Source organism: Diuraphis noxia, unplaced genomic scaffold (assembly GCF_037042655.1).
Source record: "Diuraphis noxia isolate RWA-SAM2 unplaced genomic scaffold, SU_Dnox_SAM2 contig0003, whole genome shotgun sequence".
Lineage (NCBI taxonomy): Eukaryota > Metazoa > Arthropoda > Insecta > Hemiptera > Aphididae > Diuraphis > Diuraphis noxia.
The window spans coordinates 46,387,646-46,674,292 of NW_028301713.1; the positions used below are offsets into that span (position 1 = coordinate 46,387,646).

A 286,647-nucleotide genomic window follows, 5' to 3' on the forward strand; every position below is an offset into this window, starting at 1 on the left:
AATAATATTAGAAAATATAATGCAAGTTTCAACATGACTTCATTTAGTGCAAATAGAAAAAAAGAACCAGGGTATCAAACAAATTTTAAAATTCAAGTGCAAGTTTATCATATAATATGGTCGCTTCTACCTCGTGATGATAAATCATCTTATTTACCAATATATTTCATTGGAGACGATGAAATTCAATCAAAACAAAGATGCGATGTTATTCCAAATGTCAATGCTAATATTATTGAATCAATCCAATAATTTTTACACGAACACAATGAATTGATATAAATCTTCAAATCTGCATTAGAAAACATGCCAACAGATGAATGTAAAATAGTTTTAAAAGCTGACAAAATACCTAGAGGAGAACATGAACGATGCTTCAATGTACCAACAATAAACGAAGTAGCAGCAGTTATAAATGGCAATGAATTCAAAAAACGTGATATTATATTACAGAAACGAAGTAATGAATATATGAGAGTTCAAGATACTCATAAATCTTATGATGCTTTACAATATCCGTTGATGTTTTGGCGGGGTGAAGACGGTTATCACTTTGAATTGAAACAAATAAATCCAGCAACTGGTTTAAATACAGATAAAAAAGTATCAGCAATAGATTTTTATGCATATAGAACAATGATAAGAAAAATCCCGGAAAATTATTTACTTCGTTATAGTCAATTATTTAATCAATTCATCGTTGACATGTATGCAAAAATAGAAAATGAGCGTTTACATTTTATACGATTTAATCAATCAAAACTCAAGGTTGATCAATATATTCATCTAAAAGACGCATTTGAAAATGATGGAAACCCTGAGGATATAGGACAAAAATAAATTTTACCTGCAAGTTTTATAGGCAGTCCTAAACATATGCATAAGTATACACAAGACGCTCTTTGTATAGCGCAAACGAAAGGAAAACATTGCTTATTTATGGCATTTACATGTAAACTCAATGGCCTGAAATAACAGAAAACTTGTTACCCCATCAGCAAGCAAGAGATAAACATGATTTAGTGGCGAGAGTATTCAAATGTAAATTGAAAAAATTGATGGATTTAAAAGCAAAATATTTGGCGAAGTTGTAACCTGGGTTTATTCCATAAAATGGCAGAAAAGGGGATTACCACACATAGGATAAACCTATCGACTACGGTCTGAGTTGTGAAAAAACACGATTAATATATTTTTATTATTATTAAAATCATTTTTTTATGATAGTAGGAATATAGATGGAAAAACTTGGGAAAAGTAATATTTTTAGTTAATAAAGGTATTTCAGTATTTGAATAATCATCAATATAACCTTAGCGTTTTAATTAAGAAGAAGAAGAATATTTTACTATTGGGCACTAGTACTACAGAAAGTTAAATTATGTTTTGCAAATAAATTGCATTTGAAAATATCATTGTGTATGTGTAATACCTATACTTTGAAAGATTCAAAATCCATAAATAATATTTTTTGATTACAACAAAATAACTACAATCATTATTCTTAGATTAAATATCTAATAGGTAATTGTTCGTCTAAATAAAAACTCAAGTATATAAAAAAAAGTACTGTGTTGATCTATTATTTTTCATTTTTTTCATAAATATGTTTTAACACGATAACATGTATCTGACCAATTTTCTGTGATGTTTTCATCATTGTTAGGTACTCTTATTTATTAAGAAAAATATATTTAGATTCATATTCCCTATAGAGGAAAAAATAACTTTTTTTGTTATAAATTATTATTTATTAGCTTTAAAAATTAAACATTTTATAAATTTTTGAAATTTAGTCAAAATATTTGAATTTTATGCTTATAAAAAAAATCGTACTTACCTATAGATTTTTAACATTTTAAAATGTCAAAATATCTTCCACTGCTTATATAATAACTTGTTAGAAATATTGTATTAAATTATGTTCAAGCATTTCAAGCTAGTTTAAACTGTTTAAGTGAAGGTAGAACCTAACATACTTATGATTGCAAATTCCATGAAATACTTAGGTACTTAACATGAGTATTAAATTATCTTTATTTTATATGACTGATATGACTTGATTTTTATATAGCACAATAGTAGGTACTTTGCAATATTCTCTACATGGATATATATTTGAAGTTAATTTATAACTGTTTCAAATTCTTTTAGGTACCTACTTATAATGTTAAAAACTGCTTCACAACTATATAGTTATCTTATTTATTATACAGCTAATTTGTTTACTTAAACCGCCAAGTAGAATATAATAAAACTTTAAAATTTCAATTCAGATATGATTTTAGTTAAAACAGCTTTCAATAATTAACATAACATAATATATTTACTAATAAAAATATGTCATACTGGTATAAGAATATAATTTATAGGTGCATAAAATATTATAAACAAAAGTTTATTATTAATATTTTTGATTAGGTAAGTAGATTTTTTTACATTTCATTAAAAATAATACTCTTGATTCAATAAAATACAATTTTTATTAACATCAATAGGTATAATTGATAAGTAGATGGGTACAATGTTTGGTGTTATTATGTTATAAATCCACAAAAATAAATTTTATAAATTATAAACTATAAGTGACTGATAAGTAAATTTAATAATTATAATTCAAAATGGCATTTAAAGGAAATAATAAAAATACATTTTTAACAAGTAGGTAATCTGTATTTAATATACTTTTAGTCCTTTTAGACACGAGCCAACTCATCCATCATTTATCAATGAAATTAAAAATTAAATAGTTAAATAAATTTAAAATTCATAAAATTTATAAACTACCTACCTATATATCATGGATAAGTTGAATAAGTATAAAGGAATATTTTTATTTATTATTTAGATATCATGTTTTTCAAACAGCTGAATTATGATTATGTTACACAGTTCTAGTTAGGCAGTTATTTTCTAAAAAGGATTTTGTACGCAAATCAAATTAATATTTAGGAAAACATCTCCATCAAGTTTTAGAAAATAATATGTCACACATCTTAAGGTTTTTACAAAATTTAAATCAGTATGGCTGAAGACTCCCAATGTACACGGAAAAAATCTGATAAAATAATATATTTTTGTCTATTTAGAATAACCACAATCAGACAATATTAAACAATATTAATAAAATATATCAATATGAGAACAAAGAAAAATAAGGATAAGATATGTTGACAATTGTATGATTGAAAAATTGTTTTAGGAGTCTGTAAGATCAGCAGTTTACACAGAAATATAGTAGGTAAAGTTAAGTAAAAAAACCATTGTGGAGAGATTAAATACCTCCTAGGCACCAATTGCTAATGGTACTTTTTTATTAACTTGGTTATATAAGGTAGATTTTATTTGATTAGGTATTTTTATTTTAATAATCGTATAGATTGTTTCACTCAGTGGGTTCTCATTACACATGAATAGGTCTATCTATATACATCAAAAACTTCAACTATAACTTACAATTTATGTTTTAAATTAAATTAGTATATATTTGAAAAAAAAATGTATTTTTCAATAATATATTAGGTATTTGTGAGTATAATTTATTTGATACCAAACTGTACCTATGCCAAATTATTACAAAAATAGATAATATCAAATATAGGTTTTATAAATTAATACAGTATACTAAAGAAAGTATCAGTTAACTATATAAATATATAATATAATTATATATATATATATATATATATATTATATATGTATATTAAATATTGGCTATAGATAAAACAAAACTAATTTTACAAATTATTATAGTGACAGCAGAGTTAGAGCTCAGAATAAATAGGCATATATTAATATATTATGGTAAATGATATAGATATTTGGGTACCATTTATTATTTCTAAGATAATAAATTTAACATTTTACATTTAATATTTTACACCTTTCTATTGGTTTTAAACACAGATTTTCAACAAGCTTTAATTACTAGAAAAATAAGGTATTTATGATTTAATTGTCAATAGGTAACATATTACATTAATCCATATTCGTGTTATAATTTTAAAACAAATATATATCAAAAAAAATATTTAACAATCCAACTAAATGTAAACATCACATAATTACCATACATACATTAACCTGCAATCGTTTTATTTTAGTCTAAAAGTATCATATAATGAAAATAAAAATACTGAAAATTTTCGAAACTTAATTCATAATTAGGTATTTGCATATAAATATGCATAATATAATAATTCAAATATAATAACATTCATAATAATATAATTCAACGATTATAACATATTTAGATTGGTGCATTTTCTATTACTATTAGGTATCAATACTCATAAACTTTATTTAAACTACATAAACTCAATTAAAGTTTAATAATATTGCACCACAATTACAAAAATAATAGGACTCAGCAGTAGTATTATTGTAATATTGTACAATATTTCAGATCCATATGTTACATGTCTATTCATTCGACATAAAAGAAATGTATGAATAAATATAATGTTAGCAGTGACAAAACATGTATTTAGTGAATGACAATGTTATTGATATACACAAATATATTAAATAGATTATTGCTATCTGGAATGTATGGGAAACAAACTTTTGGCAACAAAATGAGCAAATCTATTGCAGACTTTAGCAATAGGTAGAGAAGACTTAGGCATTTATCAATTGATTTTCATATTTTACCGTGGGCCAGTTAGAGTAATAGTTATCTTTGTGTAAAGTTAATACATATTATTTTTATAAAAAAATCTCCTAATTTCTTACATAAGAAATAACAATTATTACCATGACAAATATTAATATATCCTATATCATATTATTATTATATAACATATCCTAATAAGATCGATTGAATTAAAATTATTCTTAAACAATTTTTCAAACTTTTTTAAAAATTATTTACTGTATACTTGTGTATCATATTATTTAAATCAATATTTAAGTAATGATATATGTACAGTAGAAAAAAATGTTCTGAAAGATTGGGGATATTTAAAATTGTTATCTGATTTATGTAAAAGTTTCAGTTGTAAGCATAATAAAGTCAAACATGCGATATTTTTCCAAACCATATTAGGTATGTTGTCGAACGTAAATTGTCACAACATTTTAATAAACAAAACATGAATTAAAGAAAGAAAAAAGTGTATTACGACAGTCAATAAAATATTACTATCCCGGTAGTCGAGATTCAGCATAGAAGTCGGGTTCATCTTCGTCATTAGCCATGTTGGTGGGCTCGTTACTGTCCAGCTATAGTTGAATAACAACAAATCTAGTATTAAAACATCCACAAGGTAAAATATAATAATTAATATATGGACACTTACTGCTCGTAATTCTTTTGTAGTAAATAATTTATCACATAGTTGAGATCGAACAGGAATCATCATGATTAAGAAAAACGGAAAAAACAAAGAATATGATGACGACTTAACGCTCCACAAAATACATAAACATACGAGTTGAATTCCAGTGAATAGATGCATTTTATATGTCTGTACCTGAAGCACAAAATCCAACATGAAAACTCATTAATAATGAATTAATTAAATTAAAATAAAAACATTTTCAGTATAAAGAATTAAAGTAGGTATTAAAAAATATTGTTTAAACGTTCCAGGAACCTGGTATATATGCACTTATGGGTTTCTTTCTTTATAATTTATATATAATATTAATATATTAGAACTTATAAGACATTAGTAGAGCATGATTTATTTATACAATTTTTCTAAAGTTCATGGTTTTTTTTATATATTATTGACACATATTGTATTAATTCCGTCTTTATACCAATTATGCATAATATATACCAAAAAGAACATCCAGCAGTTTCAATTTTGTGTTGTTAATTAAAATTTTAGAGTGAATTGATCAATCATCAAAATTAAATACAAAAGCATTATCTTTGTTTTATCGTTGGTTTTCACAATATTTTTCTTTGTAATGAATTATGAATATGTATCATAATATCAATCTTTAAAAATTTTCAAGATTCACTTAAAAATAAATATATTAGAAATAATCAAATATAGAACATAGTTAATGTTTATACATTTAAATTTGATAATTGGTCAATTCACTCAACATTACAAAATCGGAACTGCTTGTTACGAACATTTACGTAAATTATGGTTAACTGAGAAGGAGACACGCGAGACGTCCTCTTAACAATAGTATCTATCACCACGATTTAAGATATATCTTAAATCGTTACAATTTCCTAATAGTTTGATTAAATTACAAATATAATTTGATTAAAAATAAAAAAACATAAACATATATTAATATACTTACATGGCGAACGTACGGTGCTTCTGAATGATGTTTCACAGGCATGAAAACTAATTTGAGACGTTCGAAAAACTGTATACCATCTATGGACGATATTCCCATGTACAGAAATACGCCAAAAAGTACAGCCATTGGAATCAATCGCAGTAAAGGAGACATGACGACTGAACAACCAACCATTACGGACACTAAAAGAGAGCTGACTCTTTGCTCTAATTCCAATAAAAAATTTAAATAAATTAGAATTAATTAAATAAAACATAATAATATCGCTGAATTACTAATACTTAATCTTTATTGCATTATTATTTACAGTCATAATGAATAAATGATATTATATCATTTACACTGTCGATAGTTTTGGTTGATACTTAATCTAAGTATTTTATAAATTACATAAATTTAAAACAAAAAACACATCCAACTTGATATTTCAAAAATATGTTTTTCCGATTACTTAGATAGTTAGATATACCAACATCATATTAAAATTATATTATAACTAATTGGTTGAAACATAGATTTATTACGTGTTGACTGTTGATACATACTTAATACCTATTGAGTATTGATTCAATATTTCAGTATAGCAAGCATGTGTGATGTTTTTTTTTAAATCTAAACCTCATGCGTGTTTTTGGACATGACTTTACTTGGCGTACAAATGCAAAAACATGCGGAGAAAAGTCCCAAAACATCTTAAACTACATTCTTTTGCGATACAATTATTTTGCACGAACCTTTTACTTCGATGATATGAGGCTTTTGACCGGGAGCATGAGTTCGGCTCATCACTGTTAGTGATGACACATGAGCAACGGACCTGACAGTCGCGGCGCTCATCCATGGAGCACCAATCACGCCGCACATCAGATTGATGCAATTTACTAGTACGATATCCAAGTGAAACCCGCTACCTTTCTGAAGTTTGCGTTCTTTTTTGGCAATAATTAGCCTGTGAACAGATAGAATGGTCAGTTGTGTTTTAAAGGTATATACAGCATGTTTCACTGGCGCTAGCTCCAAGTACATCAAAGTTATTATGGGTACGTACTCGCTGATATGGGTTTCCATAAACATGAGAATATAGACGAGTATGGCCGGCACAATTGCAACGAAAGGCACCCAGGGTTCAACGGGACTTTTTAATCCGCTGGGTGATATGAACCACCCACGTGCTGTTGGATCCGACGGCGTCAAACCTTCAGGAACTTTGAGCTTTTCTGTATAAGTAGTTGAATTGAAATAGTCAGCGGCTACCATCGATATAATGGCTATGGGCACGCCAAAATCACCCAACGCTCTACGAATCTGAAATTATTACAATACCTATTATAGATGATGTATTGGCCAGAGGCCGACCCCAGTTAGGAAAACAAAGGGCATTAATATTACGTATCCTAAAACCCATAGCTCCTTTACTTAATTTTGTTTCATTCAATTTATTTTTTAATAAATTAACAAGTCAAGTTTTGCGTCCCATTCAAACTGGCATAAGCATTTGTAGCTTGTAGGTATACAAAACAATTCGATCCGTATGATCCATATAATATCATGTAAAAATTAATTAATGAAACATAATATTGTAAAATAGAACAGAGTTCCTCAATTTATAGACTATACTTTATCGAAATTAATAAAGACATATTTTATTATATGATAGAAAATTCACTCACATTTCTTCCAAGAAATTTGCTATTTCTGAAATGTCGAAGGTAATAAGCAACGAAAAATGTTCCCAGTGCTAAGATAGTGCACAGTAGTGCAGTATTTGGCTGCTTTGTGATCATAGGTTGATGATCTATTGGGTTAAACAATTCTGTATCGCTAAACAAAATTTTTATAGGTTCCATTTTAATCATGATAATGATTTTATTAACAATTTGTACAATAATTAAACTGCAAATATTCATAATTAGAGAATTCAAAAAATATATAAATATCCGTTTAAAATTAAAATATAAACAAATTTCATTTAACACATATTGTAACGAAAAATAACTATAATTCAACTTGTCATATATTTATATTCATATTGAAGTTGTTAAATATTAAATACCTACAATAAAAACATTCCATGATAAAAGAACAAAACACTAAATAGGTTTTTACTTTTCATTGATAAATTCAGTTTTTTTATAGCATGTTAGTGAATGTTATATTTTAATTTAAAATACAAGAAAAAACAAATACTTATTTTTTATTCTTTATATGGCTATCAAATATTAATAATTAATATGAAAACAATAAAGTTGTATAAACCAAATTTTTTTTTTTTAAAGTTGATTATAACAAACGAATCAAGCACTCACTTGTATGTAGAATTATAGGAAGTAGAGTTTGAGAGAGAAATGTAATTTTCACTGCCTGACAAATTATTTTCTTTACAATACTCCTTCAATGGTAATAGCGGATGTTTGATAAATACCTTTAAAAATAAAATAATTTTACTTTGCAAATACATTTAATATTTAAATATCCTACATACGAATGTATTCTATAATTTTGTTGAAGCATAAAATTAAAGAAATAACCACAATTACTATACTTACGTTAAAGCATTTTGATAAGCTCTCCCATATGTAAATTAGCGATATGAGTGACGCAAAAATTTCTTCCGTAAACCTTGTGAATACTTTTACTAGCACACTGCCTTCGACGCAACTAACAATTAGTGCAATGATTACCAACCATATGCCAATGTAAACTCTCATAGGTAAGAATTCAATGTCGTTACTGCGACAAAACTGAAAAATACATAATAAATAAGCACGATCGTTTTAGAGTGGTGTTTAGATGTAAAAAAGAGATTCAAAAACTATCCAACTACACTAAACGCATACTCACAATAAATAATGCTTCGTCAAAGAGCAATAAAGGTCCAGTAGTTCCTACTATCAATAACGGCTGTCCAGAAAACAGGGAGAATATGACACCAGAAACAGATGTGGCAACTAAAGTTTCTGATATCCCGATGAAATTTTTGGTTTTATCCGCTGAAAAAAATTATGTGAAAACAATGGAATGTTTAAAAATGGCAGCAATTTTTCACTTAATGAGTGAAATCAATGAGAGTTTGTTAATCTATAATTATTGAGATATTATACTGACCCATAAGACCACCAAATGTGATTGCTGCTGACAGAGCAGCAAAGTATATGAATATTGCAGATGCTATACACTGTAAATTTAACCCTTGAATGAAGTCGGATTTGTAGTACGGTAATCGACGTCTAATGTCCTTCACTAAACCTCCCCAAGGTTTTTTGGTCCGTCTCAAAGGGTCATCTTTGTTATCGTCGCTCTTTTCACTTGAAATTGAAGTTAAGGTCGCGACTAAAAACAGACCATAAACTTGTTATTATGATATATTACTTAATTTATTTATCAAATAAAAATGTATCATCGATGGTCCATAGCAATACCGGATAAAAATTGTTTATCGACAATATTCTACCTTTTTGTGAAGCTGCGCGTGTTTTACGCCTCTTGATCTGTTCGCTTTTTTCCTTGAGTTCTCGTAAAGATAGTAATTCTTCTCTTTCCCAATCACATGGTGGCAATACAATACTGCTGTCGAGAAACTCGTTCAGTAAACTTATCAGTTCTTTACGTTCTGCCGCTTTGTACGCTTTGCAATGAAATTCCTATAATCATTATAAAATAAATAATGAAAATCGTTTAACTTGTTCACTAAACATAGAATTTTAGCAGTTTTAATACAATTTCTGGTATACTGTGTACTATTTGGTACCTATGTAATTACATTTTTTTAGTGGTTATAATCATATAACATAACTTACAGAATTTGACATTAAAGTTGACATCGATCTTCCAACTTCATGATAATCGATATCCTTTGGATCAGGAGGACCCAAAAGTATAAACATAAATCGTACTGGTATTGTAACTTCAGTCAATGAAGGTATTACAATACCTTCAGCTAAACGTACAAAAGCTGCAGTTCTTTTTTTTAAAAAATCTACAGAACCAACTAACACCGTAGTAGCTTCAGCACCAATTGGTATTCGTTTAAGAATACTTTCCTTTTGAGCTCTTTTCACCATGTCTTCGGTTGATGAGGTATAAGTCTCTTCTTTCATATCAATATTAATATGATTTTTATCCAAGTCTAGGAAAGATCGATTGTTGTTGTTATTGTTAAATCCAAATTTAGGGCTTGAATGCATTTCATGACTCGAAACAGTACTTTTCATTTTTGACTTTCCATCGTCATTCAGATTCTATAAATAAAAAACGGTAATTACTATTACCTTTAAAGTAATTGGAACGCATAGAATATAACTAATTTATATACTATTGAGTTTAATTACTACTTGGTATTAATTATTTTGAAAAAATTGGAAATCTAAAAAATTATGAGTAAACTACATAATTAAAGCATCGCATTATGTAAAATACTAATATATTGATTTTTAGACATATATTAGATAGTTTAATAGAAAAAAGCATATCGTGAATATGTTATAATTCGGCCTATAGCCTCAATCTGAAAGAAATGTTTAAAAAAGCGATTCAAATATAGTTGTAGCTGGTGAACACTTGTCAATCAAGAGATTTTAACTAAATATTCTATTCTACAATAAAACAAACAATACAATTCCTAAACGATGTTAATGATTTAAAACGAATGATGCACATTATTATTATTATTATTATTATTATTATTGTTATTATTATTAATAAAGGTATTTATATTTAACTAAGAGACTGATAGTTTACATTGTGTGTAAGTGATGCCGACCGCTTAGCCAGAAATTCTGCCTCAAATTGCTGTCAGAAAAACAATATTTAAACAAAATTATAGACATACCTATTATTAAATCTTATAAAAATAATCGTGGCTTTCATAATAGATATTTCAAGATTTAAGATTTAAAAATATTGTATTTATACATATATATATATATATATATATATATATATATATACGTTCAGCAGAAACATATAGGTAGCAAACATTTAATTTGATATCAAAATGATTATTTTTTAATTTATTTTTTAATAATTTATAAAATCCTTGAAGATAAATAAACAATCCAAATAATAAACGATATTCTGAAGCCATTTTAAAATAAAATGATTTCATAAACAAAAATTACCGTAAGACTTGTGTAGCTGGATGTATTTCGTCTAATAAACCTACTAAACTTGTCGCTGTCTTGTTGAACGTGTTTATGTCTAAGCAACAACAATCTCATGACCGCAGATTTGTCTTCTAGGTTAATAAGTTCCTCGATAGCCATTTGTTCAACCACCCGATATACAACACCAGGTAGATCTTTTTCTTCCAAGTCCAGTAAAATCACACCTTTAGCAAAATTGTCATTATTTATATTTCGTGATACTAGTTCTTGGTGGTGGGTATTGCTAACGTATTTAAGAACTCACCTGACTCCAAAGATCTCCGCACGTTCAACAATGAATGGAAACTCAAAGACGCCACGTGTGGACGTCCCCATCTGTCCGTGCCTTCTTGCACGTCTTCCTCGTACTTTATCCACCGAGCAGTTTCTTTCCATTCCCGTTCTTCTCCAGTACCTTTTAACTCGTCTAGTTGAACAAAAACCTGAACAAAGAAGTCAATCATTGAGAAAATATACACGTGAACAGCGCGACGCATCAATAAAAACAATGCACATTTAATCATAAAAAGTGTCTCAACGAGCACTATACATGAATATTATAATCATAATCATAGTAGTAAAAATAATAACGTACCGCATGAGGACTATGATCTACGTATTTCTTAATCACTTTTATTGGCAAGCCTGTGATTAAATTCCCCTCTATATCTCCAGCGTACGGAACCAAAAAGGAACTTTTATTTTTGCCGCTGAATCTCCGTTTTTCTTTATTGCAGTCGTATCGATGACCTACGAATATTAATTAAAATAATTATATTATATTTAAAAAAAAAATGTCTAATATTTTGATTAATACTTATATTTTTTACATTTACATTTATATTTACACGAAAAAGAATCACTGCCATATTGATTAAGGTAATGAATGTCATTAATATGTCAATCATATTATTCAGGTGTATGCAATAAATAAATCTAAGATTAATGCAAGTTACCGAATATTTGTGGTTAATATAAATATTGACACTAAATTATGAAATAACTATAATTAGCGATGTAGTTTAAAATGTATTTATTCAAATAATAATACAATAAAAGGAGTGGCGTTTTGAATAACATCCAAGTACTGTATCGTGTATTAACTTTAAGTATTCGGTAGTTTATGAAAATATAATATTAAGTGTCATCGAAAAGATAATAAGTTGTTTAATTATCAATTAAAAAGGTACTTTATCGATATTTAAAACGAATACTATGCATATATGTAACATACATATCTACGTTTATTATAAGAGTGTAAATATCTAAAATATTAAATGGGTATTATATGTTTATTCTTTACAAAGCAACACTGTACCATATGAACGAGTCTGCTTTGTGTTTGTCTTCGTCTAATCTAATTTGTATAATATCCTGATATTGTCAATATTATTTAATGCTAGTTTATAAGTTTATAACACTTAGACTATGCCAAATAAAATAAACCAAATATTAAAAATAAGCATGTAATAAAAAATGAATAAATATCAATAATATAAAAACCATTCAAAGCTATTTTCAGAAAAGTTTTCATAACTGCAGAGCTTAGGTCATAACCTATTGCTTCTTATTTTATTATTACACATAAGTATTAAATATACAACAACCAAACAAATTTTTTCTTCATTACATTTCGGTAAATAATGTAATTTTCGTAATAAATGCAAAATACATAATTAGGTAAAAATCATGTTTATATAGTCAAATATTCAATTAATAATTTGTTATTACTACATAATGTTAAATATCTATGGATTCTAGAGAATAAATTGGAACTTTTAATAATTATATGTTATTGTCTATTATCTTTTTATATATTAATATTATTTAAGTGAAATAGGTACTGATAAATAAGAATATATTTTTTTTTTCAAATGAAATTTACAATCTGCACCTAGTGAAATAATAAGTGATACAAATATATACATAAAAGATAAAAGGTCGTAATTCAATTAATTAGTTAATCACATAGAGAGAAAAATAAAGTTTAAATTAACTGAACGTAGAACTATGCATATTTTGTGAAAACATTCACATAACACTAACACATTCATCAGAAGGGATTATTTTTCCAGCAGGTCCTGATACCATTTAACCTTCTTGAGGGGTTACCGGACATTTTGGAGAAGTGAATTTTTACAAATTATAATAATGTATTCGTAATTAAAATATTGATTATTGACATTTGTATGTGATTCATTCTTTTTTTTTATTTAATATGTTGTAAACAGTTAAAACTTAAAATTAATTTTAAAATGTTTTTACTTGTTAAATCGTCTTGAATGAACTCATCTAAATTTTCATCGATTTGTAAATCATCCTTTGGTATAAAAATGTCTCGTTCATTATTCCTATGTCGACTATGATGACGATGATGATGTCTTCATTAAAAAAAAGAAACATACCGTGAATACAATTCAAAAAGATATAAATAAAACAAAATATCACCAATTACATTTTAATTTTGATAGATACAATATATATATAAATATATATAAGTAGACAATACCATACAATAATAAAAATAAATATATTATGCAAGTTATGAGTTTTAAACTCAATGATTTTTTGATTTATGGGTTGTCAATAGCAAGGTAAATCTGGCAGAACTTGAAATAATAGATTTGAATTCCAGAAGATAAATTTTACTTGTTAATTCATCATAATATACCTAATGATTCATTAGTTATGAATAATTATCAATATTTTAGTTAAAATATTATGCTTTACCTAATAAAAAAAGCTAATCACAGCTACCTAACTAAATTTTGAGCGATTTGTATCAGTTAATTGTTTTTAATTGCTCAAATTTAAGGAATAACTAAGAAAACTATAAAATCTATATAGCCATATAGGTAAGGATATAACAAAAATAGTAAATTTAATGTTGGCTTAAAACAGTTCAGCCGGTTGAAATTCTAAAACCAAAAATTTTAATAATACTATTTAAAACTTTTTAAAATACATAATATAAAGTCAAATATACTATTGTGTAGCATATAGATAGTGATAAATTATGATATGCTTGTTGTTTAATATTAACATGTCAATGAATATATAATAAATAATAAAAACGTAAAACGTAAAAAAGTAAAAAAGAACACCTACCTGTGTTTACGTTTCTTTTTCTTAAGTTCTTGAAGTGGTTCTTCTTGTGCATTTTTACCAAGTTCTCTATGTTCATTGTAAGCTTCTTCTTCATTTTTCTCATCTATAATTTGATACGAAAAATGTGCAAGATATAAGTAGTGTTTATTTTTATTAAATTATTTAAAATTTTGAAACAAAAAAATTTTTTTTTCCGAAAAATCTTATTATAATATGTTCATTTCAATATACAGCATGTAACAGAACTATCTGATAAATGTTAGTAACTAAGACTCATGGTATTCCAAAACAAACATTGGTGAAGATATGGCTAACGATATTAATATTAGAAATAATCCAGTACCATCTGTATTCTTGATTTTTTCAAAAGTTATCGCTGATGTTTTATTTTATTTTAGTTTTTAATTTTATTTATCATTAATTTATATGTATACTGCTCAAAAATAACTATGTACACTATAATTAATGAATATTAAACTGTACCTAATTAACAACTCATGGGATGAGTAGTCCGCTTTAAAATATTTTATTTATAAAGTTGTACTTATAAGTTACAAATTTTTTCTAATCAATGTAGGTAACGTTTTTCTTTTTAGATATTATATATAATTAATAACTAACATATTAAAATATTATTAATATTTAAATAAAAAATATCAGTTAGTTCATTACATCTGTCAGTTATTTCTATTACACTATATACTTTATAACATTAAAGTGAAAACACGGAATAGGGGTGAAATATTCAAGTCAAATGCATAAATGTATTAGTGAATAGTAATAAGTAGTGATAAGGTAAAGGTTTCTTTTAAATGTAAAAGATGTCGAATTCAATATCAGCGTGATGAATAATCATCTCATATTATAAAGAATACATTATATATATATATATATATATATATCATTATAAGCAGTATCGTATCCACAGGTCACTTTATCGTAGAAGCCACGGATACTTTATTCAAAAATGAAATTATATTTCCAATAACTATTCTCTAAAAAATAAAAATAATACGTCACTCAAATGGTATATATATATATCTGTTTTTTCGAGCACTTGAAACAAATATTTAGCCCGAGATGCATCAGTATCATTGCCGATAATCTACGAATGACACTAAGGTCTTAGACAAAATCGTCAATATAGTATACTGTGGAAATAGGTAGTTATTCAATATCCGTTTTACCAGGGTGGATAATATATAGTTATTTTTTTTTCATGCATAGTTTTAATGGTATAGTTTTTATTAACATATTTATCAGATATTTTAATTATAGGCTAGATTTTGCATAGTATGTAATCAAATCCAAATTTGATACCCTTAAAAAACTATGCGGAAAGAAATTTCGTATTTGCAAATTATTTTAATAATCGGGATAGCTAGCATAACATAACATTAACAAACAAATTAAGAAAAAATACAAGTTCCTATATACCCTATAACTTAATAGTTAATTATAATCAAAGTCTCTGTGTAGCCAATTAACAATGTAGCAATATAATCTAAGACATTAAAACAACATGGGAGAGTTTCCTTTTGTAAAACACAATATTTACCCAAGAGAATTTACCATCGACACTCGGGAGGGTTAGTAAAAATCGTTTATAAAAATCAGAATAATTTACATCACAATCGGAAAAGTTATCACCGTCTATATGACTTCAAACATTACAAATAAAAGTAACGTCAGCACTAGGTTGATAAGAATGACAATGTTAATAATAAGTCTATATTATGAACGTTTCGACAGGGAAAATACTATTCAACGAGTGTTGACAGGCGCACGTATGTGATATTATGTTTCAGACACTCACTATATTATAAATTATTCCACGCACGAAGTATAATGTTTTTAAAATAAATTATTATTATTATTAAAAGAATTTTTTCAACAAGTTCACTCTCTAATCACTATATACGGGCCACAAAATTATTCCTCGTCGTTTTTAATTATATATATATTTGTAACCTAAAAAAAGGAGGGTAAGTCGTGGATGTCGCTCTGCTGTACAGTAGGTTACAAGAGTGGGTTACTGTAATGGATGGAATTAAATTTGAATCCAATTATATTATATCATTGTATACGAAAAACGATTCTGAGCGAAGACGGTTTATCTGTCTAGGATATAATATAGATTATTAAAAATTTTCAAATCATGGATTTAAAAAGAAAAAGGTTTATGCAATTCTAGCTTAAAATAATTTACAAATTATCATGATTTTTACGTATTTTGTCAAAATTCAAAATTTGAATGCTTGTAAATAAAAATTGTGACTATATTTTTCTTTTATTTTTCACCTGCTATTGTATAAATATGTTAAGAGCCTTATATTAAATTTTCAAATCTTAGAATTAAAAAGAAAAACTTTTATGAATTTCTATCTAAGATAATTTGAACATTGCCGTAATTTTTACGTATTTAGTCAAAATTTGAACTTTAAATGCTTATAAAAAAAAATCGTGCCTATGTATTTTTAATATTTTTTAACTGCTATTGTTACAATGTGTTATAAGCCTTGTATTAAATTTTCAAGCTTTTCTAACCAACAAAAAATTTTTTATCGATATTTATAGAAAAAAAAACTAAAAAAGTTGAAAAATTAAAATGTCAGTAAACAGCTTAAAACAAATCTAAATATTTTGAAAATTGTATCAAATATAGAAAATGCCTATATAAACATTCAGTGAAAATTTCAAGTATCTGGGGTCATTTGTTTTAGAGTAACACCAAAATAAGGAAATCGCTAAAAGTAAAAATCCAATGTTGTAAAAATTTAAATTTCAAATGTTCATAAAAATTTAATTTGAATGTCCGGTGGACTTTTTATTTGTGATAAAGATTGAAAAACTTTTAAGGAATCTTGTATTAAATTTTCAAATCTCAGATTTATTATTTTTTTATGAATTTCTAGCTTAAAATAATTTGTGAATTTTCGTGATTTTTACGTATTTTGTCAAAATTCAAACTTTGAATGCTTATAGAAAAAAAATTGTGACTATGAATTTCTTTTATTTTTCAACTGCTATTGTAACAATATGTTAAGAGACTTCTATTAAATTTTCAAGCTTTTCAAGCTAACAAAGACATTTTTATCGATATTAATTTTTTAAAAACTAATAATGATCGAAAATTTCAAATGCCTATGAATAGTTCAACTTAAGTCGAACATTTTTGAAAATTGCATGGTGGATAGAATATACTTATATAAATATTCGGTGAAAATTTCATGTATCTAAGGTCATTTGTTTTAAAGTTACATCAAAAACCAAAATCGATTTTGTCGAAAAACGAGTGTGCGTAAAATTTCCCGCTTTCCCCTTAATTTTTAGTTTGTTTTTCTCGATTATTTAGAAAAGTATTAAGAATTTTTCACTTTTGACCCTCCAAAGTACTAACTAGATTCACTTTCTGATCGAAGGAGGTACTGAAGTCAAAAATCGAAGCACTTTTACTGCCCCAAAACGTGATGACAGACACAAAAAAAAAACCACATCACGGTAAAATCAATACATTCATCGCTCCGCTCAGAATCTAAAATCAAAATCTATCCTATAATCTTCGGTTTGGGTACACAAACGTGTATTATATGCACATCTTCTATGCTAAGACGTTGGGATGGTAAGATTATAGGCAATGTGGAATGATGGAGACATGGAATATATAACCTAAGTCATAGATTAACGACGACCTAAGGAGATTTTCGGGACCCTGAAAAATGTGACAGGTAACAATTTTATTACAGATAGAACTTTGTATCCGCAGTGGCTCTTTTACATAGGGGTTCTGGGGTAGGAACCGAAATTCAATGCAAAAACTTGAATACCCTGAAAGATAACCAGACGATGATGATATTATTAAATGTGAAGGGAGTGATAAGAGTACCATCTTAAAAGTGGCGTTGATTCTAGTAATATAGTTCCTTGACTAGTTCCAATGAAGGGCTATATAAAAGTAATATATCTGAAAAAAATTCCAATACATTAAAATATAGTAGGTACTTTTAAAAAGTGCACTGAAATTATTTTAATATCAGTTATGTATTTATTTACCTATTTTGTTAATCTTAAACATTTTAATGAAAAACAAGCAGGATTAGCATAATCCAACAATTATTCTATATTATTCCGCTGCGTTTTTTAATTTGAATATTGATTTTATTTGTAGTGATAACCACTTATTGTCGTACTATAAAATATTTTATCTGGAAATAGCGAACTCTAAGCTTTTATAATTGATGATTTTATTTTTAGACATAATAAAAAATACGAAGCATTGCCATGCTTTAATAAAATTGTTTCAATAAACCACGGGTGACCACTAGCCATAGATAATAAAGTCACAAGCACCGTACAGCATAGGTACTGAAAAATATGTCAGGGCCTTGGTAGGAAAAAAAGTTCTCATCTATCATAAATAAGATAAGATATCAAATGTAATAAAATATGAAGAATTCAAAACAATATAATAACGTACAATGTCAGTTTTAATTTAGGATAGGATAATTTTATCTTTGTATAATAATACATATTATTATATATTTGTGGCTCAGGTAGTCAGACTGATGACCATCAGACTAATCTAGTATATAATCCTCATTAGTGTACCTATAATATGTTGTGCAAGATTATGTTATGTTTGTAATAATATTTGTACAAATATAAATAAGTTAAAAATTAAGTTTTTGATATATTATTATTGTTTATAGTTTTAACTAACAATAAAAAAATTGTAATAATGTTTACTTTATCGTCAGATTTTTCAGTTATACCTAACACAACTCTATATATTTATATTTATTAGAAAATTGTTTTGTATCTTACGATAAAACACGATTTGTGGTTAGGCCACCTCCGATATAGACTATCTAAAATTACAATATTAAAATCAAATATCTGTTTTATTGTGGTTATTTCGGAGTTATCGCCGCACTATCGCTGTATATAATAGTGACTAGGTACTTTAGAAGTAATCAATGTACTTAAATTATCTTAATATATCAAATCATACAGATATAGAATTCAATTTATCAATGAATATTATTTTATAGTTTCATTTCGTCGAGATATTGTAATTTGAATCAATTAACAATTACAAATTATCATTAATCATTTAGTTAGTATAAAATATTTGCATTAAAATAACTGTAAATAAGTTTAAAATATATTCATATCCTTTGTGAAATAGGTATAAATATTTATAGTAAATAGTAATGGTATAGGTATAATAAAATTACTAAAATCTTAAAACTTTTCTTTGACTAGGTACTTATAAATATTGTTCACAAAAAAACATATAATATGTTCCTGGGAAAAAAATTTCAAGTTAACTACACATAAATACTAAAATGAATTAACCATATTATTACAAAACTTAAAGTTAGAGTTTTTACCTAACATTTTCTACGTTTGTACGTAGGTTTTTTTATTAAATTTTGGTTTTTAAACTAGTTACGAGTATCTACCTACTTATGTAAAAATTAATATTTAAATTGAAAAATGTTAGAAACTCGCTTGAAATTAAAATATCTTAAGTCACCAAGGTACAAACACCGATAATTTCCATACCTTTCAATTTATCATAGGACAATACAGTGTAATCTTAAAAATGGTTTCACACATATCGAATTTAAATGAGAAATCAGACGTGTTTAATTTTAGGCAAATTTTCGTAGCGAATTCATCAATTTTATGAATATTGTGAACGTTGCGATCAGTATATCAATTCAGTAGTTGTGAAATTATTGTTTCATTTATATGAAACTACGTAGCTAATAACAAAAAATTACTTTTGCTAAACACTTATTTACTATGCTGTATTTTTTAAGTAAGTTTTAAAACAATAGACACGAAAGTTGCATCCTCTTAGCATATTTTTATAATATACGAGTAATATTTTAGTCTTAATTTTTTGATTTCTTATTGTAAAAGTGTCCAAAACTGTACAAAAAAATAATTAAAAAATATTCTTCTATAATCTCATTATGTTTGAAATAGCCATATTTTATATATAAATTAAACTTAAACTGAAGGTCACAAAAATTCAAAATATTTCATGTTATCTATAGATGTATGTTTAAAAGCATATTAACCTAATCATTCTAATCTTTAATCTTATCAATATGTAATGTACTACACTTTAATAGCTCATTGATCTCATACACATTTTTTTTTGTATTTTTACAAGTTGATATTTGACAAAATATTGTTATGTGGCAAAAAAAAATTATGAATAGAAATAATTCAACATTTTATCTTTTTAATTTTCTATACTTAAATTATACCTTAACTACATTAATTAAACATTATGTTTTAATATTCTATTTTAAAATCAAATTAAAAGTGGATTCAAGTTCTTTCTTTTAACTTCATTATTTTCATAAATATTAATAAGATTAGATCACTATGAACATTTTTGATTTAAGTGCTCCTGTTTACCTATAATCTATCTTTCAGAATATTAATCGACTTCAAAGTCAGCCTATTTAACATAATGTACAATAATATAAACAAAATTTAAATAATTAGTTATGTGCAGAGCGAGTAACGTTCTCATGGGGACTAATTGTTTAGTATACATTAAATGGGGACTGGGAGACTGAGTTGTTAAAACAAGATTAAAACAAAATTAATATTAAATATTAACATAATAAATTAATAATAACATATATTAGTATTACAAATTACACATCACATAATATCATGTTAAATTTAAGCGTATATTCATAGGCATCTAATAAATGGTTAAAAATTGGGGGGGAGGAGAGGTGGCTAGAAAAATCAACTAACTTATAAAAATATATTTTATTATACTCAAGAGATTAAGTGAGAAAATATTTGGGATAAGGAGGAGGGCTTCAGAAGTTAGGTTAGATTAGGTTAGGGTATTAGGAATTTACGTCCACGTGTATTTTATTACTTATCATGCATACAACACGCTTAACTAAGCTAATTGATGTTGGTTTCACTTACCAATGTTAAACTGAACGTGTTTGTCCACGGAGTCCTGTCGGAAATAGTGACTGAATTTTGGTTTTTCGTACATAGGAGTATCACATTCACTACTCAAAAGTCCGTCTTCGACCCTCGAACCATCTGATTCAATGTCTACAAAGTTTGGACTAACGCCAGCAGTCATGGAAAGTAACGCGCCGCTGTTGCTAAACCACAATAAAAAATTATGATCGTATTTATAATAATATATATACTACATGTATTAAAAATATATATTATTTTAATATTTATACAACAATTTTTATAGCACATTCCTTTAATTATTAATTGTTATGGAGCACAATTTTTGTATTAAAAAAGGGAACATCCAAAGATAAACAGCTGATGATCGCCTGTTTGATATTAATTGTAATAATGTATAATTTTTAATATATTACATTGTTTTTAAAGTGATCTTAATTTACAAAAAACTGACTGTAGGGTAATGAATTCCTTGCATCCGACATTTAACATATTGGCAAAGGATAGAGTTTGACTGTTGGACGTTTAAGAAGCCCGGTTGCAGTCTTGACGGTGGGAACCCTGATGACATCATCTTGTCCTGGATGTACTTCCGTGATCCGGGAGCTTCCAGTATAATGGAGGAGTTGGTTCACAAACAAGGACCAACGTATCCACCGTTAGGTTCTTTTAACAGGTTGACCATTTCGATCGAAGTTGGAGTGTTTATAGATATTTGTTTTTCCAACGATTTTAAAAGTGAGTGTGGATTTCCGAAATGAGTTTCCAGCGCTGATAATTTACTTTCAAACATTATATAAGTTTGGCTCGATATTTGCGGTGCTGGGCATCAGTGTAAGAAAATGACTGAGGGTTAATGCGTCGAAGTCCAATGAATCAGGACTGAATGCACTCAACGGCCAAGAATTGAGTGTGGCTTCGATTCGAGTTAAAAAGGCACCGAATTCTTCGTACTAGAGTCGGTGAAGATCAATAGTTCTGTGAATTAATGTTTTTTTAGAATTCACTACAGCCTGCCAAAGACTGCCGAGTGAGGTGGGGATGGTGAATTGAAGTGCCAGGTTATGTTACGTGTTGTGAGGAAGCCACTACATATTTCCTGGAGTCAGTGGATTGCGTGAATTCATCAACTATTTCAAACAACTTGAAAGCATCTACAAAGTTAGTGCCAAAGTCACTGTGTATCTGTTGTATTGGACCTCGGCGTGAAATAAAACAACTGAAGGCCATCAGAAATGTTTCAGTGGACAAGTCTGAGGCGAGTTCAAGATGAAGCGCCTTTTTTGCATGCAGACAAAGAGACATGTATGATCCAATATTGTTGCTGAATGATAGACTGCAGCGTTTTAGCTCCCGGGTGCTTATGTTGATGGTGGACGTCGTCAATTAGCAAGTCGGTAAATCAATGCGTCCTCGAAAAAAGACTCGGGTGCTTCTACTCGTACGGGAGATCAGCGAGAACCAGACGACCTCCAACTCGAAGGTTTCCACGGAGGTCAACAAATGGATTCAAGCCACTTAGCTTACCGGTGCCTTTGCGAGTAGGATCGCGGAGCTGCAGATCGCTTCAGCGAAAGTATGTCTTTGCGCAGCGAGTAAAATGACCTCTAGCGCGTGATTTAGTTCAGTGGCTGATGTTTCGATTATGGTTGGTTTGATGGTCTGAAAATGGTCCTAGTCGGGGTTACCACAAGGAAATAGTTTTTGCTTCAAGGTCTGTGATAGCCGTAGCAGAAGATGATGGCTATGCATTTTGATCTTGGACCAAGAATGCGGGTCCGTTCTACCATATTGGATATTTTAGGAGTTCAGTAGGGTAGACTGGGTAGAGTTCACGTGACACGCAGTCTACTGGATTTTCACTGGTTGGAACTCACCTAAGTGATAGTGGTGTGAGACTCTGAATCTGGCTGGTTCTGTTTGCAATGAACGTAGCCCATCGATGTGGAGATGATTGAATCCAGGCGAAAGTGGTCGTCGAATCAATCCAGACGTGCATGGCATCGATGTATAGTAATTTGTTTAAGAAGTTCGTACACATAATGCAACTGTTGAGCTGTCAATACTGCACCACACAATTCTAACTGTGGAATAGTCACTCGTTTCAGAGGCGACACCTTGGATTTTGCAGTGATGAGATTACAAGTGACTTGGTTACCGAAGTCGCAACGTAAGTACACTGCGGTCGCATATCCCTTTTCGGAACTGTCTGAGAAGACATGGAGTTTCTACCTAGTTTCTTCTTCAGTGGTAAGTTGTCGGGGAATTTTGAATTGTTGTATGCATTAAATTTCTCTTTGATACCACTGCCACATTGTTTATACCTGTTTAGGAATATGATCGTCCTATCTGATTCCTGATGTCCATAGTAACTGCATCATATGCTTTGCCAAAAAGATGACAGGTGAGAAAAAACCGAGAGGATCGAAAATGCTTACTAGATCCGACAGAATCGAGCGTTTAGTTGTACTTGCATTTGATCACTGAACGGTGTAAGAGAATTGATCTTGTTTCGGATTCCATTGCATCCCGAGGATTTTCAGCCCAGCCTCCAGCTCATCATCGAATAGTAAATCAGTTCACATGGAGCGCTCATTGTCCGATATAGCCTGAAGAATCGCGGGAGAGTTGCTGGCCCATTTCCGAAGTTAAAATTGGCCTTGATTGCATAAAGCAATTAATTGCGATTGTTACACTAAAGCTACGTCTGGGGTATCGGCCCTTGTGAGTATTTCATCCACAAACGTATCTTGCATGGGGATCTGAGCAGCTATAGGGAATGGAGTCTCCTCGATATTCGCTAGGTGTTGTAAGGTTCGCAATTCCCGATGAGGAGCAGAAGATGTATCATAATATGTAACTGTACAGAGACGGTATTCTGTAAATGGTTCATCGGGTTCAAATCGGTTCGGAATCAAAATTCCTTATATTGTTGGGAAAGCTCTTCATCTTGCGACAATCGGCGTTCCAAGTACCGAAATCGTGTTTGAGCCATGCTCCGAGAATCACCAAGAATTGGGTGCGGATGTTTCAGTAGCAGTGCAATACTGAACCGACCAGACGCCAAACGTTTCTTTCTGCATGCAGTTCATCCGGACTCAAATGGTATAAATGAGCTGGCTCCTACATCTCCTATAATTTTGACACGGATTGTTAAAGGTTCGTTTCAGTGGTGACCAACATTGACGTGACTGGCTTGGATGGCATTTCTTCCACTGCTCCCATCAAATCCCATCCAAATATAAAGCCAAAAGCCGTTAGGTGGTGTTGATGACGAACAATTCGGACACCGGTAAAGATAGCTAGTGCTACGTCTGCACCGAGTAGCATATCAACTTGACCTTGAGAGTGGAAGGTTGGATCTACCAGATCCAGTTGATTTATGTGAGGCCATGATGTAGCTTGAGGAGTTTCTTGAGATGTGATATTTTTCATTTTCGACACAATAAGAACATCGAGAAGAATTGATGGTTCAGATTGGTTCACTGGTGACGTTGTGATTGAGGTCATGCCGGACACCACGTTCACCGGGGTGCCCGAGGACTCGCAGATTTTTATGGTGCAACGTCTGCGGATCAAAGAAAGGCGATCTGCACACTTCTTTGTGGTGAACCTAATCTGAGACCCAGTATCCAATAGTACTCGCAGAGTATGTTTCTGTTTATCAATTGATGTGACACTGACGAGTAATGTCGAAAGAAGGATCGAGTGAGATCTTTGAGTAGCAAAGAACATTGTAGTTACTGTTGGAACATTGTCACCCGTGGGTGTATTATTCGAGAAGTGCAGAAGCATATGATACTGTTTCTTACATGCCATGCATTTATGCAAAGATGGACATGCCACCGACGTATGACCATATCCCAAACGATTGATGCACAACTGAAGTTTCTTCACCGTTTGGAATCGTTCATTTGGACTTTGGCTTTCGAAAATTGTGCACTTTCACACTGAATGGGCTTGCTTATATAGATATAAACGATCAAAGAGTTTTGATGTCACACTTGACGAATTATTCTATTTGAGTGAAAACAACAAGAAAGAAGAAACACACTGTTTTTATTTCGATTAGAGGTACGATAAAAGTACGCACGACTAGGGAATGGAACCTATCAAACGGTATGACAGTCGGTGCAATACTGCAATGCCAAAATACTCTGACTATTGCCTCATGAACTACGACAGATATATCGATCAGTACAATGCCGGAATACTCTGACTGTTGCACTATTGACCGATATAAATACCGTCAGATAGGTTTGAGTTGAATGTTTTTACCTGAAATGCTCAAGTCTGCCCGAGTGGGTCTTGCTACAGATCAGGTAAAAGACTGGTACTTGATCGACGGTCAAGCGGCCTTTTATATTCTGGGTCTAGGTGACTACATTTCAGCTGGTCTCGTGTTCTGTGGCAGACTGGCGAGTACCGGTGCCGTGTTCTATGAAAGAAACCCGAAACCGCAAAAGTGTAATCGCCGAAAAGCATAAATAGTAATTGTATAATTAAGAAAGGAAAAAGTAATAATAATTATAATAACATATTTTAAGATAACCTAATGTGAGGTTGTCGGGTAGCGTTATCTTCACGACTGTGTGTGTGAACACTAACAAAATTTTAAATGAATTTTTGTTTCTAAAAATTAGAGCCCATGTTTTCAAATATTTTTTTTTTAGCTTTTTATTTTGAATCTAGCTCCAATGATTCATGTTTTAAAATAATGCTATGATTTAAAAAAATTGGAATAACTAAATACAATATTTAAAAATATATAACTAACAACATTTTAATTATTAAAATAAGATGAACGTAATATATGTTAAATAATGAAACATTTAAGTAGATTTTTAGAGAACTTTAATTTACATAATATATTTTAAACGAATTAGTAGGCACAACATAAATTAATTAAATAGTGTAAATATAAATAACAATTTATAGAAGTAATAAATTTCATTTTCACATTTTCATAGCATATAAGTTATATTTACTTATTGATATAAAAAAGAATTTAAGAATTATGTAAGAGTATAAGTAAAATGCCAGTGCTGGATCATTGTTCAAAGAGGATCAATGTATGTATTGCTTTAACAATGATGAATAATTATTTTTCTGTCTGTCATCACCTTTAGGGAAAGTCAAAATATTTTGATCTTCAACTTTGGGGGTGGTGTTTAGTAGAAAAATGTATGGTACTTTGGGAGGTCAAAAATGAAAAATTGTTTTTCAAAATAGCTGGGAAAAACAAAAAATTAATTTGAGCAGTTAAGCGCAAAAAACTGCAATATTTTAAAAATATTTTTGATTCTTTTTAATATATTTATAGATATTTTAAATTCAAATTTGGATTAAATAAGATATTTAGATACCATAATAATAATATTTAAGTTATTTTTTTATAATTTAAACATATTAATTATGTGTACTTGGAACTTGAAACGTATATTATCATATTTTATACGAACAATTATATGTTTTCGTTTTATTATAAATTAACCTACTGTATCGCTTATAGCAAAATAAATAATTTCTTTAATAGCAATACAGATAAATTTACATAGGTAGCCATACATATAAATACAGTAATTAATATAGTCTGACAAGACCTATCTTCGTTAAAAATTATTTTTCATCTTATGCAAAATTGTTTAACCTAAACCCCCTGGCCCCTTCCCTACTCACCTTTTGATGGGTGACAAAACCTGATCCTGTGCGGGACTAACTTTTGATACTAGTTTTAAAATATGGCCAATTGTATTCTATTTTACTAATATTTTTCTTAGAAAACATTATGTATCACTAAGATAAAAAGATCAAAAGTAATTTAATTTTTCAATAATTTATTTATTTACTTTTAAAATATATTATTATAAAAGTCTTAAATTTAAATTTAAATTAATCTTAAATTTAAGTTTGTATAGAAAATTAGGTACATTGAAAATCTAATATTAATATATTATATAGGTAAATTGTTAACTATGTATATTATTATGCTTCTGATATTTTAATTAAATAGCAGACTGGACAAAATACGGTGTAAAAATAAAATAAGATTTCATTTAATTTGCACTTAAACAAAAATAATAATATTATGTTAATTAACTGGGCTTATATTCTTCACAATTTACAGGCTACATCCAATTTCGTTACATTTATTATACAAGTAGTTGTCAACATTTACAACATTTTTTTTTAATATAAACATATTTATGAACATTGTACAGCATTACTCAATATTCATGTAAATATTATTTAAACCTAAATGTAAACATTTCATTAGAAGAAAACATAAGAAAATACAACCTTATTAAATGTATGATATCATCAACCATCATATACATCTTAATTTCCTATTTCAAGAATAATTAAAAGCATAATATTAAGGTTTGAATTCAAACTTTTAACATTCATAAAAATATATTGTGGATTTATGTTCAACTTTTTTTTTTATTACGCTATTAACAAATTATGAATGACATAGTAACACATTTTTAAGTAATTTGATCGAATAAAAATTTATTTATCGACAATAACTTTTATTTTTTAATATTTTAAAGGCATATTTACAATCCATACAATTTGCACAATAAATAAGTTTGATAACATAGTTAATAAATAATAATAATGTAATGACTTGATGTATTGAGGGGGGAAAACCGTCCATCAACATTACCTCCTATTTATTTTTTGTGGGTTCATATATTATGGAGACTGTTTTTTTTTTTGTTGTTGTGCAAGAGCGTCTCTTTGCCATTTTCTTTTTAATCTCCTCGGAGGGTTGTTGGGGATGGTTATAACGAACATGAGGGAAATTAGAGGGTTTTGGTTTGAGTGCAGTTTGGAGGAAACTTTTTGTATTGTCGAGTTGCTATTTTGTTAACTGTTGGGATTTGTAAATCCTTATGTAATGCGTCGTTAATCATATACGATGGGCCGTAATGGGATATTACAGATTTGCATTATATTTGATATATTTTGTTTAAACGTAGTCATTGTGCATCTATTTTATATTTTTATGTATTAAGATATAAAGAAGGTCCTATACAGTATATTAAGCATAGTAAGATCAATTTATGGTTATAAGTACCTATTATCATACGTTTTTTGATGTAATTCAAAATAATAATAATAATAATAATTAAATAAGCAAACTACTAAAAATAAATTGATAACTATACTATGTATACCTAACATATTAATTAGATTCTTATTATAATATCTTATATTGACAGTTAATATCCCAACAATACTTATATTTATAATATACTATTGATTCATTTTTTTTTTAATTTAGTAACAATTAATCTAAGTAAAATATTAATCCTAGGTAATAGTAAATGATTTTTAATTAAAAATAAATAACCATTAACCATGTAGTAAAATACGTTTCTGCATGACATGATAAAATTAATTTATGAATCAATATTTAAAATTAATTTATGAATTAATATTTAAAATTAATTTATGAATTAATATTTAAAATTAATGAGTTCACTTAATGGCATTTAATAAATAGTAACCATTTTATTTTCGAAAATAAGCACCAACTTCAAAAGATTAAGTTATTAGTTTTAATTTTTCATTCTTATATTATTTTCATTAAATTAAGTATAAATGTTATATTTTGATAACGTTTTAATATAACGTTAAAATGTATTATAATTTAACATCTATATTATATCTTATGTTATAACAAAACAAAATTCTCGATAGTGATTTATCGAAGATTTTAAGGTTCACACTACCTAGTAAAATATAATTTTATGATAACAGTATTTTTTAATTTAAATATTTATTTAGCTACTTATGGTAACAAAATGTTAATAAATATTTAGTAATATTATTTACCTGGACGTTTGCTGACTTATGGTTGGCGGGCTCATTGCACTATCAGAATCTGTTACATCTCTATGATCATCAGTCCTCTTAAATTCCTTCATAATTAATACAAAGTTAGGAAATCGTTATTGAAATTTAAAAACTGTTAATAACTGTAACACAACAATATTCAAAGTAGTATACCGTATCTTGATCTCTTGATTTAATTGATGTAGTAGATTGTTTCCTTATGGATTTTGGGATAGATTTTAGTGGTATGTGAACGAGCGATCGGCTGTTATTTCGATGAACTGCAAACAATAAATGTGACGATTGGTATAAATATAGCTTATTAAATTGGTTTAAAATACAATCATCGAGGTCAAATTTTAATTAAGACTATAGTGACTATAAACTGTTATAATCCTTGTAGATGTAGATCCAAAACCAATAAACCAGGACGGTCGTTGTATTATGATTTTGCAAATTCATAGTGTTTCTTACGAGTTGACCGAATTTTAAAAATATTAGCCTTGTAATAGATAAATTTCAATAATCACATTTTTTTTTTTTTAATTATTATCTTGCTGATTATAATGTTTGGATACTACTACATCTATTATATTGTCTGTGTTATAATTGCAAATAATTATTAGGATAATTAATATTAAGAGTCTCCTAGCTTAAATATAATTTATAAATGACCTATCCTAAGTATATAATATATTCTGACACGGTACGTAACCTAACCATGAACCCAAATTTAATACTTTTTAGTCTTTAGTACTACACGAATAATAGTCAACGAAGACATACCAGTATAATCATCTTCACTAAATCGCCTATCCCCAGGCCGAGGCGACCGATCGCTAGAAAATCTGGACAAACCAAATCGGTTAGCATCGGCTCCACTGGAAACACCAGCAAATACACGTTCCATCTCTTCATCTAGATCGTTTGCGTCTCGATTCACTTCATTTGTGGATTTACTGCTTTCAGCCTGTAATAATAAACATTTATGCTTAAACATAGAATTAAAATTTATATTAAAGTTCTATATAATGAAATACATATAAATAATCAAGAAAGAGAGTGTACTAAAATGATATAATATCATGTATATATACATTGACATACATACACTTATAAGTTATAATATATATAAATATATTGTACGACAGTGTAATACTCAATATATACCATCCAGTCATAAATCATAATTTATAATCTATCGCTAAGAATAATAATAAATACTAAATAATTAACGATTGTATACAACAATATTATTTGTATTATGGACTTGCTAAAACAAAATATTATAAAAATCGATATCTGAGGTATTTTCAAAAGTGTATAAGATTATTAGAACGATATATTTTAAGGGGAGTTTACCAATCGTGCTTAAAATTACCTTTTAATATACCAATAATATTGCGCTTTGTCTTTTTTGGGACCATATACCAATTGCGCTCTGTCTTTTTTGGTTCAATAGACCAATTGCGTTCAGTTGTTTTCAGGGTTTATAATATTATTCTACATTACACTTAGTATATAAAAATACTTTTATAAAAATATGTATTATAAATAGATTTTTTCAGTCAACACAAAAAAATTATACAATGAACGTCAATATTAATAATATTTATACAATATAAATCTATGTATACCAAATCACACACATAGATACACGTCAATAATAAATAATTAATATACGTACATAAAAATATAATTACAATTTATGTTTTTCATGTAATGTTTTTTTATGTTTTACTGTAATAATAAGAAACTGATTTCAAAAATTCTTTGCAGCTAGTAATTTTTCCGGATGTGTATTTCTCAATAATAGATTCTATGGCCACTTTTTTCACTAAATACGCTCGGTTTGATGTATATTTATCTTCTTCAGTACTGTTTATTGCAATTTAAGTGTTGGTTTGTGTTTCTATAGTTGCTTTTAGAAAGACAAAAATATTTATAAGTGAGGAATAAAAGTTTGATGAAAACGAAGCGTGAAAACTTTTATAGGCATTGGTTGTACGTTCAGAGCTTATTGTATTCGATGCCCACAGTATGGCAGGGAATACAAAGGTTGATGATATGTAATTTTCAAGGATATAGTCAGTGACTTTAGTAACATTTGAATTCGTTGGCTGAATTGTCATTAATTCATTCATAAAAAGATCCTCTACTTCATAGTGTGGAAAAAGTGACAAATCAAAAATTAGATGTAGCCATTTTCCTATTTCAGAATCTGTGTTTTTATACTCAGTTTGTAGTCCACATCTTTGGACATTCCTCCACCAAGCTTGTGTTAGATGAAACCTACAACCTACCAGTTATTGAAGGCTACATTTTTTTAACTGCAAAATGAATCACTTGTTCCAAATCAGCAACGACTGTTTTTGGACTAAAATAAAGGTTAAAAGTTGCACATTTCCTAGTTAAAACTTGAAATAAATATTCGTAGGTACTAGATAACTTATTTGGCAGCAAAATAAAGACTAATGATAAATAGTGACCGTTTTTTTAAGCCATGCATCGTGAATAGCTGATAAAAATATTTGGAACAAAATTCAAAAGTTCCTCAACAAATATTTTTTCACAAGTACATAAATATTCTAAATTTGTTTTTTTTTTGAAAAACATATTATATTTAAAACACTGTCGTTTATTAACAATATATTCTCACCCTTGTATGTACTTATTATACTTGTATCCAAATTAGTTAAAGCTGCATGTACTTCTGGTAAGTTTTTTGGTAGTGGTGGTAACGTTTTTCTGCGTGAACGATAAACACTTCGTCTTATGGAATTCACATCGTTCAACGTTAAACAAACTGCACTTGATTGCACTTCGTTTCAAATTAATTTCAGTGGTCGTGTTGTTATTTGATCTATTGCTTTTCTTTTTAAAGAATTAGCAACAATTTGCCTGTTAATATTTGCATTTTTTTTGTGATTATGATTTAAGTTGGAAGTTAAAAGCGAAGTTACACTTTCATCAGAACATACACTTGAGGTACATGATTTGACGGTACACCTCCACTTAATTCCATCTTTCAATTTGCCAATTTTTCGAAATTTAAATTCATTGATAATCAATAACGGTTTGCCTTTTTCACTCAGAACTTGTTGTAAGAGGTCCATATTGTAACTTCAAACACTCAAAATATACTAAACTGCTGACAATAGGTACCTATCTACTATCTATGTTTTAATTATCGTACACTTTTTGATCGTTAAATTTCTGTAAATATACAGAGTGAATCATAAACAAATTACAATATCGTACATTCGTACATATAAATGTCATACCATTGTGATTTGTGTTATCCCATATATATAGACTATATAATATAGTATATGTCTGTATAGTACCTATTAGACAATAGACAGTGTGTGGAACGTACAAATTAGGCATATAAATAGGTAGATAACGATCATTAATGATAATGAAAACTTGTTATACGAGTAGGTAATTTATCTCTCAGATTCATACTTTATAATATGTGTTCGCGCGACACGTAATGCGTTTCTTAAAATGTCGCAATATGTAATATGGAAATCAATTAAATATATATGTATTATTCTCTAATGGGCTGTTTGCCAAAATACGTTGCATAATAGCATGAGATTCGGAATACAGTCGGTCGGCACTCTGGCTGTCGATCGTCACGAATAAACGCTGCAACGGCGGGCACGTTTGACGTCGGGAGGCGTACATGAGGTACCAACTTCCCGCCGACTGTACCGGCCGGATCTATGTATTATGTAGAGCATGGGTCAGACTGGTCCACAGAGCACCAGTTGCAATAAAGTACACGATAGTACAAACTTGCTCAATAAAACTATTGATGACCCGTGTATATTCTGCGATAAGGAATGCGTATCACATCATAATGGTCATTACACTAGTAATAACTACTAAGGCTCAAATGAGCCAGGGCGGCATTGTATGCGGACAAATGCCGGCACCACACGACGTCGGTGCCGTGTTCTGTTCCTGACTAGGCTGGCGCCAGACTGGCGGGCGCCCTCCGTTCCGTCAGAGAACACGAGACCGGCCACCCGGCCACCCGGCCATACCCAACGTCAGTACCATGTACGGGGACTCGTTCGTAACGCGCCGGATCTGCACGCCGGACACTGCACCACGCGCAGCAGCTAATCGGACTGTTGTGGGCGTGGTTTCGAAGGTGGCAACAACCAATGCATTGGTCAGCGCCGTCACGTGACCGTACGTAATAACCAACCACAGACAATCATGGGCGGTTCATGTTAGTACACAGCGCCGCAGCAGGTGAAACCAAGATTATAAAAGGGAGTGCGGAGCACAAAATTAGTCAGTATTCCTTCCTATTTTACCATAGCAAGACCCACCCAGGGCAGACTTGCGTGGTATAACTTCCCTCCTACCTCACCGTAGCAAGACCCACTCAGGGCAGACTTGCGCGGTGTTGACTCTCCGCTCAACATCAAATTAAAAACCAAAAGAATACAGTCCACTCAACATCAAAATAAGAACAATTATAATAAATAAAATATTTTACATTTCGCCCTACGTAGTGTCGGGATAGGTACTATGATCAGCTTGTAGCTTGTAGTATTTTCTCGTAATTTCGTATACGTTTTGCTTTCAATTAAGTATATTTGTATGTATATTAGTTAGCTATATTTAATTTTGTATATACATATGTAACTTTTTCCGCCGTGTAGTAACTTACATATGTCATGTCCATGTAAAAATAAGGAACCTATAGTATATTGTGTGGCAAGGGCGGGAAGTGAGCCTACGGCTCGTGCCGCACACGACGCCCACGACTGAAATGGCCTTCCCGCGCGAGCCACATATACTATTTTTTGTCACGCCCCTGCGTTCATGGAAAAGGTTATGCAGGGATCTATGCAACAATTATAGACTATTCTACAAAAACAATTTCATGGAAGACATTTACTAACGCATCGTTCGACGCACTTATCTAGGAACAGTGCAAATTAAATATGTTTAAATGTTTATGCGTCATGCAAGGAGGTTATACTATACATTTAAGATGTAACCAAAAGTTTATGTTTTGTAAGAACCGTGGTAGGTACCTATACATTTTAATTTCTGGTTGTGCAGGGGATACGCGCCCGGCGGTCGGCACTTTTGGGGATTTCTTCTTTTCCGCCCGGCACTTTTGGGGATTTCCTCTTTTCCGCCCGGCACTTTTGGGGATTTCCTCTTTTCCGCCCGGCACTTTGGGGATTTCCACTTTACCGCCCGCTGGACGGAAAAAGGATGCTTTCGAACGCTTCAACCGTTGTCGAAAACCAAACTTTCGGTGCAGGCGTGACAAAAAAATATAAGTAGCGCAATTGGTGTACTGGTCTAAAATTTAAGCAGCGCAATTGGTGTACTGATCTAAAATTTAAGCGGCGCAATTGGTATACTGACCTAAAATACAAATATTGTTTTTGGCAAAACTTTCCACGCCCTTTTTAAGTTCTTTGTATTATAATTAATAATATTATAACAGGCGATTTGTTCAGAACAAATTGATATTATGTATGAGAAACGGTCTACGATTAGATTCTCCGTTTGTTTTACACGTATAAACATATTACACTTGATAATTTTATTACCTAATGCAGGTAAACATATGATATATATATTGAGATATTTTTTTAAATTATGACAACAAAAATATCAATCACAATAGAACGACTAATTTTCCGATGAAGTGCAATGTTTATAATTTGTTCTATCATTATGATAGGACATGGACCGTCCATAAATGAACGAAATATAATATGTATCTAATCTCCAAATACCAATAATAACGATATGTGTCGCTATAGTTATTACTCATTATAGTCAGTGCCGTGGAAGCAAAATACAAGTGTCCAAGTATTTATATATAAAACTAATTTAATATTAATTGAAAACGCACACCCTTCAGTAACAGCGGGTGATCGATTCTTACCACATCGTATTTTTACTAGTATACTAAATTTCGCAGTTGAGCTAGGGGATTGTTGTTTTTGCAAGACAGTAATTCTGCAGTAAGTAATACAGAGTACTATACACGATGAAATCACCTTCAACAAATCAACCAATACGACTTAGTGCAAATCATAAAATGATTGTATGTAGGTACTAGTAATTGTGTAGTATATAATAGTAAATTGGTACGTATTTATCAAATAAAAAAAAAAATTATTTTCAACCTCATTTATAACTAAGGAACGCCCTAGTCACTAGGGCCTAGTGTATATAAGATGCCAAATCTAATATTTTATAATATATATGACATCGTAACATATTTATTCATTATGATTATTGAATAACATTATAATGTAGAAGAGCCAATAAACATTGGATGCTATTACTATACTGCAACTGCATGTAGGAGACGTAGTACCTATTGATTATATTCTCTAACTCAAGGGCAAAGCTGTAGACACGGAGGGTTAAGTGGTTCAACCCCCCCCCCTTGTAACATGGAAGGTATATAAATATATTTATTATATAATATGTAATTATCATGATAAATCCTACCCTCCATATAAAATTTCAGCCAACGGCACTATAGGTAGGTACTCAAAGATCTCCGATCTTTTATTACAGCACGGCAAATCTGTGATACACGTTGGCATCACAGGCCAACATTTTTTAGTTGGAAAGAGAGGTAATGACATTAAAATTAAAAGATCTAATATATATTAAAAACAATGAAAACTTAAATTTTTAAAAAATACCAATTGTCTTGGCAGGTTTAACTCATTAAATACTATAATAGGTACTCTATGTTCATATTTCATTCCTTAAATGTCTATCTCATGAGCATATAAACACAAAAAATCTAAAAATAATATAGAATCAAAAGTAAAGAAAAACTGCGTATTCTTATTCGTACTTTAACATTGTTTATGTGGTAATTTTTTTCAGAATTTCAAAATAGTTATACATTATAATTAATATCATCATTAATAAAAGTTATAACATAATCATAATATACCCTTATTATAGTCTTGACAAGTCTTAGACTTTATTTTTCTTAAAGTTCATTTGAGGTACTGTGAGGTTACAAAATTCGCGATATTTTAATAATTTATTTATATAACAAATTGGACGAAACTGTTGAATAGTATACATTTGAATAAAATTAAAAAGCCATAAAAATGTATAGTTAATAGGTACTAATTAAATCATTGAAATAAATTGTTTTTATAGTTAGAAATATTACTTCAAAACAATATGTGTATACCATAATTTTTATTTTATTTGAAGAGTATAAATTTAATAATTTCAAATATAATATTATTAATACAATAAATAAAATATGATACCTGTGGCTTATAATTTAGTTCCGTACACTTCTTTCCAAAAAAAAAATATATATATATATTTATTATCATGGTATATAAAATGTAGCTGTAACCTTTAACACTAATCAACTAATATGTTAAATTTGAGTGATCATATTTCCTACAATTCCAAAATAAACATAAAGAAAAAGTAGAATAATACACTGTTATCGTATATGATGGAGCAACTAAAGTATACATACATAGGTAAGCAATGAATTTGTCATACATTCTATTGGTCCAGTGTATAAACTATATGCTATACAAAATAATAAGGATCGAATAATACAACCATATTACAGTTAAAATATCATAAAATTATCTTATCAAACGAAAAATTATCATTATCTACTAAATATTGAAACAAAAAGCTTCAATATTATGCGTCAATATTTCTTACTTTCAAATATAAATTATTTTCAAATCATCTTAAAAATATGAGGAAATCTGAAATATATAGATATGGATACGATTATATATTTAATTATATCTACCTATAATGTATAGTAGACAGTAGATAATATAATTTTTAAATTTTAAGTTTTTTTATTATTTTTCACCATACAATTCATACATTAGTGTATATATTTTTAATATAACATATTTAATTAAAAACATGAGTGCTCTTTGCTATTAGAATAGTAAATAATATACATGTTTATTTATTCAAAACATCACGAATACTTAAAAAATTATTTTGTAGTTGAGAATAAATCAAATTTTCAATCTACCTAGATATTACTTGAATTGCATCAAAGAATTTTGTCAAGAACTGGTTTTGCGTAAAAATTTCGGTGTTTCCCTCATTCCCTACCATTTATTTTGAAAAATACTAGGAAATTTTACATTTGACTACCCTCAAATTTTTAACTAGATAGATCAAATTTACACGAGCATCTAGAGAGAAAACGCTGAATGGCTGCAATAGATGGTGGAATTATGCTTTTGTTAATCTTGACCATCTTATCACTTATTATTATTAATTAAGATTAATATTTCTAGTTATTTTCAATTACCTCTTGATATTTTTTATTTTGGTATTTCATTATTAATTATATATTTATAATTATTATGGACATTAAACATTGATGATTGATGTTATTATATATTTGTATGGCTATTGGATACAGGAAGTTATTATTCAAGTGTTACCTAAATATTTGACTTAATTTTTATTTCAATTTTTTTAGTAGGTACATGGCTTAAGAACGGAAGTTGCGAAACTCAAGAAAATTATCCTAACAATTAAGTAAAGAATATAATTCATACTAAAACAAAATATTAACTAACATTCACTGTTCATTTAAATAATTAGTGAATAATAATATTAAAAATATAAATAATAATTAAAATAACTATTCATTTTTTTTTTTATCAGATAAATATTTCAATAATATTATTACTATTTAATTTTGGTCGTTATCATAAAACAAAAAATGTAGTAGCAATAATTGAAAATAAATAGAACTATTATTATTTTAATACTAATTAATGTTTGTGAAGGTAAAAGCATATATTATGTCCTTATTAGACTGACTTCCGTCTTGTAGCCATTCGGCGTTTGCTCTGCTTAAACACTTGTAAAATTTAGTGAACCACCTCAAAGTTGAAAATTGAAGCATTTATATTGTCCCAAAAGATGATGAAGACAAAAACACAAAAAAAACAATATAGATATCATTGAAAGATCAATTAATTTATCACTCCGTTCTACAAAATATAAAATATTTCTAAATTAAACAATGCAATGAATAACAATCTTATCATAATTTATTAATTTGGTGAATTTCACTGCACACAACACTCACATAAAAGATAATAATGTAACTACCTATATACTAGCTTTAATTTATGTACACTATAATACACATAATAATTATTATAATATATAATAATACTATACTATAACATAATAATATTTAAACATATAATATGCATACAGTTTGTATACTTCCGTAAATGATTTCAACGCGAATTAAAATTTATTACAGTATATTAATCTAGTTGTAGGTTTGTTTTTTCCTATTAATAATTCTATAAACCTTGATATACATTTAAAAATAGGATGTGCATGACCAATGATTAATTAATTAATTTAAGATTAGCAATATCATCTGCATAGTCGATAGATGAAGAAAAAATAGAGCACTTGGGTAACATATTACGTTTAAAAGTTCAATTTGTCTGGCACAGAGTATTTAATAAAAATTAGGTAACTAATTAATACTTGACTATAATAAATTATGAAGAAGAAATTACTCGTTAAGATTGTTCAACTTATTTATGATCGTCCTTAGCATGCATTGTCATTTTTCAACTAAACGTAATAAATAATAATTATATCATTATTGTTCTCAATAAAAATATTTTTCTTCAAATTAAAAGTAAGATAGAAAGTTATCAAATTTATAAAAAATTAAAACACTTCTTAATCAGAATAAAAACCTATCTGTATTACTTATACAAATACTTAATCACTAAGAAACCAAATTTATTTGAAGCTGAAATAAACATTTTACAAAATAATATTTTTATTTTTATTATTATTATTTTATAAATAACGATTTTTGTACAAATAATTTACTTTGTTACACAATATGATAAATGTAGACAGATTTTTTTAAATGTGCCATTTTAATCTGCAAATATCAAATGAGAATATAATAATTTACCAATAAAACAAATCATTAAACTGCACAATTTCTTATTTCAGACCATGCATAAATACTAATATTTTGTATTTTTGTTTAGTTTTGTACAAATAAAAATATTTATATTTCTATCATAATATATTAATCGAAGATAGGTAACTAACTTAAGATAGGTAAATCATTACAATAAAATAAACATACAATTTTTTTAACTAAACCTATAATATTCTAAAAACATCTCAAACAAAGCATCATATCTTGTTTTTAATAACATAATAACGATGTTACCCTCTTTCACTATACCAAGTCCTCAAAGACAAGAACACTGCTTTAATCTGTAAATTTTTCTACAATACTCGTATATAACTTAAGCAATTCACAATAAATTATTTATTATTACTTGTCCTAAAATGAAATATATATATATATATATATGAATTTAAGTTTTCTAAATGTTATTTAAATGTAGGCTAAAAACCTGTGTTATTGATGCCTTATATAATAATAATAAACAATATTAACAGCTGCTGTTTAAGAACAAACGACTGCTAATATCAATTTTTATAGATAAGTTAATTGCAAATTCATATCTTTTGAGGAATGTATTTTCAGAATTATTGCTTTATATGTACAATACAACATTAATCAGAGACAACGAAATCATTGTGTGTTTATGCCAGTCGTGGAGATCAAATTTGAATAAAACTAGAATTTATTATTTGCATTGTAAATCAATACGTGTTCAGGAGTAAGGATACCATGAATAATTTAAACAGTCGGTTATACATTTTAATAAATATGTATACTATTTTAATCGACAATAGTAGATTATTAAGTATTTAATAAACATGAAAAATCATAAAGCGATTCATGAAGTGTCGTATTAACCGTAAAACTGTTTTTTTTTTTTTTAACAATAGTATTATATACTTTATTCAGTAGTTAAAAATGTTTTCAAAAAATGTTACATCGATTATTGATTAATAATACTATTGGGCATATCAATTTCAATTAAAACTCAAACTTAATAATTCATATACTATCAAGCCATGCATCTAAATACAGTTTATAAACAAGGTGATTTTTTTAATGAAAAATAATAATTTCCTTAGTAGATTTTTCGTTTTTAATTTTATTTTATTTTATTTTGAGATATTAAAATTTACAGTTATACAATTTTCAGCAATTTTCATTTTTATAGTATGTATTATTTCAATACACTGAAGCTAAGTATGTTATTAACGTTTTTCACCTATATGTAGAAAGATTTTCAAACGTTAGTCAAATACTTTTATGCCTAAAATTATATAGCTATTATAAATTTCAAATAACATTACACGTAGGATATATATATATATTAATTACTATTATATATTGTGCATAGTTTCAACAAAAAACAAAATGCTGAAATATATTTTGATTCAAATACTAAGGCTCATTTTGGGCAACCACCTCGAGCTCACACCTTTCCTCACCTCTGCAATACAGAATATAAAATATAAAATAGTGTGCCAAAGTAGGCAGTTATTACGTTAATTTAAACCAATACTAACTATGGCTATAATATAATCTTCGCATTAAAAAAATAATTAAGAGTGAAAAGTTCAAATAAAACCACATCATTAAATCAACATTTCTAAAATAATCTTCGACAAAATACTCAAAAGTTTTGGGCGATCATTGGAGAAATCAAGTTTATTTTTTGAAATCTACAAAATATTAAAATAAAACTTTTTAAGAAGTTGTACCATTCGAAAAAGATTACCTCCATATAAATTTTGAATTAATTATTAGTGAACACTTGAAACGATAAAAAAAATAATAGTATAATGCAGACAATAGACCACGCTAAAATAAATTTAATACTAGTCTATAGGTCAAGGGCGCGTACCGAATTCACAGACTCGACAGCTATAGCTGGCTGCTACATCGAGTGCATGGCGTAGAGTTCAAGGTGAAAGACTTAAATTTTCTTTCAAGACCAAGGTTACACTTTGCGTGGACGGATCACACCTGTTTACACCCATTGAAGACCAGTTTTGATAATCCGAACAAATAGTCCCATTGAAATTTTTCATCGTCATTATCCGTATATACAGGGTGTCTCGCGAGGATTTACCTATTGCGATATCTCACGAAATAATGGAGATATCAAAATTCTGGTTTTATAATAAGATTCACAGGAATAAGAACTGCAATTTATTTATTTTAATTTTTTTGTAAATACTTTAAAAAATATATTTTTTTATTTAATTATCTCCAAAAAAATTAAAGATAGCCATTTTGTAGTGTTTATTTTTCTGAAAATATTGACGTTTCAAAATTTTATTTCCATTAATTTCCTGATTTTTGACATTTTACTAGTTTTGATGAAATAAAATATGATTATAAATTTATAACTATAAGGAACACGGAGAGTCTTCGGCTGGCCGTATTAGAATGCACGCGGCGCGGCGGGTCACATGTTTGATAACAATATTATGGTGTTAAATAATTCGCAATTTTTCTCGAAACTAAAAAAAATATTAAAAATCAGAAAATTAATGAAAATAAAATTTTGAAACGTCATTATTTTCAGAAAAATAAACTCTAAAAAATGGCTATCTTTTATTTTTTTGGAAATAATTAAATATAAAAGTGTATTTTTAAACTTTTTTACCAAAACATTAAAATAAATTAAAATATGAAACAATTGTAGTTCTTATCCCTGTGAGTTTTATTACCAAACCAGAATTTTGATATCACCATCATTTCGAGAGATATCGCAATGGGTAAATCCTCACGAGACACCCTGTATAATAACTAGTAAGCATGTACCTATTGTAGGTACTTACATCCTATAGTGCATGCTGCACCTCGTCGCCTTGCCTAATGTGTCTACAAACGAACATCAGAGGCGTCATTTGGGGGTAGGCAGGATGTGCGGTTGCACCCCTTACTTTTAGAATGTTATAATTGGCCTGCGCCTTGCAGAAGCCTAAAATAATGCACAAGCCACGAATGCACAATTATTTATATGATTAAAATCAAATTGTAATAACCGTTCTATAATGTATGGAAATAATTGAATGCAGGATAATATACATATATGTATGTATATCTATTTTTATATGGCCTGGTGAAATTTCAAAATGGCCTGCTTGAAACTTCGCACACCCGAAAAAATACCTGAAATGACGCCCCTGACGAACATTCACGCAAATTTAATCAACAGCATCCAAGTACAGTATATTTAGGACATAATAAATTAAGAAGATAAAATATTTATTTTAATAATATGTACCTATAATAAATCCTGTGTGTATTTCAATTTGAATATGCAATGTAACATGGTTAAATTATAAATGTGAAGTTAATTTAACGATAGTTTTCAATTCATAAGAATGTACTAATAATGAAAAATAAGTTATATTCAATTTGAATATCTAAATTTATTTGCCGTCAGTTTAAGATATCTTATTATAAAATAACTATTTTTCTGGTGTATTTTTTTTAAATAAATTGTCTCACTCTTTCAAAAATTATAAATTCATTTGCTATTCTGTCAAGTCTCAAGTTATAACTTATGAGTAGGCTACTCAATATAATATTCATAAATCTTATACTCCTACCAACCTACCTATTTTAAAGATCAAATAAAATATAAATATAATACTCGATTTAAAATTTAGGTATAAAACTGTAGGTATTATGTTTCATTATTTATTGATTTCAATATTAAATAACTTTAAAATACAAAACATATTCATCAGTTTTAAATGCATAACAAAAAAAGCGGGTAAATGATGGATATCGCTCTGCAGTACAGTAGGTTAAAAGGGGGCGTATGTAATTTGTGCCAAAATCAACCCCCAAAAAAAAAAATATATATTATGTAATTTGCGCCACATCTAAAAATGTATTTTGGTAATTTGCGCCACTTTTTAAATTTATAATTTGCGCCAAATAAAATTAAATAAAAAGGAATTATGTAATCTGTGCCCTAGAGTACCTACTAAAATTGTAATTTGCGCTTTTTTCCACCTTATTAAAATAGTAATTTTTCACCACTTATATTATAATAATATAAATTATTCCATGTATATTAAATATGTAAATTATCGTTATTATAAACATATTATAAAAATCAGTCATATTAAACTCGTAATTATAAATAAATGTATATAAAAAATCAAACTCCATGCATATTAAACATCTAAATTGTCGTTAATTAATAAAAAATATAAAAATCAGTCATAATTACAAATAATTCGACGATATTGAGACGATACGTGACACGCGTCGGACGTATCAGAACGTATTATTGTATATCCTATGCGATATCGCTAAATTTATCTGCTAGTAAATTCCAACTGCTATTAAAGTTTAAAGTGTGGCGCAAATTACATATTCCATTTTGTTTTCTTTAGTGGCGCAAAATACCAAAATTAATTAGTATATGTGGCTCAAAATACATGTAAAATTTTTATATTTTGGCGCAAATTATATACGTACTTAAATGTACCTATTCGTGGCGCAAATTACAAGTAATAAAAGTGGCGCAAAATACCATCTCCCGTTAAAAGTGGGTTACTTTAGGGTGACCAGACGTCCCGTTTAAAACAGGATTGTCCCGTTTTCATTTTGAACCGTTCAAAATTTTTCGATGGACTCAATTATTAGATATTCCTACTTGGGTAGACGTTCAAGAAAGTATTCAATATTTATTTAAAAATAAAAAACTCAACCTGGATTTGAACATGGACGAGGATAAGTTATTTGATTAATATAAAATCATGTAGTTCATGTGATACAAGTTAAAATTGTAGAATGGAGAAATTGTTCAAAAAAAGTAACAGAAAAATGGTGTGAAGTATTTAAAATACTAGAAAAAATCAAATTTCTATCAACAACTTATCAACAATTATTGAATTGGCTATTCTTGGGACAAATGCATCTGTAGAAAGAATTTTTTCAATAACAAATGTATTGTGGACAGATGAAAAAAACCGTTTTAAAGTCGAAACCATCAGATCAATAATTATTGCAAAACAGCACTTTAAAAGCTTAACTTGTTCAAAATTTTATGAATTTCTTTTGAAGCACCCAAAATTGTTGAATTCGATAAGTTCTTCAGAAAAATACGAAAAAATAGTAGAAAGTGTGGAAGAAGGATTATCAAATTCATGAATAATGAAAAAAGCTGATGTTGTTAATTGCCTTATTCTTGTTAAAAAAAAGGGGGCGAGGTAAATTGAGTCCGAGATAAGTTTGGTACATTTTGAAAGCGGTAAATTGAGTCCCGGGGAAAAATAGGTATAGTAGGTAGAATCCCGGAAAAAATAATGCAGTAGGTAATTTGAGTCCCAAGGAAAAACGATTTATAAGCATTTAAAATTTAAAAATGTGCACTATAAAATTTGTATTTATGATTTGTGAACAATTCATTGACTGCATGTATATGATTTTGAAAATAGCAACATGCATTTGGTTGCATAAAAAATAATTATATGATTAATAAAAATGCATGTTGCTATTTTCAAAATCATATACATGCAGTCAATGAATGTCCACAAATCACAAATAACAATTTTATAGTGCATATTTTTAAATTTTAAATGCATATAAATCGTTTTTCCCTGAGACTCAAATTACCTACTACCTTATTTTTTCTGGGACTCAACTTACCTACTACCTATTTTTTCCCGGGACTCAATTTACCGAGTTAGGGTCATTTGGGACTCAATTTACCAACCCCGAAAAAAAAATGTAACAGTATTGGTATGTAACAATGTAATGGTTTAATTGTTTAATACTTAAATTTTAATATTTAAAAGTACATGTTTTAATTGTTTAAAGAATTATAATAGTTTTGACTTTTAAAATGTAACATTGTGTTGTTTAATAAAACACAAAAAAAAAATTCATAAATATTTAAAAACTTTTATTTTATTTTATATTTATAATTTTAGGTTATTTACTCAAAAACGGTAAGGTAATAAGAAAATAATTGTTTGTGATATGACTTAGATTTGTATTTTAACTCTCTACAGTTGTGTGCATTTGTGTTATTAATGTATATGGAAAAAATTTTCTTTGTGGTGGGGGTAGACGTTTCAGATGTCCCGTTTTTTTATTTTCTTAATATGGTCACCCTAGGTTACTGTAATGGATGGTATTCAATTTGAATTTAATGTGATATTATTGTATACGAAAAACGATTCTAAGTGGAGACGGTTTATCAGTCTAGAATATGTTAAACTAGGTATATTAATTATATTGTTATAATTATTAATTGAAAAAAAAAAAGTCGTCCGTATTATTTAATATTATGAAATCGAGAAATCATACATTTTTTCTCTTTTAACCGCTTTTATTTCGGTTCATACCCACTTTGCCGAATCCCAATTTGCCGACAAATATACCAGTTTTAAAATATTTTAAAAACATTCCCATTTCGCCGACAGTCTATTTTGCCGACAAATTATAAATATAGTTTCAATTTTCCCGATTCGCCGACAGGTGACAATAATTTTTATCAAAAACGGATGTTATGACAGCGATAACACAGTATGTTGTCGATAAGTTCAATGATTAAATGATTTCCCACATATAAAGTCCAGTGGGAGTACAGATTGGTGAATTTAGTTCGTTCTAGCCATGTGTACTCTAAAGTTCAAAATTTAATAGTTAGCCAGTTAAAAATTAAAATGGCATGGTTTAAAATAAAATCAGAAAAAAATCATGATTTATTAGTAGTCAATAATTTTGAAAAAAGATTAGCAAATGCAAAGGATAGGTAAATATTATAAAATGGTTAATTTTTACACGTAGGATTGTTAATAAGTTATTTTGTACTTTATTTTAGATTGGAATTAAAAGAAATTTCATTATTGGACTACATAGATATACATAGATAATTAAATATCATACATACATAATTATTATAATAATTTTTGTTTATAATTTTTTATTTTTATTTATATTGACTTTTATTATATAACTAGTATAATAATATAATGTATTTTTTTTATTTACAAGAACTTTAATTTATATTGACTTTTATTATATACCTAGTATAATAATATAATGTTTATTTTTTTTATATAATATTTATATTCGGCGAATTGGGAATCAGCAAATTGGGAACATGTAAAAAATAGTCAGCGAAATGGGGTGTCGGCGAACTGGGGTGTTGGTAAATTGGGTGTCGGCAAATTGGGTTTCGGCGACGTGGGAAGACACGTTTATTTCGAGTACCGTTTCGAAAATCAAAAAATGGCCTTTCTAAAGTATCAGCTCAAGAACATAAACATAACCTTTCAGAAAAGATGCTAGACTTGATACTTTTTAACAAATTTAGAAGTAGAAAAGGTGTTTACAGAATAAAAATAAAAATAAATAAACATCATTGTAAAACCAATACATTCTTCGCTCCGCTCAGAATCTAAAATTAATTCAACTAAAACTTTAAAAATATTTTGATATCAACATCTTTTTGACCCTTTAGTGAGATCACTGCTCAAATAGTCTCATTTATTTAGCATTTTTGCATACCTACTACAATTTATTATCATGAAAAAATTCTTAGATAATTGTATTAAATATGTTTGAATAAAATGTAAAATTCTAAATACATGCCGATTACCGATCATGCAATTGTAAAAAATAAAAACTCAAAAAATTATTGCCATACACATTAAAATACGAATCCTATAAAACGCAGACCTTGACCTACGGTACCTATAGTTCATTGCAATAAAAGTATCAATATTCAATTAGTGTAACTATTAGCTAGATAATTGTTTATTGATTTCCAATAATAATAAATGTATAAGCTCATTGTTTGTGAAAATGAATGATTTGGTTGTCTAAAATTATTATGAAAGTTAAATAAGGAATTAACTTAAATTTACCAATAATTTGGTGGTATAAAATATCTTGATCAATCGCAAAACCAAATATAATATACTAGGTACATCGTATATTGTTATACAGGGTGATCCATTTAAGTGGATACACTAATTATCTCGAAAAGTATAAACTCTTTTTTTAAACTTTTAGGTTTATGTTTTTCTAAAACCGTATATTATTTTAATTTTTTGCATGCTTATATGTATTGGTGAAACCACTATCAAATTTTGATTTTCAAATGGTAACAAATAATTAAAATATCATGAATTAATAAAATTATTTTTTTCGTGAATTTACGTGTTAAAATTTTTATTTTTCATTGATTGGTTTGTCAGATACAGTTCCTTAAGGTGGTTTTTTACCACGTTAAGACCAGGAGATAGTAATAAATTCGATATCGATGGATCCAAGGTAACAAAATAAATAACAATTAATTAAAGATAACTATTGTACTTTGAACCCTAATCATTATATATTATATATTAACTTATCAACTAATTGGATTTATTGGATTTATTTTGTTACCTTGGATTCAGCGATATCGAATTTATCATTAGCTTCTAGTCTTTACAATTGGAAAAATACTAAAAACCACCAACACTTTGAGGTACTGTATCTCACAAACCAATCAACAAAAAATAAAATTGGTAACACCTAAATTCATGAAAAAAGTTGTATTATTAATTCGTGATATTTTAATCATATGTTACCATTAAAAAATCAAAAGTTTATAGAGGTTTCACCAATAAATATAAGGGTGAAAAAAATTTGAATATTATACGGTTTTAGAAAAACATAAACCTAAAAGTTTAAAAAAAGTTAATACTTTTCAAAATAATTAGTATACTCGCTTAAATTGATTACCCTGTATATTATAATACATTTTAAATTAACATAAAATCTAATTTGGTAGAAAATAAAATAGTAGGGATGTAAGGTATATAAGTATAACTAATAATATATCTAAAATGTGAGCACAACAATTTTGTTTTTAACAGATGAAGTTTTTACAAAAAGTAAAAAAAAAAGAACAAAAGTATTACACAACAATCACAAAGAACCTCAAGCTGTTTTTCCAATTTAATGTATTTTTAGTCTATAATAATTTATCATACAAAAGGACGTGATGGTATTTTTAATTCGATTGTCATTCGTGAGTAATAAAAAAATAAATATTAATTATAAAATGAAAACATAAAAATGTTAACCAAGATCTAGTAAGTAATAAATATGAAATATAACTATAACTTAAGCTGATTTATTTTACTTTTTAGTAATAAATTATAACTGATGAATTCGAATATTAAAAAAATATTTCATAAGCTATTAAATTATAAATAAATAATTTTACTACAATAACTCCCACGTTTGATTTTGAAACACAACAATTGCTTAGGTATTAAAATATTTATAAAATAAAATAGTATGGCAATTATTTAACATATGTCTTGCCAAAACATAACAGCATAATATTGCAAAACATCGATTTTATGACAGTTTGTGCATACGTTTAATGTGTATTATAATTTTTACAAACAGCATTAACGATTTCACAAACATATAACTTATATTTACGGGAAAACTATAATGGCTCTAATATAAATTATATATTAAATTATAAAAATTAAAATAGTAGGTGCAGAATATTTAGATTGTAACAAACAATTTGATTTTTGATTGAAATATCTTTTGTAGGTACCAATAACAATTAGGTATTTGGATAATATAAAATACAAAACTGTATAATATTATCGATTACCAAGTACCAAAAAAGTATTTATCCCTAAAAATCGAAATAAAATTAATTACTATTATATAGTTGAAGTAATTTTTGACCGGAATGGTGAGAGTTCTAGAGTAGAATGTGATTTTCTAGTTTTATTTACTAAAATGTATACAAGAAAAAACTACTCACATAATGGTCGCAAAACTGTAATAAAAACAAAACGTTTGAAATTACCGTACCTATGGCTAACAAATAATATTATGTTCGGGCTGCACACGCACACACAATAAATTGCATGTATACGTGTACTGTTATTGCAATAGGTAATAATATCGTGCAGCGACGAGCGCAATAATAATATTCGATTGTCTTTTATCGTCGCGATTATTACGACACTTACTTTTCGCATGATCGGATTTCGATTTGTCTTTTTCGGTCTGTACGGCTAGTGGCGCGCGTGTTACAGGTAGCAGTGGCAGCATGTAGTATCGCTGGTGATCATGTCACGGGCGCAGGGTAATAACTATTCGGTGGTGTGTCAGGGACGCTTGGGGTACAGGCGACTGGCGAAAAGATTATAGTCTGTTAAGCTTTCGTGTAAACGAAAACGATAGAAAAACAACGATTAAAAAAAAAAAAAAACAAACCGACAACGAAATCGAAATTATTAAACTGTCACTGATGCAGAGGCGGAGGCGGTTCGGCGGGGGACGGGCGCGAAATGTTGAGGCGAGAGTAATAGAACAACGGGCCGCCTTGGCGTCGCGGCGCCGGCGTGCATAATGATGGGAAGGGTAAGGGGGGACGGTATACCCGCTGTTCCTGCACCGTTGGCAAGCCGCCCTTTCGCAGCTGGTCCCGGGGAAAAACGCACAAACAGCTGTACACTACCGCCGGAGACAACCATACCCTATCGCAAAGGCGCGCGCGTCAGCGTGTCGCACGTATATGACTCGCATATATTGGCGCGACATGCCAGTCCTCGCAAGGCCGCCGGTAAGTTCCCGAGGACGCACGCTCAATAAATACATGTTGAAATAATCCCTCGCTTTATTACTATTATTATTTACTTCTATTGTTCGCCATTTTAAACGTACTGTCATTACTCGTTATGAAAGAAGACATTATTATTGTCACCGATATAAGCGCTATAGACATGATCGATGCCACGCAATGTCAAAAACCTATATTACAATATGTATATAAAACAATTAACAATGTATTATTATTATGTTAGCTGTATCTGCAAGTACACCACCACCGACTTCTCACCGACAAAATGACCCACTTTTGATTTCTTATCCGTCTCCGATCGATTTCGTGCCCTCTCTGAAGCCCCAAGAACGATTTCTTTTTTTTTATCATCACCTAAGTTTATGTATACAGGATGAATCAGCCTAATTTTTCAAATATCTCTTAGATTTTTTACTTTTTAAATAGTGTCCTATGATGGTACAATTTTTTTCATATGACAAACACTCTTTAATTTTACACTAAGATGTTAAGCAGAAGATTTTTTTGAAAACGCGGATGTATCAAATCGAAATTCAAACGAGTGATTTCTAAGTTATTAATATTTATGTGTTAAGAATATTGGTTTAAAATATAATAGTAAATGATTTTACATCAAATATGAAATACAAATTAAAATTAAAAAAGGTTTTCTAATTTAAAAAAAAACAAACACAATTTGTACCTATTGTCACAGGACATTCGATGCTCTGATGGTTTAAAATTAAAGTCCTTACGTTTATACTTAAAAATCATATTTTAGATAAATTTTTTATCAAAGGAAAATGCGAGAAAGTATGCTTGAACACTGTATATTGATAACAATCAGGTAACATTATTTCTGCTTAATTATATGTACCTATGATAAATTATAATCTACCTTAACCGTCTAATTTTTCTGAACTACAATATGGAATGAGATAAACACTATTATTACTTCTTGTTAGGTATATAAATCATATAACAATATGGACTATATACTATATAAAACCTCTTTTTTGCGTGTTTCATTTTTGCATAATATTATAATATCACCATTTGAAAACCCCTTCGTTTTTATACATATCATTAAATGTTTCATGTGTGTGTATTGTATAAGAATTGTATAAGAATGATTTATATATGTATGTAGCTATGTAGGTACCTAAAACTAAGTAAAAGCAACAATGTAATATTTCAATAATAATAATTGGTTTGTTATAGTATCAAACTACATAAAAACTGGTTTGTGTAGGTATCTACTAAAATGGAAAGTTATGTTTATTATTTTGGTGGAAACGTGTTACACCACTTATGAACTCTCAATTTCTAACTAAATAACAACCTTCTATATAAACTGAACCCAATAAATTAATTTAAATTATTATAAACTGGTAAGTGATAATAAACAATATATGTTAATGTGATGAGCCCGTTAAAAAGTTGAATAGATTATATATATATATATATATTTATTTAAATGTAATATAAAAATATTTCTTTAAAATACGTTTTTAATTATTATAATTTTTTATCTATAATTAAGTTTACATAGTGTGGGTAGGTACGGCTGTAATTCAATAGGTGGTAATGTAATAATAATAATCAATATTCGGCTTTATAGTTTACAGCATATTTTTTCAACGGAGATAAAATTGTTTACACACATTTCTTCTCTTTTAAATTCCATGTGGAGCAATGAATGTATTGATTTGCATGATATGTTTGTCATCTCGTTTAAGAATAGAAAAAATTCCCAGTAGTTTTAAAAGCACCAGGAAAAACATTTCGTAATTTAAAAGAATTAAGCATGTAGATCTGTAATTCTTTTAATTAAATTCGGAATAGCTGCTAAAACACTTCCTTTGAATTATTAATATTATATTATGTTCCTATTATACATCAAAAATATGAACTTACATTTCTTCAAGAAAATTGTTTTTAATACTTTTAAAATTAACTATCAAAGTTTATAAGAAGTAGGAGCTATGTCTGCAGGTTACTACCTCGCTGAAGTAGTGTCACTGGGCACCCTCTTCACTCACGTCATCAAGCCTTGTTTAAAAAAAAACCATCAAAATTACTTATTGTACATATATTTACAGATTGTATATTTTCTTTTCTAATAAAAAAAAAAAAAAAAGGTTACTACCTCCTCCACTTATCTAAATTATTTAGGTAGATAATCAATTTAAAAACATCATTGTTTTATAAATATATAAGAAATATTAAGCTTTGATAGTTTGATTCAACAAGTCATGAAAGAGGCGAATGTTATATTTATGTTGTAGTAAACTATAAACGCATCCAATAATCAACATTAATAATATTGTTGATCATATTTATAATTGATAATCAATAAACATTTATTAATCAACCCTATAGAAGACTCATTGTAGATACTATAAGATACTATAAGTGTATAATTACTTAAGATAGAGGAAGATTAAGTAATAGGTAGAATAATTTTTTTTCCTATTAAATATTGTCACAACTCAACTGTAATCGTGGCCGACAGACCAAAGAACAGTTTGAGAATATAGAGACAAAAATTATTAATGTCATGAAAAAAAAAGTTCTCAGTATAAAAGGATTTTTTATTTAATGTTAATCGGTGAAAACAAGTTTTTCGATGAAAATTAAAATGCAATTAATAATACAAATGTATTGTTCAACTAAATAGGTGTAAAATAGATATACATATAGTTATAGTTAAAGTACCTACTACCTATTATTTATTCTAAAAACGATCAATGCTTTTAATAAAAACATCCATTTAAAAAACAAAATAAGTTCAAAATGTTTGCATGTTTAATTTTACGCAATTTGTTTTTATTATTCAAGGTTTCTTAGTTCATAATAAATAACAACTTGATTTATAAAAATGTTTCTATAAAAATAATATCAAGTATACATTAGTACCTTCATGAGATACTCGAATAGTCCGATTGTTTAAATAGAAAACAATGAAATAAGATACTCTTGTGCATTTTCATTGTATTTAGTTTTAAAAAAAATGTGCTCACTGTTAGTTTGTTAAGCTTACTTATACACAATATACATGTGCTTTATTATATTAAAATACAGTGCAATGTTGTAGTTGGGGCAAAATAGACATTATATAATATAATATTATGTTGTTATAACTTATGACTGTTCCATAACAAATCATGTTCATACAATATTATATTAATTTATTATAATGCTTTTAAATAAATTATAAGAAACTTGATTAAGAATACAGAATTTAAGAAACTTTTCATGATTTCCTCACCTCAAAAGTTAAATATATTACAATAGATAAAGATGTAGCAAATGAAAGTGATGAATAATCGAAATTAAAAAAAGGCGGGTAAGTCGTGGATGTCGCTCTGCTGTACAGTAGGTTACAAGTGGGTTACTGTAATGGATGGAATTAAATTTGAATCCAATGGTATTATATCATTGTATACGAAAAACGATTCTGAGCGAAGACGGTTTATCTGTCTAGAATATATTATAGATTATTAAAAATTTTCAAATCTTAGATTTAAAAAGAAAATGTTTTATGAATTTCTAGTTTAAAATAATTTGCGAATTTTCGTGATTTTCGTGATTTTTACACATGTTGTGAAAATTCAAACTTTGAATGCTTGTAAAAAAAAATTGTGTAAATATAATTCTTTTATTTTTCACCTGCTATTTTAAAAGTATGTTAGGAGCCCTATATACAATTTTAAATTCTAAGATATAAAAGGAAATTTTTTTATGAATTTCTAGTTTAAAATAATTTGTGAATTTTCGTGATTTTTACCTATGTTGTCTAAAACTCAAACTTTGAATGCTTATAAAAAAAAATTGTGACTATGAATTGTAAAAATACGTTAGGAGTCTTGTATTAAATTTTCAAGCTTTTCTACCGAACACATAAATTTTTATCGATATTTACAGAAAAAAAAACTAAAAAAGTTGAAAAATTAAAATATCAGTAAACAGCTCAAAACAAATCTAAATATTTTGAAAATTTTATCAAATATATAAAATGCCTATAAAAATATTCAGTCAAAATTTCAAGTATTTGCGGTCATTTGTTTTAGAGTTACACCAAAATAAATAAATCGCTAAAAGTGAAAATCCAATGTTGTAAAAATTTAAATTTCAAATGCTCATACAAATTTAATTTGAATTTCCGGTAGACTTTTTATTTGTGATAAAGATTGAAAAACTTTTAAGGAATCTTGTAGGTATTAGATTTTCAAATCTTAGAATTAAAAAAAAATTTTATGAATTTCTAGCTTAAAATATTTTGTGATTTTTACGTATTTTGTCAAAATTCAAACTTTGAATGCTTATTAAAAAAAATTGTGACAATGAATTTCTTTTATTTTTCAACTACTATTGTAACAATATGTTAAGAGCCTTGTATTAAATTTTCAAGCTTTTCTGCCTGACAAATAAATTTTTATCGATATTAATTTTAAAAAAACTAATAATGATCGAAAAGTTCAAATGCCTATGAATAGTTCAACTTAAGTCGAAAATTTTTGAAAATTGCATGATGGATAGAATATACTTATATAAACATTCGGTGAAAATTGCATGTATCTATGGTCATTTGTTAGAATGTTACATCACGATTTAGTCGAAAAATGATTGTGCGTAAAATTTCCCGTTTTTCCCTTAATTTTTAGTTTGTTTGATTATTTAGAAAAGTATTGAGAATTTTTTACTTTTGACCCCTCAAAGTACCAACTAGATTCACTTTCTGATCAAACGAGGTACTGAAGTCAAAAATCGAATCACTTTTACTGCCCCAAAACGTGATGACAGACACACAAAAAAAAAAACACATCATGGTAAAATCAATACATTCATCGCTCTGCTCAGAATCTAAAATAAAGCTTAAATTAATGTTGGTTAATTTTTTATACAGAAACGCTAGAGAACCTTCATAAAATTGATAAGTTATTACTCCAAAGTACAATCTAAGTACCTACACTAAATATCTTATCTATGAAAGGAACACTTTCAACATAATAAAAAAATCAAATTGCAGAATTTTTCACCCTCAACAATTTTTACACATAAGATAAAAATATAAAGACTGAATTAAAGAATTCTTTATCAAATGTTAACTATTTCTATATCGTTTGAAATTCAGGTTAAATTCCGAATAATAATTTCTGATTATAATTATTATGTCATATATAAGACATTTGAAACTATACTTATTATTAAACTTATCAACTGCAAAAATGAATCATGGAATCAAAATAAAATTATGTGTACTTACTAAAATAAATTATGTACTTTTTATTCAAGTAGATTTATAACAATAAAGATTCACTGTGAAACGTCAAGTCATTCAAACAGAATATTTTAATAGAAAACCCATTAATAATAGCAGGTTATAACTAAATTTAAAAAAATGTTTATTTATTTTATTAAATTCGTATTCAATACTTGTGATATAGTTAATAATTTCTACATTTTAACTGTAATGGTAGGTACTTACTATCGAGTAACAATACAAAATGCACTAATGTCAGAACAAGAATATACGAATATCAAATATTTTAAAATTATTGTCCAATGATAGTATTAATATTTTATTTAATAAAATAGTAAATCCCAGTTAGAAAGTAATTTTATCTTATTTTTAAAAGCTAAAAAAATTTAATGACATTGAAGGTGAAAACACTAAAGAACTTGCTAATATTAGCATACACTGAAATACACATTTATTATGTTTTTGGCATGTGACGACGAAACAAATTAAATTGACAACCCAACAGTTTACATAATATACTCTCAAATATTTACTCATCAGTATTCACTATGGCATTAGGTACTGACAGAAGTACGAAATTTCGATGGCCCAATAAGTAAAGTTTAGAAGTTTTCATATCGAAAGCACAAACAAAAATCATGTTGTATAAGAATATTATATGCATTATTATAAAATAATAATGCAAATATTGAAATATGAACATAATTTATACATTTTATAAACTTTTGAAGTAAACAATAGGAGAAAATATATTGTGAGTTGGGTAATTATACAATAAAACAATTTTAACTTAAATGGTTAATAGTACTCGATATTTATTTGGTTAGTTATATAAAAAAAAATACAAATTTTAGTGATTTATAGAGAAAAATATCGATGATGATTAATAACTTCATACAATATGTATGAAGTTAATAACATTTATCTTATGACTACAAAAACTATAGTCAACAATAATTAACAACCAACTTAAATATTTATTTTTAACATAATTAGCAAGGCTCATAACTATTATGTCTTATTGTTGTTATTAAATTAAGGACATTGTTGTAAACAATTTGAACGTTCTCAACTATGAAACACTAACCACTCTTATTTATACAAGTTAAATGTCTACACTTTAAATTTTTGAAAATATTCTTTTAAAACAAAATTGTTGAATAGTTACAAATTATATTTTCTGAAATTTTTTTATCATATTTCTCATAATTACTTTTTTGATAGAAAATATACATTTATAATTTTATATTCCTGATCGGAATATGTACTGAAATATTCCAATACATAAAAAAAATTTGATTTTGAATTAGTGGACAGTATTTCGAATATAATTAAGTAAAGTTTATATGAGGAGTAATGAATCGAAATTTTGCTGTGAACCTCTGTACCACTATATTCTCGCTATTCCACTCATCTTAATCTCAAATATCTGCCTATACCATATGGTATACACGATCTATACTGATTTTAATAAATCGTAATACTCTGGAAAATATTCTGTTTCAAAATATGAAATTATAAATATATATAGTCAATTCAAAAAGGAAAAAAGCGGGTAAGTCGTGGATGTCGCTCTGCTGTACAGTAGGTTACAAGTGTACTAGCTGTAATGGATAGAATTAAATTTGAATCCAATTATATTATACCATTGTATACGAAAAACGATTCTGAGTGGAGACGGTTTATCTGTCTAGTATATATTATAGATTATTAAAAATTTTCAAATCTTAGATTTAAAAAGAAAAATTTCTATGAATTTCTAGCTTAAAATAATATGCGAATTTCGTGATTTCTATGTATGTTGTCAAAATTCAAACTTTGAATGCTTGTAAAAAAAAATTGTGACTATATATTTCTTTTATTTTTCATACTTTTGTAAAAATATATTAGGAGCCTTGTATTTAATTTTCAAATCTTAGATATGAAAGGAAAATTTTTATGAATTTCTATTTAAGATCATTTGAAAATTGCCGTAATTTTTACCTATTTAGTCAAAATTTGAACTTCAAATGCTTAAAAAAAAATCATGCCATGTATTTTTAATATTTTTCAACAGCTATTATACATTTTTATCGATATTTATAGGAAAAAAACTAAAAAAGTTTAAAAATTAAAATGTCAGTAAACAGCTCAAAACAAATCTAAATATTTTGAAAATTGTATCAAATATAGAAAATGTCTATATAAACATTCAGTGAAAATTTTAATTATCTGCGGTTCTTTGTTTTAGAGTTACACCAAAATAATAAAATCACTAAGTACGAAAATCCAATGTTGTAAAAATTTAAATTTAAAATGCTCATAGAAATTTAATTTGAATTTTCGGTAAATATTTTTTTTTGTGATAAAGATTGACAAACTTGTAAGGAATCTTGTGTTAAATTTTCAAATCTTAGATTTAAAAAGAAAATTTTTTATGAATTTCTAGCTTAAAATAATTTGCGAATTTTTGTGATTTTTACGTATTTCGTCAAAATCCAAACTTTGAATGCTTATAAAAAAAAATTGTGGCTATGAATTTCTTGTATTTTTCAACTGCTATTGTAACAATATGTTTGAAACCTTGAATTAAATTTTCAAGATTTTCTAACGAAAAAATAAATTTTTATCGTTATTAATTTAAAAAAAATAATAATGATCGAAAATTGCATATGCCTATGAATAGTTCAACTTAAGTCGAACATTTTTGAAAATTACATGGTGGATAGATTATATAAACATTCGGTGAAAATTCCATGTATCTATGGTCATTTTTTTTTTAAGTTACATCAAAAACCAAAATCAATTTTGTCGAAAACTGATTGTGCGTAAAATTTCACGTTTTTCACTTAATTTTTAGTTTGTTATCCCAATTATTTAGAAAAATATTACTATTAGCCAAATTACCAACTAGATTCACTTTCTGATCGAACGAGGTACTGAAGTCAAAAATCGAAGCACTTTTACTGCCCCAAAACGTGATGACAGACACAAAAAAATAAATTAATAAAAACACACATCATGGTAAAATAAATACATTCATCGCTCCGCTCAAAATCTAAAGTCATTAAAAATGTATACTAATAAATAATTTTAAAAACTATAATTTTTATTCAAAAACATTGTTTTGCGATGACAACAAATTATGTGAAAAAAATATATCCGTCAATCACCTTATATATACTAACAAGTGACGATAATATTGTTAGCTTAGGTATACTGAATAAGAAATTATATCAGTATTCAAGTATGGTGACAAGGCGTAACACAATGAAACGTTATAACCAGTTGAATACTGAACTATGTTAATATATTTAGACGTGATTGTTTCATTTAATGGTCAACGTATCAAATATTATGAAGTTCAATCTACCAACAGTCAGCTTATAAGTACATATATTAATGTGTCTGAATTATTGACATTAAATAAAATACTAATCGAGTATATTGTATATTTTATACAGGTAAATATTATCTTAAAGATGGATACATTTTATATTCAGAGATGAGCAATAAACATTGAGTTTACAGTGATGTAATATTTTGTGTTTGTTTTTATTTCATGGTATAAAAAATAGTTTAAACATCAACTTTGAGGGTGGTTTCTGGTAAGAAATTGGAACTATTTAATACTTAACGTATTTTACTTAATAATCTGGAAAAACAAAGAAAAACCTATTGAATATTTAAATAGTTTAAATTAGATTACATTATAAGTATAACGTTTATAACTCACAAAGTATTATTTTTAATTATCTGAAAATTGTGCCTATTACATAAATTATATTATTATCATTTAACATACACAATATTTTCAAAATATTTAAATTAATTTCAAGCCATTTATACCACAAACCTATTCATAACGTTCTACGGTACACAAATATTGACTTTTGTATGTTTATAATAGCAAATTATATCATAATTATTATCTTTACTCTAAATAGTTTTTATAGAAAATTATTTATCATTGAATTCAAATTTAACATTTCTATTACAGTGATCAATTCAGTGGCGCGCAGTACATTTGTTACAAGGTTATCGAAAATATAAATTTCAAGTTACCCACCTACCCCACCAGTTGGATAAACTAAATACTGATAAGTGATAACTGATAATAATCTTACTGTTGTTTGTGTTTATACGGTTCTGCCATGTTTTTTAAGATAAGAAATTTAGAAATTAGACCATTACTTATACAACCAGTCACCCACTCACCCATCAATTCTCCTAAGGTTTACTTGATTATCAACTTAATGACGAGAACATTCAATACCTACAACTATACCGTAGAACTACTTTTACATGTTTTTAATTAGAATGGATTCCTAATTTCCTAATCAGGATTATTTAAAGAAAGAAATTAAAATCGAAAAAAATATATTTCACCATAAAATGAATCAAATCATCGACAAATTTAACTATACCACACTATAAAAAATTAATATAGTGATTATATAATCTATCTACATTATAATTTACTGCAAATAAAATATTATTCTAAAAAAATAGGTTAATTGAACTTAACTGAGAACTATACAGAACTTGACTAATAATTATGATGATATTATAAATCATGTTCATGTAACAACAATTTATATACTTCCTTGAAGTATTAAAACATAAAATAATATGCTATTATACGAGTTTTTAATAATATGCACTAAATTGGTATATAGTTGGTAATTATTAAATAATATCCAACTTAAAATCATAAAAATAATAAAATTAACATTAACACATCAATACTTTATAGAATTGATGTTTAGTTGGTAATAAATTATTAATACATATTAATACTGGTAGTTTAAAACATAATACATTATAAACTATATAATTATATGTGCTACGCTATGTGTACCGTGTATAGATTATATAGAATATACATATGGTTACGTTAAATATTATAGGAAAATGTTCATTTTAACTTTAATACAATTGAACAAACAAGTATCCTAGAAATCGACCTTCAAATTCAATAGTATACAATATGTTACGAATATATTGAACACCTATAACGTTTTCGATATAATATTCTATAATAATGGTAGTAAATTGTAAACAATAATTTCTTTTATTTGTGATACCTATAGCTGTTTAAAATAACTTATGAATTATATATTAGATCCTGCATAAAGCGAGGAATAAATTATTATTAAATAAATTTCATGGTTTTTTTTTATTATGCATAATACCTAAACAGATGATACTTAAAAAAATTAATTTGTCGATACTATTAATTATTTTTCGAATCATAAAAAGCTACCTACTGACAACAATAATTTTTAAGAAATATCTGCAAACACTACAATTTTAAGAATATTTTTTCAAATGTCACGATTGTCGATTACTGATTTATCATTGCAATTTTTAAGTTTATTTTTTTTCATCTCAATATAACCAATATCCTACCAGTTACGGCGATATGTGAGAAGCAATAAAACGAGTAATTTACGCTTGGATGTTGTTCGGTTTTTGGACTATACATTCGCATAACAGTTTTACTTTTTTTGTATATAAAACAAGCTTGTCCTTGAGATCAATTTCTTATTTTTTTTAGTACCTGTATATAACTATAATTATTTATTATGTCATGAGTACTAGAGACATATTTCATTTATCAACTTTACTTTTTGTTGGACGTCATAATATGCTTCATAGAATATGAATAGTTATAAGTACCTTCTACGAAGAGATCGAATCAAAAATATTTAAGTTATATGTACTATGTAGGTAGTATAATATATACATAGTAAAATGTGTATATACATGTAAACAGTTGTATAATTTTCTTTCATCATTTAATGGAACAATTTTATTCCTTTGATTAAATTTAGAAACATATTATTGTTAATAGGGCCATCCCAAACAACAATTCAATGGGAGACAGGAATAATTTGCTGATTCAAATTTTATTTTTCTTGTTTTGTTTGAAAACTGATACTAATATATTAGGTAAATTATATATTAATATTAGTGTCAACTGTTAAGTTTATATATATATATATATATAATAGTTTAAGTAGCTGCCTACTCTTTATATTTATTGAGCTGCTCATGTAGATATTAAAATATTATAAATTTAACATACTTAACAGCACTCACGTTGCAGTTACCCAAATTAAAAAAAAATTTTGTCGAAATTCTGATTTCAGACGCTCATAAAAAATGCAATAAGTACATTAAATACTTTTAAGTCTAAAATTTTCCAAATTCTTATAACATTTCGAAAAACCAAGGATAAATATTTAAATATTAAATACTTTATTCAGAAAAAAAAATTTTAAATGGTGACCCCGTAAAGAAGTTTTACGCTCAACTTTTTTAATTTTCACAAACAACAATTTATAAAGAACTTTCTATTCAAGTTTTTCAAGTTTTTCAATGAAGCAAAAATTGTTATCGTTTGTAATTTAAAAAAAAAACTAATTGAATTTGAAATGTTCGTATGCCTAAAAACTTCAAAAAGAGACTTATTTGTATGCAATAAATAATTGCAGTTAATTAATAGGTCATATTACTCAATTAATTTCCTATAACTGTTTTACGAATAACACATATTAGAAACATAAAAATTCTGTAAAGTTAAATAATGATTTATGTTAAATGGGCTTGTTAATACATCTAAAACCAAATAAGGTATTAATTATAAATAACAAAATATGTTTTAGCAGAAACATTGTTTCTTTACACAAATTCTTTAAACAAAAAATATTGTAAACCAAATAAATTTAAAATGTATGTCATGTATATAATTTATATTTATATCATACAGTACCTACCGTACACTAGACGTTTTTCCTTGAAAACATCAATTGTGTTTCATACACATAGTAGGGTAACCTAACCTAACCGTATATAGCAATAACAATCTTACAAGGTTCTAATTATTTTGTTCGGTAAGTAATTTTAAACTAAGAAAATATTTTTACAAATAGATTTCGAGAAAAAATATTATAAGATCCACATTCATTTCCTTCAATTATTTATCATACGTGTTTAACTCTATAATCTATGAGAATATTTCGAGTCAAAGTTGGTACCAGAAACTACATACGGCGAGTCTGTGAATACATATATATATAGGTATATAGAAATATTTCAATGCGGAAGCATCCAAGACGAAAAAAATTTATTGGATTCCCTTAATGATTGGGGACTGAATGCGAATGGATCACGATCCTGTTCATCCACCCAAATGACTTTATGCTTATGTTTATACTATATTCTCATGTGTAAGGCAAATAACATAATTTTATAATATCAAGGCAAAAATATAAAAATAACAAACATATTTAGTACAAATACTATTACTTAGTACCTACTCTCCAAATTTGAGCGAATATTTTGTACAACTTATACTTACAAACAAACACCGAGCATTTCAAACAAACATGTATTTTCATCCTTTTAAGTTTAAACTTTTCGAGTAAAATATATAATATTTATTTTAGTATTATATCTATGTGCTATTAAATACAATTTTAATTTATAATTTGTAGCTAAAATATATTTTAACAATAACGCGCATTTTATCTTTTATACAAAACATATTCGCTTATTATTTGATAATTTACGCCCTGACTAATAAACATTTTTTTGATGTAAAATTCTTTATATATTGCCTAATAGTCGCGTGATACCCAATTAGAATTAATTTAGAGCTTCCCAGTTAAATTAAAGGAATAAAAATAATTGTTTCAATAATTAAGCAAAGTTTTAATTTGTCTACTTAAGCAAATATTAGCTACGTTTTAGAGTTTAAGGTTATAATATAACTCCTTAAGAACGAGCCGCATTTTTTCTTAATTATTACTATTTTTTTTAAAGACATATTTGTCGGTATCTATAGTATTATGTTTCTATTTTATTGAATCACATAAAATTATGACATGTAACAATTAATGCTGAAAATTGCATAATCTATTATACTGATTAGTCAACAAAATATTCTACACAACCGATGCCTATGTAGTATCTATAATACCCTTTCATTCAAATTCTGAATTCAATTTCGATTCATACCCAACTTTTTTTTTTATCATTAATCCTTAATCTTTATAAGTGAATAAACTATATTAGCTAATATTTAACATTATTTTTTTTTTTTTTAAGCAAATATTATATCTCTGTATATTCTGTTCTTGTACCTACGTATATATAATATATATTATTATGTATTTTAAATAAATTATATGCACCTATAATAGGGCTATTATGTGGCTTTCAAAATTGTTTTTCATATTATTTAGAGGGGTACTTATTAAAAATAGGCATGTTTATGTATACAGATTTTTATTACTATTAGTTATTACTTAGAAAAAGCCACGAAAATTATGAACAAAGGCTACCAAAAAATATACATATTATACAAATAATAACATATACATATTATATCAGGTATATTATAAAGACATTTTCTACCACGTTGTAGTAAAATAATAAAATATAATAATACTAATAATTTTCAAGTTTATCACATTTAAATACGTATATACGATAACCTTTTTTTAATTCATACAAGATTAATAGTTTCAACACTCACAGTAATATTCGCATGATCCATCGATGAGCTGGGTTCGGCCCTGTGTCTCTTTTCGTTTGCACTCATGTTGAAAAATAATAACGTATCCTTTATTAATCTTGTAATTGGTACTCAATTTTACCAAACGGTAAAAAAAATTGAATTCGTATTCGTTGAGGAATCTTTTTTCTGGGAGTTCGTCCAATCCTCGCTGGCCGATAGGTCGAGCTCATTGATCGTTGTACCGGCGTCCCTTCCGGTAATCCTGAGAGTGCGAGTGCCGTTCTGGTGTAATTAAGTACTTCACTGTAAAATAAATACATAACATGAATTATAATTAAATTTTATCGCTAATATTTTCGTTTTAAGACATTTAATAAGAGAAATCGTAATTCATCGCGTAACATACAGTGATCTATTACATTATAATTAATGAAATATTATTTATCACTACGAACCGTTTTTATACTAGATATATTAAAATACAAATAATTGCAGTTTTTTATTTACACAGTAACGTGTTGATCAACGTGCTTTACTCATTACTTTGCAAAATACCAGTGTTACAATGTAGCATTGTTGAGACTTATTATAGCGTCACAAAAATGTATTATGTCACAACTTACCACTTTATACTATACTCGTATTTTAAGAATAATTACTTCTAATTTATAAAAATGTAATACGATTACACCATTTTAAGAACCTTTAGGTATATACATGTTTTAGCTACTAACACTAAGAGATAGTTTGATAGTACAATAATTTTCTGTATATAGACACCTACGTAGTATAGTTGGTTCAACTAGGTTAGTACTGTCGAAATACTCATAATAATTATTTAAAAAAATGTTTTCCAAATGTTAATACAATTAAAATTTAAATTGTATTATAGGTATACTCAACCTAACCTTCACATTAATTTCAATTTAATTTAGAGTCATAAATTACATAAATTCTTTCAAGGATATAAACAAATATACCATTCTATTTTTATGTGATTTTAGATTCTGTGCGGAGTTGATCTGGTGGTTTTTTGTGTATGTATAATGTATACCTATTACCTATGTACTGTACCTATATTAGTGGAAATTTTGAAATTTTGGAAACTATGATAATTTCTGATAACGGAAGACCGAAGAAAATAATATCTTTCTTAGTACCTTTTATCGTTTCCCAAAGACATGTGGTAATTATGCCATATTATTGCCATACTTATCACTATACCATTTATAATCTTTAAATCATAGACTTCATCAATTACATCTTTTACTAAACTCCAAACTATGTACAAACAACTCATCCTCCATTTGGACTCTTATGGAATCCAATTTTTAGGAGCATCCAAAAATTCAAACATAAAAATAATTCAATTCTTCCAATCAACGTCCAATAGAACATTAACTCCTTGTATATTAGTCATCGGATCCTTCACGATGACCACTACATAAAATCAATGATCAAACCTTAATTCAAAGTCTTTAGAACATACTTAATTAAAAATACTTTATTGAAACAGGCTATTTAATTATGGCACGGCGTTTATTTTAATGTTCTAATTATGAAATTAATATTTGAATACCTACCTAAAACAAATCATTGAAACATAAATGGTAGTAGTATCTATATTAGCAAAAAATAGTCTGAATTGTTGGACTAGACAAAATAAAAATGTAATAATTAAATTTTAAGCCTCCTCCCTCCTAATTGCATGCCACTAGTTATGGCCGTATAATGTCCGTTGCAAACGTTGGTATATCACATATTCACCGAAATAAATAATTACTCTAGACAGAAAAGATTTGGCGTGAAAATGCATTAGACGTCCGGAATGTGGAGGCATATATACTTATAAATATAACGTCATATGTATTGTATAACAGGAAATAATCGAACAATCTCAGTATTTATTACACGTTAACATAAATAAGTTACACTGCATTATGCGTATATCACATGAACAATGACATCAAACACATAAAAATATTTTTAAGATTAAATTCTCATGAGCTCAAGGAGCTGTTAATTTCTTTTATTAGAACTTAAAAAATGTAGGTAGTAATAGGTGGTGAATAATGAAGCGAAATAATTAATTTTAGATTCTGAGCGGAGTGATGAATGTATTGATTTGTCGATGATGTATGTAATTTTTTTTTTGTCTGTGTAGACGATAAAAAGTCAAAATAATGTTCAGATTTTCAACTTCAGTATCTTTTCCGGAAGAAGTGTCTAGTTGGTGCATTAGTGGTCAAAATTTAAAATTCCTAGAAACTTTCAAAAGCGCTGGGAAAAACAAAAAAAACTTGAAATTTTGATGCAAGGCTCCTATACAATATTCTGATATATTTTTACAATATCAGTTAAAAAATATTGAAAATACAATGATACAATTTTTTTTTTTGTCAATGTTAAAAGTTCAAATTTAGAAAAGAATTAATCAAATTCAAAATGTACAAATTATTTTTCAGTTAAAATATATTATATATTCAATTTTTATAGGTATAAGGGTTGAAAATTTAAAGCAGGTTCCGTGTATGTAGTTCATACTGTAATCAAAAAATCTAAAACATATTATAATCAGTTTATAATATATATACATATATAGTTATTTTGAGTTCAACTTTGGACAAAATTCAATCACCATTCGACCCAAATATGTGATCATAAAGAAAAAACATATCATTTAAAATCCAATAACCTTTTCATATTCATTTACCAATAAAAATTAAGAATACAACGTTTTAGATTCTGACTATTCTGAGAAATTAACTCAGCAACTCAGGATTATATTAACTAGACAATAATATCAATAATACAAGTACATGTAAGTATGTCATACAGAAAGAGTTCTTTAAAAGTTTTGTGAATATAAATTTATCAAGGTACATCCTTAGGGTTTCAATGAGATAAGATTTTTACTTTTAGAACACTGAAGAAATTAAATATGTGTAATTTACAAATCCGATCAATAAATAAACGTACGTTTACATTTTAAAATAAAATAATTCACTGCCTTGAACTTAATTACAATAAAACAATTATTGGATAATTAATAGGCATTATGGGAATTCGTCAGAACATCACATATGGAACATCGTAAACACGTCACAGGTAGGACATAATAATTGGAATGCGACAAATTGAAGATGAAAAATTTTCTTTTACAGTACACATATCTTTTGACGACTATATGACATAAGCATCAAAAGAACAAAAATAACCTATCATTTTTTCCAAAATGTGTAGGACTTAAGCGCCAATCTAATATTGTATACCTGTTATACCCAACATAATATTACATAAGCGCCAAAGAAGATATCATTTACCTACGCCAAAATTAATATTTTATGAATAGGTAGTTATTTAAAAATTGTTCCTATAAAAAATGTTCAATAATAATTAATCGTTAAATTATAATAAACATGCAAATAAATATAAATTTAATAAATCGGTTAGTTCTAAATTTAATATATATTAACCGTGGCACACAGGTCGTGCCTCTATAGGATTTTGGCGCTTATGTACGATACGTCTTATTTTTTTCTTATCACATTTTGGCGCTTGTGTCTTTCGCCGCTTTTAACATGTTACCATAGGTCTACACTGTCTATACAGTCTACACAATAGTGTAATTTCATGGGGGGGGGGGGGAGGAGCAAAAGTATAATTTATTTTTTAATAATAAATTATCAGATATGCCAAGTTTTTTATTAATGAACTCATAATGATTATTTAATTAATAATATATTACTATACAAACCTACAATTTGTTTATAAACCATAACATAAGTCTTAAGACTCTTAAGAGACTTGAAAAACAAACAGTTAGATATAAATTAAATAATAATATGTTTTAACTGATGGAAGGCTCAAGGTTTTGATTTTGGTTAGTAGATTATTTTATTCCCTGTTTTTTATCCAGTTACACCACTGGATCACTGGACCTACATCCATACGTATGTCCTCAAAATAGACGTACAAAATTAAAACAATAACTAATACGTTTATCACAGTCTTCTGTAGCAAAATATTTAAAAACGCTTTTCCTTTCGTTTTTTCCATATTATTTTGTTTTTTATTGATTATAACAACATAATATTGTTTTAAGTGCAAAGCGATGAATGTTATGTAATATATAAATGCATTTGTAAAATCTGGTTCAATCGTGACATATGCCGCAAATTATAGATGTTGAGTTATTTGAATAAACATTTTTAAAAAAATAGATAGATATGAAGTTGATGTTTGAGAAAATTCTACATCATTTCAATGAAAAAAAATCAAAATTTTAACTCGAGAAAAGATCCACGATTAACGTCGATAAGGGAACACTTTATTCATGGGGAGCCTAACCTTTTTTTAGAACAACCACCCAAACACCTCTTTCCACAAATAATTTTATAGAATGGCGTTGGTAAACTATAAAAAATAATGGAATATGTTTTAGTACGAAGTAATTGGCATGGAACGGTACCTATAGTTATATGATTTAGCCACAATGACATCTGGTTTCATTATCGGTAGGAGACGGTAAATGGTAATATTGTGATTAAAAAAAGCAAACATCCACGAATGGAACAGCTTAATAATATTTATATTGTTTTATATTGTATTTTGTTAGGTATTGTATCGGTTACGTACCCCGACGCGAAATTTGTTGAATCCGATGATGATTAGTAGATAAATACGTAGATATCAGATATAAGTAAGTAATTAATAAAAACCAAAATATGTATTTAAATAATTTAAAAACAAACTTTGTCACTATAACATTATACAGTCAGCACTTATAGGAAAAAAAATACAATCGATTCGACAAGACGATGATATGTTTGTTAACAGAATGGAAAGACACGTATGGTCGGGATACAAGAATGGACCGTAGCAAAAAAAAAGTGAGGATAAGCGATAAGAAAAGAGTAGAGAGAGTTTGTATCCGAGTGAGTGAGAAGAAGAGTTATTCGTCGTCGTGGTACAAACGAAAACGCGTGCAGTGTGTTGAGCGTGGACTACGGGTAACGAAACGCGCATAACCATCCGACGTCGACCGACTGACTGACGAGTCACGACTGTGGAGTGACGATCGCCGACCGGTCCGCTACGACGACGGTGGCAGCGATGACGGTCGTTGTCGTCGGGTTGCGTTTCGTTCCGTTGTTCGCAGTGGTTGTACTAGTCTGTTGTTATACACTATAATCATAGTCGATAGTACGTCGTCAAAATTCGACCATTCGGACGGACATATTATGCGTAAACGCTCAAAACAACGGAGCTAAGGAAATACAAATATAAACAAAATCACAACAATATTACAATGTCGTACAACACGAAATAACTTCTGTGGACATGTATTATAGTGTATTGTTCACGTAGTTGCGCCATGCAAGGAGATAACAATACCATAAGGCGCATGACAGCATGATTATAATATAAATATATGATATTATATAAAATATTTTCATAAGGGTAATCTGTGATATTATTATATTAATGTAAATTACCTATTGTAATGATGATGATAATAGTAATAGTATAATGTTGATGCGATCGACCCGACCCGATGGGGGTGAAATTGTTCGTCTCGAAACGCGGTTGCGGTTGGTGGTAGTCGGCGTCCGCCGAACGGTGGTGTGGTTTGTGCAAGGGTGATCTCAGTCCTCAGTATGCAGGTGCTGAAGTGGATATTCGTGAGTGCTCGGCTGAGGTCGACACGTTTTTAGTAGTGATGCGAGTGCGCGCGTGCTACGCGAATGACATCTGCGAATAGGAGGCGGTCACACACTCACACTGTCCGCCAGATGCCGTTACTATCGGCACGTTCCCGGGACCGCGCAACGAAGTCAAAGCAATATTTTTATCGACGCAAAACGATGGGAGCGACTGACAACGTATTTTTTCTTTATTATTTTTTTATTATTTGCCAAAAAAGTTTTTGCAATGGTTAGTAGTTTACACGGAACCTGGGCGGCGAACATCCGCCAGTAAAACTCATCAACAGATCTAATATTAGGACCAGGTGGCTTGACTCCAAATCACCATCATTTTTTTTTAAGTACCGAAATATTTCTAATATGTTATCATTTTTTTTTTTTCACTGGGAAATAAGTTAATAGGTTAAAGAAAATATATTAAATTATAAGAACAAATAGGAAATATAGAAACATCTTGCCATCTAGCTATTAACACCATAGGTCTATTATAGGTCTATATAGATATACATTGAAACCTCTATTCATGGATACTTCTCAATAGTGAACATTTCCCAATAATGGACACTTTTAAATTCCCCGCCAAAAGTGTATGCACATAATAGGAATTATAACCTCTTAACAGTGGACCCTCCTAACAGTGGACGTGGACACTAAAAATTGATACCAAAATTAAGGATTGCCTCTCATAAATGGACACACTAGATGTACATTGTACATATCATTGCAAAGAGCTAAAAAAATGTAGGTACACAAAACAGATCAAAGATATTTTTAAATGTAGGCACATAAACATTATACATTTTAAAACCCACTTTTAAATACATAGTACAGCAGTCACTCCATAATTCGAACCTCGATAGTTCGAAGAACTCCATAAATCGAACTAAACGCTAAGTCCCATGAGAAAACCTCTATATTTAAAAAAAATACATGTATTCCGGCTCACTCGATAATTCGAAATATCTGTGGTCTATCGACGAGGCACACTCTACAATTCGATTTTTTTCCCACGAACTTCTATAATTCGAAATTCTCTAAAAACGACTATAATAATATGTATAAAGATTATGTACTATCTATTTAACGTGTTCATAATAATGAAACTAATAACGACGGTGGTTAAATATTATCATAGTTCATAAATGTTATCGTATCTTATATCTACCTAATCTTCATTTTAATCATATCATTTTACCAAAATAAACCTCTGCAATGGGTAAACCTTTATTGAAATTGAATAAAACGTAGCCAGTCGCAATATGGATCCCGTAAAGACCGTAAAGTACAAGTGTTTGTCGATAGCCGACAAAAAAAATGTGATCGCGGAAGTTGAAGCAGGTGATAAAAAAAGAGATTACATTTTGTTATCCCAGCTTCTACGCTTTCAACAATATTTAAACAAAAGGATCATCTTACAACATTAACACCTTATTCATGGCGGATCAGACGAAAAAAAAGTGAGTACCCTGATCTCGGTTTACTCCAAAATAATAATATGTATAATAAATAAATATAAATTAATAATTTTAAAATATAATATTACGTATAATAAATAAATCTCAAAATAAACGTTATAATATATATACAATTTTTCAACTCTCTTTAATTAGAATTAATTTTTTTCCCTCGATTATTCGAACACTCGGTAAATCGAAAACCTCTATAAATCGAATTTTTAACTCGGGCCCCCTGAATTTTGAATTATCGAATGACTACTGTACATACAAATTGTGTATATCAGCAATTCCTAACCCATAGGCTGGAGCCCAGTCGTGAGCCTCGAGAAATATGATGCTAGGACGCAGACGCTGGTCGATGTCAAGGGTCAGAAAATTTGAATTGGAATTAACACCGAGATTTTAATACGATTTTATATACGTCTATATTTCTTCTATCGTCTTATTTGTGTGTGTTTGAATTTAATACCTGTATATTAGGTAAATGGGCCTTAATGTTTTTTTTTACATTATTGGTTGTCTGCAAACTAAAAAGGTTGTGAACCGCTGGTGTATATTATAATAAATAATAAATAAATATGTACCAAATTCAGTGTATGTATATGTAAATGTATAACTAATTCTCTTTATAGCGTCTCTATATAGTGGACATTTAGTAATTTCTCGCAAATGTCTATTATGTAGAAGTTTTTTCAATAGTAGACAACTCCCTATAGTGGGCATTTTTTAATTTCCCATGGCTATCCACTATATAGAGGTTTCACTGTAATATACACTGTTAGTAGGTACTTAATCGTGACTCGTAAGACATCGTGTATTTAATATTAACCGGCCGTTTAGCATTATAGAAGTACGCTGTGCAGTCGTAAAGCGTGCAATAGTTTTTAATTAGATTTTATAGGTTCATGATAAAATATAATTAATTTTTTATTGTATCTACTATTTTATTATAATAATATTATTTGATCAATAAACTCAATTTTTGAAATTAAAATGTTTCTAACATATTAAACTAGATCGTAATTTACTTAACGAAAATATTGATATTTAAAAAAAAATTTAAAAATCGGCCATTTGACTTAAATAAATATTTTTACTATATAAATTTTTCTGAAAATCAGATTTACAAATTGGCTATATTGAATATTTCGAAAAATATGTTTATAAACTTTTAAGTTTTTTATTTTCAGTATTAAAAATAAAAAATAAAAAACGTATTCTAAAAATGTAGCGCAAGTGTCTATGAATTATATTTAAAAGAAATTTCAGTTTCTTCAGTTTCTTCATTTGTCAGATCTCCGTGGGATATATATATATATACACCCATAGTAGCTTCTAAATACTAAAACTTCTATATTACATAGGTGTCGGTGTGAAAAAATAGATGTGAATTTTATTTCCGAATTTTTAAATTGGTTATAGTAGGTATCCTGCTTTTTGATCCATTTTCATATTTTACGTCTTAACTTTCAATCTCATGTTATTCATACAATTTTAAAGTATCTATGCAATTATATAAAACAGTATAATAATTATGCCCACTTTATTGCTCTTGTTACGTTAACGTAAATTATAATTATTTAAAATTTATGTTCCTGCAATTTGTCTAACCTATAGGTATGTCATATACAATATTACACGTCAATATAAATACCTACGTCATAAACATTACACAAATTTTTATAGCGTACTATTTCGTATCTTTGTATTCTTTGTTAAGCCTTATGGCTACCATATTATTATATGGTTGGGAATTACCAGCTATCTAAGAATCAAGTTAAAAGTTTCAAAAAAAAAAATAATACCGTTTTCTTTTTTTATTTCGATACCGAGAATTAATTACAAGCTATTTATCTAAAGAAATTTGTTATTATACCACTGAAATATGAAAGTCCGATAGATGTATCACAAGATTATAGATAGGTAATACGTTTTCGAAAAATGTATTTTAGTTTACTTCTAACATAATATTATGAACACCTATTCAAAGATTAAATTAATTTTTAAGATATTTATTGATTGATATTTATATATTATTTGAACAATTGTATTGACATACCAATAGATTACATTCGAACGAGCTCCATATTCTATTAAATTACACGGTTTAACTATAATTGTATATTTACTGTAAATAATAAGTATCTATCATAAAAGCAATTATTTATATTTTACAGTACTTGAAAATGTATTATAAATGTAGGGACAAAATGATATTAATATCAATAATATCATATTATATAACTAAATTATTATAAACAGATATTGCAATAGTTAATGAAAAAAGTGCATTATCCTAATGGCAAATACTAAAACTTACAAACCTTGAAAAGCTTTATCAAATATTATGCTAAATTGAATCATCTGAACAAGATGGGTTTCCAGTGTTCCCAATATTATCAAAAATTAAATTGAAATAAACATGGATAGGTACTGTAATAACTAAGAGTGTAATAAATTACGATGATGTTAAATTTTGAATTCAATGATATAATATAATATCATTGTTTACAAAAAACGATTCGGAGTAGAGACGGTCGGTCAGTCAGTCTAAATTATTTATTTGGTATATTTTTAAATTACAACAAAGATTTATGAGATATTTATTCTTCGTCTAAATGGTACATATCTAATTTCGTCCAAATTCATAACTTAAAATAGCAATAAAAAAACTGTGTTCGTATATATTTTTTAGATTTTATAATTAGTTAATTTCATTATATTATAATATATATAATATATTATATTATATTATAAGTGAATACCTATATTTTTTTAATTGTACAAAAACACAATTAATTATTTTAAAATTTGTTAAAAAAATTCTCTTTAATTGTTTTATCATCATATTATATAAATGTTGTGAAATGAAAAGATTAAATATAAAAGATAAACTACAAATTTAAAAGGTTTTATATTATGTACCATAGTGCCCCGTGATGTGTCTCTTTGTGTACAAGGTTGGGTCACAGTGAGACACTATGACATTTTTAAAAAACATTTCTCTGGGTTGAAATTTCGTTAAATTTTAGAATGAAGTACCTAATATGTTTTTAATGCTCAATAATATTTAGAATAAAACCATAATGAAGTTGAAGGATTATCACTTAAAACAAAAACAATATTTAAAAAGTAATTTTTAGTGTCTCACTGGGGCCACCTCTCCCCTATACATATATAATATGTATAACTCACAGGAGCAATTTTCTAAAAAAAATTTTTTTTTTAAGGAAAAAATAAACAAAATATATCTATTTTAAATTGTATGCCAACATGCAATATACAACGATTGCATGCATTATAGGTTAAGAACTGTAAGATTAGATAGGTAAGTAAGAATATCTTTAAAAAGAAGGTGTCAAAGTCCCAGTAATAAAAAGCAAAATGTTTAACCCCCCCCCCCCCCCCCATTGAAAACTCCTGAGTACGCCTCTGCTCTCACTATAACCTTTAAAAGTCATAATGGCTACTAATATATTTGTTTTATTTTTAGGACTTGAGATGTTTTTTGCTTAAGCATATTTTGAGTATTCAAATAATTGAAATGTGTAGTATGTATTATATAAGCTACTAATTATTTTACTTTCGATACTAAATTTATTATGTGCTTTTTAAGTTGAAAAATATGGTTCACTCTCCTTAAATTAAAAACAAATGCATTAACAACATGCGAATATTATTTTAACAAAAATTAACCAATTATTTATACTTTTCTAGATAATTTATTTTAAAAATGCAGAATTTATTACTTTTTAGATATAGGTAAAACATAGGTGGTATCTAATAGTAGGTTGTAGCCTGTAGGTAGTTACAAATATACAACTGTGCTGTACAACTTATTCTCTATATAGGTTACTATCTAGCGTTTTTTCTTTTGATATTATTATTTATTATTTTTTTTTTTTTTTGTCTTAATATAAATAGACCATTTAGGCCCTTAGCCGCAACCACCATCACACATCTCTCCATGCTTCTCTATCATTAGCTAGCTCTTCACCGTTTATTACTCCTAGAATTTGTAGGTCACTCTTAACTCTGTTTATCCATCTTTGTCTTTAATACTTGATTGATAAACTAATGAAACATCGACGTCTGGTATAAGTACACAAATCATTAGGACATACACCGTATTATACAATAAAAACGATAAAAAAATGTTTCAATTGAAAAATATATCTACATTCAAAACTTCTAAAAATATAATTACTTATTCAACTTTATTTGTTGTGTGAATTTTAGTATTAAAAACCCATATAAAACCAAACACAACACTGGGTCACAAGCAGTAAATATGTAATGAACATAGACATTAAAATGTAATATTTAAATATATATTTTGGTAAGAACTATACTCAAATACAATTATCGAGGATCCTGACAATTACGGAAACTAAATAGAAAAATTATGATTGATATCATATTTGATTCTATAATCATGCTATTCTTCAGAATATTTTTTCTTTCAAATAATTAGCGAGAGGCAGGTCCTCACATCAAATTTTAAATCCCTGTACTAAATGTTTTAATAATCCCTTTAATACAAATCTTTCAATAAATTACAACTCATTACAGACATCACGGGTAGCCAATACACGATTATTACCTAATATATTATAATATATATTTATACTAATGATAAAATATTATTTCATACAGAATAATTAGTAGTTTTATCAAAATTTCAACGGTCCCCTTAAAAAGCTAGACCCTATTGTAATCCTGATCAAACAATCACCTTTATGGGGTCTCTAAGGAGAGGTATACATTATCTTTTATCAAATTTTACTTGATAAAATGTTAATTTATTAATTATTAGTGCTATCTATTTACTTTGTATTGTTTTATTCATATTTAGAGGTGTACCTATTTATTTTCGATTGGATAAACTGCAATATTATTAAGAAAGTTCAAAAACATGGTTGGTAGATTTAAAACACACATTGATGCATACTAAATAAATTATAAAACAATGTGTTACAGTGCTGTAAATAAATATCATTGGAAATTGATACATAATGATTTATTTTTGTTAATTTTATTTGTTTAATATCGTATTATTTTAAATATGTAAATATACATTAGAGTATGTGATCACAATACCATTACATACCTATATATTATGAAATGCTGTACAAGTTTTACACACTAAGTTTACAAAACTATTTTACGTACCTTCAAATTGTACAATATACCTAGTACAGGCAATGCAGCAGTAGGTACCTAATATATTATTTAATTACGGTTTTTTTTTGCAACTATACGTATATATGTATATTTAGATTATGCCAATCTATTATTATTTAAATGTTCATGTATTGCATGTACTTACCTAGTACCTACTTCAATAAATAAATTATTATTGAGGTTCATTTAAAATTTATACTTTTGACCGTGCATACTAAATTCGTATAATTTAATAATCAATAAAATATAGCCAATTTGTAATAATAAAAAACACTTATTTCATCAATAATGAGCTAAAATAATTTTTATACATGACGGAGAAAAATATAATAATATACTAGAACTGTCACAATTTGTATTTTCATATACAAATAACAAATATCTTCTGTATATTGTATTTTTAACTAATTCATTACTTATCTCTATTTTTGAATTTGATTTTTATGTTTTTTCTGTGTCAAATACCTACAATATGTTATTTATATAGTAACAGTTGACAAGTTAATCAAATATTTTTGTAGTTCAATGTCACAAGCATGGTTATCTACAATTACTCCATAAGTAGTCACTATCGATAGCATAGTAGGTAGTTAATATAGCGGCAAATACAGGGTAATATACGAATTATTTTTTTACATTAATCAGATTCTTTATAATTATTATAAATACGAGTATAATTAGTTCATTACTTACCTTGAATATATCGTACATATTTATTTATTATGTTATAAAAGATGCCTAGACAACTTTTATGTAAAACTGTACAGCAGTAATACAAAGTATAAACAAAATCAGAAGACGGAATATGACGGTTAGGAACTGAGTTATTTTTATGAGTAGGTATTGATTAGGCTATTTTTTTAGCTTTCATTATTACTCAGAATTTTTGTACATATTATTTTTGTTGGAGAGTAGTAATTAATGATAACCACAAAGGTACATTTATGGGGAGGGGAGGGCATGTCGTGATTCCACCAATCTTCATATGGATATATTACATTGTGTAATAATTATTAACTACTAATAAGCTATAGCATATTTATAAATATAATACTAATAGTCTTAAAGCTATTATAGCCTACTTGTGAATATATAGCCATATAGGCACATATATAATATATATATAATAGAATGTACAATATTTTGTATTAATATAAAATTACAATACTTTATATCCTATGTATTGTTCATATACATATAATAATATCATACTATAATATTATCATCAGTGATTAGGATGACATTTATTTCCATATATTTTTTACGCTATTGCATATCGATATTTTGTCAGTTATCGATAACACTCAGCATACGTGTAAAACGCAAGTCGCAAACATTTCTATTTCATACATAGCCATCCACATAGCTAGCTACATAGGTGTATACTATAAATACATTATTTCTATGTAAATAAAATATACTATATAAAGAGAACATGTTCAGCAGATACATGGCTATGACTGGTATTAGTTAGTATGTGTGATTACGCAGTCGCACATCAAAAGCACATGAACCAATGCCTGAATGACATCAATGAACAATAATACGTATAGGTACTAAAATTAATCCTAATTTTAATTATAATAATTAAATTTTATTTTTTTTATTATACATATAGTTAAGCATCAACAACTATGGTTATTAGACTTACAACGATATAAATTTTAGTGAAATAACAATAAATAAATAGAATTCATTAGACTGGGTTATACATATCAATATGTTTGAGAAATGAAATAATTCTATGGTTGTTGATGTCGTCAATGAGGCACAGAGCTTCGAAGAGGCTGTATGGAATTCCAAAAATAATAATTAAAAAGGTACAATAAATAATATAATACATTATATAATTATGCATACGTTATTTTTGTTTATGCATAATACTAAATAAGCGCATTAGTTAATTGTTAATATTTAAAATTTTAGCCAAAATGTCAGTAACTTATATAGTTATATTCAAAGATATATAGATACTGTTATGAGACAGTTGTTTCTCGAGGAGTCGTACACACTCATACCAAATCTTACGATTCGGGAGGAGTCTGCTGTATTATTGTAAAAATAAATAAATACACTAATTATAACTGAAACTCAAATACTATGTTTTTATGTCTAAATCTCTAATTTAAAACAAAAAGACAGACCCAACTACTTTCTACCATATGCATATGAGGAGTGGTTTCTGTCTGATAATACTTATATTTTGAAGCATTTGTGGAAAAACGTTTTAAATGCTAATAGATATTCAAACAATCTACAAAAAAAGATTTATAGTATAAACGCAGAGTTTATTTAAAAAATATTGTGATACTAAAATCAGAATTGCTGTGGCGCCTTCTCAGCTTTAAAAAGCTGTAAATTATGTCATATTTTAGTGTACATTTAGAGGTATAATTAGCTCCTGAATTTCAAATAAAATATAGTTTTATACTTATAATATATAATGCTAAAGAAAATGTTTTCTTCTTTAATATTAATATTTTATATTTATATTCTATAATATCACTTTTTTCTGCGTTTAAATAACAAAAGCCTATGGTTCTATATACTATTAAATAAATGTCTTTCATTCGTAAATTAGATTCATATTAAATGCGCTGATTGTTCGTTTAATTTTTAATATATTGTCTAAATTAAAAATATATATACATCTTCTGTTATTTATACATTCGATAATACTTTCAAATTTAATATTAAGATTATACTGTCTCCAGAAAACCGTAATGTATGTACATTACACAGGGAATAATGTTATAAATTATGTTTTATATAATGAAATGTGGGTTTAGTAATTCGATTTACATAATAAAGTTAAAAATAAAGACGTGTGATTATATTACCGTTTCGGATTTATACATTACACTGTAAGATTATGAAATTATATAGATAAAAATCGGGTAAGTGGATGTCGCTCTGCTGTACATTAGGTGGTGGGGTGGACCTCTGACTAGGGTAGGTTAGATTTGAATGCAATGATAGGTATCATTGTATACGAAAAACGATTCTGAACGGAGATGATTTGTCAGTCTAGCATATATTATAGATAATTAAAAATTTTCAAATCTTTGATTTAAAAAGAAAATTTTGTATAAATTTCTAGCTTAAAATAATTTGCGAATTTTCGTAATTTTTACGTATTTAGTTAATATTTGAACTTCAAATGCTAATAAACAAAAATTGTGCCTACGTATTTTTATAATTTTTTAATTACTATAAGAATAACTTATGAGGAACTTTGTATTAAATTTTCAAACAAATTCTTCTCTAATATCCATGAAAACATTTCGTAATCACAATATAATCATCTCGTCTAATAATATATATGTGTTATAATCTGTGGTACAATTATTGAACAAATTTTCAATTTTTCAATTTCCGATCTAAATATCTGGTGAAATTTTCAAGTATCTACGACTTATAATTTTTGAAGTATAACAAATAATATTTAAATTCGTTTGACTCGTTTGAGGATATCGTAATCATTACGCGATTTCATAAAAATTTCAAACTCAAACGCTCAAAACATTTTTCCTATAATGACGCTTCAAATTTTCTCTATAGCTATTTGAAGCAAAACTTATGGAAAACTTGGTGTTAAATTTTATAACCTTAGATATAAATACAAACAATATTATGAATTTTGAACTACAAAATAATTTGCAAATATTCATGGTTTTGACGAATTTCTGTCAATATTTGAAATTCAAATGCTAATAACAATTTAATTTGAATTTCCGGTTGACATGTTTTTTGTGATAAAGATTGACAAATTTTTAAGGAATCTTGTATTAAATTTTCAAATCTTAGATTTAAAAAGAAAATTTTTTATGAATTTCTAGCTTATAATAATTTGCGGAATTTCGTGATTTTTACGTATGTTGTCAAAATTAAAATTTAAATGCTTGTAAAAAAAAAATGTGACTATACATTTCTTTTATTTTTCAACTGATATTGTAAAAATATATTATGAGCCTTGCATTAAATTCTCAAATCTTAGAATTAAAAATAAAAACTTTTATTATGAATTTCGATCTAAGATAATTTGAACATTGCCGTAATTTTTATTTATTTAGTCAAAATTTGAACTATAAACGCTTATAAAAAAAAATTGTGCCTATGTATTCTTATAATTTTTTAATCACAATAAGACTAACTTATGACAAACTCTGTATTAAATTAATTTTCAAGTATTTTGATAGGTCCAAAAAAATTTTATCAACACTTCAAAAAAAATTTTTCAGAAAAATTGAAAATTTCAGTTGTCTATAAATACCTCAAAAAAAGTCAAAATATTTTGAAAATTAAATCATGTAAAGAAAATGCCAATCTCAATAACTGGTAAAATTACGTATCAACTTATAAGGAAAATTTTATTAAATTTTCAAGTTTTTTTGGTCGTCCAACATTTTTTTACCGACATTTCAAAAAAAAATTCTCAAAAAAATTGAAAATTTCAGTGGTCTATAAATAACTCAAAAAATGTCGAAAATTTTTGAAAATTAAACTGTATATAGATATCCCTAACGTTAACATTTGGTGAAAATTTCAATTATTTACAGTGATTAGTTTTTGAATTACAACCATATAAAAATATCGATTTGGTCGAAAACTGGTTTTGCGTTAAAATTACCGTTTTTCTGTCATTTTTTTTTTGTTTTTCTCGATTTTTTTGAAAACTGTTGTAAATGTTTACTTTTGACCTAAATGCACCAAGGATATTCACTTTTACATCGGAAACCACCCCCAAAGTTTGAAATTGAAGCATTATTTCTACTAGCTGTACACAGACACACAAAAAAAAAAAACACATCATTGTAAAATCAATACATTCATCACTTCGTTCAGAATCTAAAACAAATTTGGACGAAATTAAAGATATTTAAAAAAATGTATTTTAGTTATTTTGTTGTAATTCTGTTGTATTCTCTCTAGCTCCTTAGACTCCAGATAATATTTCTTATATGATAATTTGATATCTTTAATTTAAATTTAAACTATTTATTTTATTCAAAAAAATGTTTTTCCATTGTATTTCAAAAAATATTATTCATATAAACTTGAATCATTTAACAGTAACTTATAAAATAATATTTTATACACAGGGAAATTATCAAAATATTTAGTCAAATTCTAAGCATTTTATAGACATTTGAAATTTTCTAATATTCGAATTTTTTAGATTTTAATTTATATAAAACGATCTCTCTATCAGATAGACCGAGTCTATCTAATACTATATATAACTGCCTATGCTCATTATTTTGTCATAAAATTGGTATTATAAAAAACTCTATTATATAGGAATTTCAAAATCAACATATATTATTGTTGTGATTTTTTAATAAGTTATTTCAATGTTGATAAATTTGTTTTAAAATTTTATATTTTGGATATTAATGATTAAAATATCAAATATAATAATGAGTTAAAATTAATTATAAATCAAACAACAGTAGTTAAAATTATTAAATATCAATAGATCTATCATTATGTTTAAGTAGTGTATTTAGTAGATTAGGTACATATACTATAATAGTTTTATAAGCATAACTCTTTTACTAACTTACTGCCATTCAAAAATATATTATTTATGTTGTATGTAGGGTGATTCTTTTAAGTGGGTACACTAATTATCTCGAAAAGTATTTACTTTTTTCAAAATATTTTTTTACATGGTTTCAAGTTGTTAAAAAACCAACGTTTTTATTAAAAAATTATATTTTTAACATTTTTTTATCCCTATTTTTTAAGTATTTTACTTTTTTGAATGACAACATGTAGTTTTAATTTGATATTCCAAAACAGAATATTTTTCTAAGTAATTTGTTATATAAAAATTGAATTTAGGGCAAGTAGTTTACGAGATATAGGTATTTAAAGTTTAGATGAGCGGAGTGGAGTGGTACGGGGTTACCCCGCAAAATGTTTGTCCACTACTCCGCTTGTCTAAACTTTAAATACATATAACTCATAAACTACTCGTCCTAAATTCGATTTTTACGTATCAAAATACTTAGAAAAATATTCTGCTTTGGAATATGAAATTAAAACTCTATGTTCTCATTCAAAAAAGTAAAAAACTTAAAAAATGATAAGGATAAAAAATATTTAAAAATATAATTTTTTAATAAAAACGTTGGTTTTTTAACAACTTGAAACCATGTAAAAAAATATTTTGAAAAAAGTAAATACTTTTCGAGATAATTAGTGTACCCACTTAAAAGAATCACTCTGTATATGACATGTTTAAACGGAATAAAAAAAAAAATTAATTATAATATAAAATATAGAGGTACCTCTAGGTTCTACTTCATTGTTTCATTGAAAAAAACTCAAAAATATTTTCAAATAAAATAAGTTAACAAAAATGTAACTATGTAATCATATAGATGATTGTAGTAAAAAACTGCCAAACGATTTTCCCCATTAAAATCTGATTCTGGCTATTCGCCTGCTCTATTTACCAATAATAGATAGCATCGTTACAATTAGATTTATACAATAATGGTAGCTGCTAAGCTGATATAAATCACAAAATATAAAAAGATAAATTATTGAGATTTTACTTCTTTGCTTATAGATTAATGATAGACATAGAATATTATTGTATAGAGAATTAAGAATAATAATTATTAAAAAATACCTCGTGTCGACTTTCTTCTATTTGGTGTATACACATTACACAATATGCATAGAATATTTAATGTACAAATTTTATATTCCTAAAATAAATTTTGCTACTCAAATTTCAATTATACAATTTTTCAAATCATAAAATGATTTATTAGATAATTTATTTATTAATTATTCTGAAAGTATTTAAATATTTTTTTAAACGGTATGAAAATATTTATTTTTATTTTTGAATACATGTGGATAAAAAACTTTTATAAAATATACATTTAAAAACTATTTGTTTTTATAACATAAAATTGTACATAAAAATAAATTCCATATTCTAATATTATTTTCAGTGAATTTTACCTACTAAGATTTTGAGTTAGCATATTTTTAATATTTATAATAAGGTAGCTTTGTCCATTCAAAGATGTTTGAGTGGAAATATTTAATTCATGTAGAATTTAATTAGGTTCTAAGACTTAATTTGAATAACGTTTTACGATTTGTATGCATTGTAATTTTTCCTTTATGATTATATAATATAAAATAATATTACTTAGGATGCTTTTGATAGACTATTTATTAAACTGAAGTAGCTTGATTGAAAATCTGGTTTTCTGGTTTTGAACGTGTAGGATGCGTTTCTTAAATAGATTCCGTTACTTACTAGATTTTAAAACGACAATTTAAAAAGGTAACACTTACAATTGTAACAATGATTTATAATAACCTGTCGATCAGATGAACATTGTATAAAATGATTAAATTATTACAATCGAAACAAAACGAATGAATGTTTGGCAGGTAGAACGAACTTAGTCCCTGACAAATCATTTGACACACCTAACGACCTTGTGAAAAAAATATCTAATAATTAATTGCCAGAATTATTTCTGAGTAAAAATTGTGGCGAAATATAAGAAGTATAAGAATATTTTTATTTTTTTGCAACTTAATATTATGATTATGCTTAAATAATATAAAAGAAAATTTGTATACTTTACATGTTATAAGTTATCTTTAAAAATAATTTTAATTGGTCTTAATGAAAGAAAATATTTTTTATTTTACTATTTTATTTAGATAATTAATAAAAACATAAAATGTGTTCACTTTTGATTGAAAGTTTTAGTAATTATAATATGTATTAATGATAATATTTCAACTATATAATACTATATTGTTTTTAAAATAAGTATGATATTGTTTTAATATAACATATAATTGATATTAAGTAGAACATTGAATAAATATAGTAAAATACTTATGATCACCTAGTTAAAATATTGCTGATCTTGTTGAAATTAAAAGTTGACGAACAATTTATAAATATATATTATAATATGCTTATTTAATTTCATATTAATTAAGCCAAAATATATATTATACCTATGATTACTTTTACGCATCTTATTATTGAAAATCAATAATTCACGTTCAATGTTCTTTTTTTTTTATTTCTACTTTTGATTTTACACAATGATGATTTCAATGCAAAACTAACGCAATAATAGTGGCCCAGAGAAACTTGGCAATACGCCAGGTGGCCAAAAATCCAACGATATAAGCATAGCTGTGTCGCCCTTAGAGTCAGTCGTGTCAGTACCTTCTCCGTTGCGTGTGACTCAGTTTCGATCAAATTTATATACCTAACAGTTTAACGCCAGCATAAATAAACAATGGCTTTGAACAAGAAAGAAACACATATGATGCCTGCCTTAGCTGACCCAATATCTTTCGCAAAGGATTTCTTAGCCGGTGGTGTTTCCGCTGCCGTATCTAAGACAGCTGTCGCTCCGATCGAACGTGTCAAATTGTTGTTACAAGTACAACATATTTCCAAGCAAATTGCACCAGAAGACAGATATAAAGGTATTTTGTGTTTGACAATAAAATATAATTTCAATAGATTAAATGTTCTTGAACGATTTTTTTCTATAATTTACTTTAATTGCTAATTGTTTCCGGAAAATATATAAAGATAAATGTATAAATTACAGCCTATAATTTTAATTTATGTTAATACTAGTATAATTTATCAATCGTTAGGCATGGTGGACTGTTTTGTACGTATTCCCAAGGAACAGGGAATTACAGCTTATTGGAGAGGAAACATGGCCAACGTGATTAGGTACTTCCCGACTCAAGCTTTGAACTTTGCATTCAAGGACAAATACAAGCAAATCTTTTTGGGAGGTGTAGACAAGAACACACAGTTCTGGAGATATTTTGCCGGTAATTTAGCATCAGGTGGTGCAGCTGGTGCCACTTCCTTATGCTTTGTATACCCATTGGACTTCGCTAGGACCAGGTATGTCCAAAAAAAAGAATACAAGGTGGCTACTATCAAAAGTTTTTAAAAATATTCTTTTACAATTCATATCTAAAACATTTAATAGGTTAGCCGCTGATGTCGGTAAAGCTGGAGCTGGTCGGGAATTCAACGGACTGGGAGACTGTTTGACCAAGGTCTTCAAATCTGACGGAATTTCTGGATTGTACAAAGGTTTTGGTGTATCCGTTCAAGGAATCATCATTTACAGAGCATCATACTTCGGTTGCTTCGACACTGCTAAGGGAATGTTGCCAGACCCCAAATCTGCTGGATTTCTTTTATCGTGGGCTATCGCTCAAGTAAATTAAATAATTCACTAAATATCATATTAGCATACCAAATAGGATATAAAATATCGGTTGAACATGTAGAGTTTTCAGTATGAGCTTTCTATAATTTCATATAAAATAACAAATTTTAAATCATACTTTTCAACATTCTGATTTAAGTTCATGTTTAGGTAATCGATTTTCTAAATTTAAATACAACAGATTTAATTCGTTAAAAATTTATATTTTAATAATTTATAACTATTGATTAATGTCTATTCATTTTTATAGGTTGTAACAACTGTTGCTGGAGTTGTTTCATATCCCTTCGACACAGTCAGAAGGCGCATGATGATGCAAAGTGGTCGTGCTAAGTCTGAAATCGTTTACAAGAGCACTCTTCACTGTTGGTCAGTAATTGCAAAGACAGAAGGAATGGGTGCTTTCTTCAAGGGAGCTTTCTCAAACGTGTTGAGAGGAACCGGTGGTGCCTTAGTATTGGTGTTGTATGATGAAATCAAAACACTCCTCTAAGATAAAAAATTCCAATTTAGTAACCAATCGATGGGTTAGTATGTAAGAAAATTAAACAACCTACTTCACCCAATTTGTACATACATCTATAGTAAATTGGAGAACGGAGAGGATATCATATTTGTATCATAAAAATCAAACTACATTATTGTTATCGTGTAAATAAATGGAAAATTGTTACTTAACTGATATAATTTTTATTTCGTCAACATTTTAGCATTTGTAATACCTATACAATTTTCTCACAAAAATTTTTTTCCAAAGGATATAATAGTTTTTTTTAGTATTTCTATTTTTAAAAGTTCTAAAGTCTGGCGGATGCTCAGTTGTACACATTATAACAAGCCAGGAGAACATTATCAATGTCATTCTATATTTAGCGACCCAGTTACGTTGTTGCCAAAATAGAATTTCAGTACCAGACGTAGCAACTAGCAGAGGTTAATATTCTAATCATACACCTTACACTATATTATTTACGTACCCACATATACACCAACTATTAAAACAGTAGATTTAGTAGAAACCCGAAATAAATATATTCGTAATATTCAAATTTTAAAATAATAGAAATCAAATAATTTTTACATATTAGTCGAAACGTCCATTTCATGCGTTATCACTGTTTAATTTTTTAGCAATACCCATATGTTGGTTTATTGTTAGGAGGGACTTTTTCAAACAATTATAACTACATATGCTAGGAAAATTATTATATAAACAAAGGCCTTAATGAATAACATATGAATTATTAAGACATCATACAATTTAATAAATGCCTAGTGTGCCCAATTTATTATAGTTTTGAGGAATTCAAGCGATCTTTCGTTGAACGATACGTTAGTTTTAATCGGTTAAAAACTTGAAATTTTAATACTTCATTCCTTAGAGGTTTTTGTGATTGAAAATTAAAAAAATTTGAGCTCAAATCCACAATAATTTTTTATAAGCGTCCTTTTAACCGTTAGGAATTTTAAATACATATTTATCAAATGTTTATTTTATAATTTTCTATGCATTATACAATTTCAAAATATTTTAACCCGTTTTAGAGTTATCTATAGTCATTTTCAATTTTTTTAGTTTTTATTCTATACATATTAATAAAATTTTGTTATTGGGTCAAATGCTTGAAAATATAATACAAGGTTGTATACCTTATATGTTGTTATAATAGCAGTTTATTATTGTTAAAGATCCACATTGCTAATTAAAGACGTGATATTAAGGAATATATACTTAAAGTTAATTTGATCCAAATAATAATAAAATTCTGTTGATAATAAGTAGGAAACGGATATTAATTCCATAAAAATAAGAAAAATGTCTTTAAAAAATACGACTTAATATCTTGAAAAAAATGATTTAATATCAAAAAGATTCTCTAAAAAACTTTTTAAATTCAATAAAAACACAATTTCGAACTCAAAACTTATAAAAAACACATTAATTTAACTCAACAGTGCAATACAAAGTTACAATTTAAATAAATAGTTTATCTTATCTTTACCTAATTGCATGTAATATGTTGTAACTTGTATGTATGTTTATATACGTGTGTACTGTCTACACGCGTGTGAACAATAATTTCGTTTGGTGTCAGGGTTTATCTGATAAACCATCATACATTTTTATTTTTATTTTTTAGTATGAATGTTAATCTATATTTTTATCAATTTTTATTTATTCCTATATAAAAATGACTTAGGAACATAAAAATGCACTAAAAATGTCAAAAATGTGAAGTAAAAGTTACATTTTTTAATTCCTTGATGTATTAATGAACTTCGTGCTTGGAATCGGATATTCAGAAAAAAATGCAATTTGCATTCAAATCTATTCCCTAATGATTAGTAATAGCAGTAGTTTTAGCTCTGATAATACCTGCAATACGTTTATAAAATATTTATCTTATTGGATATTTATTAGCATATTAAAACAAACTGATAAAATAATATAAGCAGAAGAAACATTTTTTATTTTGTGTAAATCACTGGGTTAAAAAAAATTACTTGAATGATATATTTATTTAAAAATTTCGTCAATAGATTGTATATATAAGTAATTACGTAGGTAATATTATATAATATATATAGAGTGTTTCATAATGAATGCAGTTTTTAATGTTGCTATAAATCAGTTTATTTTATAAAAAATACATTATTAATGATTCATATTATTTCACTATTAGTTGAGGTTTAAGTGTTTAAGTGTAAAATTTTATATTGACATATTGTGCATATGACCTAGAGTCATTAACAACAGCGAAACATCGAAAAATCGAACATTGGGCTCGTTAGCGCCTAGGAGTTTTAATATTCGAAATTGATCCTGTCTCTTTGAATTTACCGACTAGCCTCACTATTGGTGATGCGGTCATCGCTTCACGATGTTTGAGGATCGTATGAAATTTTCTATAAGTTACAGCAATACACACGCCATGTATATAATGGGTTTTAATAAGCAAAACGTGTTGCTCGTTGCTTGATTGTATACCGCTCCATGACGACAAATAAATAATAAATTGATTATTCACTAAAATCCTAAACAACCACAAGTAACAAAAACTATATAAGCACAATACCATATTCTTAACAATAACAAATTAGTTAGGATTTCAAAAACTGCGTTCTGTATGAAACACAAACACCCTATATTTATACGTGCAGCAATGTTGTAGTGATTATCATATATTTCTACATAACTACCAATGCATATTTATTTTTAAAAGATTACAGTTTAACTTTATTAGGTATATATTTCATAAATAAGTCCAATATCCAATAAATTAGATATATATCATAAAATATTAATTTTATTGAAGTAAAAATATTAATAAAAAATTCATTTTTTAACATGTATTTTATTGATGACACGTCATTTAATCAAATAATAACGATATTCATATATTATTTTACTGATGATTTTATAATCCAATTTGTTAGTAATACCATTAATATTCATTTCCATGAATCCAAAATTCATTTATATTTCTAAATTCTAATGGCTATTTCTAATAATGCATGATTTAATATTTTTAATAGCTGATACTAAATTATACTTGTTACATGGGAGGAGGGTATCAGAACACGGAATCCTGAATTCAGATATATAAGGGAGAAGGGTATATTCTCTTGAAAACTTCCTACTAACTAACTAATTGAAACTTAACCTACCTAACCCATAAATTTGTTTTATTTTATTCATAATTCATACCAATATCTCTTTATACACATCAATAAATTGTGGTTTTGACTTTTGAAGCTAAAATAACCATAATAAATATATATTTTTTTATGAGAGCACCTGGTTGAAGACAGGATGTAGTATACGAGTATATGGTACAACGGCGATGGTAGATCCGCCAAATCCTATATATTAATATATACGCTATAAAGCCATATAGGTCTATCTCGGTTTGAGTACAACACAATGTTAGTCTGTTAGTTAACCTCAGTTCACAGGATAAATCGGCGTCAATCTACCTAGCTTTGTGTTTAAGTTCAATCTAAATCGGCAACCACAAGTTGCGGATTGGGTTTAGCACTGTTTTGGTATATTTTTCGATAACTGGGGGAAAAAATCACCTGAAAAAAATTCTACTGTATGTAAATAAAAAATGCTTTTCAACCACAATAAGTCTTTAAATATTGTTTTAGAAATTCTTAAGCAAAGAAAAATATAAACTTAGTAAACGCAATTACGATGTGACAGCACCAACTGACGAATTATTTATTATTTCAGGTTAATTTATTAGTTGTTATTAAACCTAGTCGGTCAAAAAATCTCACAGTATAGAAACTTATAAGACAAACTTAAAACAAGCATGCCGATCGAGCTAAAGTTCCTATTAGCGGCTTTAGGTGAACCCAAAGAGAGCAATTCAAAAATAGTCCATTATCAAATTATAAACATCTGTCTAAAAGATATAGTTAAAAGATAAAATGAAAATAATATAAGATTAGAAAATTTTTAACTGCTGTGTCGCATAAAATACGCAAGCAAACTAATAGATAAACTTCTTTTTATAACAAAATAACTGACTAATTATTATTTATTATTATTATTGTACAGAGTTTTTTTATCCGGTGATTTTTATTCCTGGGATTTATGTTCCTAGATCCATATTTTATATGTTTAATTTATTTCTCATTCAAATATCAAATATTAAATAAGTAATCATTTTTTTATAATGTAATTAATAATTTTACTAGGTACCTATTATAATTGTTGTTTCTATTACATTTTAAAATCACAGAAAACTCGGTAATACCTATTAATTATTAATCTATTATAAAAGATGACCGTGTTGTATGACTCATAAATCTTAGTAATATATAAATATATAATATATCGTTTACTGTTGGATAATGATAATTTGTGTTAACATTCATAACAAAATTACCATATTAGACCACGCCTACACGAGTAGTCATGATGGTGATTATTTTTGAACTTCGGTTCCATAACGGTAAAAAAAATATATTAGTACACTTCTACTATATATATATACTCCCTCTTCATATCAATCATAATAATAATAATACAACGAACGCAAACGTGCACGTAAATTATATGGTGTAAATAAAGTAACAACATTTTGCTATATACCGACAACCGACACAGTTTACGCGTTGCATTTCCGCGATCATCATCGCCGTCACTCGAGTGTTGGTCACATAAGTCGTAGTCTTTCAACACTGACGTGTTCATCAATAATAAAAATATTGTTACTGTTCGATGTCGACGGTAGACCGATCAATTCACACATAATTTTGCAATAGTTACAATTAGTCAAGTGAAGGGTTACATGCGTGATCTGTAAACATAACCTTAATAGCACTGTGCGCCTGTGCGGCTGGTGGACGAGGACAACATCCGATACATTAACAATTCCGTCTGCTAGCTGTGAAGTTGGATTTATCATGTCGAGTGTGTGGTCGATTCCGTTTGTCCAACTCAGCGCCGCCGCCGTTCTACTCGTCACGTTCTTGGTTTACATGTACTTGACGTACCACTACAGAAAGTGGACCGGGCTCGGCGTACCACACGCCGCGCCGTCGCCGCCGTTTGGAAGCCTACGCGACGTGGTCATGGGCCACGTACCGCTCGTCGACGTCATCCATTCGCTGTACCATCGATTCGACGGGCAACGGTATTTCGGCATCTACGAGGGACGTCAACCGTTGCTAGTGATCCGTGACCCCCAGCTAGTACACACTATCATGGTGAAGGACTTCCGATCGTTCGTCGATCGGAACGCGGACAAGGTGTCGTTCGTACACGATAAACTGTTCGATCACTTGGTGAACCTGAGGGGTGAACAGTGGAAAGCAATCAGGGCCAAGTTGAGTCCGACTTTCTCGGCCGCCAAGCTCAAGTCCATGTTAGGTGACATAAACGTGTGCACGACGCGTTTGATCGACAACTTGAATGGGCAGATAATGAAGAACAGTGGTAATAATGATATTATATAATATATTACCTATGTTATGTACATTATATATAATATATTATATATTTTATATATAAATAATAGTCATAATACATATATATACAGATAGGTTAGGTATCTAGGGCATCTTGGTATGTAAACTCTTTTCAAAATATGTAATTTGTTCACAAAATTCGATTTTTGAATTAGTTCTTATATTCTACATACTATAATATAGTACGTATACAGAAGCAATAAATTTAAAAAAAAATCCGTATAGGTATGCAATAACCGAAAAATATGTGTAAGCCGAAAGCGCGAAAGATACAGGAATATATGTCTATATTCACGTCCTTAATTAGATGCTAATTATCATGAAATAATTTTATATAATAAAAATATATTTCTTATTGTGTTGTCAAAGGACACAATGCACAAATTACCTTCCTTTAGGTACTTATTATTTTTTGTCTATACACATATTATATACTTTAACACTATAAATGTAGCTAAAAAATAAAGACAAAAATATAAACATTTTACAGGAATTGTTGATGTAAGTGAAGCGTCGGCTCAGTTTACAACTGATACTATTGGTCGTTGTGCTTTTGGACTGGACTGTAATACATTATCAGATCCAGATTCAGAATTTCGCCGTACAGGACGAGCTATATTTATGCCAACTCTTCGATCAACTTTACTAAATATCACCAGACTACTTGGTTTTGGTCGGCTCTTAGATGTATTTAGAATACGTGGCATGTCAAAAGACATATATGACTTTTTTGATAATCTACTTGAGACTACGATGGAACAACACAAATATGGAGAAAATACACGTAATGACTTTATAGCACTTCTAGTAAAGTTGAAAGACGAAGAAAAATTGAAGGAACATGGACAAAGTAAGACATTTAGATTTGATATTAATTATAAATCTTTATTAAGTATTGTTTACTTGTAAATGATAGCAGGCTATAAAAAAATATTATTTATTACTTATAACTTTATAAGCTATTCATTTATTTTTTTCAAGTATATGAATGGTTAACAATCAACTTAAAATATTCATTTATTTGCTCTTAATACATAAGCTATTTTTATAAATTGTCATGGGTAGTCGTTACTATATTAGCCATACATTTATAACTTAAAAGTATTATAACTATCAGCATTAGCTATCTGTATAATATATTATGATCACTATTAAAATCAAAAAGTGAATTCGATTAAATTCAAATACATTTGGACATCATTTACAAAAAACACCACGAAAAATATTGTATTAATTCTAATAAAATCTATTTTGAAAAAATACATGATGCAATATGATTCAATTTTGTATTTACTTTTCAGAATTATTTACTGATGACATATTAGCTGCAAATTCATTCGTATTCTTTGTTGCTGGATTTGAAACTACAGCTTCGACGATAAGTTACTGCTTGTACGAGTTAGCAATGAATCCAGAAGTTCAAGAAAAATTACGAGACAATATCAAGCAAAAATTTAACGCAAACGATGGAAAGCTGACATACGATACGTTAAAAGACATGAAGTATTTAGATATGGTGATAAATGGTTAGTATATATATATACTATATAGTATATACCTGTATATATATATATATATATCTGCCTATCTGCCTATTACATCTTATGTTATGAATTTACAGTAGCTAAATCGAATAAAAATATATTTTTAACTTTATGATTAACTTGTTTTATCAAAAAACTGTTAGAGACATTCAGACTGCATCCACCAGTTCCCGTTTTAAATCGAGTGTGTACTCAGAAGTACTCAATTGCAGACAGTAACATAACACTAAATATTGGAGAGAAATTAATAATACCCACATATTCATTACACCGCGATCCCAAGTATTATTCAGACCCAAAAATATTTGATCCTGAACGATTTACTGAAGAAAATATAAGTTCAAGACCACACGGCACGTTTTTACCGTTTGGCGATGGACCAAGGATATGTATCGGTAGTCACTTATATCTATTATCTATACTACATTTTAATTAATTTTATACCAATGAGAATATATTTTGATGTCAATACATATTAATTATAGTAATTATACACAAATTATGTTTATTTATATGTACGTAGGTATGCGATTCGCAATGATGGAAGCCAAAACAGGGCTAGCTGAAATATTGTTAAAATTCGAAGTATCGCCATGTAAAGAAACACAAACTACGATCAAAACTAGGCCGAGATCAATTTTACTTACACCAAATGAATCAATTCGTTTATCATTCAAAAAAATTATTCGATAATATAAAAATTTATTAAAATGTTATTCATTTATAAGAGTTATTTCAATTTAAAAGTATTAACAAATTATTGTTATTATAACAGCACTAGCAATGTGTTATTTTTTGTTGTGATGTTTTCCTTTGGACTTTGATCACATCAGTTCTCACGACGATCACTCAAAATATTACGCAAAATTGAAAATATTATATACTACATATATGCAATCGTCAATAATGCTCATTAAATTAATGTGCGTTAATTATAGTGATTTAGAGGCGTATACTTTTAATGTGCCAAGGCATGAAATAAGACTACTCACAATAATACGATTTTAATTATTTAAACACCGCATCCAAGGTGGACTACTTCTTCCGTCGCGTTATTAAATGTAATAGGTGCCTACATATTATTACATATCTAGATACTATTTCTACAATCATACTACACATGCATCAATGGTTTCCAACCTTTTTTATTCTACAACTTCTTTATAGATTTTCAAAAATATCGAGCCCCCTCCTATAAATTGAAAAAATAATAATTTACTGACGTTGCAGCTGTATAAAACGATTAAGTACCCCGATGAAGATATGAGTGTTTACTGTTTAGTGACTATAAATACATTTGTAATACTTATCGATACAGGTCGTTATTATTTTTAATTTTTTTCCCTACATTGTACAATAAACACAAATTTTACTTCGTAATGACAGCTTATTGAGCCTCCCCAACAATGTACACACGCTCTACCTAAGACAGTTCACTCACCCCTCCCCCAGTTGTGAAAACTAAATTACCTATATACGAGGCCAAGCCGTTACTGCACCGAGAAACAACATTATTACATCATTATGATTGTGGATGTTGCCCCGAGATAGTGGGGATCCTATTATAATCTATATAGACTAAAAAGTAGTAATGACGGCATAATATTAAGTGCGTCGTCGTTTACGTTAACACGTGCAGTGCTTCTTCTAAGTATAGTAACTAAAATTATACTTACGCCGTCATCAGCGGCAGTGTGCGCGCTTATTAAGCATAATATTTATATCAGCGCCACTATTATTATAGCAAGATTAGGCCAGATTTGTACGTTTTCGCATCATTACGTATTGCATCGCTTATGAATTTATGATGATCTGCTTCAGTTGTTGGCTAGAGATCGTGCCGATCGCCGCTATTGCATCGGCGCTACTGGCGTATGTGTACAGCACGCGATACTATGGGCACTGGACGTCACTGGGCGTGCCGCACACCAAACCGACACCGTTACTGGGTCACTTCGCCGAGCCCACAATGGGGCGCGAATCGGGCATCACCATCATTGACACACTCTACAAGCGTTTCGCCGGCCACAGGTTCTTTGGGCTGTATCAGCTTCGGCACCCAATGCTGGTGGTGCGCGACCCGGTACTGGTACACACAATGCTGGCCACAGAGTTTGGGTCGTTCCACGACCGGGTAATGAGCCGGACGTCGTTCAAACACGATGAGCTGTTCAACAACCTAGTGAACCTAAGGGGCGACAAGTGGAAAGCCGTCCGTGCCAAGTTAAGTCCCACATTCACCGTGGCTAAGCTTAAATCCATGTTTTCCAGTTTGCACGTGTGCACCGGCCAACTCACTGACAAACTGCTACTCCTGACATCCGGTGGCCAAGGTATTAAATTTAATAATAATATGAACATTGAACCTGTATAAGATTATACCATCAACGGCATTACGGCAATATTTTAGCAAATGTTAATAGTTGATTGTGCCTTTAAGTATTAAACTGACAACTGCTATTTAAAATTGGTATATATTGTAAGTTATAATATATACCAAATTATTTACTAGGTATAGTGTGAAATCAGTAACAATGATTAAAAATGTGGGAAAATTACCTGATAATGTCATAAAATGACTTAAAATATAATAAAAACCAAAAAATGCGAAATAAAAATTAGTTATTCAGATTCACATGCTAATGAAATATATTTATAACTAGGAGGGCATCGTCTAAAAATTCCCCAAAAAAATGCAAATTCCGAGCCCTAATTATAAAATTATAATACATGGGCACTCCATCACGCACGTGCTTCTTGCACACGACAAATGAAGATTGCTACTCGTATTTCTGAAATTTTCAATACATGGTTAAAATTATTAATGTATTTATAGTAAGAGCAATAATAATAAAAATAATAATATTTTTAATTCAATTATTTATAACTTTACGTATAGATTAATGTATTTATAGTAAGAGCAATAATAATAAAAATAATAATATTTTTAATTCAATTATTTATAACTTTACGTATAGATTCATACCGTTTATACCTACTAATTAGTAATATTATTGTATAACATAATTATATACAAATATCAAATTATGATAATTGTTGTCAGTTAAAAGTCCAATGCAGGTTGCTGACTCATCATGTATAATATCGTCTATTAAATACTCACATATTATATAGATATACTATTTTATACAAATATCTATCTATTATGATATGTATGCTTAACTTATCAATCTATATGCTAAAAAGGGACAGAAACTAAGATCAATTCTACTAGGACTATATCTATCACATCTGATGTCATATGGCGAGATGTCGTTAAATACTATCTATACTCAGTAAATAAAAATATAATACTGTAGTTGCATCCAAGTTGGTATAATATAAACAATTAAATTGTGTAATAACTCCTATACTAGTCTTAGTGCATATCTGAACCATCCAATATTCGTGACAACCATGGTTTGTGCACTATTTAGTGGATTGGTGTGCGTTTTTCAACTAATCGACTTTTTTTCTAGTAAAACAATAAGTCATAGTCAATATTCTTAATATTGATAAACATTTTATGAAAATAAAATAAATAACGAATATTCTAGGGTCAAAATGCTGGTTAAACGTTGAGCGTATATGTGTATAACACAATGGTATACACCAGTCATGCCCAACCCGCGGCCCGCGGGCCACATGTGGCCCGCCAAGGTATTCCATGTGGCCCGTTACAAATTATTAAAATAAAACAAAATATAACAGCTTTTCTATTAATTTCAATGAAAAAGTAACTTATTGACCATTTTTCGTTAAAAATTCGGTAATCATCATTGTATTTGCGCTTTTTTCTGTCGGACATTTTAAAATAGAAATTTTATGATTTAAAATCGATATCACCCGTGCACTATAAAGAGCGTACTGATCAAGTTAATGTGTACCTACAACGTGTACCTCAATTTGTAATCTGTGCTATAGTCAATAAAAAAGATAAGAAAATCAGTCCAACATGTACCTCCATATTATATTGCAACCTACGATGTGTAACTAAATTATATTAAGATTGAGATTATGAGTACTTTTATATTTGGTGGCCCGCTCGATTACAAATGTTTACCAAAGTGACCCGCCGAGGAAAAAAGGTTGGGCATCACTGGTATACACTATACAGTACCTATACATTGCCTATACACCACGTTGAATAATAAGTGAAAGCTGTTTTTAAAATCTCTCTAGTCGATTGTATACAGTAAATTTTAAGTATACTATAAATATATTATATATTAATAAAATATAAAAATTGTTCAGTTCAAGCTCAAATAGTCAAATAGTACTATGGTAATTAGTAGGTAGCTTATAAGTACTTAGTTTAAAAGAAACATTGCATATAATATTGATGAATTTGTGAATTGATTTTAACATCTTAAAAAAGAAAATAATATATATTGACTTAACTTAATTTACAAAACACTTTATTTTGATAAAATAATTATACTTATAGTGAATTCATAGACATATATAAACAACTAGATGGTAAGGCCGACTTTGGCTTACCTATCTTTGAAGTTAAATCGCCATATGCCTAAACGGCAATGTTTACATTTTTATGTGATAACAATATTTGATAACAACAAAAATGTGTTTACAACTCGGTAGAAAATAGTAATTTATAATGGTTTTTTCCATTATCAATATTGTGTTATCACATAAAAATGTAAACACTGCCGTTTAGGGAAATGGCGGACAAACTTCAAAATGCTGTACAGTGTTTGGGGATAGTCGGCTATCTAGTTGTTTATATATGTCTATGAGTGAATTAAACCATTTTCTAAATAAAATTAATCATATCATTTATTTATCTCATATTTGAAACCTATCGGCTATCATATACAAATAATATTCTTACATTATTTATAATTTAAATTTAAACAAAAATATATAAATTAATTAAAACTAACATTAAATTTAAACACAGGTATCTGTATTTATAAACTTCTACAGTGATTCAAAAATACTTAAGCCGTATTAAACATAAATAATAAAAAAAAAAAACACACACACATCATTGTAAAATCAATACATTCATCACTTCGTTCAGAATCTAAAACTTAAAACAAAATATTGAAACAAAATATTTAAAAAATTAATAAAATATTTTCGGATGTATTATAGCTCCTCGTTTTAAAAAGAAGTACCTATATAGACTTAGTAAAAAATGAAATTATACAGATAAATAGACACTAATGGTACTATTTAGAATTCAGAAACTTCTTATAACAACACATTGTACTACAATATACAACCAGAGACGTATTTAGAAATTTTACACCCCAGGTAAGAAAAAATAAATAGTTTATTAGTATCTGAGTGTCATTACCTACTTTTTTTTATCACCTAAATGGTTTCGATATCTTATTATATCAAAATGCAATCCAAAATTTAGCGCCCCTAAAAACTTACCGCACTGGACCCAAGCTCCTCCTGCCCCCCCCCCCTAAATACGTCAATGAATACAACATTACAATCACCACATTTATACTGATTTTTAATATTTAATTCTCCATGCTTATACGTAATTTTAATTTTCAGACATCTCTCTCTAATATCCCCCGTAAATACGCCATAAACAAATATTATTTTAGATTCGTTATAACGTATTGATATTACAATGATGTGTGTTTTTTTTTTTTGTGTCTATGTACAACTAAAATTTTCAATTTTACTAAAAAATTTTTTTGTAGTGTCGATAAATTTTTTTTGGCCCTATAAAAATACTTGAAATTTTAATACAAAGTTTCTCATAAGTTATTTTTATAGTGATTAAAAAATTATAAGAATACATATAGGCACAATTTTCTTTTATTAACATTTGAAGTTCAAATATTGACAAAAATTCGTCAAAACCATGAATATATTTTTTTTTGTGTCTGTCATCTCGTTTTGGGGCAGTAAAAGTGCTTCGATTTTTGACTTCAGTACTTAATTCGATCAGAAAGTGAATCTAGTTGGTACTTTGGTGGTCAAAAGTAAAAAATTCTTATATATTTTTCTAAATAATCGGGATAAACAAACTAAAAATTAAGGGAAAAACGGGAAATTTTACGCACACTCATTTTTCGACAAAATCGATTTTGATTATTGATGTAACTTTAAAACAAATGACCATTGATACATGAAATTTTCACCGAATGTTTTTATAAGTATGTTCTATCTGCCATGAAATTTTCAAAAATTTTTGACTTATTTTGTACTATTCATAGGTATATGCAACTTTCGATCATTATTAGTTTTTTTTAAAATTAATATCGATAAAAATTTATTTTTTGGGTAGAAAATATTGAAGATTTAATACAAGGCTCTTAACATATTATTACAATAGCAGTTGAAAAATAAAATAAATTCATTGTCACAATTTTTTTTATAAGCATTCAAATTTTGAATTTTTACATAATACGTTATAATCACAAAAATTCGCAAATTATTTTAAGCTAGAAATTCATAAAAAATGTTCTTCTTAAATCTAAGATTTGAAAATTTAATACAAGATTCCTTAAAAATTTGTCAATCTTTATCACAAAAAAAATATTCACCGGAAATTCAAATAAAATTTTTATTAGTATTTGAATTTCAAATATTGACAAAAATTCGTCAAAACCATGAATATTTGCAAATTATTTTGTAGTTCATAACTCATAATATTGTTTGTATTTATATCTAAGGTTATAAAATTTAACACTAAATTTTCCATAAGTTTTGCTTCAAATAGCTATAGAGAAAATTTGAAGCGTCATTATAGGAAAAATGTTTTAAGCGTTTGAGTTTTAAATTTTTATACGATAACGATTTATCCTCAAACCAGGTAGGTATATGTATATCTATGATAATATAAAGTATTATGAATTATGATAACTACATGCAATGTTTTTGGAAAAATTTATTAACCATGCCTTATTCAAAATGCGTCCTAATTGAAAAATAATTTATTTGTTTCAAAATAGAATATATGACAATATTTAAATATAATATATCCTAGACTGACAAATCATCTCTGTTCAGAATCGTTTTTCGTATACAATGATACCTATCATTGCATTCAAATTTAATCACATCCATTACAGTAACCTACTGTACAGCAGAGCGACATCCACGACTTACCCGCTTTTAAAAAAATGTATATTCGGGTATTCCTATAATATATTATTATATCACTGCCTGACTGATAACACCGTGACATGGATAGGAAGCTTGAACTTCAATTTTACATACGTTATAATTTATCGCGTAGAATATAACATAAAGAAGACAGAAACAATTAATATTTATTTTAAGTTTTTAAATGTGAAATTGCATGCATATATTTTGACTTAGTAGTTTTTAAGTACTACAAGTTCTTAGCCCTAGTTATGATTAATGATTAATATTATTTATGTTTTATGTACTATATAGTTAGTACTAATATAAGATTTACGAACATGACACGAACATGTATGTTGATATGTTAAAATATTAATTGTTTAAAAAAAGACAATATTATATTATACATCTATAGTCTATACACACTATAATAGACTATGTATTTAAAATGAATAATAACTATAGCCCCATCATATTATTTGTATACAGGTATTATAAATGTCACTGATATATCATCAAAATTTACGATTGACACAATTGGAAGGTGCGCTTTTGGAATAAATTGCAATACATTGTTTGACTCAAACACAGAATTTCAACGAGCTGGAAAGGCAGTCTTTACACCCACACTGAAATCGTCTATATTAAACTTCATGAGGTTAATTGATATGGGATGGCTCGTGGACTTGTTAAGATTACGTAGTATGCCCGACCTCGTCTATAAATTTTATTTAAATTTATTTCAAGATACACTGGAGCTGCGTAAAAGTGAGAAGGATGATCGTAACGATTTTATTTCAATTTTAATAAAATTGAAGAATGATGAAAAAATAAACAACAGTCGAGTTGGTAATTTATATGAAATACGTTTTATTAATTTCAATTCATAATTCTTATATTCATAGTTATGTTTTGTATGTTAAATTATTGGATAGTATGGTCAACTAGGTAGGTTAGCCTACCTTATGGTCAACCTACTACAGTACTACCTACAGATATAATTCCTTATTTCCTTATATTATATATTATAGTTATTAAACTTCACATCTTCACAAGTGACACAAATCGAGTAAATTTAATATAAAACCTAAATTAACATAGGTAAAATTGTAGCTTTGAGAATATATGTGACTATCATAATTATTCGTACTTGATAGTTTATAATATTCAAGACAGTTTTTTCGATCACGGGGAGTACCCGAGTACCGCTTTATTAAGTATATTTTATTAAATATTGAATATTAATTATAGAATTGAATTCTATTGAATTGAATATTATAATACGTAAATACTATCAACAACAATTTTCTAATAATAACACAACTTTAAAGAACGTTTTGTAACGTTTGGCTCATCGAATGAAGTTCATGACTTGTCCCTTGAAAAATTCTGGATGTGCAAACTAATTCAAGAATCATACATCCTAACATTCCTAACGCATAAACTAATTCATCGTGAAAGTATAATAGGTAGCTGCAGAATTAAATGCCATTACTTATTATTTGTTAATATTTATGATAATGTTTACATAGCATATTTTACTAATTACTACTTGTGTGTTTGGACAAATAACAGCTAATTGAATAATTAAAACTTTGATATATAATTTGGATCACTTACCCACTATATAAATCGATAAAATTAGATATACATTATACATACGACAAACCTGCATTCTTTTTTACTCCCCTTAAATTTTAATCGGTCCATAAAAATTAAATAATACATTTTAATAATTTTCAGAATTATTTACTGACGATGTTTTAGCTTCAAATGCATTTATATTTTTCGCGGCTGGCTTTGAAACCACTGCATCTACTATGAGCTATTGTTTATACGAGTTAGCTTTAAATCGAGACATTCAAGTTGAATTGCGCAATCAAATCAAACATACACTAAATGAAAACGAAGGAATTCTCACTTACGATGTGTTAAAAGATATGAAGTATTTGGATATGGTGTTGAATGGTTAGAGCGCAAATTTAATGTACCTACAAAAATTCGGCTGCATCCAAATTGGTTCCCATACCTGAAAATTGACATCCAAATTGGTTCCCGATATTCTATAGGTATAGGTAGGCGCCACACGTTCGAATTGGTTCCCGATACAGATTTACGAAAAAGCAAAATACAATATAATATAAATGAAATATTTAATATTGTAATTAATATTTTAAATGAAAAAATTGATGAATTCTTCGATTATATTTTGAAAATTATATTGAAAAAGATAGCTCACTTCCACCAACAATGTTGGCTGAATATACCAGTAGTATAGAACGAACTACTAACTATTCAACAATTACTTTTATTCCGCACATCCAACATATTTCAATTTATGGATGTACTAAAAGAAGTTCAAATTGAAACTTATATAAAATTGCGAAGTTCGAACAAACTACAAAACCTGAAGTCTAAAAAATAAGGAAATATTTATAAAAATAATAAAATCAGTAAATTTGAATTTGAATTTTTTTTAAATGTTTGTTATAAGTTTTTACCTCAATAATAGAAAATAATAACTATAAAAATATGAATGAATTAAAAAAAACACGATATACCGCTTATTTTATATTTTTAAATAAAGATTTTAATTTTTTTTAAATGTTTGTTATACCTATATATTATTTATTAAGCCAAAATTTTAACAACCCGGGAACCAATTTGGATATACCCTTTGAAAGAACCCGGAAACCAATTCGGACGTTTCGGAACCAATTCGGACACTCCGAAAAATTCAATGATATTTATAAAAAAATATTATTTTTTCTTATATACTCTAAATAATAACTACAAATGCTTTTGTATATTTTAGAAACGTTGAGAATGCATCCACCTGGTCCTGGTCTTCTGCGAGTTTGCACCAAAAAGTTTAAAATACCAAACAGTGACATAACTTTAGACATTGGTACGAAAATTCTTATACCCACATATTCACTCCATCATGATCCCGTGTATTATCAAAATCCAGAATTGTTTGATCCTCTGCGGTTCACAGAAGAAAATAAAGCTAGGAGACAAAATGGAACGTTCCTCCCATTTGGCGATGGACCTAGGATTTGTATTGGTAAATACATTATAATATTATATATTGCATTTGCTGTTCACTTGAGTATCATACTATATTGTATACTAATATACCATAGTATACCACGGTAGTATACTAGTTTATTACTAAATTATCAAACCAAGACAAATTATATAATTAATACACCTTGTTTGTTCGACATAAATATAGGTATGCGATTTGCAGTGATGGAGGTCAAAACGGCATTAGCAGAAATAATATCGAAATTCGAAATATTTCCGTGTAAGAACACAAAAATTCCCATTAAATTAAATCCAAGATCTATTTTACTGACACCAAATGAACCAATATATTTATTATTTAAACAAATTGCATAACTTTTTGTGCAATTAAAAATAAATTATTATATTTTTACAATATTATGTAAGTATTGTAATTAATTACGATCGTTTATCAATTCTAAATATTAAATTTTCTATTATTTTATCAATAAGTTTGACGATCTTGTATGTCAGAAACACTTAGTAATATACTAATGTATAAAAAAAAACTTTATTAACTATGTATTTTTAACTATTTTACAAAATTTATATAAAATTTATGTGCATTTGCTACAGTTAGTAAAAACTAAAAATATTACGAATCAAATAACAACACATAACCTTGTTAAAAAGTACAAATCCAATAAAGTTAACTCTAATTCGATTTTCCTAGATTATATAACTGAAGAAGAGATTAAAATCCATATTCTAAGCTATATAGAAAGTACATCTTTCTATACTAATTGTAATTTATCAAATCGTATATAAAACAGATAATCGACTACATACTATTTCCATTGGTACATATTTTTAATTCATCTCTATCAATTGGAATCTTCCCAAATTTATTTAAACATACATTAACCAATTTGTACCCCTTTTTAAAAATGGTGAAAAACAAGATTGTTCTAACTACCGTCCAATCTCATTAAAATATAATTTATCAAAAGTTTTGGCGAAATGCTTAAAAACACATCTATATAATTTCCTTAAAAAATAAAGGTAGGTACTTTGATTGCTTTACAGTCTCTTACCAGTTGTATAAGTACATAATAAATTAGATTAGACTCAATTATTGGGATTTTCTTTGATATCAAAAAAGTATTTGATTTTGTGGTCAATAAAATATTGTTAAATAAACTAGACAAATATGGTATCCAAGGGAGACCAAAAAATGTAATAAAAAATTTCTTAGAAAATCGTAGACAACAAGTTTGTATTAATGATATGTTGAGTACTATAAATCTTTTAAATTATGGTGTCCCACAATGTACTGTTTTAGGACCATTGCTATTTATTGTACATATAAATGATTTACTTAATTTTGATACTGAATTCTATATTTACTGTTTTGCGGATGACACAACAATTCTAATTCATGATTTAAATAAAATTAATTTAATACATACAGCATCAAAAATTATGAAATTTCTTAAAAATTGGTTTAATGAAAATTCTTTAGAAATTAATTTTAGTAAAACATGTTATCTATCTTTTCCCATATCAAAAATAAAGTCTTGATTTTAATGAATCCATTAAAATTCATGATAATATTTGTCAAGATATATATTCTACTGGTAATTGTAATATTGTAACAACACATAATATATAAGAGGCACAGGATCTGTGAAGTATCTTGGTGTCATCATTGGCAGATTTTTAAAATGGAATTTGCATATTGACTTAACTATTAAAAAAATTAAGAAATATGTTTGGTAGATTTATTGTAATTGTTGAGTTAGATTTATAATAAAAAGCTAAAAAAAAAAATGTTTGGTAGATTTAAAACATTAAACAATATTTTATCACCTAATAATATGAAAATGGTTTTCTATGTCATTGAGCAGTCGGTTTATTCATACGGAATTTGTGTGTAGGGTGATACCTTTGGTAAATTGTAAATATTTAAGTTTACTAATAAACTCTTTATTAAGGATAGCTTTTAAGAAACCATTTTGATCTAATACTGATTTGTCATTTAATAACTTTGGAATTTATAATTTAATGAAATTTCATGCTAAAGAATTACTAATAAACTTATACTTTTATAACCTTAATAGAGTCAGTTTTAACCATAATTATTCTACCTATAATACTATAAGTCTATAAATAATGCATTTAAAAAAAATAAATATAATACCTACCGAATTTGGTAAAAAAGATCCATTCCATATAGATATGCATTTCTGCATGTAATATGATATCCCTATTAATTTTTTTATAATTATGATCAATACAAAAAATATATTAAGTATAAGATAAAAACTTGTTTGTATATAACAATATGCCTTTTACATTATTTTTTTACATTTCAAGTCATATCTATTCCTTATTTTATATTATTATTATTATCTACTATTGCATTTTCAAATAATGCAATAGTAGATAATAATCTAGTATTATTATTTTTATTTGTATAATCTTACCTCTAAAATAAAAATTACAGTCTCCTCCACAAGTCTAGGCTTTTGGAGACAATCTTTTATCATTTGTATAATTTCTCTATAAATTAAAAATGAATAAATATAATATATTATTATTGTTATTATTATAATGTTAATATTTTAATGAAATAAAAAAAATAAGTAAGAAAAGGTTAACACTTAGGAGTAATTGAGTAGAAGACTGTTAAAGACTGTTAAAGACGACAAACAAAAATGTATGGAAATGGAACTAAGGGAATTACCTCTAAAAAAACCAATAGTACCTATAAATATTATTATATTATATTTTTTAAATTTATATTACATATAATCTAATAATGTGATAGCACTATGTTTCATTACTATTACAAATTCACAAAATAATTGCTTTGACTTCATAAAATACATTTTGGTAATAGGTATTAAATATACTTATAATCAGTGTTATAATATTAGCAAATTACATTTAAATATTTTGAATTTTTAAATTGTTTGAACTTGTTTACGTGCACTAATGCCGTAATGCTGTAGTGTTGTACTATAGTATATTAGTATTACTACTGTTTATTTTTTTTAGAGTGTGTGGTGTGTTGTGTGTACTTAATGTGTGTTTTGTGTTTAGTCGTTAAGTGTTATGATTATGATTTATTGATTTACCAATTTCCCATATTGTATAATAATAAAATTGTATAAATGTTTCGATATCACTTAACGATACTATGATACCGAATGATATCGATCATCGTCTCCGTCTGATCCATCACCAATCACCATCGCGCATTCATCACAATAATACCACACTACCACTGTACCACACCAAGTTTGCAGCCACTGCTCGCATAGACATACACAATATAACATATTATTATTATTATATTATATGCCTATGGCTGCTCATCATCCATTGTTATCAACACGTTTTTCGTTATTGTTAAGCATTCTTCTCCCTGTCAAACCTAGCTCATTCATTTTTATTATCAATTTATTTAGTAAAATAATTAGGTACAATTAATTTATTGCCCGCGACAACACTAGTACAGACGTACAGTATATAGTACAACTTTAATATCAGGCACACTGTCATAGTATCCACCAGCGCTGCAGCCCAAGTGCTCAACTACGATTCCGATTTCCGACAGACGGCGTGTCGTACTTGACGTTTAGCGTTTATTCTTTATCTTTATTCTACTTTCACTCTACTGGACGATCAGGCGGCGGTGGATACCGTATTCGATTACAAGGCAATTAAATTGCTTAACTTATTTATATTCGCATTTCGCAGTATTTGTATGTAAATAATATCAGCGCTCTGTGTTTGGCAATTTCCAGAACAAGCGTCCTGTTTCCACACACACTTTTCCGTACTTATTTTGGACTACGCAGCATTCCAACATGGTGAGTACAAAGTACACAAAATATGGTGCGTACAAATGCACGACCGTCACAAAACCTTTCATCATCACTAGCTCTTACACATAAATTTAACCTATCAGTGGTTTATGTCGTAATAGGTTATACATTCTGTCTCGGCGATTCTCCAGTGAGAATTGATTTAGAAGGAAACTTAGCCCACATGCGTTGGCCATTGTCGATTACTTTTAATACCTATTATAGTGAATTATCATTATATTATCAAATTCCCGAATAAGAATATTAACTATTGAACCTCATAGGTTTTTTTTATACATATTTGAACTTTAAATGCTAATTTTAAAATTGAAATAGGTATAAAAAAACCTACTTCTTTTTGTTAATACGATAATATGACTGTTCACTTTAATATTAAACATAACTACGTTAATTTAACTATGTTATGCGATGGCGAAATGGAGATAACGAATACAGGTGTAGCGTTCTCTTAAAAAATTGGAGATAAAATTAATCTAGAGCACATCATTATGGCATAATATATTTTTTGACAAAATATGAATATGAAATTTATTATTTTAGTTCAATTGTTTCTCTTGGATAGTTCTCGACATTTATAATAAAAAATAAATAAGATTCGAAAGTTTATAAATGTTGTAAATTTTTTTCATTTTCTTAGGTGATGGTTCTTTAGCTGAAAATGTGTTTCAATAGCATGCAAACATAAACAACTAAATTTAATTTATCATTTCCCCAGATTTCTTTTAATTTGTACACATTTTCCACTAATTTAAAGAAGCTTAGCTTTAAGTAAATGTTTTCCTGATAACTTCAGTGCTTAAGAATTGGCTCATTTAAAATTTGGTGCAATCATTTTGGTAGACATTTGGTGAAGAGTTATTCTAAATATAAATATTTATCATCAGATAATTGTTGTTCACTCAATTTTGACTTCAAATTTGCAATATTACTTAGTACAATACAATCATTTTGAGTAATTTGACAGCTTTTTTAATTTTAAACCATTACTTATTTGTAATTTTTTTGTCATATTTTCGTGTTTTAATTGTTTTAAGGTCATCACTTCCGAAATTAATATAGCTATATACCTACCGATACATTATATGTCTTGATGATACTAATTTATTTTAGCTTCTTTAAGTATAAATTCATTCCAGCTCAATTTTTATCTTTGTTATATAGTAACTTATCTTTATATTCAAATTTAAATATATGTATTCTAAATTGGTAAATATATTAAATGTTTATTTATGAATATGACAAAAAAAATATACCTACTATTATAGCGATTATTTTGTATAAAGAAATTAAAATCATTTTAATTTAATAATAGGTTTATGTTTTTATATTTAGAAATAATATATTATAATATTAATATGTTGTTTAGGGACTTGTATATTAATAATAAAACTGGTATGTAGGCACTAAGTATTATTAAAAACTTAAATTAAAATAAGCATACTAAGAACTTAGAGCTGTAAACATTATACAATAGTTCAGATATATTGGAAGTCATCAGAAGCAGAAGACTACGGTGGGCTGGCCATGCTTGGAGGAGCCAAAATCCACTATTACATGCAGTGATTGAACAAAACCCTGTAAGTAAAAGACCTCTGGGAAGACCAAGAATGCGATGGGAAGATAGTATAAATAGTATAAAGAAGGATGTTGAACTTTTAGGTGGTGCTTCCAATTGGAGAGATCTGGCCTTGGATAGAGAAGGATAGAAGCTTAGTTGTTAGACGGGATGGTCTTAAAGGCCCAATAAACCCTAAAAAAAAAAAAAGTATACTGTAGTATAGTTACATTTAGTTACGTTTTTATAGTATTACATTTTTGTTTTATACATTTAAATTATTATAATATACATAATATGTTGGTCAGTTTATTCTAACATAGTAGGTAGTATGCTGTAAGAGCGCATGTCCCATGTATGTTACCAGAGGACACTTTTGATGCCACTGTGATGTATCTATATAAATACTTATTTATAATAGAAGATTTAGAAATACTTTTTGTTTCTAATATTTATCTGGGATGAAGACAAGCATTTAACTATACTTTTATATATTTCAGTCTATAGCCGAATTCTTGGATGGCATGCCATCCTTTGACGAACGCAATTTTTCTCGTTTCCATTCTGACAATGGTCGAAGCAAGCGTGTACCAGTTTACATAACAACTGATGATCAACCTTGCGACCAAGGTTTGTAATTATTCTAATATATTTTTTTTAATTTGATTATTAGTATCTTTCTCATTTGATTAATACATAATACAAACATAATGTTATAGTAGTATGATAATATTAAATATTATTATTATATTATAATGATACATATTTACATTGTATATTTTATAATACATGCTTATTTTCAAATTCTTAGTACTTACTCATTGTTTGTTGTATACAATACAATATGCTATTAGAACTGTTCATTTTAACCTGATTTGTATACGTTTTGGAAACAAATTATTGTAATATGTGTAGAACATTTATATTAAATGACATAACATTTAATATAAATGTTTTTATATTTTAAAATTAAAACTATATTATTTTTAATTTCAGTTATTGTTACTGACAAGTCAAATTTGTTACTCCGTTATTTACATAACCAATGGGATAAAAAGGTAATTGTATAATTCAAAGAACCTATTTAACATACTAAACTTCATTCTTACTGGTTTTTAAATATAAGATCTTATTTTAATGTGGCATACTATATTTTGATATATCTACAAAAAAAAAATAATAATAATAACAAATAATGCTGTTCTCACTTAAAATTGGGTATTGATTACCATTGATGAAAAATTAAACAGTGTGGCATATTGTGCCAAACATCAATGTTTTTTAACTAGTTGATCCATTTAAAATAAGATACTATTTATTTCAAAAACTATTAACATTTTTGAAAATATTTTTTTCATATAATTGTAAATTATATTTAATTAAAAACAATATTCTTCTGAAAAAATTAAAATATTTTCACTATTTTGTATCATTTTTAAATTTCTATATTTTTTGGAATACTTTATGTACAAAACTCTAATTTTAGATGAGCAATTTATGGATTAAAATATTTAAAATTTAGATGTATGCTTCAAAATGTTAATCCACTACTCTGCTCATCTAAACTACTTATTCAAAACTTAATTTTTATAGTTTGTGATACTTTGAATAATATTCTATTTCAGAACATAAAATTAAAAATGTACCATATAAAAGAGTAAACAACTTTTTTTTTTAAATGGTAAAATATATTGTGTTTTCCAAAAATGTTATTTTAACTACCTTAATAAAGATAAATAAGATATGTCTATGTTTTCTGAAATAATGAGTGTCTTGTGTTAAATGGATCACCTCATATACTTAAATTGAACGTATAAACATAACAGATATAAGTTATAAATTGTTATTCATTATAAGGATTTTCAAACATTAACAATTAAATTATCTTAGATGATATAGTTTGTAGACTTTTAAAATATGATAATTCAATAAATGGCTATTAGTATTAACTTAATTTTTTTATTGCACTTATAAATTAAAATATAAACAAAATCACAAAAATTTTACTTATATAATAGATACTTGGATGTTTAGATAACATTTTTTTTTTTTATTTAAACTAATATTGTACATACTTATTTCTGTAATAATTAATAATTATTAATTATATATAAAACATACTAAACTTGTTCTTTTTGAATCTTATGTATACATATTTATATAATTATAAATTATAGCCAAATCTAATATTAGTTACACTAATAATTATGTTGTATATTAATATATATAATTTATATTCTAGCATGGAGGTAAAAAAAGGGAACTGGTTGAAACAGGCGAAGAATCTGGCTCATCATCTAGAAAACGCCCAAGAGTAGATTTAGCTATGTTATAAAACTTTCTTGCAATACGATTATTCCAATGTAAGTTCTCTGATGTTTTTGGACTAAAATTCTTGATTTGATTGTTTTTAAGAGAAATACAGTTTGCTAATACAAGAATGTATTATTGTCCATAGACCATTGCTTAAAACTATTTCGTAATACACTTGGTATTATTTTGAATTATTTTTAGAGTTTGCTATAATATTCAATTTACAACTGTTTCTGAGTTGTTTCACAATTTATAAGCTTTAATTGTTATACTGATAATATTGTATGTCTAATAATAAGTAATTCGGTTGTTTAACCTTTTTCCATTTGTTTTCATTATTTTGTATTTATATATGTTAATTAAATTTAATGTATTTCTAAATTAACATTTATTCAACAAAATTGTATACAAAAATATTGTTAGGCCTTCGCAATATTATACTTTATCAACAATTTTATATTACAATACAACACTATTTATTTATGTTTCACCATTAGTGTTAAATATTAGAATATAAAACAAAATTTAATACATTTCTATTTATTTTGACATGTCATTTAAGTTTATTATGTTATGTAGATGTCCTGTGTGAACTTCTGATTAAAATATACCCCACAAAAAAAAAAAATTATGCATTTTTATTTGACTATACAATATTATTGTTTATTATAATTTATAAATTCAGTATTAATTTAATGCTAGCTAATAAAATATTTGTGTGGTGGTCATTAAGACAATTTAAATTATAACATATTTTGAGTCTTGTTAAGTTAATATTAGATATTAGAGTACTATTATCATATTTAAAGGTAAGATTATTTGGGCGATTTTTTACTCTCCCGGGAGAGTTTACTAGTTTTAAAAATCGAGAGAGTTTACCACCGCCTGATTATTTTATCGATGAATTTAGTATCTTTTGGGTTTTTAATTTTTTATTGATATTTAAAGTTCTAATAGTGATTTACCTACAAGAATTTTTAAATTATAATATTTACTATTAAAGATAAAATCCAAAATTGATTTTGCTAAATGTGAATTTTTTGTATTGTACCATGGTAAGACAACACGTTAACACATGTGGGTGTGGCACTGCAATATCTTCATAACAATCAAAATTTGATAGACTATACAATATTATACAATATTTTTGTATGGGTGTTTGTTTATTGATTTGCTGAATAATGTCTTATTGCTATATTATCCTATATGATATAGCCTTATCCATTAAAAGTAAAATACCTATATATTATTATTATTATAAGAAAGTACTGTTCTGTTATCCTGCAGTGTTTTTACAATAGTGTAATGGTTTAATAACCATTACACCACTAAACCTACTAGTTATTTGAACTTGACAATATTGACTATTTTTTTAACTAAATTCTAATCTAATAGCAGATAGTATTAGAAATAGCAAATAGCAACTAAAAAAAACAACTAGCAGACCAAACATATATATAGTGAAACCGAAACCTCCATATAGTGGACAGCCATAGGAATTAAAATATGTCCACTATTGAGAAGACCTCTAAGGGCTCTAAGTAATGGACATTTGCGAGAAATTACTAAATGTCCACAAAATTCTATAAAGAATTGGTTATACATTTACATCTATATACATTGAATTTGGTACATATTTATTTATTATGTATTATATACACAATATGTATGTATTTAAAAGTAGGTATTAAATGGTTTATGTACAATTAAAAATATCTGTAATGTTTTTTTGTGTACATTTTTTCTGCTCTTTGCAATGATATGTACATGTATTGTATTCATTTATGAGAAGCAATTCTTAATATTATAGTACCAGTTTTTAGTGTCCATGTCCATTGTCCACTATTAAGTAGTTATAACTCCTATTATGTGCTATTATATTAAATGCTTACAAAAAAAATCATGTGAATGTATTTTTAATATTTTTCAACTGCTATTGTTACAATGTATTAAAGCCTTGTATTAAATTGAAAAGTTGAAAAATTAAAATGTCAGTAAACAGCTCAAAACAAATCTAAATATTTTGAAAATTGTACCAAATAGAAAATACCTATATAAACATTCAGTGAAAATTTCAAGTATCTGCGGTCATTTGTTATAGAGTTACACCAAAATAAGAAAATCGCATTAAGTGAAATCCAGTGAAAATCCAATAAATATAAATTTCAAATGCTCATAAAAATTTAATTTGAATTTCCGGTATCCGGTGGATATTTTTTTTGTGATAAAGATTGACAAACTTGTAAGGAATCTTGTATTAAATTTTCAAATCTTAGATTTAAAAATACATTTTTTATCAATTTCCAGTTTAAAACAGTTTGCGATTTTTCGTGATTTTTACACATTTTGTAAAAATTCAAACTTTGAATGCTTATAAAAAAATTGTGACTATGAATTTATTTTATTTTTTAACTGGTATTGTAACAATATGTTAAGAGCCTTGTATTAAATTTCCAAGCTTTTCTACCAAACAAATAAATTTTTATCGATATTAATTTAAAAAAAACTAATAATGATCGAAAATTGCAAATACCTATGAATAGTTCAACTTGAGTTGAAAAATTTTGAAAATTTCATGTAATTATGGTCATTTGTTTTAAAGTTACATAAAAAACCAAAATCGATTTTATCGAAAACTGATTGTAGATAAACTTTTCCGTTTTTCCCTTAATTTTTAGTTTGTTTATTCCGATTATTTTTTTTTTATTATTATTATTAAAGTAGAAAAAAGAAAAAATATACAATCTGTATAACATAAATACAATAAGTAATTTGGATAACAATTTTTACCAGACTGGACGGCTTGAGGGAAGGGAGAGTCCATTGACACTACTTCCAATATGAACTTAATTTAAAAAAAATTTATTTAGAAAAATATCAAGAATTTTTACTTTTTACCCCTCCCCAAAGTACCAACTAGATTAACTTTCTGATCGAACGAGGTACCGAAGTCAAAAATCGAAGCACTTTTACTGCCCCAAAACGTGATGACAGACACAAAAAAAAAATGCCCATGGGGGACATGGTTCCTGTGCCCCCTGGCTACGCCACTGCCTCTCTCTACAGATCCTTGGCTTTGTGGATAACGTGGCCGACCATTTACTAGTATTAAATTAGCTACTTCCGAAGCTTTATTTGCTCTTTAGAGGCAGGCCGGAAAATGAAAACTTGGTCAAGTGTTCTTTTAAATAAAGAATAAATTTGAAACCTCCATCAGGTAAACTTTGAAAATCAACAAGGTCCACTGCCAACGTTCATTTAAAGAAGAAGATAAAATAGACCACACAACAGCGCCTCAATTACATTTTAGATTCTGAACGAAGTGATGAATGTATTGATTTTACAATGATGTGTGTTTTTTTTTTGTGTGTCTGTGTACAGCATAACTAGTCGAAATAATGCTTTAATTTCAAACTTTGGGGGTGGTTTCCGATGTAAAAGTGAATATCCTTGGTGCATTATAGAAGTCAAAAGTAAACATTTTCCAACAGTTTTCAAAAAAATCGAGAAAAAAAAAATAACAGAAAAACGGGAATTTTTACGCCAAACCAGTTTTCGACCAAATCGATTTTTTTATATGGTTGTAATTCAAAAACTAATCACTGTAAATACTTGAAATTTTCACCAAATGTTTATGTTAATGTTATCTATATTATACAGTTTATTTTCAAAAATGTTTGAATTTTTTTAGTTATTTATAGACCATTGAAATTTTCAATTTTTTTTGAAGTGCCGATAAAATGTTTTTGGCCCTATCAAAATACTTGAAAATTTAATACAAAGTTCCTCATACGTTATTCTTATAGTGATTAAAAAATTATAAGAATACATAGGCACAATTTTTTTTTATAAGCGTTTATAGTTTTTAGGAAATCTGTCGAAAATGCGAAAATTTGTAAATAATTTTGAAGTTGAAAAATCATAACATTTTTCGCGTTTATAACTAAGGATTAAAAATACAACACTAAGTTTTCCATAAGTTTTCATTCAAGTAGCTATAGAGAGAACTCGAAACATCATAATAGGAAAAATTTTAAGTGTGTTTGAATTTTAAATTTTTACGAAATAGCGTAACGATAACGATTTATCCTGAAACGATTTTAAATATTTGTTATTATTCAAAAAGTATAAGTGGTAGATACTTGAAAATTTTATCAGTTATTTAGATTGGCATTTTCTTTACATGATTTGTATTTGCATTGGTGTTAATTTGGAGAGGGGGAGAGGGGACTTTGTTAAAAATTAACATATTTTACTTATTATATTTGAGCCATTTGGCCTAGAAGTAACATTAAATTTTACTCAGTAATATACAATATACTACCTATAAAATAAAGTTAAACACAATATTAAACAGTAGAAACAAATATAAATTATAATTAAAATTAAAAACAAATATTATGGTGACTTTCCTATAATACAATTTTAACAAAACATTGAACTTAAGAGGACGTCTCAACCACATATATTGTCTCCGTCTTACACGCGTACGACATATCAAATTGTACTCTCACTGCTCAGCAGAACACGTGTAGCTCCGTTAGTTTAAAAATTGAAGTAAATTTACCTCTTATAAAATCTAAAGATAAGATTGTTATCTAGATAACCTCATATGCTCTTTTTTATATTTTTATTTTAAAGTGAGTTATGAGTATTTTAACATTGTAAATTGTTTGTACATCTTGAAATAGTCATAAATCGCTTTAAAATTAAAATATAACAAAAGCTTATGAGGTTGTCTAGATAATAAACTTACCTATAGATTTTATAAAAGGTAAATTCACTCTTATTTTTAAACTTACGGAGCTACACGTGTTCTTCTGAGCGTACAATTTGCTATATCGTACGCGTGTAAGACGGAGAAAACATATGCGGGTGCGACGTCCTCTTAAACAAAAATTATTATTATTAATTATTAATTAATAACAAAATATATCAAGGTGACTTTCTTATGATAAATTTATAATAAAAAACATATTAAATATTAAATAACAATTTAAATTAAAATTTAATAATGCAGGAATAACATTTAGTTTTACTTATTTGTATACATTATTAATTTATAACATAATATATATTAGGCGACTTTCCTCCGATAAAATTATAATAAAAATAAAAATAAACCAATGGTACCAACAAAAAAATCATAAGAGATAATTTTAATTTTTTTTCAGATTTTTTTATAATCCAATATTTATTTATTATCATTTGAATTAGATAGTATAATTTATCAATAATTTAAAATTTAAAAAGCCAAATAATATAAAAAATTTCATTTATAAAATAAGGTACATACGAGACGGATTATCCAAAATACGGGACAAAAGTGTTATTTTTAAACTTTTGTCGGGACAATGGGACACTTCAAATACGGACGTATATGGGATCCCTATATCTCACCTTTATGTCCACTGCAGGCCACATGCATGTCATGGATAAAGGATAATACTATAGAAAAACTTTCGACTACTGCCACAATACGTTGATCGTGCTTTCACCGCACTCGTCTAACGCCAGCTATTGTCATATGCGTATAAAGAAATTGTTTGGTAATGCCGATGAGCACGCGTGCAATTATTGGTTATTTCAATAACTATATTTACCACTATTTGTAATTATGTCATGATAACGTGTTACTGAATTCAGAATTCATGCATTCAGCAGAAAAAAGTTTGCCTATAGTTCATGAAATTAGCAATCAAAATTGGCCGATTTCGTGAATTTGATAGCGAAGTTGGCGGCAACAGCGTTGCTGATTTCATGAAATCGGAAATTGTTCTGTCGATTTTATGTATTCGGCAATTTCATAAATTCATCGTAGCATATATATATATATAAACATGTCATTCCATGTCTCAGGAGAGACCTCATGTTGTCTATTATTATCGTCATGATGTTGCTAGTTGAAATTGTGTAGGATACCGGAAATATCTTGAATTACATATTAATCAATAAAATTTAGTTTATCGTAAACCACAACTTGTGGTCCACAAGTATCTTTACGTTAACGAATTCCATTTTAATTTTATTATTTCTTTAATGTATTAACTAGTAATGTCGTACAACTGTTCAAGTCGGCATCGTTGGTTTTTCGTGAGCTTATTTTTTTTTTTTTTTTTGTTAATTGTTTATTGTTTTTCGTCGAATCAAATAAGTGGATTTAAATACAATGAAACGTCATTATTATTGATAGTTATTAAATTATTTTATAGTTGGGTCACACACCATACACGTCCTGCAGAAGTCCAAAAACAGTTACTAGAGACAATTCATCGACAATAAATAATACTGCTACAGCTACATCAAATGAATGTTATATTCAACTAAATGACAGACGACAGAAATGACATAATATCAAAATATGTTATATTAGATTCTGAGCGGAGCGATGAATGTTTTGATTTTACCATGATGTGTTTTTTTTTGTGTCTGTCATCACGTTTTGGGGCAGTAAAAGTGCTTCGATTGTTTACTACAGTACCTCGTTCAATCAGAAAGTGAATCTAGTTGGTACTTTGAGGAGTCAAAACTGACAAAAATTCTTAATACTTTTCTAAATAATCGAGAAAAACAAACTAAAAATTAAGGGAAAAACGGAAAAGTTTATCTACAATCAGTTTTCGAAAAAATCGATTTTGGTTTTTGATGTAATTTTAAAACAAATGACCATAGAGGTACATGAAATTTTCACCGACTGTTTATATAAGTATATTCTATCCACCATGCAATTTTCAAACATTTTCGACTGAAGTTGAACTATTCATAGGCATTTGAAATTTTCAATCATTATTAGTTTGTTTTTAAATTAATATTGATAAAAATTTATTTGTTAGGCAGAAAAGCTTGAAAATTTAATACAAGATTCCTTACAAGTTTTTCAATCTTTATCACAAATAAAAAGTCCACCGGAAATTCAAATTAAATTTTTATGAGCATTTGAAATTTAAATTTTTACAACATTTTCATTTTAATTCTAAGATTTGAAAATTTAATACAATAGGCTCCTAACATATTATTTTTACAATAATAGCAATTGAAAAATAAAAGAAATATATAGTCACAATTTTTTTTTAAGCATTCAAAGTTTAAGTTTTGACAACATATTATGTAAAAATCACGAAAATTCACAAATTATTTTAAGCTAGAAATTCATAAAAAATTTTCCTTTTATATCTAAGATTTGAAAATTTAATACAAGGCTCATAATATATTTTTACAGTAGAAATTGAAAAATAAAAGAAATGCGTATTCACAAATTTTTTTGCAAGCATTCAAAGTTTGAATTTTAACAACATATGTAAAAATCACGAAAATTATTTCAAACTAGAAATTCATAAAAATTTTTAATAATCTATAATATATCCTAGACAATTAACAGATGAACCGTCTTCGCTCAGAATCGTTTTTCGTATACATTGATATAATATCATTGGATTCAAATTTAATTTCATCCATTACAGTAACCCACTTGTAACCTACTGTACAGCAGAGCGACATCCACGACTTACCCGCCTTTTTTTTATATGAAAACCAAAAAAATAAGTTTGATTGAGTTTTGATCCCTGTACTAGTTCAAACCAACAATTTTAAAAATTTTCTTTTGTTAAAAATGTAGATAAATGATGCCGTATGCTCGTAGGTATACAAGTTTCTGTTTAAGGAGAATGATGACATTCATCTTGACGACTATAATAGCCCAAAAAAGATTGAGTGATCTGCAGACTGAAAGATTAAACACTTAAACATAGAAATACGAGTACAATTATTGGTTGTTACCAATTTGCGCCAAAAAAATTATTTACCTGGTATAATAAATTATATAATTAAGTAATATATTTTTTCTCAAATAATAATTAATATAATTTTATTTAAATCATAGTTAATTATACGAATGTTTTTAAAATAATAATCAATAATACACATTTTTTTGAAACAATAATTAGATTTAATACAAATTGTTTTTAAAAACTATATACTTAACTACTATAATTTATAACAAATAAGTTATAATAGTTAATAGTACTTACATATTTTTTATTGATTATAATATATATATTATATATAATTTGCTTTATAATATATATTACTTAGGTGAATTTATATTTATATTACATTTAAAACATTTTATTAAAATAAAAATTAATGTTTGCAACATACCATGCTTTTTAATAATTTTTCCACCTTGAATTAATATTTTTGTTGGACATATTTTATTTGAACAACGCCACCGTTCAACATTTTTTGAATATATATACACCAAAATATACTTATGGCCATTTTCAACAACCATTTTCTTCCCTCTCGTGCTTATCGTGAACTCCATTCTTATAATTTTATAATTCAAATAATTATCATTAATAAATTAATTCTAAAATATTATTTGGTGTAACGTTACGACTGTCTGATTAAATCACACTGCGATCGTTCTTTTGACGAATAACGATACCTATATCCGGTAACGGAGTACCCAGATCGTACAACATAATAAAACTGATATAAAACATGTTTGTTTATCTTTCAACGCAATAATATACTAAGCTTTAAAATCTATAGACTTAAAAAAATAACTTTACTATAGGTACGTTAGAGACACGACGTCTTTAAAATATAAGAAATAACCAAGTCGTTAATTTAAAATGTCTACGCAGGTAAATTTGGCGCAAATGGATTGTCTGAAAAAAACATACATTTTTTATTTTGGCGCAAATGAGCTGTACCAAAAACGAATTAATTTTTTTTGGCGCAAATGGGCGATGCCCCAATTATCTTAGACGATTATCAATAGGTGAATGATATTTTAATGACCTTTGCATTTAAGTAGGCGTTATACAGTTATGAAATTACGTAGGTATATTATACTTATTATTTTTTGCAGGCGTTTTTTTAAAATTTTTTTTTTTGCTTTTTTAATTGATGAGTGCATTAAAACGCTTTTGCTCGACAATGTTAATAATTAATGAATAATGTATATAATTCTTAAATGTAACTTTAATATAAACTGTATTATACATATAAGAGTACTGATTAGGTATACATATACCTTGTATACGTTAATATGCCAATGTTTGTGTGTACTTTTAACAAAATAGATTTCGTTTAATATTTGTAATACTAATTAATTTAGTTCCATTATTTCTCAATTTAACAAGCATTATTTAAAATGATATTATATTAGATTTGTAAATAAGTTTGAAAATGAATAATTTATGATTTACCTTCATAATCAAAACTATTTTTATTTTTTCACACACACGTTTAAATGGACCTGTCTGAAAATCAGTGTTGGGTAGTAACGTAACTACGTAACGAAAGTAACGCGTTACTATAACGGCGTTACTTTGCTTGTAACGCGTTACGTAATTTCATTAGAATTATTTCCAAGTAACGAAAATTACTTTTGATAAGTAATTTCTATTGAATAACGCGTTACAGTTTCGAATTAAGTACCTTTTGCGAATTGAAAAAAAAATGTAAATAATGCGGGTATTATTACGTAAGTTTACCAATCTAGAATAGTAATATAATATATATGTATATTTATTAAAGCTCCTTATACAGCTGATCTCACAATTATTAAATACAACCTATTATAATACTGTTCTATGATACAACACAGCTTTACCATCCAGTGCTTCTGTAGAGCGATTATTTAGTGTTTCAGGGGACATTTATTCTAAAAAAAAATCGCGTATGAGTGACAAAAATTTTGAAGATACACTATTGTGTAAAGTTAATTTAAAACATAAATAAATATAAAATAATAATATTGTATTATATTGATTTATTTTTCAAATTATATCTATTTACTATAGGTAAGGTAATGTATTTCTAGTAACATTATTGCCAGGCACAATACAATGATTATATTGTTAATAAATATAAAAAATATTTATTTTTTTTTGTAACGAGAAAGAGAAAGTAATGAGTTACTTTTCAATTTGAAAAGTAAAGTAATTTCATTAAAATTTTATTAGAGTAACGAATAAATTAACTTTATTACATTTCTTTCTAAGTAACGAGTAAAGTAACTTTATTACTTTTTAAAAGTAATTTACCCAACACTGCTGAAAATACAGCTTGATTGGCGAATGTATTAGGTACCCAACATTTGAATATCATATATTTTACTTTTAATATAATGAGCAATAAACTAATATCTCATGTAAGTGATGAGTACCTACTACGTTTACAGTGTTATAACATATCTTCCAACAACTCAACTGCAGTTAAGTGCATAGTGCGTTATTATATCAAGGTAGGTATGGTTTTAGATATAAACAAAAATAAACTCATGAATGTTTTTTTTTTAGTTTGTTTACACGATTTACACGATTCATTTTTGAAAAATACACTGATTTCAACTTCAAAAGCTTTTTTGTAGGAAATGTAGAATTTATAATTAATACCTACTTCTTTGAGATCAAAATTAAAAATTCTCATTACTTTTTATAGTTGCTAATCATAATTTTAAAATGTTAATAATGTTATAAGTAATTAAGTAATATTTTATTGGAAATATTTTGCACAAATTTCACAGTCATGCATGTTTCAATCAATAAATCAAAAATATTCTTAATTCTTTGTAATCTACCTATAGGCTATACTGCTATAGTTATTAACAGTGGCGGCTCTAAGGGGTGTGCATTCCGTAAAAATTCTCAGGGCTCTATGGTAAGGAGAGTCCTATATCTGCTTATTTGTTTTTTATAATTTTATAGTACGCAGAGAAAAAAAATTCAAGGCCTCACTAAAAATATTGTCCAAGGCTCTAAAATATGAAGTGCCGTTACTGAATATTGAAAACGTTTGTTTTAAAAATAATTGCACCGTATTATTAGACATTTAATTATTTAGATTTTGTGTTTTATTTTTTAATATTTTGATATACAACAATACCAGTATTCTAATATTTAATATTACTTATATATTCTACACTCTATAATAGTAGAAAGTAGAATTGTTCACCACGGTCTTGATTTTTATAACCTATATGGTATTATAATAAATTAAGGTAAAGAGTTTTATTTGTCTTTGCCCTCCCCCTCCCCCTCCCCCTCCTCCTTCCATAGAAAAATGTCTGTGGATGACTTAAGTGCTATGAAGGTAAGAAATATCGATCTGAATCCTATTGTTTTCCTAATGTAAAAAATAAAATAAGATACATATTTGCCCAATCATATGATAGCATACAATATGAATTACAAAAGGATTAAAAACAACGGTTAGGTTTATTTTCAATTGATAAATATAAATGATTAACTATACAATGTGCAAACAAACAATAATCGTCCAATGTTATGTACAGTTATAAATATTATAATATTAAATTTATTTACAGTGATAATAGTCGTTAGTGCTTTTTACAACTAACCATTACTCATTTGTACATTATCACAATATGACTTTCTTTCCACTCAAACACTATTTTTATCCATATTTAAATATTAAAAATAGTGTTAAAAATCAAATTAATACAATATTAAAAATAAAAAAATAAATTATGTTACAGCGATGTACAGAACCACAGAAAATTATGTACGAAAAATAAAAATAAACATAAATATTATATAATGTAACTTTAAAGAAATAGAAGGCATGTAATGCAATTAAATTAAGATGAATTTTAACAAAATATTGTTTCAATATTGATTCAATATTGTTAGCTTATTAAAATACATTTTTAACATTTTGTTAGTAAACATTGTTAAATAGCGTTAAAATAGATTTCAGTCTTATATTGTAATATACCTACTTACCTACCTATCGTAATTTATGAACTAAGTCTGAGTTGTTCTTTCATATTAAACCACCTAACATAGATTATAAATGAGTATTAACAATGAAAAATATCATAACAATATTCTATCGAACGATGCTTAATTAAAATATAAATTTATTTTTTCAAATCTAGCCAATCAAGGTTATTTTTGTAGTTGAAAAAATGAAAAATGATTACAAAATATATTTCAAACATTTAACAACACCTTGGACTAAACACGATAGATGTGAAAAAAATGATCATGATATAATAAATATAAATACGTATAGTTTGTTCGCATAAACTATAAACGCATCTATAGAAACGTAATTTAACTACAGAGCCCTGTACACGACAAAACAAATGTAGTACAATAATTATAAAATAACGAGTTTTTTGGGAGAGGGTATTCCCTGTAGAGTCGCAAGACTAGCAGGATTGTCGAAATTTCACCACCATTGTAATTTCAAAGTTGTTCCAACAATTTAATATAAAAATGGTATCGATGAATTCAGTCGATAATACACATTGTTTTGTGATATAATAATATAACTACCTCAATCCAAACGTAAACGTCAATGGATAAATCAATATTAATTACTATATTATAAAATAACGCGGTGATATTAATTAAAATCACACCGTCGAAACACAAAAGGTTTAACAATCAATATATGGCACACTGAATAAATATACCTAATTAAATAATATTAAAAGCTCCTCAGCTGACTTACACGGTTTTAAAAACGAAAACAAACTTAAAAACCATGTACATTATACATAAACTATATATTCTACGGAAAGCCGAGAATTCCGGACGCTTGCGGTGGACCAAAAATGTTCCAGTCGGATCGGTGGTTAGTTCCGGGAGCGCAGGTGCTGATCGACTTCGGCGTGAACTGAAGCAGTGACCCACGTTGTTATAGGACGGTGGTGGCCTGAAGTTTCACGTACCTGGGCCGGTGGGTGCCGTTATCGGGCGGCGGCACGGGCAAGAAGCACTGATGCGTTTGGACGGTGTTCGCACGGCCAGAAGGCTTCTTGTTGGTACACGCTCGACACGCGGTTCTGTACACCAGTAACACGAACAGGAACACGACAGCCGTAAACGTGGCCGACAACAGGAACGCGTAGCTCTTGGCACCCAACGCCGTGAATAACCAGTCAGCCGGCCCGCTGCCACTTCCGATACCATCCCCGGCACCGTCCACTGACGTGCACACCATGGTCTCTTCGTCGTCCTTGGGGAACTTTGAACCGATGCTGGCACACACCTGATATGACCGTTCGGCTGGCAGTTCCGCGACCGTGGTCCAAGGAGCCGTGCAGTTCAACCGGTGGTGGGCCAGGGGCCTGCCCATCGTATACACGGACACCGTTATCGTGCACTTGCCGACATCCGGATGTACGGCCGACATGTGTACGGCCACGAATAGCGATGACGGTGGTACGAATGTCGTGGTCAGGTTTTGGATGTCAGGCAGATCCATTGTTCCAGTTGCCGCCGCCGCCCGATTGTTGGGCTGCACTACTTGGTTCGCGTTCGGCACCAGAGCGATAATGTCGCTGCAGCCCAACACCATAGCCGATTCATCCGATTTGTCCGTTGCGAATCCCTCCACCAATACCACGCAATACCTACGAAAAATAATATTTTCTTATTTTAAATAGGTCAGAAATATTTTAAATGAAAATAATATAAAAATGAATTGATAAATATTAATAGTTTAAAAAAATTTTTAAAAATCGAAAATATATCCTGGCTATAAACGACGTATAAAGTTGATCACATGATCACATCATTGTAAATACAAATAATACAATACATTCATCATTCATATCGCTACAGTCAAAATCTAAAATATATAAAACAAGCTTTTTTAATGATAATTGACAACGGTTTTATATTCTCATATCTATAATTTAATTATTAAAGTTTAGTTCTGCAGGCTTTACCCATAAATTATTATTATTATTATTATTTATTAATTATTATGTATGTTTTTTATATTTGTGTTATCGCCGTGCATCGTGTAGACCACGACGACAACCACAACCTATTAGCTATTATTATTTATTATTATATTTTGTTTACGTTATCGGCGTGCATCGACCGATGATCCGAACCAACCACATGCGACAACGAAAACCTAAAGAGTCAGGGCCGTATTTAGGAATTTGACACCAAGGGGCAACAAAAAAATACGCCTCATTAATCATTATACACAATACAAATTTAAATTATAAAAAAATTAGCCCCCCTCTCCTACTCAGCCGCCCGGGGCAACAGTACCCTGTAGCTCCCCCCTAAATACGGCTCTGGGATGAGACGTCCTCTTAAAACTTCGACATAATACTATAAAAACCTTAAGCAAAAAATAATTTGTGTTTTGTCTGGTGCTTGTTTTTAATGTCTGTAATTTAATCATTTTATAACTAAGAAAGTATAAGTTGGATATTTAAAAATCAAAATCAAAAATAATGGATAAAAGAAGAATAGAGCTGCTCCGGCAGCGTCAACTCATAATATTATTTGCAACATCACCGTATGCATTCCATTATGGTTCATATACTGCATATAACAGAGATGACGAACCTATGATACGCGCGTGTCACTCTGTGAGACTGTGACACTATTTTATTGACATACACAACTGTGTAAAAGTTCGTCATCAAAAACCACTGGTCGTAGGACCTAAACTAAAATTATTAATTCAGTGGCACTAAAGATTTGAGCATCGAACTTTTTTTTAATGTGTATTTCATGTCTGCGTGGGATTAAAAGGGAATACAATATTTAATAATAAAAAAATTGGAAAGTTGTAAGTTGGAAATAGTTTTTGTCTTGCATACCAATCTTATTTGTCATTAAGTTATGGTATACCAATAAACAATAATATACATCTTAGCTCTTAGTATTTATAAATACAAATATACATTACCTCCATACATACTACATTATACGTATATGGATTTAATGAAACCTATATTTAAACTCATTTGCATCGACCATCGCCACGTTTTTAAATCGTATGGCAGGCCAAAAGGGTCAGAAAAAGACAGAATAAAATAGGATGCAACAGTTCATCCATCTACTCTCAAAACAATGATGCCCTTATATTTATTTGATTTTCGTTAAATGTTAGATATAAGAGAAAATAAAGAATGACAAAAATAAAATATTCAATTTTCGTCATTAATCAAAATATAAATACTTAAACTTTATTTAAACATTATTTAAATATTATTTAAACAATGTTTTAAAGTGATTTATTAACATTTAAAAACGTATAGTGTTAAAAAAAAAAACAAATATTAATAATTTTTCAGCAATCGATTTGGAATTCGTGAACTATGATATTTTAATTTTATTAGTATTATACCATGGCATCTGTCAATACATATATACGACGCAAGGTATGCACAAATTTAATGTTTCTCATTATAGTGAAAATTTGAATTAAAAACTATTTAATGCTGCAGTTTCTGGATTACCAAATCCTCATCCCTCTTCCTCATGTTTGACATCCATAAATTAAAATGAATTTCAGCTGCAGTATATTTTATCGTATTCAATTATGTACGTAAGCTTAAAAGATCACAGTACCTGCCTTATAAAATACAATCGAATTAAATGCTATTTATTCGACAACACCTTGTTTTTCACATTCTATTAAAACCTCCACACAGAATGGTGTAATTATTTTCTCACAGGCAATAAGACCAGGTGTTCTTCAAGAAGATTTCTACGTTTAAGAGCAATAACATTTCTTCATCGGTTGTACTGTAAATAATCGCACTGCACAATTTAATCGTGGAAATTAATTTAACTTGGTTTTGTTTAATTTCATAATCTAATTATTAAGTATTTGTACAAAACTGAGCTGCGTCCATTGCGCTCATACCTACATAAATAATATGATCTAGTGAAATGCGAATCTCATAAGATTGCTATATAGGTACCTAGTATGATAATAACTCTTTTGTTGGAAACATTGAATGCACCAGATTCAATTCATCACATATTATAATTGATTTATTAAAATGCGATATCGACCTTATGCGTTAAAGAAGTAAAAACATAGGTCTTTTGGAAGAACCGTTTCGTTGAAATTGCCTAATCTATGAAGTCTTGTGCCAATCAACGTCCAACGAGGCTGTGTCTTCAGATTCTATGAAAAAGCTTTTTTCCAAATACATACCCAATGACCAATGGTTGAGTTATTTATGGTCACGAATAGTTCGTGTCTATATAATACGATTATACCTACTTGTTTTTCGTTAAATATTTATCTAATATTCTAACTATTTATATATATATATGCAATTGTTTTGAAAGTGTCATGCGGGTATCATGTCCTTGTAAAGATTTTTAATAATATCTTAAATGTCATTATATCTTTAATTACCTACACCTATTTGTTTCACTACACTAATACTCACCTATATACGTATAAGTCATTTGGATTACTGGCACATCTTCTTGTGTTTACAGTAAGTGAAAGAAAAATTTTTTTGAATAATGTATAATTTTTAATAATAACTAAGAATATTTGTACATGCCAACCTAAATAAAACAATATACATTCATACTTTTGAGTTAAATTAAATTTAAGTAAACATACATGTAGTTATAACTACATAACTTAATACTTACAATAACATAAGTTAACAATGGCGATAAAACGGTTGTTCCGATATCGGATATGCTGCTGCTACATTATATATTCTATTGCATAGTAAAATAATTTATGGTGGACATTTTAAATACTCTTTTTGATCCGTTATAGAAGGTTAGGTATAGAAGATGATAAAATTAACAATTGATGAAAATTTAAAGTATCTACGGTTATTGAATTATGCCGAAAACTGATTTAATTACACGAGTGCATCCCCTTTTATCGTTTTTATGATTATTTTAGAGTTTTGTGAATTTTAAATTGATATATTTTAAAAGTGCAATCTAGATTCAATTATCTTTATCAGAAACCATGCTCAAAGTTGAAAATCGTATTAAATAGTAAACTTTGTTTTCAAAGATATATAATATACATTTACAAGAAATACTGACCAAAACAAAAAACTAAGAAAACACATAATTGTAATATAATATTATAATGTGTTCATTGCATGGCTTTGAATCTATAAAAATATATAATCTATCTACACGCCCAATAACCATAGCGTCCATATGTGAATCTAAGAATTCATAGCAGGGTGTACCTTTAAATCAAAAAGGCCTTCTGTAGTTCAAAATACCTCTCAGTTATCACACGTTTAAAATATGTTTCCCATTTGAAATAAAATTAATAATATTAAATAATATTATTAAGATTAATTTTTATGACCTAGTTTAGATCTTAGATGCTATTTTTCATGCTGTAAAATACACATGTAATGTTTCAAAATTATTCAATTTAATAAACTACAATTATTGCAAAGTTTAATATATTATGTTACTCATTATTTTTTTTGGACATACCTACTTACAACCAACGATTAAATTGTTCGCATGTAGTTATCATAATTCATAATACTTTATATTATCATAGATATACATATACCTGGTTTGAGGATAAATCGTTATCATTACGCGATTTCATAAAAATTTAAAACTAAAACGCTCAAAACATTTTTCCTATAATGACGCTTCAAGTTTTCTCTATAGCTATTTGAAGCAAAACTTGTAGAAAACTTGGTGTTAAATTTTATGACCTTAGATATAAATACAAACAATATTATGAATTTTGACTACAAAATAATTTGCAAATATTCATGGTTTTGACAAATTTTTGTCAATATTTGAAATTCAAATGCTAATAAAAATTTAATTTGAATTTCCGGTGGACATTTTTTTTGTGATAAAGATTGAAAAATTTGTAAGGAATCTTGTATTAAATTTTCAAATCTTAGATTTAAAAAGAAAATTTTTTATGAATTCCTAGCTTAAAACAATTTGCGAATTTTTGTGATTATTACGTATTATGTCAAAATTCAAAATTTGAATGCTTAAAAAAAAAAATTGTGACTATGAATTTCTTTTATTTTTCAACTGCTATTGTAACAATATATTAAGAGCCTTAATAAAATAAAATTGCATCGGTGTATTGATGGCACGCCTTAGATATAAACACAAAGTTTTCTAATCTGGAACTCTGAACAAAACTAATTTTTACCAATATCTCGAACGCTGCATATATACCTACCTTTTCTCAACATTTGTTTTCTTGTGGAATCACTGCAATTTTTCGACGACTACTTTTACCAATTTGTGTACCAAACACACACGATGACCGTCATCGGGCGTAACTAGAAATTCATCATAGAGGGGGCAAGCTTATTTAATTGTTCCTCAATTTTAGATTTCATTAAACATTGATATATTTGTTAGCTATTTACGGGAGGGGACAATCCGTTCCCCTCATTGGCTATTGAAATGCTTCAACTGAATGAAATACCCACAAAGTTATGTATTGACGTATGTTTACAGACAGAACGTAGATTAGCGTGTTTACGCAAAAAAATAAAGCAATACTAATATATTGAATTGGCGATAAACGTTGTTCGACATGCGATTTAGCTCATTTTATATTGACGTGTGACTTAACAAAAAACAATATATGTCTGACAAGTTACACCCGCATGTTCATCATATTACATCGTTAGATGAGACATAGATGTAAAATAATTTATAATTACCGATTTTAAATAGTTAAACTTTAATTTTAATGACACTTAGTGTGAGATAAATACTGATAATCATTGACAATGATTCGGACATCTGGTGGAACTGAAGAGTAGGTAGGGGGCATGAGTGTTATATGATTAACTTTGGTTCTTTATGTAATTTTCGCAAAATCGGTACAGTAAATTAATTCCCTTTTTTCACTTTTTATTAGATACGCATGTAATGACAGATAACATGTGATCATAATTATATGATAATTAGTAAAAAAATATTTGTATATTAAAAACATGTTTAAAAAAACAACAATTTACCACATGCCTGAAATAAAATTATACAAATTAATCAATATACATATTTATATTGTGATAGAGATATGTCCAAACATACCTAACCACCTAACAACCTAACCAAACAATTTAAATGTTTTTCACAGTATATATGTCATAAAATATATATTTTCGAAAACTTTATGTGATATTTAAAGCCTTAAAGTTTTGTTTGCATTATCTAAACACACGACTATTTTCAAAGTATCTATATTATAGTACTTAATAAAATAAAAATTGTTTTTTTCAAGAACTTTACTTGAAAAGGGTTTGTATCAGTGTATACTTGTCTAATGTCTAAGATTTCGGTTGCATATTCTTTATTAATTTTTTTTTTAATGCTAACTTAGAGGCAACATTTTTTAACAAGTCAAAATCATCAATTTCTAATAAATTGTAGGTACTAAAGAACAATGTTTTTCAAAAACTAATTGTCATACAAATGTTTCTAATTATACTCATTTATGCATAGATTTTAGGTAATATTTCTTTTGTTGTAGTTTATACGAAAACCGTGACTTTCACAAACCCTGTATTATCATACGTTATTACAAATTATCACCACTCATATGTACGAATAATTTCATCGTATGGATAAAGTTATGCATCAACCATAACCGTTTAAAGTTTTCGTATACAAATGATGTTACAAAGTATGCCAAATTAGAATTTCATGCAAAAAATGTCCAATTTGTCATATACGAAATACATTATTTTACCGTATAGGTACAATATACAAAACCTGTAGAATATAGACAATATTTTCACAAACCGCATACATTAATGCTGTAATATTTTGACGCGTATATCAATAATACACATAGGTAATATCATAAAATAAATACCAATCAAATAACACAACGAATCGTTTATTCGTCTAAACGTACATTGAACTCCTACGAGTAATGTGGTATAGACATTTTATTATTTAGAGGTATAATTGTTTTACTAAGACTTATCCTCAAAAATATTATCTGTTAATAATAAAATGGCTATACTGCATTAATTCCAGGAATTCTATGAACATTTATACGAATAACCGATTATTTGTATGTTATTTAATTGGTTTTAATTTAAAATACTACTTATGTATCGTTAATAAACTCGGCAAACTGGAATATATGTATGTGATTTGTGAAAATATTGTATATATTTTACAGGTAGTCTATTTTGTATTCGGTACATAAATTTTGATATGAAATTCTAATAATTTTATTGTCTTTTTTTAAAATTAATGTTTAGTAATATCTTTCGTATATGAACACTTTAAAAATGTATAGTTAATTTTTAATTTAAATCATACGATGAAATTATTGAAATTATTCGTACGTGTGAGTGGTAATAATTGCAACGTATGATAGTACAGGGTTTGTGAAAGTCACGGTTTTCGTATAAACTACAACAAAAGAAATATTACCTAAAATCTATGCATAAATGAGTATAATTAGAAACATTTGTATGACAATTAGTTTTTGAAAAACATTGTTCTTTAGTACCTACAATTTATTAGAAATTGATGATTTTGACTTGTTAAAAAACGTTGCCTCTAAGTTAGCATTAAAGATAAATTAATAAAGAATATACAACCGAAATCTTAGACATTAGACAAGTATACACTGATGCAAATCCTTTTCAAGTGAAGTTCTTGAAAAAAAAACAATTTTTATTAAGTAGGTACTATTATATAGATACTTTGAAAATAGTCGTGTGTTTAGATAATGCAAACAAAACTTTAAGGCTTTAAATATCACATAAAGTTTTCGAAAATATATATTTTATGACATATCTACTGTGAAAAACATTTAAATTGTTTGGTTAGGTGTGTTTGGACATATCTCTATCACAATATAAATATGTATATTGATTAATTTATGATAATAATAAAAAAAAATGTTTTAACGATTAAATAGATAATATTATTAAAATATACATTGAATCATATATTATGATGTAAAATAATTAACATTTAATTAAGGGGCATATTACTAGAGCCACAACAAATCATTAGTAAGAAGAATTTTTTTGTCCTACTCCATAATGATTTACGTCGCCTCGCAATAACCGGGGTTATCGTTGGCTCCTTTCCAGCACCATCACTACCACCGACGTCGGTTATCAGTTCCAAGGAACTAACCGATTCAGACCGTTTTGACAAGCCGCCTACAGATTCCGAGTCGACCTCACCAAACTGTATAGCAATGTTGGGCATCGATACTGCTCGAATGCCTCGAATGCGAGGTATCGAATCCTCGAGACCATCGATCTCAGACGGCTGAACCAATAGCGTAGACGGGGCAAGTTCGATCTCGTATTTTTCTGAAGTAACAGGCGTTATTATTTTCGTATTCATCAATGGAGTATCGTAACAAAATGTCGTACTCTCATAGAATATCGGGATTGGTCCTGCAAGTGGCTCGTCTGCAGTCGAGACTGAATCCTCCACCGTCGTCCACGAGTCACTGGACAATGTATCCATCGCGACATCCTCGGGGTGGTCCTCGGTGACAGAAGATTTATGCATCACTGGCATATTGGGCATTGAATTACATCTTCTTCTTAGCGATAAATCCACGGGTCCATGACTTTCCACTATTTTTGGCTGATTTGTACGGAGATCTGAGAAGACCTGCGACATACGATCGGTCGTGGATAGCACGAGCGGATCGCCGGCTGAAGATCTCTCCATCTCCGGAACTGAGCTAAGTCTTCCGGACGTCTGCAAATCATCTATACTTTCCAAAATGTTCTTTTTAATTCCCCGAAGATCGTCGAAAACTTGTTGCATCACATCATTTTTGGACGATGTAATTTCCGAATTATCTCCTTTCAACATCTTCAATTCGCTGATAATTGACATGATCGTTATATATTAATCAAAATGTACGTTTATTTTTGATTAATAAAATTAAGTAACACTTAATGAAGCTCGATAGTTCTATAAGTACAAGAATATAAATAGACTTTATAACTTTTAATTACAAAAGAACGATATATGTATAATATGACGTGACCGTTACAATACTATAGTAAATTATGAATGACGAACATTTTGAATGTTTATATTTCAACACTTATTTTTACCATGGCAACAATATTTTTATTTATTATATAAATAAAATAAATAAATAAATACTAAAGCTAAATAAATAAATACTAAAACTCTTTTTAATTTTAAAATGATTAGGCTCGTATCAGTATTTATATAATATTGTTTCTAGAATATTTTGTCGTACTTTTTACATTTTTTTTTTTTAATTTGTCTTTATTTTTAATTGTTTTAATGTCTTTAGGGCGTTTTACAGTGCATATTTTAGTTATATTTAGTGCTTTAAAAGCTAAACCCTACTGATAACACATGCCTTAAATATTTAGGAAAGAATGTTAAACATTTTATTTAAAATTAATAAAAATTAAATATAATGAATATACCTACATTGATTATATGATACTTGTATAAATCAAAAATTTCCATTTAAGGAGATGTGCAATCAATTATCACTTGTAATTATACTTAAAATGTTTGCCTTATTTCATCAAGAGAATGTCGTAACAGCATGTGTTATCTCAGTTTTATAAATGTACTACATATCAAATTGTCATTCACTAGTTTCAATATTGTGCTGTTTATTATGATATTTGAGCGATTATTTGAGCATTATTGAACTCTTATAGGTAAGAAATTTATCTAGTTTCTGTCGTTGATTGTTTACAATATATTAATTTTTAAGTGAGTTACGGAACTCATGTGCAATTTTCAATTATTTTTAATTTACATACTCATAACTCATTTAAAAATAAGAATATTGTAAAAAACCAACGAGAGAACACAGATAATGTTCTTACTTAAATGTTCAACAATGGGTCAATTTGCTTTATCAAAATTATAGCACACTATTGAAACTAGTAAACGAAAATTTGATATTTATGATAGTAGATGTGTATATACACAAGACGGAGACAACACATGTGGATGAGACAGGGCCGTATTTAGGAATTTGACACCAAGGGGCAACAAAAAAATACGCCTCATTAATCATTATACACAATACAAATTTAAATTATAAAAAAATTCTCCTACTCAGCCGCCCGGGGTAACAGTACCCTGTAGCTCCCCCCTAAATACGGCTCTGGCTTTAGTATGTTATAAATTATAAGTATATAACTTATAAAATATAGACATTATACTCAAATACTGTTATTATTTACTATTCTAAATTAGCATTCTGTCATCCTGACGATCGAATGATAAATGTAATCACTCTCCCATAAATAAAAGATGAGTAAAATATCATCGTTATAATAATGTGCAATTAATGCTTAGGGAAAACATAAAACATAAAATTATTTAATGTCTTAAGTTTTAATTACATTTATAGATGTACGCGAGAAATTTTTTACATACAGGAAAACTGCAAATATTTCACCTAATAAAAAAAAAAATAATAAACCAAGAGACGAATGAGCAGAACCGCGTTTAACGAGGAACAATTTCCACCGGTGGCAAATTTTACTGTGTTTGAAATAAATGATAATTAAATCTATACACACGAAATGTATTATCTGGATAAAGTCGACAAATACATTCAACTTCGACGTGACCAATGCTACTCACCATCTGGGCTCATTAATTGTTCGTAATCATTATAATTATAAATAGGTAATCTATACGAAATTTCTCCAATGACAGATTCTTTATACATTCCCAATTATTTATAATCAAGTTAACAACTCTTAATCGAATATATCGATGTTTTTTTTTTTTTTTTTTTGGGGGGGGGGGGGGGGGTACTTAATATTACATACTCCACTGAATGAAATAAACAATTTCCGTCACCCACTTTCCGAAAACGACGCTAACGCAACAGTAGACATAAGATTGTGTGCGTCCAGAAATGCACATTGCACAATTGCACAATGAAAATATATACGCCAGGTCTGTAACGCACGTCTCTGATGCCGGCGACGACACAGCATACGTAGGAATAATGGGCGATAGGTTGATGTGTGTATGCACGCGGCAAGCAACGCAAGTCGCTATGTAACAACTAGCAATATGTCAATACGGCAAACTTTATACTTTTATAATAACTATTTAAATAATCATTTATTTTTAGTCATTTCTCTTTTGATGGCTAATCTGCATACCGAGTACTTGCGTTAGAAAAAGAAATCATGAAATCGGTCTAGTATAATAGGACTTTATTTATATATATAATTGTCAAGATAAATCACCTCACATTTTAATATAATGTATATATATGTACATAAAGAATTAAGATAAAGATAATATTTTATACTATTATGATCAAAACCTAAAATACACCAATTACATTAATATTATTATTTATTATACCGTTACGGCGTTATACTTATATGGCAAATACTTAAAAAAAATAAACCAAATCGTTGATTCCCACTAACCCTAGTTCGTATGGTCTTATAATATGGTTAGTGTGTTACATGTGACACTTTGACAACTGACAAGTATAGGTTGTTTAAATTTCAGCACCCATTATTATATTATACAGTTGAGTGACTAGTGAATCACTCGAAATTATGCCGTGCTGATGATATTTAACAAACACGATGACAGTGATGAACCATTCTGTCTAAATAGTTATGACTATAATACGAGTACATTATACACGTGCAAGTTCAAATACGGTATCGCGGGGTGCGTAGTGCGTACCTACTATATTATTAATAATTATAATACCGACCTGTAACTATGCGTCGGTTGCAATTCGCTAGCCGATAGCGAAAGCGTCAGACTCTTAGCGTCGGGCAACTGGGACGAATTGCACCTGACCGGCTTCGAATCGAGCAATACTTCGTGGTTTCCAATATCCTCGTAGATTACTAACGCGTTGCAGTAGTAGGATATGACCGGCGCTACGACTGTCCAACCTAGACTGATGCGGTTTCCGTCGAACTGATAGGAGCGCAGCGAAATTTTCGTGCCCGACGACGGCTGCATCGAAGCGAGTGGACCTTCGGGTGGTGGCACGCTGTCCTCGCCGCCGCATGTCAGCTTGGACACGGGCAGATCCTGAAGCAGACCGTTCTCCAGCGACGGTGGAGTGGCGCAAACGGCCGTGTCACCGGCCGCATGAGTTGCGCTATGATTGGACAGCCAACTAGCGAAGTACAATAGACTGCAATCGCAGTTCAACGGGTTGTCTAAAACGTAAAAGTGCACAATGGAAATACACATTTTAGATAACTAACATAAATAGTGCGCATCATGTAAACTTCACCGATTGTGACCTTTTTTCATGTAAATTCCACCAGTACGTTTATTTTACCTGAAAAAAAAATGTAAACTCCACTGGTATGTTTTTTCATAGCAGTATCAAGTCAATTTTTCCAATTATTTTTTTTTTTTCAATAAAGTAATAAATATATTTTTTAATAAATTCCAAATTAAAATAACAAATTGTATAAAAAATAAATATAAATGGCATTTTTTGAGGTAAAATGCATTTTTTTAAGGACATGTTTGGCTATTTTTTAGAGCATATTTGTATGGTTTTGAGTACATTTAAATCCAGGCCCTAATTATAATATATTTATTGTATTTAAATACAATAATTTAAAAAAAAATCATATAAAAATCAAATAGAAATAATATAAAAATATATAATTATTAACATTACGTAATACGTACCTACGTAATTTATGTACAGGTTTATTACTTATATATATTATATTCAGATACTTATATCTTTTTTTACACAATATTAATATAAATAATATAATAATTATTGAATATCTAATAGAGCTTTTGTAAAGTGATATGTATATTTAGATTTTTATATGGAATTTACATTTTTTTTCAGGTAAAAATCGGTGGAATTTACATGTCATAAATCCAACCCTAAAATCGACTACCTGAAAATCGGTGGAGTTTACAATCGCCCCATAAATATTAGGTAAACCTATTATACATATATGGTATGAGAGTGCGATAGCTATTACTAAGAGGATGTCAGCGCACTGTTTGTTTTTTTTTCTGACCCACAGACCAACCCTATGTTATTAATTTTAATACTAAAGAGAATTCACCTTTTTTCAAACTTTAAATTAAGAATATTACCTGTGTCCCTATGTTACTTATTCTACGATATTTTAATATTTTATGTTGGTTATGACTTATGAGTTATGAGCATGTATACATTATTACAAATTAAAATGCTTATTATATGAATTGTATAAAAATGTAGGCACACGGGTAAAGTTAATAATTGTTGTATTATGTTAACTATTGTATTATAAGCATAAATAAAAACGTTGGTACCTAATGTCGTTACTCATTCACGATGATTTTATCAATAAATAATGCATTGCAGCTATATGCTCGTGGCTATTATTTTACGAGTATATTCAATTGATTTCGGTTATACCTGATAAAGAAATGCTCGTTATGTGCTTGCCGGTGTTCAGTGCGCCTTCGGTCACGATGGATATGTCGTTGTCGTCGAGTTTAATTACTTGGATGCTCTTTAGTGGCACGATGAGATCAGACGTCAAACTCCTCAGAAAGTTGTGTGATAAATCAAGCGTTTTGAGTTTGGTCAAATGAGCGAGTGAAGCACTGGACACCGCAACGATGCGATTGTTGGCCAAATCCAAATGGGACAGTGTAGGCACTGCTCTAAAACCGTGATCCTCGAGTACGTCGATCTGATTGTGGTTAAGCGTCAGGGACACGATTCCTTCGAGTCCGGCAAATGATCCCCGCCTAACGCTGTTCAGCTGATTATGCGCCAACGATATGATCTGTAAATTCGGCAATCTAGGCAACGTGCTGGGGCCAAGTTGACCGGCCAGCAAATTGGAGCTGAGGTCTAGCTCGACTAACGACCGCAGCCCTTGGATATGGGAAGTCGAAGCTGACGTAAGCAGATTGTTTTGCAGTCGAAGTACTTTCAAAAATGGCAGATTAACGAACGCGTCTGGACTGATGAAATGAATGGAATTATTGCTCAAATCCAAAAATGTCAAATTCGGCGATCCCTGCAATTAAGAAAATAAATGTATGGTAAGTGATTACCTAGATCTATAGTCTAAGGCCTAAGCTATAAATTCCATTGTTTTTATAATTTACATAATTACGAACATTCTTAATATTATGTAACCGTATATTTTGTCAAGCGTAATATAGTTTATAATTACTACCTATGAACAAATTTTAATTAATTATTAAGTTAACCCGATTTCTCCTCGCAACATTTTGTATATCTATCGGAACTACTCGCTTAATAAGCACACACTTTTACGAAACATAACAAACATATTATTATATAATATTACGTGCTCAATGTCACGGACGTGAGTCATATACACTCATACTCGTCCACATACATATAGAGACTATTTATTTATTAATAATGTCAATGCTTTTTTCATTTATTACGCCCACAATATAGGTGCAACCTTTCAAATATTTTCTTAACCCCTTCGCCTAGATATAATATATTGGTCAATAAGTTACGAAAAATGAAAATGTTTTCTTCAATAAGGCGTAACAAATTGACTAAAAACTAGTATATGCTACAAGATTTTCTCAAGTTCAGCCATTCTAAATATTGAAAGAAATTTTGTCAATTTATTAAAGAATGACATTAATGACAACATATAGGTAATAGGTACCAGGTACCCTTTTGGCTTTTGTTAATTAATTGATTATAGAATGTATAGGAATTTCAAACGAAGAACAAAATAAGGGTTATCCCATAAAAAAAATGATCTTTTAGTTACGATTTATGCGCCCGCATACTATAGGTATAGGTACTCTACATTCTATATATTCTATATATAGCTTTAACATAAAAAAAAACATCAACTGACTACGTGGACATATTATTTACCCAGGCACAATGTCCATACCTATTAACCTGCAGGCTGTAATAGCGTTCACCATATGGTAAATCAAAACCTGCATGTGTAGCAGTGTAGGACGTAAGTATTTCCAACTTCCGGTACAATTTTTGTACACCATGTTTGCGTCCACGTTATGTTCGTATAATATAGTTATTATAAGTAATATATACATTTAAAATAAAAAAAACACTGTAATAATTTTTTTTTTAAACCCTTTTTTACTTTTTTAGTGAGATTTTGTTGCTTTACGCAATATTTGGTTGGTTAACTTACTATAACCAATGACATAATCTATTATAATTATGTCGTGGGCGTTTAATAAAAAATAATACTGAATGATATTTTTTAAAATTGAATTGTTTACAATATAACATTTTTAGATTTTTAGTTTTTAAAATGGGTCTGTGTTACGTTGTTTAAAGTTATAAGATTTTCGTAATCATTTACTTTATTTAAGTTCTATAAGAGCTTTTTTTGTAATATGTTAAGTGACCATTTTTGTATTAGAGAATGTATTATAGGACCTATAACTACTATTTATTAAGTGTTGGAAAAATATCCCACGAATTATAAGAAGATGGATTACCGGTAAACATTATCATCATAATTATTATACCTTGAACGAATTGTTGTGGACGGTGTGCAAACGGTTGTGGGACAGGTCGAGACGCTCGAGACCATTGAGCATGGCCAGTGCTGAGCTTGGGACCCGCTCGAGCTGGTTGTTGGGCAGGCCGAGCGCCTGGAGTGGTGACCCGAGTCCGTCGAATGCGGCGTCCGAGACGGACTTGATCTCGCCAGACGACACGACCAGCCCGTGCAGCGAGACGCCGTCGAGCATCTTGGCCGGCAGCGATGCTACGTTCTGCACGGTGCAGTCCAGAAGCGATATGGATGACGTGCCGGACAGGCGCCTGAGCGCTCGGGCCACTGTCTCGAATGTCGATTTGCCGCCGGTGCAGCGTAACGTGTGTGGCAAATCGCATGCGCACGACACGTTCCGCACCTCTGGGCACTTCCATTCGCCACTTCCGCTGCCGTTCATCTGTCGCTGTACATCTTCATATCGTTGCAGAAGATCTTCTTTCTGCGGCTCATGCAGCTGACCATCGGAAATCCGGAGTACTGCGAGTATGAACGCCGTAGACACCACACACAACATCCTGCCTGCACAAAATAAATGTTACCGTGTGTTATAATAAGTATTGACAATATTTTTTTTTTACATGGATAATTATATGTTTGTAGTTTGGGTACAATAACTACGTCATTATTTTCTGACCAAGTTTTGGTTAAACGGTCGCTTTCGCATCGTAAATTATTTGCCATTGCAGTATAGGTATACCTATAATTGTTTAAAATTAGTAATTATTAAGACGGTTCACATAACGGAAAAAATAAACTGTAACAAGTTGCGTTAAGTTTTCGCTGAAAATAGTTATCCTATAAACAGAACTATGATGGTTCTTTGTTTTTAGAAAAATATTATTTTTTTCAGTTTTTCTTCAATATCTTTATATAATTTATTTAATAACATGAAACCTTATTTAATATAACATATTTTCTGATATATAACCAATAGGTACATCGTGTTCTTACGGAATTCAGAGTGATTGGAAAGTTATAAAATTATTATAATCACTTTTTTGTCTAATTTTAGTTAAGTTCAAACTTTGATCATTTATTCTTAAATAAAATAATTTTTAGTTTTTTTTTTAAACTGGAAGGCGTTGAAGAAAGCTATATGATCAACAAGTTCTTCTGATTGTACCTATTATTTGTAATTTTGGTGCATAATTATTGATTAGTAGATTGTTCCATAAATAAATCCTATGAAATGTTAAAATTGTGTGTTCTAAAGCAGTGTTTATCAAACTGCGGTACGTTTACCATGAAAAGCGCATAGGGATTATATTAGATAGTACCCATGTAAAGAAAATCTTTCTTTAAAAAAATTTCAATTGCTTATTAATTATTATGAACATTAAATATTATTTGATATTAGGTGGTTACTGGTGGCAAGGCTGGGCATTAACGCGTTAATAAGTTTAAGTTAAGTTAATTTAACTTTTTAAGTAAATAAGTTATTTTTTTTATGTTTATTAACTTAATTAATAACTTAAGGAGCTTTCGAATTAACTTTTAATTAACTTGAGTTAATTTTACTTTTAAACAAGTTAAGTTAATTAAATTTAATTTTGTGAACTATTGTAGGAATACAAATTGCTGGTAGGTACACATTTGATAAGGTTATAAGTATACTAACAAAATGTGTACTGTAAGCTTTTGCACACATAAAATAGTAATAGTTCTTTGGTCTAATGACATGAACAATTTTAGGTACCAATTATTTTAATTTTACCTATAAGAAAACAAGAAACTTTTTTAAACTTAATTTGAGTTAAAAAGTTAATATTAAATTTTGGTTAACTCTTAACTTAATTCAATTGATAGAACATTTTGAATTAACTTTTAACGATTAACTTGATTTAGATTTAAATTTAACTTAACTTAACTGAGTTAAAAAAAATCATTAACTTGCCCAGCCTTGACTGGTGGTTTTATAAATATCAATGGTGTTAGTATATACATAACATACATCGTTTGTATTCGTAGTAGATATTTAAATACACCCTAAATAAAATTTCACATGTAAATAAGGTATACATTTATTGATCACAAAAGGTTATTAGGTCAAGTACGAACAAATGTTCGTAATAGGCAGGTGATAATCGACTAGGTGCTTATAAAAAGATTGAGAACCGCTATTCTAGTGTACCAGTGGATTTCAATATAATATTGTAAGTCCAGGACCTCGAATTCTAATGATGCACAGGGACTCGCAAAACCTGGGAACGGCACTTGGTTAGCTAAATATAAATAAAAGGACAAATACTAAAAAAATAATAACAAACAAGTAATACGTAGTACCTAGTTAGAATGTATGTAATCCTACGTTGGAATTAATCAAAATAATTATACAAAAATCAATGTAAACATTATAAACTAAAAACACGCGCATACCATATAATGTTGCGTATGATACGCGCCCATGTGAAATGGGCGTATATGTATACAATAAGATTACGAGAGTAATTTTAGCCAACCGTCGTATAATATATGCCAGTTTATCGGATTATTATGTATAATAGTGGCCGTGCTGAAGACGTTTGTGCGATGAGTAATACAATTTTATGCCGGTATCAATGTTGTGACGGTTTCTGCAATGTCTCACGATGGTTGAGAATGTTGAGATGCACTTTTACGAAAGTAACGAAAAGCGTCGTAATATGTCTCCAGATATTCCTAAAGGCTAAAGCGGCTTGCAGCTCACACAAAATAAAAAATATGCGCCTCGAATTTATTATGGGTAGGTGTATGACACCGAATCGACATTCGACAATAGAAAAATGCAATACGCAGCACGGCATGTGCGCAGGAAACGTGTTAATAACGTGCAGTTACATAACAATTAATAACACGGAAGAGTTTTGCTGTTAGCGCGTTTCGCTACCACTCAACCAAGATGCGCAGAACTTTTAATGAGAGGCTCTGTTAACCCTCTATCGTCACACGCGATTTCACCGATGGTCTTACCGTCAGCCCGGTTGTCTAACGTTTAATTTTCTTTTTCCAACGGTTAAACCGAACTCTGCAATGTAACGTTCATCTTCGTTCTGCACCGAATCATCGCCGTTGGTGCGGAACGGCGTGAAAATCCTGTGTGATCACCAGACTTGTGTTGTTTTTTTATCGTGCTGTGATCAGCTGGCATTCACGACTAATAAGTTATTTTTATTTTTATGTATAAGTTATCGAATTTTTGTTTTCCGTCTTTGCGGTTGCAAAGCAAAACGCAGAGTTGTTTTCATTCGCCACCCGCGAAGTGTTGCAGCAATACCTGAGCAATAGTTGTTTAGATTTTAACGCACACCAGTATGATCACGTGACCTGCGGCGAAACTTTTACAGTTACTGACACGGCTTGAGCTAGCGTATGACACAGGGCAGCAAACTGCTTATGTTGTTACTTGTTCGTGGGTCTCCGTTTCCGATTCTCAGGGAATATTGTACGAGGTAAGCGACAGGGGAAGGATTTTCGAACTCAGAACAGTCTTTACGCCAATCCGTTTCGCTAGAACTCCTCCAAAGTGCGCAATGGGTCAGAAGCTTCAATCCTGCTCCATGTTCAAACTCTGACGTCCCACGACATCACCAGCATAGTTCAACGTTATAATAGTCTTACCGTCGACCGTGCTGCCGCGCACCGACCCAGTTGTTTAACGTAAAGCCGTATGCTAGCTGATTTGCATGGGAAAAACAAAATTGCTTGTATTAGTGTTATATGTACTTATGTCCAAGCTGGTGACTACGTTGCACTGCACATGCGGCAAAATACTAACTATTTTGTATTCTTTCTCGTGCAGTGTGCAAATCAGCTAAGATATCAGCTTAATATAAATGAACTTATATGTTTCGTTTAGATAAGCGTTATGACATGTATATCACTAATAAGTTTACCAGTACCTATATATACAATATACAGTGAAAACTGAAAACTCTCTATAACGAATCTGAAGGGACAAGGTTTTCACGTGATCGAATATTATTATTTTTTAATATTATTTTTTAAAATGTTTTGAACACTTCGCATAAGAAGTAAAGATTGATATAACCACGAGTGGTGAGGCCAAATTAATAAATAACATTATTTTTCAAATCAAAAGTCCATGTCCATGTAGAAGACTTGAAATTGTGCTGAAGCCTTACAAATTTTTTTTTTTTGATTTGATAAAATTTATTTTTGTTGTTTAAAATATAAAAATTAAGAGCATATTTTATAACAGGTTAGATGTATTGGAATGTTTAGAATACACTAGATGCATCTTTTTAAGAAATTACATTCCCAGGCCTCATGCTCTTCAGTTATTATATTTACTACCTACATATTATGTTTGTTAAGCGTATAAAATATGAACTGGCTGTAAGTGTATATTTATAGTATACCTATACCTAAAACGTATATCTCTATACCTATAGGTTAACAATAGCGTCAAGCATCCTTAATCAATTATCAATACAAGTTCGATATATTATATATTTTTAATAAGCAATATGTATTATAATACGCAATGCGGATAACCATACGTAATATGATTCTTAAATAATATATATATTATTTTAAATTACTGTCTCTGCTTAATAATCATAAATTAACCACCTATATTATATTTTTGGATCAGGTATAGGTACCGTCAGTACTTTTTCGAATTTCAATCATTTATATCGACAAATCTTTAAAACCAACAAACAGTAGAGGCTACAGATACATATATGGATCGTATAGTGTTTAAAAAGTAAAATGACTGTGCATTTTTTGACACTAAAAAAAAAAATTGAAATAAAAAAAACTTGGATGACGGACGTATAAACGATCGGCAGCTGACGTCAGTATCGGCGGTATTCATAATAATAATAATAATATGAAGTATACCCTAATTACGTATTCACAGACATGAACTTGCAGCTAAGTTCGTCAGACGGCGGTATATACTTGCGTGTATACTGCATACAGTATACATACGAGAACGAACGAGTCGTTATAACCATATTGGACGACTCTGTTTGACTGTCGGTATATGTTTGAGTGTGTGTACACTGTACATTATTATTTATGGTCGTGTACGACGTCTTCGAGTTACCTAGTTAGAAAAGAGTCTCGCATGCGCGTCTCTTGCAATAATTTTACACACACGCACTTGTTTGTTATATATATATATATATATATATATATATATATATAACATGTATATATATACATGTAAGTAGAAGTACCTGAATGTTTTATAATTTCATCAGTGAATATACAACGTTTACAATCAATGATCCTCCGTCCGATATAAATCTTCCTTTTCAATTTGCCCCAGAAAACTACTGCAGTCGGTAGGTTTATTAATAATAATATTATAATTTATAATTCATACTTTATAAGTTATAACGTGGTAACATAATTTTTCAACGAGAGCTATAATATACGAGCACGCAAAGTGGCTATATTAAAATATGTTTTAATAATAATAATATTTGCCTCTATATATGACTATAATATGAGTACGATACGCATTATAAATTATAATACGGCTACGACCGACCATCGTACCGCCGCCGGATGTTTTCCGACGAAACGCAAATATGAATAGTAAACATTCCGGCTTTTTTTTTTTTTTTATAAAAATTTTACTAACGCTTATAAACATTAAACATTACACAAAAACGATGTATACTTATGAATAATATAATATATAATTACAACTGATATTTTTGATCTCGTTTCCATCTGAAACGTCTGAATAATGAAAAATAAGGTTGATAAGAAAAGGGTATAACACGATTGCGAACAAATGTCACTTATCGATGAATTTGTTTTTTTAGCCGAAAACCGAACGATTGCGAACGATTTTTTAGGCTACGTTGCCAAATTTATATTTCAAAATATATATATTATATATAAATAATACAATGTGACGTTATAAGTTATAACTACGTTAAAAACTAAAATAAAATTATAATATAAAAATGATAAGAAACATACTTCCGAAAATATTCGTTTAATTCCTCCGGAACGGAAATATTTTGCATTTTTGAGTTACCTCTTACCTATTTATTTTTATTTTAAATATGATGGTATATGTATACCATATTATATGTGTCAGGTGTCTAGTTCCAGCGTGGTGATCCGAAAACGCATTATTGAAAGTTTGTTGGAGTAAAATTTATTTAGTTCCAATAATATGTATTGCAATTTGCAAATGTTTCACAGCGCAGTGCATAGTTTACAATATTACCTAATCATTTATTATATAATAGTTCTCAAATGACATTCAATTTTACTTTAAATGTTCACACTGCAAACTTAAAATCTCTTAAATGTAACTTATTAGTATTTAAACCTATTAAGTATGCGAGTAAACTGGACCAAAAAGTACCAGAGCTGTCAACGAAATAAATCCGTATACTCAATTTTATGTAAGATTATTGAATTATTATGAAATATTTATAGGTATATATAAATTACACATACGGGTAAGTTGTTTAGATTTTAGACAATAATGAATACATATAATAAAAATGATTATAATAATACAAACTAGAGTTTTAACATTGCACGTTCAAACTTAAATCTTCAATTTATCCATAAACGGTTGTAGAAACACAATATATATCAATAAAATGTATTATACTATACACTTTTAATGCGATTAGACTGATTAGTGATTAGAGTGCGCCCAAGCAAACCGCCATAATTGTATAGCTTCGCCTGTGAAAATATGCATATGTATACCATATACGTAAAGGTATAGGTTATAGGTTTATTACACGGAAAATCTTCCCACGTGCTGTATCGAATACGCTGCACTCTCTTATTGTAATTGTATTGTTTTTTTTGCTCGAAGTCTTTCGAAACCATAAAATTATAAACGCGTTCAACGACGACGGGGATACTGAATACAATAAAGCAACCGAGTACCGACTACCGAGTACTGATGAATACCTGATGTTAGTCTGAAGAAATAAAAAAACACGATTATGGGTAGATAATTAATAATTGCACCAACCATATAATATATTTATATACCTATTATATATGTATATATATTAAATTATTATCGAATAACAAAAATTTTGCACGGATGTGACCGATATTAATTAGCACCGTCGTCTGATTTTTTTTTTTGTATAAAAAAAGTTATAACAAAATATTTCATCCGCAGGAATACGTGATACACACACATATCACATGTATATATACACTATATACACATAATATTGGTACTGTATTGTTAGATATTAGGAATATCGAATTTCTACGTTTCACACGCATCGTACACGATGGTTTGATATAATATACTTAGAAACCGGACAAACGGACGTAGTCAGACATTTTTTTAGTACGATACTATATAAGGACTAGAAAAAATGCATTTATATATATATATATTGTATTTCCTGTGACGCGCGTGATTGGAATGAAAACGCATTTCGAAACCTTACGCACACACAATGTTGTACATCCGTTTAGGCCTAAGTCGAGTAAACTGACTTACAGCACGTAAACGTAAATTCTGTGTACGACGGTCGACGATAATAATAATACTCGTATATATATAAATTATAATATATTATTTTATATATTGTGTGTTATACGTGTATACGTGTCTATATAGACTAATCTGTTTATTTACGTTTTACGAGTAAAAACTATTATAGAGGACAAAGGTTGAAATGTATAGCAATATAGCGTAGTATATAGATCCTGAGGATAGGTTTTTAGGTATATCGTACATAATATTATATATTATACAGTATACACTTATACTATACTACGATATACATATGATATTATTTTACGTAATAATAATTCACAGTTTATTATACCTAAAAATATTTATATTTTTCCGATTTTTCGTTTTGGCGAGTAAATATATACAGAGTGATTCTTTTATCAAACAACACTTATATGATGTTTGTGTGTAAATACCACCTAACATACACTTATAACACACAAATACCACCCAAAACCACCCAAATTTGGGAGGCTATATCTTGTAAACGGATTGACGAAAAATGAAAATTTAAACGTGAAAATTCATTGAAAAAAGCCTTTTTAGTTTATCAAATTTTAAGTATAGGTTGTCATTTGAAAATCAAAAGTTTATAATGGTTAACCTGATAAATATAAGGGTGAAAATATTTAAAAAATATATAGTTCTAGAACTAGATGGTTCCAAAATTTTGAAGAAAAAAAAAATTTGAAAAAATCCAATAGTTTTTGAAATAATGAGTGTTGTTTGATAAAAGAATCACCCTGTATAAACGCAATCAGCACAATGTATTCATTCGTTGCGTTATGTTGATGATGACGTGTATAATTATACCATAATAGTATAATACTATATTACTATAAACATAATACACTGTATAGCAATTATTAATAAATGATTAATTAATAACAATATAGTGAGTAGTTTCCATTAAATAATAATTACACTGTTGTAATGACAGATGAAAAAAATGATGATGAAAACGTATCGACCAATATTGATTCTACGACGGTAAATACGTGAATATTTCGATTACAAAAATTAACTTCAGATTTAATAATCTATATAATCTATTATAGTCGAATACATATATTGACTGCCGAATAAACGCATACTCAAAATGACAAACATTAATTTAAAATTGTTCTACAATCATTCAGGGGTTAAAACATTATATTTATATTTATGATCCAGTAGTCATTAAATATGAATATTTAATATTTATTAATAAAAGTCATATTTTAAAATGTAGTAATATAAACAAAATGGGATAGGAAAACCTACACTAATAAATAATTATGAAGATGCTCTATGATCAATAATGATGTATTTTATAGGGTATTTTCTGTTTTTGATTGAATGACAATTCACACATGCGACCATGCATTATTATTTAAACATCGACGACGACATGCACGTAAATACTAATGCATTAGTAAATAAAAAATGTTAAGTTAATACAATTAATTATTACCATTTTGTGAATTTTCTTGTATTTAACTTAATAAGTATTATAGTTGAGTGTCTAATATATATAGTACACATAATTTTAATAATACTCCTCTATTTAATTTATTGAAAACTCGTATTGAATTTATTATAAAAAAGCAAGACTACAAGAATACGTGTATAAAATAAATTTATTTTTATGGGTTTTTTATAATTATTTGTCTGAGAAAATAATAACTTTTTTGAAATTATTAAATTGTCTCTATAATTAGGCATTTATACAAACGTCTGTTGTTCTTTATTTAATTACCTACCTACAAAAATAAAAATCATAATAGGTACCTTATTTATTTATTTGAGGAGCTGAGTATTACTCGTTAAGTATTCAGAATACTAATAACATTCAAATATAATTATTAAGTCCCTTTACACAATTTCCACATGAGGTGACAAAGATGACATAATATTTTGTAATCGAATGCAACTAAACGTCCATAACAATAATAATATAATGAGAATTCAACGTTTCTTAAACATTTATATATTGCAATAAATAAATATATGTGTATATAGTAATTTTCGTATATAATCAATCCGATTGAACTTTTTAGCAGAGGGACAAAGAGAAAATCGCATAAAACTGTCGGGAAATCGGTTTTGGATTATAATAAATATATACGTAATTTTATTAAACGTACTTACAACTTACCTATTTATATTTTATAATAATATAACTTATACACACATATTATTGTGGTCTTTTTGAACTGCTGTACACATATTAAATGAACATATTATTAATATATTAAACTGCTGAATGTCTTGAACGAGGACTCGTACTGCCATGATATTATTTTTTTTCGCATGCGCTCGAATATAATATATATGTTATTGCGCATCTATATGGCTATATTATACTTATTGGCTATTATATTTTAGCCATATGATAATATGCCAACAATAATATAAGCCTCTATGGCACTCGCCCGACCGGCCACTACGAAGCGAGGTGTAGGCGAACGAAAATTTACATAAAACGCAGGTGTGTCTTTTCTTGATGATTATTATTATATTATTATAACATAATATGTGTACACTTATTATGCTCGAACACGGACCAGTCACGCGGAGGATTATTGCTGTGAACGTAATAATATTATTTTATAAGAACCTAAGCGGTTAGGTTAGCTATCCATGAGAGAATAAAGTGATGAAAAAAATTAGTACAGGTACCTATATAATATCGGTATATTTAAACATACACATTTCGATTGTACACTTGCACGTCATACACCACACTATAGTCACAAAACATAATAATAATAAACATTTTATTACTTTTTTTTTGTCATAGCCCATAACCATAAGATTCCAACTATATATGTCTATGTTACTCGAACAGCTGCTGCACGAATGTCGTGGCCGCCGCTGTTGATGTTGCAGTTGGCGGGGCCTGCTCTACCATACATATAATATTAACATATACGATGATAAATCGCCGCAAACTGTAATTATATTCAAGTTGGACCAACTAAGAAAGGTACGATAAGAATGATTTCGAATATATTTACACAAACATGTAGTTAAACTGTTGTTGTTTAATAATATTATTATTATATTATGTTATATTTACACAGTACACACGTCTCACATGAATGATGGCAGATTGACATAATATGTAGAGTTAAAGAGTTGATCGTCATTATATATCATTATAATTTATAGAATAATAATATTATGTACTACGAACGACTGCTAAGAATCACGGAATATTTGTTTAGATATGTAAATTATTATAGTCGGTATCATAACGATTGAAACAAATATAGTATATGCCTATTATACCATTTTTATAGTCCATAAAATTGTACGGGATATTTGATTAATGATTATGTATACTTTATTATGTACCTATAATACGTATACTGTCATAAAATTTTCACTAACTGTATCAATGCCTTCTGTTAGCAATCTTACATTACAATTTAAATTTGAGACACATATAAACAGTAAAACATTTTCTTATTCGACAAATAATAATAATTTTATAATTCATAGCAATTTTATGTAAGATGTAACTATATCATAAATGTAATTAAAATTGTATTACCAAACTCGTAAAAGTAATTAAAATAAATTTAAAAAAATGTTAAATGTTAAAATTTTTCAAAAATTTAAAATTTTGACTCGTAATATCATAATACATTACTTTATTGTAGAACAGTTGAACTACTAGTAAACATCATATAAAAAGAACAATTATACGAAACTTGGCATGACTGTTAGTATAAGTTGGGCACGAATAGGTACACATAATGATAATGTCATCGTCTAAACAAGGTTTATTATATCAATTACCTTTATTTGACTATTTTTTTAAACCATAACATAATGCTTAATCATATAGAATCATTTCATAAAACCACTAGGAATCTGCAACAATTTTTTTCGTGTATTTTACTCTTTTTCACGTGTTAATCCATATTTTGTTTTAATCTCAATATAATATATGCATATTTTACACATATTTTTAAATTAGAATTTTATTTTATTTTAATAGATAAGAAAAAAATATTTATTTTAAGGGCATGGAATTCCTGGCCATATAGATAAAACTATAAAAGTATTAAATATGAACCTAATTCAAATGGCTATATATACATACGAAAAACAAAAATCTGTTTTATCAGTAATTATTTTATATATTATTATAACTGTTTGATATAAAATATATAGTACATTATATACAGAAAAGATTTACAAAGAATAATATAATATAAGTAAATAAAAAATTTCCATAGACAATTTGTTAGTAGGTTTATAGTTTATACTATATATATCCTCAGAACTGCTTTCCCATTGGCCATTAACTAACTATATATATATATAACAACTGTATAGAAATACAGTCTCGTCATCGTCTGTAATATTATATGTATACAATCTACGCGGCGGTAACAAGTAACACAACACTGAGAGTTCGCGGCTTATAAATTAAACATGACGAAAACGTCTTAATTTTCAATTATTTTTTATAAGATTTTTATTTAAATTTAGCACTTATTTAAAATCACCTTTTAATATATCAAAATATATATTGCTGTGACGATCGTATCATATTTTTGGATACATATTATATTTTATTATTCAGACAGCATCAGACATAAATTGCAGTCGTATAACTTATAATGATATTAATAATGCATTGTGATATCTTTTATTTTATGGGACAACTGCTGTGAACTGCAATATAGCATTTTCCATATTATTTTAAAATATTGAATTCATTTTTCATATTAGACTTAATTAAACGAAAATACTATATAACTATTACTATATAAATATAATTCATTAATACAACTTTTAAAAGTAATTCAGATCTAAAAATATGTACGTGTGTCGCAAGTATAAAGTTATTATTACACCGTATAGAATAAAATTCGCGCATTACTGCAATGATTTTGCTACAAATTTATAATGTTACAACTAAATACATGTAACTACGATACACACGATTCATTAATTTTTCAATATTTAGTCATACAAACACATTTATGCATACTACATTCTAGAATTCAAATTCTATGTTAAATACAGTTAAATACTGATCCTCGACATTGTAATATAGTAACTGTGTACACATATTATAATTATTCTAACAATCTAACGAGCATGATATTAAGAAATTTATTATAATTATAATTAAGTTCGATTACAAAAATCTATTTATATCTATTATTATATCATTTTGGGCAGGTACCTACAGATGCAACTGCAGTAGTTAACAAACCATATATGGAATGTATAGATTGAAAAAATAATCAAGAAAAAAAATTTGCACCTATTACTGATATACGCATTGGAATCATCAGTTTTGGCCTCGACAAAATTCACTTTCAGAAAACCGCACATCGATAATCATAATTATATAAATATCAATAAAATAATATGTATAAGAACATCAACATGAAACAACAGATGTGGCACGCGCGATGATGACAAGTGCAGTGCAATAAAATCTCGTACCTATTATTTTTTTTCTCGTCCACAATTTTAGTTTCTTGGTAATACAAATCAATTTCACATCGACACCATCATAACATTATTATATTTGCACACCGCCGCCAATTCACAAACACGCTGGTGGTCCAATATCGTACCTATATGGGGGACAGACATAACCAACTTTGTGACGGGGAGAAACGAGGCTCTGACCCCGGTGGCTGTGTTTCAAGCCCTTATCCGTCTTGCACGGGCGAACTCTCTCCTCGCCTTCGTGACACGGTCTCATCCCTCCGGCGAGTTTTATGCGCGGGCGCCCGGACGCCAGTCACGCCTCCCGCCCGCCGGCGGCTCTCTTTCTGAGATCGATCGTTGGGTCTCGAGTCCCGTGTCGGCGACCGCCGGTATCTTACCTCCGGACAAGTTTCTCCCCTTCTACTAATACGTTACTCCCACAGTCTCCACGAGGCCGTCCACATAGGCGCGGGTGTGCGACGAGCCGGGCGCGGGCGCGGGGCATGGCCGGCGCACGCGTGCGGCCCGTCGGGCACGCGCTCCACTGCTAACCAGAACGTCGCTTTCCTTCCGGGCCGTGAGGCATTGTCGGTCTTCGCGGCGGGGCGTATTTCTGGTTCCCGTGGAATGGGATTTCGGAAGCCATTCTTCCCGGTACCCACAACGACCGTTTTCCCGCTGGCATTATCGTCGGGGACGGAGTTTTAGTCCGCCGCGGCGCAACCCTTGTTGGAGCGGTACGGTTTTTGTCGCGGGTTTCCGTTCCCGCACCGATTTCTCGGCGGTGCTTACTAGCGGCGATGACCCCGAGCCGGTCTTCTCCGTGCACTAGGCGTCCTGAACGGTCTGGGTTCAATTGGTCGGACTCTCGATCGGAGTCGGACGAGTGATAGCCGGCATGTGATCGGAGTTCCACGGATAGGCTGGCGTGAGGTACCTACGCGTGGTTACTTTCTCCCGATCCTTCCGTCTCCACTCGCCCAATTTCCCCATCGGTATGTCGCAGATCAGCGGGCATTTCCTTTCAGTTGTGCCCCTATTCCTACTCGGGTCTGGTTTTCCTCGTGCGGATTAGGAAGGGGTTATCCCTCTTTACCCTCGATCCTGGCTTCCCCAGGATTCCGTGTCGGAATCTTACATTAACGCCGAAGCACGCCTAACGAGCCAGCCCTTCATCAGTGCGCTTCTCAAGCGATTCATGTGCGAATCTTTGAAGCGCCCGGAACATGACCTCAGATCCTGTCATGTGCTCTAAGCTGCACGGCCAGTCCGCACCGGTCGCTTGCGCCGCAGCTATGAGTTGTTCTCTTTCTCGGTCAGCAAGTGGGCATTCAAACAGCAGATGCTCGGCGGTTCCTGCCGGGAACCCGCAACGGCAAGCTGCATCGCCAGTAAGGTTGAAACGGTGGAGTGAATGATTGAAGTCCCCGTGCCCCGACATTAGCTGAGACGTGAAGTGGTCTGGGATACACCACCCACGGTCCAGCCGCGTCCGGACGTCCGGGAACCACCTCTCAGTCCACCTTCCCTTACTAGAGGCGACCCACTGTTGCTGCCAAAGGAGGATGGTTTCAGCGGTATATCTTTCCTCCCTATTCGCTGCCTCGAGGGCCGTCATCGCGCCTCGCCTTACCGCGGCTCTGTCCCTTTCAATTCTGGCCAGTTTCTTTAGCTCGAGGTCCAGCGGGGGCACTCCCGCTAGGACCTGCAACGCCACCGTGGACGTCGTCTTATAGGCCCCCGTTATCGCTAACAACGGTTGTCTCTGTGCCATATTTGCCCTCGCTCTCCTGTGTCCCGAAGCCATGCACTTCTCCGCCCAAATCGATGCCGCGTACCCCATCTGAGGTACGAACACCGATTTGTAGATCCGTAGTGCCACGTTGCTCTTAAGTCCCCATCGGGTCTTGGCGACTCCATGCAGTCTGCTGAACAGGCTTTTCGTCGCTTCTGCCTTCTCCGCTAGGTGAAGGCTGAAGTCCTGTTTTTGGTCAAATGTGACCCCAAGGTATTTCGCCTTGGCGGTCGATTTTATCTTTACTCCGCCCAGTCGGAGTTCCAGCGGCTTCGAGAGCGAGTTTTTAAGCCATAGCGTTTGAAACTTGGCCGCGGAAAAGGTGAGTTTTCGCTGCTCCGCCCATTGCGACGCTCTCTCGAGTAACGCATTTGTTCTGCTAGTGACTTCCGGTCGGTGTTTACCGGAGACTAGAATCGCGATGTCGTCTGCATACGCGACAATTTCTGTTCCCTCAGGCAGTTCCTGCGTTAGCAACGGATTCATCGCGTATCGCCACAAGTCCGGGCCGTAGCTCGATCCTTGCGGCGTGCCCTTAGTTAGGGTCCTCGTTATGTCGACGCCGCCGATCCTCATACCGGCCCGACGGCCGTCGAGATAACTCTTTGTCAGTTCGATGAGCCCGCTGCTGCAGCCTGCCTGTTGCATATCGAGTATGAGCTGGGGCCACCAGAGGCAGTCGAACGCGCCCGATATGTCCAGGAATACGGCATGCACGTATTTCTCTGTCCTGTTTTCGGTCCAGCTGAGTACGTGATTGATCGCGTCGATCGTGGAGAGGCCTTTCGTGAACCCGAATTGTCTTTTCGACATGCGGGGATCCGTATCTTTGCGGATTCTCTCTACTATAATGTGCTCAAGCGCTTTCGAGATCACCGGCAGCAGGCTAATAGGTCGATACGACTTCGGCTCCGCCGGGTCCTTACCCGGGGCTTTCCTGAACACTACTAGACGTGCAATCTTCCACGATTTCGGGAATCGCTTCGTCCTAAGACAACAATTGAAGGCCCATGTTATGTCCTTGCCTATCACAGGCCACGCCTGTCTCAGTATTTTCGCCGTTATGCCGTCCAAGCCTGGTGCCTTGTTCGGAGCCATTCTCCAGATGGCTCCCTTGACCTCCTCCACATCGCAAGGGTCAATCGGTCCCGACTCTACTTGTTCCGGTCGAAATGTTCCCAGGCCGACCCCCGTTCTTTCCCGGGTTTCTTTTTGTTCCAGGTTCTCGCCTACTTCCGTATCACCTGGAACCAAGGCATCCATGAGTGCATCGCCTGTCTCCTTAAGAGTTAACGTGTACGATCCGTCCAGCTTACGGATCGAGGCCGGAAGGTCTTCCGAAGGCTTAGTCCCTCCGGTTTTCAGCCATTTGAAGACGGGTCCCCACGGGTCGCTATCTCCCGCGTCCGTGACGAATTTTCGCCAAGCGCTTCTTCTCGCTCTGAAGCAATGCTTCTTGAACGTGCGCTTACGTCTCATGTAGACAGTACGGATAGCCCGTCTTCTGAACGCAGTTTTTGCATTCCTAAGCTTGACCTTCCAGCGGCCGAGTGCACTCAATTCGCTATCCAGCGCTTCGTTCCACCACGGGGGAGGTCTCCGTCTGGCCTGGGTCCTCTTGGTCATTTTGACCTCACAGGCCATTTCCAGCACTTCGGCGAGTGCTGCCGTGCAAGTTTCAACGTCTGGCGACTCAAGACTTCGCGATTTCGCGTCTCTGCGTTCCCTCAGGAACTTCCGGAACTCAGTCCAATTCGTTTTGGTGCAATTATATTTCCTTGCCGTATCCTGGGTCTCGACGCGCACGTCTGCCCTCGTTATTATATTAAAGCTGATCAACGCGTGATCGCTCGACGTAAGGTCGTGAGTGGCCGACCAGTCCGCAACCCTGACGTTGTTACGCGTCAGCGTCACGTCCAGGCAGGCCGACCCCCTGTTCCTAAACGTCGGAGGGTGCCCCGCCCTGTTATGCACTGAGAGGTCCTTCCGACCAATCAAGTCCACGACCATGTCTCCGCGGGCGTCCGAGACCGTGTCGTGCCACACCGATGACCGTGCATTTACGTCCGCGCAGATCAATACGGCACCATTGACTTTGCCTAGAATGTCGTCTAGCTCGTCAACGTATGTCTGGGTCGGCTCACTGTGCTGAAAGTAAGCGGAGACCAACGTCAAGGTAGCGTCTCCATAGCTCAGCACGGCCACGGCAAAGTGGCTGGAATCAAATTGTCTAAGAGTCAGGAGTCCTACGGCAGGGTTCACGACGACGATCGCAGCCATGGGCGTGCGTCCGGTCGCTATCACCCTAAAGGGGCGCCTATCCAGTAGGTAGACCCCTCTGCCGTCGGTCGCTGGCTCTTGTATCAGGCAGACATCTATTTCGTTCCTGACTAATAGTCTTTCAATTTCATGCATGACAGCTTTACTTCTGGCTGCATTTATTTGATAAATTTTGATTAGCGTCTCCGGTGGCACTTGGCCGACCGTGTTTTCAAGTCTACTGGCGTCAGGTGCGGCGCTGACATCTGAGCCAGCCGTTCCTTCTTTATCAAAGTCACCCTCAATTTGAGCTGGCTCCTCCGCGAGGACAGCTAGGGTGGTTTCCGCATCTGCCAAACCACCTGACTCGGTTGGTAAGTCTCCGGGTGCCACATCCCCGGGATCAACAGTCTTTTTTGGGCACTTAGCCCGTTTTCTCAACCTGAGTACTTTCCGTCTCACTCCCTTCCGGGAGCGAGCCGGTGCCCGCACTGGGTCGCAGCTAACAGCTGCGGCCGCAGCCTGGCTTAAGCGGCTTTCTGTCGACGGGCCGCTCAGCACCGTCCAAAGACCTAAATCTTTGACACATGGGTGGTGGGACTCCGCAATCCGATCCCCACCTTCCGAACCGCAGTTCGGCGTACACGGAGTAGTTGCGCTTTTCGCTATTTTGTCCATGCGTTTGTGGGATTTAGGGTCTTCTAAGACTGGAGTCGACCACTCTCCAGAATTCTCCCCATATCACCGGGGGAGCCGGTTCGGAGATGCGCCCTCCGCCGGCGTTGAGAGTGTGGTGCGGGGTCCTGAGACCCGAGTAGGCCGCTGCCAGCCTTCACCTATATGGGGGACAGTGGAATTCCCCCCCTCACGAGAAGTTTTTTGATGTCATAATGCAAATTCATTGTCCAGCTTAAATAATGTAAATATTAAATATTTTTAATTTTCACTGATTATAATCGTGTTTGATATCAAAAGTTTTTGATATCATTTATCAGTTATCAATGTAGTATATTATATAATTCGTGTTTTGAGTATTTAACAATAAGTTATAATACAGTTTCAGATTATATTATAATATTTATAACCATAAAAAATTGTGCAATTAATTTATGCCCACCCAAAAATGTTTCACAAGTACACCACCGTGGTGGTCCGCTCTGCTTACGAGGAATGTGGATTAGGTATATATTACAGTGAGATGATCAATGAGCATTCATCACATGATGTACGTTTATGAGAAATACTTCAGCTACTGCGCACGGGAATCGAAATGTAAGTAGGTTTATTGTTTATATCCAATAACAATATAGGTACTATAGTTGTTGGATACCTGTAATAATATAATATGGTCTCCGCTTGTAATGTCGAATGTGGAGCTTTTTTTTCTAAACTATCATACTCGTCTCGATCATTTTATATTGTCCATATTATAAATAAATGATTACATACGATGTCATGGTACAAGTATCGTAGACGAGGCCTGTCATCAGCAGTCGCGGGGAAAAAAGAATTTAAAAAAAAAAATTAAAAAAATAGTGTACACCGCACCAGTCTATAGGCAGGCCTGCGAGCGCGGCAGTGTCGGCGTACGCTACTTGAATTCTTAATATTATTACCTATATATATATATATATATTTATATGCTAGCTCATATGATATCATATAATATTATGTATTACACGTATACACTATATACATCGTACACATACCTGCGGAACAGTAGTTGTCGTGGAATTTCGATTTTTTTTCCACCTGACGACCGAAATCAATTAATCTCGTTTGTTTTCCGAGTATACGTAATGCTTTTGCTTCTGCTGCTACCTATACGTCGTATAAATAATTGATAGCGGACCATTTGTCCCCTCCTTTTTTGTCCCAGCGACTTCGTCGTCCATATAGCCGACGATGCGTACAGTATAATAATAATATATAATATAATATTATGCGACCGGTTCGCAACAGTACCTATATATTATTATATATATGCGCATAACAATATCAAGGCAGCCTTTAAGGAGGTCCTTACCGTGCGCGGGAACAACGTGGACGAGAAACTTCAAACTACGCATATATATATTATCCATTATAGGAGCATGAGTCTTATAAAAACCCGTATATGATGAATAGAATTACAATACAATGGGGCACATATTATTATTACTAAATTGTATACCCATGTGCTTGACGACGGGGAGGAGGACCGGTTTCGATTTCTCGGTGGGCAAACGCGCGGCTCCGACGAACGTGTGTCGATCAATCGGCCGAGTCGGCTGTCCTGCACAGGCTGCGTATAGTACGGCCGCGCACGTCCGTCGCCGTCGCAAGTCCCGCGTGACATCGCGAGTCCTTTTTATGTAATGAGCAATAATAACAATGGCACCGCGGCGGCGGCGGTTGACGGTCGAAATAATATTTATACGAACAGGCCGAGAGCTTATATAATAAGTTATAAACAATAAACTTATAACGTACACGCACATTATATACTAGACATTTTATATTCATAGATGATAAAGGAATGCATAGAGCATGTTATACTCTATTTCTATACTGAATTCAAGTGAGTCTGTGATCTGTGATCGGAATGGTGTCCAACTGAGACGCACTATTATTCTGCCTAAAATGGAGGATATACACTATGCTATACCTATCCATGATAACTCGTCTCCTATAATATTATATCAATTTCTACATTTTTTTTTTTTGCTATTTATGATTTTATTAAATTATGTATTGTTATAGAGATGACATGTGGGAAAACTGATAAATTTCTTAATCTGGCTAGATTTTTGGGTTCCAGGAGCAAAAAAGAAATATATTACAATTATTGGGCGTATACCAGTCCCTTTAGTACCTTTTTATACCAATTCCTTCAAACTACCTTGAACAAAATGCACAATAGTTACTCTCACATATTATTTACACGATTGCAATTTGTAATATTATTTTTCAATAAACAGTTCCGCTCTTAATTATAAATATTATTTTACTATATGCATTTGTTTATACTAAAAAATACAATACAAGTTGTTAAGTTGTTTAAATATAGGCTAAAAACCTGTGTTTTAAATAATAATAATAAAAACAATTCAATACCTACATATTATACATACTTTAATATGCCAAAAATGTTTAATCGCCTAAAAATGTCATTATAATATCACTTATATTGAATTGTAATTATAAATATTATAATTATTCTTTTATTATAATATGCATTTTATACATATTTACCTCTCTTATTTTACCAGTTGGTATTGTAATTGTGTATTAAATATGTGAGGGCAACTACCTATGGTACATTTTTTTAAATGCCGAAAACAACCACTGAGGACAATAACTGGTCACCCTCAACACCAATTTATCGATCGCAATCAGGACATACAGCCCGTATTTTAAACTTTAAATCATGTCTCTAATTATATTTTTTAATACACGCTTAAGGCAGGGCCGTCCTTTGAGGGGTCGTGGGGGGTGTCTACCCCCCCACTCATGTTTTTTTTAAATATTTATTCGGCAAATTTGACACTTGGTAAAAGTTGTCGGAAATTTAGCATCGTCAGTATTTTAATAGTATTTTTATTATTTTCAAAATATATATGTATATATTATATTTCTATAAAATAGCCTTTAGCTTGAAGGTCGTCTTATTAACCAGATAGGAAAAGCGATAACTGGCTATTGGGTACTTGCCACTTCGGTACTTATAGGGTTGTATATTAGTATTAATATTTATAGTAATAAAGACACCATCAGCAAAATAAACACAATAACAATTTTTAATATTTCACATGTTGAACCTCATGAAATATTATGTCGAATTTGATATGCGAAATAAAACAAACTTTGGGAATATCAATGATATAATATGTTTGAGAATATTATATAATATATAATTGTATAATATTATACATTATATATATACATATGCATACGATAGGTAGGTACATTATTATTTATTGTTATGAGTGCGTGGTGAGGTAGTCATTTACTCATTTGGGTAAGTCGAAAAATCATAAAACACCTGCAGTCTTATAAACTGATTGTAAGCTATTGTAGACAGCAATATGGTATTCAATATTTCTATAGCTGGCGGCATAGGTGCGTATTACCTATAAACCTATAAATAATACATATTATTTTCTATATAGAACGACAGCTAGGCGATGACGACGATCGTGACCTGTTTCGGCAGAATCGCATAATAAACTTTAATATAGTTTATATATATCTAAATGCGATTAGGATATTTCAGCTACTCAATTTCCCGATAATGAATGTATCCATACAGTGGTTTGTATTTAAAAAAAAAAAAAATCAAGAATATATTATATTAACATAATATAGTATATTATATACACGAAATAACACCTTCCCACGCGCCAAATCATTTATACATGTACCATATAGGTACCCTATTCGGGCGTAATAATATAATAATACAAATCCGCAGACCACAAGCCCCTTGGGGGAATTATAAGTGTGCAAGCGTCGTAGCAATCGACAATATTTTCACGTTTATGCATAATACGCGTCGTATAATAATATTATAATATCCAACGACGAGAGCCCACCGAGTTCGTTTTAATAATACATTCTTTATCTGCAGGATACACGGTTTGTCGTGGGTGGTTGATTTAATTTTAATATCGTTCGACGATGAATGCGATACAACCACCGAGCCGTCCGCACCTACACCTAATTGTTTCGTTTTTGGTTATAAATGCGCGGGTCGAGTCTAGTTACATTTATTACGAGTTACGACAGTTAAAATATATATCATTATAATTTATAATTTATATTTATAAGTGTATGGTATCAAAAAAGTGCATATTATTACACTGTAGGAATTCGTAGCCCGGAGAACGACTGCTATATGTCATTTCGAGCTCAAAATAACAATAATATTATAATATCGCGACATCGTGGTTTAGTGGTCCACAGCACGACATCTACTTTTCATACTGGTTTGAATTATTTCACTACATCTAATATATATTTAATATTTTAAATTTGAATGCGACAGGCTGTGCTTAAATGTGTAGTTGGTGTATACATATATCGCATAATAACATGTATATTATTATGTATTTGTATACCTATTAAAAAACAGAATGTTGAATTTCTCATATTGATTATTTGATTGACGAGCACAACATGTCGATGTTTTTTTATTATTTTATAACAAATATAACTTTTACTTTGTTATAATATAGTTTTTCATACTTATTTATGCATGCATATGCATACCTACTATATTTTTAAAAATTGTATTAGTCTTTCGATAATATTTCATAAATTTTTATTATAAACCATTAAATGGCAATATATTACATTATCTAGTGCCGACTTAAATATTTTTAGGTATATAGGTACCTACATTTCAGAATATTGAAATAATTGGATATTACTTTAATAGTTTATTTAGTATGATTGAACAAAATTTTAGAAATTTATTTTATAATTGATTAAAACCATCAAAATGCCTGTGTTAAAAATCTTTAATGAGAGGATTAAAATGATGAAATAAACCGACGGGAAATAAAAATAATGGGAAACCGTTTATTTATTCAATGTATTATAATGGTTAGATTAAACTTAAAACAATGTAGGTAGGTACTAAAAACATCAGTCATCAATAGATTTTTTAAAAAGGCAGGGGAACGATACACCTAGCTTTTATTTTAAAACCATAATAACGTTATTTATGTAAAAAAGAAAAGGAAAATCATTACATATTTATATTATCTAAAAGTTTGCGCATTAGGTCTAATCTTTACAAAAATAAACTAAGTTACTAAGTATACGCGAATAAATGTGCAATGTTATAGGATTAACGTGTTCAAAACAAATAAAAATGAAAGATAATAGCTTGTGGTGACCTTTTTTGTAGAAAACTAAATCCAAGGGGGGCAGTTATCTTCTATATATCATATAAAATATACACTTACCAACACCGGGTACGCATCACTAGGAGTCTGCAATGCGTCAATGTATCAAAAATCTACCTGTCAATACTGCTCGAACAATCACAACAGTTAGTTTCACTGGAGACGCCGGCCGGGATGATGGTTATAAATTATAATAATATAGTATAATATAATCGAACATATTCTGACTGATCAACGTAAAGCCTAAACCTAAACAACGATAGCTTGATGAAGCTTTTAGATTTTTACGGTACCTTATAGTACCATCACCATGTAAGAAAGCATTTTAAAGTAGGTAATACAAGTATTTTGAGATTCAAGAATTCAAGATGATCAACGAACATTTTTGGAACACCATACACCGAATATACTATATAGAGTGGAGTTGAGTTAAGTTTGCGTATTTTAATACAACATATTTATATTAAATATGTTTATACTTAATACTAATATAATAGTATGGCCAGTATGGATTGTTGAACTTACTACAGCGACAACAAATAACAATTTTGACATCGATGTGATACAGACGTCGCATTTATAAATTCTCAGAGCGATTAATATAGAAAACGATCTGTATATAGTTTGTTAAACATGTATAAAATAATTGCAGCGCTGAACATAAACGAAAAAGTAAAAGTAATTATATAAATACTTAGGTATTATGATTATGTAGCATTTTAAATGTTTCATCCAATGAAGCTTAATAGTAAAATTAATTATTGAGTACCTATAATATGTGACTCTATATTAGAAATATTTTTTTATTGTTTGTATTGTAATTTATAAGTCATGCAGGCTATAGCTATATATTTTGTATAAAGTTGGAAGCCGGATACTATGCTCTATATACATATTTTGAAATGTGGATTAAATTAAATATAATTTTATGGAAAAAGTTTGTATTTTATTTGGCAATGATTAAAGTGTTAGTATCAATATTTTCGTACATTTTCGTCAATTATTGTATATCTATATTGTTCTTTTTTTTTACTATGAATTATATTTATATTTATGACGTATTCATAGGTGCCTTATGCTCTCGTGTCTGTATTCTCTAATAGGTAATAATTAATAATGTACGATAATGTTATGAATTACTCAGAACTTATGTTTCAAACCAGTCGATTAAAATAACCACTAAGCGACTAAGCACAACTACTCACAAGGTAAATATGTCTCTTCAATTATTGGATTTCAGTAAAAGTTAATGCTGTTTAGATCGCATACGAAACCATTATTGACAGTCGTATTAATTTGTATAGCTCAACTACAATATTGACAATCTGTCACATTATCATACATAAGTAGGTGTAGTATAATAATACTAATTAACAGACAGTAGTAGAATAAATTAGCATATACCAATTTTTTGTTTTGTTAATTGTTATGACTTCGTGAAATCTACCAATATTGAATTTCAACATTTAACAGTAACGCGTTCAATATTTATTAAAAAAAAAAAACAATAGATATATCATATTAATACCTACTAAATTAATCTCTTAGCCTCAACTTTGCAATGGCCATGTATCATATTATGCCGCCGAGTAACTGAGACGCGTCTTTGTAAAATATAAAATATTATATAATATATCTTAATAATATAAGTGATCTGTCGTATATAATATTATTAACATATACTTCTAATTCTAAAGTGGCCGGGTCTCAAATATTTTATTCAGTTTCATAAATAACATTTTAATTATATTGCATAATAGTGCATATATGCATAAATGATACGCGTGCACATTGTAATATAACATATTCTATTGTCCTATACTGGAATATAACTACTTTGGTGAATACTTCACCCATTTGTATAGTGTATTTTAATAATTTCATTAATTTATTTAACTATTTAGGTACCAACCCATACTACTTTAGATGCTTGCATCTACCCACATTTTCCGGGACCTTCCTCTCTCGCATGCAACAGTACACATTGTAGCTGACTGTTAACACGCATTTTTACATATCATTTAATATTATTATAATAATCGTTTTCGTAAACGAAATCTCTCCAAAATCAAATTCCTTTTGCCTATGTATATTATTATAAAGTTATTGCCTTATTATCTTTCAAAATAACATTTATTATGTGTTGACCGTCGTCACACCTTGTCGTCCGTCGACTTAGGCGTAGGTACCTATAGTGTACATATACTGTATACCACCCATGACCCATTCAAAGCATTTCCTGTTTCTATCTTACCATGGTGCTGGTATAGGCCATCACGTCGGGATTTTTCTACAGAACACACAACATACACGCAGGTACTTACTACTTACTTATACATAATATGTCATATATTATAAATATTATATATTTATGTACATAGGTAGTAGGTACCTATACAAATAATTTATGTATTAGTTAAGTATAATAATATTATATTGTGCAGGCGGTCTGCGTTGTGACAACAAAATCTGGTTCTTCACAGATCTTTATAGAACTTTCCCTTCGTACGAACATTTTTTAAAACTCTATCGCAAGTTATTATATCTCCTAATTTATTCCATATACCTAGCTATTATAGAGCTGCTTGATGTAATATCGTCGCGAAAGCGTTCCTTTTACAAAACAAATACAGTATCACACATCCTACCGAATTTCATTAGTGTAGTTATTTTTATTGGGTACTCGCGCGCATTTGTTTGCCTGCATGAGTGTGTTCCAATTGATTTAGGCATTTTTCCTTCCCGTAAGATGAGGAGATGAGGTCTATTCTTTCCGTAGTCCGTAGGTACGTACTTAGCCGTTCTAAATTCTAACCCATATTATAATTATTTGTATATACTTATTATATGGTACTTATACGAACATGTTGTTATATAGTCAGCTGTCGGCGTGCGATTATATCGACACCTTCGTCTTCGCCGCCTCACACGAATGCCACCTCCGCACACGGTATTCAAATTATTGAACTGCGCGCACGCACACCCACCCATCCACCCACACACTCTCACACACACACAGTATATACACAAAATATGTATGTAAAGCATCATTTCAACGTCCGGTGAGGGCTTTGTGAGCCCATGTGACCATGACGATACATGGAACACGAGCCGCGCAATTCCATTACGAGACACGCATATAGACGATGGACCCCGATTCTAACTATACGATGACTTACACGTATATACACACATCCGGAGAGAAATTTTACAGTTTTACACAATGAAAATGACGATAAAAAAATAAAAATAATAATATTGTTATTATTACTATTGCCCCGTTCATCGTCGCGTTTTGATTTCAAAATAGTCGACAATGGTTTTTTAATAGCGTCGTTTTTAAACCGACCGATAAGCCATTGGCGAATATCAACTGCATGGAACGAAATGTAAAAAATAAACACCCAAAATACAACACGGTGTTGTTCACCCACACTCACACACACTACATATACATATACACAAACGCGTAAAATATACACACACTTCTACATTCTATGGATTACGTGAGTGTATATATATGTATATTATAATATAATAATAGGTACCTACTATATATTATAAATATATATACGCACACACTACAATACCATTACGAATTCATCATCGACTATTCAACTGTTCGGCGTTAAACTATATTATGTGTATTATAATAGGCATACATATATAAAACACTCGCATTGTGCGTAGAGTGAACAATTTATAACTACAGCACGACAATATATTATATATTATATATATTATTACCTATACATACGCCTAAAAAGTTTGTTGTATTTTTTTCGCGGTGGGCGTATTGTGTGAGTGTAAATGCAGTGCATAATATTGGCCAACTCTCGTCTTATATATAGGCATCAGTTTTATTATTATTCGTTTTAAATATTCGAGCGCGAGAGTTTCTCCCGTGGCCCTAACCTGTACGAAGTGCGTGGGCCGTATAACCTGAATGGCGAGCCCACTACACGTAGGTACAGTTTACACACACACACACACATATCCTTGGTTCGTATAACACAAAAAACCTTCGTTCAAGTTTTTTTTTTCACCATCATCATCTCCAGGTCTATCTCTTGTGGAGCGCCGCATAATCGCGCCTCCGCTTAACGGTATACCTATGTATATATTATACTTGCGCCGCGTCTGTCACTCATCTGGTGGAGGCGCGTCGTGTTCTCATTCATTATATATATATAAATACAACACACAATATATACTGTATTATATAGTATAATTAATTGAGTTCAGCAGCTTCGTCCCGCTACTGTATGGTCGACCGATACTGCAGTTTTTGCGATTGACGTACATGTCTTTATATATTAGACATATTATTATATTATTATTAATATCTATTATGTAATATATTACACTAGAATTTTTGTACAGGCGTTAGTGGACACGATAACGGTGTGCGACAGAATTCCTAAATTACAATTTATATAGCATTATTATATAGTATTTCACTAGTGAAATATATTATATTATTATGTATAATATTATTCTATATCCAAGACTAATATACCCTACTTATAACACCGAAAGATTTTTGAATAAAGTGCCGCTGCCGTAAGTTTGGCTATAAATTTATGTTTTATTGGTATTTTGTGACTGAATATTATAGGTAGTATGAATGAGGTTCGAATCAAAAACTATTATATAGGTAGTTACAGGTTGTTTGAATACACTTTTTTAATATAGTAAGTTAATATTATCATTGGTTTTATATTAAATAATTTATGTATACATTTGAGTATATAGTATATAGTATATATATATCAAAATAAGTACAGCTTGAAAATACCTTTTGGATACGAGACTAGCTATCAATAATCCGCACCTATAGCAATTTCTGCGTGATTTATTACCTCTATCAGAATTAATAATGATAAAAAAGAAGGGTCCAATATATTATGCTTAATCGCATCGGACTCTCGTCCAAATGTCGCATGGACCGGGTGGGTTGGAACTTGGAGGAGAAACTCAGAGGTTCGTCCTACGGACGGTCCGTAAAGCGAAAACGTGAAGGCGTGTGATTTATTTGACATGCATTCAGCAAACATTTTATTACAGCCGAGTGTAAGAGCACGGGTATACGAGGTATTCTTTAATGTATGTAGTATTAAATTTAAATCGTAGATAGGTGGATTATAAAAGTAATGATAAAAAAATTTATCATATGTGGAAATTGAAATTGATTGTTGCGCCATTTATTTAATTGTATTTGTCTAACTATTCAAGACATATTATCATATCCAATATTATATTTAATATATTAATTATTATTACGTTTACCAAAAATTGCCGTATTAATACAATATATTATATAAAAACCAAGTTTAAAATCGTCATCCACGATTATAGGAGCTTAAAAAAATGCGAAAACATGTAAATTTATATGTATAAAAATGGATTTCTGTCTGTTTGTTTGTCCTTTATGCATTCCTAAACGACTGAACTGATTGCTACGAAATTTGGTGCAGAGATATATTAGACCTATGGGTGGAAGATAGGCTAAGTAAAAAGTGATAGTCCCAACCCCGGGAGATGCTCAAACAGACATATCGATATTTACGATGGACATTTTTGTTTGTTTATTAATGGTTACTATTAGTGATAATTACTTATTATTATTATTATGGTTGATTATTATTATTATAACATAAATCTCTGAATTATTTTTAACTGTGCACGTCATAGGCCATAAAAAATGATACCTCCCAAAACAAGATCGATTGGTTATTGTACGCCTTAAGCACGAAATAAAATGGCAATATATAAGCTTCATCAGAAACAATCGAGCAAAGAGATTATGAATGATAATTAGGCTTGTCACTTTTTAACTTAGCCTATCTTCTACCCATAGGTCTTCGTCTAATATATCTCTGCGCCAAATTTCGTTACAATTGGTCCAGCCAGTGGCGTGCTGAACAGCTATTTTTTGAGGCAACTGCCTCAGAGAAAATACGGGTGGGTGGGTTGTGCAACTGGCCACCTGGGCACTAGTTTGATCGTACATTTTAAATATCATATAAATGTATACAATTTTTTATTAAGTGAAAAACCTGATGGTTATAGGGTGGGTGTCAAATTGTATAGTTTGCCTCAAATCTGAAAAATGTTCTGCACGCCACTGGGTCCAGCTGTTTATGAATGTATAAAGGATGACAAACACATTTATCTATATATCTATCTAATTATATCTATAAAAATGGATTTCTGTTTGTTCATCCTTAATGTATTCCAATTCCAATTGGACCGATTACGACGAAATTTGGTATAATTATAATTATAGTATATTCAATCAAGCGTGGTTATTGGAATATATTGTAGAGCAGTACTATAGCAGTAGAGCATTCAAATTTAAGAATGAGGCACCATGGCATGTGCTGTGTTGGCTGAAAAGTAAAATTGCTAGAATTAGCAAATCCTACATACCATTTTAATTGCTGGACCGAATTGCAACAAAATTAATTGGTATAGAGATTTATTAGACCTATTGGCAGAATATAAACTAGATTAAAAAGCACCGCTACCGACTTTTCTCGATAAAACGAATAAATTTACATAATGATAAACTGAATTGAATATCGTTGTAAGATTATTACTTAGTATATTTAAACCGTTATCTATCTATATGTATAAAAATATACTGCTAGCATAATCACAAAAAAGGATTTAACACACAGTTTAAGACATATAAGTAGTAGGATTTTTAACGAGGTACGACGTACGAAGCGCTGCACGAGTTCAGTTAATATAAAATACATATTACATATTATTATAAATGATAACAATTTCATACTGCATTATTTTATCGATTATTTCATAAGTAATTCCATTCCTATCATGTGGCGTTGTGCTCTTTATAGTCTTTATAAAAACCACCAGCAATCACTTGCAGATAGGTACTTTTTATTCTCAAAACTATATGAGTATACATTCCACCTTTTCGTTCGTTTTATAATCTATCGTTAAAATCTTTTTTGTTATGATGTATGAAAAGTATTTGTTTTTGATGTCGAAAGCGTTTGGACTACAGCGATATTTTGTATTATATTATTATAATATTTTGTTTTGTATTCTGGTTATTACTATAAGTATTATATTATATAAAGATAGGTATACACTATATACGGTATATATATCGGTACTTACGTGATTATCGAAGATCACGTAAACCGTATAGGCAAATCTGAATAAACTTTTGGAGTAATGGCGTCGAGAATAGTAGAACCCATTTCGTTTAATTGTGCACAGTCTTATCAATTGGTAGCTAATGGTTAAAGAAAATTTTAAAATAAATCACTGCAGCACGCGCGCGATGTTTTTATTTGTGAAAAAGAAATAATTTTTCCACCGTGAAGTTAAAGTTACCTCAATACCGCACGCGACCAGCGATCGTACAGAACTGACTGCAGCCGCCGTTTTTTAGCACACACGCGGTGGCGGCGCGCACCGGATAAAAAACATGATATATAATATACATATATTATGTATATAAATACACACACGTATACACTGGGTGGGGCCTCTACTAACCGCCACCGCTGAAGGACCGGTCAACGAGACAAACGAGGCTATATTGAGCCCCGCACATTGTATGGATAATGAACGAGATACACACACACACACGACACACAGACACACATACACAATATAAGATATAATAAACTATATTTTATGTTTGTATATATGTAGGTACAATATATACTTTTGTGCAGAATTCTATATTTGCTCAGTAGCAGACAATGAATTCAATAAATAATTCATTTTTCGAATACTTCGCCATCGTCGAGGTTTTTTTTTACTGTTCAAGTGACCGACCTCCCCGAGTGAAATCTACCATCTACGGGTTACATTAATGATTCATTATAAATTAATTATAATTTAAGGAAACCGTCGGATTGTTCACGAACGTTATTCACTGCAATATAACTTTATATAGGTAGATACCTATCTATAAATAATCTTTATTTAGAAAATAAACTACATTAAATAATATTTGACATACAACATAACTACGGACACTGGACACCCAATATGTAATCATATACTTAGGATTTGTATTTTCTATACGTATTCAATTTTAACATTTAACTTTTAGTAGATTACATTGTCAAAGTTCGAATATTGATAGATAGTAAGAAAAAATGATAAATTGAGACATGAATATTTTGTCAAAAGTCTAAATTCAGTAAATTCAGACGCAATAAAAAAATATTGTGGATTTATACTCAACTTTTTTTTAATTTCCATTAATAACAACCAATGGGAAACCTTATATTAAATTTTCAAATATTTTTATCGAGCAAACAATTTTTTTTTCACAATTACCTAATAGCTAGGTAAACAATATGTATCAATGGCATGACCCAATAAGAATATATGTTAAAAGTTACAATCACACCTGATCATGAGACTTATTCTGTTGAAAGAAGCCACCCAACGATGACACCTTCTGTTAGGTTGATACCTAACTAATTTAATTTAATAGATCAACTTAATGTACCTAATAGTATTGTCAATAATAAAAATTTAAAAAAAACTAACACAAAATCGAAATTTTCTAATGTCTATAAATAGCTCAAAAATATCACATACATTTTAGAATCTGAGTAAAGTGATGAATGTATTTTAAATGATGTTTTGAGCTATTTACTGTCATGAGACATTTTTTTTTTCAATTTGTAATTATAAATTATTTGTCACTTGATCAAAAACTTGAACATTTAATATAAGATTCCATGTAATTACATGTTGTTATGCTGTTTAATGTTCAATTATTATTAATTTTTTTTTAATTATTAAATTTGATTATTTATACGAATATTGAAATATGCTAGAACAACACACTGTCTCCGATCGTCATTTTTCGTAGGTAGGTATACAATTATTATTTACCATTGAATTCAAATTTAACACATTCATTACAATGAATTGAGTATGACACTCAGACAACTACTGTACAACAGAGCAGTACCCACTTATTCACCTCTTTATTTATGTTTAATTTTAATTAGGTAAAATAAATTTAATATTTGATTTGTGATTTGTGTTATAAGCATTTTCAGAAGTAAACGCTCAAAGAAAAATGGAATGGATGTTACAATAACATCATTATTGACACAAATGGATACAGATGACGGACAAAAATTAAAAAAAAAAAAACATGAAAGTAGTTCTGCTGTATAATAGTAGCTAGGCGTCTGGTGTACCCAGATGCCAGGGCTCCCATAATGGGAGCTGCTGGACCTGGAATACAGGGGCCCAGTTATTTTAGGAGCACGTCGAAATAATACCTAGTACAAGTGCTTAATATTGTATGTGGGGGCCTAGGTGTACCTACCACTGAATAGTAGGTTAGGTATAAACTATGTAATCTCAGATTAATAATTATTATTTATTATATATGAAAATCGATTTTAAGCGACATTAGCCTATATGTTTTTAATTTTCTAAGGATAATGCTTATTATACGAGTATAATATGTTGCTGTTAGTAATATGGTAAGTATTGTGGTTCAAATAGTTTTTGCAAAAAACAAACTGCATTATATATAAAATAATATATAATATATCATTAAAATAACATAATATACTGAAAATTGGGTATTAGATAGTAAGTCATCGATTTTTGATATTTTGTTGTATATCAAAAATTAGATATCAGTGTCGTAATTAGAGAATCAAAGACCCAGATGCAAACAAATGCATATGAGCCCCTCTTTCTTGAAATTAAAACAAAACATCTAGGTATCCTCTAAGGGTCTTTTGCTCTGGCGGCCCCAGTGCTGTGCACCGCCTGCACTTATGATTACTTACGGCACTGCTAACCATAGATATTTGCAATTTTTACCAAATATATTTTTTACTAGTTTTATTCCTATAAGACTATAATAAATGTAAGTAAATAACTTTTGTAGAATCAAAAAATTTAAAAATAAAAGGTCAAAAGTGGTTAAGTGGTTTTAATAGAAGTTGACAAAATCCATCAAAATCTCATATTATATTGAAAATTTAAAACAATAATTAACCAAGTAGGTAGTTCATAAATCAAAAACTCTAAAAAAGTAAATAAACAAAGTTTTTTTTGGATATTTAAAATTAGGTGCTTTATAGTTCAAATTTTAACGAAATGAAATTTTTAAATGAAGTAACAATATAAGTTATTTTGTTGTAATTTAAAAATATGATTTGTTAGCCTATTTTTAAATTAAATTATTATATTTTATACACAGCACACACACTACACACAATGAAGTTTTAAAGTGCAATGTTTTTGGCAGAAATTAATTCAACCTATGTAATACTTAAAATAGTTAAATAAACTATTTTTATAGCAATAATTTCATAAAATATAATTAGTAATAAAGGCTCAGAATCGTTCTGTATATAATTATTTTCATTTAGTAATTAAATACTTTTTTTTTTTTTTAATGTTAAAATAGAATATTTACAATTTGTAACATAAGTACAATAAGCAAATGGAGGTTTTTTTTTAACATAATATTTACACGATGATAAAATATGAGAAGGGAGGTTGTCCAGCGACAGAACCCTCATACGTCAATGGTGTCAGGGGCTTAATAAATCCCTGCACCAACGCCTATTTAACCGACGAATGGAATTATTAGGTAGCTACAAAGCACAATTGTACAAGGATAAGTATTTCGGTAAATTGTTTACTTAATTTTTTTTTTCTGATCATCATAAAGAATAATATTACCACTGTAAAGATAAAGATATTATATAATTAATTAATTAATAATAATAAATATTTATTCATTAGTTTTAGACTTAAATATATTTTCAAGAGAACTTAAAAAGCACTTAATAAACAATACTAAAAAAAAAATTTTGATACATAATTTAAAATTATATGTATATATTATGCCTATATAACATATGCATCTATGACTATTTTTGATAAAGAAAAATTAAATAAAATACAAACAATAGTTGCTTAAAAGGCAGATCTTAAACAATTAATTTACTTAAGTTATCAGTACTTCGTTTTGAAAAACTTTAGAAATATATTGTCATCATATAAATAATTCAAAATTATTAACAATTATAGACGTATCAACTTTAAATAATGTTTTTATCAACAAAATGAATTACAATAATACTTAGATATAAAGACATTTTAAACATTTAGAAAGTTAATTCCTCGGGGTATTCTCCAGTAAGACAAGCTGTGCAATGCCCAACTTCAATTGCATTTCTGTTTGGCATTTTTTCGGTAACTGCTTCTTTGAGTCCTTCGACGGATAAATAAGCAAGGGTGTCAGCGCCTATAGTTTATATTAATATATTATATTATTTATAACAGTTTTAATTAAATATACAGAATGTCTCGCGAAGATTCACCCATTGCGATATCTTATGATATAATGGAGATATCAAAATTATAGTTTTGTAATAAGATTCGCATCAATAATAATTACAATAATTTAATTTTTTTATCTATTTTATTGTTTTGGTACAAAAATAAAAATTTTTTTTTTATTTAATTATTTCTAAAAAAATTAACTGTAGCCATTTTGTAGTTTTTATATTTCAAAATTTTATTTTCATTAATTTCCTGATTTTTAATATTCTTTCTAGTTTTGAAGAAATAAAATGTGATTATAATAACTAGGCACACTGAAAGTGTTCAGCCGGCCATACGAGAATGCACACGACGTGACGTTTCACATGTTTGATATTACTACAGTGTTAAATAATTTACAATTTTTCTCGAAACTAAAAATAAATAAAAATAAAAATCAGGAAATTAATGAAAAAAAATATTGAAACGTCAATATTTTCAGAAAAATAAACTCTAAAAAATGGCTATAGTCAATTTTTTTGGAAATAATTAAATAAAAATATATTTTTTTTAACTATTTTACCAAAACATTAAAATATGAAATTATTGTAGTTCTTATCCCAGTGATTTTAATTACAAAATCAGAATTTTGATACCTCCATTATTTCGGGAGATATTGTAATGGGTAAATCCTCTTGGAACACTGTATATTATTAAAATTAAAATTTACACTATATTATATTTCATAACATTAGATACTAAATTACGGTACGACCAGTAGATAAAACTGTATAGTATTTTACAAACATCATGATCATATAAAAACACTCCAAATTTAAATATGTAGTGCCATTAGTTACAATATTACAAACAATGTTGAAGGGAAGATTCCCATTCCTATTAAGTTTAATTGTTTGAAATTTTCTGAGATCTTGATCGTACATTTTATAAAAAATAATCAAATCATCAAACTTAATAGTAAGAATAGTATGGAGGACACTTCAAAGTCTTTTATTAATATATTAATTTTAAAATTAATCATAACTTTTAAGTTATAATTATAAAAATATTACAATTTTAAAATAGAAATAGAAATGAAAGCTTACAATATTTACTATATAATATTTTCAACTTTAATTATAGGACAATTCACTCTTAGATTAAATTTTTTTGTTTTACATTTGTAAAACAGAAAATACACGGAGATTAAATCATCTTAATACACTTACCTATATGTTTAGCCAATTGTTCAATAGTTAATTTATTAGCAATAAGTTCGGCTTTAGTTGGTATATTAATTCCCATGTTACAAGTGAATTTAAGAGGAGGAGAAGCAACTCGTATATGAACTTCCTTGGCTCCTGCATCTCTCAGTAATTTTATAATTGGCCCTATTGTAGTTCCTCTTACAATGGAATCATCAATAAGAATCAATCTCTTTCCAGCAACATTTTCAACAATAGCACCAAATTTTTTAGCAACACCTAATCTTCTTAATCGAGCATTTGGTTGAATAAAAGTTCGACCAACATACCGATTTTTATATAACACTTCAGCAAATGGAATATTGGACTGAAAATAGAAGTAAACCAAATAAACCTATAGTTCAATATAACAAAACATTAAAATATACTCACTTTCATTGAAAACCCATGAGCAGCGGCAGTTCCAGATTCTGGAACTGAGCTGACAATGTCAGCTTCGACAAAACTTTCTCTGGCCAATACAATACCACTCCTCAATCGCACTGAATAAACCATTTGTCCTACAACATGTTATTGTAAACCTTTATTTAAAGTTTAAAGTAATGAATCAATATTTTAATTATAATTTACTTTTATGATGCATTAAAAATTAAATAAAAAAGGAAATAAATGAATTAATTTTATATTTACCTTCATATATACTATCAGGTCTTGCAAAATATACATATTCAAATATACAAAATGCTTGAGGGCGATTGTAAGGTCGACCCATTACGGATACAGTATGAAATCCTTCTTTTGTAAACTCTACAATTTCTCCAGGGTAGACATCTCTCACATACTTAGCTCCCATTGAGAGGAAACCACACGATTCAGATGATACAACCCAACCTTCTTCTGCTTATCAAAGTAAAAATAGAATAAAAATATTTTTTTCTATAACAATTTATAATTAAATTAATATTACAAAAATAATTACCTTTATCAGGTTCAGTTAAAGACATCAGTTTTCCAATGCAGAGAGGTCTATTACCATATGGATCACGTACTCCAAATATCCTATCTTTTTCCATTATAACAATTGAATAAGATAATTTTGTAAGTTCCATAAAATGTCGAATACGAGCTGGCCAATCAGGACCATCAATTTCAATATCAGGAGGATTCAAACATAAAGCTTGTGTAATAAGTTCACTATCCGAATGAGTTGAAAGACCAACCCCTCGAGCTAATACCTAAATATAAAATATATTATAAATATAACAAATAGAAAGCCAATGATAAAGCATAGTCGTCATTTGATGTAAGGCTCGTCATGAAAATTTTAAAACATGACTGAGACTGCAGCTTAGTAAGCATGATCTATGAATTATGAACAGACATAATGTAAATGTTTATGTACACCAAAATTATGTAATATTTACCATACGTCTTAATCTCCCCGCATTAAATAATTCACCGTTATGAGCAACTGCTAAAGCACCATGAGCAGAATGAACAACAAAAGGTTGACAGTTGACTTCTTCAGAACCAGCACTAGTTGAATACCTTGTATGTCCAATTCCAAGATTACCTATAAGGTACAATTAATGTAACAATACATGCTAACAATTAGTGTGTTCTTATGATGAATAGAGTATAGTAATTAATAATTGGCTAGTACATTAATAATTATTACCTTTCAGTTTTTTTGTTGCTTCATCATTGAAAATATTACTGACCAAACCCATGCCTTTTTTAACATTAAAATGTGTATGGTTGTCACCTTCACTCATAGCAATACCAGCACTTTCTTGGCCTCTATAAAAATTTAAATAATTTTTTTGTATTATTGATATAAAAAAGGGTACACATTTGAAACTTGTAAGAGAACTTTAGTTTAGATTAATGTACTGGAACATTCACCAAAAAACCTCCTTACACCATTAATTTCTACCACAGTTTTACATGGGAAACACACCAAAGCTGTCGATGGGTAGAGTATATTATATATTTTAAGGTAAAATTTAATAGATTTTAATTGAATAGTATTTGTGTATTTAGTGATACATGGGAGGGGGTTCTTTTTTTATTGATGAGTTACAAAAATGTTATATAATAGAATGACATCAAAATTATAAGCTAATTGTTTAATTTGTAAGGAATGGCATAGCCTTCATACTTTTTTGCAGATTATCATTTTATTCTTAAATTTGTTACTGCACACTATAAATTTAAAATTAAAACACAAAATTACCGATGCTGCAGTGCTAATAGTCCAAGAGAAATAATTTGGGCTACATCTAAATCTGTTGGCCATGGATCAGATGCTATGCAACCAAATACACCACATTCATGTCGCAATTGCCTATCATCTTCTGCAATAGACATATTGGATTCTAAAAAAAAATAAAATAGGATCCATTATATATTTAAAGTGTGTAACAAATAATTTATGTGTATGTAATAAATAAAATAAAATAAACTATATTTTTTGATATGGTAAAATAAAAAATAATTTTGTATTGACATTTATTAAATTAAAAAAATTATTTTTATGAGTTTATAAAATTAAAATTTAATATAATGAATTATATCAATGTTATGAATACCTACTATTAATAATGAGACCTATCAAATGTATAAAGTTTAAAAATAAATACAAGTTTCAAAAATTAGAGTATGTCATGTGAGCAATAAAAATATGTTAATACAACTATAACCAAAATTTTTAGTAGTATTAAGTTATAAATAAAACCATCATCTGTGGCCATAAAAAATAAGTGGGCTTCAGTTTTTTTTATATGTATACCTAATATTATTTCATTATATAATAATATCTAGAATTTGAATATTTGTAACATTGACCCATGTAGTAGTAAATGAAGAAATAACAATAATAATAATTGTTGGACATTGTAATTAGATTGACTGTAGGTCATCTGGCCATGAACTGAAGAGTGAAGATATCAAAGTTTATCAGAAAAAAGGAGCTGAAGTCTGAACAATCAACAAGTAGTTTATCTCGATAATGGTTTTTAAAAATAATTAACACGAAATCAATTATAATTTTTAATCGAAAATGAACAGTAAAAAAGGTTGAATGATGAATTTATATAACTAAATTACTATGTATTAAACGTTGTAAATTATAATTCAAACAAAAAAACCAATAGCAATAAAAGAACGTATAAATAGTATAGGTACAGTGTACTTACAGCAAGTCCAGAATACCCAAAAAGAACTGTCCTGGATCAATATTCAATAGCCCAACAATTTCTGCAGTCTCTGGAAGTCGGATTTTCTGATCCAGACTCCAGAAGAATCTCAGACACTCGTCTGTAGCAGTGTGGCCTCTGCGGTTGTACGTCTAATGTCTATTACGCATTTGCGTTTTGAATTTTTGATATCCGTTTCGATTGTTTCAAGCACGTTTTTTGATAACGTTTTCAATAAGCCGCCAAAGTCCAAACCGGTTTAAATCTTTAAATGCAATAAACGAATTTAAGGTTAATATGTTAATTGTTATCAGTCGCAGTGCGCCGATAATAAATTCTGGTCGATGGAAATTGGCGGGATCCGAAAAATATTGGGGTTATAATATTGTAGATTGTTTCGACGTCTTATAACCTTACTACCATAGGGCCGAGCCGTCGAAATTGAGTAGGATCGGCAATAATTGTCGTCCAAGGTCCAAGGACAACACTCGCAAACAGGCAGAGTGCAGACACACACGTCAGACATTGGTCAACTTGGCTCGTTGATCGTTGAATTACTACAAATAGCCGACATCTCATTCAGGCGGACCAATTAATTTTTTTTATATATCGACGTTTTCAAAATGTCCAAACACCAAAATAAGGGTGATTACGAAATAGATGATTTGGTTTTATTTTTGAAAAACTTGCTAACGTTTATTTCACATTATGCTTTGTCAAGGAATCGAAATGGGTGAATTGATCATCGAGGGAAAAACCAAAATTGTATATGATCTACCTGGCACGGACAATGTGTTGATGGTAAGCAAAGACAGAATAACCGCTTGGAATGGCGCCAAGGGTGATGAAATGGAAGGAAAAGCGGCTATATCTACAGAAACAACAACAGCTATATTTAAAGTCTTACAAGATTTAGGTAGGTTATGTACAATACTACAGTATATTATTAAAGTTTTTATTATTTACTCACAAGTTCGAAACACTTATTAAATTTTATGTACTTATATTACATACTTACTCATTGACTTTTTTAATTTAGGAATAAAAACAGCATTTGTTTCTAAAAACGGTTTATCTAATAATACATTCATTAGCAAAAAATGTAGTATGATTCCAATTGAATGGGTATCTCGTCGAATTGCAACAGGATCTTTTTTAAAACGAAATCCAGGAGTAAAAGAAGGTTATAGATTTACTCCACCTTTGGTAGAAACCTTTTTCAAGGTACTTCTTTATTTAACTATATTTAAATGGTTTGATAATTTATGTATGAATTATATTTAATTTTTCTGTTTAAACCAACATCAGAGGAAGCTCTGTGTAAACAATACTACTCCTCTACTGTCATAATTTATTAATGTATAATCTATACATAATACCATTTGTGATTTTAAAGTTTCAACCTCTCACATTTAAATTATCAAAAAATGAATATTATTTTTCTGTTTATCTTAATTTACACATGGTTAGATTAATTAAAATGTTGTTATTTAATTATATTTAACATTAAAGATTCAATTAAAAATATTTAATACAATTTCCTTGGAAAATTATTTTATTTTTGTATTTGTTTGATCAGGATGATAAAAATGATGATCCTCAATGGTCTGAACAACAGTTGCTATCTGTAGAGTTCAACATTGGAAATATAATAATTGGAAGCGCTGAGTATGAGATAATGAGAAAAACTACTATCTGTGTGTTTGAAGTGTTAGAAAAGTTGTGGGCATCTAAGGATGTAGCTTTAGTAGATATGAAAATTGAATTTGGCGTTAGTTCTGAAGGTATATTGTTATTCACCTAAATAGAACAATTTAATAATTTATAGAATTTTAAAATACCTATTTAACTTAATATATTTTAGGCCAAATATTAGTAGCTGATGTTATTGACAATGATTCATGGAGGTTATGGCCAAGTGGAGACAAACGATTAATGGTTGACAAACAAGTGTACAGAAATTTGAGCACTGTCACAGCTGCTGATATGGAAACAATTAAAACAAATTTTAAGTGGGTTGCTGAACAAGTTCAAAGTTTTTCTCAAAAACAACCAAATGGTTTGGTATGCATTTATATTTTAGCCCAAAAGCACTTAAATAGTATGCAAAAAAATTAATTTAAGTAATTAATATAGGTTGTGATAGTCATGGGCTCATCTAGCGATGAAAGTTTTGGAAACAAAATTGCAGAATATACAAAAAATGTAATGGGTATCAATACTGAAATTAGAATTGGGTCAGCACATAAAAGTACTGAATTTGTGTTGAAAATGATTAATAGATATGAAGGTATTTAGTAAATTAATAAATACCTATTGTATATTACTAATATTTTATGTATTTTAGGTTTACGTATTCCTGTTGTCATAGTTGCTGTAGCTGGTCGTAGTAATGGTTTAGGTCCAGTAATCGCTGGGTATACTAATTTACCAGTTATAAACTGCCCACCTTTAAATGCAACTAATGTTAATATGGATATTTGGTCTTCATTAAATGTTCCATCTGGTAATAGCTGTTTTAATAGTGTATACCTTATTTGAACTCTGTACGTATGAAATACAATTTTTTTAAACAAATATTTTGAACTAGGTTTGGGGTGTGTAACTGTACGAGAAGAGGAAGGAGCTGCTTTGGCTGCATCTCGTATTATTGGATTGACTGATCCCTTAGTTTGGTGTAAGCTCAAAACACAACAGTTGGAAAAATACATTACTTTAATAAAAAATGATCAAGATATTGTTTCCAAAAATTTATAAGCCCCATACATAAACATAATTATATTTTATTAATGTTTTTTTTTTTTTGTTGTTGAATTTATTACTCCATGATATAAAACTAATAAAATATTAAATTTAGTTAAAATATAATTTGTATAATTTGTTATTTACTAGCTTGCTAAAAATATGCATATGTGTTGTCTCCGTCTTACAAGAGCGTAACATTACAAAAACTATTTAGCGCGGGTAGTAACACTCAGTCTACTATTAGTAAAAACACCAAAAGTTAACACAATATAGAAGATAGTATTTTCTATGTCGTAGCGTTTTTATTTGTTTGATATATTTAATAAGAAAAAAGTTATAATACTTTTAAGAACTTTAAGTTTTAAAGTTTTTCAAACTAGAATAACTTTTGATATAATAAAATTGGTCTTATCGAAAAATAAAAACGCTGTGACATAGTTGAAATTCTCCATTTTTCATTGTGAAAATTTGGTTTGTTAGTTATAACTGTAGACTTGGTAAGAACGAACATTATCTGTGTTTATAGTTGGTTTTTCACTATGGTAATCGGTCAAAAACTATAAAATCCTGTATGTAAATAGTTGAACAAAAAGTTCGAAAATACAAAATTGTCTAATTTGTCATAATTGTGTAATTATAATATTTTATTTAGGTATATATATATTTTATACTTTCTTATTCCGAACATAAATACAACAGAATTCCACTGAATTATGATTTTTAAGATAACATATTATCATCAAAAATCATAATTTAAAATGAGTTATATGTTTAAAAAAATTGTCAATACAAACATTGATCCAAATATAATGATAATAATAATATTATAAAAAAAAGTTATGTCTTAAAAAATCTAGTCCACAGTAATAATAATACAATAATATTATTTTTTTTAAGTTACCTATACGATATATTTACAGATATAAATTAATGATTTGATCTACGCGCATTACCGTTTGCAAATACAATAATTATATAAATTATGAACTGACTATATATATAATATTACATGTGTATATATAACTACATAATAATATTATTATATAATATAAGGTACATTATAATTATAAATGAAAATTGAATAGACAATTTTGTATTTTCGGACTTTTTGTCCGGGAATCTTTCACCATTGTTCAATTTTTTAGCAAGTTATGTATTATTATTATAACAATGTGTATTCATTATAGTACGGATTAATAATGTTTATATAGCTAAATATTATTGTAATACCCTCATACAGCTAGTGGCGAGCCGAAGGCCCGAAAGTCTCAATTATAACGCATCTACGTCAACTTTTCAAAGGAGATGGAAAATAGCCCACGGATTTGTGAGGTTAGATATTAAGGGGATGGTGGTAGTGTTATAATATTAACTACCTAAATTATGAAAATGCGTTATATAAAATTTAAGTTCAGTCCACCACTGATACTGCATGTCTGCATAATAATTTTATTAATCTTATGTCCGTTAAAGTTGTTTAAATAGTCAGATATAGACATGTGTCAGTGTCACGTAACTTATAAGTTACAATATACTGAATACAGCACTTAGTAGTTTAGTACTCATCGATAAAACCAATAATACAGTTAAGCAGATAACACACTAGGCGATTCGAACGCGCGTTTCGAACGTCGCGATTTTAAGACGCGAACGCGTGTTCCTTACACATTAGAAGCGTGTCGACGCGTTCGTCAGCGTTTTAAAATCGCGCTGCGCTTTCACACTGGATGATTTGTGACCGTTTTTCAAAAATAAAAAGCGCGCCAAATGTTATTTGAACCATTCAATTACTTGTACTTAGTTGTAGGCTAGGTTAGTACTGTTGTTACCGTTCACCGTGTATGACTGCAGTTAATTTCGTATTTAACTTTTCGTTGAATTTTTTTTAATATGGAAGTGTTAGACGATATAGAAGCTGCATGCGTTATGTTTGCATTATATGAGGAACATGAAAGTAAAAAACAGAAATCAAATTAAATTAAAAGACGACATTGGGTCCATCCACTTAATCTGAAAAGACCAGAAAATGGCCAGTTTCAGGTTACATTTATGACTCTGCGTAGCTATCCAGAAGAGTTCATGAAGTATTATCGTATGTCGATAACCTCGTTTGATGAGTTGGTAAGTATAAATAAATCATTATTAAGTAAAAGCAAAAATAAAATTTTTTTTTAAAATTAATTTAATGTTTTATGATATTATGTTACAAATACTCATTATTAACATTACTTACCACTTTTGAATACCTTGTGTTTCGTCTATCTATAATAGGCGATAATAATAATAGTATAATATTTGTTCAAAATGTATACAGTACCTATACTAAAGTATGATATTAAATGTGATATATGATGTACAGTGTTTACTAAAAACTAAATATTCCTTAGTTAATTGTATATTTACATTTAAGAGGACGCCACACAGATATTGGTTGTCCCCGTCATACAAATGCGTAACATATAGTAAAATGACGGAGACAACAAATATCTGTGTAGCGTCCTCAACAAAATATAATAATAATTAAATTGTTATTTAAGATATCTCTGGTAGGACCGAAACTGTCAAAACAGCATACTGGTTTGCGTGTGCCAATATCACCGGAAGAGCGATTGATAGTTTTGTTTTTGAGCAGAATGAATTTCAGTAGGGGGTGACTGTGGAACATAGTTTGATTCATCATTGACATTTTGTGGAGAATTAATAGTAGAGTTGTTTATCATAGTTGTGGGCACATTTTGGGAAGCATATTGTTGAGGAGTAACATTAAAATGTGGCATGTATGATAGTGGTGTTTGATGGGAAATAGATGAAGATACACTTTGAGGATTATGATTTGTGGTGTAATGAAGCTGAGGGAGGAATGGGGAGTAAGGTTGATAATTTGGTGTATTATTAGGATAAGTAGGGGTTACAGAACAGTTTTTTACTCGTTGTATGGCATTTAGAAATTCAACATATAGCCGAGTTTTTTGGTCTTCGTCCAACGATTTAATTTGAGGTAGTAATGACATCAAAAAAGATTTTTCCGGATCTTCTGGTACTTTTTGGCGGTTTTCTAAAATTTTTAATAAAGAGGATCCAAAATTTGATGTCGCAGTCTTCTTTGGATTTTTTTAAATTTTTTTATTTGGCTGTTTTGGCTCCTCTGCATCGGAGTCGTCCATGATCTCTTCTGCAGTAATATTAGTTGGGTTTTTTACCTTGGCATATTCATCTTGGCAGACGGAAAATGTTAAAAATCAGAAGTCGCAATTTTATTTTATAATCATTTAAAGTTAAAATATTGACAAAATACGTAAAAATTACGAACATTTGCAAATTATTTTAGGTTAGAAATTCATACAAATTTTTCTTTTTAAATCTAAGATCTGAAAATGTAATACATATTATGTTTGTTTACCTAATCAAAAAAATAATATCTACAAGAAAATCAAATTAAATTTTTTGAGCATTTGAAGTTCATAATTTTACATCATTGGATATTCATTAGATTTCTCATGTAATGATTTTCTTATTTTGATATAATTCAAAAACGAATAACGAATAAAAATTTCACTGACTGTTTATATTCTCATTTTCTATACACCATACAATTTTGAAAATATTTTGATTCGTTTTAAGCTTTTTAGTTTTTACGGATATATTAAAATTTCAATTTTTAAAATTTTTTTTTCTTCACTCAGAATCGTTTTTTGTATAAAAATATACAATGATATAATATCATTGAATTCAAATTTAATACTATCCATTACAATGACTCACTCTTGTAATCTACTGTACAGTAGAGCCACATCCACTAGCCCGCCTTTTTATGATTTATAGTTATACAATCATATTTTAATATATAAATGTAGTTAAAAAATAAAAAATGCTCACTTTTACTCATTTTGACGGTTTCTTCAAAATCTTCAGTCTTTGAAAATTTTTTTTGCCACATTTGTCCAACTTACATGTTTGACATTTTTATCATGATAAAGTTTGCTTTCTGTAAATGTTTTATTTAATAATAATTATAATATTATGTTATTGTGTAATAATTTGATGTATAAATGATTACTTACCTATATTCCATATTGCCTCTTCATTCGACACTTCAACAATAAACTCTTCAGTGTCAAACATTTTTGTTTAGTTATAATATTTAGTTAATATTTAGTTAATTTAGTTATAATTTGTGCGGCATTTACTACAAATTACGTTGTTGACGGCACTAGCACTATTAATTATGAATGAACGTAAATAAACGCGGGTCGATCGCGGCGACCGAATCGCCCGTGTGTTATCAAAAATAGAAATGCATTGAAAATGCATTGGAAAAATATTGTTTAATTTTAGCTGAAGATCGCGATCGAACGCTCAAAATTAAAGGTGGTTTCACACGAAGCGAATGTTCGCGGAGCGAACGCGATTTTAAATCGCAGCGGTTTTTATTCGTTCATTAATTTCGGATTCACACTAGACGATTAATCGCTCGATGTGAATGAACTACAAACATCATTTCCCGCCAATTTTTGAATCAAACAATTGATCGTTTATTTTACATCAATTAGTTGTTCAGACATCGTGGTTGTGTTTAGTTGTGTTCAGTGTTCATTTGCAGTCGTTCTGTACGTATTTTTACAAAATATATTATTATATTAGTTGTCATTAATTGTTTTTTATTAAAATGGATAAATTTAACACTATTGAAAGCGTTAAGATTAAATACAGTCACAATTTGTTTTTAAAAAGTATTTCAAATTCGAATTTTGACAACATACGTAAAAATAACGAAAATTTGCAATATTTTTCGAGTTAGAAATTCATAAAGATTTATATTTTTAAAATATCAATACATGATTTTTCATGAGTTTGTCTACTATTTTCAAATAAAAAATTGTCCACCGGAAAGTCAAATTAAATTTTTATGAGCATTTGAATTACAACATTGAATATTCACTCAATTTCCCTTGTACCGATATTCTTATTCTGCTGTCATTCAAAAACGAATAACTGTACAAACTTTAAATTTACACCAAATATTTTATCAATGAATTCTAGATCAAATTTTCAACCTATTTCAAAATTGCTTAAATTATTTATAGATATTTGAAATCTCCCATTTTTTTAGTTGTTATTTTCTATAGATGTCGATAAAGTTGTATTCATGGTTCAAAAAACTTGAAAATTCAATACAAGGTCCAAATAAGTTATATGATATAATATACTACTGGGAATTTTCAATCTCGACCACTCAAAGGTATTAACTAGATTTATTTTTCTATCAAAAAATTTAAATAATATTTATAACTTACTGATATTCCATATAGATTCTTCCACAGATACTTCCATAATAAGTTCTTCTACGTCGTAACTCATATTCATAATAAATTATGAATTAATTTTTATCAAAGTTAATATGATAATTACTAAAAAAAACCGGGTATACAATATAAAAAATATTGTTACTTTGGTGATCAATGTTCGAATGATCGAAATTCGAAATATCGAACGGCGAACATTCGCGTCGGATATCGCGCAGTGTATATCAATCCAGTCAAAACAATATGTTTAATTTTAGCCGCTCGCGGCGAATATTCGCCTAAAATTAAACAAGACAGATTTTTCGCGATTGTTCGCAACTTGTATCCAGGCGATTATTTCTGTCTGAACACCGTAACTTAAATATAGTATAGATGTTTAATTTTGAGCGAATGTTCGCGGCGATTTAAAATCGCGTTCGCTCCGCGAACATTCGCTTCGTGTGAAACCACCTTAAACATGAACGTTTCGGCGCGTTCGAACGCCATACGAACGCGACCGAACGCGCGTCTCATTTACGTGTGTGAATAAGCCCATATAAAAGTATATGTTTAATTTTGGGCGATTAATCGCGACGTTCGAAACGCGCGTTCGAATCGCCTAGTGTGTTATCCACTTTATTCGAACGAAACATTTTGACATTTATTAAAATAAAAAACATGCCCGACTGTGGTACTGTACAGAAATTCTTGTTATTGTATTGCCGTCACTAATCTGTTTGTTTAATTATTGTATTAATTGTTGTTGTACAATATTTATATCAAGAACTAAGAATTGCACAAAAGTAGGTTATTCACCAAGAAGTTTTTAGTTACATTATTTGTCAGTATTTGAAGTGTCGCCCACTCGTTAACTAGCTGTTAATTACAGCTCATCGTATAAACTATTATTAATATTTTAAGAAAAATACCTACGATGCGCGCCACTACACAAACAGTAATTTTATTATTGTCTCAAACGCGTGATTCAAAGATCAACCACATTTTTAAAATTTTTAAACTTAGTGGTTCGTACAATGGCAAAATATCAGTAAATAAAAGTTATAAAATGTATAAAAAAAAACATTAAAGAACTTTGGACAAGATGTCATATCAAAAGTACGGTGCTTTCACGACGGCATAGTCGGTGCAGATGTTGACATGATCATTAGTGGGCTACTTGGTCATACCTACATCATCAGTCATCACTACAAAATATTATCGCTGACTGTTCCGGTAGCTGATTGTATCAGAAGAGGTGCTGTGTGACGCAGCAGTCTCAAGAATGATGATACTCGTCGAGCGGCTAGTACCCTATGCGACGAAAGCAGCGGTGATGACGATGACAATAACAACAACAACAAAATAAAAATAACAAAACGTGGATTGAAAAAGTGATGCTGCGGAATCGTCGGTCACCGAATTACCATTCCACTGATACACTCTATATGGTTTTCGCACTTGTATACTGTCGCTGGACCTTAGAAAAAGCGAGTGATGGGCGACTTACCAGTTTACCACCGAACACTGTCACACCGTACGTAATCTGTCGCGTCTATCCACGTTACTTTATTTTGTCTAGTTGCCTTCGACAATAAGAACGCGGGGCAGCGGCTGTGCTAATTATTCGCCTCCGGACTTCCGGATCTACGGCAACTGAAGAACCGCACGTTTCTCTCGTCGGATCTATTATGGTGTTTTGCGCAGTTCCAGAATTGCTCCTGTTCCGTACACTTTTAATAAAATCGTTAACCACGATACCATATTACATAACACGACATAATATTGCTATATGCTTCATTATATATACATAAATATTATTATTACCATGTTAACCTATGAGATGAGCGTTTGAGCAGTCCACCAATAGAACATCGGCCCAACTTTCCCGAGCATATTCTATATACTTAGAACTACTTCCATGCTATTCACTCGCATATGAACGTTGTAGTCTCACGGGTATTCGTATTTCAAAGTATTAGACAAAATACTGAAATACCCGTACTTGAGCACTTTCATATTAAAGTATTTAAAAGTGGCCCGCTAGTTACTTTGAGTTGCCCATCCCTGCTATAAGCAATTAAACGAAATTATAATCGTTTACATACAAATGTAATTAATTCTATTAATCAAGTATTTATTATAGTTTATCTTTGCAGTATTACATTATTATTAGGTTGTGTTTATAATTTTATATCCCTCCTAATATAAGTAAGATAGAATACATTTTATTTTGTGAGTCTGTAGAGAATTTAATCTCTGAACAGTAAACATTCTATTCTTAATAGTTAATACTATTATTATTGGAGATTTCAATCTACCAAATTTTTCACGGAAATATCTCTTTCCTTTGCGTCATTTGAAAGCCGATGTTATTGTCAATAGTTTAGTCAACTATCTTGATTTAAAACAACTAAATAATGTAGTAAATTGCCATCATGATACCTCAGCTTTAATTTTTTTCTAGTTTGAATATTTTTAATTTATGTGTTGGTCTATCCTCTACACTTATTTATTACTTATAAGCCACCACTAGATTTTCTTTGTTCAGTTCTTATGTTCAATAACAATTCCGAGAATCATAATCCTATTATTTACAACTTTAATTCTTGTGATTTTAATGTTTTGAGTAATTTTCTATCAAACCTTAATTTTTTAAGATATACTTTGGCCTGACTACAGTTTTAGAAAATTATTACATTCAAAAAAGAGGCTCATCAAAAATTTAAATTATCAAAATTTTATCTCGATATCTTTCTTTGCCTTACGAAAGAAATGTAAATGACACTCTAGTTGTCTTCATGCAAACTTTATGATAAAAATCGAAAATAACATTAATACAATAAAAGTAATATTAAATTTTTAGATTCTGAGCGGAGCGATGAATGTATTGATTTTACCATGATGTGTGTTTTTTTTTTTTTTTTTTTTGTGTATGTCATCACGTTTTGGGGCAGTAAAAATGCTTCGATTTTTGACTTCAGTACCTCGTTCGATCAGAAAGTGAATCTAGTTGGTAGTTTGGTGGTCAAAAGTAAAAAGTTCTTATATATTTTTCTAAATAATCGGGATAAACAAACTAAAAATTAAGGGAAAAACGGGAAATTTTACGCACACTCATTTTTCGACAAAATCGATTTTGGTTTTTGATGTAACTTTAAAACAAATGACCATAGATACATGAAATTTTCACCTAATGTTTATATAAGTATATTCTATCCACCATGCAATTTTCAATAAATTTTGACTTAAGTTGAACTATGCATAGGCATTTCAAATTTTCGATCATTATTAGTTTTTTTAAATTAATATCGATAAAAATTTATTTGTTAGGCAAAAAAGCTTGAAAATTTAATACAAGGCTCTTAACATATTGTTACAATAGCAGTTGAAAAATAAAAGAAATTCATAGTCACAATTTTTTTTTATAAGCATTCAAAGTTTGAATTTTGACAAAATACGTAAAAATCACGAAAATTCACAAATTATTTTAAGCTAGAAATTCATAAAAAATTTTCTTTTTAAATCTAAGATTTAAAGATTCCTTACAAGTTTTTCAATCTTTATCACAAATAAAAATTCCACCGGAAATTCAAATTAAATTTTTATGAGCATTTGAAATTTAAATTTTTACAACATTGGATTTTCACTTTTAGCGATTTCCTTATTTTGGTGTAACTCTAAAACAAATTACCGCAGAAACTTGAAATTTTGACTGAATGTTTATATAGGCGTTTTATATATATTTGATAAAATTTTCAAAATATTTAGATTTGTTTTGAGCTGTTTACTGACATTTTAATTTTTCAACTTTTTTAGTTTTTTTTTCTATAAATATCGATAAAAATTTATTTGTTCGGTAGAAAAGCTTGAAAATTTAATACAAGGTTTCTAACACATTGTAACAATAGAAGTTAAAAAATATTAAAAATTCGTAGGCACGATTTTTTTTTATAAGTATTTAAAGTTCAAATTTTGACTAAATACGTAAAAATTACGGCAATGTTCAAATTATCTTAGATAGAAATTCATAAAAGTTTTTCTTTTTAATTCTAAGATTTTAAAATTTAATACAAGGCTCCTAACATATTTTTACAATAGAAGTTGAAAAATAAAAGAAATACATGGTCACAATTTTTTTTTATAAGCATTCAAAGTTTGAATTTTTACAACATATTATGTAAAAATCACGAAAATTCGTAAATTATTTTATGCTAGAAATTCATACAAAATTTTCCTTTTATATCTAAGATTTGAAAATTTAATACAAGGCTCATTATATATTTTTACAATAGCAATTGAAAAATAAAAGAAATATATAGTCACAATTTTTTTTTTACAAGCATTCAAAGTTTGAATTTTGACAACATATGTAAAAATCACGAAAATTCGCAAATTATTTCAAACTAGAAATTCATAAAAATTTTTCTTTTTAAATCTAAGATTTGAAAATTTTTAATAATCTATAATATATCCTAGACAGATAAACCGTCTTCGCTCAGAATCGTTTTTTGTATACAATGCAGGCACGCCCGCAGAGATGCAGCTCAGGGGGGGCAAACAAAATTTTTTTTATGTTTTTCATACAAGATTTCGGCAATTACGCCTAACCAGGCAAAAGTATTAAAAATAATCGTTATGGCGATTAAATACCTCCTATATGACTTGTTAGATACAAGGATTGTCGAATAGTCGCTCAAGATCAACTTTATGTAAAAAAACTTCCAATTTCGTAAGTGACACGAAAAATCTCAGGGGGGCAATGGCCCCCACTGGCCCCTCCCTCCGGGCGTCCCTGATACAATGATATAATATCATTGGATTCAAATTTAATTCCATCCATTACAGTAACCCACTTGTAACCTACTGTACAGCAGAGCGACATACACGACTTACCCGCCTTTTTGGAATTACATTCAATTTTTAGTTTAAAACCAGTATCTCATTTATCGTTTATCTTCATAATGATCCGCTCAGAATATAAGCGATTTTATTAATTGACCAAAAATATAAAGGTATATCAATCAATAACTTATCTAAATCATAGTTCATGATTTCAATACTTAATTTAAATAATTTGGTCAACATTTTAGCTTTAAATATAGATTTTTTGAAATAAAATTGTTTTATAATTTATGCTTTTACTAATTAAATGTTGTGATTTTATCATTATATAATATATTATTGTATATATTTGTTGCTATAACAGTAATTAACACTAGGTTCATGAAATAGATAATAAATCAGTGGCGTGGCGTGCATATAAACAGTAGGTATAAGCGTTGCTTACAATTTCAGTTGTAACCCGTTGTAGGTAGTGATGGGCGGCAACGAATAAAAACTATCAAATTATTTAATACTTTCCCCAAATAAAATATTCGAATAGTCGTTATAAATTATTCGAATATTCAATTTGTAAATTCTAAATACTACCTATAAAAAAGTATGTACAGTATAATAATATGCCAAGGTATGTATAATTATTTTATTTATACAAGGAAAAAAGTAACACTAAAATTAAATGTTTACGGAAGATCGAATATCTACAATGATGATTGATAAATTTACTATGTCATAAATTACAGTGAGTTCCACATAATTTGATTATTGGTTTATCAAATCAATTGTTTGCCTCAACCATTGTACTAATTGTATAATATTTATATTTACTTCATGGCTTTATCATAAATTTGAATAATTTTGTAACTAATCATGTTTAAAATTATCCGAATAATTTGTATATGTTTTTTGTTATTTTACCATACAATTAATTATTTGAATAATTTTTTAATTAAATACGTTATTCAGTTATACAATTTATTATTCGAATAATTATTCGTTAGTACAAATTATTCGTCACCGCTCATTACTAGTTGTAGGTTCTATCAAATTCTAATAATTTTAAAATAAAATAGATTTATCATTAATTATTATGGTACTCGTCAAATATGCTACCTACCGTTACTCCGTCGGTGTAGTATGCTACCTACCATAAAATAATAACAAATTAAAACAATTTATTACTAAATAATTTATTTACCGTTTTCAAGTACTTCATAATATTTCAATACGTCATTATATATTATTATACATTATATACTATTTTTTTATAATATAGCAATTCGTCATTATATATTAATATATTATTATACATTTATACATCATATATTATTTTTATATCATTCCAGAAAATTTCTAATAAATCGTGTTGGGTATTAATGAACCGCCACCATTCTTCTATTAATTGCCGGTCTAACAAATCTGTTGTTCTTTGGGTTTTAATTCCGTATTTAGTTTTAACATGCCTCCATATATACACTCGATCGTTTGTGTTTGGGCGCGTTGTAGGATCAACAAAACACTCGGAATGATTGACGGTTTCGTGGTGATAACTTATATCTTTTAAGGTACTACTCGCCATTGATCTGAATAAATAATTGATCCTAGTTCTATTTCATTTTGTATTATTGGTAAAAACTAAAAAATTTGCCTAACTATGGTAGGTAGCATACTACACGGCACCCGCATACAGTGTTTTGGTAGATACCATTTTATGGGTAGGTAGCATATTAAACGAGTACCATTATTATTTTTACTGTAATTTGTGAGAAATCTAAAAATAACATAGGTAGTTTCAGGCATTCCAGCCGTCGGTTGATGACAATAAGCCGAGTATCGCTTATACTCGGCATAATATCCCCCGAACATCAGCAAACACATCACAGTTCAATATTTCAATAAATTCTTTTATTATAAATTTCTTTTCTATAAATATGATAAATATACGTCAGACAAGACAGCGTGTAAGCGATTCCAATTTCCTTTCCTATTTTGAATAAGGGACTACTACTACTTCAGTAAGTTTATACTAATAGACCCAAGATCAATAAATTATAATCTCTAAACCTTGTAAAAGACGGGCCCTCTTCACTTTTCCACCGTGTGATCTATGATATGTGGCGCTTTTCGGTTACTGAGTCACTCAGTTACTCTGATACGGTCATAGATAATTAAGTAATGGATGATGGGCTATGCTTATGCTATACTATAATCATGAAGATTAGAAATATCTCTAATCTTCGACCATATAAGCTAATAGACGGGTCTGTCTATCATTGAATTCTATATGATATATTATCATATAGAGTTCAATGTGTCTATACGCAGTCGATTAGACCACCACCGTCGTTATCATTTTGTTATTATCAAAAACATAGTTGTTATCATATCGTATCATCCATTATAATAAATAGTAAATACCTACATTACATTATTTCATAGATTATAATAAAACATAATAACATATTATTATATAAATTGTGTAATAAATCTTTTATTTTATAATATAGGCACCTATACTTAACTGCTAGTAGAATTTGATGCATATTTTGCACAGGGACGTATTTATACTAGGGCTAACCAGGGCTGTAGCCCTGGGCGGCAAATTTTGAACGGTGGAAAATTTTGAAGGGCGCCAAAATGTTGTGTATTTAGTGATTTAAAAAAATTTATTTTATTTTATTTCTAATTTTTTATATACCATATAATATATAATACACATTACACATAGATCGCTTTTATTTTTATATGACATTATTTTTGTACTTAATATGTAATATGTATACAAAATAAATGTAAAATAAAATTATAGCTGTATAAAAACAATTTATAGTAAAGCTATAGGTACTACAGAGGCAAAAATAGATATAGAGGCAGAAATATTTTTGATTCGTGACTCTTGTTTATCTATTTTTAACAAAACATTGATATTTTTTCTTCGAGTTCAGTTTAGCGACAATCATCGACCGCCTATCATTGATTATTATGATAATCATTTATTATTAGAAAATTATACACGTCTCGTTTAAAATAAAATTATTATTATTAGTGTTGTATACAAAATGTGTCATCGTTCATAGACAATTTTTTGGTGTGTCTTGTACGTTGTACTGTTGTGTAGTTTTGTACTAACGTTCATCGATTACGAGTTACTTAACGCGTGTATAATTCATTACACCAATATGTTAAAGAAATGAGAAATATGTTTGATATATATGAAAAATAAGCTATAGAGAAGTCGGGCTAAACTTATTTGACTAATATACGAAGAAAAAAAGGAAATTACAATATGACGAAAGTCCTGAAGAAGAAGTACATTTTGATAGTCGTGAATCATTAAAAGTGAACAATTACTTCGTAATTTTGGATAAACTTGATACCGAATTGGAAAAAAGGAAAAAATCTTATGAAAATATAAAGGAAAAATTCTCATTTTTACTGAAGTTTACAACTCTTTCATCCTCTGAATTGGATTTGAGTGCAAACGAACTTTGTAAAATATATAATAATGATTTAAGTGAAAGTTTTTCTAATGAATTTCAATTGTCAACATTTGACATTTCCGTAACTATCTTTTAGGTATAGAACAAATTCCACGTACAGTATTGGAAATGAGTATGTTATTAAAGGAAAAGAATATAAGTGATCTATTTCCTTACATAGACATAGTTTCAAGAATTTTTTTATGCCTTCCAGCCTCAAACTGTTCTGCTGAAAGGTCCTTCTCGACACTAAAAAGAATTAAAAATTATTTGCGATCAAGACTAACAGAGGATCATTTAAACAGTTTTGCTATTCTCAACATCGAAAATGAAATCTGCAGAAAAATTGATTATGAAGATATAATTAATGAATTTTCTTGTGAAAAATCCCGCCTTAAAAATTTTTAAGTACCTACATACTTCATTTTGTTGTACACATTTTGCAAATTTATCAATCAAATATTTCGGATATTTTTATTTTGAGTAATTGTTTTTTTTTCTAATAAAGGATATTGTTGATGTTAAATGTTAAATGTAACTGTATTTTTTGTTATAAATTGTACCTATACTTATATTTTAATAATTAATGCTGCAATATACTGATATTGCAGATGGGGGGCGGCAAAAATTATTAGCCCTGGACTGAAAAAACTTGAAATACATCTCTGATTTTGCATATACAGCAATTGCAATTTTCTTAAGATAATTCAAAACAAAAAAAATTGATTGAAAAAAATGATTTAATCAAAACACTAAAAGAGTTTCATAAAATATATATGTATGTCATATAGGTACAAATAGTATTAAAGTGGAATAACCCATTCTATCATAATAAATATCAAGTTATCTTCAATAAATATATATTTTTTTTTTGGTACACAGATCACACAATCATTATTAAATAAACTCAGTTAGTCAAAAATAGTTTTAATAGTGCTAGAAGTTTTTAAAAAGTGCTTAAACTAAAGAGTTAACTAGTACAATAATAACTTTACTTTGATCATGATAATATAAAAAATTATATTACGCCTACCCTATCGAGCCACTACCTAATTCCCCATAATCGAGAAAAATTATTATTTGACTATTGAGGTAAGATAAACATTTAATTTGCAAATAGTAGTATAATTATTAATTAATAATTTTTACTACCATAATAGTAGGACTTTACACTCTGATTATTGTATTGTTTAGGCACCTATATTAAATTTTTTTAAATACTATATTTATATTAATGTTCCATTTCAGTTTATTAAGGACATATTAAATAGTTAATACTAAATATTAACTATTTTAAATAGTTCCATTTCTATGGCCAGAAGTCCCGTCTTATAGGTACTTTAAGGTTTCGTATTTTAAAATATATTATAATATAGATTACATATGTTAAGAAAATTGCAATTGCTGTATATGCAAAATATGCATCAAATTCTACTAGCAGTTAAGTATCGGTGCCTATATTATAAAATAAAAGATTTATTATACAATTTATATAATAATATGTTATTATGTTATATTATAATCTATGAAATAATGTAATGTAGGTATTTATTATAATGGATGATACGATATGACACGAACTATGATTATAATCATAGTTCGTGGATATGATAACAACTTTGTTTTTGATAATAACAAAATGATAACGACGATGGTGGTCTAATCGACTGCGTAGTGCGTATAGACCATAGACTTAAAGAAATAGACTGAACATTAAGCATGATAACGCGTGCAAATGGGCGGAGCTTATTACGAGGATCGGGCGTTGAAAAATATCGAGAATAATTTTCAATATTTAAACTTAACTTATCTATAATAAAAATATAATAACTATTGCTTATAGAAACTATGAACAATTCACAATTGTAATCATATTATTTATTGACGTAAGTTATGTTATAAGTTTATTACCTAGTAAAAAGAGTATAAGACTAAATATAACTAATAAGTATTTTAAATTAATAAAGTATAAATAATACTATCACAAATAATTGTCTTATCATTCATATAGTAATAAAATTGAACGAACGCTGTCCTCGGAGCAGAGGACATTTCTCTCACTCTCATGATACAGCTCATTCTATCTCTCTTAATCCGATTGGCACGACCACGCCTCCCAGTCCTCGGGCTTAGTGTTCCGTCTATTTCTTTAAGTCTATGGTATAGACAGACCCCTAATAGAACGAGCGTCTTACGCCAGCATGTTCATTTTGGCATCCGGTGCGCGCGCATCACGGCGGCCAGACATTGCTATCATGGAACCGTTATCATCTTGTAAAATAATCATCAATAAACACGATAATAATAATATAAATAATATTGTGTTCATTCAATAAAAAAAAATGAATCACAATAAACGCGAAATCGTATTCATTAATATGTACTATATATTATAATATTAGGTATTGTACAATTTAAAGCAACATGTAACAAAAATGAGTTGCTCACAATCTATAAATAACACATAATAATAATAATAATAATAACCACGGTTTAAGATATACTGGTTGCACAACTCCCATATTAAATTGCTTATGATCACGGACCGTTCTATATGTTTTTCGATAAGACTCGCGTAGACTTAGATTGTAGTGAACCCTAGCGGCAAACTCGAAAACTATCCTATCAATATACTATGTTATTGTGATTTGTGATATTACTATAAGACACCGGTGGCGGTAAATATAAAAGAATAAATATTAGAAAAACGTCTCAAAAAAAAAAAAAAAATACAATTATTACTTTAATTTTATTGTTATTGAATAATTTTAATTTGTAAATGTGGGCTACACTTCTACATCTTAAGAGCATTTAATATTATTTAATTATTATAATCTCCAACTGTTATAATGCCAAAGTGTTGTGTAAAAGATTGTACATATCGCAATGCATCCTTATTTAGTGTACCTATAAATTTAAAAAATGAATGGGAAATAGCACTAAATATGAATTTAAACCACAATTCAAGGATATGTGCTACTCACTTTAATCCAGATGATATTATTACAACTTGGGAATCTGGTGTTGGTGTGAGTAAATATACTGTGAGACGTGAGTACATTTTACTACAGATAAAGATTCATTTTCTCTTAAACCACAGTTTTCTTTTAATATTTTTTAATTATTTTTAGATTTGTTTGAAAAGACCAAAGCTTAAAGCTGGTGCCATACCAGTTAAAATTTTGAAAATCAATGAAGATTTAGTTTTTTCTAACAATAGGGTTTATTGTGTACTACATGATCATACATACTTCAAATTTGAAAATACACCTGATTCTCAATCATATGAAATTCAGCATGTTGAGGTAATTATTTATTAAAATATGGATGATTAACTAGATAAGTTATTTGTAAATAATTACAGGTTGACAATGAAGTTATGACATTTTTTAAATTGATTTTTTTTAAATAGTAGAACCCTTACATATTCTGGTCTTGAAGATTTTGGAGATGAAGTAAAAGAATTGTGAAGAAGCTAATAAAGCCGATCATGGACTTGTGCTAATGTGGCAAAGCTTAGCAGAAAATTTTACCCAGCCAATTGCAGTGTTTGCTTCGAAAGGACCAGTTAAAGGTGATGTACATCTATTTGATTTTTTGTTTTTAATTTCAATATTTTATTTCCAATAGGCATTGATTTGGCAAAGCTAGTCATAGCGGTAAAGTATTTTAGTAGTAGTATAAATCATTAATTTGTGTTTCAGAAAAAGTGTAATAACCACAGCGGTAAAGTATTTTAGTTGTAGTATTTGAGCACTTGTGTTAACATCAAACCGTTTTTAATTTTATTTTTTCTTGTAGTTTTTAACTTTTAGTTTTGGTTTTGGCTATCTATAAAATAATATTTATTATTTAAAAAAGTTATATTTCCATAGACTTTAAGAACGGCTACAACTTGGTTAAATGAGTAGGAATATAATATGAGCAATGGATTTATAAATAAAAATGAGTTCTTGACAAAGGCGACTGCGGAAGGTTTGAGAATAAGTTTAGAATCAACCATTGATTTATCGAACTATTTGTTAAACGAATGTAACTTTATATATGTTCTAACTGGTAAATTGAACCAAGACTGTCTTGAGGTAATAATATACGTTTTATAAACTTTAAATTTATATTTAAAATACAAATATTCTTTTATTTTAGAAATTTTTTGGAATAATTAGGCAGGTAGCTGGCCCTAATGATCATCCTGCCACTCCTACATTCCTACAGCTGTATAGAATATCATCAGTTTATTCACTAGTGAAGGCTCCTAAAACTGGAAATTGTTCTATTTCAACCGGTAAACTGTTTTACATTTTTTAGCTTAAACATGAAAATTCCAAAATCAAATAATATAATATGGCTATAAAAAATTTGATTTTTAAATTATTTTACTTGTGTTTAGAAAATATTCCAGTAATCACATTATCTGATTTAAAAGAAATTGTTAAAGATCCTGATAATTTACCAGAAAGAATAAAAAAAATTAATGTACTAAAAGAGAAAATTGATAAAATTTTAGAAGATGGTCATTATGATTGTGATGATATTTTTCTTGATCACAATTATGCTGATTCAACATCTTTTGAATGTATAGTTTATTATTTAGCAGGGTTTGTATTTCACTTCTGTTTAATAAAATATTTTATTTATTTTTTATTACCTACTTTTTTTTTTTTTTTTTTTTTAGGTATATAGCAAGACGTTTGATAAAGCATTCGAAATGTGAAGTTTGTATAAGTAATCTAAAAGATTATGATAATATTTCCAAGAGAGAAGGAGTTTTGGTAAACTTGAAATCTCGTGGGTTTTTGACAAATCCAGACCAAAATTTATTTAATATTTTAAAATTATTAGAATCTTGTTTTGTTAAGCACGCAAGTTCTCAAAATTTGTTTGAAGATACATTTGAAGAATTCTTTAAAATAAATAATTTAAAATTAATATTTCCATGTCCCGACCATAAATCTGGTGTTATGAGTGATTTATTTACTTATTATATAACTATGAGAATGCGTCAGTACACATATATAATAAATCAAGAGAATAAAAAAAATAATAGATAAAAAAAAAAGTTATCAAAATTAACCAACGATTAATGAATCTATCATACATACTTATAATAATATTATACTATATTAAATAATCTATTTTTATTTTCTAATTTACTTGTTTTATTTTTTATAAACTGTCACTCTTATTGACTACATCTTGTATCTTATTAAATGTTTGTTATTCCACTAGTGACCAAGGACTTGTGCTCTAATATTTAATATCATTGAATTATGGTACGTATAACACTGCCTATTGTTATTGTTTAATATAGTTTATAAGACTATGATTTTATAATCCTCAGAATTCGGGGACCTGTCTTAAGTACATGAGAATAATATAATATAGCAGAGACCTATAGTTTATACACAGACTATATGAAAGGCATATAGTATGTGATTTATAGGTCAATAATACAGTAAGTTAGTAGAGTAGTAAAAACTGAAGAGTACACACCATAGTTGGAGCATCACAGTGAAACAGTGTGAAGCACAGCTTAAGATATACTATAATATCTTAAACCGTGGTGTGAAGGATAATATTAAAATATTAAATAATAAATATTAATATTTAACAATTAATAGTAACATTGAAATAATATTATTCTTTATACTAATACTAAATAATAAATACAATCATAGACGAGAATACTATATGACATATTGACATTATATCTATTGTCATATGTAATTTGTCTATATGTATATTGTTATGTCCATGTTAATTATATCATGGTTATGTCATTGACACTCGTTGACCGTCACCGTTGTCTTTATTGGTTCAAAAATCTCCCACAAGGAGCGCTCACTAATTCTTCAGTCTTATCACATTCAGTTATGAGAAGGTCCATTTCATTCCACAAAGTAGTGCAACCAGTATATCTTAAACCGTGATTGTAACCTAAAAGACCGGCTTGTATACCAATATGGTTCAAAATATAGCACTGAGTGGTGACCGAATAATATGGTATTACGGTCTTATCACTTACTTTATTATCTATTGCTACGATACAGATTATTATAATATATATTATTGTATATATTAAACGGGCTACGTCATCACTGTTGTACTGTACCATGTCGGAATCGCGGAAAAAATGGCCACGGAAAAAATACCCAAAAAAAAAACCCGAAAAAATATATTTACATTTATTTATAGATACATATTTTAAATATTATACATAGTATTTAATTTTTTTTTTAAAACTTTTTAACTTCAGTTTGTATTGTTTTAACTTGGCTTTTTATAGTTAATTATCATTATTGTACAGTTAAGTTAATTTACAAGTAAATCATGTGATTTTTGTAGTTAAAAGTAACACCAATGTGTAGCTGAATTAACTTTATAGTTCAACCTAAATAAGTTATATTTAAAATAGCTATAATGTCAAAATCATTTTGTATTAAATATTGATTCTAATAACTGAATAATTGTATTATTTGTATTAATAAATGAGTTAAATTAATCCAAGTAAATGATTATTAATATTCCTTAATAAGTGTTTTGTTGTTAATTCAACACTAGATTTTTACGTGTGATAGTTAACAATACAATTTATATTTTACACAATAATATTACACCCTGTCAATAAATTTCAATTTTATTACCCAACCTTTGATAAGCATTTTGACATTTAATTTAATTAATGTTGCTTATATCTTTATATATATATATATCAGTATAAAGTAAGTAAACTGTACTTTTCTTAAACCAATCAAAATGTTGGGTAATAAAATTGACTTAAATATTATATAATGGAATAAAATTCCACTTAAAAATACAACACTTGGTTGTTGACTGTTGTAATAGCACCTACATAAATAATTAACTCAGTACAGTAAATCCAAAGTTAACGGTTTGTTTTATATTTTTTTTATACATTTTTGTACATACCTACCTACTATGGATATTATAAAATCTAATAAAGGATGTGACAAGTTATGCTACAACGGCTTTACATATGTTGTAAAGCATATTGGTAAATCCAAAATAACTTGGAGGTGTTCTAAGAGGTCTGCAATGAAATGTACAGGAGAATTATACACTAATCATCAAAAAGAAGACCCTGTATCAAAATCCGATCATAACCATTTTGGGGATAATGACAAGGTAGATGTGGTAAAAGCTCTATGTGTTATGAAAGAGCAGACAAAAGCTGGTTTATCTAAGCCACTGGAAGTTTATGCTGAAACAATTTCTAAGTTGGACGGTGACACAAGAGCAAAAATGCCAGTGGAAGACAGTGTTAAAAGAACATTAAGAAATCAACGTTCTAAATTGAATCCAGTTGAACCAAATAGTCTGGAGAATTTGGTCATTGATGGTTCGTACCTAAATTAATATATACAAATTATTAATATTACAATTGTATTTAAAATTCAATATATTAACGTTTAACAGATGAATGGTGCACAACAGGTCATCCTGAGTATCAACATTTTTTAATTTTTGACAATGGTATTGATTCTGAACAAAGAATTTTGATTTTCGGTACTGTAGAAGGTATGAAAAATTTATCAAAATCTAATACATGGTATCTAGATGGTAATTTCTCATTAGCACCAAAATTATTTTTGCAACTGTATGTTATAAGAGTAGAGGTAGATGGCATATTTATAACTGCAATTTATTGTCTATTACAAAGGAAAACATCAGAAACCTATAAGGTATTATTTAGAAAATTAATTGAAAAGTGTGAAGAGAATAATCTGTACCTTGATCCAAAATATGTCCATCTTGACTTTAACCTAACCTATTTATATATATTTTGAAAATTATTATATTATTATGACTATGACAGTATGACAGTATGACCTATAATATAATATTATAATTATTATTATGTTACCAGTTTACCACAAGTCCAGAAACGTGAATATTTTGTATTTTTAATATTTTATTCTTATGTTCTGTTAAAAATGTATTATTCTATCACAGAAATAAAAATATTATATGATTGTAAATCCATTGTATAATCAACAATCAACCATATTTTATAAAATATTACAATTTACAATGATTGCACTTTTATTATTTTGGGCTTTTTTTCCGTGGGCTTTTTTTCCGGGGTGTATTTTTTAGTTTGGGTTTTTTTTCCGTGGGTTTTTTTTCCGTGGCCATTTTTTCCGCCTACCACCATGTCGGCATACTCGGCATGCGACTATCAATATATTGAGTAACGGATGGGCCGCTCTATGAGTAAAAGGTGGTAAAAGGTCTATCGTCTATGGGTATTCCCAATACGCAATGAACATCATATCTATATTATTTGTATGTACACCCTAAAGTTAATTGATAAAGTATTACCCGGCTCGCTTGTCAATTATGTACATTGCATAGTGATTATATGGTAATTACTAATTAGCAATATAGTTTACACAGGTATAGCCGTATAGGTATTAGATAATATTTCTGTTTATTATCTATACTTGAGGTCAAAATCACGGTCTAAGAATCTGTATTCTATGCTAAGACTTTAGAAGATATCTAAGAACCGTTGTAAAAATGATTATACATAACCATAGCGGCATAGCAATCAAATAGAATTATACGCTTAGAGTGACCATATAAATAAAATTATTTTTTAGGTACATTTGGTTGGTACTACCGAAAATTTCGTGTCATGACTCGTCATGACCGTGAATGGCGTGACGCGCGTGAGTATGTTTTGATGGAAATATTGGAAATGTTAAATGTTTAGAGGTTGCAGTTTCAGTAGTTTCACTTCAATAAATTGGTTTAATAAAAGTCCATGTATCGATCGGCGATCGATTTCTCTTCGCTAAAATAAAATATAATTACCAACAGTGACATATTATTCAACGAGCAACGACGAGATACTCTCGAGTCCTTGATGGCATGGGCGGATAGGCCATTTTTGACCTACCGGAAAATTTAAAAAAGGCGCCTCCACATGAAAAAAATTTAATAATATATGATATTAAAGGGCTCCATTACTGAAATACGAAAGGAGGCCCACCGTTAAATGCCCGGTTGCCTGGTAGGCCTATCCGCCTATGCTTGATACCTATACTAAACAGCAGGACTTAGTGTCTTTTTTAAAAATCATTCAATTATTTGCTTATAAAAGTAAATGTATTAAATGTTAATATTATTGTATAGGAAATAAAAATATAATATAAGAATAATTTTATAAAAACAAGCTAATTTTTTTTAAAGTTTTGGTTATCTGCCATTTGTTATTATATTATTTACACTTTATGTTAGATTTAATGGTATTGAAGGCGAAATGTCTTTGTCTAATATAATATGCGCATCATATAGGTACCTTTAAGAATTTAGATAATAATTATGAATTATGATATTATACCTAATACGTTACATTTATTCACATTTTCCAATAGTACGATCAGACATAAAGTTTACTGAAAGAATTCTGGGAAATTGAATTTTTTATCGTCAAATCTACTTCCTCGCATTTTCATTTTATTCCAGTAATAATTACTGGAGGAATTATTCTTAAAAAGTAGAAAATTAATTATTTTATTGGAGTGAAAATTAAAAATGTTGATAAGGAAATACGACGTTTTTTAAACTCGTATCGCTTTACTGGTTCACTGGATCAATTTACCGGTAGGTGGTAGGAATAAATGTAAATAATTAAACACATGATCACATCATGTTCTTAATTTATATGTTGCGCGCATTAAACAATAGATGCACCTCTAAAATATTAAAAGTGAAAAAATTATGATTTTCATTTTAAGTTGTAACTTATTTTATATCAAGGGCACCTATATGGAATAAGCTATAAACTAATATGATAAGTTATAGACAATTTAAAAATTTTCGTCGTGCATATTTATTAATTTTTCAATCCATTTAGTCAAATTCCTATATTCCTTTTTCTCCTATTATTCCTTCTAGATAGATAGGTACTGTTTATATATAATGTATTCCAAATGCTGTTATCTTTGATTACATTCAATAAATTTACATATTTATGGATGATGTTATGCTAAAAATTAAAACGTATTTAAAAAAATTTATTTTTAATTGGACATATTGATAGCATATGTTATTTAAAATACTACTTATTCCATGAAGTATTTATTGTGGCCGATGTTACGTTTTACATATTTTCTATCACAATTCTTGTATCAAGTTTACTAGTTTTTAAATATCATTCGAGATACAACCCATTATTACTTGTTTCCGTAAAAATTATTATGGATATTAATAATATAGTCGTTCACTTCCATCCAGATTCGTCCAAATAGCTTTCGCTATTTTTAAGCGTCTTATAGTTTGCGTTTTCCCCTCTATCCAATGGCGGTTATAAAGGGGGTAATAGGTGAATTTTTCTGTCGGATCTTCCTGTTATACCCTCTTTGGCTGTATACTATACATAAAAATGCTTTGGGGGGGAGGGTTGGCCTTATTTTCGTACCCCCTTGAACATCATGTATTCCTCTATCTTGACAGGATACCGTTTAACAAGGATAAAAAAAATCACTGTTTTAAATCCCCTAAGGCTATGAGCAATATATTAAGCCCTTAGAGGTCCTAATCTGGGATTTAGTAGTGAAAGAGTATAAAGGAGTTTGGATTCTTGTTGTGGTTTTTTTTTTACTTTATAATAGTCTATAGAAGTCGAACCCTTGAAACAAGAAGCAAATAGCAACTACGTTTTAGATTGGTACGGTACGCTACGCGTTGTTGTGCAACAAATCGGTTTATATTATAGACCAGGGGTCACCAACTAATTTCTATGGGGGTCCGTTTTGAAACTTACCAAACTTTACGCGGTCCAAACAGTTTCAATGACTTTTACACACGTTAATAAATAGGTATTTATAATTTATAAATTTGTGATTATACTTATTTATTTATTCAAATTGTATTTTACACACATTAATAAATAGGTATATACATTTTTAAATTTATATTTATATTTATTTATTTAAATTGAATTTGCAAAAAAAAAGATTATACTTGAAATATTTCATTGTTAAAGTGAAAAATTACATTTTTTAGTTTTCACGAGCTTCCTAATATTTGGAGTGAAGTTAGTGCAACTGATTTGCATTAACTCGTTAAGATGTTCATCTGTTAACCGAGATTTGAAATTGTTTTTAATAAAGTTCATCTTAGAAAAAGCGGCTTCACAAACATATGTTGATCCAAACATTGTACACAGTTTTGAAACCAGGCGTTTTAGTTCTGGGTATTTACTTGAACAAACGTATTTCATCCAGAATTGATCGTACTGTAAAGTGTTGGTGACTTGAGTAAATTTTTCCTTTAAACTCATGTCTTCCTGGAATTCGATTATCTCCATCTGTAGGGCAGCTTTATTAGAGCCAAAAACGCTTGTGGCTTCACTACTCCATTCGCCGTTGGGATGTAATGAAAAACAATTATTAAAAATTTGCACTACATTCTCAATTTTTTTGAAATCAGTAAATCTATTTTCAAATTCAGATTTAAGTTTCTTTATAAAATTAATAATGATTGAGATCAATATCATTATTATCTTCAGCGTCATCAAAAACAGTATTTAAGTTCGGAAAGTGCAAACGTTCGTTTTCTATATCTAGATCTAAACTAGATAAAAACTATTCCGTGGATAAGGCCCGTTTCATACGCGCCACTCCGACGATGGCGCGTTTCCCTCGCCAGTATGGCGCATATGAATTTAATCAATGTAAAATGAAAACGAGCGCGCGGTCCGTAAAAAAAGTGCTCGAGGTCCGTATCCGGACCGCGGTCCGCCAGTTGGTGACCCCTGTTATAGACTATAGTATTATACTCTGTCCTCCGATAGAACACGTCGACGGTCGCCGAGTATACAAACATAGATTTTAGACTATTATAGGTGATGGTAATTATATGCCTATATGGCTGCTGGTCGGCGCGAGGCAATTCGCAAGGTGGGCAGATTTTGTTCGAGCCGTGATTAGCCTGATTTAGGGGTATACAAAATATTGTGTAGAATGCCGATTACAATATTATAATTACATTGACTATTCACACAATGCTTTATGTCGGACAGCATAGGCCAGCTTAGGTCCGCTAGCCTTCACGTTCAGGGGGTGCGAATATTTTAGTCCTTCTCTCTCTCAAAAATAAATAAAATTAAAAATTAATTCTATACTTTATTATATTCATAATATTACATCACAATAATAATTATACACAATGCCAAATCACAATATTATACGACGTTTGAACTCCACACTAAATTGTCCGTGTGTTTAGGGGGTGCCACCGCATACCCAGCACACTCCCGGACAGTTATTCCCACACAGTTATAACGAAACTGTCGAAATTTGCATAATAGATATTGATTGTATTAGAACATAAATATTAAATTTTTAATACAATTTCATGATTAAAACATAATACCTAAGTTTAATTTTTATATTTGAGTGGGTTCCAAAAAATTACAGAAGCGCTTCGTCAAGTGGCGTAGCCCGGAATTTTGTATGGAGGAAGAGCTAGGTAGTCTCACATAAAATAAAATACAAAAAATACAAATACAATATTTCTTTTATTTAAATTTGTTGTGCCTAAAATAATGTTTGTAACAAATTAAGCAACAAATTATATAGATGTATTAACATTTTTTATTTATTTATTATGACTCCAATATTTTAACTTCATCCTTCTTGGGGCGTGATAGTAGTTATTGGCACAACTGTAAAAGGTAGATTCCAAGACTCGTGTTAACGAAAAGTACCGTGCTATACATTTATTAATCGCAGATGTGTGATCACTTCACAATTAAGAAGACGTTAATGGGCTTTTAATTATATTTTAACGAGTTATGAGTATTTTATGATGCTCTAGAATCTAGATAATAATCTTACCTTTAATTTTTATAAGAGGCCAATTCATTCTAAATTTTAAACTATAACAGAGTTAAACGTGATCTGCTGATCATATAATTTGATATGTTCCACACTTGTAAAACGGAGACTACACATGCGGATATAATAACGTCCTTTTAACCATGATAATATAAGAAAAAATATATTAGGTACAAGGATTATAGATTTAAGTTCTGATAAGGATTACTTATATGTTTACTTGACAATATTTCAATATTTTTTACTATAAATAAATTATAATATATGGCTATAGTAGCTAAAATAAACATGCAGTCAATAGAGGGGGGCTATAGCCCCTTAGCACCCTCTGGATTCAGCCTATATGGTTAGTCTGCATGTGTTATGATTCCTGTATAACTGCTCTGTAGTTATAATTGAAGATAACTATGAGAGTATTTGAGCATATGTGGCACATCGATTCGGACGATTCAATACTTCAATAATTAGGTATTAAATGTTAATTATAATTTATAATCATAGTTATTATCAAGCTATTAATCATTACAGTTCAAGTGGTATGACCATTATTGATTAGATACCTAATAAAGGGTTAGATGTGTATGTCCTTAAAATAATTTTTAAGTTATTTTTGGTTAACGAATGCAGTTAGATTATTACCTTTTTTAACCCAAGTGCAATTCTACCATTTCTTTGTAGGTAGGTAAAAGTACAATTCGACTATCCTGGTTTCGAATTACTAATTCTGTTTTAAAAAATATTAGTTTTTTATCCCATACCGTACCTATATTTAATGTGTAAATGATGAAACTGTTGTTACGAATGATCTACCTGTAGGTTTGTTTTAATATGTGTATTCTTATTATTTTAATATTATAAAACTACGATTTTGAATAAAAATAAATTTTTAATGAATGAAAAATAACTTCGTAAAAAAATTACGTCGTTATTGATGGATGATTCTTTCAAATCATGTAGAAATGCGTCAAACACGTTCTTTTCGGAATAGATCTAATGGCATCACTGATGATTCAAAAGTGTATATTATGTACCATTTGTCTTGATTTTGTATTTTTTTAATTTTGCCCAATGACTTGGACTAATGATGTTTGAATATAAGCGCCCACTATCGGATCAATATAAAGTTTTCATAATACGATTTAGTCTCATGAATTTACTTGTCCATAATTTTGCAATTTAGAACTCTTCATTTATTATTGTGTATAGTTGACCTAATATCAACTTCTCTTGTGACAGTTGACGGTCTCGTTTTGGAATAATAAAAATCTTCATAAACAATGGGACTTAACACTTAAACACTGATTATTGTATTGTTGCATATTTTTGTCCCTCTAATTTATGGTTGCTACATCATGCGTATATTGTCATTGTGCCACAGCTAATTTATCTTTATTACCTACTCCGATAATAAATAATAATCATATCATATCGAATTTATATCTTGCTATATCCGAAAACATAATTTTAAAAACAAGTTTTGTTCAAACCCCACTTATCACTGTCCATGTATCGGATAGATTATAGTCGCACGTGCTAAGTAGATCATAAGTAGCAACGAAAATATATCTATAGTTTTGAGTTTTGTTAAACAACATTGTTTTTTATTTTTGTAGCATTAAAGTTCAAACCATAAGGTCTTACGCTAGTCAGTTCTAACGTTTCTAACCTCAGATTGTAAGAATTTTTATCATATAAGCATATATTTACAATCTGTATATTATATAAGAACAATGTACAACAGAATAAGTAAAAGTTATGTTAGAATAAGATAAGTAGACGTGTTATGCTTGAGGGGAGGCTGATAAGGAGTGTCCATTAACAGAATGACATCAATTCAAAGTTCAGAACTCATAATTTAGATGTATAGTTTGTTTGTTTTATCAATAGTTAAATTATCTTAATAAATAAATAAAATGATTAATAAATTATTACAATCAATCTTAGCACAGATTTATAAGGTCTAAATAAGAAAATTACATTTCCAATCTCTAATACCTTTAAATCGTTATTTATATATTTTATACATACATATGTATATGTATGTACATACATGTTGTGTATTTGTGTATATTATAATTTATATTTTTCTTATACCACATATAAATAGTTATATATATGATTATAAGGTTAAATAGAATAAATTACATACATTTGACAACAGATATGTGCAAAGTATTTCCATAAACTACTATAAAACCCCACTGCCAATATTGTCAAAAGTATCTCAGATCCATGTAATCAACTCTATAATATAATTTATACTATTAACTTAAAATTAATTTATATTAAACTGAGTAAAGATAACCTTATATTTACTTAATTTAAACAAGGCAAAAATTAAAACTAAATTATCAGGAGTATTATTGATTTAATATAGAATAATGCATAGGTACTATTTAAGTTTAATTCTATTCTGTAATTAGTATAGGTAAAATAAGGAATCTAACAAAACTATTTATAAAATGATAACATTTTAGAATATTATGAGTATTTTTTAAGTAAAATCTAATCACCAGTCTAATTATTCAATGAAGTTATTTAAGTATTTATTTATCAATGTTAAATTAAAATTTACTATTTCAAGTTCACATTTTTAAATTGTTATTTGAATATTACTATTACATTCAAAACCAAGTATGTTACTCATTAATCATCACAGTCCAACAGATATTTATTAAGAATATAATATCTTAAGAAATTCTAATACTAACTTAATATTTTAAATTATAATAATAGATTTTTTCTCCTAATTAATTAATTAACGTATACAGTTATATAAAATAAAAACAATTAAGGATAATGTAAAAATAAATCAATAAAATAATACAATTCGTACAAAACTTGATTAAAATAAATTCATGAACACGAGTTATTTTGTTCATGTACTTATATAGTTTATACACCAAAATGTGGCACAATATATGGACTATGATAGAGCAATTTTGTTTCTTTCAACTCTAAAATAATAGATATAATTGAATATTTTTTAGGTTAAATAAACTTTCTTGTTGTTTACTGCAATGATTTCATTAGTATGTCTTCTTTACATTATAAAACTAAACAATTTAATTATAATAGATTAAAATACACAAATATATTAACAAATATACACATATTATGATAATATATGCATAAGAAAATACTTAATGGTCAATTCTTGTAAGTTCATAACAAAGTTGATGACCTTGTAACCATAATACAATATTATATACGATAATAAAAAACTCGGAAAGCCTATTTTTTGAATATAATAATACATGAAGCAAAAAAGCTCCATTAATGACAACTACTTGCAGGGAGAGAATTCTGTAAAAATAAATATATTAATTAAAAAAACCTAATGTGATGTTAAGATTATATAATTACCCTATGCACATTACATATAGTCATATGATTCTGACTATCAAGAAGCCAACCAACATGTATTGCACAGTTATAATGTATACATGATTTGCAGTGACGTGCTGTACATCCAATACTAGCCCCATTATCACCACAATAAACACAAATCTATGCAAAAAAAAATGATTTAATATAATCTATATTTCAATATTACATAAAAATACTCACAGTATTTTTTGCAATTCTCACACTATCTTCCAACCCAACTATTTTATCCCCGACCATATAAACACCAGATGCCCAAACTAAACAATTTTCATGAGTCCATACCTCAATAAATGTTTCTGAAGTATCATTATCACTTATATTATGCTTAGATTTCTGTAAATTACATTTTAGCCATATAATATATTTAGTAATAAAAAAGTGATTTAAATACCTTTCGCTTAGGGTTATCATTTGGTTTTACTATCTTTGGTATACTGACATAATAAGGACCAAAAAGATCTCCAGTAGGATCATAGCCAATGTCTCTTACATGAGGTCCTCGCGAACAGAATACACATTTCCAATCACTAATTTCTAAATTGGTCACATCGGGTTTATCTTCACCATTGCAAACACTAGATTTATATGCTTTTAGAAAAAATTAAACAATTAAATAAATTTATGTAAAAGAAAAAAACATCTATCAAATATTTGTACTAAAACTTACAGTAAGTCTTTCGATTAATATTTCGACCATCTAATGAGTCTTCGTCATCTTGAATATTTCGGTTAATTATAACAAAACTTGTTGGATTTTCTATGTTACCACCATTGATTCTTATCAATGGACCTTTATATTTTTTAATAGGTTGTTCAACATACGGTTTTAATTTTTCAACTATGGGTAGATTTTTTTTGTTTTTATTAAATTGTTTTTTATTTTTATTATAAGGCCTTTTGGTAGGAATTATTGGTTTTGATTTATTGTCAATCACTATTTGTTGATCAGGTGTACTAGTTGATGTAATGACTCCACCAAATAATTCTTCTAATTTATTTTCTACTTCAAGAATTTGAGAATGTGTGTCATGAATTTTTTTTGAAGAATTTTCAGATGGTATACAATCCTCAGATTTATCATGTTCTATTCTAGGTATAGGAGATGGTGATTTAAGTATCTTTTCTACAGATTCTGCCCTCATCATTGAAGGTGATGGTGATTTCATCGGTTTTACAATTTTAATAACAGATTGTTTTTCAGACTCATTTGTTTGAAACATGTTTTCTAACATTTTTTCAACATTATTTGTATCTTCAACTTCAACTTTTACAGGACTATCTACTAAATCACAAGATATCTTAATATCATGCTTACTACATTTGTTTTCAAAACCTTCATTATTAACATTTTTTACTTTTTGAATATTTATATTATCTGTGACATCACATCTGGTTTCAGATTTAATAACTTTATGAGGGTTTGGTGCTATAACACTTATTGCTTTCTCTTCAATAGTTCCTACATTAGATAAATTTATCTGACTATTTACTTGATCTCTGGCTCGTTTAAAAGAAAAACTTTCATACTTTTTATTATTTGAGGACAAGTCAATAGACATTTGCTCTGATTCTTTTTTATGTTTGGTAAGATCAATCTCAACAATTCGAGATAATGAAAAACTAGGTGATACATTTGCAGAATGCGCTGGACTAGGAGATGGTGGATCAGGCCTAGATGGTGGCGGCATATTATTTCTTGAATCCATCCACCTATCAATTACAGGAGTATGTTGGGGTTTGTGCATCTGCAATGCAGCAATATTGTGTAAAGAAGCATATGGTGTATTTCTGTAAGCTGCCATATCTATAATCCGATAACAATTAACCTTAACACTTGTCAAAGAACAATTCAATTAATTATTTACCTTGTTTAGTAAACCATGAAGATAGCTGATGAGAAATTGCAGGAGGATGGAATGTAAGTGGATGAGGAACAGAAGGTGTTGCAGCAGTTGCCAAATGATGTCTTTGAGGTGCTGGGGCTGCTGGGGGTAAATGATGATAAGATGGAAATCTTCCCTCAGACATTTTTATTCTACAATATTAATAAAAGTAATGATATATTTTTTATTGTGATATGACTTATTGTATAGATTAAAATTATGTTTCTAATATTAAATATTTTGAGTAATCATTAATTTTTCGTGTTATCACAATGTAAATTTTACCCAAGGGTTAACATATTGTAAGGTTATTCTATTTGGAACCCAAAACATTTTAAAATATTTTATTAAATAAAAGAGCTCAAATATGTATTAGTTATTACAACAATCATCCAACGGTAAATAGTAAAAATAAATAAACATATATGTACATACTTTTGGAAAAGTTGAAAGGTATCAGATGGTTTTATCCGACCGTTGTAATTGTTATACCATACATATTTACGCGTACGTGTTAATTTGTACAACTTTAATCAAAAATTGTACATTGCATTAACTAGTTAAAACAGTTAAAACTAATTGAATTAATAAAAAAGTAATTAATATTTAAAAAATGACACAATTACCACTGAAGTATTGAAAAATTACATAAAAAGATCTTGTCAGTTGTCACTAACATAGCCATTTTTGTTGTTGTAGTTCATGGTTATTTGATCTATTCTCTCTCTCGAACACACACATTCTCACTTTCTCACCGTCACAACCTCCTTGGAACCAATTAAACCGCCATGGACGTTGTATAAATATAATAAATTATAATAGTCTAGCGTCCTCTAGTTGGCTCTATCAATCATTCTTGTTAAGCGCATTATTTCACTTTAATATAATACCATACAATAGATAAATTTATTTATTCATATTTCATATATTATTAAATATAATTATATACATTATTTAGACCAGTAAACAGTAAATGCATTTATTAAATTATTATTTTTTTTTTATGGTAGGTATATTAAAAGGTTTGCTTATTTACAATAGTTTTCGTTTTTAATTTTAGTATACCTATTTACCCATATAGAAGCCAAAACTAATAATTGGATCAATGTCCAATGATGATGTATTGATTTTACAATAATAGGTTTTAATTTTAATTTTATTGTGTCTTTGTGTCTGTCATCAATTCATCATACCTTTCACTACCTTTCCGAACAGTAAAAATGCTCTGATTGTCAACTTTGAGGGTGATTTCTGGTACCTAACAGAATTTGATTGAGGTCATAAATAAAAAATACTCAGTACTTAAATTAAAATAACCGAGAAAAACAAAAATAATGTAGGTAAAAAAAAATGAAAATTGATTTTTTTTTTAATGGTAACTCAAAAATTAATAACTGTAGCTATCAACTTGAAATTTCAACAGAACATTCATATTATACATTTTCTAGATATGTAGGTATATAAATAACTAATATCATACAATAATAAACGAAAATTAACGGTTTTAGTTTTTCTTTTGTGATTTAAATATTTTATTTGTGTGGTCCAAAAACTCTTCGAATGTATGTATTATTATATTTTACATACACTACAACTTTTTAAAAATATTTGATTAATTTGAATGGACTGCTGATGTACTATATTATCTCCTCTGCCGGCTTCTGTTTATCGTAAAAATATCTTTGCATATTGATATCACCGATTTATATATTTTTTCTGAAAAACAAATTTTTATTATTAAAAACATAAAAAAATAACGATAAAATTAACTAAATTGAATTTCTTAGAACAATTGTAGGTATTGTTTTTTAATTAGTTACCTATGTAAAAAAAAAATATTTTTAAAAACAGTTATATTTTTTGAAATTATTTAGGTAGTGCATTCGTCAAATCGTGGATATTCCCCCCTCGCCTATTTTCGGCGTAGGGCACGTAAAGCACTTACTAAATGTTGGTGATTATAGTGGACCATAAGTCCATAACAAATTATTTCTACTATTTACTAAAATGTATAGGTAATTGGTTAGAAATTATTTTTGTACAAGTTTAATTCAATCAAAACACATGAATTGTAAGTAGGTACAGATTATTTCCAAGCTCGAGTTTTTTAAAAACTATATTATATAATAGGTATACTAGCTGGACCTGCAGTGCACTTCGTAGCCCATTAAAAATCCTACCTCTTTATATGTCTCCAACTATATGTGTTAAATTCGTTTCTTGTGATTATGCTGGCAGTATATTATTATACATATAGATAGATGACTTATGATTTGAGATATGCATTTATTAGCTCATCAGATGGTTTTGAACGTGGTATAACTAGTATAGTGTTTGTCAAAAATCACCAGACAGTAATTACTAATTAAAATGAGTGCGTCACCGAAGAGCTCTTGATTTCCTCGTATATCTCTTGCTGGATCAAGTGCTTCCAATGCTTTTTTGTGCACCATAGTACATTCGTCCCATATAATTAGCTTACATGTTTGAAGTACTTCACCCATTCTGGATGTTTTTTTTGATTTTAGTGCTGAATGCGCTGTTCCATTAACATCTCGATGAGTTGCTACAGTTCCGGGTGATGTGATTGCCAGTGCAGCATCATTTCGTGATTGAATGTTTGCCAAAATTATTGAAATGAGAAAAGTTCTGCCTGCGCCTCCTATCCAGAAAATACAATACACCGCAGGTGCTTGTGATAGCATGCATAATTCTGTCATACGCCACGCATTGTTCTTGAACCAAATTCGGAACTCTGAAGATTCGCTCTTGAACAAATCTATCCAATTCGTACACGTCAAACTATGATTTTTGCTTCAATAAATCACGATCACATAGGCTGTTTGCGGATCATTCAGGCGCAGGCACGCCCAGTTGAACCAATGCTTTGTTAACGATTTCCAAACACATAACCTCAATGGTAAATATAATGCCTCATTAGCTTTTTATACACGTTAGTGAAAATTGAATGTCTGAATTTTGATTCGTAGTACGCAAACGATGGGAAATGTCTTCACTCGTGTTGTATTTGTATTTTTCCCAAAAATGTGATGGGAAGCACCAAGCACGTTGTCAATATAATAGCAAATAAAGTGCGTATTTTATGTGATCACTACTCATAAATATAGTATATTATGTTAAGTATTATTAATATAAATAATAACATAAACGTATTATATAGACATTTATTATTAACAGTATAAATCGTAATGACGTACAATATATTTCTACTCGCTAATAACCGATGGACAGTCCCCACCGATCGTAATATGATACTTATTATTATTGTTAGTATAAACAGTATAGGAGTAATATAATATAATATAAATGCTGAATATGCAACTTATTATATGGTAATAAAATCACTATCATGACGTAATATACAAATATTTTATATCTGCCGGCAAGTTTTTTTTAAAAACATTTTTAAAAGTGTAGAAGACTGCGAAATCAATAGGTAATTAATATTAACAGCGAGTATCCCCAGATAGAATCAATAACCACACGTGTAATTATCGTGAGTTGCATATGTCTTATGTAGGTATGTATTTATTCGGCAACGTCGGCACTAAGCATACGTACCACAGAATAAATGCCGAGACGGTAATCGACGTCACGTTCCACCGCTGCCAACCTCGCCTCGCCCTCACACACTGGAGAGTCATGGATGAAGTCGAATCAGCGAGTGATCACAGATATATACAGTTCCGGTTTGTACGGGCTCCTAATCAGGACGATCCCCCGGAACGCCTCAGGGGATGCAGGCCTACAGACGGCTCAATATAGACGCATTAATTTCACACTTGGCAACAGCATCTCTGTACGTTACTTGAAAACACGCCTACTGATCAAGCCGCTGATCAGCTCGTTTCATACTTGACATCTGCTTGCGACGCGTGCATGTCGCCTATTGCCGCCTAGGGCACCGCCGCCACTCGGCAGAAAGCAAGCTCACTGGTGGAACCAAGAAATTGCCACGCTACGTGACGAGTACGGTCAACTGCGAAGGAACTACCACAGGGCAGCTCGAAGGAGAGAGTCACCTGAACAGCTGGACGTTCACCGAATGGCATACACGGTCAAGAGGAAGGAATTGTGGCAGACAATAAGATCCTCCCAAGCTAAATGCTGGTCCGACCTGTGCAGATCCGTTGATTCCGACCCATGGGGTCTTACTTATAAAGTCGTTACCAAACGCGTCGGTCGTCGACGTCCAGGAATTGAAGTCCGTGGCATGGAGTCGGAGATCGCCGATCACCTCTTCCCGAACCCCCCAGCGACAAACTGGGCACTCCAGCCTCGCCAATCAGTAACCGCAGATGATGAAACCGTGGAAGACTTCACCCTGGCTGAACTGGCACAAGCCTGCAAAAGACTTCCCCCCGGTAAGGCAACGGGCCCCGATGGCAACCTAACCTAACCTAACCCTACTCAGTGTCTACAACAACTGCCTAGCCAATACCACCTTTCCTACCCGATGGAAGGAATCTAGACTGGTGCTACTGCACAAAGGCCCGGGTAAGCCGACAACCGAACCGTCCAGCTACAGGCCGCTGGATATGCTTGATTCCTCGGGGAAACTCTTGGAGCGGCCAATTCTGGCCAGACTCGACGCGCACCTAAATAGTACCGGTCATAGATCACCTAACCAATACTGGTTTCGCCAAGGCAGTTCGACTTCGGACGCTATTGAACGACTGTTGAACGCCGTACACGGCGCAGCTTTAGGCGCGGCACAGCACCGGGACATATGCGTGGCTGTGTCACTTGACGTGAAGAATGCTTTCAACACGGCGCCCTGGAAGAAGGTGGATAATGCTTTCCGGGTCAAGAATGTACCAACGTACCTCATAAAAATGATAAGATCCTACCTACAGTAATGATCCATATTGGTCGGCGAATCACTCCACCGTCGAAGTACGACGTGCGGCGTTCCCCAGGGCTCGGTCCTCGGACCGGCCTTATGGAATGTCTTTTACGACGATTTACTGGACATGGAAACCCCGTCGGAGGTCCAACTCGTGGCATTTGCCGATGATGTGTGCGTCATAGGTATCGCCCGCACAGGCGAAGCAGCTGCCACTCTACTTAATCCTGTACTAGCAAAGGTATCGGCTTGGATGAAAGAAAATGGACTGAAGCTAGCCCCTGCAAAAACCGAGACCGTAGTTCTGACAAGGAAGAACATATACGACAACCCGGAACTCCTGGTCGAAGGACACATAATTCCGATTAAAATAAGGTCAATGCGATACCTCAGCGTCGAGATCGACACGCGGCTTTCGTTCACTAAACATATTCAACAAGGCCTCCCGCAAGGCTACCGATTCAGCGAAAGCCATAGGCAGACTGATGCCCAACCTTGGCGGACCATCGCAAAGTAAAAGAGCGCTTCTTGGCTGTGTGGCAAACAGTAAGATACTGTACGCCTCACCGACTTGGGCCGCCCGTGGCACAAAAACGGTTAAGAATTGCACAGAACTAGCAAGAGCGCAGAGGACCGTCCCACTCCGCATAATACGTGCTTACAGGACAGTCTCGGTTGATGCCTCGTCAGTATTGGCCTCAATGCTACCTGTAGACCTGCTAGCAACAGAAAGGACTAGAGTTCGGGTTCGCCTGGACGTCCAGACTGACGTCGCCCCGAGCATCGTTAAAAAACAGGAGAGAGTAATCAGTATCGCAGCTTGGCAAGTTCGGTGGGACTGGTCTGATAAAGGCAGATGGACGCACCGGCTTATCCCTGACGTTGGGCGCTGGTTAATAAAACCACCGCTAACCCTGACCTTCCGACTGACGAAGGTGCTTTCGGGGCACGGATGCTACCAGGCGTACCTCCGGAAGATGAACCGTGCGGATGACGCTTCATGCGTGTTCTGTCAGCACCCTGACGACAACGTCGAACACACCACCTTTGAGTGTCCAAGATGGGACGCCGAGTGGGAAGGTGTACGTTCATTCCTAGGTGGTAGATTACCCACGCCGGAAGACGTAGCCGATTTGCTCTGTGGACCGGTAGGCATAGAAGACCAGAGCACACGAATGAAGGAATCCTTCATTCGTGCGAGGACCGCATTCATCAACATGACAGAAGGTATCCTCGGCTAGAAAGAGGAGGACGAGAGGGCCATGCAGGCTGTTGGACGCTAACAGATGTCCAATCAACAAAACGGAGGAACGACGATCACGCAAATGTCTGAATGTAATTTATGAATGGGGGTAAGTCGGGGGCATTGTCCCGTCTACCACCCACCATGTATGTGTATTTGTATTTGTATAATGTCAAATAAACGATGGCGGCGCCGCGGAAGTAATGCGAAAGCAGTTCCCGCGGCGTCGTCGGTTCAAAACTGGAAAAAAAAAAAAGGTATGTATTTATTATTTAATATTATTATACACAAAATAATCTATGATATTTCCACAAACATTTTATTATCATATTTATATTTAAACATCACAACTATAAATGTGGGTAGTGGGTACTCTACTATCTATATAATATACTGTCACGAGTTAATTTTAATTATTATTTTTATAATTTGTTATGTATGTAAATCAACGTAGGAATGTGTTGTAGCGTTAAGTAATCAACTAAAATAATTTAAAATTCATAACGTGAAATGTAAAATCATAGTAATAAACTATAATAAGTTGGACGATCATGAATGTCGTAGGTCATATAATTAGCGAAAATTGCTATTTGTTTTTACTGCACTCGCTCAACTCAATGACGTTATACCCACTTGTGTTGTCTCCATCTTACAAGTGCGTAACATGGCAATTTTTTGCTCAGAAGAACGCGTACAGCTCTGTTAGTTTAAAATTTTGAGTGAATTGACCTCTTATAAAAATTAAAGCTAACATTATTATCGAGGGCTTCTCACAGACTTTTAATTATATTTTAATATTAAAGCAAGCGAGTTATGATAACTTTAATGTTGTAAATTGTTTGTATACAAATCTTTAGTAGAATTTTAAATATACTATAAACAATGAAAATATTTTTAAGAAACGATAGGACCGATAGGTATATTATATTATTATGTTATATTCAGTGGCGGCTCGTGAACCGTATGATGGGTATAGGCAGATATTTTTAAAATGTAAACACACCATAGGGCAATGGGAAATAATTTCCCACCAAAAAAATTAAAATCTTGAAGGTTCTGTTATAATAATTCATCGGTAGAGTGCGTCAAAACAAATCAATATGTCACTAAACAAAGATAATTGTATATTATATTATATGTATATATATTCATTATTATTAAATCTCTATTTAGGTATTTAGTATTAACTACACAATTTTAAATATTATTATTATTATTATTTTTTATTTTTTTTTTTTTTTTGGGGGGGGGGGTTTATATAAAAATGAGTTTGAAGTTAACTTTTAAAATAATTCAATTTAATATTTAATATTAACCTTTAAAAAAATATAAATAATAAACCATACTCAATAATATCTGAAATATCAGAATAAAGTCAACTTAAACTTAACTAAAAAAAAATAATACTTCTTACATAAATCTCATTTACTAAAACAATAACAAAATTCATTTTTTATTATGTTTTATAGATTAAATCTATTCTTCTGTCTTTGAGTAATGCAAATTTGTCAATTATTATTTTATTTATTACTCTCGGAGATCTACTAAACTGTAGTACAAATTACAAGACACTAGACAGATAAGAACCGATATCTTTAGTTTGTGATAAAAGTATTATAGGAGGTATACACTTACACTAAACAACATTATGACAACCTACCAGTTCCTATTTCTATTAGTGGAAGTTACGTCGCTTCGACAAATGACTAATGGATAATGTTGACAAATTCTGAGGCCCGAATCATTTTGCCTCATTTCATAATAAAATTCCGACTTCCCCCTCTACCATGATATATTTTATAATTGTACTCGTCTGAGGCAAATTATTACTAGCCTCTCGGCACTCTTCGGCTTTCGTCGAGTGCGTTCTATCGTTCAACCATTGAACTATATGATACATTATCATATAGTTCAATGCGTTCAACGAACATCTTCGTCGTGATTTTTGATAACAGACAACAGTGACGAAGTATGACACTATGACGTACTATCGTAATAAAATAATATTATACACGATAAAATAATTTTTTTTGTCAGTATAATAATATATAATAACATTAATAACAAAAAGATTTTGTATTTTAAAATGTATAATATATTATTGAGTATTTTAATATTCTTGAAGTCGATTGGAAATAACAATAATTATAGAATTATTCCCTCCTTTTTCTTTATAATACTTAGGTGAGGCTGAGCCTCACTTGCCTCCCTTGACGAGCCGCCACTGGTTATATTATATTATTTACCCAATGATAGATAATAATCGTATACTAATTATTAAAAGTCTATATTTACTATAAAATTAGGCATTAGTTAATAATTAAAAATTCAAATATTCAAATATAATTCCTTTTATCGGCTGACCTTATAATTTTAGGCCTGTTATTGGCCCTATATCAAAAATAATTCTTATGTCGCTACTTCGAACAAACAAATTAAGTTATTAAGTTTAAGTATGAGTTGTGGTATTCAACATTAATTATTGACAACAACTTACTTACCTATAAATCACATATATCTTATTAGTTATTATATATATATGAATATATTTCAATGAAATTTTCATATTATTTCATGAAAATAATGCAATTACTTATAAATTGTAACTATTTAGGTAGGTAGTATGAACATTGAATATTGATTACCTATAATACCAACTGTTAAAAAAGTATTTACATTCAAAGGACAATGGTATTTGTTTGTATCTTTTATGTGATACTTAATAAATTATGCTTCGATTGTTTTTAATTTAAAATATTCATATAAGTACCTACACATTTGTAAATTTTAATTATAAATAGGTCTCATAATACAATTCATACATATCACATCGGTGTTCGATGTATAATACATAAATAATTAATAATATATAGGTATATCAGGTACTACGTAGTCAGTGGCGGTTTATCCCGAAGATGGACCTGTGTGCAAAACTAAAAAGGCCCCCTTCGTTTTTTTATTAAACAATATAGGTATAGATATATAAATTCAAATTTAAAGTAAGAATTTTTATTCTAAAATTATAAAATCCTATGCAAATCCACAAGGTACTTTCCATTTTTATTAAAATTTCAATTACATAAGAAATTAGATGAAATTATGTCATACAAATAAAAAATTGTTGTGGAACGTTGAACAATAATGGGCCCCCTCAATCCGAGGGCCCGTGGCATTTGCACACATCGTACACATGTATGACACGCCACTGTACGTAGTATAGTGTGTACTGTGTAGTTATTAGTAAAATTCAAAAAATAGGATAAAACAATATGTTGTATGCCTATATATATATATATAAATATTGATAATCTTTGATAATAAAACTTGTTTATCTTATCATAATAATAATATTATATTATTTTAACCGATCTGTAGACTGTAACTAGTTACAGAGCCCAAATCGGATCTGCAGTTTACAGGTCCGATAGCCGATAATTTACAGAGCCGGTAACTTTACCGAGCGTTCAAGCAACACCTAATTTTATTTACAGATCCGTTAACGTACTTACAGATCTGTAAGTAGTTACAGGAGGTTTATGCAACCCGCCCTGAATATATTAATGTTATCAGTATATGATATTTAATCACATACGGTATAGGTTATTAGAACGATTGGATCTGCGCCGGGACAAATCCCAACGTTCCAAGTGATTACCGCGCATGCGTCAGGACTACATTTTGACAACATAATTTCTTATCAACGATTTCTATTCTTATCAGAGTTTAAAATTTAATTAATAATAATTATTAATTATTATTAATTATTAATTACACAACAATAATTGAACAATACAACATTACACAATAATCAATATTCGACATTCGTTTCGTATTTCGTTAATAAATAATAATAAAAATCAATGTAGTCATTGTACAATAACCATAGACATATTCTATGACAATAACACACAAAAATACAAAAAAAAAATTATATAAAATATAATATAAATAATCTTATAAATAACCTTATAATAATAATTAATAAACAATTGTCATTGGTCAATATTTTAATTTGTTAAAACTATAAGTAAGTATATGATTAAATTGATCTTCACTTACAATTAATACATCATTATTTTTACCTAGTAAAGATGTTCTGATAATATTTTCTTCTGCTGAACTCATATTTATATATTCGGAAGTTTTTAATTTTTTACTGTTCTTAAAACGTACTTGGGATTCAATTTTTCTTTTATTATTAATATCAGTTTTTTTTAAATTTGTGTCTTCATTTTTGGAAAGTAAAGTTAATATTTTATTACAATATTTCATAACGCTATTTTCATCATCTTCCGGTAAGTTAGATCTATTATACATACCAATCATCATTTCCATTTTGCTTCTTATTTGGAGACTTTTTTCTGATTCTTTCTTTGGTTCAAAAGGTTTTAATTGATTATCTATAACTTAGATAGGTATCAACACTATCAACGGAGAATAAGAAGAAAGTAGGTAACAGATAAAATGTACATAATATCAGTTAATGTTAATTCCCACAAATGAAAGAAGTGACAACTTTCAGGTGGAAAAATATCTAAAAAATAATCACAAAATTCTGATATTGCCGAGTTTTAAAACGAAACATTTATAAGTATAATATTTAAATAATATTTATAATAAATAATATAAAAAAAATATTTTAGGTATAATTGCAGTTTAGCTCCTAAAGCGATTTTTTCGATTTCTTTTATTGAAACATATGTATTTCAACAAGTTTAGAACGATGGTGCCCATTATTTTGGAAGTTATAGCCTTCCAAAGTATGCGGTTGTATGACAAATAGTACGTATTGCAGCGTGCGGCGCGCTTATCATATAACACAACAGCTGTTGACTTATGTTCCTCTTAGGGCCGCTTTCACCAAATACTTTAAACGTCGATTACGCTTAATCGACTGATAACAGTTATTTAACCGGCCGATTAAACCCCGGTTTACCTTAATCGTAGTTTAAAGTAGTGGTGAAACCGGCCCTTAGGGTCTTAAGTCTCTAACTGGCCATCCACTTTACTTGATAATTTTGTTATTTAACTCTTAGCTCTGTTTTTACCTTAAAATTTAAGTAAAATCATTTGAATGCGAGAGTACTTCATGAAACACATGACCTAGTTAATATAATTATAATCCTAAAAAAAAAAAAAAATTAAAACGTTGTAATACGCATGCGGCGCGCAATAAAAAATACGTAAAATCGCATACTTTGAATTTGAAAGGCTATAACATTCAAAATAATGGTTTGCACCAACTAATTTTTGCACCATCGTTCTTAACTCATATACATATGTTTCAATGAAAAAAATCGAAAAAATCGCTTGGGAGCTAAACTGCAATTGTTCCATATTTTATTATTTAATCAAGTATCGAGTAGAGAAATGTGTACAATATTTTTTTTAAATAGGGGCACCAAATTTTTTACAGCCTATGGGCACTGTAGATCTTAATCCGGGCCTGCCTGCATGTATACGTCTTTATTTGATAGATCTCGAGTTGGAATACATTAGCCTTTATTAATGTACTATATATTATCCTCGATAGTCGGATATCTATTTGTGGTCAATTCTCCCAAAAATGTTATGGATGATAATGGAAATATGGAAATGGAATATGATAGTGAAATACCATAAACTGCAGCCATTGAATTGCAGTCAGCAGGTCATATAGTGACAATAAAAACGCGCACAAATAAATGTAATGGAATCGAAAATGAAGGAGGCATTTTTCCCAATGGAAGTATAATACAACAACTCACATTTTTAACATTTGAAAATTTTTAATGCATATGCCAGATATTATATATATATATATGTATATGTATAATGTTATTTCAAAAGGATTAACCCATTGCGATATTTCCCGAAATAATGAAGATATCGGAATTCTGATCTTGTAATAAGACTCACAGGGATAAAAACAATTATTTCATATTATTTTTAATTTATGTTCTGGTAAAAAAGTTAAAAAATATATTTTTTCATTTAATTATTTCCAAAAAAATTGACTATAGCCATTTTTAGTTTATTTTTCTGAAAATATTGACGTTTTAAAATTGTGTTTTCATTAATTTTCTGATTTTTAATTTTTTTTTTTAATTTCGAGAAAAATTGTGAATTATTTAATACTGTATTGTTATCACTTATCAAACATGTGACATGCTGCGCCGCGTGCACTCGTACGGCTGCCCGATCACTTCAGTGTGCTACTGTGCCTAGTTATAATCATATTTTATTTCTTCAAAACTAGAAAAAATATTAAAAATCAGGAAATTAATGAAAATAAAATTTTGGAATGTAAATTTTTCAAATAAATAAACTACAAAATGGCCTTAGTCAATTTTTTTAGAAATAATTAAATAAAAAATATATTTTTTAAATTTTTTACCAAAACATTAAAATAAATTAAAAAATGAATCAATTGTAATTATTATCCCTGCGAGTCTTATTACAAAACCATCATTTTGATACATAATGATATTATAGCAAACAATAAACATTGTCGAAATATTCTAAACGTAAGATAGTAACTAGACGTGATAGTATACAATAGATGTAGCCGAAGCAGAATTACCCAAATACAAATAATATGATGCCATTTATAAACCACGATATAAAATATAATATAATAACGCCTTGGTTTTGTTTTTGTATAATTCGTGATTTAAAATTATTATTTTTGTGGAGTGTGATGCTAAAATATGGTGTTGGCAATAATTGCCATATATGATATATATATATATACGAAATATATATACGGACCGATGGTCCGGACCAATGACGTACGAATTTGTTCCAAAATGTCAAACTTCTAATTTCTAATTGCTGTTATCATAGTGACACCGTCGCGCTATCAGTTCTACGACTGCGTAACACTGTCTACTATACTCATTACTCACCAACACTATTAGGAAAACGAAAAAAAAAGCACAACAAATTGTATCATGCGTGTCTCTCCGATTTAATATTGTATTCTGGCCATAATATTATATCATGTTAAATGTTGGATCGTTATATTATGTTGATCAATTAATTATAAAGTGAACTACGCGCAAAACGTCGACGCGATTGTTCAGTTTAAAAATGCTCATAGTTGCCGACCTTTGTCTCGCACAGAAATCCTATTAGAATATCGATTGTGCACACCCGTGTTGTGACAGAAAGTGAAAACTCATCGTTTTATATACATAAACGCGCCAGCACATATAAGCATACTCACTCAAAATGATGGTCAGACCGGATCCAAATAACATGATCAATCGCGTCCGCCGTACCCTGAATAACGCAATCAGGGATGAGAACTTCTACATGGCTCATCAATTGTACAAATCGCTCTTTTCCAGGTACGCCACATGCAAATAATAATCATAATAATATTGATACCTATTTCACACATTACAATGGTGCTTCAGCCTTCAAGTGTGAAACTGTACATTGGTTGTCTATTTAATTCAATCACTGATTGTATTATTCTATGCTTGTAGATATATAAGCATGCATAACAAAAACGCTGCCATAATGACACTACAAGAAGGAATTATTGTCCTATATGATAATCATCAAGTAATTATTGAATATACTTACAATGAAACTTATTATTAAACTTTTAAGTTCTTACATATTTTAGATTGGAATCGCTACTGACTTAGCACAACTATTTGCAAAATCTTTGTCAGCACAGCATATTGTTCCTACTGAAAGTATGTTCGATTTCATAAACGAGTAAGTTTGATACTTAATGATTTTTTGATACCTATGTGCTTAAATTATTATTTTTATTTAGTATATTCAGAAAATTTGGCCCTTCACTTTCTGCAGAACGAGATTCCATGTTGAATCCAATCATACAGTGGACAATTGAACATTGTCCAGAATACTCAATGGGACATCCAAGCTTACATAAACGTATAGGATATATCTATTGGGCAGGTAGTTGGTCATACATTCTAATCAGTGGTGGATTTAACAGTCATTGAAGTAGCAAATGCTGATGAGGCTTCTTTCCTTATATGTATACTGAGACCCACTTAAGAGTAGTAGACAAAAAAAAAAAAAAAATTCATTTTGTATTGCAAACTGCAATATAATTTATCATTGTTAGGTCAAGTGTAGTGTTTCCCAACAGTTATGCTGCACAATATGATATTAATATGCTTACCTATAATTTCAATAATAAGTTATAATTTTTTTTAACTATTCTCTTACTCTAATATGAGGATATGCTTGTCAACTATTGAAATATGGTAAAAACTTATAATGAAGGGAAACCAATCCCAAATTTCTCACTAGGTTAGCTTAGGTTAGTTAGATTTTTTTATTTAACAATCGTAATGTAATATCTGTTTTTCCATATCAATAAATTTCATAATTATAATATGTAGAAATATGATTTTACATGAGTTAATTATTTGCCAGTAATTTACTGATAAGCAACTTTTTGTATTAATATGATGAAAGCGAAAGCCTAATGCCCTTATATAAAAAATATATATTTATTGAACATATTTAAGTTAGTGTCAAGTGTGCTACGGCTAAATATGGGTTAGGACTAGTGTGCTGTGAGGTAAAAAAGTTGGGAAACACTGGGTTAGGATATTAAAATATAAATTACTTAGGCAAGTATGTTAATGATACATTTTGTATGAGGGCAATATTATGGATTTGCTGACTATTTGAATCCTTAAATCTGCCACTGACTTTAATACAGTTTCATGTTTAAAAATTAATATACAACATTTTTACACATTTAGAGGCTAATTTTGCATTAGCCCAGCATCATTATTTGAGATCAACAGATGGTTTGGCTTTTGCAGCTATGTTAGTAGAAATGCATAAAACACGAGGATTAAAATATGAAGTTGATTTATTTATAACACAAGTTGTACTGCAGTATGTATTTACAAAATCTCATAAAAGTCAGTATAAATATTTTATTTATTTTTTATTTTAGAGGGTTGTGTATGCGTAACATATCAATTGCACAGTCAACATTTCAGTCATATACTAAGTTACATCCTGCTATAAACGATGAACCACCATACATTTTGCCTTTACTTAATTTTATTTGTTATTTACTACAAATATTAGATAGGTATGTAACTATTTGTTTTATAATTTGTTGGTAACTATTAGGTTTTATATCTAAATGTTTTATATTTTATATTTAGTGGAAAGCTAAAAACTTATATAGTACTTTGTGAGCAATATCAATCATCTTTGACCAGAGATCCGAGCTATACTGAATATTTGGATAAAATTGGGCAACTCTTCTTCCACGTCAAGCCATTTGAAAGGAGACCTAGACAACAACATGGATTTTTGGGTAGGTGTACTTATAGTAGTATTTATTTACTTTTAATTAAATACGTTTTACTTACCTATCATTTTAAAATTTATTTTTTATTTAGTAATTTCTATAAATAAAATATTTTTTAATTTTCTGTTTTAAATAATTATTTTATTTTATTTTTGTTGGAAATCATAATTCACTTTTAGCCTTTTGAATAAAGTTCTTAATATGAAACATATAGTTAAAGTATAGCAGTATTGATTGACTTGGAAATTTATTAATTTGTCTATATTTTTCCTATAATATTAATGACATTTATAATACTTTGTAATAATTAGAAAGTATGTGTGTTTGATTTATGTGTTTAATTATGCTTAAAAGATCAAAGAATAATGTACAAATGATAAACTTCAATTAGTTCAATGCATTTACTAACCTGTCCAACGTCAATGATAATTTTACATGTACATGATAGAGAGACAAAAACAATTTACATTTCAAAATAATATCAATATATATATATATATATATATATATATATATATATATATATAATACATGTGTTGGAAACAAAAGGCATTTAATTATATTCAATAAAAGAATTATATGAATGTAAAGATAGCTGAATATGTCAGCGGTGATAAAAGGGGTTTGCATGTGACCTGTTTTTTTTTTTTTACTTAGAGACATACCTTACGGAAAAAACTCACACTTCATAAAGTGATATGATTTCAATATATAAATATATATTTTTTTTTTTTTGGAAAGAGAATGCTATTTCTAAACCATATAATACAACTTTGAACATGATTAATTTTTATAAGCTTTTTTTTTTTACCAGTGTTATATCTAAGCAGCAAAATCAAAAATCATAGTCCAATGTGCTCTGTAGAAAACCATTCTTGTTATCTTAACAAAAAATGAAATAAATTAAATAAGACCACTCTATGAGGCGTGAGAGTTTTTCTGTAAACCATATTTTGAGCAAAAGATTACGCTTTTCATTTTCAGTCAATGGCTCCCTTGACACTGGTCATTTGTGTACCTGCTGTGCGTGTATAATAGCTTTTAATCACTTAAATCTAACACAAATGCCATGGACATTGGCTTGGAAATTGCATACAACCATTGCTCCTTATTAAAAACACACAAATAGGCTCTTTATTACATACATTTACTCTTATATCTCAAGAATAAATAGAAAAATTATGATAAATGAGGAAAGGTGTTGGCTCTTTGAGCCCCTGTGCTTCCTCCTTAAATACTCCCTGTTCAAAAAAATTATTTTTTACCCTTGAAATTTTATTTTAAATAATAGTAACTAGCTGATTGATAGACATTTGTTGTGCATGTCACTATGCTGCTAAAATATGTATATTGAACTATCAACCTTAAATAAAAAATCCTTGGTTGCATCAAAATTATACTATACCACACAGATTAACAGCGTCGGCATGTTCTTTAAAGGGCCTCGGATGCATTTCTTCAGAAGGACCCTCAAAAATGTTATTTCTTAAAATGATAAAAAAAATGCTTATAAGTAGTGACATATTATATTTTTAGTAATATTGGGGCCCCTTGACACAAATACGGCCTGTGGCCTCGAATGCATTCGTGGCCTAGCAGCCATGACCAGGCTGACACTGCTAATAAATGTCTGAATGTTAATGGTCTGTAATCCCAACACTAATGTGCCTATGATGAAAGTACCCTACTCACATTTTTAAACAGTTATCCAAGTTAACAATAAGTTAGTATAAGTACATTTATACATTTTAAAAACGTCTTTGGTAATTTATGTAGTAGGTTATGCTAACCTAATTTGATCATTTTGACTACAAAATTAAAAAATGTAAAGTGTAGTTTTTATATAAATAGTATAATAGGTAGAGACATCAAACCAACATGAACTTTACTTCAACAAAGACTTTTGTAAATTAATTAATTAAATAATCTAATAGTCTGTATCTATTTTATTGTGTCTTGAAATTTAAATTTATTTTATTTTTTAGAGTTATTAGTCAAGTTTTTTGTTTTATTTATATTAGTTGAAATAATTATAACATTAAAATAGTATTATTATATTTAAATAAAAAACCTTATATATTAATACAAATTTTCCTATTAATTTTCAGGTAATTTGATCAGTACATTAATGGGTGACTGTGATCGTGATGGAGAACCACGCCCATCATCATCGCGCCCGATAAATTTAGAACCTCTTGATTAATTCACATTGATTTAATAAAAAGTACTTTTCTTACAAAAAAACTGGGTTTTTAATTTGTATTATAAAAAATAATTTTAACTAATTATAATATATAGCAATTTATTTGTGTTTTATTCTTATTATTGTTATATTTTTTAAATTCAACTTGAAAACCCCTTAATACTCATATATAAGAGAACATAATTTTATATTTCATTGATGTATTAAACTTAATAGTAAATATATAACTAATGTATACTTATTGTTTTGTTTAATTTAGCATAATTTGCAATCATTTAAATTTTTAACTTTTGGTTTTTGCTTATCTTTAAGGATAGCTACAATTATAGTTCTTTAAAAATTACACTAAAATTTTTAAACACTTATGTATTAAAATATAGTTTATTTAATGTTTCTTAGTATGTATTTTTAAATCTATTTTAAAACTTTTACTAAAATCATACTATGTGTATATACTTATAAATAAATACTTATAATATATATTATATATGTGATAATGTTTGCGTATATGTATAGATATATGTAAAATATACAAAGAATAAAAACTATTTTAAAAGGATTCAATATAATTAAAAACATTCTATCCCCTCTCTTTTCTGCAGTGTAACCTGAACAAGATGTCTTGATCCACTTAAATTATCTCACAGTTATGGTTAAGGCACTGACGTGTTTATTCTGGTGTTTTATATTATAATACTAATGTACATAACGCATGCTAAAGTTTACTACATTTTCTCATTTAAATTGCATAAAATGATGTACGTAAAGGGGTAAGTTATACATTTAAATTATTCCACTATTAAATTAATTACTTAAGATTTTATGGATATTGAAGCCTATATAAAATAAAATAAAATATTCATTAAATCATTGGATTGGGATAAAGATTTTTTTAATAATTGAAAAAGTAAACTTAATTTTGTTAAAAAAAAAATACCCTGAAAAAATCAAGGATGAAGAATAAAATGTTAAGTTTTGATATGATAAATACTTCTGGTTATGGTATTAAAATAATATTATTAAAGTAAAAGATAAAATATCAAGTTACATTGTCCTTTTATGATAATAATAAACAATAATGGAGCTGTATAACGTTCATATTGTGGTTAATATAAAATACTAAGTATATTATTATTTGAATTTTCAAAGAACATAATATGGGTATTATAGGAAATTTCACAGTTTCATACTTTCATAGTGTTTAAGAATTACTGATTTTTATTAGAAGTAATTTTTACTCTGCCAATTAGTATTAGTTCAACTTTTCTAAAGCATTTAAATAAGCTTATAGAAGTACATAATATGCTGTACAAATAAAGCTAAACAACGATGATAAATCTTTACATTCTTTTTAAAAAAACTTTTATTAGCTAAAATTGTTTTATTTAAAATTATAAAATTATTTTAAATAGGTATCTAGTCATAACTCTTAGATTAATTTTTACTGTTAATGTGATTTTTAAGATTACCAGAATATTTTAAAATTATTTTGCCATGTTGCAACCATAACATGCCACCAATATCCAATCTACAAAGGTGAGAAAATGTTAACTGAAAAACATGGTATTAAGAGAACAGTGTATTACTAGTACTCGCGTGTGTTATCTCCGTAACATACTTAGATAGGTACTAAAATGTACTGCAGCAGTTGCTTCCAATTATTTATATTTTGCAATAATATAAGAGTTATCACACTTAAAAGTATAAACATTATCTCTGTTCTCTCGTTAGTGCTATATCATATATTTTTCAAAGTATAGTATACAATTTTGAATTTCCTGACAGCATTTTGGTTTTGTAAATAAATACAATCATATCATATCGTCGAATAGTAAAGTAACATGTAGTTGAGTAGGTAGGTACCTAATAGAGTGATAATTATTTTAATTGTTTTATTTGTAAATCTGATTTAAGAATAAACTAGCGTGACGAAAATACGAAATTAACATATAATATTTTAATCCAATAGTTTGTTTGTTTTTTTTTTTTTTTTTAACTTGAATTCATCCAAGTATCTTAATAAAATATATTTGGCACAAGACCTAATGCTCTCTAATCTTTCTAAATTTAACACTTAAGTCTCCAGTTATTTGTTAAAAGTAATAAACCTATCATGATGATGTCACGCTTTAACGGAACTCGTAAATAATATATATTTTAAAGTCGTGTTTGTCGTATATAAATATATCTATATATTATTATACTATAACATAAAATATATTTGTGTAGGTTTGTTAATATTTTTATTATTATTTTTTTTTTTTAGAAATTATTTAAGATGGACACAAATTATTTTATTTGCAACGATTATATTTCCTACTAGAATAAACTCTTCAGCAAGTATGTGCTCCGTATCTACTCCTACACCTAATAACTTATTAGAGAAAACGATGGCTAATTATGATCATATTTATTATATTGTATATATAATATATTATAAATATTTATCATATTATATATTAATATATCATAGCCTATCAGCTATCATCATTAGGCTATAAAAAATAAGGCTATAATTTGTTTACTTGATTTTAAAAATAAGCTTTTCCTATGCACCTATTAATAAAGTAAATGAATGTTATTTTCTTTGGTTATAGGTGAAAAACTTCAGACACATTCTGGAATTTCTACTGATTATTCGGGTAAATAATAAAAATACATTTTATTTATCTAATAATAGTTACCTAATATTAAGCAATAAAGATCAGTTCTTGTACAGTTGAATAATACATACCTACTCAACGTGTAGGTAACTTGTAACTAACATTTAATTACTTACTATTTACTAATGTAGTTATGTATGATGTACCCATTAGATATGATGAAAAAGACACATCACAGTATGTAGTTAAGACACCGAGAACCTGGCCATAATCGGTACCTATTTACTATAGGTAATACACTAATCGGTTACCATATCTATTTGAACGATAATTAAAGGTAGTTGGTATTGATTATTAGGTACTAACCATCATGATCATGCAGTGATATACTTATACAGTCGACTTTCGATAATTCAAACCTTAAATAATTCGAAACCTTTGGTAATTCAAAGTTAATGCTAGGTCCCTCGAAAATCCCTCGGTAATTCGAATAAAAACACTAAATTTAAGTACACTCGGTAATTATAAATTACATTTTGTGAAAACTGGACACTGTAACACGTGAAAATTCGAAGTATCATCCGTTCAACGCTCAGTAATTCGAAATATATTCTCCAAATTTAAAAAATTACGAAAAAATGAAATTATATTCAATGAAGCAGAAAACCATTACAGATTTCTTCAAAAAATAATAATTGACTGTATAGTGTACCAGTGCACTTATTACGAATTGTATTGATTTGTTAAGAATAGACATTTTACCTAGATGGCTAGGTCTAATCCTTAGCTATCTTTATTCTTCTCTTAGTTCCTAATCTAAAGTAGAGAAAGAAGAGGTAACAGTCACGAGCCACCGAAGTTGGCCATTTAAAGCTTTTATTTCATATTATACCTACTTAAAATGTATATATTTATTGCCGAAGTGTCAAAGTTTAAAGTAACGTAAAATCCAGTAACTTATTGATAGATATTTTTCTTTATTTTGAAAACATAAGCTATACATGCAACATGATTGTGAACGTAGTGAAGAAGTATTATAAGTATTACGTTATCTCATAGAACTTTATGAAAGTACCTAACCATCATCATTGGTCATCTTGGAGGCCTGCAATAATTCGGATTATTGTAATAGAAGTTTCATTAGTTGATATAACATATAAGCATAGTCCGATAGTCACATAATAGGTAGTTCTTTTAGCCAGTGGCGAGGCGAGCTATTTTAACACAAGGAGCAAAGATTTTAATCTAGGTACCCACCCATCATCTAATAATGTATCAAATACACAAAAAATCAGATTATCTTGTTGCTTATTTATATTATAGTAGGACATAGGTACATCATTACTTCTAGTATATATGCGTATATGATCAATTGTAATACCGCCACCCACCCAAAATTTGGAGGAGTTGACGCTCCTCTAAACCCCCTTCACCACGCCACTGCTTTTAGCAATAATAGAACTACGATATTAAACATAGCTAAATTTAGATTTGTATCGAAAGTTCAAAAGCCACAAGAGATTATAGTAAGTTAATCTAACCCAAGTCGACTGAACCTCTAATAGAAATATTTCGCTTTTTTTGACCATTCAAACTAATAATTAAAAGATAAATTAAAAAGATTATAAAAATGTGTAGAACTGCAAATAATACACTACTACTGTGTTGACAACTTTATCCAGCAGTTGTTCTTATTTGTGCAGAGCGCGTAAATTATAATGCAATATTAATAAAAAAAAGTAGAGACTGAGATACATTATCTTTTATTGTAAACGCCATTGATCTCATAGGCCTATACAAATAATGATGTAAACACGTTCACACATCTGTTAAAATCATTATTTACATAATATTGTAAGTATTTACATCAACATCGTTATTTACTATGAAAGTTATATTAATTATGGGTGTATACATTCGTCATGCTATAATAACGGTAATGTTTTGTACAGATTATGATGAGGGCACCAGTAAGCCCGTTAAGGATCAAGCATCGGCCCAGATGCCGTGTGGAGACTTCCGGCCGGGGGAAGACGATCTACAAATAATCGATTTTATTAGAAAATTTGGGTTGGATTCGGCAGAAGAAATATATAAAAAAAGTGTAATCAAAGTGATAGGATCTAACCGTTTTCAGACCGCTTATAGGGTGGAAAAAATAGCACGTTTAATAATGCCAACAAGGTATTTAACAAAATTACATCAACTTCACTATCTTGTATAGAGTGATGTAGACTACAGTATACAGTATACTAATATCAATATATATATAGGTATTAAACTACTAACACGCACAAGTTATATAGTTATATGAGTTAATTATAGACTATATTATAAACTAACATTAACATATAATAATATAATATACTATATAGTCAACGCTCTATACAGTAGTAGTACTAGAAATAGTAAGTAGACAAAAGTGATAATAGGTACCTACAATCTACTTATAATATTAATGATAATTTTATTATTTTAATTATCTATTACTGCATTGTCATAATTATAAATAAGTGCTTCGATCTTAGTGCGCTGGTTTAATATTAGCATTTCCACCGGATGCATCCGAGTTCCGTCCCAAGAACCTTTTTTATACCAATTCCGTCCTAGGTAAAAGAAGGTAGGTATATATATATTAATTCCGCCTTTAATAATTTTTATAATTTATTCGTCAATAATCATATTTTAAGCTATTAAGAATCTAAAAATCTGCTCTTTAATTATTATAAATTTAGTTATTTTAACAATTTTTATATATGCTTTGTTTTTGAATACTTGTTTTTAATAATTAAAATTTTACCTTTTTCACTGTACACCTATTGTATACTTTAAATTTTTTATATAATACATCAAAATGGCACGGACACGCACATATAACGACTGAAAAGTTTATTTGGTTCAATTACTGAAATCATATTATCTTTATTTATAAATAATATGATATTGTTAAATTTTACTTGACACGACGGAATTGGTACCTATATCAGTGGAAAAAAAACCAGGGACAGAACCAGTATATCTTAAAATTACATTTTTATATTTGGGACAGAACTCGGATATTAGTACTGTTTGATTTGTTTATTGTTTACAGAAATGTATTTCCTTTGGGCATACCTCAACAGTTTTCTTTTATTGCTACGTTCAGCTCTAGAATGGTAACCAGAGCACAGTGGCACATACTTAAAATTGTTGATTACCAGAATAGCACTAATTTACAAATTTCACTAAATCAAGTTGTGGGGACCGTAGAATTCTCTATTGTTAATTATGACGGGTACTTACAAACTGTAAAATTTGAAGCAAACTACGTAAGTTAATTTAATATATACCTACCTACTAATTGAAAAATTTAACCACTATGTTGTAAAAGTATAGTATATAACCAATCTTTTCTTCTTGATCATCAGTCATCATGTACTAGCTTTTTGGGTAGTAATAGTAATTAATATTCCTATTAGAACATTAATTATGTACATATACAAATGTAAATATTTTATACAAACTACATTTAGTAATAATCATATTTAATATGCACGGTTTCTTAGTTCAATGATAAAATCTATTTTCTCGAAGTTATACAATTTTAATTTAATTCTTTTTGACTGTATAATAATACTGTAAAGTTCAGCGGAAAGATATAATTTTACATTCAAATAATTATGTTTTATCTTCTATTTATTTTTATTATTTTAGTTAAGAAAAATATTTATGTATTAAATATGATATTATAATGAATACTGAATCATTTTTTTTTTTTTTTTTTTGTTGAAATTGTTGAAATAGATTAAGTAAATAATAATTTAGTAAACTACCTTATAATTTATTATTTTACCACAAGATTATTGAATAAAATATTTTCAAATTGTTTAGATTTTTGATAGAAATTGGCATAAATTACATTTTGGAGTATTTTATGATAGAGTAGTACTTTACATAGATTGTAAACAAGTTGGAGTTAAAATGTTGGAACCTAGAGGTACTGTGGATATGTTTGGTAATACAGCCTTAGTGATAAATAACGATTATCAAGCAGCACCAGTAAGTTGCATTAAAAACTATAATTAATTTCAAATTATTAATTAAGTGAATTTAGGTGGATGTACAATGGATAACACTTAGTTGTGATCCAACGAAACCACAACGGGAAGGATGTGCTGAATTATATCTAGTAATAATTAAAAATAATATTTTACTCTCGTTCATTTTAAATAACTTTAAATTGTCATAAAGATGAGAGAAGAATCTGTACAAATTCAACAACCAGATGTAGCTACGACTGGTAGTAATTGTCCTTTTCGAGAAAATCAATGCGCAAACAAACATCCACCAATTATAAATCAAAGTAAACAGGGACCGCCTGGACCACAAGGACCACCTGGACCATCTGGACCACAAGGACAAGAAGGGCCACAGGGACTAACAGGACCACAAGGCCCTCCAGGTCAACCAGGAATTCCAGGAGCAGAAGTAATAAAAATGTTATTTAATTATAATGTGTACAATTAAGTTATAACTTATATGGTTTATTAATTTTCTAATATTCAATTAAATTCAATTCATATAATTATAATTATATACCTAATAATTTGCTGTTTTACTAATCTTCGTTCCATAAATATCAATATGTACGATTTATTTAAAGGGCCCGCGAGGATATCAGGGTTTACCCGGTACACCAGGTATACCAGCACTGCCCGCTTTACAAGGAGAAAAAGGAGAAAGAGTAAAAAATATTGACTAATATAAATTATGTAGTATGATATTAATTTAATTTAAAATGAACGAAATTAATTACAGGGAGAACCTGGAATTCAAGGTATTAAAGGTGAACCTGGACTTCCTGGAACTATAACTTATATTCCAGCTAAATTAGAAACACAATATATAAGACCGGTAGGTATTTATTTGTTTGTGACTATGTTGGTAAATCAAATATGAATTTCTTATGAATGTAGATGATATATTATTTAATATACCTACTAAAGTATATTTTAGACTTTGTGTGGACTGTGGAGCAATATTTTTTTTGATTTTACTATGGTATTTATGTCTATCATCTTATGTATTCATGATCTTTTAGAGCAGTAATTATAACTGAAAAATTTGTTTTTTATAAAGTGTGATTTATATACGAAAAACCAGTTGTAGATAAAAACTATTTCCTTATTTCGAATTCAGTCCCTAAAATTGTGTGTTGTACGACACACTTTGTGTAGTACGAAAAGTGCAGTGTATTGTACGAAATTTAAAAGTGTGTTATTCTCGTTAAACCTTTATAATAATACTACAGTAGAAACTCGATTATCTGAACCTCCGTTATACGAACCCTCTATTATCCGAACTATAATTAGCGTATCAGAAGTTTCTGTTATTCGAACGTGAAAGATGTCGATGAAAAAGATTCTTTCAGAAAAAATCTTGAAAACTTAATACAGCTGGGTTGCTTATAAATTATTATGACTAGAAATAAATAAAAAGTTAAGCAAATTCAACAAATATTTTTTTGAGCATTTGATGTTTATGTTTTTATGAAATTTGATATTCGTCAAACGATTTTAGTTATTCTATTGTCACTTAAAAAGTATTAAATATTAATCGTTGAATTTAGAAACTTGAAAAATTTCACTGTTACATAAATTAACAACTCAAAACAGTTTTAAAAATTTAAAATTTTTTCAAGTTTCTAGTTTAGATGTATTTTTTCTACGCTCAGAATAATTTTTCATATGGAATAATAATACCTACTGCAGAACCTACAAAAGAGCGGTTACCTATACTATCTGACTTTTTTAAATATTTTGTTTATACATATATATCTCAACAGGGAACTCTTAGCACACCCGGTGAAAAAGGAGAACCAGGAGAACCAGGATTACCAGGTTATTCAGTATGTTATTTATTAATTATTTTTTATGATTAGCAGTGTTGTAAAGAATAGGTAGTTAAATATTTTTAAGACTAACATCAGCGTCTGATGTTGAAGTATCTCTTTCATGAAACAAATTACGTACTTAGAAAGTACTGTTTAAGTTCACACACAAAAAAAAAAAAATGAATAAAAAATTAAGTTTGCGATGAAATCTAGACCCCACTAAGTAATAAATTTACAACACTGTATGAAAGTACAGTGAAATCTCTTTATAACGAAACTAGTTACAACGAAAAACTCTATATAGGTATTACGTAAATAGCATTAAGTTAACTTATAATGGTTGGTTTGATTTAAAACCTATTAATTACTCTCTATTACAAAAACTCGAAATAACGAAAGAAATCACATGGTCCCTTCAGATTCGTTATGGAGAGTTTTCACTGTATAATAATATTATGTAATATAATTGCACGATTACATTTTTATAATTTTTTATTAGGGAAATGGTTTTACTGAAAATGAGATAAAAGAAATATGTAAATCAGTTTTCAAAGGTAAATTTATTATTTTTCAAACTAGATTATGAATTATTCTGCATTCTGCACTAGTAAGTATGTAGTAGATATAGAAAATAGAGATGGATTATATTTACCTACTTATTAGTTCCATGTGAGTCTCAAAATATTTGAATTTAACGTGTCTTACAAATAGTTAGATAAATATTAAAAATCAAAATGTAGTGAAAAAAATGTATTTTTTACAAAATTTTTAAGTTTGCTTAGTTCCCAATATTCATTTTTTCGTTAATTTAAAAATGACTTGTTAAAATTTTTTAAAAATAGATGTTCAGCATATTATTTTAATATTTACTTAATTCTTTTTATATCTTAAAATAATATTTATTACAGAATTTAATCTCTAGTATGCCTAGCTTGTTCCAATTATATTTTGAATATACAGGTTTTAATAATATATTTTGATAATCATTCCTAGAACAATTAGCAGAACTAACAAACACCTTCGTTGGTCCACCTGGGCCCCCTGGTCGGTCAATTATAGGTAAACCAGGTCCACCGGGTATCCAAGGTCCCCCAGGTAATTATATAGTGTGAAAAATTGAAAAGTATGTAAAAGGTGAATAAATTCAAATATTCATTAATATTATTTTTAGGCGAGCCTGGGCCACCAGGCTTAGGTATGCCTGGTGAAAGAGGCTTTCCAGGATCTCCTGGTATACAAGGGTCAACCGGTAAGAATTAAATTATTATGCATATGGAGAATAATAACGCTGAGTGCATGAAAATAAAAATAATATAATTTGGTATAATTATACATTTGTTTTAATGATTACTTTTTATGACTACCTTTATAAAAAAATCTTTATCTAAGTAAATAACTTAAAAGGTACCTCTAGAGGTTTATTAAACATAACATATTAAGTATGCGAGAACTAATGCTTGAAAATTTCCTCTAAGAAGGAATTATTTTAAGTTCACGTTTGTTTTGTTAAGAATGAACTAAATTAAAGGTTTGTCGCTTCTAGCTTAAACAAAGGAACTATTTCTTTTCTTCGTAATCAAATAAAGAAGATTATTGAGTGTATTGATGTGTAGGAATAATTGTTTAGCTAATAGTTAATAATAATTAGGCAGTTGTTTTGTTTTTAAAATATTTAATTTTTTATTTCATTCAAGTTAAGACTGCCGTGATATACCATGTTAACATTGTCAATATTATCGTATATTGTTGTATAATATAGATCATTATCATATTGACTTAATGTCTAAAAAAAAAAAATCATAAAAACTTTTGTCACTTTTTTATCATAAAAATTATTTAAATTAAATTTCTTATTTATATGAACAAAATAACAAGGTATAAAATCGTAAAAATATAGGTAAGTTATTTACTCCTTATAGGGCATAGGTATTTCAATTATTGTAAAAGTTATAAGATTATTGTGAAAAGCTAAAAATAACCAATATTAGCCCCTCGGGATTATTGTTTTAGAGTTCAGATTTATCTCCGAGTTGCCGTTTTGTAATTAACACATAATAAAATAATAAGTAGGTAAGTACCTAATATTAACAAACTGGTAATAGAAAAATATCAATTGTTGGTCAAACGGTTTGATTTTTTTGACTCAAACCTTATAAATTTGTCAGTGACAACTGACAACTGACATTATTGAATGTGTTCTAATAAAAACGTATTCCGTTAAATTGTACACAAATAATTATTATATTATATTATTGTTAAATTTTATTGGTAGGTTCTGAAGGACCAGTTGGGCCAAAAGGAGATAAAGGAGAGCGTGGACCTGAAGCTGTTGCATATGAAGGACCACCCGGACTCCCTGGCCAACCAGGTATTAATGTTTAATATATTTTTAGCCTTAAATTTTTTGAAATCTATTATAATATATTTTTAGGTCCGAGTGGAGCACATGGCAGACCAGGAGATAGAGGTGAACCAGGAAGACCAGGTATGAGTTTCGTTTATTACAATAAGACATGTACACAAATTTGTTTAATATAAATTAATTTCAGTTATGAAAAAAAAAAAAAATAATATTTTTTGTTTAAATATGGTAGACTAAATTTAACCTTAATATGATAGATAAATCGCAATTTTTTTTAAACAGGTCCAATTGGTCCAATTGGTTATCCTGGACCTCAGGGTTCGCCAGGATACTGTGAAATGTGTAATAATGTCTACTACGCAGGTAGACCACCAACAGCTGGAAATTTCAAAGGACCTTGAGTTAAACATGCACATGTATACAATATATTTTATATTTTATATTAAATTATATATTACTACAACCTTTACTAATAAAGATTTATGAAAAAATAAGCATTTTCAATAGAACTTACGATGATATTATTAAGTACCTACATCTAGTATTGATTGCAATCATGTATAGAACTGTAGAAGATTCAAAAAATGAGATGTTTGATTTATATTTTAATGCAATAAAATTGTCAGTTAATTGGAAACAAGTAATTCAAATTAAATGAAAACTTTAAGGACGAAACAGCCACAGGTTTTGATTGTGTCTCTATCTATAAAAATGTAAAAAAAATTTAAAATGTTTAACCTTAAATATTATAGGTTAACTACTACCTACTACAAAATTTATAATCTAAGTAATACATTTAAATTAGCATCAATCAAACCGTTGTATAATGTATAAAAGTATAGATAAGCAAATCATAAACAGTTACAAAAATATATCGTATCTTAAAGCTAAGTAATTTTTCTAAAATACTAGAGAAAATTGTAATAAAAAAAAAATATGTGTTAGGTATCTAAAGAAGTGTATGAACTTTTCTCATAACGCCATTTTGGTTTTAGACCAGGTATTGGAATGGGAAATGCCCTTTGCAACTAAGTTTATTTATGAGTCCATGGACTATACTCGTACAATTTATCTGTCTAAAGAATATAAAATAGATGTAACGGAGTTCCTATTACCACATAAAACGGTCTTTTTCAGGACCACCAATCACAACACAGCACGCACAAACGACACCACCGTAAGGGTCATGTGGCGAATTAAAAAAACATTCTGGTCATTTTACATTCCCAACAAACACGGATATGGATAGAGGAGACCGTAACGAAATAAAAAATACTATTACCATAATCAAAACCCTAAAATTGTACGAATAGCGAGGCAAACCGTGCCGACGGGAAACACAGTTACGCATGGCGGCACACCTGTGGTTTACGAGTCGGTACGGGACACAGTATATAAACCGGTCACATTTACGAAACATCATCACAACTTCACAAATCAATGTTTTACAAAAGTTTCTTCTCGGATCACGAACATATTCGACTTCTAGAAAAAATCCATACCCCTCCAACTATCAAAGGAAAACCCAAACCATACGGATCAATCAATAAAACTATTATCCATCCAAATTCCATCCACTAGTAAAGGCGCAAGCCTGGTATAGTTAACGGCATCGTCATTCGTCCGCCAACAACCCATCCGTCAACATCTATTTGAAACGAGATGGCAACCGACGATACTGCAGCAAAGACACTCGTCAAAACGAGGCGGCAACCGACGATACCATCACAGGAAAAAACTGACGATCCCGACGTGCACATCGTGCAATGTTCACTGTACGACGTAGTACCGAGGCGATCGTACTGTGATACGCCGTGTGCAAATACCAGCGGCCCTACACGTAGTTTTCCTCACGGTCGATTCAAAATTGCGACTGACTAAAAAGGCTCTTTTCAGAGCCATCAACCATTCCCCTAGTGTGCCTGCGTAGGTGTCACTACGAGTTGTATTAATATAACTCACGACTTATTAGAGTCCGTGAGACAGTTAATATAAGCTCATTCCCTCTCGATATTATATTTCTTGTTTGTAAATAAAAAACCAAATATTGTAAAACTATCTGTCGCGCCTCTAAAGGCCTGATACCGCCCGCCGTGGCCGCTTCTTTAAGCCAGCCACGCGGTTCGGAGGTAAAAAATTATTATTATATGTTTTTAAATTTCAATAAACCATTTTGATTATACAAAACTAATCAGTGTATGATTATTTCTGTACACGGTACCTCGAGTATCGACGCACCGTGTCATAGATAGGCTGAAAATGAAAGCCTAATCACAGGGTCGCTTAAGTGCTTATCAGGTAGGAACATGTAACAAAAAATTAAAAAATAACATTTTGATGCTATGAATTGTAAATAAATATTTTTTCTGTGACGTGGTATGTACTTTCAGTTACGAAACCTGTTATGTGTACTCGTATACCCACCGGCCGGTGTCACTAGTTCCCGGATGGGTTTTTCCATCCTGGGATTTTTAGTGACAAATCATTGCTACACATACACACACTTGTAAAAAACCTTCAGTACCCTAGGCTAATGACCTCAGTAGTCGAAGCCTTAACCCCAATAAAAAAAAAAAAAATAAAAAAAAATGAATACATAAATTATTATTAATATTTATTGGGAATAAACTAATGAAATTTAAAATTTAAAATATTCACGAATAGGTAGCTTAAAATAAAATAATGTATAATTCACCTGTTCAATAAATTATAATTTATTATATTAAATATTGATTAGGTATTAATTTCGTATTCGGAGAAAATGTATGACTTGGAATTTTACAAATTAGTTGGCACCTGGCATGGTCGGTACGGAAATTTGATGTACCTACTAAAAAGCAATAATCACTTTAATTTCAACCAACAATTTTATTTAATTGTTCATAAAAAATATATTTTAGGAAAAATATACAAGTGCTTCTAATATTCATACACCATCTTAATCAATAATCAAATAAATAAATTTAAAAAAATAATTAAAATAATACCTAGGTACTATTTATAAGTATCTTGTTATACTTAATTTTAATTTAAAGCTATACATTATCTTAATATAATTGTTTTATCACATTTCATTCCATTGATGAACAAATTGTTAACACGGTCATCTTTGATATAAAAGTTGTATTATAATATATATCAATGGATTTATTTTATTGAATTAATATAATGTAATCTATGGGCAAAGTCGTCACAGAAGACGCAGTCGACTAAAAAATCTATTATTAGTTAACCAAGCAGATATGAACGAAAACAAACTTTTCGTATAATTTTATTTTTTCATAAATCACACTATTTTCAGACTTCAATTCACAAGCGTCGGAGTGCATACACGCCAAGGACTCCAATGAAACCAGAAAGAATCAATATTTAAGGTAGATAATTTTGTTTTCATACCTATTATTTTGAGGCTTAAATTTATAGTTTAGACTGATTTTAGACAACACGAAAAACATGCTACCCAGGTTGGTACCAGAGTTGGGCAACATTTTATCTAGATAACTATTCGAATAAAAAATTATTATTTGAATACAACATTATTCGACTAATTTCTAAACGTTATTTTTCGACTAATTTTAAATGTTATTAATCGAATAAAAAATTATTCGGATAATTTCCAAACGTAATTATTCAAGTAAAAAATTATTCGAATAATTTTCAAACATAGTTATTCAAATAAAAAATTATACTAATACCTACAAAATATGTATCATATAAGATGGTTATAAGTCTTCTATTTAATAATAGCATTAATTATACTGCTATATATTAAACTAAATTAATTTTTTTAATAATTTACTAATAAAATGTTTTATTGATTTTTACTATATAATTTTAAATACTGCATGCAGCTTGTTCTGAAAATTTTTATTTTTTTTCGAATAATAATGTTTGAAAATTATTCGAATAAAATGTTATATAAATACAATTTCATTAAAATAACGCCCTACTCTGCCAAGTAGGTACCGTAGACAAATATTTTATTTTTGAAATGTATAAAATTCAAACGCAGTATTTTTTACGGTTGCCAGGCGTATATAGGATAATTATAATTATATATTCATAATCTAGCCAATCTAGGTAGGTTCTTGAAGTAGAGATTTCGGTTCAATTAATATAATTAATACCTTCTATAACTGATAAATGACAACTCATATAGTAGGTACCTATTACAATTTTGTTTTATAACTTGTAATATTTTCTAAATCCAACCTAATAAATTATAGGAAACTATTAATCTACTATATTATATTTTAGGTACCTATATTATAGTTATATCTAACCTTTATTGTTCACCAATGTAATGATCGTAGCATTTGTAGCGATGTATAACATTGTACAACTAAAAAAAAGTTCACCGAATGGTAAACTGTCTATTATCCCGAGTCCTGACTAGTAATGAACATCCCGTGTGCTCGTTTATGAAAAATATACTTATAGGTACTCTTATAAGTATCTATATAAATAGTAGTGCATACTCACAGAGTTCTCATTTCTATAGTTAATAAATTAAATTCTATAAATTTATTGGAATCGCATTTATTATTTATTTCTAAAACACAATATATCAAACATTAGTATACATACAATACATTGGAATAACATTTATAAATTATTTAAATGAAATAAACACACCAACTAATGAGCAATTATAATTAATCCTTCTATTGTTCTATTATTAAAATAAAAATGAACCAATAAGTACCGAAGTTCTATTAGATATGTTGCGGAGTGGACTGTAAGCTTCTGTTGGTTACTTCGGATACTCAAGTTTATTAGCTACTAATATTAAAATAATTAATTAGACGCAATTGAAACTAAAATCATTTAAATACGTTTATTTCGAATCATGAGCACATTCCACGCTCTATACTTTTCGACGACTAACTCGATACAATATAATATAATATACAAATCAACGATAAAACCGTCGGCCTCACTGGCCGGTAACAATAATGTCATATTTGCACCGATACGCGACAAGATAACTAACTTGTCGTGGTTAGTGAAGGAATATTAATAATATTATACTCCTATAAATCTAATAAGGTCTTGAATAAAATATTTAAAACATAAATAAACACATAATAATTAGGTGGGCAAGTCAAAAGTTAAACATTATTTTCTATAAATTGAGCATGATATTTTATTTACGGGTGAGACATTGCAATTGCACACATAATTACACGACATTTTATTAGAAACGGATAAACGTAAAACAGATTATTTATTTATCGTTATTATAACGTCTGTACCGGTGCGACCGCGAATATCCAGTGATATTTTACCCCACTAAGGTAAAATATCACTAGCGATTATTTACCCCCGGTAAAATATCACTAGTGATTATTTGCCCACAGGTATAATTTCACTAGGTTAATTTTACCCCTCCACAGGTAAAATTTCACTAGTTATTATTTACCCCGATAAAATTTCACCAGTGATATTTTCACTAGCGATTATTTACCCCTGGTGAAATTTCACTAGGTTAATTTTACCCTGGTAAAATTTAACTCTGTGATAGTTTACCCCTCCTCAGGTAAAATTTCCCCCAGCGATTGTTTACCTCAAATAAAATTTCACCAGCGATATTTTCACTAGCGAATATTTACCTCAGGGTAAAAATCCACTAGATTTAATAAAATATTATTTATTTGAAAATAATAAGTTTGGGTTAGGTATTTATTATGTGTTTGAATTCTTCATCTAACATCACCCTCTTTATAGCGGACAGTCCAGTGGCGTAATTAGGAATTTGTCTTAGGGGGGGATAAACATTTTTTTCCACACAAAATACTTTGATTTTCAAGTACAACGCATTTCATCAAAAATTCTTAAACTAATATATATGCACAAATGTATTAATAAATGTGCTTTAAAATTCTACACAATTTAGTACGGCGACACGTGTACTCATTTTATTTCCCCTCTTAATAGCAGACAAATGTTTTGGTGACCGAGAGTGTAAGGTATTTTTAGAGGTTTCAATGAAAAGGTTTTACTTTAAATGTTATAAAATGTCTCATTCCCACCTTAAAACCATTTATTTAACAGGCTCATTATCATTATAAATGTACTAAATATATGGGTGTATTTACTATTTATGTTATATATCATTATGTATGTACCTAGACATAATATTATCATTTATTACAAAATACACATGGGTACTGTTTTGATTGAAATTCTGAATAATACGAAAATCAGCTATTAGTAAACCTATAAGACAATAACACATAATATGTTGTCATTTTACAAGTTGACATTCGGGTAGTCTGGTCGTCTTAATGAGTCGCAAACTCCACAATAGGCAAAAAAGTAATACATATGTAATGTATAGTAGTATAGTACACTATAGAACAAAGGTATTTACGACAGATGCTGATTCAAATAGGTAGATTTTTTTGAATACTACTTTATTCTGTTTTTATTTTTCTGGTCGAATGATGTAACAACTATTTTGTTGGAGTGCAACGTTTTTAAATTATAACATATAACATTATAATTAATTATTTTGACATTTTGACTACATACAATAATTTTTTTGTCACTTAAAGCCCAATGGCCTATGTTGCCAAGGGTATATGTACAATTTAAAAAAACATAATAATAATATTTTTGATAATATAGATTTTAAGATAAAAAGGGATTATTATTACTATTTATGAATCTCTGAATAAAAGTCCGGCGAAAAAAAACATAACGATATGATATGATATTTGTTAGATCCTTTTATCATTTTTTTTGTTTCAGACAGATTGTACACTACCTAACACCTATACCTAATTGTATAAATACTATATTACCTAAATAATTATTATCTATTAAATACAAATTTAAAATAACATTTTACTTTAAAGATACAAGAATATTTCTAAATGTCGTGTTAGTGAACCCAACAATATAGATACCTAGCCACTAATATTGACCATACATTGAAATGTATTACTTCTTGAACAAATTATACCATTTTGGCGTCTAGTTGAACAAAAAGTCCGAATTCATTTTTTTAATGTCGGACAAAAAGTCAGAGCACATTTTTATTGACACATAAAATGTCTAAAAATACAAAATATTTTATTTGAATTTGATGATTATTCATTAAATATAATGGAGCATCCTCTCCTTCTCACATAATTGGTCTTTACCGAATTATTTATGTTAACAAAGTATGTGAATATCTTTAAAACAAACAAATGTTCTAAAAAAAAAAAATAAATATCGTTAGTCACAATTTTTTTTCATAAGCGTTTATATTTCAAATTCTGACGAAATCTGCCAAAAACGCGAAAATTTACAAGTAATTTTGAACTTTTGAAGTTAAAAAATCATAAAATTTATATAATCATAGTATATGTATAGTATATAATTTTTATTAGCTACAATAAGAACAACTCGTAAAGAATCTTCTATTAAATTTTCAAGTTGTTTTGGTCATCCAAAATTTTTGATCGACAATTAAAAAATAAATTCTCATAAAAATCGAAAATTTCAGTGGTCTATAAATAACTCAAAAAAAGTAAAAAAATTTTGAAAATTAAATGATATATAGATACCACTAACATTAACATTTGGTGAAAATTTCAAGTATTTATAGTGATTAGTTTTTGAATTACAACCATATAAAAAAATCGATTTGGTCGAAAACTGGTTTTGCGTAAAAATTCCCGTTTTTCTGTCATTTTTTATTTGTTTTTCTCGATTTTTTTGAAAACTGTTGGAAAATGTTTACTTTTGACCTCTATAATGCACCAAGGATATTCACTTTTACATCGGAAACCACCCCCAAAGTTTGAAATCGAAGCATTATTTCGACTAGTTATGCTGTACACAGACACAAAAAACAAAACAAAAAACACGCATCATTGTAAAATCAATACATTCATCAAATCGTTCAGAATCTATCCCCTAAAATTTCCGGATAATCATCCCTCGTATCTCCCGGATAATCAACCCTTATATCTTCCAGATAATCATCCCCTTTATTTTCCTGATAGTTATCCCCTAAAATTCAGGATAATCATCCCTTATATTTTTAGGATAATCCCCTATATTTTCGGGATGGTCATCCCCTATATTTTTCGTATAATGATCCCACTTATTTTACGGATAATCCTCTCTTTTTCGGTATAATTTCCCCTTTTATTTGGAGTTGAGTACTCCAAAAAATTAAAGTTACATAAATAGAAATAAAAAAAGTTAAAAAGCAGGTTTTGACAAAAAACAATGTACATTAAGATTACACACTAAAGAAGCAGAGTATAAAATCTAAAGATATTCAATTCCAAAAAAAAAATTGATAAATAATTATAGAATAAATTTAAAAGGCAAGTTGATATCAAAATTTAGAAATTTAATTCAAAAAAATAAAGGTAAATTGATATTAAAAGAAAAAAAAATTTGAAAAACTTTTATATTAATTTTACACACTTATGACAGCAGTATGTAATCTCAAGAAAATAAAAATAAAATAATAAAATAATCATAGAATTATTATTTAAATGTAACATTGATATAAAAATTTAATATTTTAGTACTCAAAAAAAATAAAGTGAAATTGATATATAAAAAAGAAAAAATGGTCTTTAGTAAGTAATCTTAATGTAACATTTTTTTTTGTTTCTTGGAAAACATATGCCTGCTGGTGACAATCCTCCTTTTCAATTTTAGATTCCAAGTGGAATGATGAATATATTGATTTTACCATCATGTGCATTTTTATTTGTTTTTTTTATTGTGTCTGTCATCACGTTTTGGGGCAGTTGAAGTGCTTCGATTTTTGACGTCAACTACCTCGTTCGATCAGAAAGTGAATCTAGTTGGTAATTTGGGGGGTCAAAAGTAAAAAATTCTTAATTTATTTCTAAATAATCGGGATTAACAAACTAAAAATTAAGGGAACAACAGGAAATTTTACGCACAATCAGTTTATCGACGAAATCGATTTTGGTTATTGATGTAATTTTAAAACAACTTTTTTTTTGTTTCTTGAAAAACATTTGCCTGCGGGCGCCAAACCTCCTTTTTAACTTTTTTTAAATATTCATTTAATTTTATCTTTTCGAGTACTCAATTTTTAAATTTTGATATCAATGTATCTTTCAAACAATAATTCTATCATGATTTAATTATTTTTAATACTTTTTCTGATTTTAATTATCTTTTAAACAATAATTATAACATGATTTAATCATCCCCTTTATTTTCCCTACAATTTCCGGATAATCATCCCCTAAAATTCAGGATAATCAAACCTATATTTTTTTGGATATAACCAATCCCTAAAATTCAGGACAATCAGCCCCCAAAAATTCAGGATAATCAACCCTTAAAATTCAGGATAACCAACCCCTAAAAATCAGGATAATCAACCCTTAAAATTCAGGACAATATCCCCTAAAATTAAGTATAATCAACCCCTTTATTTTTGAGATAATCACCCCTTATATCTTACGGATAATCATCCCCTAAAATTCAGGATAACCAAACCCTAAAAATTCAGGATAACCACCCTAAAAATTCAGGATAATCAAACCTAAAAATTCAGGATAATCAACCCCTAAAATTCAGGACAATCAACCCCTAAAAATTCAGGATAATCTACCCTTAAAATTCAGGATAATCAACCCCTATATTTTCGGGGTAATCATCCCTTATATCTTCCGGATAATCATCCCCTTTATTTTCAGGATAATCCCCTACATTTTCGGGATAATCGGGAAACACTTTTATGAATTTCTATCTAAGATAATTTGAACATTGCCGTAATTTTTATGTATTTAGTCAAAATTTGAATTTTAAATCCTTATAAAAAAAATATGTGACTATATATTTCTTTTATTTTTCAATTGCTATTGTAAAATTATGTTAGTAGCCTTGTATTAAATTTTCAAATCTTAGTTTAGTTATAAACACAAACAATTTTATGATTTTTCAACTTCAAAATTACTTGCAATTTTTCGCGTTTTCGACAGATTTCGTAAAAATTTGAACTATAACCGCTTATAAAATAATTGTGACTTACGATTTTTAATTTTTTTTAGCTACAATTAGAACAACTCATAAGGAACCTCATATTAAATTTTCAAGTTTTTTTGGTCGTACAACATTTTTTTACTGGCACTTCAAAAAAAATTCTCAACAAAATTTACTTTTGACCTCTATAATGCACCAAGGATATTTACTTTAACATCGGAAACCTCCCCCAAAATTTGAAATCGAAGCATTATGTTGACTAGTTATGCTATACACAGACACAAAAACAAACAAACAAACAAAAAAAAAAAACACACATCATTGTAAAATCAATACATTCATCACTTCGTTCAGAATCTAAAAATGTATATAACAATAATACTAGGAAACGTGATTCAAATAGACACGATGCTTTATCATAGCATGATTGCATGAGTAGGATAATTTTATGGTAATAAGAAATTATATTTCTATTTAAAATGAAAAAATTTGAGAGTTTATCTGAAACTAAACTTTTGAGGTATAAAATCCCATAAATTGTTGGTGAAATAAACTAGATGATAATGAAAAAGATATAGATGTAGTAAGACCTACCTACTCACGAAAGTCAAATTATTAGAAAAAAAAATATTGATATTGATATTAAATACATACATTTAGAAAAACAATTTAATGCGTATAAAGTAAATATAAATAAATCTGATCAACAGTTATTAGTTTCGATTAGTGATATTCCTATTATTATAATCCTGTTACTAAAAAGAAAAATGTTAATGAAATCGTTAAAACTATTGCAGATGAGCTTGAAATTGACTTGAAATAATCTGATATCTGCTTGCCGTATTAAAAGCAATAATAAAAAAATATGCTAAATTTCTTGTTAATTTTAATAATTTATTGACTAAAAAAGCATTTTTATATGAGATCAAAATAAAATAAACCATCTCCTATCTAATGTGAAAAACTTAACGCAAAATGAATTACATATTATTTAAATTTAATTTAAATTTCAAATTTATGGCTTCAGATGAAACTATTTTGAAAGATTTAGAATATTCAAACAATATAACAAAAAATTATATTGAAGATTTGTCCAATTATACTTATTGAAATCAGGCGCGGATTCAGTAGGAGGGCGGCCGCCCCCTCCCTTAAACTGTGTTTTGTTTAGGAAAAATGCCCAGTAAAAAGAATCAAAACTAATTTTAACACGTTGAGTGCCGCGGTCGACGGGTAGTCGACAATTGTCAATGTGTATAGGCATCTTTATGGCAATATGGCCTCTTATAATTTAATCGGTTATCAGAGCAATTCTTCTGAATCAATTTAGCAATTGATTACAAAGTTGTATTTAACATAACTGTTTCGTGTAAGTTTTTTTTGAACACATATATGCGCGCTTGTCCACATATTTTATTTTGTATGTGAAATATTCTCCCCCCCCCCCTCATAATCTCGGGCTGGATCCGCCCCTAATTGTAATAGTAACATAAATATTTTTGCTCTAAATATATGTAGTATATTTTCAAATTTCGATGAATTAGTATATTAATGTTAGTATAACGGCAAGCTATAATTTTATTTCAAGTATAAATAATCATATACGAGTATTTTGATGGATTATTTTAAAAAGTTCTGTTATTACTTCTATATAAACAAAGAAATGGTATTCTAAAATGTAGGTAATCATAATATTTTAATACTAGGCATAAAAAACATGTTAATATAGCTACTGATATAAACATATTATTGGTTTCAAAAGTTCGTTTAATACTGCTATCGTGGCAATTAAAGAATTATATATTAATAATGATCAATTTATAAATTATAACTATTTTAAATATAACATTTTGAAATTAATCATTTGTCTTCACAAATTATTAATATTAAGTTGTTTATTTGGATTATATTGATTCGCTATTTTTTATAGATTTGTACTCTCAGTAAATCAGTATACATTTTAGATTCTGAACGAAGTGATGAATGTATTGATTTTACAATGATGTGTGTTTTTTTTTTTTTTTTTGTCCCCTCCTCTCTGTGCCATTACTTTTGCCGCGAATGTACAGCGGCCGCCCCTATGGGGCCATATGGCCGATGCTTAGTACGTTAATGCGGCAAAAGTAATGGCACAGAGAGGAGGGGACCCGCGTATGTCGTCGTCGTCGTCGTCGTGGTCGAAATTATAGAATAATTTGAGCAAGCACCCAGTTCTTTTCTTCGCGCGATGACGTCATAAACGGGCGGCCATGTAAAATTAATTGCGACTTTTTTTGAGTTATTTATAGACCACTTAAATTTTCGATTTTTTTGAGAATTTTTTTTTTGAAGTGTCAGTAAAAAAATATTGGACCACCAAAAAAACTTGAAAATTTAATACACGGTTCCTTATGAGTTGTTCTTATTGTAGCTAAAAAAAAATTAAAAATCGTAAGTCACAATTTTTTTTTAATAAGCGTTTACAGTTGCAAGTAATTTTGAAGTTGAAAAATCATAACATTTTTTACGTTTACAACTAAGGATTGAAAATACAACACTAAGTTTTCTATAAGTTTTACTTCAAGTAGCTATAGAGAAAACTCGAAGCATCATTATAGGAAAAATTTTAAGTTCGTTTGAATTTTAAATTTTTACGAAATAGTGTAACGATAACGATATATCCTCAAACGATTTTAAACATTTGTTATTATTCAAAAAGTATAAGTCGTAGATACATGAAAATTTTACCAGTTATTTAGATTGGCATTTTCTTTACATGATTTAATTTTTAAAATATTTTGACTTTTTTTGAGGTATTTATAGACAACTGAAATTTTCAATTTGTCTGAAAAAATGTTTTTGAAGTGTTGATAAAATTTTTTTGGCCCTATCAAAATACTTGAAAATTTAATACAAAGTTCCTCATAAGTTATTCATACAGTGATTAAAAAATTACAAAAATACATAGGCATGATTTTTTTTTTTTAGCATTTGAAGTTCAAATTTTGACTAAATACATAAAAATTACGGCAATGTTCAAATTATCTTAGATCGAAATTCATAAAAGTTTTTCTTTTTATACCTAAGATTTGAAAATTTTATACAAGGCTCCTAAAATATTTATACAATATTATTTGAAAAATAAAAGAAATATAATATAGTCACACATTTTTTTAATAAGCATTTACAGTTCAAATTTTGACTAAATACATAAAAATCACGAAAATTCGTAAATTATTTTATCCTAGAAATTCATAAAAAAATTTCCTTTTAAATTTAAGATTTGAAAATTTAATACAAGATTCCTTACAATTTTGTCAATCTTTATCTCAAAAAAAATGTCAACCGGAAATTCAAATTAAATTTTTATTAGCATTTGAATTTCAAATATTGACAGAAATTCGTCAAAACCATGAATATTTGCAAATTATTTTGTAGTTCAAAATTCATAATATTGTTTGTATTTATATCTAAGGTTATAAAATTTAACACCAAGTTTTCCCGATTATCCCGAAAATGTAGGGGATTATCCTGAAAATAAAGGGGATGATTATCCGGAAGATATAAGGGATGATTACCCCGAAAATATAGGGGTTGATTATCCTGAATTTTAAGGGTAGATTATCCTGAATTTTTAGGGGTTAATTGTCCTGAATTTTAGGGGTTGGTTGTATCCAAAAATATAGATTTGATTATCCTGAATTTTTAGGGATGATTATCCTGAATTTTTAGGGTTGATTGTCCTGAATTTTAGGAGTTGATTATCCTGAATTTTTTAGGGTTGATTATCCTGAATTTTTAGGGTGGTTATCCTGAATTTTTAGGGTTTGGTTATCCTGAATTTTAGGGGATGATTATCCGAAAGATATAAGGGGTGATTATCTCAAAAATAAAGGGGTTGATTATACTTAATTTTAGGGGATATTGTCCTGAATTTTAAGGGTTGATTATCCTGATTTTTAGGAGTTGGTTATCCTGAATTTTAAGGGTTGATTATCCTGAATTTTTGGGGGCTGATTGTCCTGAATTTTAGGGATTGGTTATATCCAAAAAAATATAGGTTTGATTATCCTGAATTTTAGGGGATGATTATCCGGAAATTGTAGGGAAAATAAAGGGGATGATTAAATCATGTTATAATTATTGTTTAAAAGATAATTAAAATCAGAAAAAGTATTAAAAATAATTAAATCATGATAGAATTATTGTTTGAAAGATACATTGATATCAAAATTTAAAAATTGAGTACTCGAAAAGATAAAATTAAATGAATATTTAAAAAAAGTTAAAAAGGAGGTTTGGCGCCCGCAGGCAAATGTTTTTCAAGAAACAAAAAAAAAGTTGTTTTAAAATTACATCAATAACCAAAATCGATTTCGTCGATAAACTGATTGTGCGTAAAATTTCCTGTTGTTCCCTTAATTTTTAGTTTGTTAATCCCGATTATTTAGAAATAAATTAAGAATTTTTTACTTTTGACCCCCCAAATTACCAACTAGATTCACTTTCTGATCGAACGAGGTAGTTGACGTCAAAAATCGAAGCACTTCAACTGCCCCAAAACGTGATGACAGACACAATAAAAAAAACAAATAAAAATGCACATGATGGTAAAATCAATATATTCATCATTCCACTTGGAATCTAAAATTGAAAAGGAGGATTGTCACCAGCAGGCATATGTTTTCCAAGAAACAAAAAAAAATGTTACATTAAGATTACTTACTAAAGACCATTTTTTCTTTTTTATATATCAATTTCACTTTATTTTTTTTGAGTACTAAAATATTAAATTTTTATATCAATGTTACATTTAAATAATAATTCTATGATTATTTTATTATTTTATTTTTATTTTCTTGAGATTACATACTGCTGTCATAAGTGTGTAAAATTAATATAAAAGTTTTTCAAATTTTTTTTTCTTTTAATATCAATTTACCTTTATTTTTTTGAATTAAATTTCCTTAATTTTGATATCAACTTGCCTTTTAAATTTATTCTATAATTATTTATCAATTTTTTTTTTGGAATTGAATATCTTTAGATTTTATACTCTGCTTCTTTAGTGTGTAATCTTAATGTACATTGTTTTTTGTCAAAACCTGCTTTTTAACTTTTTTTATTTCTATTTATGTAACTTTAATTTTTTGGAGTACTCAACTCCAAATAAAAGGGGAAATTATACCGAAAAAGAGAGGATTATCCGTAAAATAAGTGGGATCATTATACGAAAAATATAGGGGATGACCATCCCGAAAATATAGGGGATTATCCTAAAAATATAAGGGATGATTATCCTGAATTTTAGGGGATAACTATCAGGAAAATAAAGGGGATGATTATCTGGAAGATATAAGGGTTGATTATCCGGGAGATACGAGGGATGATTATCCGGAAATTTTAGGGGATAGATTCTGAACGATTTGATGAATGTATTGATTTTACAATGATGCGTGTTTTTTGTTTTGTTTTTTGTGTCTGTGTACAGCATAACTAGTCGAAATAATGCTTCGATTTCAAACTTTCGGGGTGGTTTCCGATGTAAAATTGAAGATCCTTGGTGCATTATAGAGGTCAAAAGTAAACATTTTCCAACAGTTTTCAAAAAAATCGAGAAAAACAAAAAAAAAATGACAGAAAAACGGGAATTTTTACGCAAAATCAGTTTTCGACCAAATCGATTTTTTTATATGGTTGTAATTCAAAAAATAATCACTTTAAATACTTGAAATTTTCACCAAATGTTTATGTTAGTGTTCTCTATATACAGTTTAATTCTCAAAAATTTTTGACTTTTTTTGAGTTATTTATAGACCACTGAAATTTACACTTTTTTTGAGAATTTTTTTTTGAAGTGTCGGTAAAAAAATGTTGGACGACCAAAAAAACTTGAAAATTTAATACCAGGTTCCTTATGAGTTTTTCTTATTGTAGCTAAAAAAAATTAAAAATCGTAAGTCACAATTTTTTTTAATAAGCTTTTATAGTTCAAAATTTTACGAAATCTGTCGAAAACGCGAAAATTTGCAAGTAATTTTGAAGTTGAAAAATCATAAAATTTTTTGCGTTTATAACTAAGGATTAAAAATACAACACTAAGTTCTCCATAAGTTTTCCTTCAAGTAGATATAGAGAAAACTCGAAGTATCATTATAGAAAAAATTTTAAGTACGTTTGAATTTTAAATTTTTACGAAATAGCGTAACGATAACGATTTATCCTGAAACGATTTTAAATATTTGTTATTATTCAAAAAGTATAAGTCCTAGATACTTGAAAATTTTACCAGTTATTAGGATTGGTATTTTCTTTACATGATTAAATTTTCAAAATATTTTGACTTTTTTTGAGATATTTATAGACGACTGAAATTTTCAATTTGTCTGAAAATTTTTTTTTGAAGTGTCGATAAAATTTTTTTGGCCCTATCAAAATACTTGAAAATTTAATACAAAGTTCCTCATAAGTTATTCTTAAAGTGAATAAAAAATTATAAGGATACATAGGCATAATTTTTTTTTATTAGCATTTGAAGTTCAAATATTGACAAAAATTCGTCAAAACCATGAATATTTTTTTTTGTGTTTGTCATTACGTTTTGGGGCAGTAAAATTGCTTTGACTTGTAACTTCAGTACCTTGTTAAACCAGAAAGTGAATCTAGTTGATACTTTGGGGGATAAAAAGTAAAAAATTCTTAATATTTTTCTAAATAATCGGGATAAACAAACTAAAAATTAACGGAAAAACAGGAAATTTTACGTACAATCAGTTTTCGACAAAATCGATTTTGATTTTCGATGTAACTTTAAAACGAACGACCATTGATACATGAAATGTTCACTGAATGTTTATATAAGTACCTATATTCTATCCACCATGAAGTTTTTAAAAATGTTGCCTTAAGTTTAACTATTCATAGGTATATGCAATTTTCGATCATGATTAGTTTTTTTAAAATTAATATCGATAACATTTTTATTTTGTGGGTAGAAAATATTGAAGATTTAATACAAGGCTCTTAACATATTGTTACAATAGCAGTTGAAAAATAAAATAAATTCATAGTCACAATTTTTTTTTATAAGCATTCAAATTTTGAATTTTGACAAAAAACGTAATAACCACAAAAATTCACAAATTGTTTTAAGCTAGAAATTCATAAAAATTTTTTTTTTTAAATCTAAGATTTGAAAATTTAATACAAGATTCCTTACAAATTTGTCAATCTTTATCACAAAAAAAAATGTCCACCGGAAATTCAAATTAAATTTTTATTAGCATTTGAATTTCAAATATTGACAAAAATTCGTCAAAACCATGAATATTTGCGAATTATTTTGTAGTTCAAAATTCATAATATTGTTTGTATTTATATCTAAGGTTATAAAATTTAACACCAAGTTTCCCATAAGTTTTGCTTCAAATAGCTATAGAGAAAATTTGAAGCGTCATTATAGGAAAAATGATTTGAGCGTTAGAGTTTTAAATTTTTATGAAATCGCGTAATGATAACGATTTATCCTCAAACCAGGTATATGTATTGTATATCTATGATAATATAAGTTATTATGAATTATGATAACTACATGCAATGTTTTTGGAAAAATTGATTAACCATGCCTTATGCAAAATGCGTCCTAATTGAAAAATAAAATATTTGTTTCAAAATAGAATATATATGACAATATTTAAATATAATATATCCTAGACTGACAAATCATCTTCGTTCAGAATCGTTTTTCGTATACAATGATACCTATCATTGCATTCAAATTTAATCCCATCCATTACAGTAACCTACTGTACATCATAGCGACATCCACGACTTACCCGCTTTTTTAGTATAATTGTCCATATTACACTGCAACACAAGCTTTAAGCTTATTGGAGTTGTGCAAATTTCTCTTGTCTAATTTTCTGTTTTATATAACTTGTATTTTCAAAAAAACTCGTAAATAAAAATAATTTTGAATATTTGTCTTGCCTACCTATTTATTATGTATTAATTTATGTTTTAAATATTTTTATAGTTATCTACTAAAACTCAGGTACTTAAAAAAAACTTACTAACTTACCGATTCGTTTTTATTTTAATAATAGAAAGATTAATTATAATTATTAATTGCTTATTATGATTTGGTGTATTTATTTTATTTCAACAATTTATAAATATAATTCCAAGTTATTATTTATTAATTTTTGATATATTGTGTTTTAGAAATTAGAACTCTTGTGTGTATGTACTACTGTTTATATAGATACCAACAAAAGTATTAAGTATATTTTTCATAAACGAGCACACGGGGTGGTTATCAGTCAGGACTCAGGATAGGCAGTATAGAACTTCAACATTGTATTTTTCGAAAAAATTACTAGTTATAAATAAAATTGTGTCGTATGACTTATTAGTTCTAAAAGGTATTAATTCTATTAATTGAACTGAAATGTATATTTCAAGAACCTACCAAGGTAATTAATTTATAATTATGATTATACTATACGCCTAATAGCGACCAGAAGAAATACGGCGTTTGAATTTTATAAATTTCAAGAATAAAATATGCATCACGACATTTGGGTAGCATGTTTTTCGTGATATTAAATATTTATCTGCAATCTAAAATAGAAATAAAAAGCCGCAAAAGAATAGGTAGGTATGAAAACAAACTTACCTTAAAATATATAGATTCTTTCGGGCTTCAGTAGGTAGAGTCCGTGACGTGTATGCACTTCGACGGTTACGTGGAAACCCATCAGATACCTACTAGTGAATTGAAATTTCAAAATAATGTAATTTATGAAAAAAAAAAAAATTATACGGAAAGCAGTATGTTTTTTTTTCATGTCTGCTTCGCTAGGTAATTGAAATGTTAGAATTTTTAATCGACTACGTCTTCTGCAACGACTTTAGCAATCGCCATAGAATATATAGGTATAATTTTATGTTATAATACATCAATAAGATAAATCCATAGATATACATCATAGTTTATAATACAATTTTTATATCAAAGAGGTCGTGGAAGTCCGTGTTTACAATTTGTTCATCGAAATAATTAAATGTGATAAACCAATATTATGTATATACTGAAATAATTTATAACTTTAAATTAAAATTATGTATAACCTTCTTACAATATATTTATATAAGCTATAAAGTACTTAGGTAGGTATTATTTAAATTATATTATTAAATTTATTTATATGATTATTGATTAAGATGATCACCATTATATGCATATTTTTACTAAAAATATTTTTTTACTTACTATTCAATAAAAATGTTGTTTAAATAAATTTGATTATTGCTTTTTAAAGAGTTAACATAAAACTATACAGTCTTATATACACCAAATCTCCGTACCGACCATGCCAAGCACCAGCTAGTTTGTGAAATTCCAAGCCAAATATTCTCTCCGAATACGGATTTAATAGTTGTAATAAAGCAAAAAAAAAGAAACAATATAAGAGAGTGTAAGATAAAAATATAAAAATTTGATACAAAGAAGATTATTAATATTGGTTATAGCCGTTATAGCCAGTTATAGGTTGTTATTAATAGTAGTTATTATTATTATTATATTAGTAAATTATTATTAGTATTTATAATTAGTATTATTATTATATTAGTAAATGCTAGGCAAACACAAGGGACACATTGAACGAATACCGAATTTATTATAAGTTATTTAGATTTGTGAAATTACCTTCCTCCTGATCGTAGAGGGTTCTCGAGTTCGTGATTCGAGAATGATTAAGTACACCGTAATAACAAAATATTAATTATTGAATTATACAAAATTTAATAAATAAAATACGATATATAAAATTATAAAAGTATATGAATATTAATAATGTGCATGCACCTTACCTTTTTCGCAGTTGTATTTGAATGTGCAGTTGACGTAATGAGATAAATAAAGGTTTTTTATTTAACATTCAGATTAAAGGAAAACAACACCGTTAAATTTCGATTTAAAAAAAAGAAACAGTACAGCTGTCGCTCGTAATGTCTGGTGTCGAAGTGTTTTTAGGTGTTCTTGCACTTGTTTGTTTCACTGGTGCTCATGTACTGATGAAAAGAGACGATCTGGTCAAGCCCGCCAGATCCACCGGCGGCCCCATAAAAGGTCTCGGCGTCTCCCAAGAAATTTGTCTTAGTCCTTGGTGACAGCGACCCTGATTGGACCATCCCTTGACTCCGGCAGCACATGAAATGGATTGCATGTGTTGCGCCGTATACCGTTATAATCACATATATAACCTATACGTGACCAAACGATGTGAACCATTCCTTTCATCAGTGATTTAATATATTTATTGGGATTATAGGGTGTATCATATACGTGCGACAACTTTACCGTTATTTATTTTATTGAATAAAAATAATACATTTACAATCATGATATGTGAATGTGAGCATATCATTGCATCCTACGCTTTTTGTGTTGTGCCCTCAAACACCACTCATAGTTGAGTGTCAGCGTGAATGTGTGATACAATAATTGAGATGTTAGAAAAAATTTGAAGTTCAAAGTTAAAAAGTTTGAATACAATGCAACTGGGTAATGTTTTTTTTTTTTTTTTTTTTAATTTAAATTTCTTAACTGATGGATTATAATGGTTCCTTTACAATTTTATTGTAGTTAAACATAATATATTGTATATTGTACATTTTGTTACTATTGCTTAATTTCTAATTTTATATTCTATTAGTTTATAAGCTAGAGCTTTTTTTTTTTTTATATCTATCTACATCTACTTTTAATACGTCAAATTTTGATTCTATGCTTATAAGAATTTGTCTAATTTGAGCTCTCTTTTTTTTTTGTATTTTATTAGTTTACTTTTTTATTTTTGTATTATTTATATTCAATTTATGAATAGTTGCCTTTTTATACTTTTATTAACTTATCTTAGGTACTTAATTTTTTTTTTATAGCTTTTTTTTATATATTGTAATATTACACAAGCAATTATTATGACTTAACTTATATAAACTTAGCTAAGGTTATTTTATTTTTACAGTTTTTTTGATAATGTAACAACAATCAATTGAGTTTATACTAACTTAGATTAGGTTATTTTTTTTTTTACGTGGTACAAACAATTATGACTTAATGGTTTAACTTAAATTAGGTTATTTTTACAGTTTTTTTTTTATAATGTACAAGTAATTATTTTTATTTATCCTAATCTACTTAGTCTAGTTTTAAAAAATGATATTACGAGTATTATTATTATTTTTTTTTAAACTATTTATTAAATAACTTATACTTACCAATTAATACCGGTGTATGACTTTTTTTTTATATAATTTATACAATGTTTTGGGTGAAAAATAATTCAATCTATCTCATTATACTAGTATTAGAATAAATAACTTTATCGGTAGTGCAACAGATACGCTATTCTGAAAAATTACCCTTCCACACATAAATAATCATCTACAAATCCTTATTAAGGACCATCTAGGCTAAATTACAGTTACAGTCTCACTTTAACCCTTTAATCACTGAACTTGCTTCCAACTCGCTTCATAGCAATATCCCTCACGCCATTTTAAGAGAAAATGGTGTCGTGACTTATGAAACGATTGACGGTTATCAAACCATTTAATTTAATTTAAGTTAATAAAAAAAATAATAATAAAAAAAAATTAACCTTGGGTTCTATCACTGGATGGCCTCCCTCCTCATTGTTCAGGTTGTAAAATTATTTATTGTTACGTTCAAATTTGCTTATTATGCTTGTAGCATGGATTGTAAATATTCTTTTTAAATAAATAAAAAAATATATACATTTATAACTATAAAATTGTTTTTCTTGGTTTTTCTTGGTTATTTAATATTTAATTTTGTCTAAAAATCTAAGATCTATAAAAATCTAATCAACACCAAAATCAATATATCTAGTCTATAATATAATAAATAAATAATAATAATGTGATTCAAAATTTTAGTCAAAAATTAGATTTTTTTTATTCATTATTGTAATTTATATTATTATCGAAACATCATATCAGGCTCCCTTAAAGTTAATAATATACCTCAGATATACCTCAAAAGTAAAAAATTACTTACTTTTAATTAATATTTTTCTGAATAATCGGGATAAACAAACTAAAAATTAAAGGAAAAACGGGAAATGTTTTTTGATAAGCGTTCAAAGTTTGAATTTTGACAAAATACGTAAAAATCACAAAACTTCGCAAATTATTTTAGGCTAGTAATTCATAAAAAATTTTCTTTTTAAATCTAAGATTTGAAAATTTAACAAAAGATTCCTTACGAATTTGTCAATCTTTATCACAAAAAGAATGTCCACCGGAAATTCAAATTAAATTTTTATGAGCATTTGAAATTTAAATTTTTACATCATTGGATTTTTACTGGATTTCATATTTTTAGCGATTTTCTTATTTTGGTGTAACTCTAAAACAAATGACCGCAGATACTTGAAATTTTCACTGAATGTTTATATAGGCATTTTCTATATTTGATACAATTTTCAAAATATTTAGATTTGTTTTAAGCTGTTTACTGACATTTTAATTTTTCAATTTTTTTGGTTTTTTTTTCTATAAATATCGATAAAAATTTATTTGTTGGGTAGAAAAGCTTGAAAATTTAATAAAGGCTTCTAAAATATTGTAACGATAGCAATTGAAAATATTGAAAATACATCACAGGCATGATTTTTTTTCATAAGCATTTAAAATTCAAATTTTGACTAAATACCTAAAAATTACGGAAATGTTCAAATTATCTTAGATAGAAATTCATATAAGTTTTTCTTTTTAGATCTAAGATTTGAAAATTTAATACTAGGCTCCTAACATATTTTTACAATAGTGGTTGAAAAATAAAAGAAATGCATAGTCACATTTTTTTTTTACAAGCATTTAAATTTAAATTTTGACAACATACGTAAAAATCACGAAAATTCGCAAATTATTTTAAGCTAGAAATTCAAATATATTTTCTTTTTAAATCTAAGATTTGAAAATTTAATACATGGCTCCTAAACTATTTTTACAATAGCAGTTGAAAAATAAAAGATATATGTACATAGTCACAACTCACAATTTTTTTTTACAAGCATTCAGATTTTAATTTTGACAACATACCTAAAAATCACGAAAATTCGCAAATTTTTTTATGCTAGAAATTCATAAAAATTTTCTTTTTAAATCTAAGATTTGAAAATTTTTAATAATCTATAATATATCCTAGACAGATAAATCGTCTTCGCTCAGAATCGTTTTTCGTATACAATGATATAATATAATTGGATTCAAATTTAATTCCATCCATTACAGTAACCCACTTGTAACCTACTGAACAGCAGAGTGACATCCACGACTTACCAGCTTTTTTAACATGAAAATATTTTCCGTTTTCCGATTCGTTTATAATTGAAAAATACTTATCTCACGTCAGCATAAAATGGAACTTATTATCTAACTTAATTAAATTATTAAAATAAACTGTTACTTATAAATGCCAAATGGCTATAATAAATAATTATTACCTATGTCTCTGCATTGTTGGAATAAAAATATTTCGATTTATCATTTAACAGTAAGTACTATGTAGTTATAACACAGTTGTCGTCCGTCGCGAAGGACTACTTTGAGTTGTCACGCCGCTTATAATCATAATTATTAATTATACTGAACATTTTTATGCTAGGTTGCGGCCGATAGCCTAATTTATGGGATCTATAACTATTATATCGCGGCCATTCATCGTTATCGAATCATACGATTAACGGACACTAGACAGTAATAGTAGGTATATTAGTATATATTTACATTAATTTCAACTCTATTATTAATTTTAATAATTTTTTTTGTTATAACCATATGCTTGGTGTTATCAGATTTTGAGGAATATTATATAAGTTCAATGTTGCATCTGGTTTTATCGTACGGAACTAGTTTTAAGATGGTGCGATAGAATCCCTTGATATTTTTCGTATTCCCAACTATAAATATACAAAAAAAAATAATTTAACAGTTAAACCATACACGATAATATGATATCAATTTAATTTTGGATTATTTAACCGTTATATTATTAATTATGAGGTTATTATAACATTCTCAATATTATACATAATATTAAAAACGGCTTACAATTTACAAATAAAACAACTATATTATTATGATATAGTTACCCAAACGTTTTTTTCTGTTTATTATCAACAATAATTAGATTGAATACAGATACATAATATCGTAATGTAGGTACGTAATAAGTACTCGATCTTTTGATAAAAAAAATTCATACACTGGATATTTAAGTAAGTAAAGATTTAAAAAAAAATGTTTATACAGTAATGTACATCGGAAATGACTGATTTATTTTGCGGCGTCAATACTTATGTATAAAAATACAATATTATGATATTGTTCGGGCTATGGTATTTTTGACTTTTCGATGGATGGACTACATAAATTAATAGTTCTAAATCAAACAAATAACAAAAATTTTAGAGATGCTAAACGAATGACAATTAAATTGTGCGGCAATGAATGATATATATTTTTAAGATAAATCATTAATAATAAATAAATGAATATTTATAATCAATGATATTATGCTGATCTGAATCTGATGTGTACCAACCATAAATGTAGAGAAATTCTTCCTATTCTAAGTTATAGCCAAGGTGGATTAATAATATATCAATCCACCTTGCTATAGCATTCTAATATGGTATTGGTTATTTGCATATCATAAAATCAATGATTGTACGTTGATGTCCAACGTCAAATTGAGTTGTTTCATCGTTTGATTAATGTAACAAATCAAATTACCAGTCAATATCATACATAATAATGTACGCAATGTCATTATTTCTCAATTAATTAATTATTCTAAAATTGTTAGACTCAGTAATGATACATAATAACAGTCACACATTATATTATTATATTATATTTTCATGATCATGATTTTTAAGATAGGCTACTTATAAAATAGCATAATAGTTAGTTGACACCACGAAAAGATTTACTAGAAATCGTGGCTCGTACGCTGTTATGCGACATCGGATTTTTCCACTGTCAGCTCGCTGTAGTCCTATTGATTATAATGTATTTATTGCAACAACAACTGATCGTTTACTCAGCGTTTATAGAATTTTTATGCATTATATACAGAAACTCAAAAAACAATTCAACAACTATTGAATAAAAAATGTGCTAAATTTCATTTTTTCAAGTTTATTATTTTTTAACGTTATTATTTTCTAAGCAAATTATTAATTGTTTAAAAAGGATATTTTCGAAAAAATCATATTTTATCAGTTACTGGTTTTTCTGGTAATCGGTCAAAATATCCAAATTTATACGTTTTTACGAAAATTAGTAGATTACACTTTACTTTCTAATAAAATTGACTCCTAAATATATAAATTACGTTATAGTAGTAATAATATCACAAAATATACTGCACACACATTAATCAAATAGTCAAATAATATAAAATAAAATGTAAAACAATTTGTTTTTATGAATAATTTTAATCACCAAAAACTCCTATGGTCCAATTTATTTGTATATAATAAAATCGATATAAGTATAGTAAATAATAAAATGAAATATGAATATTATGATCGATTTCGACGCATTTATTTTTATCTGTAGGTCCAAAACGCAACATGGAACATTTTACGATCACAAAAATAATTCATCAATCATTATTGTTAACATAAAATGTTTCATGTTGCACATTGGACCTTCAGAGTTCAGATAAAAATAAATGCGCTGATGTTCTTTTAATACCTTGACTAAAAATATACATTAATTAATTTAAAATTTGTATACAAGACCTGGTTATAGACGAATATATTTAACAAGCACTACCTAATAAACGTTTTCACAGTTTTCGGCGTTTGGGCTTAGTCTCGATCTCTCGATGGTTAGCAGGTCTGACACAGAACCCACAGGATCACAGCTGGAGTGTTTCACGTCTGTTCTAACCCGGCCACTGATTTCTTCGACCGGCAAAGCCACTTGCTGCTGCAATTCGTCTGCACACTATTAGGGTGAATCCATAAATATCTGTTCGTTTGTGTTTGGAGCACGGACTAAGATATATCTAGTATATCTTAGTCCGTGGTTTGGAGTCAAACCGATATTGATTTTATCACCAATGGAATCCATGTGCACATCATGAATCAGCATTGGAACAAAACACTCGTACAGTAGACCATTAAGGTCACAGCTGGACTATTGCACGTCTGTTTCAATTGGGCCACTGAGCTCCTCTACTTTCAAGTTCATTTGTGGCAGAAAATTCTCAGCAAATAGGGGTGAATCCGTTAATACCGGTTCCTCCAAGACTGGCTGCGAGCCGATATCTATTTTATCACCCGCGGAATCCGTTTGCACATCGTGGATCAGCATTGAAACAGGACGCTTGTTCAGCGGATCTTCAAGATGACAGCCGAACGGTTGCACGTCTGTTTCGATCGGGCCACTGATCTATTCTACTTGTGAAGTCGTTTGTGGGTCTATAAGTTCACAGCTGGACTGTTGAACGTTGGTTTCAATCGAGTTGTTGAACTCTAATACTTTCAAGGTCGTTTGCTGCAGAAAATCGTCAGTGAATCGGCGTGAATCCGTTAATACCGGGGTTCTACCATGACTAGTAGCAAACCGAAATCTATTTTATCACCCGCGGAATTCGTCGGCTCGACGAGTACCTATGCCGGAACTAGAACGCCGGACCTTGACATCACCACAACAAAACAACCGTCGGAAGAAACGCTTGGTCCTTTACCAAACAGAAAGGCACTTTGATTTGGCCACAGTGGTTATTGAATTTGCATCATCGCATCTCTGAATTATGGGTCCCTGCGGGAAAATAGCGTGTATTTTATAATGGTATTTATAAATACAAATATTATATAACTTTATAATATAATATAAAAAATACCTCATCGATTTTGGGATTTGGCATCGAAACACAGCTTGAGGACTGTTACCTACACCTCGATATCTAGCATTTTTACAGTCGGTCCATTTAACTCCTCGATCAGAAAACCCGTATTTGGCATCAACTCGTCGGTGGACCATGCCGGTCAATTATATCCAATTTCTGTATTAACTTAATACAGAAATACCTTTAATTATTATTAAGTAGTTTTTCTTTTACAAAACTTAATTTTGTCTATGTAAGAACAAGTAATGTACTATTGTTGTTTGTATTCTTTCATTTTATTTTGTTATTCTGTGTATTTTTTTATTCCTAATAATTTAATAATACTTTGTTAATATAAAGTATTTAAAAAATATTAATCACAAAACAATATTTTATTTTATTTTGATTTTTAAATAATGATTAATATTATTTTTTATGCATCTAATTATTTATGTAAATACAGTTGATAATATGCTACTTCTTAATGTCAAGCTTAGTGTGACACAATTTTTTCAAAATGCAATTTTTCAATTTGTATTCTGTATGAAATACCTATAACATATATAATCAAAATAAATTTTTAAGTTTTCAAAAACTTAGTTATTGAATTATTTTATATTATTCATCTTTCATCTATATCTAATATCTGTGTAATTGTTTTTAGGTTTCATTGGAAAAAAAGTTTTGGTAACCCTGATTGTATACCATATATAGTAGAATAATTAATGCCGCCCCATAAATATTTTCCCGGTAAATTTTTTTTTGCCTATCCGCCTCTGGTATTAAGGCGGAAGACAAAAATCCAATATCAATTTCATCGTTATCCGAACGCAAATGTTTGGCAATGTTCGGTATTGAATTTGAACGCCGATCATCGAGGTCACCGCAGTGACTGGCCGCTATACGATTTCTCCAATCGGGCCATTTTTCAGCTTTGCTAGAGAACCGTCCATCACGACCGACTCGGTGGACGCTATAATAGGTACTTTGTTCAGCAATATTCGACATGATATATAATTGATAATAATATTAACTGATTAGTAGAGTATTACAATATTATAAAATAATTACGACACAAAATTAAACATTTTTATCTGTAATAATTGATAAACGTGTAATAAAAATGTATTTGTTTAATTTGTATACGGTTATGTCATCGTTGTAAATTATTTTAAACTTTATTTTTAATGAACAATTTGTACCTAGTATATACATATATAGTGTGACATGGTCGGGTAGTGAGCTAATTTCAGTCGAGAACCGCAGACGAAGGCCGCGCATTTCGCACAAGACTGAATTTGTCTTATAGCTCTGGTCACAAATACATATTTTTGTCAGTCCTTGCGTTCATCGATCATGACAAAAAGTAATGCAGAGAACTATGCAAAATCTACAAAAACAATTTCTTGGAAAAAACTTTTTACTATTTTGGTATAAAAGTAACAATAACCATAAATTATAAAAGAGTTTATAATAACATAAAGGTATCGGTAACTAGAAATGCAGAAGCAGTGAAAATAAAATAATAATTATATTTAAATGATTGTGTGTCATTCAAGGGGGTTATGATATGAATATCAGAATATATTAGATGTAACCAATAGTTTGTTTTGTAAGGACCGTGATAAAGATTTCAGCGACTGAATATACAAGCTCAGCTTATTTTACAGAGAATTTCCCCATTATACCACCAGCTGGACGGAAAAACGTCGATTTCCCACGCTTCAACCACCATCAAAAACTTAACTTTGATGATATCCTGAGTTTTTGCTATGTACTTGTGTAGTTGTGTTCCATTGTAAAGTTATATAACAATAGTAATTTTATTTTAGAAACTAAAAAGAACAAATTTTTATCTTCTATGTGAAGAAGCTGTATAGATCTCTAAACTTTTCAAAAACAACTTTTCACCAAAAAACAGTTCAAAGTAACAAAAAAAAAAAAAAATATCTTATAATTAAAGTAAATACGTCCGTCAAAGTTCCAAATGGAACTTTAAAAAGATTCGCACAACACTATGAAATGATATTGAATAATAATATTGTATAAATAAAACGCAAAATATCACAATAACCATACCTACCTACCTATTAATTAATCAGGCACGATGCAGTGGATGGAAATTAAGGCTATAACAGCTTAAAACTCAAGCATTTTGGTACACACGACGTATAACAATATACTTGACCTTTGTTTGATTTTATAATTATTGAATACGAACTTTATAAACAATAACAACGGGTATATTACAATCATTGAATAATCTACATGCTGATTATTTCATGTAGGTACCTAAATTGCTTTTTCAATCAATTATTTTTTTTTTTTTTAATCATATATGTATTTGTGCAATTTAGTTTTATCGAAGTACTATAAAGCTGTTATATTATATATTTTATTTAATATTATATTATAATGGCAGAACCTATGTTTTTTTCCTCATTTCCACCTATTTAATTTTAATTTTTTGCAAAACTTAATGTTCGTGTACAAAACGTATCGAATTTCTATAGTAATATATCAATATAGGTTTCACTTTTTCATGAGCATCGACTTAAAAAAAGTAACGTGATCGGTAACTCGATCGATAACTCTTGCCTGGCTACGCTTAGACTGCATTAATAAACGATAATAATAATTAATAATTATTATAGCAGTTCGACATTCGGTTCTTCCGCAATATACACTGCATAATATACAAATCCTAAATTTAATTTTTTACTTTTTTGGACATAGGAGTTAGGATTCTGCCCCCCCCCCCCCCAAGTTATAGGGTTTTTACACAGGTGTATCTCCCTCCTCACACCATTTCATGTTGTGTTTATTATAGCTTCGCTATCAAATTTACTTATTGTTATTACATTGTACTTATATAAATATTACAGAATGTATAAGTAAATACTCTTTTATTTAATAAAAATTCCTTTTTCTACCTTTTTTTTTTTTATTCTATGACAATATTATGTTCGTATTGAACAATTTCATCAATATACTATAAACTATAACAGCTTTAGAAGTTATAATTAATGTTTAATGTAATAACATATCTAAATACCATTATATAGACAGCTAGCTATCGGATAAAATTATTATAAAAAGTAATTTACATACAATAAAATGCCATGTCTAGGTAATTAGATTTTATAAAATTAAAGTTACACTGTGTTAAACTGTTGAATCACTTATAAGTAAGGACTAACCAAAAAAATAATGTTATATTCTAATGTGAATTGTAAATAATATAGGTAATGAACAGTTTTTGTACAACACTAAAAATGTCTAAAACCTAGTATTCAAAATAAATAGCAATTGATGATGAATAAAAATAAATTGTATAGGTAATATAAGCTCTGTTACCCCAGCACTGCCATGTTTGAAATTGAAATTCAAACTTATTCAGTATTATGTACTTTATTTCGTACAATTTTGTACAACCAAAATTAAATTTTGTACATGTCCGTGCTGCGGTAACGTTACCCCAGCACTGCTTCTAACGAATTTTGAACAAATTCAATTTTCAATCATACAGTATTATGATTGAGTATAGATAGTATACTATCTGTACTCAATGGTATTATCATTTATCATTATGTACTTTATTTTGTACAACCAAAATTAAATTTTGTACACCTCCCCGAACCCGAGAAAACGCGATTTTACCATGTTACGTTTATCCCGCCATTTAAGAATAATTACGTTGTTGTTGCTCTGTGAAGCAATTATCTATCCTTTTTAAAATTTTTTTTTTAACTACGTTCTCCGGGTTATTTTTACGATTGGCTCCCAGTCCCACTATAAATGTGTATTTTCTTGGTTAAGTTTTTCAGCAAACTTAACACTCGAATACCAATTGTCGGGCATGTACCATTTCCGCCAAAATTTGAAATGACCGATTCCGCCATCGCCCGTTTCCGCCAATTTAAAAAAAGGTTCGATTCCCGTTTCCGCCAATTTACCTGCTATGGTAAAATTATTGTAATATATTCCATATTTTTGGTAAAACTATGTTTTAATTAATTTGAGTTGACTGAAACTACGTTCATATGATACAGTACAAGGCAATGTTAGATACAAACGAACGATCTCCGATAAAATTATTATAATATATTCCGTATTCATTGGAGTATTATTCCTATTATTTTAAGGTGCATTTAAGTTTTAACTAGAAATGATTGTAGGTACATGGTTAGGTTAATATGATAATTGATAACATTAAATATTGAAAAATATATAAATAACTAATAAATCAAATAATACAAATACATAATATTTTGTCATAGTTTTGATAAATATAATAATAAAGTAAAAATCACTTATTCATATAAATCATAATTAATATACACAATATTTTGTCATAGTTTTAATAAATATAATAATAATAAAAAGTGATATTTTCATAAATACATATAATATTTTGATATTTTGTCAAACCTAATTTTAAGAAATACAGTAATTGAAATAATTAAAAAGTCATAATATTTTGTTAATTTATTTAATATAATTATGCAACACTCTTTACATACGAATAACGCGATATTAGTTTATTTTTAAAATCAGTTATAGCCTTATTAGTCCTATCACATTTTAACAAAATGGATTTATGTATTATTATTATATTTATTAAAACTATGACAAAATGTTGTGTATATTAATTATGAATAAGTGAATAGCAGGTAAATTGGCGGAAACGGGAATCGAACCTTTTTTTAAATTGGCGGAAACGGGTAATTCCCCAATTGTCAGTATACAAGGTTCGTCCAAAGTTAAGATACGGCTTCAAAGATGTTTTTTGTTTTTAAGATAGTCTAAAGAGTAAAGACTAATCATCCTATAAAAGGAACCACACTTTCGTCAATACACACTTTGTCTTCAGGAATGTACCATTTATTGAAATTGGCTACTAACACATCAACTAGGTGTTGTAGTTTGCTTAGTCTACCATAGTAAATAATTTCATTATTTCCACAATGAAACATTCCTAGAACAAACTCAAATCTATTACGACTCATTAATTCTAGAAATCTAGTTTTATAAAGAAAATCTGTTCTCTAATAATCTCTTAAACTAGGCATATCCACTAATCCCATCCATACAATAAGTCCTAAAAAGTTTCTCATCTCTGTACGGTCAATAGGAGTCCATCTTTTCAAACGCGAACATTTTAATAATATACGTGAATTTATTATTTGGTGTAACTACGCGCGGACACCATCATGTAGACGATGGACATGGTTATCGCCTTCCACAATACGGCGCAGAACGCCATCTTTTGAGCGTTGTATATACGTTTCATTTTTACCACGACGGATTTTTAAAGAAGGTATTCATATTTTCACTTTCTTTAGTTTAATATTGGAAAAAAATAAAGTTAAAATATAATTAACAGCGAATTCCAGGTATTCAGTAAAGATTCAGTTCATAGCAAAACAATATTGGATTTTTAATTTTTAAAATGTACTTATGCAATATGTAATTAAATAACCTACAAACATTTTAACAGTTTATATTTGGTTATATAGTTAGTGTACATTACAAACTTAAATAAATAAATATTAATTTCAATTTATTACTGGGAAGGACGAGAAATAAAAACAATTCTGTTGGCTAACAATGATTTGTCATTTTAATTCTATATGTAATTTTGTTAGTAATATCACTAATAAAATTTAAAAATAAATGAACAAAAAAAATATATAAAAACAAATAATTGAATTTATTTACACAATTACATTGCCTTTGAAAAATAAATTAACATTCTGAAACTAAATTTTAAAATGATGTAATAAATAGGTCTAATTAGTGAAGGTTAACAAAATATGTTACACCCAACAGTTAAGGATTTACATTGTAATGGTGGCAGCAATAATATATCAATTGAAACTATATGTTAAAAGTAAATTTTTGGTCGACTATATTTTAAGTATTATATTAAGTCAAATTATTTTTAAAATCCAATTTAAAAATAAATGCCAAAATACTAATAACACAGAAATTAAATCAATACTTAATTTGCAAAAAGAGTACAATTGCATAGTCTTGAATCTTGATGCAAATCTGTCACTTAAACACACTTACTAAATGTTAAAGACTGTTATATTCAACATGTATACATATTAATATTATAATAAAATAATTAGCAACATTGAATATTATTATGAATGTCTGAGTGAAGTTTTTATAAATATACTTTACAGTAAAATTGAGTTTGTAAATATACCACATATATATTTTGTATTTAATATGAATATAGTATAAACAATAAAGTACTATGATCCGTAGAATAAAAAATACAAATATAGTAAATACCCTTTAAAACATTTAAAAATTGTTTTAAAATCAAGCAGAATTATACATAAAATAGAATAGCAATTTTAATCAAACGCAAAAACACACATAGGTAAAAAGGTTTATCACCAGTATATCATTTTGACATTATTATCACACACTCGTTTAAGTTAAAAAATATTCAAGATATTTATTGTGTATGAATAAATTTTCAATTATAGATTTTAATAGCTTTTTCTAAATAATTTAACCGTGTGCGTTTAGTCTTATTTGGATGTTCCATACCCAACCATGGTCGTTGGCCTTGTCCTTGAGCTGAAATTTATTAACAATAAATTAAGAAAATAATATTTACAATAAATTTATTTATATTAAGACATTAATTTTTCCATATAAACAAAGAATAATTTTACAATTTGAAAAAAAAATCTTTTAGTTTCATACATAAGATGATTTTATAAACATGCTTACCAACATTTTTTCCTTTAATAATATTTATTTGAACTCTCATTTTTAGAATTTTTAAGTACAATATTTTCAAATTCCTGATATTTTTTATACCACTTAAGGAGTGTTTTTCATAATGATATTTATTTTTATTTTTAAAATAAGAACCCATTATTTTTATTGTAAATTAGTTAGTGGAAAATTTTCTCAAAAATGTTCATGTATTTAAATCAAAATTATACAGTTATACATAAAACTTTCAATTTTTCTCCTTAATATTTTACTCATACTAGCCGATTTTGGCATAGATACCTTGTTAGTCAATTTGTTAAGAAATATTGAAGTATAATAAATTTAGGTTATTAGTTATTAATTCAATTCATCAAATAATATACTAAAAATGACTAAATTTACTATACTCCATATTATACTACTATATTGATAATAGTGATGAGTGCATGAAAAAAGTTGTTACAGATTCTGAAAACAACTTAAATAATATGCATCAAGTATATGAAAATAAATTTCAACGAAGGATGTAAGTTGATCAGTGCTTGACCAACCAGACGCCTGTCTAGTTAGGTCTGATAAGGACTTTTGTCCCAATGGACATTATGTGTAGTCAACATGCAATGAGTGTTGAACTCACACAAGCATCACTTTATTATTCTAACAGTATGACTAACTTAATTTTTCTAAGACATAATTAATATAAAATTCAATAAGTAATTGGATGCTATATGATGTGGTTTACCAGCAACTGACAGATTTATACATGGACGTGTGATCTTTAATAGATGCTGTTTAATTTATTGTAATTGGTTAACAAAGTTTAAATCTTTATCACAATGCTTCAACATTTTGTTAAAGTATGGTCTTAAAAGCTAAATAATTCGCAATATTACAGTTTATTCTACATTTTTCCATGGGACTCGTGCAGTCACACACTCAATATGTTGGAAAGACTTTTATTTAATCATAAGTAGTGATAAATCAACTACCAAATTATTAATAAAAATGTTTTGGAAAACAATGAATATGTCAAATGTAACAACAAATAAGTATAGGAGTAAGATGGATTTATAAATTGGAGAGGGACAAATTAAAGTTTTACAATATGAGTTTTACATTGCAAAAAAAAAAAGGGTGTCAAACAGTTTTTATATACAACATAAGTGATTTTTTAGCTGAGGCCAATCGTTAAAAGTGAAATTTACGACTTAACTGATTTATCAATTGAAGCGATGAAAATTAGTTATCACGCGTAGACACTCTTTTATATAGATATTTCAAATACTACTTAAGATCAAGTTCAACATCAAACCGTCTAACTTGTTGAAAAAGCAAATTTTTCACTAATTGTTCTTTTATATTAGATTATATCATTCTTAATCTATGTATGTTACAGTTCTTACATAACCCTTCAGTTTATTATTTAAATAATTTTATAAAACTTACAAGTAGGAGTTGCTTTAAAATCTTGTAAACTCATAACATGAGTATCAGTAATAAAATTTGCTCTTACTCCTTGGCAAATTGCAAATTTATACTAAAATAAAACATAGTACATTTAAACAAAGTAAAAATACCATTTTTTTTTTTTTAATGTTCAATAAAATTAACTCACTTTCTCCAGCTCTTTATCTGGAATACCAGTCTTGTTAACTATTCGCTCTTTTACATCTGCTAAAGTCTCTTCCTAAATAAAAAAATACATTAGTTTATTTATTATATGTATACTTCAATATTAATTAAATGGGCCTTTACTTACATGTACAATTTTAATAAGAAAGGGAGTACCAAAAGTGGAATATACTTCTTTTGAAAAATGATTAACAGGAACTAATAATTCATTTTCATTAAGTTCCAATTCGTCTTTTGGTACTTCTTCTACTCTGTACGCCAAAATAAAAAACAATAACAAATAATCAAACAATATTATAGATATAAAATTGTAAATTTATTTAATAATTTACCTATAGTATTTTGCTGGGAAAACTGTTGCAATGTCAGGCATTTTCACTCCAGGATTGAACCATTTACTTATTTTAGCTGACATAATTTCTAGTGTTCTAAAATATTTATTATTTTACTATTTTTATCCACAATATTATGAAAGGTAATATTATTGTTTTCAAATAACAAACCGAAATTTTCCAGATCCTTCAGGTGATAATTCTACGCTGTCGTGTAATACTTCATAAAAATGAGTACATGAGGTATCATTCTTATTAAGATATAAAATTATTTCTCTTTCATCTTTTAATTTGGGACCACACCAAATGATCTGCAAAATATTTTTAAATATATTTAACAAAAAAAGTCTTAATATTAAACAAATTTTGAACTTACTTTAACAGGCTTCTTGCTTTCTAACTCATCAACTGGCATGTGCATTTCCTGATAGAAGAATTTTTTAGGGTATCGTTTTCCATAACTGTTATTTGTTATGAGGTCTCTAATTGGTCCATTATAAGAGTTTTTAATTGGATCACCCGGGCATTCTTTTTGACCACTACTAAAACAAGAAATATGAAATATCGAAGAATACAAGGATATACAAATTTTGAACATACTTTACACTAAAATATATCTGTAATTTGCGTTGATCAACAGATACTCTTTCAGCAACAGCTTGTAACATATCGTGGTACAACATCCACATAGGTAATCCCAAGGTAAATCCAGGATCGTTAGGAATAAGTTTATCACAAAATGTTATATACACTTGAGAACAAATATTTCTAAATGAATAAAAATAATGTAATTTTATGTAATTTTGTTTTTTTATCATTAATTCTACTCACTTGAAATGTTCCGTAACAGAAAGATATTTTTTTACAAGCTCTTCTTTTTGATAGATTAATATCTCTCCATAAGTAGAGGTCTGAATTATCTTTATGTAAAAATATATATGTTATAATGTATAATTCTTAAGAAAAAACATGTAAAATTAAAATTCATACTTCACAAATTGGATCATCAAGTTTAGTTATCTTTTCTATTTCATTTTTGTTAGTTTCTTTATAAATTGCAAGTTTTGTATCTTCGTCAAAACCAGCCCGTTTATTCATGATGTTAATAAGAGAATCTTTAAAATAAATACAATTATTTGGTTGGTATAATTGATTTTTTCTATAATAAAAATTTACCTAATGACGTTTCGAAGTTTGCAAAATGGTAACCACAATAAACTAACAGCCTCTCTTCTGGTATAAACAGTTTGAAAAAAATCAAGGACTGATTACTTCTATCAAAAGGTATCAATGAACGAACACCTGGCTCAACTAATTCTAACCAAATATTCCATGTAGTTGATGAACTATCATGTAAATCTTGAATAGTTTTTAATGCATTTGCTTCTTCATCAAGAAACATAGGTCTTAAAGATTCATTTTTACTAGAAATAAGTGGCCAAATTCTAATTTGATTTGGTTGATATTTCTAAACAAAATAAAAACATTATAAGTTTTGAATACATTAATTGAAAAGTATTTTAAATTTACTTACAAAAGTTTCTGCTAATAATTGATGGACTTCTTGTAAAGTATTGGTTTTTTTTACTTTAACTGTTCGGAAGGTAGGTTGTTCCACATCAAACAAGTCTATCCCTAAATAACTATCAAAACAATCTTCCAAAAAAACTTGTATATTGGTATATATATGCAAATCATTCCGCTCTTTTCTTCTTATTGTTTCAATACGTTTTTCATCTTGCAATCGTTCTACCAACTAAACACATACAAAATCATCAACATAATACCCTAAATATAGCATATTACATTATATTCATTAACTAATTTTCATTAGATAATCATTAATTAATACTTTTACTAACCTCTTTTGGTATATCATTAATAGTAACTTCCTGTAACACATTTTTTAATTCGGAATCACGAATATAAACCAACATATATGCATTTGTACATTGCTTTATTGGCATCATATTCTCATCTCCATCATTGCCACCAAAATTATGTTCTATAGCTTCTTCTTTAGGGCATCTTGAGACAACATCATCATCAAATTTACACCACTAATGAAAACAAAATAAACATTTGATATTATTTAATAAATTAAATATTTAATTGTAAATCTACCTTTCCGTCGCCTTTAGGATTAATGAAAACCACATAATGTCCACCATGATTATCCCCACTATGAACAAGAACTGCATGCAATATGTAATCAGCTGGGGTATCTTCTTTTACTTTTAAATACTGATCCAAATTAATTTTATCATAAAACTCAAATCTAAAACAACAATGTTTGAAATAATAACAATACAATATTTTCAACAAAAATATAAATAATAACGTTGAATTTACCTATCATTGAATTTAACAGAACTGTCTGTAACTGGGTCGTATTGAAATCGCATAAGGTGTAAATAAAAAACAGGAGGAAATGATGCAAATATAACTCCCTTTTCAGCATCTTGTAAACCATATTCTCCAGCATCATATCTGTTATCACCATCCAGTATTTCGACTTGAATATAATCTTTGAATGATTCATAAACTTCAAAAAAATAAAAAATAGTTTAGGTATATAAATCATACATTAATAAAATTGAGCTTTAATAGTTCTTGTCTATTAGTATAAGGTTTATGCCGCAACGTTTCCCAACCTTTTCTCCTCCCGGCACACTAGTCTTAAGCGATATTATGCAGTAGCACACTTGAAACAGACTTAATAATAGTATATATATTTTTTATATTAGGGCATTTCATATTAATACAAAAAGTGACTAGTAAACTACAAATAAATAATTAAAAATAGTGTTTATTTTGGTAAGGAAAACTTGTGTGACTTCATATTTGAATTAATTATAAATATGAAATTTATTGATATTAAAAAACATAGACATTGCATTATGATCATGTTATGTTAATGTTAAATATCAAACTCTGGTCCTAGTGAGAAATTTCACACTGGTATCCACTGTATTCGAATAGTTTACAAGCACACCCTCATATAAGCAGAGTAAGAAAATAGTTTAAATTATCTTAAATTACTATCAAAATTATAAGTAACCTTATTAATAATCATAATATATTGCGGCACACTTGTTGAGAAACGCTGGTCTAAGTTACTTTAAGTTGATAATTATAAATAATAATATCATATAAACAAAATTGATTAAGTTTGACTCAAAGTATCTACAATGTAATATATGTAATAGTAACTAGTCCAGAACTTGGAACTTTTAGCAACCTATGGTAATAAATTTTTATTTAAACAACTTTAGTTCACATACATTCATCTATTTGTGTAATATCTAAGATTTATGCGCCTAGATTGTCAGTCAAGCATTACATTTGAATCATATGCAGCTGTGAAATAAGCCTAAAAGGAGATAATTTTATATAGCTTACTGTTTTTTTTTCCTTTTATATTTAGCTGAATGTCATAAAATGTTTCAGTTCGCTTTGATGTATAATCCACATTTTTACAATTTATATATGACTGAAATAAGTATAATTAAAGTTTACATATAATATTTTTTAAATGTATAGAAAAGTTTATTTAACTTACAATCATTTTACCCTCAAATAACTTAGGTATAGTTCCTTCAACACAAGTGCCTTTCATTTTATTTTCCAATTTATCGAGCAACTTAAATAAATAAATCAGAAAAATTTAATAAAAATTTTAAATATCTTTTGATTAGAAATATTATACATACAACTCTTAAAAATTCTTGAACATCATGTTGCATAAATGAATCTAGTGTTTCCCATCCAAAACTTTTAGTTAATTTTTTTGTTCCAACAGGTTTATCATAAAATTGAAGCTCATGGAATACTCTTTGTAATGCTAATGCAACACTTTTATTACTATCATCGCTTTCAGTAGGCATTTTATATACAGCCTAAAAAATTGTATTTATAATTAAGTGTAATACCATATAAGATAAATATTAAATAATTATAAATTTGAAGATTATATTTACCTTGCGTAGTTGATTAGTGAAATATAACGCTTGTAAAAGTGAGTTCATATAGCATGTGGCACCTTGGTTTTTAAGACCTACATATCCAGTATGTTTTTTAGAATCCCAACTTACACCATGCGGTGCATCAGCAGTTACAGATACCTATTAAAGGTGAGTTTACTATTATTAGTATAGTTTTATAAATAAAAAAAGATGTATTAAGATTTATAAGTTTAAAACTAACAAAAAATATCTGGTTTGTAAACAGTAAATATTTATAGTTTATATGACAGGAGAAATTAGCCATTAGTTTTTACGATATACCCTATGAAAATCATAAATAAGATTCTATATTATGTAACATTAGATTATGGATTCATCAATATTTTCATAAACATAATCTAAATCATAAGAAATTAAGAATGCAAATAGTTATTGAATAATTATTAGATTCTCTGAATACATTAATGGGACGATTTGAACTATAAAGTGTAGACATTTATTTACACTAAGTAGTATATTAGTACATATTTACTTTTATAAGTAATACAGAACAAATTTAAACATTTGATTCTAATAAATAAAAACATAAGCAAAGTAAAAATAGTAAAATATTTGATAAATATAAATAGTATACTAAACTCACTTCAAATATAACTGTATCATTTTTAATAAATCCTTTGGCTTCATCTATTATGTCTTCCCAAGACATGAAAAAACTAAATCCCCAATCATTTTCTTTTGGGTAAAACAGATGTTGAATTTTACGTTCGACATTAGCGATACCCTCTTTTTGGGATATAACACGAAGTTCAGCACTTGCATTAACACTCCAGGAATTATTCTCTGAATCACCATTACACTAATTAAAAAATAAAAGTGATTATGGATTTGTTGTAACAACTATAATTATAATAAATAAATATCAATACTACTGATTGTGAATAAGAAAGAAACAAATTTACATACTTGAAGGAAAAAACCAACAGAAGGTTGAGCAGGTTTAGCAGATCGATTGTCTTGGCTAACTCTATGCATTATCATTATTTTCCACGGAAGATCGCGGACGTAACAAGGAGGTGATAGTCTTTGTTCCTTAGATTTACTAAAATTTTCAATTTCAAATCTAAATGTTGCTTCTGGCCGTGCATTGTCTAAAAATAAAATAGGTAATCATAACTTTAGAATGCAAGTAGTCAGTAGACTAATTAAAATTCACAAATTTACAATACAATTATATTTTATTAATAATATTTAATTAAAATTGTTTTCTGTATAAGCAATAAGATAGTTAAAAAAACACTGTTAATATTATTTAATTATGTGGGAAGAGCATAAATTAAGAATAGAAAGGACAAAAATCAAAGAATTTTTAAGTTCTATTTTACAATAGGATACCTACAACTGAATTCATAATCAATAATTTTCCTAGCCAGCTAAAATTAACATAATAAAACAATTTTGATCACAACCAATTGTAAGAAACAAAAGCTACCAAAAGAGTTGATAAAAACTGATTTAATTGATGGTTGTGGTATGACAGAACCTATCAAAAATTGGTTGCCACTTGAGGTTACTCTTGATATAACGATAGTCGTCAAAGAAATTAAAATTAAAAACTATAATGTTAGATACTTAATGTTTTGTCACTAAGACAAATTGTTATGTAGGTAAACGTTTTACCCACATTTTACTGAATTAAGTGTCAAATTATTAACAAAAAATTTATAAATAATTAATAAATAATAATTACTACTAGTATTAGTTACCTTCTTCCATATCTACATCATTAGAAATAATCGGCATTGCTTCAGGTCCTACTAGATCATCAATGATTGGCATCACCTGAGTGTCTCCCAACATCAAAGGTGATACTTCATTGGTTAGCGCTAAAAATAAACATTGTTAATCAAATTACTTATGTTTTATCACGATTTATTAAATAAATATTATATAATAATAAAAGTTTAAAATTAGGTAGAATACTGCAATACTTTTCTTCATATTACTTATCAGATCTTATCAAATATCAATCTTAAAATACAATAGTAGTAATATAGTTTATAGAAGTATAAACTAGGTAAGCTTCAAATTTATTAAAAATAAGTACCTATCTTAATAAAATTAATTCCTCATCAATAATAAAATCATTTGATTCAGGTTAAATATTTGTAAAAAAATAAAAAAAGGTAGATAGGTGTTGTTTTTGTTTTAATAATAATTTATATTATTTTAATATCTAATAAAAATATGGATGTACCTATATTATGAAAACAAGTCTATAGTATTTGAGATTTAAGAACTTTAATTAAACACCATAAATATTGTTAAAATAATATCATATTGAAATACATTTTAATAAGTATGATGTATTAAGTTCTTATATATTATATATATATATATATATATATATATATATATATATATATATATATATATTATCATTTTAGACATTCAAGAAGATTTAATATAAAATATGTTGTAGATATAAACATCTCATTTACAAAAACTCATTTCTATTAAGTTATCACAATGATAACAGACAAAAATAAGTCATTATGATTTAACATATGATTGAAAATCCTACAATTAATGAAAATGGATTTCAATTTTAAATGCTTTTCTAAATTCCAAAATGTAGTTCGGTTTTTCATAATTAAAGAAAAGCAGCTGATCAATAGGCACATACACTGTAACAGAAATGGATTTTTTAATTTCAGATTTTATTCTATAAAATGGGGAATCTTAAATTAATGATTATAAGGGCTCAAAAATTTAATTTAGTTAAAAGAGAAAAAGAAATACTGATAACAAGCAATTGAAATAATTAATACTAAAATGATGACTGCCTAGTAGCTACCTACTGGAAATTGAGTGTTTAAATCATTTATGATAGGTAGGTTATCAATTTAACATAAACCAAGAGTCATTTTATTTTGTCTGTAAATACGAAACTTGTAACACATTAGCTTGAAATGCGTCGTTTCGATTGTCAATCAACATTCTAACAGAACGAAAAGTTCCCTAACTCCCAGAAAATGGATTTAACGGCGGAGAGAATTTTATTATTATTGACACGAGACGACTAACCGAAACGAGTAGAGGATATAATGTCATAGAAATTACCGGGGACTTACAAAATAGCTAGATAATGAGCGACATATGAACAAGTAAATAAACAAATTATAGTATCTGCTGGACAAACGGCTGCGATTTCATACCTTCAGTGATGTCCATTTCTTCCGGAACGTCATTCTGACTGTCCCGTTCAACCATGTGGTTCATAATACGGGGCAAAGGACTCGTTTTTGACTTTCTGTTCTTGTTTCGTTTGCCAAATAGCGTGACGCTGCGTTTGTGTTCCGATTTTTTGTCGGCCAAAACGAACTTGACTGGCTTGCTCAGTGTACGCCCAATTTCTGCGACCGTCAGTCACAACGGCACGTGCGTCGAATGTTGTACACAATGATTTTCCGGAAGGTGAGGAGCGTCAATAACAAAACTCCAAAATATAGACCATTAAATACCGCGGACACCGCGATATGCAGTTCCAATTTCGCGTCGGTAACGACGGCGGCGGACGTTCATTCACGTTACACGGATTCGGTGCGAAAACGGAATAACAAACAAGATGGCCGTATGCGAGCACCGAAACCGTGCCATACATCATGTCGGTCGTGCGGATGGCGCAGTGCGCCCCAAAATAACTATGATAAGGATAACAACTGGTAGGGTTATTCCGCGGACGCTGGACGGTGGACCATGGATGTGCGAAAGCGAAATTATGAGATCAGCAAGTACCAACACTAGGAAGATACAAACGTATGATGAACATTTTAACATTTTCGACCAGCTGACGGTTGTTTTGGTTTCTTCAACCTCAACCATATGTTACAACTTACGACCACGACTAAAGATAATATATATAGGTATAGGTATTAGGTTCTATATATTGTATTATTGTACATCTTTATTCTTTAATCGTAGTTACCCTTACACAGTTACCCTTACAACTACTCCACAGACATGTCCACATTTTAATCTGAAATAAAAACATCCGGGAAGGTTTTTTAAATATTGGAAAATGTTAGGGGTTCCGGATTTTCATGAATTGTGAATTTATTAACTAATCACTTCGATTACAGTTTAATTTTAATAATCATTGACATGTTTGGATTTCCAGTAATATTTATTACAATCAGATAATGAAAAAATAGTTCAAGGCAATTAAAATAAGTATGTATAAACCACGGACTAAGGTATACATATTATATATATATACCGGGTGATTCTTTTATCATTGAACACTCATTATTTCAAAAAGTATCAATGTTTTTGAAAATATTTTTTTACAAAGTTTCATGTTGTTAAAAAACAACGTTTTTATTAAAAAATTATGTTTTTTAATATTTTTTATCCTTATATTTTTTTAAGTTTTTTACTTTTTTGAATGACAACCTAGAGTTTTAATATCATATTCCAAAGCAGAATATTTTTCTGAGTATTTTGTTACGTAAAAGTCGAATTTTGATGGAGTAGTTTATGAGTTATAAGTATTTTAAGTTTAGATTGGCGGAGTGGAGTGGTACGGGGTTGCCCCGCAAAATGTTTGTCCACTACTCCGCTTGTCCAAACTTAAAATACTTATAACTCATAAACTACTGGTCCAAAATTCGATTTTTACGTATCAAAATAATTAGAAAAATATTCTGCTTTGGAATATGATATTAAAACTCTATGTTGGCATTCAAAAAAGTAAAAAACTTAAAAAATGATAAGGATAAAAAATATTTAAAAATATAATTTTTTTTAATAAAAACGTTGGTTTTTTAACAACTTGAAACTATATAAAAAAATATTTTGAAAAAAGTAAATACTTTTTTAAATAATGAGTGTTCAATGACAAAAGAATCACCTGTATATCTTAGTCCGTGGTATAAACAGAAAAATATTGATATTGACAAAATACCTAAACTTTTTGTATCTAATTAATTGTAATTTATGTCATGATTGTGATATTCTTTATAATTTTTTTTTTTTTTTATAAATACACATTTGATAAATACTTACGAATAAGATAAGATGATAAAAATTGTAGGATTGTAGCATTTATTTACGGCGAAATTCTATAGTATTTAGTTAATTTTGTTAAGTATAAATGTCATCTAATAAATGTGTAAAATGAAATATAATTTATATCTTATGATATTATATTTATGTAAATCATATTACCATTACAGTAGGTAGGTACATTATAAAAAAATTAAATTAATTAAATTATTTTCATGATCTTAAAAAAAATGTTTTCTTTTGCCGTCAACCATTAATAGTAACCTATGTCGATACCACTTCAGCTCTGCTATCGGCGCTAATAATATATTCTATCTCGATAAGTACCATAGTCTATAACGAAGTTTTTTCATCATTCCAAAGGGCACAGACTATAAGTATTTTCATATAATCAAGCAGTTCCCAAACTTTTTTAGTTTATGCAACCCTAAAAATAAAAATAAAATATTGCGTCTCCCATGAATAAATGTAGGTATAGTATCTAAATAATAAATATAAAAATATTTTTATTGTTATGATAAAATAAAATAAATCAACAATAAAAAAACATTATTACATTTAAACTTAACAATATTTTTAATTTTTAAGAAAAAATAACAATATGACGATTAATATTTAATCTCAATGCGAACAATGTGATTGTTTATCATTTAATAATTCTTCAAAATTATGTATCAATGTTGTGACAGTCACATGCATTTTATTTTAGCATTAAGTTTTGTTCTTTATTTTGATTATATAATACTGCAATGCAGTGGCGTAGCCAGGGGGAGGGCTGAGGGGGCTGTAGCCCCCCACCACCCCGAAATGTTTATAAAATTTAAAAATTATTTCAATGGTCTACAATATTCACTAAAAAAGTCTTAAATTGTATTTTACTAATTTTAAATTGTCATCTTTATTTTGTTAGTTTTCTATAGCTTCGGCCGTGCTAATAGGTATTTAATGCACCGCTGTGTAAAAAAATGATCAGCCTCCCCCCTCCCCCCCCCGAAAAAAATCCTGGCTACGCTGCTGCTGCAATGTAGAAAATTTGATGGGTAATATTAGGTTAAAACCTTATAACGCTGTCTAGTCGTCTAGATGACTGAATGTAAAGACTTTCCGAAAATTCCCGAATTATGTATAATCTTACATTATAAATGTATTATAATTACTAATTATTGGTGATTTAAAAAAAAAAGAAAGTTTTTTTTACCACATAGGTCGCGCCCCACAGTTTGGGAACCGCTGATATAGCCCGTAGTTATACCTCTTATTGTACCTAAGAATTAAGATCATAATCCCAGTTAAACATATTTTAAATATATAAGTATTAATGTATTATCACAGACTATAGTCTGTGGTATTATAACTTATAATACTTATTTATATATATATATAATTTATAAAATTATAATTTATTTGCACGAACTATAATAATATATATGATCTTAGTCCGTAGTTATAATATGTGAAGCACTTATTAATATTTTGTAGTATCATCGCAAATTATGATATATTTTATTTC

At 28.9% G+C, this 286,647-nt stretch overlaps 17 protein-coding genes and 1 long non-coding RNA gene across 29 annotated transcripts; 10 read left to right on the forward strand and 8 right to left on the reverse strand.

Moving 5' to 3' along the window:
* The first annotated feature begins 306 nt into the window (after positions 1–306).
* Positions 307–840, forward strand: LOC149057455 (uncharacterized). Its single transcript, XM_089223416.1, has one exon. It carries the CDS (start codon positions 307–309, stop codon positions 838–840), a length of 534 nt encoding a protein of 177 aa, XP_089079542.1.
* Positions 841–5,098: 4,258 nt separating this feature from the next.
* On the reverse strand, positions 5,099–69,376 carry LOC107163312 (band 3 anion transport protein-like). 4 transcript variants are annotated; one of them, XM_015510675.2, is made up of 25 exons: positions 69,195–69,376; positions 68,335–68,965; positions 63,715–63,999; positions 30,129–30,312; positions 29,517–29,623; positions 29,343–29,428; positions 21,495–21,682; positions 14,523–14,625; positions 13,680–13,795; positions 12,010–12,164; positions 11,680–11,857; positions 11,391–11,599; positions 11,011–11,061; positions 10,071–10,511; positions 9,725–9,914; positions 9,379–9,603; positions 9,115–9,263; positions 8,820–9,014; positions 8,580–8,695; positions 7,944–8,094; positions 7,322–7,578; positions 7,008–7,222; positions 6,271–6,479; positions 5,301–5,474; positions 5,099–5,223 (listed from the first exon to the last, which is right to left on the reverse strand). In XM_015510675.2, the coding sequence occupies exons 3-25, from the start codon at positions 63,778–63,780 to the stop codon at positions 5,143–5,145; spliced, it is 3,846 nt and encodes a 1,281-aa protein (XP_015366161.2). In that variant the 5' UTR covers positions 63,781–63,999; positions 68,335–68,965; positions 69,195–69,376; the 3' UTR covers positions 5,099–5,142. The 4 variants fall into 4 exon arrangements, with proteins under 4 accessions (XP_015366161.2, XP_015366162.2, XP_015366163.2 ...); XM_015510676.2 differs by lacking the exon at positions 68,335–68,965; XM_015510677.2 differs by lacking the exon at positions 11,011–11,061 and having other exon boundaries at positions 69,195–69,375.
* Positions 69,377–84,245: 14,869 nt separating this feature from the next.
* Positions 84,246–85,989, forward strand: LOC107163307 (ADP/ATP translocase 2-like). The gene is made up of 4 exons (XM_015510668.2): positions 84,246–84,538; positions 84,716–84,977; positions 85,066–85,300; positions 85,562–85,989. The coding sequence occupies exons 1-4, from the start codon at positions 84,346–84,348 to the stop codon at positions 85,802–85,804; spliced, it is 933 nt and encodes a 310-aa protein (XP_015366154.1). The 5' UTR covers positions 84,246–84,345; the 3' UTR covers positions 85,805–85,989.
* A 4,426-nt stretch (positions 85,990–90,415) lies between these two features.
* LOC107163281 (cytochrome P450 6DA1-like) lies at positions 90,416–93,583 on the forward strand. Its single transcript, NM_001365110.1, is given in 5 exon segments — positions 90,416–91,261; positions 91,784–92,143; positions 92,595–92,819; positions 92,981–93,232; positions 93,361–93,583. Coding segments are annotated over 5 exon segments (1,539 nt in total). The 5' UTR covers positions 90,416–90,729; the 3' UTR covers positions 93,531–93,583.
* Positions 93,584–93,751: 168 nt separating this feature from the next.
* Positions 93,752–103,367, forward strand: LOC107163282 (cytochrome P450 6a2-like). The gene is made up of 5 exons (XM_089222218.1): positions 93,752–95,170; positions 100,407–100,766; positions 101,661–101,885; positions 102,733–102,984; positions 103,156–103,367. The coding sequence occupies exons 1-5, from the start codon at positions 94,642–94,644 to the stop codon at positions 103,320–103,322; spliced, it is 1,533 nt and encodes a 510-aa protein (XP_089078344.1). The 5' UTR covers positions 93,752–94,641; the 3' UTR covers positions 103,323–103,367.
* Positions 103,368–106,312: 2,945 nt separating this feature from the next.
* On the forward strand, positions 106,313–111,236 carry LOC107163293 (DET1- and DDB1-associated protein 1). Of its 2 annotated transcripts, XM_015510643.2 has the most exons (5): positions 106,313–106,650; positions 106,739–106,804; positions 108,875–109,004; positions 109,371–109,432; positions 110,617–111,236. In XM_015510643.2, the coding sequence occupies exons 2-5, from the start codon at positions 106,802–106,804 to the stop codon at positions 110,707–110,709; spliced, it is 288 nt and encodes a 95-aa protein (XP_015366129.1). In that variant the 5' UTR covers positions 106,313–106,650; positions 106,739–106,801; the 3' UTR covers positions 110,710–111,236. The 2 variants fall into 2 exon arrangements, with proteins under 2 accessions (XP_015366129.1, XP_089078345.1); XM_089222219.1 differs by having other exon boundaries at positions 106,314–106,804.
* A 10,660-nt stretch (positions 111,237–121,896) lies between these two features.
* On the reverse strand, positions 121,897–169,275 carry LOC107169967 (uncharacterized). 2 transcript variants are annotated; one of them, XM_089222553.1, is made up of 5 exons: positions 169,007–169,275; positions 138,959–139,505; positions 136,863–137,475; positions 135,180–135,639; positions 121,897–124,083 (listed from the first exon to the last, which is right to left on the reverse strand). In XM_089222553.1, exons 2-5 carry the CDS (start codon positions 139,502–139,504, stop codon positions 123,366–123,368), a joined length of 2,337 nt encoding a protein of 778 aa, XP_089078679.1. In that variant the 5' UTR covers position 139,505; positions 169,007–169,275; the 3' UTR covers positions 121,897–123,365. The 2 variants fall into 2 exon arrangements, with proteins under 2 accessions (XP_089078679.1, XP_089078678.1); XM_089222552.1 differs by having other exon boundaries at positions 138,959–139,509.
* LOC149057456 (uncharacterized) lies at positions 131,362–134,213 on the reverse strand. Its single transcript, XM_089222554.1, has 2 exons — positions 131,839–134,213; positions 131,362–131,775 (listed from the first exon to the last, which is right to left on the reverse strand). The coding sequence occupies exons 1-2, from the start codon at positions 132,314–132,316 to the stop codon at positions 131,426–131,428; spliced, it is 828 nt and encodes a 275-aa protein (XP_089078680.1). The 5' UTR covers positions 132,317–134,213; the 3' UTR covers positions 131,362–131,425.
* Positions 169,276–172,579: 3,304 nt separating the features above from the next.
* Positions 172,580–177,813, reverse strand: LOC107169968 (amidophosphoribosyltransferase-like). Of its 3 annotated transcripts, none has more exons than XM_015519944.2 (9): positions 177,564–177,813; positions 176,603–176,744; positions 176,045–176,166; positions 175,791–175,939; positions 175,346–175,601; positions 175,057–175,263; positions 174,799–174,926; positions 174,391–174,733; positions 172,580–173,144 (listed from the first exon to the last, which is right to left on the reverse strand). In XM_015519944.2, the coding sequence occupies exons 2-9, from the start codon at positions 176,734–176,736 to the stop codon at positions 173,005–173,007; spliced, it is 1,479 nt and encodes a 492-aa protein (XP_015375430.1). In that variant the 5' UTR covers positions 176,737–176,744; positions 177,564–177,813; the 3' UTR covers positions 172,580–173,004. The 3 variants fall into 3 exon arrangements, with proteins under 3 accessions (XP_015375430.1, XP_015375428.1, XP_015375429.1); XM_015519942.2 differs by having other exon boundaries at positions 175,057–175,266; XM_015519943.2 differs by lacking the exon at positions 177,564–177,813 and adding an exon at positions 176,962–177,121 and having other exon boundaries at positions 175,057–175,266.
* Positions 177,814–177,921: 108 nt separating this feature from the next.
* On the forward strand, positions 177,922–180,431 carry Paics (PAICS bifunctional enzyme). The gene is made up of 8 exons (XM_015519945.2): positions 177,922–178,208; positions 178,285–178,479; positions 178,603–178,787; positions 179,143–179,347; positions 179,428–179,627; positions 179,700–179,853; positions 179,911–180,069; positions 180,154–180,431. The coding sequence occupies exons 1-8, from the start codon at positions 178,187–178,189 to the stop codon at positions 180,318–180,320; spliced, it is 1,287 nt and encodes a 428-aa protein (XP_015375431.2). The 5' UTR covers positions 177,922–178,186; the 3' UTR covers positions 180,321–180,431.
* Positions 180,432–181,910: 1,479 nt separating this feature from the next.
* LOC149057457 (uncharacterized) lies at positions 181,911–183,589 on the reverse strand. The gene has a single exon (XM_089223599.1). It carries the CDS (start codon positions 183,317–183,319, stop codon positions 182,903–182,905), a length of 417 nt encoding a protein of 138 aa, XP_089079725.1. The 5' UTR covers positions 183,320–183,589; the 3' UTR covers positions 181,911–182,902.
* A 414-nt stretch (positions 183,590–184,003) lies between these two features.
* LOC149057458 (uncharacterized) lies at positions 184,004–185,812 on the reverse strand. Its single transcript, XR_016190945.1, has 3 exons — positions 185,603–185,812; positions 184,370–184,913; positions 184,004–184,293 (listed from the first exon to the last, which is right to left on the reverse strand). It is a non-coding gene; the product is annotated as an uncharacterized LOC149057458 (long non-coding RNA).
* A 10,540-nt stretch (positions 185,813–196,352) lies between these two features.
* Positions 196,353–199,026, forward strand: LOC149057459 (uncharacterized). The gene is made up of 6 exons (XM_089221957.1): positions 196,353–196,959; positions 197,040–197,213; positions 197,321–197,990; positions 198,055–198,193; positions 198,299–198,506; positions 198,584–199,026. The coding sequence occupies exons 3-6, from the start codon at positions 197,829–197,831 to the stop codon at positions 198,957–198,959; spliced, it is 885 nt and encodes a 294-aa protein (XP_089078083.1). The 5' UTR covers positions 196,353–196,959; positions 197,040–197,213; positions 197,321–197,828; the 3' UTR covers positions 198,960–199,026.
* A 1,710-nt stretch (positions 199,027–200,736) lies between these two features.
* LOC149057460 (uncharacterized) lies at positions 200,737–201,813 on the forward strand. The gene is made up of 2 exons (XM_089221958.1): positions 200,737–201,268; positions 201,346–201,813. Exons 1-2 carry the CDS (start codon positions 200,848–200,850, stop codon positions 201,714–201,716), a joined length of 792 nt encoding a protein of 263 aa, XP_089078084.1. The 5' UTR covers positions 200,737–200,847; the 3' UTR covers positions 201,717–201,813.
* A 6,662-nt stretch (positions 201,814–208,475) lies between these two features.
* LOC107171934 (uncharacterized) lies at positions 208,476–212,755 on the reverse strand. The gene is made up of 7 exons (XM_089221955.1): positions 212,486–212,755; positions 212,033–212,202; positions 210,835–211,971; positions 210,559–210,755; positions 210,348–210,500; positions 210,144–210,287; positions 208,476–210,083 (listed from the first exon to the last, which is right to left on the reverse strand). The coding sequence occupies exons 2-7, from the start codon at positions 212,193–212,195 to the stop codon at positions 210,054–210,056; spliced, it is 1,824 nt and encodes a 607-aa protein (XP_089078081.1). The 5' UTR covers positions 212,196–212,202; positions 212,486–212,755; the 3' UTR covers positions 208,476–210,053.
* A 12,242-nt stretch (positions 212,756–224,997) lies between these two features.
* LOC107169966 (Golgi to ER traffic protein 4 homolog) lies at positions 224,998–230,215 on the forward strand. The gene is made up of 8 exons (XM_015519938.2): positions 224,998–225,491; positions 225,633–225,711; positions 225,776–225,870; positions 225,932–226,077; positions 226,899–227,037; positions 227,099–227,239; positions 227,316–227,470; positions 229,573–230,215. The coding sequence occupies exons 1-8, from the start codon at positions 225,373–225,375 to the stop codon at positions 229,665–229,667; spliced, it is 969 nt and encodes a 322-aa protein (XP_015375424.1). The 5' UTR covers positions 224,998–225,372; the 3' UTR covers positions 229,668–230,215.
* An 83-nt stretch (positions 230,216–230,298) lies between these two features.
* Positions 230,299–240,998, forward strand: LOC107169963 (uncharacterized). 4 transcript variants are annotated; one of them, XM_089221951.1, is made up of 18 exons: positions 230,300–230,437; positions 231,132–231,203; positions 231,934–232,007; positions 232,265–232,309; positions 234,223–234,454; positions 235,362–235,578; positions 236,141–236,308; positions 236,364–236,438; positions 236,501–236,737; positions 236,913–236,993; positions 237,068–237,163; positions 238,095–238,157; positions 238,642–238,696; positions 239,136–239,237; positions 239,314–239,391; positions 240,415–240,510; positions 240,574–240,627; positions 240,787–240,998. In XM_089221951.1, exons 1-18 carry the CDS (start codon positions 230,367–230,369, stop codon positions 240,903–240,905), a joined length of 1,935 nt encoding a protein of 644 aa, XP_089078077.1. In that variant the 5' UTR covers positions 230,300–230,366; the 3' UTR covers positions 240,906–240,998. The 4 variants fall into 4 exon arrangements, with proteins under 4 accessions (XP_089078078.1, XP_089078077.1, XP_089078080.1 ...); XM_089221952.1 differs by lacking the exon at positions 231,132–231,203 and having other exon boundaries at positions 230,299–230,437; XM_089221953.1 differs by lacking the exon at positions 231,132–231,203 and having other exon boundaries at positions 230,332–230,425.
* A 32,091-nt stretch (positions 240,999–273,089) lies between these two features.
* Positions 273,090–283,702, reverse strand: Usp7 (Ubiquitin-specific protease 7). Of its 2 annotated transcripts, none has more exons than XM_089221949.1 (23): positions 283,289–283,702; positions 281,837–281,956; positions 281,037–281,221; positions 280,714–280,929; positions 280,086–280,229; positions 279,819–280,004; positions 279,668–279,748; positions 279,508–279,598; positions 278,458–278,650; positions 278,230–278,383; positions 277,968–278,165; positions 277,640–277,861; positions 277,282–277,573; positions 277,096–277,220; positions 276,937–277,025; positions 276,706–276,873; positions 276,482–276,647; positions 276,277–276,416; positions 276,106–276,201; positions 275,901–276,024; positions 275,757–275,828; positions 275,588–275,678; positions 273,090–273,997 (listed from the first exon to the last, which is right to left on the reverse strand). In XM_089221949.1, the coding sequence occupies exons 1-23, from the start codon at positions 283,350–283,352 to the stop codon at positions 273,894–273,896; spliced, it is 3,321 nt and encodes a 1,106-aa protein (XP_089078075.1). In that variant the 5' UTR covers positions 283,353–283,702; the 3' UTR covers positions 273,090–273,893. The 2 variants fall into 2 exon arrangements, with proteins under 2 accessions (XP_089078075.1, XP_089078076.1); XM_089221950.1 differs by having other exon boundaries at positions 276,482–276,644; positions 283,289–283,701.
* Positions 283,703–286,647: the final 2,945 nt, after the last annotated feature.

Coding starts and splice junctions, on each gene's coding strand:
- LOC107163282 (XM_089222218.1), top strand. CDS start 94,642: ATGATGATCTGCTTCAGTTGTTGGCTAGAGATCGTGCCGATCGCCGCT. Junction 95,171..100,406: donor CCTGACATCCGGTGGCCAAG/GTATTAAATTTA, acceptor ATTTGTATACAG/GTATTATAAATGTCACTGAT. Junction 102,985..103,155: donor TGGACCTAGGATTTGTATTG/GTAAATACATTA, acceptor ACATAAATATAG/GTATGCGATTTGCAGTGATG.
- LOC149057459 (XM_089221957.1), top strand. CDS start 197,829: ATGAGCAATGGATTTATAAATAAAAATGAGTTCTTGACAAAGGCGACT. Junction 197,991..198,054: donor TGAACCAAGACTGTCTTGAG/GTAATAATATAC, acceptor CTTTTATTTTAG/AAATTTTTTGGAATAATTAG. Junction 198,507..198,583: donor ATAGTTTATTATTTAGCAGG/GTTTGTATTTCA, acceptor TTTTTTTTTTAG/GTATATAGCAAGACGTTTGA.
- LOC149057460 (XM_089221958.1), top strand. CDS start 200,848: ATGGATATTATAAAATCTAATAAAGGATGTGACAAGTTATGCTACAAC. Junction 201,269..201,345: donor GGAGAATTTGGTCATTGATG/GTTCGTACCTAA, acceptor AACGTTTAACAG/ATGAATGGTGCACAACAGGT.
- Paics (XM_015519945.2), top strand. CDS start 178,187: ATGTCCAAACACCAAAATAAGG. Junction 178,788..179,142: donor TGGTAGAAACCTTTTTCAAG/GTACTTCTTTAT, acceptor TTGTTTGATCAG/GATGATAAAAATGATGATCC. Junction 179,348..179,427: donor ATTTGGCGTTAGTTCTGAAG/GTATATTGTTAT, acceptor AATATATTTTAG/GCCAAATATTAGTAGCTGAT.
- LOC107163307 (XM_015510668.2), top strand. CDS start 84,346: ATGGCTTTGAACAAGAAAGAAACACATATGATGCCTGCCTTAGCTGAC. Junction 84,978..85,065: donor TTGGACTTCGCTAGGACCAG/GTATGTCCAAAA, acceptor AACATTTAATAG/GTTAGCCGCTGATGTCGGTA. Junction 85,301..85,561: donor TATCGTGGGCTATCGCTCAA/GTAAATTAAATA, acceptor TCATTTTTATAG/GTTGTAACAACTGTTGCTGG.
- LOC149057456 (XM_089222554.1), bottom strand. CDS start 132,316: ATGTCAATTATCAGCGAATTGAAGATGTTGAAAGGAGATAATTCGGAA. Junction 131,776..131,838: donor AATCCCGATATTCTATGAGA/GTACGACATTTT, acceptor CTGTTACTTCAG/AAAAATACGAGATCGAACTT.
- LOC107171934 (XM_089221955.1), bottom strand. CDS start 212,195: ATGTCTGAGGGAAGATTTCCATCTTATCATCATTTACCCCCAGCAGCC. Junction 211,972..212,032: donor TTCATGGTTTACTAAACAAG/GTAAATAATTAA, acceptor ATCGGATTATAG/ATATGGCAGCTTACAGAAAT. Junction 210,756..210,834: donor TATTAATCGAAAGACTTACT/GTAAGTTTTAGT, acceptor TTTTTCTAAAAG/CATATAAATCTAGTGTTTGC.
- Usp7 (XM_089221949.1), bottom strand. CDS start 283,352: ATGAACCACATGGTTGAACGGGACAGTCAGAATGACGTTCCGGAAGAA. Junction 279,749..279,818: donor TTCAAGAATTTTTAAGAGTT/GTATGTATAATA, acceptor TATTTATTTAAG/TTGCTCGATAAATTGGAAAA. Junction 279,599..279,667: donor TATTTGAGGGTAAAATGATT/GTAAGTTAAATA, acceptor TACTTATTTCAG/TCATATATAAATTGTAAAAA.
- LOC107169963 (XM_089221951.1), top strand. CDS start 230,367: ATGTACATAACGCATGCTAAAGTTTACTACATTTTCTCATTTAAATTG. Junction 232,008..232,264: donor TAGAATAAACTCTTCAGCAA/GTATGTGCTCCG, acceptor CTTTGGTTATAG/GTGAAAAACTTCAGACACAT. Junction 234,455..235,361: donor CGTTTAATAATGCCAACAAG/GTATTTAACAAA, acceptor TATTGTTTACAG/AAATGTATTTCCTTTGGGCA.
- LOC149057457 (XM_089223599.1), bottom strand. CDS start 183,319: ATGTCATTACTACCTCAAATTAAATCGTTGGACGAAGACCAAAAAACT.
- LOC107163293 (XM_015510643.2), top strand. Junction 109,005..109,370: donor TGATCAACCTTGCGACCAAG/GTTTGTAATTAT, acceptor TTTTAATTTCAG/TTATTGTTACTGACAAGTCA. Junction 109,433..110,616: donor ATAACCAATGGGATAAAAAG/GTAATTGTATAA, acceptor TTTATATTCTAG/CATGGAGGTAAAAAAAGGGA.
- LOC107169966 (XM_015519938.2), top strand. CDS start 225,373: ATGATGGTCAGACCGGATCCAAATAACATGATCAATCGCGTCCGCCGT. Junction 225,492..225,632: donor TACAAATCGCTCTTTTCCAG/GTACGCCACATG, acceptor CTATGCTTGTAG/ATATATAAGCATGCATAACA. Junction 226,078..226,898: donor AGGATATATCTATTGGGCAG/GTAGTTGGTCAT, acceptor TTACACATTTAG/AGGCTAATTTTGCATTAGCC.
- LOC107169968 (XM_015519942.2), bottom strand. CDS start 176,736: ATGTCTATTGCAGAAGATGATAGGCAATTGCGACATGAATGTGGTGTA. Junction 175,267..175,345: donor TTTAACTGAACCTGATAAAG/GTAATTATTTTT, acceptor TACTTTGATAAG/CAGAAGAAGGTTGGGTTGTA. Junction 173,145..174,390: donor ACAATTGGCTAAACATATAG/GTAAGTGTATTA, acceptor TATAAACTATAG/GCGCTGACACCCTTGCTTAT.
- LOC107169967 (XM_089222553.1), bottom strand. CDS start 139,504: ATGTTGTGTGTGGTGTCTACGGCGTTCATACTCGCAGTACTCCGGATT. Junction 137,476..138,958: donor TCCACAACAATTCGTTCAAG/GTATAATAATTA, acceptor TCTTAATTGCAG/GGATCGCCGAATTTGACATT. Junction 135,640..136,862: donor AACGAGCATTTCTTTATCAG/GTATAACCGAAA, acceptor TTTACGTTTTAG/ACAACCCGTTGAACTGCGAT.
- LOC107163312 (XM_015510676.2), bottom strand. CDS start 63,780: ATGAGTGCAAACGAAAAGAGACACAGGGCCGAACCCAGCTCATCGATG. Junction 29,429..29,516: donor AATCAAGAGATCAAGATACG/GTATACTACTTT, acceptor TTAATTATGAAG/GAATTTAAGAGGACTGATGA. Junction 11,062..11,390: donor CCAGCTACACAAGTCTTACG/GTAATTTTTGTT, acceptor TTTTTCTGACAG/CAATTTGAGGCAGAATTTCT.
- LOC149057455 (XM_089223416.1), top strand. CDS start 307: ATGCCAACAGATGAATGTAAAATAGTTTTAAAAGCTGACAAAATACCT.